The sequence below is a fragment of the Natator depressus genome, chromosome 6 (assembly GCF_965152275.1).
Source record: "Natator depressus isolate rNatDep1 chromosome 6, rNatDep2.hap1, whole genome shotgun sequence".
In the NCBI taxonomy this organism is placed as follows: Eukaryota; Metazoa; Chordata; order Testudines; family Cheloniidae; genus Natator; species Natator depressus.
This window is the reverse complement of record NC_134239.1, coordinates 99,476,906-99,720,971: the sequence shown is the minus strand read 5'-3', so window position 1 is coordinate 99,720,971 and position 244,066 is coordinate 99,476,906. Positions and strand designations below refer to the sequence as shown.

Here is a 244,066-nt window from a genome sequence, read left to right as displayed (position 1 = left end):
CAGATAGTGAGGAACTTAATATTATAGAATTTGATAAATCTTTGTTTAATCAAAAATATCATATAATCAGACACCAGGTTTATTAACATATTTTAGCAATATTTTCAATTTTCTACTATTTTTCCCCACCAAAGTTTAAAAATAATTGTTCTCATACTTTTCCCGTCATCCACTAAATTTAATACCTAGTACTGTAGATGGTCTTTTAAAAATATTACAGATGGGTTCAAATTACAAAATTCTTATCTTGCATCAAAGCTTGGTGGCTATTGGGCTCTGGAGTTTTGGGCTGAGACCCTGAAATGTGGTTTTTTGCACTTATGAGCTCCTTTAGTGAAAGGTACTATAAAGTGTTTTTGCAGGGAGTTAGTTTTATGTTCCATATTTTACACATGGGGAACCTGAGGAACAGAAAGGTAAGTGACTTGCCCAAGGTCACACAGCAAGCCAGTGGCAGAATCTGACACAGAACCCAGATCTCCTGTATTCCAGTTTTGTTGTTGTTTTGCTTCATACCATCTCTGTATGGCATGAGCTCCTTTAAAAGTATGTTAAATTGTGCTGCAGAGTGTTACTTCCTCTTTGTTATCCTTACTATTAGCCACAGACCCTGCTGCGTGGCAAGTAAAATTAGCAGTAGTGTTAATCAAGCAAAAAATGGAAAATTAGATGCTGGTTGAGACAGACAGTGCCAAGTGATTACTTGAGTAAGTCAATCCCAGGCTCAGCACACCTTTACTGGAAATATGGACAATTTCCAATAGGAAAGGACCATACTTCCCCACTAGCCTTCACTACAGATGTGAGTCCAAAGCACAGACTGTGGAACAATGTCTGAACCTCAGTGAGAAACTCCAACTTTCACTCAAACCTCCATCCCCTCAAGATCCTGCTCTTGCTTGCTACCATCTCGCTCATTAAACACAAGATCCTCAAATTGTTTGCTATCAAAATATAAAATGAGATTATTACATAGCTGCTCCATGTCCACCACACAGATAATCTAATACTGATATATAATAATTCTATGAGGGAGGGAGGTAAATCCTCTGTCAGGGAAGGAAAGTTTTAAGATCTCCTTTTCTCTGATGTGCTTTTGTTTACTTATTGAATAATAAAATAATAAATAACAATAATAATGCTTTAAGAAGGCTGTCTGGTGACAGGGTACCACTGTCACAGCTCACAGAGGGAACAGAACTGCACGTACTGACTCTAGTTTAGACCTGCTGAGGTAATCACAGTTGGTACACACAGGGGATTGCGACCCAGGACCTGGTCTGAGAGAGAATCATATAATTGTACTGTGAGAGAGGTGATGGCCCAAGACCCAAGAGGGGAGTGCACTTGAAGAGGCCAGGAAGGATCAGAGGGGCAGTTAGCCTGGTAATGGTGACATGGAACATTTAAACATGCGATTTCACCAAAAAGGCCCAAAGGGTGAGTGTTTTGAATCCATGAGTATCCAATGTCAATGTATATAGCACAATGTTCTATTTGTGACCAAGCTGCCTCTCGTCCACTCTCCACAATAGAACATTACTTCCCAAAGGTATATTCATGTGATACACAGGGTATGTAAGTGTTTCTTGTAGAGAAAATAACTTTCTTCTCAGAGTCTAGTATGATCCTAAATTACTACATGACACGGCATTCCAATCTCTTACTCTTTCACACGGCATGGATTTGATGATTTGTTTCAAAGAGCCCAAGATGATGTTAGTGTAGATAACCAGAGAACAAAAATCTAAATTTAAATTTGGATCAAGTAAACAATATGTTTAAAATTCTTCCTGGCAAGTAAATTAATTGAAAGGCTACATAAACATCTTGTGGGTCAGGCAATATGATGCAATGTCATTAACCTTCTCAGAAAGCTCATTCATGGTATCACACAGATGCAAATTAACTGAGCTTAGGACAATGAAACAGTTAAGCATCACTGTGTTTACGCATTCGGATATTTAGCACTGATCTTAGAAACGAAGATTGAGGGGGCTTTTTAGTAGAACTATAAATAGTTAAATCACCACGTTAGTGGCTGTGTGGTGTTTGATTTAAGAGAGATTTTTGTTTGTACTGTCAAGGGGCAAGCCCTTTAATTAGGGAGAGATGCAGTAATTCAATATCCTTTATATATTAACAATTATTTTTCCAACAAAAAAAAAGTTGTCAGAATAATGCCATCATTAGGGCACAGTAGATAACGTGGAGCAATCTCACTGAGGATATTCAGTCAGTGTGTCTCACTGATAGTATCATTGATGCTTTTTAATTAAGCATCACATTTGGCAGTTAAGCTGATGCATTTTTAACCAAAATGGGAAGTTTGGGTGGGTTCCATGAAGGGAATGAAGCATTGCAACACTGAGCATCACAGAGACTAACTTTTAGGCACCTAGAAAAAAATCACAAGAACAAGACTGTGATCCTAGGCTCCCCGTACAAAAAATGGGGAGAGAAAAGCACCTAAAAATGCGGTCCACAAAAGCCAGCACATTAGGTGGGGAAATGTCTAAACTAGCCAGTGGGAGTTGCTGACTACAGGAGTGTGTGCTGATGGCTCTTCTGCCTTCGATAAATACTTAAGCAGTCAGAGGGCCAGAGGGAGAGAATAGGAATGACTCTGCAGTCCAGTGGTTGGAGCACCCACCTGAGAGACCCCAGATCCAGTGCCCCTGTTCCAACCACTTTTTAATTATATATCCACAATTGAACAGGTTCAAGAGGAGAGACTGAGGGATCCCCACATCAGAATATCCCATAGCCCAGTGGCTAGCACACTCTCCTGGGAGGTAGGAAACCTCTGTTCAAATCCTTTCTCCCCCTCAGTCACTTCTGCCATATCCCGGATGAGTGCTCTAACCTGTGGACAAAAGGTTATAATGTAGGTGGTAACACCACCTCCTCCAGTCAGATTTTTCAATGATGCCTGACCCAGTAGATGGCCTCTGAGCCAGGGATGCTGGAACGGGGGTGGGGGGGGGGGGATTAGGGGACCATGGCCCCATCACTTTTTAAAGTGGAAGGACTATGCTTTCCCACTTTTTACCTACCTTAAGGGCAAGTGATGGGGGGAAGAGGTGGAGAGGGGAAAAGGCAGAGCAGGGATGGGACCCTGGTTTGGGCACCGTTGTTCCCCACTCCCGCCCCCCCCCCACACTTCTAGGGAGCTTCCAGCGCTCCTGCTTGAGCACACCTTCTGGATTGGTCCCTGCATGTGACTTAGGGAGCTGAATGCTTGTCTTTCCTGGTTTGTGAATCACTCTGGCTATGTCTAGACTGCAATAAAACCTGTGGCAGGCCCTGTTAGCTGACTCAGGCTTGTGGCGGTCAAACTGCGAGGCTATAAAACTTCAGCATCAACGTCTGGGGCCAGGCTGGAGCCCTGGCTCTGGGACCCAAAGTATAGACATATCCTCTGGGGCTTAGATAGGAGATAGGCATCCAGACACCTAGAGGGAGGCAGCAGTGCACAAGCCCAGAGAAAGAAACATAGGGTATGTCCACTGGAATTAGACACCTGTAGCAGACCTGGGCTTGTGGGGCTCAGACTAAAGGGCTGTATAACTGAAGTGTACACATTTGGGCTTGGGCTCCAGCCTGAGCTCTGAGACCCTACCACCTTACAGGGTCCTAGAGCCTGGGATCCAGCCTGAGTCCCAATGTCTACACTTCAATTAAACGGTCCCTTTTAACCCAAGCCCCACAAGCCAACGTCAGCTAGCATGGGTATCTAATTGCAGTGTAGCCATACCCATAGGTGCCAAGTGAATTTAGGCTCTTACAGGATTTGTGGGAGTTTTGTAGATCACAGGGGAGGCAAAACTAGGACATAGGTGCCTAAACCTCTGAGCTGCAACTGACTCCCAAAGTTTATGCATAATTTGCATGAGAAGCAAACAAGCTAGCATTCCATTCCCTTTGAAGCTAAGGATGATGGGCTGGATCACAGAAACCCCCTGGGAGCGGCCACCTGATGTGCCAAGACTACTTCTGCTCCTGCTTTCTTGCCCAGTCAGCTTAGGACTTCAGTGCCCTGCCTGGTTTGAGCCAGACCCGCTAGCCTGCTGCAAACCCCGAAGTTTGAACCACGTCCCCTAACAGCTGTAGGCTTAACTGAAAGCAACTTACAGAAGCGTTCCTGTCCTTGACACTCAGATGCCCAACTCCCAATGGGGTCCAAACCCAATCCGTTTTACCCTGTATAAAGCTTATACAGGGTAAACTTATAAATTGTTTGCCCTCTATAACACTGATAGAGAGATATGCACAGCTGTTTGACCCCACCCCCAAGTATTAATACATACTCTGGGTTAATTAACAAGTAAGAAGTGATTTTATTAAGTACAGAAAGTAGGATTTAAGTGGTTCCAAGTAGTAACAGACAGAACAAAGTGAATTACCAAGCAAAAATAAAATAAAACCTGCAAGTCTATGTCTAATCAAACTGACTACAGATAAAAACCTCACCAGTTCCAGTAAGCTCTCACAGATTAGCCTCCTCCTAGTCTGGGTCCAGCAAGCACTCATACTCCCTGTAAAAAGAAAAGGAGTACTTGTGGCACCTTAGAGACTAACCAATTTATTTGAGCATGAGCTTTCGTGAGCTACAGCTCACTTCATCGGATGCACACTATCTGATGAAGTGAGCTGTAGCTCACGAAAGCTCATGCTCAAATAAATTGGTTAGTCTCTAAGGTGCCACAAGTACTCCTTTTCTTTTTGCGAATACAGACTAACACGGCTGTTACTCTGATACTCCCTGTAGTTACTGTCCTTTGTTCCAGTTTCTTTCAGGTATCCTTGGGGGTGCAGAACATATAGTATACACACATTTTCACTGATGGATCTCAAAATGCTTTACAAATTAAGTTTTACAGGGGAAACTGAGGCAAAAATACAGAGAGCTGAAGTTACTTGACCAAAACCTCCTCTGACTTTGACTCCAACACATTCAAAAAGAGTTCCTCCACTTTTGGAAGGCAAATCATCAATCTACTGATTAACTCTAACCTTTTCTGATAAGTATTCAGAGCAGGTTTTTTTGCTATGTGTCCATGTAATTATATACACCATAGAAACTGATAGACATAGTGCAGTTAACACCACACATTTATTGCAGTGACGTATCTAGTGGGTGTTTAGTTATTTTTGTTCTCATTTCAAGATAGCAAGACCACACAATGTATAATGCTTTTGTTTTAATTTCCAATAGCCAATTGGCTCCAAATAGACATCCTGAATGTGCCTCCTTCCTCCAGGGCCTTTACAGTGTCCATCTTATTTTGCTGATTTCTCTGCCGTGTTCACAGCCATCCTTCAAGTTCCTTCTTCTACATTTCCTTTTGCTTCTTGAGGAGGAGTAACCCACATCTTCTATTCACACTAGGCTGGAGCAGACTTGACCCACCCCTGTGGAACTGAATGGTTTGCAAATATGGAACATGAACATGAGTATCATCCATATGAAGTGCACATGGAAAAAAGCTTAAGAAAAACAATGCATTTGGTGAGAATAAAGTCAAGTTTTTGATGCTTTTAGAATATAAATAAGGTAAAAAAAAACCTGCTTTTCATTCATTTTATTGCAAGATGGACTGCTTTCCTTGAAAAGATGTAACACAGGACAGAAAAAGATGCTGAATATCTCAGTGTACAAACAACTGTAGCTGAGAGTGTTATAATAGGAACAGTTGTTATACACCAGAGCCCATGAGGGCAGAGGAGAAAAACCACGCATCAACAGATCATGAACAAAAGGCATGAGTATAGTTTGGGGAATAAATTGTACCCAAGCTTGCTTGTGACAACTCCTTCTCCCTAGAGTTATCACACTAGAGAAATAAACTTTAATTTTTAAAAAGATCCAATGAAGTGAGCTGTAGCTCCCGAAAGCTTATGCTCAAATAAATTTATTAGTCTCTAAGGTGCCACAAGTACTCCTTTTCTTTTTGCGGATACAGACTAACATGGCTGCTACTCTGAAACCTGTCATTATGCAAGGCATTTAATTTTTAAGTGGTGTTTAGATGGGAAAGTAATACACTATTAAAAGTAGCATGTAGATCAATTAAGCTGTGTAGCAGAACCAACCAACAGGGTAACATTACTTACACATTTCTTAATAATAAATAATTCAATAGGAAGGAAAGCAGAATTAATGAATGAGCATTCCAGAACAAACAAGTATGCATAAAATAGTGAAAAGTCATAACGCTTCTACTGACAATCATAGGAACAAAGCCCAGGTTGCTTGCACACAGCAACAGGACTATTTTAAGAGAGATTCATTTGATTGCACTTCACATGGCATCATTTTGGTTCTCTTGAAACAGTCCTGTCACTGTATGCTAGCAACTTGGGCTAGTTCCTATGATTGGTATTTGAAAGAAACACTTAATTTAAGTGGGGGTGGGGAGGGATAGCTCAGTGGTTTGAGCATTGGTCTGCTAAACCCAGGGTTGTGAGCTCAATCCTTGAGGGGGCCATTTGGGATCTGGGGCAAAAATTGGGGATTGGTCCTGCTTTGAGCAGGGGGTTAGACTAGATGACCTCCTAAGGTCCCTTCCAACCCTGATATTCTATGATTCTAAGTGATAATGTCCATATAGCACCTAGTAGAATAGGCTCTCCAGGTGGCTTACAAACATTCATTAAGTTCACAACTCTGCCTCTACAGAGTGGGTTAAGTTTACAACTCTGCCTCTACAGAGTGAGGTCCGTATAGACACGCATTTTAGAAGGAGAAACTAAGGCACAGAAAAGTCAACTTGTCTAAAGTCACACAGTAAGTCTGCGGCAGAGTCAAAAATAAACCCCAGATGCTCTAGCTCTCATTTTTATGTTCTAAGCAACAGAGAATATTTTATTTCAACTGAAGAGGTTAATTTTTTACTTTTCACTGATGCAGGGTACATAGCACTGTGGAAAGCTGCACAAATTCACATGGAAAGCAGTAATTGGGGAATTAATTTACAGAGAAAGAAGAGACAGTAATTGTGAGACATTTGGAGTGAGAAAATTGTAGCATACTAAAAGGGAAAACACAAAGAGCTGGCAGAAGGTGTAAATTGAAATGTGAGGCCGTTCATTTGAACTCACAGATCTTTACAACCTCATTACTGCTTTTCTTGCTACATTCCTGTCTTTAGCCACTCAGGATGAGAGTTACAGCAGTTTAAGTGGGTCAAACCCAGAGGGCATGAAGAAGGTGGGTGCGAGTCTCAAGGCCAGATTCTGATACCCTTACTCAAGGTAGTATCCCACTCCACGCATAGTTCTGAAATCAATGGGACTATTCATTGAGTAAAGTGCTATTCCCTGAGCCAGGGAATCAGAATCTGATCCAAAATTTGTATGACATGGGCAGCTGGAAAAAGGAGTAAGATTTAAATTACACTCATTTATTCACCTTGGAATTAGGCTCTTGACATCTAAACTGAGATCACCTGCATTTTTTCTGCTGGTTTTATTTGGACTTACTTCATGTACAGTAATTTCTTCTAGTTGTTTTGTTCATATTTACTGTGTTTATCTGCAGAGGCATCAATATGTAGAAATTTCATAGAGTGAAAGTTCCAACACCACAAAATACAATGAATTAATGTCCTGTATTGTGGGACTGGAAGCACTGGCTCAGAAAGCACAGTGGCCATTTAGCGACACCAACAAACAATGAAGTTACTGTAATACGTGGCATTTTTATATGTAGGATGAAACATTTGTTATCTCTTTAGGGTCTTGCTTTTTTTCTTTTGTGCTGCTGGCTTCCATTCAAAGTGCAAATGAAAGACTCCAGTCAACTTCATGGGGCGTTGGATCAGGGCCTTCAATGGGGCTTGATATGTCCTGAACTAAGGAACAATGCATAGTTGTGCTGCCCCAGGGGTCGCCCAGGAAGAAAACCGAGTCTGGAGAATCACAGTGTCTCTCAATTTCACCCCTGCGCTGGGGAGAAGGTAAAATGTATTGGATCTATACAAGCACCACTTCCTGACCTGAGATCACTCTACAGGCACCCTGCCTCAGTTTGAAGGGGGAACTCTCAATAACTTCACAGAGGTTTTTCTGTGCCAAGACCCCTCCCCTTAGGGTTGGGTTTCTTAACATAAAAGTAAGTTCAGAACAAAATTCAAAGTCCCAAGAATAAAGTCCACAAAGTCCAACTTAATTCGCTGCTTTTACCAGGCCACTATCAGCCAGAGCTGGCTGGAGTCTTGTTCCCCTGGTATCTCAAATCTGTCCTGAAGCCCTCTTGTCTCTGCAGCCCACAGGAACCTTATTCTCCACAGCTTCCAGGTTTCTTTAACAGTTCCATGCCACCCTAGTGTCTTGAGAATCCCCCTCTTCTCTGCAGCTTCCTGCTGCTCTTTATAGGGATCAGCTGCCCTCTATCAGATCCCATTGCAAGGCTGTTAATGAGACACAGGTAGGCTGGACAAATGCCCTTTTAAAAGATCCAGTCCATCATGTGGCACAAAGTGACTATAAGGAGCAAAGAATCCTTCTGTTGCCATGGTTATCATAAATCATTTTTTATTTTGAACTAGCGTGCAAGTGGGAAGAAGGGTGAAACAACTGCAGTTTATCAAGGAAAAAAAGATATCATGCTGAGTAATAATTTCTCCACAACTGGTCAAAGAAAGAGCTTTATTTCCTTTTTTTTTACAAGGCATTTTTATAAGAGTTAGGGGAAAGATGTTGGGTTGACAGCAGTAGATAGATTATCCCCAGAGCACATACAGTATGGGAAAGCACAGTGAGTTCCCCATATAAACCCAGCAATGTGTCTTAAACCTGAGCTGGAGAGAGCTTCTGTTGCAAGGCTTAGCTGTACCTTTGCCCTCTCTCAATCTCTTTGTGCATACCCCTTCCAAATGACAGGTCTAAACCGGTGCCTCTTTGAGTGGAAACCTGCACTGCACCTCACCCTACGTTTAGACTGGACTGACCAGGCTACAGCACCCCCTTTCTACCAACCATATTTAGAACTGTCTGGAAACTGGAATTCCCATTCTGTGGGAAATTATAAAATAAAATCCAAAATGGAACAAAAAATGAAATTCCAAAATTTCCCATGGAATAGGAATTCCAAAATTTCATTTAGAAAACGTTGAAATGACATTTCGTTTAGACATTTCCAAAACATTTCCAAGTTGCCCAGGGCCCTGTTAGCCTACCAGGCAGGGAACAGGCCAGCTCAGGTAGCCTCGGAGCTGGGGCTCCCTGGGCTTCTGGGCTGTAAAAGAGCCAGGAACCTTGGAAGGCCTGAGAGTGAAGGCTGCAACCTTGACTGCTGAGGAGTTGGGCTGCTGAGTTGGTAAGAAACCAGGCAGGATCCTGCTGAAATTTAATCAAAATAGACACATTCCTATGGAATGTTTTGATTCTGATGAATCAGCATTTTTCCACAGAAAAACACACCGTTGAATATTTCAGAGTTGAATATTTCAAAAGGTAATAGCAGCTTCTATAATAAGCAAGCCTTATATGTCCTTTAGGGCTAACCCAGGCTAAACACCAGGGATCTCTTGCTTATGCCCAGAAAACCTTGCCCTCAAGAGTCCAAGCAGCACAGAGTTACAGTTCCTCCTTGTTAGGGGGTTTTCTCCCTTCCCCCATTCTGCTTCAAACTGCCAACTCAGCTGATGGGAACAATTCTCTTGCACATCTGCTCTTCATTGCGGGGAGAGGGGAGCAAACAACAACGTCTTTTGTCCTTTTTGATGTTTCTCAACAGTTTGTCTGGTTGATGGGCCTTCCTTTTGGGGAAGGCCATAACACCTTCTGTTGGAGGACAGCATTTCACACTTAAGGTCTCTCTCCTGTCTGGTTATTTATATAGTTAGGGAGGCTTCCAGTGCAAATGCTGAAATATTACTTTACAATATGGCATACAAATGTTATAAGCGGGATTAATGCATGCAGCAATTTACAAGCATTCAGTAAAGTCTAAACACTAAACATGTTTATAACTCTAATACCTATTTTAACAATACTAACACACAGGTGAAAAAGACTGATTCCAGCTATTTGTCTGTCAGTATTCAAGTTAGGCATGGGGACCTTGGCATAAGCTGGCATCTGATCTGCCAGCATTACAGGCAGGTCCTCCTTACACAGTGCTCTTCAAAGACAAAGTAGCCTTATGACCACACCTGAAGTTTTTATCTACAGTTGTGTCAGCTTTTCATTTAAACCAGACAATACTTCTCTGGTCTTCTTCCCCAAACTGCAAATTAGCAGAGATGAGGAACATCCACGTAAGTTAGATGTCAGGAGAGCACTGGCTTTTAACTTGGATAGAACCAAGTCCTTCCGACAGTTTTCTTGTCATTTTGTGTCTTCTGTAGATCACATGAAGGGCCAAGGCAGCGTCAGCACAAATGATGTCTCATTGGATAACCTTTTGCATTACAATAGCATACAGGGCAGTCAATATTCTACCTCTGCAAAGACTCTTGGCCCATTCTGCAAGGGCTCAGGCTGCATCAATTACTTTCTTCAGGGATGTTCCCATTCTGGACATCTGTAGAGTCCTCAGTAAATACATTCACTTTTCACTGTGTCGTCTCAACAATCTCTAGATTCCATGTGAACTTTGGCAAAGTCATATTTCAATCATTATTCAAGTAGGCTCTGAACCCACAGTACTGCTTGGGAGTCACCTGAGTGGAATACATGCCTGCAACAAGGCGAACAAGAAAAACAGTTACTTACCTGTTCTGTAACTGTTTTTCTTCTAGTTGTGGGTGCAGATACGTATTCCATGACCTGCCCTCTGTTCCCTCTCTATTGGGGTCTTAAACCATCTGCTCTGCTGTGAAGGAACTGAGGGGGGTTGGGGCAGCGGCAACCCTTATATTTCCTCTGAAGGGGCCAGGAGGATGTAGGGTGCGTGCGCTATCCCAACAGATACTGCTGTGGGAAAAAAGTCTGACTCTGGTGCACTCAGCATGAACACACTTAAGTGTAATACATATCTGCACACACATCTCAAAGAACAGCAGCTACAGAACAGGTAAGTAACCATTTTGGGGTTTTGTTTTGGGTGGTGGTGGTTTTTTTGTGCAAGATTTCTTGTTTATTATATCTCAATGATTTTCAGAGCAAATCTGCTCTATTTACAAGACTTTTTCCTGACCTCCATCTCTGCAAACTCAACATGGAATATGAGAGTGAAACTGGATTCTTTCTAGCACTGATTTTGTAAGAAGTAAAGATTAAACATGTGGAACTTAGACAACAATTCTGTTGATGTATGAATCAGACTAGAATCCCATTCACTCACTGAAAGTTGTGTTGGCTCTGCAGGGCTAACTGGAGTAAAACAGTAGTTTAAGTTAAATTAGAACAATCTAGTCAGCAATGTAAGCACATAGGACTTAGAATATACAAGTGGCTTTTAAAAAAATATACTGGTTTACTGGCTATAACTACACATTCAAGGTCTTATTTAAAACCAGAGACTTACCATGGAAAGACCCTGCTTTTCCGTTAACTTTTCAGAATTAAAATTGAAGCCAGACACTGATCAAAGTCCATTTTAATAACTTCTTTATTTGTAAATCAATAGTTCAACTACTTATATAAATTAGTTTGTTTCCATGTTAACCAGTCCTACCTTTTGGTATATAGTGAATGTAATTAACTCAGTGACAGTATTTAGTTAAGAACAGACGATGGAAAACAATCATATGGCAGAGTTATTACAGCAATATACACCATCTGTCACTTTGCATTTCCTTTTTGGATGTCATAAGCCATTAGTACATAATGACCCCTCTGAAGTCATATCTGTAGTTCCAAAGGCCGAATAGTGGAAGTGTCAAGTCACTGCATACAGATAAAATTAGCTTAGAGACAGATTGTGCCATTTTTTAATTCTTTCTCAATTGACTGCAAGTAGAAATAAGAAATTACAAATTGGGTAGGAATGTTTCAACTTCAAATGCTATATTTTTGTCTGTTTTAGCTATGCCTGTGTACCAGGGCATGGGAGAATTACCCTCTACCATTTATGGACTTGACGCATGGTACTTTCCCCTCAGAGCAAGGGGGTATCTGGAAGGCAGGTTGTGACTCTCTGAATCATGATCTGTCTTTTAGCTTGCTCCAGGAGCAGCACAACAAACATATTGCTCCTTGCTCGGGGGTAGTTTAGTTGCAGAACTCTCAGAATAGGATACATAGAAAATGTTTATTAGGGACATTAAATGAGTTTTAAGTGGTCAAATTCTAGTTCAAAAAGGGTCAAAATCTTGTATGCACAATGGGGCATCCCTCTGACTTCAATCTGGCCCTGGAGAATAGATCTGTGGGACAAGATCCTTGATCTTAACACCTACATTCCTCTCTCCATTGTGCACAGTGGAGAACAAAACTGTGAAAGACTCTGTGATGTCATGCAGAAGGGAGTGGCAGTGAAAGCTATGATCGCACTGCAGGAATTACGCATTGCTGACAACAGGTTGTCAGCAGTGGGCACAACTGTACCCAACCTCAAGTGCCGATCCAGGACAAACTGTGCTCAGAGCAGTTTCAGAGAATGTGCTTCAAAGCTATCGGGAGTTGAGCATATTTTATGCCTAACAGCTCTGAGTATGTGTTAACCATGCTTTCTCCCAGGCTATGCCTGCATCTGAACCAGTTCAAGTGCATCCATTGCTAGCAGCAATGATCAGCAACAGGCAATTTTTGTGGTATAGACATAGCTTATAGAAGATATTCCCACCACTGTGTAGCCACCTCTCAAGGGGTCTGGTCAGTGCAGTTCTTCCCCCTGCACCTAAATGACATTTTCATTGGCATCCAAAACAGCACAGAGAGGGCACCATAATGGCTCCAAGGAGCTTACAGACTCCACAGAACAGGACATAGAATCATAGGACTGGAAGGGATCTAGAGAGGTCATCTAGTCCAGTCCCCTGCACTCATGGCAGGATAAGTATTATCTAGACCATCTCTGACGGTGTTTGTCTAATCTGCTCTTAAAAATCTCCAATGATGGACATTCCACAACCTCCCTGGGCAATTTATTTCAGTGCTTAATCACCCTGATAGTGAGGAAGTTTTTCTTAATGTCCAACCTAAACCACCCTTGCTACAATGTAAGCTCATTTGCTTTGTGTCCTATCTTCAGAGGTTAAGGAGAAAAATTTTTCTCCCTCCTCCTCGTAACAATCTTATGTACTTGCAAACTTATGTCCCCTCTCATTCTTCTCTTTTCCAGACTAAATAAACCCAATTTTTTCAATCTTCCCTCATAGGTCATATTTTCTAGACCTTTCATCATTTTTGTTGCTCTTCTCTGGACTTCCTCCAATATGTCCACATCTTTCCTGAAATTTGGCGTCCCAAACTGGACAAAATACTCCAGTTGAGGCCTAATCAGTGTGGAGTAGAGAGTACAGAGTTACTTCTTGTGTCTTGCTTACAATACTACTGCTAATACATCACAGAATGACTTTGAGAATAATGAAGGAGAAGCAAGACAATAGAAAGGGCAAGGAGGACAGGACGCCATCAGGGGCTCGTTCACCTGCACATCTACCAATGTGATAGATGCCATCATATGCCAGCAATGCCTCTCTGCCATGTACATTGGCCAAACCGGACAGTCTCTACGCAAAAGAATAAATGGACACAAATCTGACATCAGGAATCATAACATTCAAAAATCGGTAGAACACTACAACCTCTCTGGTCACTCAGTAACAGACTTAAAGGTGGCAATTTTGCAACAGAAAAGCTTTAAAAACAGACTCCAATGAGAAACTGCTGAGCTTGAATTAATATGCAAACTAGATACCATTAACTTGGGTTTGAACAGAGACTGGGAGTGGCTGGGTCATTACACATATTGAATCTATTTCCCCATGTTAAGTATCCTCACACTTTCTTGTCAACTGTCTAAATGGGCCATCTTGATTATCACTACAAAAGTTTTTTTTCTCCTGCTGATAATAGCTCATCTTAATTAATTAGCCTCTTACAGTTGGTATGGCTACTTCCACCTTTTCCTGTTCTCTGTATGTATATATATCTTCTTACTGTATATTCCATTCTATGCATCTGATGAAGTAGGCCATAGCCCACAAAAGCTTATGCTCAAATAAATTTGTTAGTCTCTAAGGTGCCACAAGGACTCCTGTTCTTTTTGCGGATACAGACTAACATGGCTGCTACTCTGAAAACTGTACTGATGGGCTTTTAGACTGGAGTAGCAATTGCAGAGCAGCTCTGATGCATGTGACCTCATTGCCTCATGTAGCTCCCCGGCACTCAAGTCCAGCAACTTGCACTGAGTTTTTTGGACAGGATTTGGGCTTTGGAGAAGGAAGAAATGGGGAGGAAATGAATTGAACTCTGTTAAGCTCTCAAAGGAGAGGACAATAATTACCAAAGAGGTGAAAGCAAAGGGTTGGTTTCATGTTGATGAAAAATGTAACAAAATTGCCTTTTATTCACTTTCTAACTTCAAAATGTAACTACAAATCTCTTCCTGTGATCAAGAGGCGCCCCAAAACAATCCAAAAGAATACTAACAGATTTGAATATATTCTGGCTAAAAACAGTGGGAACCTCTGAACATAGCTTACACTGTCATTTTAACACCTTCCAAAATGCAATGACCACTACAATAAGAAGAGTATATAAAACGGTATTTTAAAATTACAGTGTTATATTTTTAGGAAGTCCATAAAGATCAATATGGTTACATATTCTCCAAGGATTCTCCCTTCCTCTCCTCCCCCAAACAATGTCTCAATATTATTGACATGTGACATAATAAGAAGCTAGTTATCCAGTGCACAACTCCACATCTGAAAATCAGAAATAATTAGTCTCACAGCTATGGTAGGAGGCTGTGTCAGATGCCGAAATCTCACAGTAGGTTTGAAGCTTTTATGATGGAACCCACATGTTTCCATGTGTATCGGGTGCTTTGGTATAAGGAATATTCCAGATCCATGGGCGATCTGCAAAACAAGCAAAAATAAATACATAAGTAAAAAATTAAAATATGCTTGTGACAGACATATACCTGGCCCCAGTGAAGTCAATGGCAAACCACCATTTATTGTGGTTCATCCCAACTGGAAGTTCAACTTACTGATAAAATTTACTGAGCTATTGCTTGCGGTGAGATACAAAGATACATTTTAAAAAGCCATTGTTTTTTCCCCAAGGGTTGTTCTTTTAAATGTGGATATTGCAACCTGACAATCGTCCATTAACTATGATGGAGAGTACATTTAAAACAGAGCTTACAATCATTTTGATATAGCAAAGTTTGCTTTGGTCCATCCAGTGAAAGTCAGGTATTGCACAGATATTTTGATCCTAAAGCAGCATAAAAGGAAGATTACAGAGATATCAATATTTTTCACTGGGGCAGCCATGATTATAGTGGGAAGAGAAGATGTTGTCAAGAGATTTGAGAGTGGCCCTGCATGACATGAATGCCTGAGTTCATGTCTCACCTCTGCTAACATTAAAACTTTGTATGTCCATCAGCCAGTCACAGAGAGTCTTACGATCCCTCCCTTTGCTTCCAGAAATAGAGGAACCAAACTTATCAGAAACCACCCTTGCAGGAGAAGGAAAGTGAAGTGATAGAAAGGAGAGAAGTGGGAGTGATGGCTCTTCAACATGCTCCTCTCTTTCTCTCCAATTCTCCAAAATTCCTCAATAGACTCTGAAAAGGACTGGGGTTCCATATAAGTTTAAGATGGAATGTGGGAAGAAAACGGTAAAGTCAGGAAGCTGCCACAATCCATGGCACACTCCTCACAGATTTTCTATCAGAACTGTGATTGAGAGTCAATGCTGCTTCAAGAAGCACTGAATTCTTTGACAGTTACTACTATGCAACCGGAGAGGTACCAGAATCAGCTATGCTGCCATTGGCAAGTGTACCACAAAAGGTGGGGGAAGAAGGTCCAATAGAAAAGCTGTACAGAGGCAATGGACTTCTGTGGGAATCTAAAGAGCTGTATGTGTCTCAGGATAACCGCTTACTGAGTCTATTCCTCCCAGCCCATTTCTAATGGAATGATGACGACAAAACTCCTTGAGGGTCAGTTCTCTGAGTTATGTGCATCGCAAATGGGAAACTATTATATAAAACATCCTGCCTCAGTTTCCCCATCTGTAAAACAGGATTCATAATTCTTACCTATGACACAGAGGCATTGAGAGGATTAGTTTTTTAATGTTCCTAAGGCACACTGAATGTGGAAAGTGATAATTGTATCTCTGGATAAATACTACGTGTATCAGAGAGGAAAAGCAGTAAATATTCATATATATACATTATGTATTATGAACTAGTCACAAGATTGGCATAAAGCAGTTGGACGAGTCACCTCACCACTCTGTGCCTCAATTTCCCCATCTGTAAAAATGAAGCCAATAACGTTGCCCTCCTTTGTAAAGCACTTTGAGATCTGCTGATGAAAACTACTGTAGAAAAGAGGTATCATTATTCAGTTATCAAAATAACAAGGACAAGCTTTTCTGTGCAACTGTGTATCTAAAGTAGTGCAGTAATGTTTGATTGTGTTGGATGTGGAAGATTTAAAAAGACAATCAAGATGACTTCTTGAATAACATTGAGTTGTATCAGTAGATTTTCTAGTAATTACTATGTAATGTTTAATTTTGTGGGATTCGGCTATGATTCACTTAAAAAGCAATGTTGAACAGCAAGAAATATGAGTAGGACAACAGCAGGGGAGGTAGTTATTTGTGTATTTTACAACAACTGAGACACTGTACAGGGAGATCTTGGAGGACCAGTAAAGTGCCTGGATCACTACTGTTCATTGCAAAAAGCAACCAAACTAGGAGGCCTTTAGTGGGCCTGAGCAGCAGTCTTAGCATGAAGAAAAGTCAGGAGGGGAGAGGGTTTGGGCGACCACAAGAGAGGGCAGTCTGACCCCACCCCTCCTGATAAGATCTCTGTTGAAATTGCTGAGGTATGAGGGGAGGGAAGTTTGTCTATGTTTGCCCTCCAGGCTGTTTTTGTCAGGGCCTCAAGGCTTGCAGACTGCAAACACACATCTGGCTAATTGATAATCAAAATGAAACCTCTTGCTTAACCTTTGAAATTGGTTGCTTAAGTTTTCTTTGACATGTCATTGTAATACTACCAAATAAATAAGGGAAGAAAGTTTGTGGCAGTTGGACTCTTCAGGATTCTCCCCCTGGATGCATCTGAGGGTCCCCTCGGGAAGACACAAGATTGGTCATCGGAAGGCTGCTGCACCACCACTCAAAAACCACTCCAGACCTTGGTAAATGTGGGGGATTGGAGTGTTTTACTAACCTGTTGTGGACATGTGTAGGTGCTTGAGACTAAAGAAAGCATACCTTTAATAAGAGCACTCGTGTTATCCTGCTTGTATCAACCATCTATCCAGCAGATGGTCGTGTCCTCACTGGATTTATTTCCTGCCAGCGCTTTGCAAAGAGTAAAAGTTGTCAAAAGTTTGGGTTCAGAAAACCCAGGATTACCACATGCCAAGCCAATTTTAAAAAGCAAGAAAATAACTGGATGAAGTACTATTGTAACCCCAAACTTCTAGAATAAAAGTTAATCGTTAGAGGAGGATTGTAGTTCTGTATTTATTTTGGAGTCTGTAAAAGGCAGAAAAGTAAGTGTGAACATACTGGAAAATGGAAGGGAATTAATGGGAATAAATGGAAGGGAATTAATGGTCTCCAGAAGGTTCCTGATTGGAATGGGAATTAATTGGAATTAACTAACTAACTAATTGGAATTAATGGAATGGGAATTAATGGTCTCCAGAAGGTTCCTGATTGTTCTGGAACCTTCCCTGTTATATTAGCCCCAGGCTAAGTAGGTCCCTTTTCCCTGGGTAAGGTATCTGCCTTCTATTACTCTCCTGTAGCCATCTGGCCCGACCCTGTCACATATCCCGCCCCGCTCAACACTACGGGGTTGGGCAACTTGGGACGTCAGGCAGTGTACTCGTGACAAGCCATCTGCATTGCCATGGTGGCTTCCAGCCCGGTGTTGTATGGTGAATTGGAAAGGTTGTAGGGACAGGAACCATTTGGTCACCCTTGCGTTCTTCTCTTTATTCCGCTGCATCCACTTGAGGGGTGCGTGGTCGGTCACAAGGGTAAACCGTCATCCCAGAAGGTGGTAACGTAGTGTTTCCATGGCCCATTTCACAGCTAGGCACTCTCTTTCAACCACAGCATACTTCTGCTCTCTCGGGAGGAGTTTCCTGCTGAGGTAGAAGATTGGGTGTTCTTCATCTCCGACCATCTGCGATAGGACAGCTCCCAATCCTACTTCAGATGCATCTGTTTGTAAAATGAATTCTTTGTTGAAGTCTGGGGCTATAAGCACGGGGTTACTGCAGAGGGCTGTCCATAGATCCATGAATGCTTTCTCTGCGGCATCTTTCCACTTCACCATATCTGGACCCCGGGCTTTTATCAGGTCCGTCAGGGGACTCGCTCTGGTAGCAAAATGGGGAATAAATCGTCGGTAGTATCCCACCACATCCAGGAATGCCCGGACTTGCTTTTTCCGATTCGGCCAGGGCCAATTTTGGATAGCCTCTAGTTTGTTTAGTTGGGGCTTGACCATGCCCCCTCCTACAATGTAGCCAAGGTATTTAGCCTTGGCTAGCCCTATAGCACATTTGGCTGTGAGGCCAGCCTGTCTTAACGTGTCCAGAACAGCTTCCACCTTTCTCAGTTACCTCCTTCTTCTGGTTGGATGTCAGATCAGTGGATATCCTGATCTGCTCCTGCGTATTATTTCCCTGGATCGGGGTCTCTTGGGCCACCACACACGCCTCTCGTTGGTGCCAAGGCTTTAAGAGGTTAATGTGATAAATTTGTTCTTGCTTCTGGCGTCCTGGCTGCCACACCTTGAAGGTTACTTCCCCCATGGGTTCAACCAGCATTGGGCCAAAAGCTTGCTTTCTGCCGTGGATACCAACACCATCATCCGATCCCCTGGTTGGAACTGTCGAACTTTTGCCTGGCGATTGTAATGGGTTCGCTGGGCCTCCTGCGCCTTTTCCAAATGTTCCCGTACAATAGGGGTGACCTGGGCTATCCGTTCTCACATCTGCAACACATGGTCAATTATATTTCTCCCCTCGTTGGGTTACTCTTCCCAGATTTCTTTTGCAATATCTAGTATGCCACGGGGGTGGCGTCCGTATAATAATTCAAAGGGGGAGTTGAGGCCTGAGGTACGTCCCGGATTGCAAACATAAGGTAGGGTAGTAGGTTGTCCCAATCCTTCCCGTCTCGACTTACCACTTTCCTTATCATTGCCTTGGGGGTTTGGTTAAACCTTTCTACCAGCCCATGGGTCTGCGGATGAGAGACTGAAGTTCTCAGTGTATGTATATGGAGTAGCGTACAGAGGTCCTTCATTAGCTTCCACATAAATGGGGTACCTTGGTCTGTTAATATCTCCTTTGTTAGCCCCACTCAGGCAAAGATCCCCACCAAGTCTTTAGCTATCGTTTTAGAGGCCGTGTTCCGCAGGGGAATGGCTTCTGGGTAGCGAGTAGCATAATCCAGAACGACAAGGACATATTGGTGGCCCCAGGCTGTCTTCTCCAGGGGTCACACTAGGTCCATGGCTATTCGCTTGAAGGGGACCTTTATGATGGGAAGGGGTACTAAAGGTGCCCTCAAGTGGGGACGGGGACTGTGCAGCTGACACTCCGGGCAGGATGCACAGTACCTCCGCACTTCTTCATGTACTCCGGGCCAGAAGAATTGTTGCAAGACCCGTGCCAGGGTCTTCTCTACCCCCAAATGCCCCCAAAAAGATGACTATGGGCCAGACTTAATACAGCATTCTGGTGTTTTTGAGGTACTAGGATCTGCTCTACCTTCTGCCCCTATACTGGTGCAACCCAGTATAAGAGAGAGATTCTTCTTCATTATGAAGTAGGGTCCTGGTCCCTGAGTTTTCCCTTCCACGGGGACCCCATCTATTTCGGTCACCTCCTTCCTAATGTTGTCGTACCTTGGGTCTTCAGCCTGGTCCCGTCCAAAATTTCCTCTCCCGGGGCTAATCTGCCCGAGATCTAGGAGGCCAGTCTCTGTTGCCTCTACTGGTTCAGAGGCGTTAGGGTGTGGGTCAGACTCAGGTGCTTCTCCCTCCTGAGTGGCCTCCTTTTCAGCTGCTCGGGTCCACCTACCTACGAGAACGACCCTCTGGCTTTGCACCAGTATTCGGGTTCCCAAGGCCTTAGCTGCCCTTCTTTCCCTTTTCGTCTTTCTACGCTGTCTGGGAGTGGAGAACAAATCTGGGGATATTTCAGAGAAGGTTGGGGGTTGACAGTCTACTGTGGATGCCTCACTACTTTCAGGGCTTCCCCCTTTCTCCAATTCCCCTACTGGGAGTAAGTTTCCAAACCCTGGAAAGTCCCTCCCTATGAGCACTGGGTATGGGAGTTTAGGGATTACACCTGCTGCTACCTCAATAGTGTTCCCCTGAATCTCGATTTTTACTGGGATGGTGGGGTAATAACTAACTGTCCCATGGATGCATGTTATCCCCGTATGCTTAGCCCACAGCAGCTGACTACGCTTCACGAGCTTCTCCGAGACAAGCGTGATAGCACTCCCCGAATAAACCAGTGCTGTGGTCTCTACCCCATTTAGCTTCACTGGTCTAGTGTACATATGTGGGGTTAGTGAGACCCCCACAAGGTGGATTAGGGAGCATGGGTCTGCCTAGTTCCCCAGGTTACACTGCATAGGCTCCTCAGCATTGGGACACTGTGCAGCTATGTGTCCCCACTCCCTGCAGGTGTAACATCTGTATGGAGCCCTAGGCATTCCCCGGTCTCTTGGTTTGGGTAGTCTCACATCACGATCCTCTTCCCCCTCAGTGCTCCAACTCTTTGTGGCTTCTGGTGGGCCTTCAGCCCCTCTCTTTTTCCACCTGGGTTCTCCTGGTGGCCCAGTCACCTGAGCTCTAGGGCTTCGTCCTGCTAGTTTAACCCAGGGTGCTTCTTCCTTAACTGGTCGGGTCAGCTCCCTCGCCGTCCTTTGCCTTTCTACCAGCGCAACAACCTCGTCGTAGGTGGAGGGTTCGTTCGGGCTTACCCAGGCGCGAAGGTCTGGCGGTAGTCCTCTCATGTACCGGTCGATGACCAGAACCTCTAGTAGCTCCTCCGGACTCAGTTCGTAACCACTTTCGTGCGAGATGGATGAGGTCATATAATTGGGACCGCGAGGTTTTGTTTTCCTGGTACCTCCACTCATGATATTGCTGGGCCTGCACTGCGGTCGTTACCCCAGATCTGGCTAGGATCTCTGCTTTCAGCTGGAGGTAGTTCGCCGCAGCCTCTTCAGGCAAATCGTAGTAGGCCTCCCCACACAGGAATGGAGTGAGGATGCCAGACCACTGTTCTAGCAGCCAAACCTCCTGCAGGGCTGTCCTCTCAAAGGCCAGGAGGTATGCCTCTACATCATTCTCCCGCGTCATTTTCTGCAACCAATTGCTGGCCCGCATGATCTGCATCTCATCATGGCCGCGGTTCAGCTCTGTAAGGGCCTTTACCGGGTTTACCAGTTCCCGCAACATAGCCTGGTCTTGAGCAGCCTGGTCCATCAGCAGGCTATTAGTCTCTTGCTGCAGCCGCACTGCCTCCTGTTGGGTGGCTGCCTGGACACAAGTAGCCTCCTGCTGGGCAGCCGTGGCTTGTATCAGTACCCGCACTACCTCCTCCGTTGTGGTGAAAAAAAAAAAAAAAAAAAAAAAAAAAGATCCTCCCCCACCCCTCTTCTTCCAAACACCCTCCTTCTTCCGCCGCACTGTGGACACCAGATCCCACTTCCGACACCAGTTGTGACAAAGTTCCTGCTCTATCTTGGTGGGTCTTGCGCTTATTGGCGGATTTGCTCACCTTGGAGCTTCACGGCAGCCCTCGGCTTGGCCGTTTTTCTGAATTCACAGTCCAGGTCGACTCCTCCTGTGTCTGACCAGGAGTTGGGAGGATTTGGGGGGAACCTGGGCCCACCCTCTACTCCGGGTTCCAGCCCAGGGCCCTGTGCAATGCAGCTGTTTAGAGTGCCTCCTGGAACAGCTGTGTGACAGCTACACTTCCCCATGGCCCCCTCCCAACACCTTCTTTATCCTCACCATAGGACCTTCCTCCTGGTGTCTGATAATGTTTGTACACCTCAGTCCTCCAACAGTCCACATTCTCACTCTCAGCTCCTAGTGCCTCTTGCTCCCAGCTCCTCACACGCACACAACAAACTGAAATGAGCTCCTTTTTAAAACCCAGGTGCCTTGATTAGCCTGCCTTAATTGATTCTAGCAGCTTCTTGATTGGCTGCAGGTGTTCTAATCAGCCTGTCTTCTTAATTGTCTCCAGAAGGTTCCCGATTGTTCTGGAACCAACCCTGTTACCTTACCCAGGGAAAAGGGACCTACTTAGCCTGGGGCTAATATATCTGCCTTCTATTACTCTCCTGTAGCCATCTGGCCCGACCCATCACACCAGGTAAGGAAATAGGACGTGCAAATGGGCTGGTACCACTGTCATGCACTTGGTGAACACTCTTGGAGCTAATGATAACCTGAAGGGAAGCACCGTAGACTGATACTGGTTGTTGTCTGCTATGATCTGATGTATTCCCACATGAAAGTATGTCCTGCAAGGCAAGAACAGCATACCAATTTCCAGGGAAGGACTAATGGAAGCAGGGGTGATCATACTGAGCTTGATTTTCTTGATGAATTGGTTCAGCTTTCTTAGATCTCGAATGGGATGCAGGTGATGTGTCTTTTTGGGAATCGGGAAAAACTGGGAATAAAAACCTTTCCCTCTGTGTTGGTAAGGAAATCTTCCTCTATCACTCCTAATTCCAAAAGAGATCATGCTTCCGAAGCAATATGGTCTTATGAGATAGGTCCCTGAAAAGGGACTGGGAAGGTGGGTTGGCAAAGGGGAAGGAGGCAAATTGGATGACATATCCCTCCTTTACTGTGCTGAGCACCCATTTGTTCAATGTAATCTCTTTCCAACCATTGCAAAAGAGAGATAGTGCTTTCCAAAAACTAGGGAGATGAGATATGGTTGGCATGCTGTCCTTGATCAAACAGTCAGAATGACTGCTTGGAAGCTGAAGAAGTCTGACAAGAATGGATTGCTATGGATGATACTGTCTGGTGACATCTAGGAGGTCCAGGCCTTTTATTGAAGGTGTCCTGGAAGCTCTGCTGATAAGAGGTTCTGTAGTACAACAGATTTAAACTGTTTCCTCTTTGTTACTGGGATGGAGAACCTCCAGTGAATGAAGAATCACACAGGAGTCTTTTAGAGTGCGAATGGCATCATCCATTTTCTGGGGAAATAGTCTGAACCCATTGAAGGATAAATCTTCCTTTGTAAAAAATACACCTCTCTTAGGATGCCAGAGGCCTGCAGCCAAGAGGAGTGTCTCATCGAGATGGCTGTAGCCATGGAGCATGAGGCAGTGTCAGCAGCATCAATGGCCACTTGAAGCAATGTTCAGGCAGTGAGGTGCCTTTCAGAGATTATGGCTGAGAATCTGTGGGACCATGCAAGTACCCATAGCAGTGCCACTGATTTGAAGGTATACATTGTCCCCAAATGTGAAATTGTGACTTTGTCCTCACCCATAACTATTTCACATTTGTATACCTTCCATCATGTGCCAGCAATGCCCCTCTGCCATGTACATTGGCCAAACTGGACAGTCTCTACGTAAAAGAATAAATGGACACAAATCAGACATCAAGAATTATAACATTCAAAAACCAGTCGAAGAACATTTCAATCTCTCTGGTCACTCAGTTACAGACCTAAAAGTCGCAATTCTTCAACAAAAAAACTTCAAAAACAGACTCCAACGAGAGACTGCTGAATTGGAATTAATTTGCAAACTGGACACCATTAATTTAGGCTTGAATAAAGACTGGGAGTGGATGTGTCATTACACAAAGTAAAACTATTTCCCCATGTTTATTCCCCCCCCCCCCCACTGTTCCTCACATGTTCTTGTCAACTGCTGGAAATGGCCCACCTTGATTATCACTACAAAAAGTTTTTTTCTCCCCCCCCCCCGGTAATAGCTCACCTTACCTGATCACTCTTGTTACAGTGTGTATGGTAACACCCATTGTTTCATGTGCTCTGTATATATAAAATCTGCCCACTGTATTTTCCACTGCATGCATCCAATGAAGTGAGCTGTAGCTCAAGAAAGCTTATGCTCAAATAAATTTGTTAGTCTCTAAGGTGCCACAAGTACTCCTTTTCTTTTTGCGGATACAGACTAACACGGCTGCTACTCTGAAACCTGCCATAATTCTCAGTGTATTCTAAGCTTTCAAACTATCCCTGCCCTGCAGCATCATGCATATCTCAGTTTACTGCTTTATTTGTTCTATGGGTAGAGTCACAGCCTCGTGGAGTTTGAGATTTTGACATGTTTCATACTATTATGGGGTTCATAACCCTCTCTCCTCTGCAATTTATATCCCTTTTTCAAAGGGACATTCAATTTTTTACAAATTTACTCCTGACTAAATTAAATCCTGAGCTATACATGAAAGACTGAAGAAAACATTGAAAAGAGGCTGATACAAGCATATATCTTATGGATAAGGCTATGATTTAGTCATGAGTATTTTAGTAAAAAAGTCATGGACAGGTCAGGGGCAATAAACAAAAGTTCACAACCCTGACCTGTCTATGACTGTACTATAAATACCCCTGACTAAAACTTACCTGGGGGGCTGCTACTCTGCGGGGTAGGCACTGCTCAGGGGAGTCCAGTGGGCTCAGGGCCAGAGGCAACAGCTTCCAGGGGCCACTGAGCAGCGGCTACTCTGGCTACCCCCGGGGCCATCCCCCTGCTGCTGCTCCGGTTGCCCCTGGGACCATTGCCGCCGAGCTGCGGCTGCTCCCATCTTGAGGACTGCTGCTCAGGCAGTCCCCGGGGCCAGCTGCTCAGAGCCGCCCGAACAGTGGCCAGTGCGGCTGACCTTGGGGCTGCCCGAGCAGCTGGTTTCAGAGCTGCTCCAGCAGCGGCTGGTGTGGCTGTCCCTGGGGCTGCCTGAATAGCTGTCCCTGGGGCCAGCTGCTTGGGTGGCCCTGGGTTGAGCCACACTGGCTGCTGCAGAAGTCACAGAGGTCATGGAAAGTCACAGAATCAGTGACTTCCGTGACCTCCATGACAAGACATGTAGCCCGACTTATGGATTTATTTTTTCTTTTGAATTTTAGTTCTCACCCTTTTTTCCTTATTTCACATTCTCTCTGAACTTTTTTTGTGCGTCATTTTTCACAGTCACCATGTAATTGTTCCTCTCCTCCATATCTCTGCTTTCCTTCTTCCAAAGCCTTTGATTTCCCATAACCCCTAGACTCTCTTAAGGCAGCTTTGGGAAATCATCATAACAGAGTGCCTGGGAACAAAGTCTACTTGCCCAATCCTTACTATGGGAAAGGGAATCACAAGACTATTTAACTCACCTGTCCAAACAAACAAACAAACAAACAAAAAAACCACCAAATCTGGCAAGACAAAACAGAAGCTCCTGTGAAGTTTACAGAGACCCTGAACAACATGCTAGAAGTGAATACAAGACTGACTTTATATCCTGCTCCCACAGGCTTATACCTCCCTGCTGTATTCCCCCTCATGCTCTATCTTCTCACAAGTAACAGCACAAAAAATTCCTAATCCCTGGCTTTCAAGCCACAAAGCAACCTGTTGGAGGGCTGTCCTAAGTGAAATGCCAACACAGTAATGTTAGAGTCAAGCTTTGGAATGCAGAGCACATGAGCAGGTTTGAAATTGGACAAAACAATCTGGCCTCAGTGTAGCAGTCACATTTTTTTTTTCCTCTTTCTTTCATTCAAGAGGTACGTCTTACCTTTGTTTCCATATTGCTCTGGGGGCAGATCATAAGGCACAGGAAAAGAGGTCACTGGCTCATTACTTCCTGAAAACATTTTCTTCTTCACATGGAAGTAACCTGTATCCAATCCCTGTGAAAAATACACAGAAGGAAATGATTGACTTATTAGTTTTATGAAAGTAAAACGTTCACCTTATCACAGCGTGGATTTTCCTCACCATCAAAGAGAGTAGCTAACACACAAAGTTTTCCTTCTCTTTCTGGGGTATAAACAGTGTACCAAATCCTGCTCCTATTGTGAGAGCCCAGCCTCCCTTCCCTGCTCCAGTCCTTTCTTCCTCTTGATATTCCACATGCAGGGCCAAGATGGTGGTTAAGTCCTATCTGCACCCACCCTCCTTGTCACGTAAGTTTTTACTAATCTAATTCTATACTCAAGCAGGGAAAACAAGGCTTTGGGAGTGGTCTTTACCTGGGAAACCCCATACAAACTTCCTGAGAATCTTGTAGGACCCAAATGGGCAGTGTATCCAGTCACAGTCTGAAGAGATGGTTTTGCATGTAAACCGAGTCATGATCACATGACATGGAAGTTTTAGGATTAAAAATTTAACGTGGAGAAAATACTTCTCCCTTCGTTCCTCTGCTTAATTTTATCACAAACTTATTATCTAGATGATGACAGAAGTGTGTGTTATTCAGTATGCAGTTAAAATCCAAATAAAAACACTACATTTGTAATGAGCATACAAACATCTCTTCAAAGACAAATCTCCCAGGGACTTTTGGATAACGTAGCACTGTTATGCTGTGAAGTTCACTGCAGCTTTGAAAACTCTGGTATGAAAAAAAGAAACCTCTGAAGTGTATTACAAAGTTTGGCAACAGGCATCACTATACAGAATGGAACCTTAGAGGTTAGCAATTTGAACCCCCCCCCCCCCGATATCCGTGTATGCAGTACAAGGAAGACAAGGTGGTTTTGAAGTATTTCAGACAGATTTGGCAGATGCTATTAGGTTAGCTATCAGGTCAATGGGATTCCATTATCAGACTTTTGTAACGAATTACTCAAAACCAACCCTTTTAGAAATTGAGACTCCTTTGGGTTGCGTGTGAAAATAGCATCAGTCTATTTTTTAAAATGAAACAAATCTAAAACAAAAAAAAAATTAAATATTTGAAAAACACAGAATATTCTCTTCCAAAAGTATTCTTAAGACTGGGAATAAACTTCCATCCTTTTAATATACACAGCCCTCTACAAACACCATCTTAGCTGTGCTGTTTGTTAGTCTTTGATATCTGGCGTTATCTGAGTTTTGCTAGATTCCTGGATTATTGTTTCTGTAACAATACAAGCACAGTGTCAAATAGCCCTTCAGCTAAACCTTTGTTTATGGCATAATTAACTGAAATTGTTGGTTGAAATGACAGTAGCATTTATGTACAGTAATCCTCAACTACTTCATGTTGTTCTCTACTAAATTTTTACTTGATCAAAATGTTGCTGTTTTGAAAAGTGAATGGTATGTTGAATAGCTAGTGAGGTGACACCCATGCATTGTATTGTAACAAGGAAGACTGATGTAGAAAAGTGGTCTTTGATGTTTTTTCTTGATATTCTGGAAACTCTGAAAGTATTCACGACACTTCATTTCAGTTAGTAGTAGAGGGAAGGAAAGAAAGTTACACTAGGGTGGCTCCTGCTGGCCAGTCCATGAAATAATGTAGAACTTAATTCGGAGGAAGAGATCCATTTTCTCCCATGACTGGAAGTAATGAGCATCCATGAGCTATGGAGATAGAAGGCAAGAAGATAGCAGATGGTGCCTAAGTGATAATGGACACTTATCTAATAAAGGACGACAGAACAAGGCCCTTGGGGCAGATGGGCAGCTTTGATTTAAAAGGAAAACTTTGATTTCAAACCAAAAGGTGTCAGTCTTGGAAAGCCAACTTGGAAAGTTTGTCCAATAGACATGCTTACATGAACCAATGTCTATGTCAAATGTACCCCAGAGGGCTAGGGCATTTCCCGCAAGCAATGTATATTGTTGTAACCGGGCAAGGGCCACTAAAGTTAAGGAAGTGAGTGAGTAAGCTGAGATGTGCAAGTTGGAATGCTGACTGGAAGAAGTTTCAGTTACCAAGTTATATAAATGACTAGGAGAACATAAGGGAGAGAAGACCATCTATAGACTCATCAAGGTAAGAGAGAAAATGATGAGGGATGTGAATGAGTTTGCTAACATTAGAAATGAACATGGTAAATCAATCAACACAGTTTGGAGTGACTATTTAGAAGAGCAATGAATGAGGAGAATCCAAGGGAGGAATTAAAAACGTAAGCTGAACGAGGGCATGATATATTGCATACAGGAAGAAGGCACTTAGGAAAAATGAAAATGGAGAAAGTACCTGGGCCAGATGAAGTACCAGTGGTTATGGTGAAGTAATTGGGAAGGAAAGGCATCAAGTATCTTACAAGTCTGTACAATGGTATTCTCAAGAAAGGAAAAAATGCCAGTCTTGTGGAGCCTATTTTTAAACACAAAGGAGATACTACACTGTGTGCTAATTATTGTCCAATTAAGCAGACATCACATGCTATGAAAGTACAGAAAAAGATTACTGAAAAGTGTCTGCATAGCATGGATGAAACTTGGAAGGGTTACTACAGCTTCATGCCAGGAAGGAGTATAATTGATGTCAGATTTGCTCTACAAATTCTCATGGAGAAGTTCAGAGAACACGGACAGCAACTGGGTATGGTCTTTGTGGACCTGAAGGTGTACAATAGTGTACCCTGAGAACTAGTTTGGTGGAGCTTTAGACAGATAAGTGTGCCAAAATGTCCAGTGAACGTTGGCCTGCATCAGGAATCAACATTGAGCCTCTTTTTGTTTGCTGTTAAGGATATAAGTGAGAGTACAGAATGAGAGCTGCTTTGAAACATGCTGTTTGCTGATGACTTAGTGATGTGTGGAAGACTGAGACACCCTATGAACTAAGCCAACTATGAGCAGTGGCAACCTGGTTTTGAGTGCGCTGCATTAAGAGTGAATGTTGGTAAGACAGAAGCCATGATTAGTGAGGGAGGGGGTTTCACCATAAAGGCTATCACAGGCAGAGAGCTTAGAAGAGTGAAAGAAATAAAATACCTAGGTTCAATGGTTGCTGACAATGGCACCATCCTGAGTGATGCCCAGCATCATACTAAAGCTGTTTGGTGCAAATGGTGGGACCCCAGTTCTCAGTGACAAAAAATGCCAATAAAATTAAAATGTAGAGTGCATAAAACTGTAATTTGACCCTACCTAACGTATGGAACAGAGACTTTGCCAGCCACAAGAAAGGAAATCAGGGTGCTCTCCATCACGGAAATGAAGATATTGAGATGGCCAAATCATTGCACATTCCATGATAGGAAATGAAATCAGATTGGAAGAGGACTAGTATGGATTGCTCCAACTGAAGACAAGTTGAGGGAGGCTGGGCTACATTGGTATGGGCATATTCAGGGAAGACCAGAGAGAGTTATACGGGTAGGATGATTCTTGCAATGATTGTGGGTGGAAGATGACTAAGGGGAAGACTAGCCTCAGTACATTGACTAAATATCAGCATTCCTCAGAGATCAATCTGCATGACAGCCTGGTGTATGATCATGAGTTTTGGAAAAAGGCTACAAAAGTCAATGACCCTGAACAGGGAAGTGGCAAGAAAGAAGAGGAGAAAAGAACAGGGGCCATGCTGGAGGATAATGGATATTAAAATACATTTTAAGGGCCAACTCCAGGTATCTGTAAATTCACTGGGAGTTTTACCAATAAATTCAGTGAGATCAAAGCTTTGGTCCCAAGTTTATATTACCCTAAATGCACAGGATGAAATAAACTTCAAATTTAAAACAGAACAATTTATGGACACATAGGATTATAGGAAAACTGGGGTATATGTGTGGGTGTGAAGTTGGATTACAGAGTAAAAAAAATGTCAGCTACCTATTGCATTAATTAGGCATCATGACAATAGGTCTTGACAGTTTTGACCTCCAGGGATCTTATAGCTACTAGGGTTTAAGAAAAATTAATTTATAAACACAAATAACTAAGAGATTCATATTCGGTCTGGATTGAAAAGGTAACTCATGCAATTTCCTTAGGATGTTCTAGCTCATAAAAAGTGGAAAGCATACAAATCTGACTTGATCTACTGATGGGTCCCCCCCACAAATAGATCTCTCTCTCAGTCCTACTGTCAATTCTGGAGCTGAGTTTTTTAGGTTTTTCAGCTTCCTCTTCCAGCATCGTGATAGTGAACTCAGCAGACCAGTAATCTGACTGGGTATAGCAAATACTGTGTTCTTATATCCTCATATATGCAACCTCTGAATACAATGACAACTACATGGTTTAAAATTTGGAAAAGTAATTGTCATTGTGGTTATATGCCTAGCAATCTCAATAAATTTGATTCAAGTCTTGGCTGAACGCTTTTCTTGATATCACCTCTCTTCAATCCCAGAGCCCAGAGCAATGGGATGCTTTCCAGAGAAACAAGAGAACACAAGAATGTGTACTGTAGAAATACAGCATTTATTGACAGTCTTTTTTGTTGTCCATATTTCATCCTTTTATTTCCAATTTTTTCACACCTTTTCTGTTGTCTCCCTGTCTCTCTCCTTTTGTATTTAATAAATTAACTTCCTTTTAAAGATAAGATAGAGAAGCATTTCCCTTTGGTTTTATGCTCTCTTCTTCTTTCATCTTGTCTGTGTTGTCTTTCCCTGCTCCTTCTCTTTTACCTTAACTCACTGCTAGCTCATTTTTTCCTAGATTGTTCTAGGAAAGGAAGGGAAGTCACACTCCTGGATTTTTCCTTTCCTTTTATAGTCTCTCCTTCCCCCCCCCGCCCCGCCACTTCCTGTCAGTATGGCTCAATTACATGATTTCAGAATTACTTTACTCAAAGAGCACTCAACCAATAGGCATTTTAAGCCTTGACAATATTGACTGGCAGTCTCTAACGACAGACATTTTAAACTTTTTTTCACAAAGCATGCTGGAATAAGATACAGAGGGTACATGTTGTAACCTAGACTAACAGACATCCAGATCTCTTTCTCCTGCTCCGAGAAGTAAGGTCTCTAACTTCACACAAAACACACAGCAGACAAGTTTAACTAGCAGCATGTAACTAGGGATATGTTTACACAGCAAAGAAAAACCTGCAGCTGGCCTGTTCCAGCCAACTGAGGCTCGTGGGGCTGTTTCATTGCTGTGTAGACTTCTGGGCTCAGGCTGGAGCCTGAGTTTTGGGACCCGTCCACCTCACAGGGTCCTAAAACCCAGGCTCCAGCCTGAGCATGGAAGTCTAAAACAGCAATGAAACAGCTCCACAGCCTGAGCCGGCTGGTACAGGCCAGTCGTGGGTGTCTCGTTGCTGTATAGACATATATTAGGTCAGCTCTAAATAATCTTGGGTGCTTAGAGGACCAAGTGCTGCTCCCAGCACAGAATGGAAAAACCTAGAGTGGAAAGGTCCTTCTTCCCTTCTTCTAAGTCTTTTCTCTTATTCCCTCCCCAGTCAACCCCTACCAATCCTGATCTTGCTATGCAATTTCTTGACACTGCTGCTCACAGTACTTCTCAGAAATTTGCAATCTGCCCATGTAATAGTTTCACATGGGTGCTCTCCACCCCAAAGAGGTACTTCCTGTAGAGCTTAATATGCTATAATGATTTTTGGTAGCACTAGCCTGGTTTTAACATCCTATTACTGTAGAACAGGAACACCAACAGAAAGGCGGAATGGAAGGGTAACCAGTTTCACAAGAAACAATATTTTCAAAAGCCTCATTTCTATTAGAGAATTATGGAGTACAAAAAGGATGAAGTGGTTTGAAACATACCCAGTGCATTCTCCAATTCCTACATCTTAAGAGAGGGTCACTGCACTCCCGCCTTGGTATGCCAGCCTAGCTCTGCCCTTCCCACCAATTCTATTCTCAAACTTTTCTTTCCCTGCTTCATGCAACATGGTAACAGTATTATTGATATTAGCTGAAGATAAGGCATTTACATGACGTATTTCATCCCTATTGATCTGAGAATTCTGCTGGTCAGGATCCTCTCACTTCCTTCTCCTCCTCCATGTTAGATACAAATTTGAAAGTACATTGGTTCTCTTTGCTTGAAGTGCTTTGACTGCCAAATCTTTTCCGATTTAAACTGGTTTTCCAGAACGTATGCAGTTATTCCACTTACAGCGTTTAGCCTGGCCCAGTGCACTATTGCAGACGAGCAAAAATATGCCGAATGGTTGTTCTATGCAACATAGAGGCAGCTGTCATCATTTACAAAGTTTAGTGCTTGGAGAACTAAACTTTGTAAATGATGGTGCCGACAGTAGATCACAGACTTCTCTTGTTTAAAAATTAACTTTTTGTCAATGCTTACATCCCTTTTCTGGACGTTCACATCATGACACTTCTTTTCCATCATCCTCACACACGCTGCCTATTTTCTTACTCTGAGGTAGCTTGCCTTTTCTGTTGCTGGGCACCATTTTTCAAAGGCTGAAACAGGGAGGGGCAAGCCCATTTATCTTTGGCGAGCTCTAGTAAGCCTTTGTGGATAGAAAGGCAAAATGTTCTCCCTCAAAACATAATAGTATGGAGTGTTTCTGGAAACAAGATTATAGGAATCTCTCCTTACATGCCTGAAAGGCCTTGGAGTTATCGAAATGAAAAGAAAGCAAAACAAGCAATGCAGAAACAGTACTTCACGCTCTAACAGTGAGTCTATAAAATAAACTGAGTTCAATTCCCAGGATGTTTGTGACCCGAAGAGCCCCTCAAAGCCTACTGGCAAAGGGTTCACCATCATGTAACAGTAACTATCAAGCCTGACAAATTCACTAGACCTAACACATTGCTGTCATGGTATTTATGTATAAAGAATGCCATGCAAGGCATCACATGAAAACTTGTATCATAAGTTGGTCATCAGAGTTACTGTGTGATATATGTAAGGGTAACAATTAAAAACTCGTAGGTACATACTAAGAATATGCCCACACCATGTAACCAGGCAGGGTTGGTAAGCATGTTTGTCCCAGGCAAAGGAATATGATCTGCTTAGGTCCTGAATGTAAACGGAGCAGGGAAAGTCAAAGCCAAGAAGAATTACATTTGCGACTGAAGTCAGCAGGAAAAGCAAGTTAACAAGAAGATAAGAAAAAGGACATGGCGCCAGCACTCTTGCTGTTTGTTCCCCAGAATACTTTTCAAAGGTTTATTGGACTGTAAGAAGAAGAGGAAAAAAAAACAAAAAAACACATTGCGGTTTTCCACCACTGAGGGAACACAGAGATTTTATATCCATGAGTAGTGGATTCCCAGCCTTGTGGGTTGGTAATGCTGAGAGGTAGCTTTAGGTGAGAAACTGCCTTATACAAGGATTGCAGCCTGTTAAGATTTAGTCACTAGAAAGCGTGTTATATCTGTTTTATTTGTAACCATTTTTGGTTTCTATTATCTTTGCTTAGTATCACTTAAATCTCTGTTCTTTTAACAATAAACTTACTCTTGGTTTTACTATAAATAAATCTCAGTGCAATATATTACAGTGTGAATCCTCAGATGATCTAACCCAGGGATGGCTAACCTGTGGCTCTGGAGCCACGTGCGGCTCTTCAGAAGTTAATATGCGGCTCCTTGCATAGGTGCTTACTCTGGGGCTGGAGCTACAGGTGCCAACTTTCCACTGCTCAACCCCAGGCCCTGCCGCCCCTCCACCCCTTACCCCAAGGCCCCCGCCCCTTCTTGCCCCCTCCCCTGAGCCTGCTGCATCCTTGTTCCTCCCCACCCCATCCCAGAGCCTCCTGTACACTGTGAAACAGCTGATCACAGCGGGCAGGAGGCATGAGGAGGGAAGAGGAGGTGCTGATCGGCAGGGCTGCCGGCGGGCAGGAGGTGCTAGGGGTGGTGGGGCTGCTAATGTATTACTGTGGCTCTTTGGCAATGTACATTGGTAAATTCAGGCTCAGGCTGGCCACCCCTGATCTAACCGGCTGATGTGTATACTGTCTCTTTGGAGACAGCAAACTTGGTAATTTCTGTGAGTGTCCAGTGACAGGGGCTGGGTACTGCAGGGGAACACTCTTCAAGGAGGTTTAGGTATTGGAGTGCACCTGAGATTAATCTGCAAGACAAAGTAAAAGGATGGCAGAGCTTCTGAAGAGATTGTCTGGAGGGCTATCACACTGGAGTGTCAGGGAGTTGATGCATAGTTTAGCTCTAACTCTTGGGCTCTCTTCTCGGGCTGAGGCAGCAGGTAACAATGTGAGTCATACTCTTGAATGCTCTGAGAGAGCATCACAATGGCATTAAAATCTTCTAGGAGGATCTACCAAGATCCTCTAAGTATTTGATATAGAAGAACAGGTTAATGGTTCACGAAACTCAGTTGCAATTATGAAGTTGGTCTTGCCTTTTAATAGTGAATACAGCAGTTACCATTAAACTGTAATTATTTACCAAGCATTGCCACACTGCAATATCAGATACTGTAATGATTTCATATACTTAGAAGAAGATATTACTGTGGAATCTCAAATACCACAATGCAATATTTGTTGGTAAATGCTGACTGTTTAATGATAACCAATATAGCCCCTATACAGTTGTAATCCCACGGTATAGAGCAAAGAGAAATCCAAGAGATAAAAATAACACAAGGTCTGATTGAAGAAGTGCTCAGATCCCACTTGGTCTTGGGTGTAGAGTAAACATACATTGTTCTGGAGGTTAAATTAGAATTTTCATGAGGGGACTCTGGTATCAATCTTAAACTAAACTCAAACTTCCCTCTCTCAGCTTATGAGGTAGGGTTGACAAAGCAGACAAGAATTCGCAAAGGAAAGACATCTAGAGCCAAATTTTTCAAGTGGCTGCAACCCAGCCTTTATGATTTTTTCCAGGACTTGTGCATGAACAATTTTCTGTGTAAAATCCACCTTTTAGCTGACTTAAAAAAAAAAAAAATGTACAGCTGTAGTTAGAGAAGCCAAGTTTGAATACTTGTTCCTCAGCATAAGGAGGTGTTGAAATCCTCATGAGTGCTGGGCATTTGTATTTAATGGCTTCACTCAGTTGCATCAAGTCCTCTTCTAAGTAGACAGAGCAACACAAGCATAACAAAAACTGTATGTTGAGCTTATTGTCTTTGCTCCCTAAATCAGAGACTTTTAAAAACACTTATACCAAACAGATAACTTTTTCCACTGGGACAGAGAGAGAGAGAGAGAGAGAGCGCTGCAGCGAGCCAGTACCATAGCTAGTACAATTGCTATCAATACACACACTCTCAGGAGGACCATGAGGTCTCTCTCTCGGTCCAACAATGCACAAAAAGTAGGACACACTAATATCAAGTGCTTACCCATGGTTCATACTGGTCCCACCACAAGAGTTATATTTCATGCTAGCATATCTGAGGGATGCGTGTGTGAAAATTTTTTTTACACACACTCACACACTCCAAGATTTTTGGAATTTCTCATCTGACACTGAAAAAACTATCAATGAAGAGCAGTATCTAAACCCTGTCTCCTTATTTACAACTCAATACAAACATCCCAAAGCTACTCTCTTTCTCTAGGTACCGGCCCTTATGTCTGTAGTACCTGAGCACGTCACAGTCAGGGCATGTCTACACTCAAAACGCTGAAGCGGCACAAGTAACAGGCCGTGAACCGTTGGTAGGACATGGAGCATTTGCTGGTGGTCTGTGCAGAGCTGGGTGGGCATGTCACTTGCCCTATCTTTTTACTTCCAGCTGCTTCTACAGAGTCTCTATTTATCTATTTTAGTTTCTTCTATAGCAGTGGTTTTCAACCTGGGGTCCCTGGGCTGTGTCTAAGGGGTCCGCGAAAGGTTGCTATTAACCTAGAACAGTGGTCTAGGCTATTAACCTAGAACCTGTGGTCTGCAGACCGCTGGAGATCCACAGACTATGTCTAAGTTTTCCAAAGGGGTCCACACCTCCATTTCAAATTTTTTAGGGTCCACAAATGAAAAAAGATTGAAAACTACAATTCTATTGCATTCATCACTGAAATTCTAAGTGTCAATCTTTGTTCTATAGATGAACCCGGATGCCTGTAAAAGCACCTAGAAAAAAGGAGGGAGAACCAGCATAGCTGTCCCTAAGGGTACCTAATTAAGAGGAGCAGGGATAATAAGATTTGTTCTCAGGGAGTAGAGCTACCAGTGGCATTGTTTCTCATGTAAACAATTGCTGCAGTTACCATTAAGAAGTTGAGCAACTGTGAATAGGAGGGCTGGATGTCCGTGAGATACGCTATCAATATGTGGTCCACATTATGAAAAAAAAGTCTGAGAGTCCCCAGATCTAGATTATTTATTCTAGGGCTCTGTGCAGGAAATCCAAGGACAAGAAAGGACTGGAAACAGAAAATACATATAATTCACTTGTTGGGAGTCAGTTGGCTTCTTGAGAATTTATCAAATGTATCCACTGGTTGTTTCACATTTGATAAATTCTCAAGAATTTCACAACCAGTGGCATAGATATCAAGTCCTTATGGGTACATTTAACTTAACAGATAAGTGTATAATTTGTAAACTATGCATTTTCTCTCATGTCACTTTAAGAACAAAAAGTACTTACAATTCAGAAAGCCAATGAGTCATTTATTTAAGAATAAGCACAACTTGGATCAAATAAGAGCTGTGAAAGTTCAATCTACAGATTTTTTTCTTATTGCTACAGATTTTAGCATTTAACAATTTCTAGCATTTCAGAGAAATAAAAGGAAATGAAAATAGGTAACATTAAAATCATTTAAAACCAGGAACTTTTATAGAAAGCTACTGTAAGAATCAAGAAAGTATTAGATGCATGTACTTCTTGACCTGGTCTTCTCAGAATGGACTAGAGGTCTAGCTGCGTCTACACTGACACACAAATACACAGCAAATCTCAGTAAAACCATCCGTCCTGGAGTGAGAGACTGCATACCCATATATTCACTCTCCCAAAACGCACACAGAGAAAACCAAAACAAAAGGATGGAAAAGGAAGCTCTCTGAATTTACTCATAGGAAATGTTTTTGTTTTACATCCAGTTTAAGCAGGCTTTTTAACATATAGTCAAACTAGAACGTTTTATGAAAAGTATGATGTATTCCGAGCGGATACTCTTCATATCCAATGTTGCTGTTAGCGCTAGGTGAAGTGTCTCATAATCCTAGAATGACAATCAGCCAAAAACGAATCCAATACACACTACTTTTGTCAAATAAAATAAAGCAGGCCAAACTGTCTCTGACTCAATACTTGAGAAAAACTTGGAGTCAAGATATCACCTGCCATGTTCCAGGTGGGCCTTGAGTGCTTGATTGGAGGGAAGGCTTTGAGCCGGGCCAACTGCTTCAAGCCAGCAGCCTTATAAAAAAAGCAGCCAGTTGCGAACTCAGTGAGCAGCAGACAGAGGACAGGCAAACAGAAGGAGTTTGCCTGGGAGTTCGCTTTCCGGGGGAGTTCGCACAGAGTGGTGTGTTTTTTTGTTTTTTTTTGGCGCCTTTCAGGCTTCTGCGAGCCGTAAATACAACATCCGAAGAGGCTCTTAGAAGGAAGACAACATGGATAGTGACCGATCAGCTGTTGTGACCTGCACAGGATGTGCCATGTTTGTCTTTCTCCCAGAAGACAGAAGTGACTTCATCTGAACGAAGTGCATGCTGGTCTTCATATTGGAAGAGAAGATTAAAGGACTAGAGACCCTGGTACCAACCCTATGTTGCATCTATCCAGAAAATCTTCATTTTCTCTGAAGTCAGTGTTTGGTACTGCAGGCACAGTTGCTGAAGAATCAGAGAGGGCAATGCAGAATGGGGAAGAAAATTGGCAGCATGTGACCTCTAGAAGAAGAAGAGAAGAGAACCCACTACCCCCGATGCAGATAGAGGTAAGAAACCGTTTTCAGGCTCTCTGCACAGGTACTACAGCGGAGAATGGTTTGGAAGAGTCATCTGAGGGAAGGGATCAGAAGGAGACCCCATTGACTGGAAGGTATGGGATGCACTGTCCTAGGGATGGGGGTTCCACGACCACTACTCCCAAGATGAGGAGATGGCTGGTGGTGGTCGGGGACTCCCTCCTAAGGGGGACGGAGTCGCCATCTGCCGTCCAGATGGGGAAACTCGAGAAGTGTGCTGCTTGCCTGGAGCTAGAATTCAGGATGTGACCGAGTGTCTGCCGAGACTGATCAAGTCCTTGGACTGCTACCTCTTCCTACTTCTCCATGTGGGCACCAATGATACTGCCAAGAATGACCTTGAGCGGGTCACTGCAGACTACGTGGCTCTGGGAAGAAGGATAAAGGAGTTTGAGGTGCAAGTCGTGTTCTCATCCGTCCTCCCTGTTAAGGAAAAGTCCCAGGTAGGGACCATTGAATTGTGGAGGTAAATGCATGGTTACACAGGTGGTGTCAGAGAGGGCTTTGGATTCTTTGACCATGGGATGTTGTTCCAGGAAGAAGGATTGCTAGAAAGAGATGGAATCCACCTAACAGAGAGGGAAAAGCATCTTCGCAGGCAAGCTTGCTAACCTAGTGAGGAGGGCTTTAAACTAGGTTTGCCATGAGATGGTGACCTAAGCCCAGAGGTAAGTGGGGAAGTGGGATACCGGAAGGAAACATAAGGAGGAGGGTGAAACAGGGGAGGCCTCCTGATTCATACTGAGAAAATAGGGAAATTGGCTAGTTATCTCCGGTGCCTGAACATGAATGCAAGAAGCCTGGGAAACAAGCAGGAAGAATTGGAAGGCCTGGCACAGTCAAGGAACTATGATGTGACTGGAATAACAGATGTGGTGGGGTAACTTACATGACTGGAGCACTGCCATGGATGGGTATAAACTGTTCAGGAAGGACAGGCAGGGGCGAAAAGCTGAAGGAGTTGAGCTGTATGTAAGAGAGCAGTATGATTGCTCAGAGCTCCAGTATGAAACTGGAGAAAAGTCTGTTGAGAGTCTTTGGGTTAAGTTTAGAGGCGAGAGCAACAAGAATGATATAGGGTGTCTGCTATAGACCACCAGACCAGGAGGATGAGGTAGATGAGGCTTTCTTCGGACAACTAACAGAAGTTTCCAGATCACAGGCCCTGGTTCTCATGGGGGACTTCAATCACCCTGACATCTGCTGGGAGAGCAATACCAGTAGTGCACAGACAATCCGGGACGTTTTTGGAGAGTGTTGGGGACAACTTCCTGATGCAAGTGCTGGACGAACCAACTAGGGGAAATGCTCCTCTTGACCTGCTGCCCACAAAATGGAAAGAATTGGTAGGGGAAGTATAAGTGGGTGGCAACCTGGGCAGCAGTGACCATGAGATGGTCGAGTTCAGGATCCTGACAAAAGGAAGAAAGGAGAGCAGCAGAATACGGACCCTGGACTTCAGAAAAGTAGACTTTGACTCCCTCAAGGAGCTGATGGGCAGGATCCCCTGGGAGGCTAGTATGAGGAAGAAAGGAGTCCAGGAGAGCTGGGTTTATTTTAAAGAAGCCTTATTGAGAGCGCAGGAACAAACCATCCCAAAGTGCAGAAAGAATAGCAAATATGGCAAGCAACCAGGTTGGCTTAGGAGAGAAATCTTCGGAGAGCTTAAACACAAAAAGAAAGCTTACAAGAAGTGGAAACTTGGATAGATCACTAGGGAGGAGTATAAAAATATTGCTCAAGCATGCAGGGGTATAATCAGGAAGGCCAAAGCACAACTGGAGTTCCAGCTAGCAAGAGATGTGAAGGGTAACAAGAAGGGTTTCTGCAGGTATGTTAGCAACAAGAAGGTCAGAGAAAGTGTGGGACCCTTGCTGAATGGGGGAGGCAACCTAGTGACAGATGATATGGAAAAAGCTGAAGTACTCAATGCTTTTTTTTGCCTCAGACTTCACAAACAAGGTCAACTCCCAGACTGCTGTACTGGGCAGCACAGTCTGGGGAGGAGGTGAGAAGCCCTCAGTGGTGAAAGAATGGGTTAAGGACTATTTAGAAAAGCTGGACATGCACAAGTCCATGGGGCCAGATGCAATGCGACCGAGGATGCTGAGGAAGTTGGCTGATGTGATTGCAGAGCCATTGACCATTATCTTTGAAAACTCATGACGATTGCGAGAGGTCCTGGATGATTGGAAAAAGTCAGATATAGTGCCCATCTTTAAAAAAGGGAAGAAGGAGAATCCGGGGAACTACAGACCAGTCAGCCTCACCTCACTCCCTGAAAAAATCACGGATCCTTGAGGACCTGCTCCATTCTGAAGCACTTGGAGGAGAGGAAAGTGATCAGGAACAGTCAACATGGATTCACCAAGGGCAAGTCATGCCTGACCAACTTAATTGCCTTCTGTGATGAGATAGTTGGCTCTGTGGACATGGGGAGAGCAGTGGACGTGATATATCTTGACTTTAGCAAAGCTTTTGATAGGGTTTCCCAGATTATCCTTGCCAGCAAGTTAAAAAAGTATGGATTGGATGAATGGACTATAAGGTGGATAGAAAGCTGGCTAGATCATCAGGCTCAACGGGTAGTGATCAACGGCACGATGTCTAGTTGGCAGATGGTATCAAGCGGAGTGCCCCTGGGGTCTGTGCTGGGGCTAGTTTTGTTTAACATTTTCATTAATGATCTGGATGATGGGATGGACTGCACCCTCAGCAAGTTCGCCAGTGACACTAAGCTAGGCAGAGAGATAGATACACTGAGCTCCTACCACTGCGAGCATCAGTGAAGGAAATTGCCTCATGTCCAGACAGACCTCATGTCAATAATCCCCTGTATTCTCCTCTTTCCTCCATGAGTTCTCCGTGAAAAAAACAAAACAAAAACCTTTCTACATGGTAGGATTAGCGTGCAATTTTAGGGAAAATTTCCTAGCACAAACAAAGCCGCTGAGTTTCTGCAAATTCCTTGGGGTTCCTATTCTCATGTGTCTTGGGATTTGAAGAAACAGACTCATATCTTCAACCTCATGCAATAAATTAAAGCAGCTGTTAGAAGGAGAACACACTTATTTTACAGCTCCTGTTTCAAGCCCTGTGTCTGCAGCAGATAACACCCAACACTAGTTTGCACTATATTCACATTTGCAGGGCTTTCTTTGCAACCGTATGGGCTACAGCCTTTTCAAAACAAGATATCACTTGGATTTTGCAGATTCTGATATAACTGACGGGGCTGCCTTTTCTCAAGCAACAGGAGGCGGCCCCAACTTTTGCTGAAGGGTTGGAAGGGATGCTGGCCTATCAGACTCCTCCTGTGGAAAATAGGTAATTTCTGGTTGGTTTAGTGTGGGTTTAAATCTGGTCTGTTTGTTTGAATAGGTTTCCTCTGTAATACTTTTTACTCTATAATTAAATGTATGTGCTTGGAAAAGCTGTGTGGTCACTACTAAATACCACTTTCATTATACTCTCCATCACTCATGAAGGAGGGGGTTTGCCCCACAGCACCCAGCTCTGGTTCCCGCCATCCCACTGTTTCCCAGTTCCCACAATCAATCTGACTGTGGCCGCTTTCTGGTTGCGAGCAGGTCAGGACACCCCTCTACAATAGGGGAGGCAGTAACTAGCAGAACTGGGTGGTGTAATGGCAGAGCGCCCTCCCTGCTGGCATGATGGAGGGACGACGGGCCAGGCCAAATTTGAGTAGCGCTGCAACCTGGCACAGGGGTCCTGCTGTTTCCTGTCTCTGCTTCCATTATGCTCCACCATAGACACAGGCTTCACCTCATAGGGAGCCCATGCACCAGGTTCCTCCTGGTCTTATGCTCCAGCTCCAGCCCACACCACCCAGCTCTGGTTACGTCAATATGTTTGGGACGTATGGAGGCACATGACTTTCTGAATTACACATGTGCAACCGAAAGGGTTGTCAGCTAGTTATTATTATTGAGTGGCCCTGGGGAAACAAGTTTATTTCTACTTGTTACTCAAGTCATCAGATTCTGAAATAAGCATAGTCCCTTTGGCTGAGGGGACTTTTACCTTTGCTAGTCCCCACCTGTGTTTTTTGAATTATGTTTTTTAAGACTGATAAATGCATATATGTGGGAAAGCAAGAAAACAGAGCAGGAATCCACTGCCTACACATACTGGACTTTCTTCCATCTGTAGTAGCTGAGTAGATGTGAGTTAATAATGCAAAGAGATCTGTCCTTTAAATGCCTCACCACTGTCTCAAGTAAGCTCACTTTGCTTGGCAGCAGCTGTAGACAGCAAAAGCCAGTTTGCCAGAACATTGTTCACTCCCTTGAGGTCAGCTGCTGACAAAGTCATCAAATAAATCTTGGCCCAGCCAGGCGATAGTTTCTGCCTGAGTCATTTCATGTCTATCATCAGCGGTTATTAAAATGAGCTTCTTTTTCCTATTTCTTACAGAGTTTATTGAAACCAAAATGATCACCCCTTCTAGTGAATTATGAGGTTCTTATTTCACAACCCACCATTGTCACTAAAATGGTCTGTTGTACATCAGGAGAACAGCATTTGAGGGTGTTATTACGAGTCTTAGGTAATTCATAAGGACTTCTGAGAGCAACATATTTCGCTTCCTAATGATTTTAGTGATTAAAAAAAATCAGGGAAATGTCACTACCACCATTGGAAGTCACCCAATACTTGCTTTGAATTGCTTAGTAAGTGTCAAGAGTGTGATGTGGCACTTCTCCCATAATAAAAAGCCAAAGCAGAAAACTATCAATTCTACTGTAGCAATTAGAGACTGTAATTACAAATTATTATGCAAAATATTTTCATAAAATCTCATTCTTTAAAAGTGCTCTGTTGGTTAGTTATATACTGTCAAATTAGGTGATGAAATTATGTGCTTGGTGAACATGATCTTGGAGGGATGAAGAGAAATTTTGTTCCCATGGAAGATACACCGAAGAATTTTTATCCTATAGATTGTTTTCTCCGGGAGCCAGAGAATCATCTCCCTGAATAGGGATGAATTTTGTAGGCCTTTAGGCAGGAGAGAATTTGAACGCTTTCTGAAAGACCAACTGTTGATGCTGCTATCATATTGATAGCAACAGATTCATGTAGCACTATCCAGCCTTTGAGGATTTGTTTTGTTTTCTACCTAGGAATTATTTTTAGCGTGCTCATCTACAAAAAAGTAGAACACAAAGCAGCAACAACATACTAATACTTTGCAATTATATGGCATTTTTCATCTGAAGATTTCACACAGCTTTACAAATCTATCCCGGTTTTGCATGAGGAAAGTGAGGCTCACACAGGTTAAAGCCAAAATTTTCAAACACGTTTTCTCTAAATTTGGGTACCCAACCACACATAGCTAAGTCTTGATTGACAGAGGTGATAAGTACATGCAACTTCTACTGACTTCAACTGGAGTTGTGCATGCTTAATATCTCTGAAAAATCAGACCATAAGTGTTAAGGTAACTAAAAACTGAGCTAAGCAAATGTAGTGGATGTACTTGAACATTTTTGCCTATTTGCCCTACAATGAGCCAAGTAGCAGAGTAAGAAAGGAATCCAGGCCTCCTCACTCTCAGTACTCTGTTCTACTGCTTCCCCTCATAAAATCTCTGTTCTGAGAGATAATATCTACTGAGCATATCCAGTAGCAATGCTTTAACTTTCCAATTTTGCCTTTGATAACTAGATTGGAAACTACTGATACCACAGTAAGAAAGAAATTTGAAAATCTGCTCTTACAAAGCAGTGAGTCTGGGAAAGGGCAAGATGGAACTGTACAATGGCCATCATCAGTGGATTTCAGGAAAGTGAGTGATCAGAGGGGATTAGAAATTTTATTTTCAGCTCCAAATGACAATTTACGTGTGGCAAAATATGGTTCTCCCTTTGAGCCCACAGGACATTGTACTCAACAAAATGGGTGCAGCAAAAGATCTTAAAAATAGAGATTAATTAGCTCTGAAAGTATGACACCACATTTCTGCTGAGTTACACAGAGTCTGTCCATAAGAATCATAGAACCATAGGGTTAGACGGGACCTCAAGGTTAATCTAGTCTAACCCCTTGCCAAGATGCAAGATTCATTGTGTCTAGTAATCTCAGAGAGGAGTTAGCAAAAGATTCTGAATCTTATTCATAAAGTATTGCATATTACTGTATTTACCATAAGGAGACTACGAAAACCCATTTAGGTACCAAATTCTTGCCTGATGCATGGGAAAACACGGGGGTTTTCTTTAAAGCACTAAGTTCTACAACTAACTCCCCCCCTTCCCAAAATTAAACAAAATAAATAATAAACAAGTATATAATGTGATAGAATGATGTGGTTACAGCCTCTTTTTGGAAGATATCAGCATTTGCAACCTGTCACAGTATCTTGGCTTTTGTTGCTGAATTATGAACTTACAAATGCTGAAGGCAGGAAAAGGACTCCAAGTTCATAGGAACGTATCATCAGTTGGGTGCCGTTTTTCTCCAGAGCTCCCCAAGCAGCTTTGGAAAGATTGGCACTGCAAAGAGACAGACAGCAGTTCAGTGTGGCACAATCTTCAAAGCAACAAAACACTTAAATACAACAGCTGCAACAACAATGTACTTGAATTAGAAGTAAAACCTTTCCCCATCCAGAAAGTCCTTTCACAAAGAGAATAATTAGGGCCTTGTTCCTCATTACTATTCCCTCAGTACAGTGGGGAACTGTGTAAGTGCCATATAACAGGGCAGTTGTGCAGTACATATATGGATAAGTACTATGTATTATGAAATTCAATATGAATTTAGTATAGTTGATGCTCCCAGATTCACAATGTGCAAATAACCAACTTCAGCCTTTGCATTATTACCTGGGAACCTGAATAAGGAATCGTTAATAACCAACCAAATTTGGCCTTTTCCCTTATCTATCATCCTTGGAGATGAAAGGATCATTCCCTAATTGGGACTACTTTACATTTCTTGAGACATTTATTATTGAATACGTATGGAAAATTAATAAAGCATAAAAGCATTTTTCCTCATTGACATTTTCTCCTTTGATAAACTCCATGAAGATTTATTACTTTATAAACAAATAATTTTTAAAGCAAATGTTACATTATACTTTCAGCCCATAGCGTCCCTGCTCCCTTATCAGCCAGGGAATAGCTCTCAATTTGAATCTGAATCAAAAAAATATATGCGGTTCTGTCAAGGTTCCTTCCCCACTCTGAACTCTAGGGTACAGATGTGGGGACCTGAAAGAAAAACCCCCAAGCTTATTTTTACCAGCTTAGGTTAAAACTTCCCCAAGGTACAAACTATTTTAACTTTTGTCCCTGGACTTTTTTGCTGCCACCACCAAGCATCTAACAAATATAACAGGGAAAGAGCCCATTTGGAAACGTCTTTCCCCTCAAAATCCCCCCAAGCCCTACACCCCCTTTGCTGGGGAAGGCTTGATAAAAATCCTTACCAATTTGCATAGGTGAACACAGATCCAAACCCTTGGATCTTAAGAACAATGAAAAAGCAATCAGATTCTTAAAAGGAGAATTTTAATTAAAGAAAAAGAAAAAGAATCACCTCTGTAAAATCAGAATGGTAAATACCTTACAGGGTAATCAGATTCAAAAACATAGAGAATCCCTCTAGGCAAAACCTTAAGTTACAAAAAGACACAAAAACAGGAATCTACATTCCATTCAGCACAACTTCTTTTATCAGCCATTTAAACAAAACAGAATCTAATGCATATCTAACTAGATTGCTTATTAACTCTTTACAGGAGTTCTGACCTGCATTCCTGCTCTGGTCCCGGCAAAACACAACACAGACAGAGAGAACCCTTTGTCCCCCCCCCGCCAGCTTTGAAAGTATCTTGTCTCCTCATTGGTCATTTTGGTCAGGTGCCAGCGAGGTTGTCTTAGCTTCTTAACCCTTTACAGGTGAAAGGCTTTTTCCTCTGGCAGGAGGGATTTAAAGGTGTTTACCCTTCCCTTTATATTTATGACAGGTTCCATTATCAGAATCTGTTCCAATAAAGAAATACAAGGCTTCACATTAAATTTGAACTGATAAACACATTAGTAGATGCCTTCTAGCGGGGGGGAGGGGAGGAGAGGAGGGAGATTGATTTTGCATTAGTGATCTGAATTGGCTGGATCAGTACCTAGTTTGGAACATAAGAGCTGACATATTGGGTCAAACCAATGGTCCATCTAGCCCAGTAACTTCTGTCTGACAGTGGCAGTCCCAGAGCTTCACGAGGAATGTACAGAAAAGGGCACTGAAGAATCCTCACCAAACAAGGAAGGAATTTAAAAAGCCATTATACAAAAACTGAAAACAAGTGCTTCTCTAATATTTTGACCGCTAAGGATATGGACATGAATATTATGTAGAAGATATGCTGACAAACATTAATCTATTTTCTTCTATTAATCTTTTGTCTTTGTGAAAATAAAGACTGTTTTCTTGAAGATAGGCTTGAGAAGAAATTTTATAGCTTGGGAAATGAGTAAACCTTCTTTCATCTTTGAGTATTTGTCCACATGGATCCCTCTTTTGGTGCTCACGCATGCGAGACTGGATTCTTTTGGCCAGCAGGGTCCATTGGGGCCACGACCCTACAGGTCCTCCCACCACCCAAGGGTATAAAAGGGCAGGCGCAGTCCCTACTGTCCCTCAGTTCTTTCTTACCACCCATGGCAGCAAGACTGAACCACTGCACTGTCCGTCTGCTTTCCTAGAAACCAGTAAAGAAAAACTAAACCACTGTCCTAAAAATCCAGAGATTAAATCTTGCCCCTCATATGACTTTCTATACTACTAAGTGATGGGCATTCTAGGTGCTTTTTTGTTTAGGCAAGGGGCATATTCCAGAATGTTGCTCCATCTGCCACTCATTTTCCAAAGGCCCATGAAGCCCAACTGAGATTATTCCTTCTTGAGTGCTCCAGGAAGGCCTCTCTGAACACAGAAAGGAAGGACGTAACAAAGGCACAGTCCCCTGCCCAGTCCCTCTTAATGAGCACCCTGGAGAGCCATGATTCTACCCCAAGCTCCAGCGAAACATTGGACCCCAGTCATGGGCTTCAATCTCTGTCGCAATAGCTTCGGAAAGGTGCAGGAGGGATCATCACTCCAGAGTTGAGTTGAGACACAGGTCACCCTCCCCAGGCCCCATAAAAAACAGATACAAAAATCACCACAGGTCTCACTCTTCTCAAACTCAAAGGGAAGCCAACATCCTGAGAAAGAACCCTCTGGTGCCTTGGTACCAACTATTAAACAGGTGCCTATAGTATCTCCACTGCACCTCTGGATCATCCTTCTTCTGGTAGTTACCTCCTCACTAGCCAGTTCCACAGCACCATCCCTATTGGCACCTAGGGCACACGTGTGTACTGGGTGATTTAGCTGTGGGCCCCAATACAGGAGTCACTTTGCTGGATAGGCTGAAAGGTGCTAGTCAGACTACTGGTCACTGAGATCTCGGTAACAAACAAAATAGATAATACCAACTCTATCACCTACTTGAGTATAAGTGACATCAGAGTGCCTTAATATGCCTGAAAGGGTAGCCTCACCTGTGGATATGGTGTGTTCCTTCTCATCCTCCCCATCGGTGTACAGGATGGTTCCTTTCCCACTCACCCTCCTATCCCTTCAAGGGGATCACAATGGAAATCCAGGAGGGACTCTAGGGACTGCTCTCAGCAGGAAAAGGCATGGACCTCAGAGACCAGCCCCCAAGTATCCTTCTCTGCTTCTATCAGTCCAAGATTCATGTGCCTATCAACCTTGGCCCTACTAGGCACCCTGGGGTATGCAACCCCCATACTTGCAAGCCAGTAGCTACTGCCCCCACTCCCAGGGCTAGATCCTCTTCTCCAAAGAGGCAATATAGATCTTTCCAGCCAGGCCAATTAATACAGCCTCAGATACTAAAGAGATGGGAGGAAGAGAGACACGTACACCAGGCAGATGAGGGAGAACAATTAATCCCGGCCACAATTCCCTTATCCTTCCCTAATGAGGCAGTGAACCCCTCAAGGTCTTCTCCAGTTGATGATTTTAAGGCATTCCAACATATTAAACGCATGGCAGAGGCTCTTGACATAACAGTGGAGGAGGTGCAAGAGAAACCACACAAACTGCTAGACATTCTGCACTCTCCCTTCCTTGCTTGGTAGGTTGGCCATACTGATAAATAAGGGGATTACTGGAGCTTCCAAAAGACCTCCTGCATCAATTCAAGCCATATCCAAATGTTCTGACAAAAAGTTATCAAGCCCCTTCCAAAGGATTTGAGTACTTTTATTCTCACCCTGTAACAAGGATCTCTTGTTGTAGCTACTCTCCAGGGATCCAAATCCTAAACAAGGGCTTCCCAAATCAACACTTAGGGAGAAAGACCTTAAAGCTGGACCTATTTGGATGAAGGCTGTTTCTCAGCCAGCCTCCAGATGCATAGCTAATTACCAATCGCTAAATACTAAATCGCTTCTTAGAAAATTTAATTATTTACACTAGTGTCCGTTTATGAACAGGTTTATTTTGGAACACAGGGAAAAACTAAAATCTATAATGAATGAAGGGCAGCTGTGTGAAAATGAAAAGTTAATTTAAAGAAAGCTGATTAGGCTCCTAGGTGAACTGGTTCAAATCCACACAGATTCTCTATGATTCTGACAATGAAACAAATTATTGAAACAAATAAGACACACCACACAACAAAAATACTAACCCAGGAACCTATCCTTGCAACAAAGCCCGTTGCCAACTGAGTCCATATATCTATTCAGAGGACACCATCATAGGGCCTAACCACATCAGCCACACTATCAGAGGTTCGTTCACCTGCACATCTACCAATGGGTATATGCCATCATGTGCTAGCAATGCCCCTCTGCCATGTACATTGGCCAAACCGGGCAGTCTCTAAGTAAATGGACACAAAGCAGATGTCAAGAATTATAACATTCAAAAACCAGTCGGAGAACACTTCAATCTCTCTGGTCACTCAGTTAGAAACCTAAAAGTCGCAATTCTTCAACAAAAAAAACTTCAAAAACAGACTCCAACGAGAGACTGCTGAATTGGAATTAATTTGCAAACTGGACACCATTAATTTAGGCTTGAATAAAGACTGGGAGTGGATGTGTCATTACACAAAGTAAAACTATTTCCCCATGTTTATTTCCCTCCCCCCTACTGTTCCTCACATGTTCTTGTCAACTGCTGGAAATGGCCCACTACAGAAGGTTGTTTTGTTTTTTTCCCCTCTCCTGCTGGTAATAGCTCACCTTTCCTGATCACTCTTGTTATAGTGTGTATGGTAACACCCATTGTTTCATGTTCTCTGTGTATATAAAATCTCCCCACTGTATTTTCCACTGCATGCATCCGATGAAGTGAGCTGTAGCTCACAAAAGCTTATGCTTAAATAAATTTGTTAGTTAGTCTCTAAGGTACCACAAAGTACTCTCTCTCTTTTTGCGGATACAGACTAACACAGCTGCTACTCTGACTCCTTTTTATAATTTACAGATAAGCAATCCTTATAAATCCTAAAAAAAAAAAAAAAATCAAAGAGGTTCTATCTACTTGGTTATAAACACTACTATTGGGGGAATTCTGCACCAAAAAATTAAAAAGTCTGTATATTGTATTTATCAAAATAACGCAATATAATCATGCCAGTTATAATTATTTTGGTAATTTATTTCAAAATATTTGTCAGCAAGTATGTCTGTAACAATACAGACCTCCCCGCCCAAAAAAAAGGTTTTGTTTTTTTTTTGGTTTTTTTTTTTTTTTTTTTTTACAAATAGATTCCTTACTAGGCATATTAATATAGAACTTTGTGTAATTCACTTAAATTATAACACAGAACAGTATTTCCTGCACCTGTCAGAAGCAGTGCAAAGGCTGTGGGGAGTCAGGGGTAACAGAAGAGCTGAGGGAGAGGGAAGGAGCCTAGGAGTGAGGCTGGAGGTTGTTGGGTGTGGGTGGGAGGTTTTTCTTTGGGGGGAGGGGGGGGAATTGTTAGGGTGTTGGAAACTCTCCCCAAGGCAGATCCTGGCTGACCCCAAGCCTCTCCCATTCAGTCAGGCACATCTGCCCCTGTCCCCGTGCCCCTCCTCCCCATGGGTCACTGGAGCCCCGCCTTCCCCATCCCCAACAGTCACCCCACTAGCTCCTGAGCCCATGCTCCAGTCTGTCCCCCCACTTGCCATTCTGAACCCCTGTCTGTGACCCCCCCCCCCCAGCAGCCCTGAGTGGCCCACTCTGTCCTAACCTAGCTCTGCTAGAAGCATGCTGTGATGAACTCTACTTCTGGGGGAATTCTGCAACACTGGGCATAGAATTTTGTATTTTCCCACATAAAATACATTTTGCCTCAGAAGTGCTGCAGTTCCGCCTTTTGCCCACCAGAGGCTGATGTGGTGCTAGAACAGCCAGCATGAATGTCTGTTCTGGTGGCACAGCTGCCTCTGTTGGACAAACGGCAGAACAACAGCACTTCTTAAGCAAAAGGTTTTTTATGCGGGAAAATACAAAATTATGCAAGACAGATGAATTCTGCACATCCGCAGAAGTGCAGAATTTCCCCAGGAGTAAAACACCCAGCAAGAAACTCACAGCAATACAATCAGAATTTAGCTGGTTGAGTATTTTAATATTGAAATAAATTAAATATTCCTCCTTAGATTTCAAGATTAGGTTTACAAGAAGTGGAAGTTTGGACAAATGATCAGGGAGGAGTATAAAAATATTACTCAGGCATGCAGGAAGGCCAAATCTTGGAGGCCAAACACTTGGAGTTGCAGCTAACAAGAGATATTAAGAGTAACAAGAAGGGTTTCTTCAGGTATGTTGGCAACAAGGTGGTCAGGGAAAGTGTGGGATCCTTGCGGAATGGGGGAGGCAACCTAGTGACAGAGGATGTGGAAAAAGCTAATGTACTCAATGCTTTTTTTGCCTCTGTCTTCACGAACATGGTCAGCTCCCAGACTACTGCACTGAGCAGCACAGCATGGGGAGAAGGTGAACAGCCCTCTGTGGAGAAAGAAGTGGTTCAGGATTATTTAGAAAAGCTGGACGATCACAAGTCCGTGAGGCCGGATGCACTGCATCCGAGGGTGCTAAAGGAGTTGGTGGATGTGATTGCAGAGCCATTGGCCATTATCTTTGAAAACTCATGGTGATCCGAGGAGGTCCCGGACGACTGGAAAAAGGCTAATGTAGTGCCCATCTTTAAAAAAGGGAAGAAGGAGGATCTGGGGAACTACAGGCCAGTCAGCCTCACCTCAGTCCCTGGAAAAATCATGGAGCAGGTCCTCAAGGAATCAATTTTGAAGCACTTCAAGGAGAGGAAAGTGATCAGGAACAGTCAGTCAGCATGGATTCACCAAGGGTAAGTCATGCCTGACTAACCCAATTGCCTTCTATGACAAGATAACTGGCTCTGTGGATGAGGGGAAAGCAGTGGATGTGTTATTCCTTGACTTTAGCAAAGCTTTTGATACGGTCTCCCACAGTGTTCTTGCCAGCAAGTTAAAGAAGTATGGGCTGGATGAATGGACTATAAGGTGGACAGAAAGCTGGCTAGATTGTCAGGCTCAACAGGTAGTGATCAATGGCTCCATGTCTCGTTGGCAGCCAGTATCAAGTGGAGTGGCCCAAGGGTTTGTCCTGGGGCCAGTTTTGTTCAATATCTTCATTAACGATCTGGAGGATGGCGTGGATTGCACCCTCAGCAAGTTTGCAGATGACACTAAACTGGGAGGAGTGGTAGATACGCTGGAGGGTAGGGATAGGATACAGAGGGACCTAGAAAATTAGAGGATTGGGCCAAAAGAAATCTGATGAGGTTCAACAAGGACAAGTGCAGAGTCCTGCACTTAGGACGGAAGAATCCCATGCACAGCTACAGACTAGGGATCGAGCAGCTAGGCAGCAGTTCTGCAAAAAAGGACCTAGGTGTTGCAGGGCATGAGAAGCTGGATGAGTCAACAGTGTACCCTTGTTGCCAAGAAGGCTAATGGCATTTTGGGCTGTATAAGTGGGGGCATTGCCAGAAGGTCGAGGGACGTGATTGTTCCCCTCTATTTGACATTGGTGAGGCCTCATTTGGAGTACTGTATCCAGTTTTGGGCCCCACACTGCAAGAAGGATGTGGAAAAATTGGAAAGAGTCCAGCAGAGGGCAACAAAAATGATTAGGGGGCTGGAGCACATGACTTATGGGGAGAGGCTGAGGGAACTGTGATTTAGTCTGCAGAAAAGAGAAAGAGAAGAATGAGGGGGGATTTGATAGCTGCTTTCAACTACCTGAAAGGGGGTTCCAAAGAAGATGGATCTAGACTGTTCTCAGTGGTAGCAGATGACAAAACAAGGAGTCATGGTCTCAATTTGCAGTGGGGGAGGTTTAGGTTGGATATTAGGAAAAACTTTTTCACTAGGAGGGTGATGAAGCACTGGAATGGGGAGGTGGTGGAATCTCCTTCCTTAGAGGTTTTCAAGGTCAGGCTTGACAAAGCCCTAGCTGGGATGATTTAGTTGAGGATTGGTTCTGCTTTGAGCAGGGGGTTGGACTAGATGACCTTCTGAGGTCCCTTCCAACCCTGATATTCTATGATTCTATGTTCAATATTTTCTTTTTCTATAAACAGCAAGCCTTACACCTCAGCTTCCCTGTTAGACAATGACAGCAGAGAAATTTCATAAGTGATCTCTACAAAGACTTCTCCCCCATCCCGCCCCCAATTTTGACCTAAGTTTGTAAGTTACTTCTGTTAACAGTGAGGAAAATCATAGAATGATGCCCAATTTAAACTACAGTAGGGAAAAATGAGAACTTGTCTCTAGTAAATCTTTTGAACTACCGGTTAGAGTTTATAATCCACACTCAGTTTGACTGTATTAGTTTATACTATCGAGAGTGAATAGAGTTGAATATGCTGATGTTCCATACGGATCTCTTGCTAAGGAGAGGGTCTCATCAGGAGCAAGCACAACATACAACAGTAGCAAGCAACCCCATAGCATTAGCTAATATTAGCTTGTATCATTGCTGACACATACACACGTCCTCAATATTTCACATGTAAATTCTGTTCTAGTTAAAAAAGGGTCCACTATTTTGAATTTCACTCCAGAACTAAATCACTGTCTCTCTGCAGCAGTGACTTTCAGCAGCATTCTTTGAAATACACCAAGTTTTCACTAGAATATTGGACCTTCAGTGGAGACATACATACTGGCTAACATTTCTCCGTTTCACTGACCACTACATTCTTTACGTAAACTTTTTTAAAATTTCCCTTTGAGCATACTATTTAAATCAGGCCAAGCTGAACAAATATTAATACCCTCCTCCCCAAATACAACACCCCCCACCAAAAAAACATCAGAAACACATTTGTGTGGAGACTTGGGGCCTGGAATATTAAACTCCGAGTAATGAAATCATAAATGACAATATTTGGACATGACTAGCTATTAGCAACTCAGCATGTATACAGCCCAATGCGCTGAAGACATATATGCTTCAAACGAAACAAATACAGATTTCATCTACTTGACACATTAATATTCCCAAAGATTTTAATCATGGTACAGAATAACATCACAATTTCTTATTTATGTTACCCTAATGTGCTCCTTTCAACTTACTTTTATTCATAAAACTACTTTCTACCTTATCTTAATTGATCCAGTCCCTGGGATGACTGCCCTCTGTGTAGCAAAACAGGAAATTTTCTATAAGAAGATTTAAAAAGAGGCTATAATTTCAATGGATAATACTAATATTTATTTTAAGACTTCTAAAGATTTGAATATTCACAGTTGCTTAAATCCCATAATTTCGTGCATTTTTCAATTTTTATCGAAATTTTCACTGTTGCAGGAAATTATGGTAAGAGGCCTGACAATTTTTTCATGACAGTGGATGCTGAGATTCAAAAAGTTAAAGCTTTATCACCATTAAGACAAAAATTGTCAACATCATCAAAATATTGGGGCTGTCAAGTGATTAAAAAAAATTAATTGCAATTAATCTTGCTGTTAAATAGAATAAGATTTATTTAAATATTTTTGGATGTTTTCTACATTTTCAAATATATTGATTTCAATTACAACACAGAAACAAAGTGTACAGTGCTCACTTTATATTTATTTTTTATTACAAATATTTACACTAAAAAAGTAGTAGTATTTTTTCAATTCACCTAATACAAGTACAGTAATGCAATCTCTTTATCATGAAAGTTGCACTTACAAATGTAGAATTACGTACAAAAAATAACTGCACTCGAAAACAAAACAATGTAAAACTTTAGAGCTGAGAAGTCCACTCAGTCCTACTTCTTGTTCAGCCCATCGCTAAGACAAACAAGTTTGTTTACATTTGCAGGAGATAATGCTCGTTTACAATGTCACCTGAAAGTGAGAACAGGCGTTTGCATGGTGCTGTTGTAGCTGGCGTCACAAGATATTTACATGCCAGATGCAGTAAAGACTAATATGTCCCTTCATGAGTCAACTGCCATTCCAGAGGACTTGCGTCCACCACCATTCCAGAGGACATGCGTCCATGCTGATGACAAGTTCTGCTCAATCACGATCCAAGAAAGTGTGGCCAGCTGCATGTTCATTTGCATCATGCGAGTCAGATGCCACCAGCAGAGGTTGATTTTCTTTTTTGGTGGTTCGGGTTCTGTAGTTTCCTCAGAGTATTGCTCTTTTAAGAGTTCTGAAAGCATGCTCCGCACCTCATCCCTCTCAGATTTTGGAAGGCACTTCAGATTCTTAAACCTTGGGTCGAGTACTGTAGCTATCCTTAGAAATCTCACATTGGTACCTTCTTTGCGTTTTGTCAAGTCTGCCGTGAAAGTGTTCTTAAAATGAACATGTGTTGGGTCATCATCTGAGACTGCCGAGACATAACATGAAATACATGGCAGAATGCAGGTAAAACATTGAAGGAGACATACAATTCTCCCACAAGGAGCTCTGTCATGAACTTACTTAATGCATTTTTTTTTTTAAACTAGTGTTATCAGCATGGAAACATGTCTTCTGGAATGGTGGCCGAAGCACGAAGGGGCATATGAATGTTTAGCATAGCTGGCATGTAAATACCTTGCAATGCTGGCTACAAAAATGCCATGTGAACACCTGTTCTCACTTTCAGGTGATATTGTAAACAAGAAGCGGGCAGCATTATCTCCTGCAAATCTAAACAAACTTGTTTGTCTTAGCAATTGGCTGATGAAGAAGTAGGACTGAGTGGACTTGTCAGCTCTACAGTTTTACATTGTTTTGTTTTTGACTGCAGTCTTGTAACCAAAAAAACCCCTGACATTTGTAAGTTGCACTTTCATGATAAAGAGATTGCACTACAGTACTTTCATGAGGTGAATTGAAAAATACTATTTTTTTAATCATTTTACAGGGCAAATATTTGTAACACAAACAATAATATAAAGTGAGCCCTGTACACTTTGTATTCTGTGTTGTAATTGAAATCAATATATTTGAAAATGTAGACAAACACCCAAAAATATTTAACAGATTTCAATTGGTATTCTCTTGTTTAACAGTGCAATTAAAACTCCGATTAATCGCGATCAATTTTTTAATCATGGTTAATTTTTTTGAGTTAATCACCTGAGTTAACTGTGATTGACAGCCCTACAAAATACACAAAGCAAATCAATAAATCAAACTCTAGTAAGTTCTCAAGCAGTATTTCTCTTAATTAACATGTTTTTGTAAATTTTGATCATCAATGGACTTTTTTGTGGATTTGTGCATGCACAGTGAAATTGACATTTACCAATAAAATCTAATTATTCCAAGCCTACCTATTGTTTCTCTTCCAAAGGAGGCAAAAGTTAAATGAAAGCTGCAATTAAATAAGGTATTTCCAAAATTAGTCTATTCTTTCTACTTTTTCCAGGGGCCTGTTGCATAAGAGAATGGTCAAAGCTCACACAGCATTTCTGAGGTTGCAAGTTTGCTTCCATGGACTTTTTTTTTTAATTAACAAAAATAATCTCAAAGCAATGGTTAAGGGGTTAAGTGATCCATTTTACTGTTTGCAGAAAAATTCTTATACTATGCAGCATTGCCAAAGCTAGCTAGCCAAAAATAAGTCATGGCCCAAAAAAAATCATTAGATTAGCTAAAAAATGAGATATTTTTAATAGATTTTAGGTTGTTTTTGTTTTCTGAGTCTTTAGAATAACTTGAAATCACCACCTTAGTGTTTCTCCATAACCATAAGAGATAGAAACTTCTTTTAAAAATACCTCCTACCTCTCCCGACACACATACAACCACACCCAAAGCGAACACTATCAAATCCCTAGACTCCAGCTTCTAAGGCGAGAAGGAAAATAACTTGAGACTCAATAAAATCTCAAGAGTTAGCAGCACTGACATTGTTTTCCTACCAAGATTATATTTTTAAATTACAGACACATTGGAAAGTTGACTCTCTTGAAATTGGCCAATTTAAGAAAATTCATAGACAGCATCCCATTAAACCTGCTCCCAAAATTATCCTAAACTGCTCAGCCAAGATTTATTAGTATAAACAAATAAACCAAACTGGTTTATTTGCTCAGAATCGGTTCTCATCAATGTCAATGAGATTTATCTCTGAAATCATTGGGAACAGAATTAGGGCAATGCTGGGTGCTTCTGAAAAATCTTATCGTCCACTTCCAAAGAACATGCACTCAAACCAGGATTGAATTTCGACACTATTGATTAGCCACTGTCCAAAAGATTGAACTGAACGCTGCCTCACACAAACACAGATCTGGAAACACTAATGACATCGGGGAAGCATACATACAATTATATCCTGTGCTAGGACCGGAAAATCCTTTGCCTCCTTTGATGAGGATGACCAGAAAAGCTATTCTCTTATATATACAAATGAACTTCTCTAGTTTTAGAATCAATTTCTTTAACTGGATACATTCTCTCTGGGGTTGGCTGGAGTAGAAGCTTTGCTATCTATTGCTCTGCAAGGGCAAAAGACTCTAATGATCTATTATTTTGCTTTCCAAATTTAACAATAGTCACAGAAAAAATAAAAGGAGCATCATGACCGGAAATCTGAAAGAGGCATTAAAGAGGAAGAAACTCCCATCCATGAGTTGGTATTTGAGATTGTTCCTATGCCTTCTAGTCCCTACCTTCTGTATTTGACATACCTCAAAAAAAAAGAGTACCTTGTAGTACAGGCTAATTTATAGCTCAAAAAGTCCTTTTCCTCATTACAACTTTATACCAATCAATAGTTTTTGTTTGTTTTTAATAAAAATGAGAAGTTAAAAGCCACAAGACTTTGGGTAACTATAGTGAAAGTGGAAATCACTTTGACGCCACTCCAGTAAAGAATTTTTTTTTAAAATGAGACAGTTACCAATCAGCTGCTGCTTTAGTGCTTCAGCTGAAAGCAAGTGATCCTGTAAAGCAGTAGCTTGCTGGCAGTTTTGGAACAGCAGGTGAAGATCTGGAATAAAAAGCACAGCAGCAGGGAAGAAATTCTAGGGGGTAGGGGACACGTCACACTTTATATATTTTTAAAAAAGGAAAATTGCAACCATGGAGACAACTCAACCTAAATGTCTAAGAGGCAAAGCAAGAATTGGAGATTTGCACTTTTATGTGCTTGTGTGACTAAATCTTTAATCTAATTTTAAAGCTGTGTTGGCTAGCATTTAGAGTATGGGACATGGTGTCAGGGTATTAGATCTGCCATAGGTATGGCATGACCTCAGGTAAATCTCACTCTGCTTAATTTACCCATTGGTAAAATGAGACTACCACTACAGGAATGTTATAAGGATCTTTATAATCACCAAGTATTACTAATGTAAGTTACTGCTCCTGTATCTACTGGAGCTACAACCAGTTGCATGTGTCTTAAATCCCCAAGTGGCATAAAATTATTCCAGCTCCTATATCTCATTAAATTTTTGCAGAATTTAAGATTTCATTTTCACAGCCTTCCCCCGCAGTGGTGCTTTTATTTAGTGTAGACCAGGGGTTGGTAACCTATGGCACGCGTGCCAAAGACGGCACACGAGCCAATTTTTAATGGCAAGCTGCTGTCTACAGCAGCGTGTCATTAAAAATCCTGCCCGGCCCAGCCCGCTCTTCTCTGCCCCCTGCTCTCTCCTTGCAGGGCAGGCAAGCTTCCCCCTCTCCCCACCTCTTCCCTCAGCGTGCTCGGTTCCTGCCCCTCCTCCTCTCCCTCCCTGCGGCCGATCAGCTGATGGCCCTTGCTACGGAGGGGGAGAGGAAAAGCGGAGCCGCAGCACGCTCTCTGCTCTGGGGACCTTGGGGAAGGGGGTGGAATCGGCGTATCCCCTCCAGCCCCCTGCCGTGAGCCGCTAAGGGGGCCCTGACTCCTCCTCTCACACATCCAGCCCTCTGCCCTGACCCCTGTACCCCACACACACCCCAGCCCCGTGCCCTGTCCCCTGCACCCCCCCCCCACAACCCCAGCCTGGACTCCAGTACCCCCCACACATACCCAGCCCACTGCCCTGACTCCTGCACCCCCCACATCCCCACCCCGAGCACCAAACAGGAGCTCTTGCACACACACACACCAACATTCCCACCTGCACCCCTCCCACCAAATGGGAGCTGCCCAGGTAAGCGCTCCACACCCAAACCTCCTGCCCCAACCCTGAGCCCCCTCCCTCATTCTAGCTCCTGGCCGCACCCTGCACCCCAACCCCCAGCCTGCTCCTTCACCCCCAGCCCTGTGCTCAGAGCACTCCCACCCTCAGCTCAGTGCAGAGAGAGAGGAAGAAAATGGCTAGAACCAGGGAGAAGGTAGGTACCTACTCTATGTGGACAGGGCTGGGACCACAGACTGGCAGTAGGCTGAGCGGGGCCGGCAGCCAGGACCCTGGCTGGCAGGAGCTGGCAGATGGAACCCCAGACCGGCAGCGGGCTGAGCCGCTCAGCCCACTGCCGGCCCGGGGTCCTGGCTGCCGGCCCCACTCAGCCCGCTGCTGGCCTAGGTGAACGGAACCCAGGGTCGGCAATGGGCTGAGCGGGCCGGCGGTGTAAGATCAGCATTTTAATTTAATTTTAAATGAAGTTTCTTAAACATTTTGAAAACCTTGTTTACATACCACAATAGTTTAGTTATATAATATATACACTTATAGAGAGAGACCGTCTAAAAAATGTTAAAATGTATTATTGGCACGCAAAACCTTAAAGTAAAGTGAATAAATGAAGACTTGGCACACCACTTCTAAAAGGCTGCCGACCCCTGGTGTAGACAGTTCAAATCTACAGCTATATTAACTCATACAGCAGCAACGACAGATATGAACATCCTCCATTCATCTTTATAGGCTATTAAACGCTAGCACTGAGCAAACCATTTTTCAGGATCAATGCACTCACAAAGAGACCATAAGGAAAGGATTATGTCAAATGTTTTAAAACAGACAGAGGCAAATGGACAAAAATCTAGAGCAATGAAACAGATAAATGTCCTGGCTCTGTCATCCACACAAATGTATGTTCTATTCACAATATAATGTCAAAATAATAATCTAACATTTGAATGAACACAAACAAAAAAAATCACATTTACTATTACTGTAGCGCCTTTGTCTGAAAGTTTATTACTACAGAGTGTATTCAAATAGAAACTGCTAAAACACTGTTAAATTGTTAAAAGCAAGAAGTAAAACTTTGGAAATGACCTTAACTATCTCCTGGTGGAATGAGGAAAAAAATTACTATGTAATTAATTTATCATAATATATAAAAACAAGGGGGCAAAATTAAAGTTGCATGAGCAACTATAAATCTGGCATTTCCCTAACTTTTGACTGCTGGACTTTGTAACCACGACATTTGCTACAGTAGTTTGTTGGTATGTAATTTCCTAAGTGCTTTTGTTTGTTTTATACAGAAACAGGTAAAAAAATAAAATTTAAAGTTGTCATATTAGTCTGGGGGTAGTGCAGCCCAACCCTCCCCATCCCCCAACCTCCAGGAATTAGGGAAGCTTCTACCCTCACTGTTTCATAGACTCAGATATTAAACACCAGAAGGGACCATTAGATCATCTAGTCTGCCCTTCTGTACATCACAGGCCATGGAATTACACACCTCTACTCCTACGTTTAGCCCAATAATTTGTATTTGACTAAAGCATATCTTCCAGAAAGGTACCCCTCTGAAGACCTCAAGAATTGGAGAGCCCTTCACTTCATTACATAATTTCTTGCAATGATTAATGACCTTCATTACCTAAAACTGTATCTCATTTCCAATTTGAATTTATCAGCCTTTAACTTCTAGTCATTTGCCTTTCTTTGCCAAATTAAGCAGCCCTATAGTACTCAGCACTATTAACACCCATATTTGATGATTCCCCATTGACAACTACTTGAGATCTGTCAGTTAAAAGTTGCTTAATCCATTTAACGTGTGCTTCATTGATACTGTACAACCGTTTTTAATCAGCATGTCATACGAACTACTAAGAAAAACAAGATCAGTGAGGTAATATATTTTATTGGACCAACTTCTGTTGGTGAGAGAGTAGCTTTCAAGCTACACAAAGCTCTTCTTCAGATCTGGGAAAAGGTACGAAGAGTGGTACAGCTAAACACAAGACCCACCTTGTCTCTCTAATATCCTGGGACCAACATGGCTACAACAACACTGCATGCAGTACTAAGTCAAACATCTAAGTATATTACATCTATGCAATTAAGTTTATCAAAAAAAACTTGTAATCTCTTCAGAGAATGAAAGCAGTTTTGTTTGAGGAGACCTATTTTCCATAAAACCAAATTGACTGGCATATTCTTATCCTTTCATTCTTTACTGACTCAATTCTGTATCAAGTTTACCATTCTTCTGCCTGGGACTGATGCCAGGTTAACCTTGTTCATCCTGCTTGCCCTTTTTGAATACTGTCACAACACTAGTGCACTTCCAGTCTTCTGGATTTTCCCCGGTACCCCCCAATTTATTAAAAATAAACAGTGAGACAGATATCTCCTCAGACACCTTCTAAGATTCTTGGATGCCAATTATGAGGTCCTGCTGAGTTAGAACTGTTCCTTAGTAGATGATGTTTAACATCTTCCTGTTACTCATGTACTGGAAATTAAATCAACCAACCTCATGTGATAGGAATAAACCACATACTTATTTCCATATACAAATCAGAAATTTTATTCAACATTTCTACCTTTTCTGCCTCATTAACAATTTATCCATCTCCATCTAGTAATTAGCCTATACCACTGTTAGTATTTCTTTTGTTCCAGACATACTTAAACTCCTTATTGACCGTAGTCCTGCCAGACATGAATTCTTCCCGAATGTCTTTAGCTTCTTTTTTTTCTATTCTAGTTTATATTGATTGCTCTCTATGCCCCTTTCTCCCCGCCCCTCATTTGTTATAGATTTTTAAAATTATTTCTAATTGTGGCCTTCCTCTCATAACCAGGATAGGCTTTTGCCAAAAGTATTTCTCTTTGTTGAATGTGGAAGCGTGGCTTTTTGACCATCTGAGGACTTCTTTAAGAACACGCAATTTACATTTATTTTTTTCTGTTTAATTATTTTTCCTTCTAATCAATTTCACTCTGTTTTCCTCAGTTTTGGAAAATTAGCCCTTTTGAAACATGACATATCTATATCTGGTTAGTACTGCCTCTGTTCACCTGTACTGAATGTAAGTCAGGTCATAACAACTGGTGCCTAGGTAAACACCAACTTCCCATTCAGTGATCAATTCTTCCCCCCCACCCCCTTACAATGAGGTTAAAATTAAAGCAAAATGTATTGTCTTCCCAGAGATCGGATGGTGGTATCCTGGGGTCATGAGCTGAATTTTGGAATGGGGGGAGGGGGAAATGGTTTGGGAGAGAGATGCCCAGCTCTTTGCAATGTTAGTGTTATTTTGGCATGTTGCCAACACTTCCCTGAAGATCGCATGTGAAAAAACAGAAACCACTATTTTAAACTGTTTACAATTCAACAAAAGCTGAATGGAATCTTATGGGACAAGCCAAAGGCGCATCTCTCACCCCAGGACTTTTTCCCTGCTGAATCTCAAAGGTCTGCTGAAAAACAGTGGAAACGTTAGAGCTTCTTTCAAAAAAGAAACGGTACGAATCTTTTATGATGGAAAGCATGAGGAAGCATTTATAAATATAGGGTTCATGACCAGCCTTGCCTATAACAGAAGTAACACACACATTTATTGGAACTTAAAGTTAGCAACAAATCATCTCTTTTTTCAGTTTATGTGCACTTCACAGCTCTCTGTATATAGTCAGTTTCTTTGTCTCCCCAAGTTGTAGATTTCTATTTTGTTGAAAAAATCCTTTAAGTATCAGTAAGAGAGCAGAAAAGCACTTATAAATAACAAAACAGCCCAAACATACTATTTAAGGGTGACACCATAAACTGGGACTTGTGGAAATTAAAAACAAAACAAAAAAGCCCCAAGTTGACATTGTCCCTTTAAACTTCACAATAAACTCTACACGGCAATCTTGGAAATTTCAGGTGGCAGGACTGACTTAACTGGCTAGCAGTACTGTCACTAACTTAGCTGAATGACTTGCAATTTCATCCTCTGAGGTTAATATGCCAACCAGGAATGGGAAAGGCAGAAAAAAAACCGTTCTGGCACTCAGTACCAGCAATTATATAGAACTTTTAATCCATATTTTCACATTAGTTCACAGGTCTAATGCACAGTTGTTTGTAATGTATAATGAGGTAACTTGGCATTTCTACAGATTATGCCATAACCATAATCTTTGAACTAACTGTCAGATACTGTAGTTAGATTTATATAAACTTGCTAGTACTGTCTCTCATGGCTATTTAATTACGCATTTGCAATGGGTCCAACTCCTTTCTCTCACTCCTACATTCCCATAAAAACACCATGTTTTATCTTGGTAAAAATATTTGCAAGCAGCTGTACTGAAAGACTTTATTGTTTCACTTAATTCTATAGCATTCTTCCTCAACACCCACTTCTGCTGTGATGCATACAAGAAATCAGCCTGTCAAAGATGGCTAGGCAGCATGGCTGAAGGGGGAACACTACTTATGTTTATTTATCCTTAAACTATCAAATTGTGTTATCAAGTTTGACCTTTTTGTTACTCTCATTCGCCCTGGGACTCTTCCCTAATATTTGTCATATGCACTTGTTGCATCTTTTATCAATCTAGATTTAAGTTCTTCAGGGCAGGGACTGTATGTTCTCATGCATTTGTACTGCACTCAACACAATGGGGCCTTGACTGAGTGTAGTCTTTCCATGCCAATCCTCAATGTCCTTAAATAAATTTCTTCCTAATCCAAGGCAGTTAGGTTGCTATATGCCCCAAAAGGCAGAGGGTTTGTGTTTATACTTTTTTACAGGTTTTTAGGAATTGAATTGAATCCTTTTGATTCACTATGTCAAACCCCAGTGCAAATTTTCCAGTGATTCATTTATCTTCAAACAAGATGCATCAGAAATAAATGGTAGCAGCACTGCCCTACTTATTTGCAGGAGACTAAGGAAAACAAGATGGATTACACCATTAGGGATCAGAGATTTTTGCTTTCTGCTCAGCAATTTCTTTTCCTGAAGAGTACTCTGTCAATGAAAAGAACAGAATTTCAAAAAGAGGAAAGTTCCGGTTTTACACAAAGCGTAAAGTGTTATTTTAAACACAATCATTTACAACAAAATAATCTGTTTTGGGAAGCATTTGCAATGCCTTATGGGGGCAAATAAGTAAAGCAGAGGTGACTGGGAACATGGTTTCAATGTCACATGATGCCGTTTTCTTCATCCTATACTTTTTTCTGCATCCAATAATGTTGGACTTCTTTTCAAAAGCCCCACAAAACCGTGTCCACCATCTGTCTGAGAAGCATGAATCCTGCACAACTCCGCATTATTGTGATGAGCGTTGTGAGCATAGCACGCTGATCCTGCAGTATTTGCAGAGCCACCAGAGGAGCCGCGGGGAAGATGAGGATTCCTTGGAGGCTAGCTTGCTGTGGGACATAGAAACAATTCAAGGCTGTTGTTGGCATTCACAGAGCAGCTGCAGATGGTGGAGAGCTGGTTCTGGGCCTGAGAAACAAGCAGTGATTGGTGGGATTGTATTGTTGTGCAGGTATGGGACGATAAGCAGTGGCTGCAGAAGCTTAGCTGTGCAAGGCCACATTCCTGGATGCGTGAGCAGACCTTGCCCTTGCCCTAGCCCTCCTGCACAGTGACACCAAAATGAGAGCTACACTGACAGTGGAAGAGTGAGTGATGATCGCTGTAACACCTTGCAACACCAGATTGCTACTGATCAGTTGGGAATCAATTTGGAGCTGGGAAATCCGCTGTGATGCAAGTGTGCAGAGCCATTAATTGCATCCTGCTTCAAAGAACTGGGACTCTGGGCAACGTGCAGGTCATAGTGGATGGTTTTGCAGCAATGGGGTTCCCGAAATGCGGTGGGGGTATAGATGCCACACATATCCCTATTTTAGCATCAGACCACCTTGCCACAGAATAGATCAACAGAAAAGGCTACTTTTCTATGGTATTGCAAGTGCTGGTGGATCACTTGTGATGTTTAATAGTCCAAACATGGGATGGTCAGGGAAGGTGCATGATGCATGCAACTTTAAGAACACAGGTCTGTTCAGAAAGCTGCAAGCAGTGACTTTCTTTACAGACCAGAGGTATACCACTGGGGATGTTGAAATGCCAATAGTGATCCTGGGAGACCCAGCCTCTCTCTTACTCCCATGGCTTATGAAGTTGTACACAGGCCACCTCAACAGGAGCAAGGAGTGCTTCAACTACAGGCTCAGCGGGTGCAGAATGACAGTTGAATGTGCCTTTGGCCATTTGGAAGGTCGCTGGCACTATCTACTCACAAGATTAGACCTCAGTGAAAAAAAATCCCAATTATAGCTGCCTGCTGTGTGCTTCATAATATCTGTGAAGTAAAGGGGGAAAAGTTTCTGCTGGGGTGGAGGTGGAAAGGCTATCTGCTGTTTTTGAGCAGCCAGATACCAGAACTATAAGAAGAGCTCAACAGGGAGCCATGCGGCTCCGGGAGGCTTTGAAAGACCATTTTAAGAGTGAGCCACAGCAATGCTGGCTTTGGTTTTTTGCACTCCAGTATGAACCTTGTAATGAGTGCTGTGTGTAGTACTAGAACATTGCCAATGCACCTCTTGCTATTATCTAAGAACGATGTCAGCGACAGCCAGCATATGTTGTGAATAAAAATGAAGACATATTTATAACTGAATGAAAGTTTATAGATACAGGGAAAAGAACCTACCAAGGGGAAAGAACAGTCATTTTCATTTCAAAAATACATATACTGGCCTGTGAGAGACATGGTTGGTGTATGTGCAACTGTGATTGTCTGTACTGTCCCCCATGGTGGAGTGGTAGGGGAAGTGCAGTGGCCCTGGATGCCACCTGGAATTGAGGCAGGAAAGTAGGGAGGCCATAGAATGCAGTTCTCTATGGGCTGCAGAGTGAGGAGCAAACAGGAAATGGAATTTCACTGGGGCTTTACAAAGGGAAGAGGTCTGTACCTGGCCGCCAGGCAGTGGAGTTCAAAATGGTGACCAGAGCGGTCACGGTGAGGCATTGTGAGATACCTCCTGGAGGCCACTAAAGTTGACGTAAGTAACACAGTGTCTGACACTGCGTTGACCTAAGTATGTCGACCTAAATGCTATGCCTCTCAGAGAGGTGGAGTTAAGCGAGTTACATCGGCAGAAGCGACATTTTAGTATAGATGCTTACAGAATTAGATTGACCTAAGCTGTCTTATGTTGACCTGACTCTGTAGTGTAGACCAGGCATATGAGTCAATGAGAAAAAGGCTTTTCTATGGTATGGTAAAGGCTGTACTGGTATTTCTCTAACCCAATACATCACTCAAGCTCTTAAGAGTTGTTGCAGCCTCCCTTACAGTCTAATTTTCCATAGACATTAACAAAGGAATAAGTTACTAATTAAGATTCATTATTCCATTGTTAAGAGGATTTCTGCTGAATGCTTGGACATGCTTCCAGCAGCTCATTTTAGGCTACTTTTACAGGGAAATCCAAATACAACACATTAGTTGAGGATTTGGTCCAACATCAGCAAGTTTCTAATGTAAAAATTTGTACCAATTTCCACCTATTTCTTTTTAAAAAGGAGTTTAAGCAAATTTAGTGCTCAGGAAAACCTCACTGACAGCACTGGAAAGCTCTCTTTTCTCACCCCGCTCCGGCCCTGAAAGGGTTAAAAGCCAGCCCTTGGAGAGGGCTGAGAGCCAAGAAGAATAGGCTGATTGGGAAGGCAGCCACCATTGGGGCCACACCCAATTAGGAGACAGCTGGCCCTATAAAAGGGCTGTGAACCATCAGCTGAGTCAGTCTCTCTCTAGCTCTTGAGAGAGAAGGGTACTTGGGACAGAGCAGTGCTGAGGAGCTCCAGCCTGGCAAATCCCCAGGCTGTGGGCCTTGTCAAAGGCCAAAAAGGGTACTGGGGTTGCAAAGGTGCAGCCTGGATTAGGCAGAGGCAGCAGGTCCCACCCCCATCTTTGCCAATGATGAGTGGTTTACAGACTGCAGTCTGCCCCAGTGAGCAGGGGCTGGATGATGACTGGCAGTAGCCACTGAGGCAAGGTGGGTTTAGAGGGTGGGGGTTCCCCTGGGAGGGGAGACCCAGAGCAGGGGGTACTGCAGAGGCAGAACCCCGAGGTAAAGGGCACCGGGGTCCAGGTAGGACACGTGCCCTGAGGCACGTGAGCCACCGGCCTGCAGAGGGCACTCTGGGCTGAAATTGAGCTAATTCCCAGGATAACCCGCAGGAGGCACCGCACTGGTGAGTCTCGCCTCATTACAATATGGAAAAGAATCTAGAGAGCCAGGTAAAAAGTAAGCAAACAGCAGGAGAGGCAGTGGTGTGTGGTCCTATGAGGAAGCCAAGAGACAGACAGATCATCTTTTGGACAAGTTCTCACTGAAACAGCAGACATGGATTTGACTTTTTCCTGTTTGTTTCTACTGTGTTCAGGACTGTCTGTGTGTACATTCTTTTTAAACAAACAGGATTGCACCAAAGAATGTACCCGAGTCTTATCGATTTTTGCTCCTAACCCAAGCAACCTGTCAAGACACCAAATACTGGCTAACTGCTTGGGCTATGGGGCAACATTATAGTTTATTATTTGTATTGTAGTAGTGCCTAGGAGTCCTAATCTTGGACCAGAGTGACATCACTGTAATGATTTATGCTCGACTCACATTCTCAAGATTTTCTTTACAACCATAACAGTTAGCAACATTTATTTTAAATTGAAGCTTATATTCTGAGACAACTCTGTGGTATGGGGTGAATTCCGTAGCGCACACTGCAGCATGGAATCACAGAAAGCACAAGGTCCCGATTTGGGGTCTGCAAAGACTAGCTACGACGAATTCTACAGCTATTTGAAGGGATAATACTCCCAAGAGGGAGACAATTATTTAGCATTGTAATCAGGTGTATTACTAGAAATCTTTGGAAGAAACTGCAAATAGGACATTTTAGGCTAAATATCAGGAAAAGCTTCCCAACAATGAGATACTGGACTATTATAGTTTAGTACTCAACATTGCATTTTTTCTGTCTTGTTAAGAGATTTAAATTCCTCTTTATTTGCCAAGTGCTGCTTTAAGAAAGGATAAAATAGTATTTCAACAGGGGATCTTATTACCTAAAGGGCATATCTCAAGCCTGAGAAACACATACTGAACAGTGAAAACTAAATTATATCCAGCAATTTTTATTTAGAAAAAAATATAATCTATAGATTTAGACTTGTAAGACCCTCAGATCTGGCTAATTTAAGTAGCACTATTGAACTCCATTACAGTAATTAATAATGTTCAGATATTGTTCTGCTATACAGTCTATATAGTACCCAGGGGCACAGCTGATGCCCACACACAGCTTGCTGAATTTGTCCACAACTGCTTAATTAGGGATTAACAACAAAAATTTTAGTTATAAGCTAGGGACGCATCAATTAGAAATAATGAGGAGGAAAAGGACCTCGGAGTATTGGTTGATCATAGGATGACTATGAGCCGCCAATGTGATATGGCCGTGAAAAAAGCTAATGCGGTCTTGGGATGCATCAGGAGAGGTATTTCCAGTAGGGATAAGAAGGTTTTAGTACAGTTATACAAGGCACTGGTGAGACCTCACCTGGAATACTGTGTGCAGTTCTGGTCTCCCATGTTTAAGAAGGATGAATTCAAACTGGAACAGGTACAGAGAAGGGCTACTAGGATGATCCAAGGAATGGAAAACCTGTCTTATGAAAGGAGCTTGACTTGTTTAGCCTAACTAAAAGAAGGTTGAGGGGAGATATGATTGCTCTCTATAAATATATCAGAGGGATAAATACCAGAGAGGGAGAGGAATTATTTAAGCTCAGTACCAATGTGGACACAAGAACAAATGGATATAAACTGGGCACCAGGAAATTTAGACTAGAAATTAGACGAAGGTTTCTAACCATCAGAGGAGTGAAGTTTTGGAATAGCCTTCCAAGGGAAGCAGTGGGGGCAAAAGATCGATCTGGCTTTAAGATTAAACTCGATAAGTTTATGGAGAAGATGGTATGATGGGATAACATGGTTTTGGTAATTAAATATTCATGGTAAATAGGCCCAATGGCCTGTGATGGGCTATTAGATGGGGTGGGATCCGAGTTACCCAGGAAAGAATTTTCTGCAGTATCTGGCTGATGAATCTTGCCCATATGCTCAGGGTTTAGCTGATCGCCATATTTGGGGTCGGGAAGGAATTTTCCTCCAGGGCAGATTGGAAGAGGCCCTGGAGGTTTTTCGCTTTCCTTTGTAGCATGGGGCACGGGTCACTTGCTGGAGGATTCTCTGCTCCTTGAAGTCTTTAAACTACGATTTGAGGACTTCAATAGCACAGATATAGGTGTGAGGTTTTTTGGAGGAGTGGTGGGTGAAATTCTGTGACCTGCGTTGTGCAGGAGGTCAGACTAGATGATCATAATGGTCCCTTCTAACCTAAATATCTATGAATCTATGAATTAAAATTAGATAACACAACAGTGCTGCCATAACTCATTTAATTCCTTCCACCCTTTACAAAGGCACTTCAACAGGAGTCTGAACACCTCGGTAGATAATGCATCTTTCTCACCCATCTGAAAACTATACTAATGTTTTTGCTCAGTCACATTTCTTTGGCTCCACAATATATATCCTGCTGATTGCTAGGCAACCACAGTTCTACCACATGCATGCAGTCAGTTGTAAATGACAGTGTTTTGTTAGTTACAAACACACACAGACAGATTTCTCATAACTTACCTTGTTTACCAATTACCAGAGTTAGCAATGTTCAGACAAACACTCTTACATCCCAGCTTCTATTCCTACTTGATCCTGAAATGAAATCTTAGCACTGTACTTTTAAAAAAAATATTTTGCACTAATGTTGTGTTTCCTATCTGAGGATCTCAAAGCACTTGATATGTATTGATTAAGCCTCACAACACCGTTCTGTGGAAGTATACCTAGTATTCAGATGGAGAAACTGCACAGATGTTAAGTGTACAGAGGTTAAGTGAATTGCCCGAAGTCACAGAGCAAGTCAGTGAAAGAGCCAGGATTACATCTCAGGTGTCCTTATAGGCGACAAACTCGATTTCATTTGCCACATGATAGCGTGGGTTATAGATCCATTAATGAAGCAAACTCAAATAGGAAGAAGCCCTTATTGAACAACAGCATCATCATCTAGCTCTTATACAATGCTTTTCATCTATAGAACTCAAACTGCTTTACAGAAGAGGTCAGTACTGTATCATTCTCTCCATTTTACAGATGGAGAACCTGAAGCACAGAGAAATGTAGACACTCAAATCCATGATAAAGCCCTCCTAGGGCTACGATCATTCAAAGCTATGTTTAATTGGTTTTAAATGGTAACTAAATTATGGACCAGACAGCCAGCAGAGTAAGTTCTATTTATTGATTTCTCCTATTGCTCTTATGGACCCCAAAAGTCACTTCATCCAAATATTCATTTTTAAACATGTCTGGTCCTGGATGGAGGACTGGTCATGCAATAGCAGACCAACTCTGTCAGATAAAAACATCCAAAGATACAGTAACTGAGTTACTGTGCTGGCTGGGTCTGTGTTTGGGGCACATCAACCAACATCAACAGACAGCCCCTAGAGGATGTGGCTTCCTGCCTGGGGAAAGAAAGTGTTTTGGAGTTCGCAGCATGAGAGGAATTGCTTCTGTACCCTCTTCCAGTAATAAATACATGTTCTGTTTACTGAGCTCCTGGGTCTCGACCTCTTTGTGCTGATCCACCAAAAAGGCGATGATGAGGTCATGCAACACTACAATGCTAGGTTGATAGCCATAGCCTTGAGTCAGAAAGGGATAAATAGTGCCACTACTGTAGTAAGATGAGGCCCTGAAACATAAATCCTTGTATCAGAGGCCTGGTACTAAGGCCTGAACCAAAGTAATGGTCAAGGCTTTGTTAACATAAAGCAAAAAGTTAAGCTGTGAGCAAGAGTCTGGCAAGGAAAGGGCTGATGTCCTGTCCAGAGTCTGGCAAGGAAAGGGCTGATGTTGCAAACACACACATACCTAAAAGGTACTGGACACTAAAGATAAATATGTGCCAGGATGGTACCAAGAACACTCTGATACTAGTACATTCCACACAGATAACAAGGAACATGCTGACCCATCCCAAAGACAGGGTCAAAAGGATATGTTGGATAGAGGTGTTTTGTTCAAACCAATATGTACCAGCTGAGAGGCGGCATCCTAACACATAGAGGGGTTGTACCTCGATACATCGGTAGTGATGTGTAACTTGTTTGTACCTGCGTATAAGAACGCACCCCTGAGGAATTGGCTTTGTCTGGCCTAGGGGGCAGTGGTAAATCCCGCCACTGACTGAGCCGGTCCATTGATAGGGAGCATATATGTACTAGCAGAACTGTAGACATCTGATCCGCGGAGCTAGAGACTGTGTTTCGTTTGGCAATAAACCTGGCTGGGTGCCTTGGTACCTTATTGGAGTCTGTGGTCATTGAGCTGTTTGCTCAAGATCTGCTGTGCCAGCTATCTGCGCAGAGCTGGGACAGCACACAGGGAGAACACATGTAGCCGACTGTTAACAACATTGGATAGAGCAGAGCACCATACACAGGTGACACCTGACGACAACTGCCATACTCTTGGTTATCTTTTGAGATACCCTGAGGAGCAATAGAAATGGTGGGAGGACATATAGCAGGTACCTTGCCTATATTTGCAAGACGCCATTCACTATTTTACATGTGAGGTCCTGCCACATGGGCCACAGGGCACTTTATACTCCTGAGGGAATTCTGTGCCATGCAGGAATCAATGTGTGTACAGAATTTCCCTTTTCCCTCCCACAGAAATGGGCTCCAGAGACGTTGGCCACCACTAGGGGCTGCTGGACCTGGCAGAGCCCAGCTTGCAAATAGAAGACAAGGCGGGGGGGAGGGGGAGGAGGAAACTGGAAGGTTCCCAGCAGCTGGAGTTCCCAGCACTCCCTAAAGCAAAGAGGTGGTAATGAGCAGAAAACTCCATGCAAGCCTGGGACCCAGCACTGGGCTGTTTCTCCCTGGCCTCTGGGAGGCAAGGGGTGCGGGTGTCTGGGCCGGGGAGGGGAGGGAGCAGGGAGAGAGAGTCTAACTGCACATATGGCTGGTTGGGAGACCTGCAGATAGCTCTGAAGCAACAGAAGCCTGATACTGGCCCCGCAAGTGTTTTAGTTATCACTTGCAACAAGGTGTTTTCTTCTGTTGTATTTCACAGACTGCTTCAATTTTCCACATGACCTCTATTCCTTTCTATAAAAAAAGAAAAGGAGTACTAGTGGCACCTTAGAGACTAACCAATTTATTTATTAGTCTCTAAGGTGCCACAAGTGCTCCTTTTCTTTTTGCAAATACAGACTAACATGGCTGCTACTCTGAATCCTTTCTATAGCGTCTGACAGGAGTCAGGATGCAAGACAACTTTTTTGATGACTGAACAGTCTCAGCTTTCCATTAATCACTAAAATAGCTGGGAATTGATTTGTATGAGCATCTGATCTCAGGGACCAATCTGAATCCCCTTCCCTTTAACCCCTTCCTTTCCAGGGACAAGACCTCAGGCCTTGTGATTTTTAGGTTGAGAGGAACCACATATGTAGTACAGGTCACTCATGTTAGCAATGCTTGTGAAATCATGTGCAGGCACGTCGAGTGTCAGATGACAGTTCACAAATTATTTTTGTTGCCCTGATACCTCCTGAGTTTTTAGGTCCAAAGGAGGGGGCCGAAATGATGCCTGCTGGGACTTGGATGCCTGTGAGGAGGCCACTCTTTCAGATAAAAAGTTTCCCCTGGTTAGAAATGGTGATTCCTTGACCACAAGGGAAAATATCTCTATTAAAGATAAATGTGGCTATCAGATTAAATTCTGACTGGTGCACACTGAGGAACCATCTGGCCTTATAAAACAGAGGCCAAGGTCTTTTCTGCATTCCTCTCCCATGCTGTACTCTATGAAGGTGAGCAAGGGAACCAGGCACTAATTTTCTTATTCATTTATTTCCCCTTTTGGAGTTTGTCCCCACAACCCCGCTTCAGAGGGAGGAGTAAAATTGGACTCAGAGACTGCTGCAAATATACTTCAAGTGGCAATCTTCAAAGTGTCTGGGCTTATTTGTCTTCTCTTCCCCAGGTGGGTCCCTTTTGGGTCTCCAGGATGAGCTCTATCCCCTTTTTATTGTATAAGATCTAGTGTGCCACCATAGGGACCCCAGTAGGGATGAGGATGAGGAAGAGGGAGGCTGCTGTGAAATGGACCATAGGCCTCTGTCTAGCCCTGGCAACGTTCATGCTGTGTCCGGTACCTTCCATCCATAACCCGAAGGGAAGGGAAGGGAAGGGAAGGAGATGGCTAAGTTCTGTGATCAGAGATGTGGCTGCTGGGGCAGGCTATAGGGACTCAGGCATGATCTTCCATTTGGCACACTGCCCTTCTGGCGTCACTCCCCTCATGGTATAGAGTGAAAGTGAGCTGTCTTCCCTGGAGCCAGTTCTTTTCCAATCCTGTCTGCTTCCTTCCTGCTCTCAAGGCAAGCTTGTCCTGACTGGACTGCAAGGAAAACTCTGTTCTGCCCACAGAGCCAACCAAGCTCCCCAACAAAACATTTGGTGGGGAAGAAGTTGAGCCTACACTGCAGATGGGAGGTGTAATTTCCAGCTTGGGCAGAAAACACATGCCAGTGCTACACTATCCCATGCACTAAAAACAACAGTGTGGCTGTGGAGGCTTGGCTTAGCTACTTGAGTACAGTCACACCCAATCTGCTGGGTACCTGCCTGCACCACCAGGACCACATTGCTCTGCTTGAGCTAGAAAGCTCAAAGTAGCAATCATGTGTACATCTACCTGAGCTGGGAAAGACGCCTCCCAGCTGCAGTGTAGATGTACCCAAGAACCCTTCCTTTTGCCTCTGACTTTTCTCAGCCTCGTTTGCTCCTTGAAAATTGCAGGGATAACAACTGCTGCAAATGCCTCCAAAAAGGAAGTGGAGCTGAAGAGACAATCTCTCCAGAAACCAACTGCAGTTCTGGGGCATGGCTGGGAATTAGCCCTGGTCTACACCAGGGTGGGGTGGTGGTGGTGTCGTCGATGTAAGGTATGCAACTTCAGCTACGAGAATAGCGTAGCTGAAGTCGACGTACCTAGATCGACTTACCGCGGCACCTTCACTGCGGTGAGTCGACTGCTGCCGCTCCCCCGTCGACTCCGCTTGCGCCTCTCATGGCACTGGAGTCCCAGAGTCAGCGGGAGAGCGCTTGGGGATCGATTTATCGCGTCTAGATGAGACGCGATAAGTCTACCCCTCAATATATCCATCGCTACCCGCCGATCTGGAGGGTAGTATAGACCTACCCTTAGACATTGAGCTAAAATTGTTAATCTAAAACATTGAAATAAATCCTCATTCTAGCTGTACACATCACAGAGATAAACAACTGAACAAGATTAGCTGTCTCCAGAGATGTCCAGGATTAGAACAGGAGGTGGGGTGTATGTCAGGACTGAATTGCAATGGCAGAGCTGTGTGGGAATTTTACACAGCCATGAATTGCACTACGAGAGGTTCAAACTAATGCCATTATTCAGAAGTACCCACAAATTTAGAAAAAAATAGAGCGATCAACAGGCAAACCAGAGTCTAGATCTAGCTACAGATTTGACAGGACTGAAAGAGAATGCAAAGTCGCTCCTAGGTTCTATACCACATTAATAAGTATTTACACAGCAATAATCCATTTGAGATTCACAAAACTAAGGGACTTTCTATATTGCTGTACAATATGTAACATTCCATTGTCAGCTGGAGAGAAACAAAAAACCAATACAATTAAAGTACTCAATTAAAATGAGACTCATTCAAAGGGCAGGGTTTCTCTATGGAATTTTTCACTGCCCAGTGATGCAGTAGCTATGGCAACTATGCAACACAAAGCCTCCGAAAACATACTGCAGTGGGAGTCAGAGACTAGATAAGTTTTTTGCATAAACTATTGCATATGGAGTGCTGAATTCATGCAATTCCTTTAATGAAAGATGAATGAATAAATAAATAAAGAACTCAGAATATTTTCTTGTCATAGAGCTGAACTACCACTACTTCTCAACACAAATCACTGAAATTTTTAAAAAAGGCAGTTAGAGACTCCAAGAGTTTAATAGCCTCCCTTTATCTGTGAATGAGATGGCTGACTTTTCATGGTCATCAGGCAGAAAATAAAACTCTCAGAGTAGAAGTTACATGAGCTCATGGCTTAACAGCCATTTGTCATTTTAAGATTAAGAGTTCTTCAGCTAGTGTTCTTGCATAAATCAGATGCAAGTTGTTGGTGCAGAAATTAGAAGAAACCTGTTAGGGCTATCTAGTCCATCTCTCTGCTAGTGCAGGATTGTTCCCAACAGTGCATTTTGTAGTTCTTTGGCCAGTTTGCTTTTGAAGTCCAAAATGTTGCAGCTTTCATCATTTCTATTGGGAGAGCTTAACAGACATCTCACCATCCAAGGAAGAAAAAAGAAAAATAAACCCCCAAAGCCCACTCTGGATCAACATTAAGAAGGGTTTCTAGCAACTCTGAATATAGATCATGAAAGAATTAAATACAATGAACTAGAAAATTTGAGCTCTGCTACTAATTCATGTGACTTTGGACAAGTCATTTAGCATCTGTTTTCCCATCTGTAAACTGGAGATAATACTCACCTTCAGGGGTGTTGTGAAGTTTAATGTTTGTAAATTGTCTCAATATATGCAGCTAGGAGATGCTACAGAAGAACAAAGTATTATTATTAGGTCTGGGATTTTTGATAACTTCAGCATATGCTCATATACCACCAATTGCTTTCCTAGATAAGTCAAAAATTTGTTCTGAGCAGCAGGGCAGCCTATTTTTATGCTAACAGAAATTATTTACTTGTGATAAGGGTCATCTGTTCAAGAAGATAGAAGTAATTGAAACAAACTGGAAAGACAAAAGCTTGGGTGGGAGACTTCCATGCAATTCATCAGGTGAACTATGTACACAAGGGAAAAAATAGACTCTCAGCTCTAGCCACCACAAAAAAAGCAAGTGCTGACTTCAGAATGTCCCTGGGTGATGATACCTAGTGCACAGACCGTTGCATTTAACATTTGCAAAACCTTGTACAAACATTACAACAGGATGTTTCTGTTCAGGCAAGAAATTCAGTACAAAATTCTGCCTCTCCTCCCACCGAGTTAAATAAGTTAAATAAGTTACTGTATTTCTTTTCACATTTTCCACTGACAATACTTTGGATATTGGTCATTCTATGGATCAAAGCCTTGGTGAAACGAAGGCCCATAACATGCATGGTTCATACCCCAGATATCAAGCTAACTCACAGCTGCTTCTCATTCTGATCATTAAAATAATAATACATAGCTCTTAATAGTCTTCTTGTTACATTGTTCACCTCACCCCTCCTTCACTGTTTATTGCCTCCACCTGTTACCTCATCTTAGATTCCAAGTTCTTTAGGGCAGGGATAATCTTCTTGTTATATGTTTATACAGTGCCTAGCACAATGGGTCTCCAATCTGGATTGGGACCTCTATATGCTACCACAATACAAATGATATTTAACATCAGAGGAGCCCTGCATCATTATTTAGGATGTTAGAGTCTATCAAACCAGGACACCTGTCTCATGGAGAGGGGAAGCTGGGCTTTTACAGAAGAGGGTGAAAAAAGACACTAGCTCCTCTGTGCATCCTAGTCACCTAGCCATTTTTACCAGTCTGGATAGAGGCAGAAAAATACATCTGCAGCAGAATTGTTTCTATACAGATTAAAATTTACCTATGAGAGGCATCAGTGGCTCTTTAAGGCAAGTGATTTTTCATTTAATTAAATGGTAACACAACAAAAATGAGTTGTTGACATTTAAATTTCCAAAAATGTGTGGTAGGCATCGTACAATCACAATGGAGTATCACTCTTGGTTGGCCCTTTGGCACTATTGTAATAAGCATGAATAATAATAAATATGTTTATAGGAAAGTATCATGGATGTACACCATAGCAATGAATTTATTCTATTAACTTGTATATAGGCCTACAAATTGTTCAAGGGATTGTTTCAAACTTTTCTAGCATCCCTTCTAGACATCTTTTTTTACATGGTACTTTGAAATATTTAAGACTTACTATGCAAACACATTTTGTCACAAAAAATATATTAAATCAAAGCATCTCTTATGCACTTAAGTTGTCACAAGGTGCAATTTACTGATTTTTAGTACTTAAACACTTAATTTCTTACAAAGTACTTTTTTTTTTTAGTGAGTGGTGATTCATTCATTCATTCCTGCTCTTTGGGCCTGATCCTGTTTCTACCCAATAGCAACAGCAAAACTCTTACTGAACTCAGTGAGAACAGATTTATGAGAGATTACAAAAAGTCTTCCATAAATGCACAGAAGAAACCTTAAATGGATCAAAACAAGGTGGACTCTATCTACAACTTTTCATATTACTGCTTTTCTAAATACCAAAAAGATTATAAAGATAGTTGACCTGGCCCTAAGAAAAATGAAATCTCCATACATTAAAGATTAGCTTTAATTATAGATATATGGATTCCAAGGCCAGAAGGGACATTATAATCATCCAGTCTGACTTCCTATATAATACAGGCCATAGAACTTCCCACACCAAATGCCTAGAACCTATCTTGATTTAAAAATTGCCAGTGCTGGAGAATCCGCCATGACTCTTGGTAAATTGGTCCAATGGTTAATTACTCTTGCTGTTTAAAATGTACATCTTATTTCTAGTCTGAATTTGTGTAGCTTTGACTTCCAGACACTGGATCATGTTATACCTTTCTCTGCTAGATAGAAGAGCCCATTATTAAATATTTGTTCCCCATGTAGGCACTTATAGTAATCAAGTCACCCCTTAATCTTCTCTTTGTTAAGCTAAATAGACTGAGTTCTTTGAGTCCACCACTGTGAGGCATGTTTTCTAATCCTTTAATCATTCTTGATGGTTTTCTCTGAACCCTCTCCAATTTATCAACATCATTCTTGAACTGTGGACACCAGAATGGGACACAGTATTCCTGAAGCCTGCCAAATACAGAGGTAAAATAACTTCCCTACTCCTACTGGAGATTCCTCTGTATATGAGCCCAAGGACTGCATAAGCCTTTTTGGCCACAGGGTCACACTGGGAGCTCACATTCAACTGATTATCTACCACAACCCCCAAATCTTTTTCCAGAGTTATTGCTTCCCAAGACAGAGTCCTCCATCATGTAAATATGGTCTGCAGTCTTTGTTCGCAGGAATTAGGAATGTATAGTTCATTTACCTTGTAACTAAAAACCACGCAATCTTCTGGAAGTCAGGAGATGGCCTCATGTAAGTCTTAATGTGAGGCATAGCATGGCTGCGGCCTGAGGTTTCTGCTGACCATTTGCTGCAAAACAAAAACAAAAAAAAGGAATTTACTTCAAATAAGCAGCTTTAGTTTTGTCGCTCCCAAAGTCACTGTACCATATAACAAGTAAGTAATTCCGTACGTACGTTGGGCATGTGGCTGCAGCAGTCCAAGTTTGATATATTTTCTTACTTAACTTGCTATACTTAACATTCATGTTACTGAAAACAAATATGAAATCTCTTTCAATTACGCATCTAGATATTGCTTAAAGCCCATCGCACCCCACAGTTGGAAGTCAGGCCATATTACATATTACAAAGGATATATATTTATATAAACAAATTTCTTGTGTGCCCCAGGATGCCTTGAGGAAACATTCCATTCTTCCATCCTAGTTATCCACCACCAAACACTTTAAGAACAGATTCCAAACTTCCAGCCAAGTAGAAGAGGATAGTGTGCTCTTTGGAACTAGTAAATGACTTATTCAATCAGGAGTTCATTAACAGTACTGTTCATTTCTTTGGCATGTTCCAAGATCATCACAAAGCACATTACAAAACATTAGTGAATTATGTCTCCACAATCCTGTTAAGTAGGGCAAACATTATCTCCATTTTAATCAGTGGTGAAATGAAGGCAGAATGAGATTAAGTAATTCTCCCAAAGTCTCCCAAGGTGTTTATGGTAGAGTCAGGAATGAAACCCAGATCTCCTGACTTCTGTTCCTCTGCCATAATCTAAAAGACCATCCTTCCTGTTGTCCACTGAGCTAATATTTAACCTTTTGAGTGATCACCTATGTCCACTTTCCTTCTGCCTTTCAACATACAAACTAATTACTGTATTTTAACAAGAGGAACATCAATTATCTTCCATTTAAGCACCAGAATCATCTAACTACAGTAAATCTATTTAACAGTCCAAGAGACCTAGATACATAGTGGCGTTTCTCCAAACATAAATAACTAGAGCTATCAAAATTGGAAATGTATTGTTATGACTAAGAATTTCCTTTGATAGGGCCACACAGATTTGGGGAGGGGGGGAAGAGGGGGTAGACAGGAAGGAAGAGGAAGGAGAAAAGTCAAATTCCCCACTCAGTTTTGTTTTTTTTTTAATACTTATTTTTCAAGTCACATTAAAAAAAAAAAGTCACTGGAGAGTATAGTAACATGGAAAGGGAGATTGGAAAGAGGAGTTTAAAAAAGGATGCTGTCAACCTAAATATATTACATAACATATGTGACAGGGTCGGGCCGGATGGCTATAGGAGAGTAACAGAAGGCAGATATATCAGCCCCATGATAAGTAGGTCCCTTTTCCCTGGGTAAGGTAACGGAACGTTCCAGAACAATCAGGAACCTTCTGGAGACAATTAAGACAGACAGGCTGATTAGAACACCTGCAGCCAATCAAGAAGCTGCTAGAATCAATTAAGGCAGGCTAATCAGGGCACCTGGGTTTAAAAAGGAGCTCACTTCAGTTTGTGGTGTGCATGTGTGAGGAGCTGGGAGCAAGAATGCATACTGTTGGAGGACTGAGGAGTACAAGCATTATCAGACACAAGGAGGAAGGTTCTATGGTGAGGATAAAGGTGTTGGGAAGAGGCCATAGGGAAGTAGCCTAGGGAGTTGTAGCTGTCGCACAGCTGTTCCAGGAGGCACTCTAGACAGCTGTATTCCACAGGTCCCTGGGCTGGAACCCAGAGTAGAGGGCGGGCCTGGGTTCCCCCCAAACCTCCGAAATCCTGGTCAGACACAGGAGGAGTTGACCTGGACTGTGGGTTCACGAAAACGGCAAAACTAAGGGCTGCCGTGAAGCTCCAAGGCAAGCAAATCCGCCAATAAGCGCAAGACCCACCAAGGTAGAGGAGGAACTTTGTCACACAAGGGAGAAAAACATTTTTAAAAATTGGATAACAGAACTGTAAAACCAAAGAAATTGGCAAGAGACTCTGGGCAGATGCAGTATCTGTGTAACTCATGTTTGAAACGGACTAGATTTCAAGTTGACAGTGTGGTTTTTTGGCGTATTTTTAAATGTAAGCCCCAGTGTTGGTTTAATTCTAAACCTGACTACAAATGATGGGGGGGAAATCATTCTTCGGCAACAAGGTTAAAAAGGAAGAAAAGACAGAGTACATTTCAATATAACAACAACTTGAGGGTTACTTTGTTAAATATCTTAGGTGATATAAACACATCTGCATCAGAATTTAGTTAGCCCTGAATATGGTTAAAGGCTGATCTTGTGCCACCGTAACCACCTCAGACCTGTTTGATGTGCTAAGGGTTAAATAAGGAAAGTTGAAAGGGACTAGCTTTGAGAGATTATTATAATATAAAACCACAGCTTGAAGTAATTATTTTGTTGAAAGTTAAAAAAAAATTGTGTTAAGGTGTGAACTGAAGGCTGAGGCATGCATGGCATGGGGAGGAAGGAATTTTGTGTGAACTGGTAATTTAAGTGAGTAGCAGTTTAATTTCAAACTGGAAACCCATTCCTCCTGTCACTTTTGCCAATACTTTATCGCAGTTTCCTTTTATCTTGAGATCTTACAACAACATTTAACAGCCCATTGCTCATTTATTATATTATGACCCCACCTCTGTAGGGGAACACTTGTTTCATTTGGCAGTCTGCTATTCACACGGTCTTTAAAGGACATGTGTCTCAATTATATACAGCATCAACAAAGTATAACTAAAACAGCTATTTTAGCAGACTGCCAAAATCATCACTGCTGCATTAAAATGGGGTAGACTTCCTCACCACCACAACCCCAGGCATTCTTTAAAATTTCAATCAATACACAGCTCCTTCAAAACAACCCTAGAACAGAAGACATACTTACTTCCTACACTATCCAGCTATTCCATCTTAGTACCATTCAAGAATGATTTCTTACAATATATTCTGGAGTATCCAGTCCAGTCTTACATGACTGGAGAATTGGGGCTTCCACCACATCTCTTGGGAGACTATTACTCAAACAGACTTTAGCCTTTTCCCCCCCCTTTGCTCAGTTTCATTTCACTGCTTTTAGACACACTCCTGCACTGTTCTAAATAATTCTTCCTCCTACTTAATGCTTACGATCTTTTTTCAGAAGAACTGTAGACTGTTAGAAGTCTTTTTTGAGATTCACCCGCTTTTTTCCATGCCTGCAGATTTTAATAGCATCTCCATTTGCTCCATACTCACTAGGGGTGAGATTTTAAATGACTAAGGAATACAAGTTGAAAGTCAACTGGACTTGTGCTCCTAATTCACTTAGGCACCTTTGAAGAATTGCATCCTTTATTTTTTCCCTTCCCCAAAATTGCTTACCTGAAATCTATATCCTCATTGTATGCATTTCGTGATCTCATTCTCTATTATTCTAAAAAGTCAAGTAGCTCCTGGTTTCCAGATTCCATATTTATCCAGATTCCCAAACAGTAAGCAGATAATGGTTCTTTTTCTCCAGTTGGAGTCACTACTTTCTGATTTATGAAGCTGCCTTCTACACAAAACTTAGGAACCAATCTGATGATGCGTCTGTGGTTATTTCCCCACCCACCACCTACCCAGCTATCCTCCATAAGTACTGCATACTGCAATACAAGGTGACTAAAAAGAGTAGGCCTTATTTTTTTATTTTGGCTTTTCTCCTATCCTGGTGGACTACAAGGTGCCACAGTCCACTTTTGTTTTTCATTCCTTGTACCCTTCCATAAAGTATTTCTCCACCACCTCCACTGCTGTATAGGTGCTATAAATCCTTGCGATATGTAGGATGACAGCATCACCCTTTTACCTTTTCTTCCCATCTCTACTGACATTGGGAAGTATTGTATGAGTATCATCCCATCATTTTACTGTTTTGCCCACTAGATTCTAATCTCCATAGCATCTAGATTCTAGTAGATGTTTATTTTTCATGTTAATTCCATTATATACAGATTTTGTAGTACATCAGCATATGTCTTATGTCAGCTTTTATTTGAGAATTCCATCTTCAGCCTTGATTTGTATGTTAGAAATAAATGCTAGCTCACTTTCCTACTCAAATTGAAGAAATTAAAGATGGAGAAGACTAAATAGCCCACATACCAAAGCATCATGAACTCTTTGAACACATACTTTACCAAGAATTAACATTGTTATGTGCTACAATATACTTCTAATACTTCACAGAAATCTTAATAGTGTCATGCATTTTGGAGTACAAGACGATCTTTCTGTTAGGGTCTAATGCAATAAGTCATCTCCTAGCTACCACTTTTAATTTCATGGCTGCTACTCTGAAACCACTCTTAAGAAGGCAATTTTAATTCTACCCCATTCAGAAAACTTAACTGGGTTTGCCACACACATCTTATGTGTTTTACATTTCCACAATAACTATAGCTTACCTGACTAATGCATATCCTCAAATGAAATCTGAACAACAGACTGATACAAGTTTGTGCTCTTCTAGGTGTACCAAAAACAAAGACCAATGAGATAATTCCTCCATCAGCTAAACACAAGGAAATGAACAAAGTCTTTAAGATGATATGCCAATCAGGCAAGATCATATTATAATAGGTAGCATTATTTCAAAATGCACATCTTTGCTACAAAAAAGAGAAGAAAACGTTAAGGACTCCTTTGAATTACATGGTGATAACTCATTTGCAATTCTCATAACCACCTGCAGGGTTTCAAACATTGATGCTCTTTTATATATTTGTTGGATAAAACTTTTTTTTTGTTCCACTCAGAATTCTCATTTTGTTTTCGAAATCATGAAGAAAGGGCAACCACCCAAACAAGGAATTGAAAGGACTTTATATGAAAAAACACACCAGTATATTTCATCTCTGCAAGTTAAATAGCCACTCCAGCCTCTCGGGTGTTTGGTACTAATGGGATGAAAGAAACAGGAGGCTGCTTCTTTGCATGTGATTCTATTCAGGGAGAGGGGAAGTTCGGCTAGCATAACACCATGGAAGCTCCTCCATGCAAACTCTGCCCGCCCATGCATATGATTAGAGATTCATTTTCTTTAATATCAGCCCCCAGCAAATCCACAGAAATTAAGAATGAATGATTAGTTACACAGATTTCTGCTTCAAGTTATTAACCAGCCATACATGGGTTGTGATCAGGCCCAAGCATGACCAGAGGAGCCTGACAGCAACACTGATGTGAGAACAAGTAGTGCCTGGGAAATAACAGACATACTGCTCCTCTGAGGATGCCTCGAGGTATGAGAGACTTTGGTTATTGTAGGGTTAAAAGATCATACTGCAGTTTACTATACAGGGAAGCATACCTACATCATAGAGGGCTTTATCCTGGACAATGACTGAGAAAGATTTAGGGTAATAGTGGACGAGCAACTCAACAGGAGCTCCCAGTTCAATGTTGTGGCAAAAAGGGCTAATGCAATCCTTGGAAATATAAACAGGGAAGTAGTCAATAGGAACAAGGTGGTCATCTTACTGCAATATAGTTCTGGTATTCATATTTTTAAAAGGATGTTAAAAATTGGAGAGGATGCAGAACAGAGGCACAAAAATGATTTGAGGGCTGGAGAAAATGTCTTACAGGGAGAGATTTAAAAAACTTGGTGTGTTTAGTTTATCAAAAAGAAGATTGAGAGGTGATTTGATTATAAACCATAAGTACCTTTATGGGGAGAAAATGCCATGTATTAAAGGGCTCTTTAATCTAGCAGAGAAAAACATAACAAGAACCAGTGACTAGATGCTGAACCATGACAAATTCCATTTAGAAATAAGGCATACGTTTTTAACGGTGAAGATGATTAACCACTGGAACAAACTACCACAGGAAATGGTGGATTCTCCATCTCTTGATCTCTTCAAATCAAAACTGGATGCCTTTCTGTAAAATTTGCTTTAGCCAAACCCAAGTTATTGGGCTCTATACAGAAGTAATTGGGTGAAATTTAATGGCCTGTGATATACAGGAGGTCAGACTAGAATGATCTAATAGTTCCTTCTGGCCTTAAACTCTATGAATGTATCAAGTATAAAGCACAGAATTCCAGGATTTGATCTTCAAGTATTGGATGTAACAGAACATCTTGTGTTATCGTAAGGACAGACAATGGCATGAAGGGTACTCTAGTGAAGACCTTAAAGGTCTATCAATCTGGACAAAAATATAGCCCAGTGATAAGAGAACATAGCAAGAAGAAGAAAAGAAAAAAAAAAGAACACCACATTCTGTATCAAAGACTACCAGCCTTGGAACAAACTGTACTACTTTTACAATAGCACTGAAGCGCCTGACACATGATTTGCCATGGTCAGAAAAGTGCAGCTATGATAAGTTGTGTACATCTCATTCTTCTTATAAGCATGTACTTCAAAGCTCATCTATTTAAATTCAGAACTGCATTACAGAGCTATGGATTCATTTTTGCTGTCAGAAGTTTGGAGGTATCTACCACAATCTGCCACACGCTTTCAAAATATTGGGAGGTATTTCTAGCTCTCTTTTTGTGGGAGTACAAATAACCATTACGCCGGTAAAGTATCTCAGAGTGCTTCCTTCTCTCTATTCCTTTTCCCTTCCTTTAGAATAGTACCCATTTATTTCTACCAATTCCTCCGTGTTGTGTCTCCGAGTCTTAGTCCCACTTATTATAGTCAGTAAGGGAGACCCTTCCAATATGCTAATTTCATCTCTTACTTTCCCTCCCACCCCAAAGCCCCACCTCACAGCAACCCTCCAGCAGCAGATTCCTCCATAACTCATCAGTATTGTTTTTCAGAATAAAGGGACAAAGGTTACATGTTAGAGGACTACTAGACACTCTGAGACCAAGGATAAACAAACAACTGATTGCTTCTGCACTGCATAAGTTGCCATGCAACACTCCTCCAATTCTCAACAGGAGTCGCAGCATAGACAGATTTCAGTGCAAAACCTGGGAAGGAGTCCTGGGGGCCGGGGAGTGTGTGAATGTCATTGTTCTAAAGACATTCTGATTAATGAAAAAGGAATATTCTTTAGTGGTCACAAGTAGCTTTGTATACTGCAAAGGCATAATCACTAATACATATAAGATCACGGGTATTTTTTAATGAGTATGTACAAACAAGGAGTTAATAGTATGTATTTAATCTTAACTTCAATTTCCCAGTTTTGAGTATTTAAATTCCTACACTAAATATTACTTTTAAAAAAATGTTAACTCATTTAAAGTAATTTCGGAATGAGCTTTTATTTGCAGTTGTCTTATCAAAATTCTATTAGAAGGTCTTAAAATGGAGCTGCACTGAAACATTTTCTGATGTATAAATAATAGCTGGTACAATCTGTCTGATCTAGACCTACTTATACATATTTTGGTCTCAGTCAGCTGAGAATACTTTTCCATTTTTGTTTGTTTCAGAATTCTAAAGAAAAACAAGTTAAGTGCTTCTGGCTGTAGACAGAACGAAGTACATAAGCATCTGGAAAAGTGAACAACATCTGTGTCGCTATGTACAAAGAAGCGGGTACATTGCAGATGATATGCTCTACAATTTGTAAAGGAAGGGCCAACTGACACGGTACTTAAAATGCTGGTAGCTGGTCTACACTAAGACGCTCTAGGTTGCTCCTTCTAGTGTTAAGTCTGAGAAATGTTACAAAATTTCCCTAATGCAGATAAGGCTTGATTTTTAAATTGGTGTCCCTTTAAATTCTTGGAGATAGCACAGCATTCACATTAAAAAAATTGGACAAATGAAGTAGTCATTGAAAGCAGGAGGCTTTTAAATCACTCAGTTACAACAAATTGCAACAAACTTTAAATCTGGTGTAAGAGTTAAATCAATAATGAATCCAATATGACACAATTTTGCAATCAAAGGAATTGCATAGTTAGATCACTAAGAGGTGCTACGCAAAAATGGTAGTTTTCTTACTCCATAGATTTGTGCCTTGTGTGTAGCCTGAGTAACATCTGCCCACTATATACTGGCAAAAGTGATCACTACTTCCTCCTTACTCACTCCACTACTAACTATATTTGCTGTGCAGTAATATGGGAGCATCAGCTAGATTCTGCTCTGTTTCATGCATCAGACTTAAATCCATTCCAATTTCAGAATTAAAATACTGCTGAGGAGCCAAAAAGTTCCAGCTGAATTTCAAAACCCAGTTTGCCAAACATCAATTATTTTCATTTGTAAGTTAACAAATTTGTAACTGATTACATGGAATATCACAATGCCATTTTCAGACAAACATTTTAAGAAGTTTAATCAGCCTTGAAAGTTGCATTAATGCATTTTTCCCCATTTAAAACCATAAAGAATGTTATATCATAGTCTCTTACAATGCACATGGAATGTAGAAAAGAAATTAGACAAGTTACCAGGTAGAAAACCAAGCTCCACTGGGCTGCAGAAAGACTCTAGGCCCCATTCCTTTTCACTTTTTACTTTTAAATGGAGTATTTGTACTGACAATAAATCTTTCCTAAAAGACTTCACCTGAAGTCCTGGCCCCAGTGAGATCAATAGTAAAACTCACACTGAGTGCAACAGGACCAGAATTTCACCCTTAGTATTTTAGAACAAGTGAGGTCATAAACATTATATAAATAAATAAGGGTCTGGCTTGCACCATAGCTGCTGCACTGCAGTAACAAGATCTTCTTAACCCTGTTCGGACCAGCTTCAGTTGGAGCCAATAGCAGAAAACTCCTGCCCAGATCCTGAGGATATGGGGCTCAGGGCAAAATTGCAGTACAATCATATCATCGCTCCAGGTTGGAGAAGGAAGATTTAGACAACGTCTTAAATTTCAGTTTTAAAAGTAAAAATTTCTGGCGATTAGCTGATCTGTTATGAAGTGTCCAGGATTCCATAGTATCTGCGAGTTCTTGTGATCAAGCATATACTGAATCTGTGTGGTAAGCAAAACACAGCTAGATTTGGAAGCAAAGAAATTGTTTAATGGAGTCTAAAATCCCACCAGGCATCTGACCAGTTTGCCTAAATTTGCATTCCACACCACAACGTATTATAACAATGTAAGTTTAACCATAATGTCTGGAAATCAATGCTGTAAAGGATCAAGAGACAGTTTCACTTACTGGAAATAAGAGTGCAGCCAAAGTTGTTTCTGTGCAGTTTGTATACTGTACGGAAGAGAGCCACCAGCTCAAAAGAAAAGAAACAATGTTATCAACACTGGTATTTGATTTTTGAAAGACATTTTGAAAACAGTACAAAAATACATTCTCAGTAAATAATGAGGGGGTAGAGGAATACATTAGCTCCATTTGCATCTCAATATGTTCTTTTGAAAAACAAATCAGAAGCCTCCTGTGATACTAAATGGTTTGTCTTGTCAGAAAGAAAAAAATTTAAACACAGATCCCCAAACATGAAGTAACCAATTTACACCAGAAAATGAATTCAAAAATATCAGATTAATGATTCACAGTTCAGTCCCTTTTTAAGATACCTGTGTGGATATTTTTCCTTATTATGCCCAATGGAGCGCATAGCCCATAATCAAGTCCATAGATAGATTAGCATTATTCACTTACACAAGAAACAGTGAACAAGAAAGCTTCAGACAGATCAGTGACCATTTTATGAGGCAGCACTTTAGAACATGGGTATCACATGTTAGACATTGAGATATGACATTTCTGAAAATGTGGTCTGTGCCCAACTTTGAAACATGCACACTGACTTCAGGAATATGGACCTGGGAAGAATGAACTTAACAACTGTAGAGCTTGGAATGTTAAAATATCACCTGAGCAACCATTACCACTCCCTGGCTAAGTATTCCATTACGTTCCATGTCTAAGCCCTAGCTGAACATGAATCACGCCTTCTACTATTCTTGCTTGCAAAACTCAGTGTAAAGAAGACTTTTGTATAAACACAAGTACATCCAAATCATTTAGTTGGTTGCCAGATCCCACATACCCCTAAGTCATAGTTGTGATCTGGAATAGTATTCTGTGTCTGACGTGCAAACTGGACTAATAGATTTGTAATTTACATGCCAATACATAGAAAGCTTTGCAGTGCTGGTGTCTGAGCTCCAAAAACAAATCAGAAGATGGCTGGCCGGCCAATAACCCAACAGTCTTCCCAACACAGCCAGCAGCTTGAGGCTCATTCAGAAGAAACACTGATCAATGAAACATTTACACATTATCTTACAATGCATTATCACAAAAACTTTAGAAATAATTTTTCTATTCATTTATTTACCAGGATATCCTTCCAAACTTTGCCTCACATTGTCCACAGTAGGGTAAATCTTTAAAAAAGAAAAAAGTAATAATCAAACCAAGCTAATTGAAATAATGCAGTTCTACTAAAATATTACTAACTTTGAAATAAAGATATTAGGATCCTATTTTTTTTAAACATTGAATATTCTTGCAAGTCACATTCCTAGCAAATAATGTGGAATAAAAGGACACACTCCTCCAGGAAAGCAAGAAAAGACTGAACACAATACAGGAGTCTGAGAATTTAAAAAAAAAAAAAAAAAAAAAAAAAGCTACAAACTAAATTTCATTGGAACTAAACTAACCAAAAGTGGAAAATTAGTCATGAACCAGTAACAAACGTTCAACACTTACGCCATCAGTTATCTTATACTGCTGCTGGGTGAATATCCATGACATTCAGGGTTAAAAGGAGCAGAGACTCCAACAAACATATTCCAAGTAATGCCCCTGAGGTCATAGTGGGCTCTTCCCTGACTGATCAGTCTATTCTTAACTTCTAGTTTACAAGACTCTGTCCTTGCTCTTTTTCTCTCTTGTACCTAAGATAATAGAGGAGTGCAAGTGACATGGATACTGCCACTTGAGGAGATACACAAAGAGGGGATTATAGGATGTGGAATGAAAACAGAACACCTTTCACATTTTGGGAACTACATTTTAGAAAACTTTGGTGATGTGAACTTAAAACAAAATTGATGTTTCTGGGATCTCATCAGTTTCCAAAATAGAAAACATAATGCAGCTGTGGGAAGAAAATACCATCTTCTAGATTTTAAATTTTCCACTGGGATAGAGAAAATGTAGCACAGTATACAGATGTGGTTATATACTACTCAAGAGGTAACTCCAGGGGGCTAGTTTTGCTCAAGTTACCTTGACAAAAAAAAGGATAGAATTGTGAAATAATTATGAAAGGGAGAAAAATACAAAAAGCTAAACCAAAAATCTAGTTCTACCGAAAGTTATCATCTCTACCGGTTGCAGACAGAAAATAACTGCATATTTTCTGCCAATTCACTTTACTATTGAGTGAAATCAGAGAGAATAATCTTAATTCTCACCTGCCGATATTCCACCAGTGTCTCATGCCTGATTTAAGAAACACTGGAGAATTGTCCTGTAAGTTGAAAGCTGGAAACAAACTGATTCTAAGGCTTATTATACTTTAAGTATAGCTCTAGGATTTTGTACATCACATGGGTACAGTAACTATTTTATTCTTTTATCATTAAATAACTAGAAAAAAATTCTTCCACTTTGGCAATTTTAAGTAAAAAATCCTGGATAATTTTTTTCAGAAGTTATGGCAAACTGATATTGACAACGAGACTTGTCTGTGTTATCCTATTCTGAACACTGGAAAAAAATAAGTCGGTAAACATTAAATAAAAAATACCAACCACCACCACCTAGAAAACATACCAAATGAATAGGAATGTCAGGTTTTGCTAGAGTCTTCACAGTACCACCGAGCGTAACCAGGCTCTCTTGAAATTCTGAACACAACCATTTGGACTGGTCCACTCCCATTGATCCAATACTTGAAAACTGTCCTATCACCGGCCAAGATTCTTGTGCTGGTATTGGTGATGTATGCTCTTTCAAAAGCTATTTGGGAAAATAAAAACGTTTTGTTAGACTTCAATGTGTCAAACTACGTAACAAAAAATGTATAGCCAGGTTTCAGTATTTAAGCTCGTTTGATGCTCTCTATAATTAAGCACTTCATTTGCCACTAATAAAAAAGTTGGATTATCTATTCAAGAGTCCAATATAAAACACTACTCAACTTTAAAAAAAAAAAAAAAAATTCAAAACCATGATGCTCTTTTCCATGGGGAAAAGAGATTACAAAATAGTTTTGTTCAAATGAACTGAAACTGCCAGAATCCATAGATTCTTCTGATAATCCCAGCCTCCATGTTTCAGGAAGTTAGTCACATAAGTCTTTTGAAATGTGATGGATATCGGGCACCTAACTCCCTTAGCCTCCTTTGAAAATTCCCAGCCTCAGATGCCCAGGAGAGAGTGAAAGTGATACCGAGAAAAAGTGTATTGGGGGGGTGAGGGCTGGATTGGGGGGAGGGGGCGGACGGGCACAGAAAATTTCCTCTTCAAAATTCTAAGATATTCTTACTGAAAGGATAATTAGGAAAATACACAAAACCAAAGTTGACAAGGCCGTAAATGCCAATTAAATTATCTGAGAAAAGGATAGACACCACCTTCATGATGAGAGCTGCATCATACTCTAAAAGGTGAGTTTTTCATCCCAACCATAAAATATACATATTCAAACATTTACTTTACAAGGGGGATCTAACCTTTATAATTTCTTTGTCCAGTGAAAGGTTGAAAGCTATCTGCAGTCTCTGACTTTCCATTATGTCATAATGAGGGAGCATGTAGCTCAGATTTCAACGGGCGGTCAAAGAGTGGATACTTCTTTGAGTGGAAAATGAATGAGACAAAATGACACATTTAACAGGTCACTGACATTTGTGAAAGATGGTGTTAGAATTTCTTGACCATGACAGGTAAAAAGTTTGGCATGTGGTAATTTCATGCTCTGCCAAAGAGGTGTTAGGTCAGGGATCAGCAACCTTTGGCATGTGGCCCGTCAGGGAAATCCGCTGGTGGGATGGGACTATTTGTTTACCTGCAGCATCCACAGGTTCGGCTGATTGCAGGTCCCATTGGCTGCGGTTCACCATTCCAGGCCAATGGGGGCTGCGGGAAGCGGCGTGGGCCAAGGGATGTGCTGGCCGCCACTTCCTGCAGCCCCCATTGGCCTGGATCGGTGAACCACGGCCAGTAGGAGCTGCCATCAGCCAAACCTGCGGACGCTGCAGACAAACCAACCATCCCGTCAGCAGATTTCCCTGACGGGCCACGTGCCAAAGGTTGCCGATCCCTGTGTTAGGTATAGTGTGCCTTCTCAACTTTGGAAACGTGCATATAACAGACAACATGAGGTATCTTCTTACAATTCTGAATAAATCTCTACAAAACCATAAAAAATAGAGTATTTTTACAGTAATCCCTAGTGGAAAGATATTCTATAGTAAAATATGTAATATTGTATGAAACGTTCTGAATGTGGCTTAATAACTGATTTACTAAGTGATGTAGAAAATTCAGTTATTCCCTAACCTTAACCAGTTATAGCAAGCCAAAAATTGAAGACAACTTGAATATGCTTATTTTGTTCCATCATATTTGCTGGCCAACCTCCTGCATTTTCAATTCCTTATCAATGTAGTCACACTTGAAAAATATACAGTACTTTTTTTCCAGGTCATTTAGAGCCAAGGTAAACAAAAGCCAATCTAATAGTGACTATGGCAGCAATTTAAATATTAACATTGAATGATCCTATCCGTAGGTCAGTTTGTACTGAATTTGACTTTTCCTTCTGTCATGCCTACTGACAACTTCTGCTATGCGCCTACTCAGGTAAGTATTCCTCTTCCACTAAAATGGCTTCTGATCTGCTATTTACTGACATATGTAACAAGTCTGGCATCATGATACATGGAGTCTATAATCTATGGTTTTGCCACTGCCTTTAGAAAATGTCATTCTGACAGCCATATATGTTGGAAAAAAGGAGTTAAGTAGCTTACAGTTAACATTAGAAAACTGTAATGAAGAGATGGAAAGATTAAAAAATAACCAAAAGAAGTCAGCACAAAAGTTATTTATGAAAAGAGAGAAGGGAAATAAAAAAGAAGAGAAAAAAGTGAACAACAATTCCAATACCTTTCTAAGTCTAAAGTGACCCCATTTTTCTTTTTGGTTGCCTTGGTATCGTCCTGGGGTTGATCCAAGCAGATATACTCTTAAAAATTAAATATATGTTAGTTCATTTAGGATTTGGAGTATTATGAACAAAAAAAAAAAAAAAAAAAAAAAAAAAAAAAAAAAAAAAAGAAAAACAAGTCAGGGGACATAAGGCATTCAAGCAAACTAGCATCCAGAATTGCCAGGTGAGGAACAGAAAGTGGAAGACAGAGTACTTTATTTTATAGACAAAGCCATCTTCCATTTAGCATGTAAATCTCAATCTGAATCTAAAAAACTGCACATTAGAGAGAAATTTACATGGACAATTTCCATTTACAAGATTCAACACAGATTTCAATTTAAGTAACTTTATCAGCGTGGCCTGATACATTAGCACTGTCAAAATACAGTGTACATAAATACAACAGAACTAATAATACGAACAGAGTAGCTGGATTGTATTCAGTGTATTTTGTTACACAATAGTCCATTTCTGATTGCTAGCCTGATAGCAAATGCCAGCCTCTCCATACTGTCTCTTTCCTTTCTCCCAAAGTTATATACAGATTTATTCTTTGCTTTTTAGCAGAGTGTTTTTTACTATTGCTAATAGAAAATCCTTTTCTAAATTTTTTTGTACAGAAAAGGTCTCTCTCTCCACTAAAGTTGGGTTCTCAGCATTTCCAGCATAGTTTACAGAGGGTCTTCCAGCTTCCTCTTCCCTGCCCCCAGCCCAGTTGGTGGTTACAAACTCTACATTTAAATAAACTATTTTTTATTTAGTTCTGGGGTCCAGTGACTTATCCTAAATTTACTATAAAAAGCCAAGGAACTTTGCACCCCTTAACATACATTAACTGACAATATTAAATTGCAATTCTTAAAATCAATATATCAGAAATCTCTTAAATAAAACACTCCCAACTCTGTATAACCTACATTGTGCTCTTAAGAGGCTAGGCACTCAAAGATATCCACATTAAAAGGTAGCCTGAGATGATACATACCTTGTCTCTGAAAGGTCATGCTCTTGGATGATGTCAGCCCATTCCTTGAGAGTAGGGGAATTATAAGTCATCAGATAGAGTATTAGGTCAGACTTAAAATTGGTTACAGATTCACCAGCAGAACCAGTGGTTCCATGCGGCAGCCGTGGATATAGGGGGCTTAGCCATATTCTAAAAAAGTAGGAAAGAAACACTAAGGCACTATGTTTATTCACTTATCATATATTGCATTATATATATATATATTCTAAGAAAAGTAGATCAAGCAGTCCAGTCAGAATGCCAGATAGAAACAGTTTAATTATGTGATGATTCTAGTCACTTTATTAATTACTAATAAAATGACTGGCTTAATCAATTTGTCAAGCATGCACAGTAATCTCAGCTCACTCTTCAGATATAAATGGAAGGTTAATTAAGAACACAATTTATTATTCTGTCAAAACAGAATGGCAAATGTATTATCTATTATAAATTTCTTGGAACACTAGACTGCAGTTACGCTCACTGGGTCACAAACTGTGCACCACTTTGACTATTTATCCCCATCCCATAAATCTAGTGCTATATACAAATGTTAAATAAATAATAGTCTGAATCTCAGTGTTTGGACTGACTAGTAATACTTGTATCCAGAACTGTCACTATAAATTGAAAATTACACTTCTGCAAAATAGATTTATCCACTAATTCATGAAATGACAAACAGTTAAATGAACAAAAGCTAGAGGGCCTGAAAGGTCTTTATGCTTTGAAGAAGGAAGGGGACAATCATTTGTCACTCCAAAACTTCTTTCAGCACAGAAGTGGGGACACAAGAAAAAGGAGCGAGTCAGTCACCTCCCCAAATTCTTTCTACTATGGAGAAGGGTGTGGATCTGCCACCATCCTCCTTCAAAGTCAGTGGTGTCCTCTTCAGAAGATTAGGGTTCTAGATGGCAGAAACAATGATCTCCTATGAGCCTCCTCACAACCCTAGATCTCCTGTTCAGGGTTCTCCAAAGCCTTATTAAGGAGGATGGGAGAGTTTTTTTCCTGAGAGTACTAGAAGATCAGGCAACTTTTGGAAACTAATTATGCAGAAAGAAGCTATATGGAGAGGATTTCTAGGGTATACTGTTTAGCAAAGTTCCCAAAACTAACATTTTATTGCCAAATGCAGTGTGGTAGCCATGTTGGTCCCAGGATATTAGAGAGACAAGGTGGGTGAGGTAATATCTTTTACTGGACCAACTTCTGCTGGTGTGACACTAAGGGTACGTCTTCACTACCTGCCGGCTCAGCGGGTAGTGATCGATCTATCGGGGAGTGATTTATCATGTCTCATCTAGACATGATAAATCGATCCCGAATTGACGCCTGTACTCCACCTCAGGAGGAGTAAGCGGAGTGGATGGGGGAGCTGCTGTGGTCAACTCGCCACCGTGAGGATGGCCAGGTAACTCGAACTAAGATACTTCGACTTCAGCTACGCGAATAGCTGCCTTAAAACCTCATTTAGATATCTAACAAGCGAAGTGACTATCACATGCACTAAACTTGTGCATCCCCATTGACTTCCATGAAAGATGCAGTTGCTCTGTTCATTCTGAAAACAGGGAAGTGTATTTAGATATCTAGATATGGATTTAGGCGTATAAATATAGGCAGCCAAGTTTAAAAAAGAAAAAAAATTCTTGGCATACTGTATGTTCTTTCTTGTAAGTTGACCAAATTAGATCTTGAAACAACTGAGATACAATTAAACATTCCATGATACCATTTTTAGAGCGTCTCTTTTCAGAATAAAACTGTACTTTATTGTGGTTGCTTCCAGATGACTGATTAATAATAGCTGTATTTCCTTAGGACTTAGATGAGGCTTTAGGTTACTAACTTTAAATTTTAAAATTTTAAAAAATTTTAAAATTTTTACCATAGTTTTTCAAATCCCTCGATGTATGAAAGTCAGCCTGTGTTTTTCTATTCTCATGAATTATCACCAATAAAAAAAGAGAGCGAGAGTCCAAATCTTATCCCCAGTCATGTGTCCATTGTGATTGCACAAGTAAATCCAGTTTCTCCTGACATGGCATTGCAGAGCCACAGTAGTTAGTAAAAGACAGACAACATCCCACCACCACCAAACTACACATGAACACCTATCAGGCCTTATTTATTAAACGTGGAGAGGGGAAAAAAAGTCCATTCCTCATCTTCATTTTTCAGGTCATCTTCAACACACAATACAGCATGAGACATGTAGCCTCCCTACTTAACAACTGGTAGGTAGCAAAGCCTCTACTATAACAAAAAAAACAGTTGCTTACCCCTGAGTTTTCTGGTCCCAATCAGCATCAATAAGATTGGATGTGTGTATCACAACTCGAAGACCTTCTTCATATAACAACAACATCATTTTCCTTAGAAATAAATGCACAAAATTCATGAAGTATCATAGTAAGAAAATATAGAGCACAATAAAAATTCAAAAGATTACTCTATTAAACCCCATTCCTCCCAAATCATTTGGATAATTAACTGCACTATGAAGGACTGGAGCCTTTGTAAGGTCTAGGCAGCCTGATTCCTGAGCCTCTGAGGAGCTCAGGTCATATAATGACCTGGAACCAAAATATATAAAGACCTGGATCTTGCAAAGTGAGAGTGAGCGCACGAGCGAGCGCACACACACACCCCTGCAGTGCAAACCGAGTTTACAATGGACTTCCATCTCTTCCTTAGCATAGTATCATGTAGTCTCTTAACCATTACAGAATATAACTCTAAACTCACGTGGCTGATACCATCTTCAGAAATTTTGCTTTAATCTTTGAACATTAGTGTTCAGCAAACTGGGATTGAAATACCCACTATTGAAAATAGATATTGTAGTTTCACTTGAGCTCATGACATAGTTAAGGCAAAGTAGTTAGGGATCTCAACATAATGTAGTTTTTGGAAACTCATACATCAAATTCTTTACCCAGTGTGGCTAGACTATAAAATAAGTATTTTTACATTACAGTTTGTGTCAAAGTCAGCCTAACTTCAGTACCCGAAAAGATAATGGAGCAAATAATTAAGCATTCAATTTGCAAACACCTAGAAGAGAATAAGATAAATAACAGTCAGTATGAATTTGTCAAGAACAAATTGTGTCAAACCAACCTAATAGTTTTCTTTGACAAGGTAACAAGCCTTGTGGATAGGGGGAAGTGGTAGATGTGGTATATCTTGTGTTTAGTATAGCTTGTGCTATTATCTTGAATGACCTTCTCATAAACAAACTAAGGAAATACAACCTAGATAGAGCTACACTTACAACATTTGCAGACGATACCAAGCTGAGAGGGTTGCAAGTGCTATGGAGAACAGGATTAAAATTCAAAATCATCTGGACAAACAGGATAAATGGTCTGAAGGACAAATGTAAAGTACTCCACTTAGGAAGGAACAATCAGTTGCACACATACAAAATGGGAAATGACTGCCTAGGAAGAAGCACTGCAGAAAGGGATTTGGGGTCACAGTGGATCACAAGCAAAATATGAGTCCGCAGCGTAACACTATTACAAAAAAAGCAATCATCATTCTGGGATATATTAGCAGGAGTGTTGTAAGCAAGACACGAGAAGTAATTCTTCCACTCTACTCTGCGCTGATTAGGCCTCAACTGAATTTGTGTGTCCAGTTCTGGACACCACATTCCAGGCAAGAAGCGGACAAACTGGAGAAAGTCCAGAGAAGAGCAACAAAAATGATTAAAGATCTAGAAAACATGACCTATGAGGGAAGATTGAAAAAAAACTGGGTTTGTTTAGTCTGGAGAGGAGAAGACTGGGAGGGGACATGATAACAGTTTTCAAGTACATAAAAGGTTGCTACAAAGAGGAGAGAGAAAAATTGTTCTCCTTAATCTCTGAGGATAAGACAAAAAGCAATGTGCTTAAATTACAGCAAGGGCAGTTTAGGTTGGACATTAGGAAAAACTTCCTGTCAGGGTGGTTAAGCTCTGAAATAAATTGCCCAGAGAGGTTGTGGAATCTCCATCACTGGAGATTTTTAAGAGCAGGTTAGACAAACTCCTGTCAGGGATGGTCTAAATAATAATCATGCCACAAGTGCAGGGGGATGGACTAGATGACCTCTCAAGGTCCCGTCCAGTCCTACAATTCCATGAAAGGATAATCTTTATAAGAATGATCAAGTTAAAGTTAACAGCGGCTGTCAAAAATACTCTTCCAGCAGCCTCTAAAACACAGTGGTTGACTCTGTGCAGCCTGAAGCCACAAAAGCAAACCAACGGAAACATACAAAGGAAAGGTACACCCGAGTTACAGTCTTCTCTGTGTGTCTTGGAATGAGAAGGGTTTTATGATGTTCCAAGGTCTGCGATTAAAATATTTTCAGTTGCTGGGCCCACAGGAGACCGCAAAGCTTCATCTCCAATGGCCTGGGTCTTTTGGGTAATGCACTTCTGAAAGGCAGTCAGAGGATGCACCTTTTCAAAACATTAGGGTCGAATAGAACTATAACATTTAATATGATCATTTAAAACAACTCAAAATACATTGTGGGGAACAAAATAAAATGCAGCATACAGAGAATACTTTAATGAAGCTGGGATGTTCATGCTATGCTATACAATGTTATTCATGCCATTTAATTCATTATAGACAAAAACATTTGAAGGCTTTTTTTTTTTTTTTTTAAAGGATGATAGTGGAGTGCCAGCTGTGCTTAACCTTAACAATAGAACTGCTTTCTGTTGAAATAAACAATTAACATAATGTTAAGAATAACCACTCATTCCTGCAGCCTAACTTCTTTGACTCAGGAACAGACAACAGCCTGTCTCTTCCAGAGAGAGAAACTGACTGGAACAGTATGACTCTTCTTGTTTGTTACAAGTACTGATTTCTTTTCCCCCCTCTCTTGCGTTCCCCTCCCTGGATAAACAAGATGAAGGTCAGCTGCAGGCATATTCATGAGAAAGTTCATTTAAGATGCTCATCCTTTCAAACCCACTTTCTAGCTTCATTTCATCTTTTTATAAGTTTCCATAAAAGTCAGTAACCAATTTCAACAGAGCTAGGTGTTGTAATGTCTGAAATCCAAGTACCACCTTTTTTCTATCTCAAACCCAGAAAGTGTCCAGTGACTAAAGAAGTTTTCTACCTTTGGCTTGCAGGTTGCAAACTCGATACTCTGCTACACCGAGTTGTAAAGAGTCCATTTGTGAGTTTTCCCATTTTCCAAAAAACTCCTATCTGGAGCAGTTACTTAAAAATCCAACCCTTTTGCTCCCAGTTTTGTTTTCTTTTTCTAAAGCAAACCTGTTTTATTCTCCTAGAATTTTTTTTCTAAACCAAAGAATAGATAGGAAAAAAAAGACATCAGAGATGTCCTGAAATTTCACTCTGCAACAGCATTTTCTGACATGTCTGAAATCTAAATTGTACAGGAATAAAACATGCCACTGGAAAACAGCAATGATATCAATATGGGGGAAAAGAGGGGTCCCAAAACATATAGCAGTGGCCTTTCTCCTCTGTTAAACTATATATGATCATGGGACGATGTAAACTGACATAGCATCAAGGATTAAAATTAATCCCAGTTCAGATAACCTGTAAACCAGCATAGGCACCATTAAACACCAGGTTATTATTGCTTAAGTAGTGCTTAGGGTATTATGGGTACCATCTGCATTCAGATGAATTGCACCATAACTGTTCTGTTTCAATAACAGAGAAAAGTTCTTAGCTTGTTTATCAGTAACAATGCAGAAAGGACACTTGTGGTTTATTATCCAATGTTCAGGTTCCAATCTTGACAGTGTCACAAGTGTCATTTTTCAGCAATACATCCTGTCAACCACAGGCATACTATAAAATGCAAGTTTCATCTTAAATATATACATACACATACACACACACACACCCCATTTAAAACTTTCCAAAGAAACATCAGCTTTCTTTTAAAACTTGCTTTTGTAGTGAATGGCCATTAGTCCAGATTTGTAAAGATACATGTTTGTATTGCGCCATAAGCAAGAACTGCAAAAGTGAGTGCAGCGTATTTGAGTGCCCTACTGAAATCTGTCCAAGATTGGTTACAGAACAGAAGCCTTAATTCCTGGACTATGTGCAAATTTGATTTTCTGCTACCTTCAGTTTGCTGGCTAAGCAATTATCCTTGTAACCTGCAAGCCCCCTCTTTCCCACTTTTTTTTTTTTAATTAAAAAACAGCCAGCATGTTTTAATATCCTGGAATAATTTTTTTTTTAAATCAAAGACTAGAAATCCATGACTTATTAAGTGAGAAAAAGAGTAACAGGCTAAAAACATTAAGTCTCCTTGAGTTAGTTATGGCTGAGAAATGAAACAAAGCACTGTGACCCTTATAAATAGGGCCCTACCAAATTCATGGCTGTGAAAAACACATCATGGACCATGAAATCTGATCTCCCCCACACTATATGGCTATCGTAGGGATGGGGCAGGGCTGGGGGCACCCCAGCTGGGAGCTCCTACCATGTGCCAGGCTCCAGGGGACCACCCCCACATATCCTGTGACCCTCACTTCTGGCTGCTGCTGGCAGTAACGCTGGCTTTAGAGCTGGGCACTGCCCAGCCAGAACGCAGTGCTGCCGCCAGCAGCAGAGCAGAAGAAGAGTGGCAATCCCCCAACCCCCCACAACTTCCTTTTGGGTCAGGACCTCCATGGTTACACCACCACAACACTGTGAAATTTCAGCTGTAAACACCTGAAACTGTGAAACTGACTATTTTTAAAATCCTATGGCCATGAAATTGACCAAAATGGACTGTGAATTTGGTAGGGCCCCACTTATAAACATTTGTAAATACCATGGGGAACACTATGTAGTTCTTTGAAACCTCAGTCTCTACCAATGTACAGACTAGCCTTTAAATTCAAAAGCATCTTTATAACCCAGCTTTCCCACCCTATGAATTGTTCTTTAAAGCATTAGAGATAATGCATACATTTTATACAGCAGCCCCAGCATTATCTTTAAAACTGGACTTTCCTGCTTCACAGCAATTACTTACGTGTGGTGGGTTCCAAAGGCAATATCCAGCTTAGCCTAGAACAATGAAAATTAGGTAATTATTTCATTAAAAAAACCAACATCCTAATACAATCAAAAAGAGAGAAGGTTGCAGCTTGCATTTTGCTTCAGTTTACTGCTCTCTAGTGGAGAAATCACCAAATTACAATACAGCCACTTTTACCCCAAGCACCTGTAGATGCAATCTCTCATTGCTAAAAGTGAATAATCTTTACATATTACACCATCCACCATTATTGTGACTGAGACATTAGGCCCAAGTTCTTTTGGTATCGTAAGAGCAGTGTTTCCAAAGACACTCAAAGCTTTCTGGGGTGTAACAGCTCTGTTGCAGGCAGTTAAAATTAAGGTTTATTTGATGTGGGAGAGAGGAGCAAGACATACAAGAAACTACAGATGAAAGGCAATTCTATATTTCTACACTGTTTATTTACACTGCCCAGGGAGAGAGAAGCAACCCCTCAGACCACTCCAGACCGCTATTTTGGGAGTACAATATTTTAATTTGTTAGCCACCGGCATCTAGTAGTTGCAACACCAAAAGCCACACCTAATTTACATATTCAAATACATAACCAGGTCTTTAGGAGGAGGTTTTGTTTTGTTTTTTTAAAGAAATGGCTCTCTTATTTCAGTAATAGGTTGAATATAAAGCATGCTTATTGTGGAGCGCACAAAACTTGTAGGATTTATGTTCAGGTACTGAATGACATTATATACAAACAAATCCTCTACCATACATAATACACTACTAGGAAAACAGTCAGTGTGAAGACAAATGGAATTCTTATAAACACCATTTGCCCTACAATATTATGATCTATGCTAGCATGGTCCTTTGTACTATGGTATTCCAGCAGAGGTCACGATATTGTCTTGTCAAAAGAAGGATGAGTTAAGAGTGAATTACCTGGCAAAGACGAACATTTTCATATGGGTGTGCCTGTGCATGCAGTTCAGCCTTGGATTCTCGCTTTTCACCGTGTACTATTAATAATGGTTTTTTCCTTAAAACAAAATTTAAAAGTGATGATTTTAATAAAAACGTTATCAGGTGGGTTAGCAGGTTACCCAAAGGCAGCAATCTACTGTAGCTGCTCTTTCATGTAGCTACAATTTCTGGTTCCCATCTCCCACACTCTAGCAAAGAAAGGGAGGTATAATTTGCACTGCCAATCAATAACACCAAGGAATTAAAGAAGCGATTAGGATATAAGCTTCTGAGAAAGAGGTGCTACAAACTCAGTTGGAAGAGAAGCGGGAGCGATTTAGAGACCATAAGGGAAACTGTCTCAGAAGGAAGGCTTCCAGCATTGTTGTAGCTGTGCTGGTCCCAGGATATGAGAGACACAAGGTGGGTGAAGTAATATCTTCTACTGGACCAACAACTGTTGGTGAAAGTGACAAGCTTTTGAACTACACAGAGCTCTGTGTGACCTGAAGAAGCACTTGATGAAAGAGACAAGTTACATGGACCTCTTCTTCAGGTCACCCAGAACTCTCTATCTCAAAAGCTTGTCTCTTTCACTAACAGAACTTGGTCCAATAAAATATATTGTCCACTTTTGTCTCTAAGAAGAAAGCAGCAGATAAAATCCCCTTGGAAGATCTTAGATTCAGAAGCATTGAGAAAGGCTCCCTTAGGCAGTGATCTGCATAGCAGTCCTGCTCAAAGTTCACCACAGCATTTTGACAGTCATATTCACTCCCTAATGCTCCACTCCATTGCATTTCTCGTGTGATGGAAACAGCAAAGTGACATTTAGGAGAATGACGTACACATTTTGTTTAGAAGCCTACAGCACACAAAGATAAGGATGGAGTGGAGTGACAGGGAGATATTAACAATAATTGGTATTGTGATAGCACCCAGAGGTCTATCATTCAAGGTGCTATGCAAACATACTCGCTGCCCCTAAATGACGACCAGTCTGAAAAGACAAGAAACGAAGGAAGGGGGAGTGAAAAAACAACATACCAACAAAATAGTCCATAGAGCAAAGGTATTTTTGTTAATTCCTCCCTTTAACACACACACAGGGTCTAAGAAGGAAGAAAACAATAAGCCTGGTTCAAGTCCCCCCTCTGCCTAAGGATCAGCTACTTCTCAGGTGAGTGGTCTAACCACTGAACTAGGATATATTCTGATACTGGGCTTCCTCAATCTGTCCTGTTGAAGCTTCATTGTTAAAGAGTCATTGGAACAGGAGGACTAGCTCCTGGGTCTTCCACATCCTGAGTGAGTGCTCTAACCACCACTCCTGCTTGCTCTCTCTCTTGCCCAAATGACTAATTATTCATCCAAAGTGGAACAGCTTCAAACAGGAGAGAGCAAAGGAGCCCCACATCAGAATAAAACAGCAGTTAGGGCACTCTCCTGAGAGGTGGCAAATTCCTGTTCAAATCCCTTCTCCCCTTCAGGCCAAGGGAAAACTTGAACTCTGGGTCTCCCACAACCCAGGTGAGTACCCTCACCACTGGTCTAAAAGTTATAAGGGAAGGAAGGAGTTTCTCCCCCTCCCGGCTTCTTCCAAAAACAGCACAGGAGCCTAACTCCAGGAAAGAGTCTCAGTTGAGAATGGCAGAGATACTTGCCTCCCTGCAGCCCGGACTTAGGTGCCTATACCTCCATGAGATAGGTGGGGCTTAGCACACACCCTCTTGTTGGCATCTCCCATTGGCTAGCTTAGCAGCTCCTTGCCTAGCATAGCCTTGCCTAGCTGGGTTTTGTCAACTGCAGTCTAAGGTGCCTCTCTCCCCATTTATTCTGTAGAGAGCCCAGATGCAAAGCTCAGGGTTTGTGAATCAGTGATTTTATAGGTGCCCAAATGTTGGATGCTAAGACACTCAGCACCCAACACTTAACTCCTTTTGTACATCCAGGCCATACAGTTTTAGGGCTGAAAGCTATTCATTTAGTTGAGCCTGCCTGTTAGTACGCTTCTCCCTGTTAGTTTGTATTTTTTAATCTTTTTACCAGCCACAGAAGTACATTGTTATTTTCTTCCTACTTAGACCCTTTGTGTGTTCATTAAAGGGAGGAATTAAAAAATATGCCTATTGCCACACAGACTATTTTGCTTGTATGTTGTTTTTCACTTCCCCTTCCTTTGTTTCTGGTCTTTTCAGACTGCTCATCATTTGGGGCAGCAACTATGTTTGCACAGCACCCACAGAATGATTGGACTCTGACCCCTGGGTACTATCACAATCCCAAATATTATTATCTCCCTGCCACGCCACTCCACTCTATCCACAAGTGTGCTGTAAGCGTGACCAGAGTCCTCCTACCAGATCAGGCCCTGCATGTGACTTTGGTGTTCGAATGCCTATCTTACCCTGGTTTGTGAATTGCTGTAGGGCTTGCAACACTGTATGGAATATGTGTGACCATTTATAATATTACTAATACCAATATTATAAAATTGCCATGAATCTTATATAAGATATGCCATGTAAGGGATCAGTAGAAAAGTTAGGATTTGCCAAGTGTGATAATCTTGTTTATATATTTGTATCATCTTTCTATTGTGTGTTATAAATGTGCAATATATCTGTATCTCAAACCTGTGCCATTTTTCTCGGTCACATCCCCAGACAGTTTGACATCAGCACCATCTAGCCAGTTGGATGGACCATGAAGGGCAATCAGCTATACAATGTACCCATTAAGAGAAGACAGGGGTTTCTTATGAGTCAGCAGGACATGTAGAGACATGCTGGTGACCAGGGGACTCCCACATTCTGTAAATTTGTGTTTGGGACAAAGGAAGTATAAGCGACATAGCAAAGGATATAAAAAGGAAGTTGCATCTTCTCCATTTCGTCTTCAATCCTGCTTCTTACCTTGGTAATTTCTCTACAAACTGAAGCATTGAACAAAGGAAAGGACTGACAGACCCATCCAAGCTTTGCATGCATTCCAGAGGGATTCTACAAGCCAGCAAACTCACGAATGCTGCTAAGAACCTAATACATAAGACTTCAGAGTCCATATATGTATCTGACCACTCTGATGATTTAACAACTCTCTTCTTTTATTTTATAATAAACCTTTCATTTTACATACTAAAGGATTGGCTGGCAATGTGGTATTTTGGGTAAGATCCAAACTAATATTGATCTGATAATGTGGCTGGCCCTTTGGGGATCAGAAGAACATTTTATACAGTGAGCAGAGTTTTTAAATAACGCCTCACTTTACTGGACCTATGTGCTGATTGGGAGCCAGAGAACTGGAATAAAGGGGGCTGCGTGATTTCTTTTTTTCAGATTCTGGATAACCAGTGTGGGCGATCAGAAGCACAGTTCGTGACTAGTTGGTGAGTCCAACTTCAGTGTTAACCTCCAGTTTTGGGAGAATCTGCTCTCTTTTTTGCAGCCTGCCCTGACCTTGGCATTTTTAGTGCTGGCTAACCTAGGCACCAGCGGTCAGCAGACTTACACAGAAGATAGGCTCCCAGACACCTAGAGTGAGGCAGCAATGTGCATGCTCAGAGGCAGAAACACAGGCACCTAGAAAACTTTTACAGCAAAAACTTAGGTGCCACATGAGTTCAGCAGAGTTTTGTGCACTGCAGTGAAGCTGAAACTGGTACTTAAGCACCTAAACCAGGGACCTAGCCACTTAACTCTTTTTGTGCATCCAGGCCTAAGTAATTTTCATGCACACACACAAAAAATCATTATGATTTTAACACAGAATTCTAAAATATCCTGAAAAAGTCATACCTGAATTCCTGTGGATACTGTCTTATGAGCCATTCCACATCTATACAATAGTTAAACTTACAATGGAGAGAAAAGGAAAGGCCAGTTAAAAAAAGGGAAAAGAAAAAGACTTCACCAAAGCAGCAACTACAGGGAGAAATATTTTGCACTGAAAATTACTGGTGTGTATAGCAGTACTTATTATGTTTTAGAGTACATTTCAAGTAGGGCTGGCAAACTATTAAAAATAGCAACTAATCATGAGATTAGTCACACTTAATAATAGAATACCAATTTACATTTATTATAAATATTTTGGATGTTTTTCTACATTTTCAAATATATTGATTTCAGTTACACCACAGAATACAAAGTGTACAGTACTCACTTTATATTATTTTTCATTACACGGCTGTGGGGAAAGACTCCAGCAGCAGAGAGGCAGCTGGATACTACACTGCTAAAAACAGGCTCATGGGAGTCACTGCTTGGGAGCGTAGAGCGCAGTGTAGGGTACATACACAAAAGATCCGGCGTGTCCGTACTCTACTCACCAAGGCTGTACTTCCCCAATCTACACTGCTATTGATATGCATGCTAGCTGGGCATGCAGTGTCTGTACTCTAAACGCCACTGAAAGTGAAAACATAGCCTAAGAGGAAGTTTTTTAGGATTAGCCTGAATTTTGAACAGAAGAGAGAATATTTCACTCAGACATAAATATGTCTCCTTCAGAAAGCGTCTGGCTTTTTAAGTATTTTCCCACTGTTCCAGTTATATTTAAATGGGAAGGGCTAGATTCTGATATAAGTTACACTGGATGAGTCTAGAGTAGCAGTCTTGAGGTCAATGGAATTATATCAACATAAACCATTGAAAGCGAGTTCAAAATTTGAAAGGGAAAAACAAAACAAAACAGCAAGACATAAAACTCACCTGAGCAGAAGATACAAGAGTCCCAAAGAGAGGAGACAAAATATCTATTAAAAAACAACACACTATTAACCACATCTTTATTAGTAAAATACTCATATACACTTTAGATCTTGTAACAATTTGTTAATTACTATTGCACATGGTCCTAGTAAAATGATAGGGAGACTTCCTCATCTAGATTGCTGGCTTAAATGCAGTCCAGACAAGCAGCATCAGCAACTGTTTGTGAAATAATCTGGAGTGACAGTCCAGTTCCCATTGATTGTCTGTCTACCAAAAAAATAGCAAACTTGTTAGCAGAGAATGGAAGAATATAATGAGCAATGGAGAATGAGCTACCCTGTCACCTCTGAAGGTAGGCCCTCCAAAACAGATTTGAAGAACATCGGCAAGGTAACGTGAAGATATTTGTACTGATACTGTCCATACTATGCTTGTGCTGGACATGAAGGACTTGAGTCTCCTGACAACAATTCAGCATTTTCCCACTTTTCTTTTTTTTTTTGGGGGGGGGGGGAGTGGGGGGAGGAGGAGGAGCAAATGCAGCTAGAGCACAGAGACAGCCTCTGATCCTGCAACTGGATTCATAGAGGTCAACTCCTACTGAAGTCAATGAGGCCACACAAGAGTCTTATTGCAGGCCCAAGACAGAAGCTTCATATTCTTTGTGTACTAGAATTTATAATAGATTGCTCACAGATAATGCAATGTGTGAAGCACTAAAAGATTTAGTTCAAAATATAATCACATGCATGCTTTCCCAAAATATTATCAGATGAAATATTTTAAGACTCTTCCCACAAAACCTGGTTTTGCAGATTAAATGCACAAAAACTATCACCTAGTTCAGGGCTCAATCAAGCAAGATGCAGAGCACTTCTGAGAAAAGATGAAAGCCCTCAAGTCCCACTGAAGTCAAAGAGACGTGAGAATCCTCAGCATCTTGATTTACTCCTTTAAAATCTTGAGGTATGGATCCGTCAGACAACACATCAGCACTTTGGGCATACAACACTGGTGAGAATATTGGCTAAAGAATCAACCACACCCTGAGGCATGACTCTCATCACTTAATTTCATTGTACACAAGTACAGGGCTACAAATATGTACACTCATATTGGTACAAGCACTTCCATTTTGCTAAAGGTCAGCCCACAACTCTCATACTGAAATAAATGCACACTATGACTATTTAATTAAATGTACACAGACTGTTAGTGTAACATTGCTGCTGAAGTTCAAGATGTACAACATATGTATTAAGAAATATGAAGTTATTTTTTGCACATCAGCCGTAACTGGCCTATTTATCTGGTATGGCATCTTTGAAGTGTCAATACTCCACACAGAAGGAGTTATTCAACTTTGGGTTACACCCAGATTTCCAGTCATTTCTAGGACTGCAGATCCAAGAGCTTTAAAAGTTCAGCAATAAGAGCATTCACAGTGGTATAAGGCAACTGCAAATTTTGAGGGGTATGTAATTCAGCACCTAGGAAATGCACTTTATTCCAGGGAGCCTCCAATGGTGGGAGCTCCTAGAGGATCCCAATAATGAATTCAAATCCTTCTCCCTCAGCAGAACCCCAGAAGGCAGCAATGCAAGCACCATGCAACTTCTCTCAGGTAGATGCATTCCAAGGGTGCACTCTAACCCAGAGGCTGTATTGGGAACTGGTACCCAAAGGGTTATGGCCACAAAACACAGCTTATACCATCCATATATTACATATTTCCAAAAGAGGGACTATAACTGAATTTCATGACTTGTGTGTTAAGAAAGTCAAGCTACATTACAGTAATGCTTACACATACTTACAACACACATATACAAGAACGCTTTCTTTAATGCTCCTAGTCTACTTGAAACACTGTTTCTGTAGGAATTAAACACTCACCTTTTATGTGAAGGGCTCCAGAGTTGTACTTAGACTTAATACCTTTGACTTTAGTGACAAAGAATCTGAAAGGGTTCCCTCCATTCAACAAATCCCAAGTGTCCTGGCCTTCACTTGCTACCTTATAATGTTTTTCTGGCTTTTGGCTCACTGGGAGCTCATTATCTTCACATCTATGTGAAGGCTGCTTTTTAGGTGCACTGCATTTCTCCTCTTTGACTGCTTCCTTTTGTGCATGCTTCGGCTGACCTTCAGATTCAGGTTCCTCATCACTACTTGAAAGGCACCAGCCTAAACCTTCTTGGGAAGTTCTCTGGATTTTTGCTGGTGAAATCTCTGTAGAAAAACTTTTATCACTAAATTTCACAGGGGAGGCTTTTCTCTTTTGACCAACTTTTCTGGCCTCTGAACACGGGTACTGTGATCCACTAGTTTTGCCATGTCCACTGAGAGACAAAGATGATGTAGATGGCTTCTCAGCATCATCATCATTTTCTTCTGTACTTTCATCACTGCTGGATACCGTCCATCTCCCATGCTCACTTTCTTGAGACATGTTTCTGAAAAAACAAAACAACAACAAAAAACACCCACAAAAGCTGTGCTTTATGCCTACTCTACTTCTCACAAGGGCATTTTCCTTGCCAGAGCTTATTTACTCATTAACCATCCTGAACTTTCACCCTGCCTTTGAGATTTTCTTATTTAAGGGGTCATCCAGAGAGCTTCTCACTTAGAAACCCTCCAAATATGCAAGACTTAGATTCCGTCTACATGTAAACTGCTACAGTGGAGTCACTCACTATAGCGACAGGAGGGGTTCTCCAATCACTGTAGTTAATCCACCTCCCCAAGAGGCAATAGCTAGGTCTACAGAAAACAGAATATATAGAATTCTTCAGTTGACCTAGTGCTGTCTGCACTGGGGATTAGATTGGTTTAACTACATAGCTCAGGGGGTGTGGATTTTTCACACCCCTGAACAATGTAGATGGTTTGACCTAACTTTTTAGGATAGCTCTGGCCTTAAATCAAGATTTTAAGCCCGGGAGACAGACTACAACACCTACTGCAGGGGTTCTCAAAATGGGGGGTGGGACCCTTAAGGGGGTCATGAGGTTATTACATGGGGGGGCCACAAGCTGTCAGCCTCCACCCCAAACCCCACTTTGCCTCCAGCATTTATAATGGTGTTAAATATATTAAAAAGTGTTTTTAATGTATAAGGGGGGGGGTCACATTCAGAGGCTTGCTATGTGAAAGGGGTCACCAGTACAAAAGTTTGAGAACTACTGACCTACTGACTTTTGCAATGGGAGGGCACATCGAAATGACAGGCTACGAACCAATTGGGAAACCACTATTAAAAAAACAAGCTTGGGAAAAGAAAACCTTATTAAAAAGGCTGAAGCAGGAAAAAGGATTGAGGTTCAGGTTAATTACTTTCATAACGATTTCAGCAACTATCCTTAGTATACTGCACATGTAACAACAGCCAGCAGGGAGCGAAAGGCAACTAGTTTATTAATCCAGGGGTCAAACAGACAAATGAAAGACCTGTATCAAAAGAAAAACTGTAAGGCCAATAGCCTCTAATCTAGAGCCATGATGCCTATAGGAAATCAGCCATAAACTAATGGCTGGATTGAGATAGCTGGCACTTATTTGTAAAGAGAGAGAAAAAGGTACAGTACATATATGTTGTATCTATTAGACCAGTGGTTCTTAACCTGGGGTGCACACACCCCCTGGGGGTGTGAGATGCCCTTTCTGGGGGTGCGAGACATGCCAGATTTTTTAAGAAGGTAAATCATCAAAAACACAAATTAAGCACAGGCACGTATGTACAATTACTTTGTTTCATCAAACCTATGTATTTATTAACATTATACATTTTTTAACAATATACAAACAAAAAATATTTCTAGGTTTAAAGAACTGACCTACTTCAATGATTTTTGATAAGGGGTGCGAGAACATATTTTGAGAACCAAAGGGTGCAGGCTGCAGTAAAAGTGAAGAACCACTGTATTAGACTAAAAGAAAAGGAGTACTTGTGGCACCTTAGAGACTAACAAATTTATTTGAGCATAAGCTTTCATGAGCGATGAAGTGAGCTGTAGCTCATGAAAGCTTACGCTCAAATAAATCTGTTAGTCCCTAAGGTGCCACAAGTACTCCTTTTCTTTTTGCAGATACAGACTAATACAGCTGCTACTCTAAAACCTGTATTAGACTAGTAACAGGAGTAGCCGTGTTAGTCTGGATCTGTAAAAGCTGCAAAGAGTCCAGTGGCACCTAACAGACGTATTGGAGCATAAGCTTTCGTGTGTGAATACCCACTTCGTCGGTATCCGTCCCTTTCTGAATTGGCTCTCATTTTGCAAAGACTTGTACACATATTTAACTCAGTAGAACTATTAGTATGTAAAGTTAAACACGTATATGGGTTAGGGTCTTAGGGTTTGTCTACACATGGAGTTATTCCAGAACAAGCATCCTGTGTGGACACATTTATTCTGAAATAACAATGCCTTGATCCTGTTTAGTGTAATCCACTTTGAAAATCTCATGTATATATAGATGGTGTCTTTCCAGACCAGCTCCACCTAACACCTTTTACGCTCTGAAGTCAAATTGTACATTTACCCAATTAGCTGTCACGTGCAGACAAACAAACCCCTAGATTGAAAGCGCTTCGTGGGGAGAACCCTGCCTTTGTCCAGCACCCAGCTCAACACGGCCCTGGTCCCAAGGGGAGATACAGCCAACCCACTCGGGACCACACCCCCCACTCCCAGCGCGACACGGGGAGCCCGCAGGACCATCCGCTGCAGAGGGGCACAGTCCCGTGCCCTCCCCCCGCCCTCGCACGCCGCGGCGCTGAGCCAGACGGCCGGTACCGCCCAGGGCTCCCGCCACCCGCCGGGGCAATGGGTGCTCCAGGGCCGCTGCATCGGGTGGTCCCGAGCTCCTGCCCCTGCAGCAAGAGGGGCACGCAGCCGCATCCCCTGCGCCGCCCCCGCTTCCCCAAGCTCAGAGGACGCTGCTCACCTGAGCTCCAGCGCTGCCAGCGCCTGAATCGTCCCGCGCAGAGCCAGGTCACTTCCCGTTCCGGAGCGGGCTCCCTCCGGGTCCTATCAGCCGTCTGGTAACCGTGGGTCCCTGAGGGAGGGGAGGGGGCGGGGCCTGGGAAAGCCGGGGGCGGGACCATCCCAACGGCCTCAGCTAATGGCGGCTTCCCCGCGCTTCGCACCAATAGCAGGCGGCGTTGTGGTTGCCCCGCGGAAGTCAAACGAGGCGGGCGGGTTGCGAGAACAGAGAAGACGGGGGAGTGCAGCGGTCTCATGTGCGCAGCCCCCAGTCGAGCGGGGAGCGGCGGGTCGGGCACGGATCGCTACGTGCGGGTAGGTAACGGTCTGGCGCGCCCCGCAGGGGTGCGGGATCCCCCATACTCAGGGGGCCGGGTGCGGGCCCGATTGCTTTGTAGGACCCGCGGCTGCGGGGGAGGCGGTCGCGGGGATAGCTGGACCCGCTCAGCTGGACCCAGAAGCGGCCTGACCGTGACCGGGCTCAGGCGGGGAGCGGCCGATTGTTCCCGGGCAGCTCCGTGGGGCTCCAGCGGAGGGATCGCAGCGTGGGCTGCGGCCGGCCCTCAGTTCCAGAGGCGCGTTGTGACGGGGCTCGCCCTTGACCCCCCCCCCCCCTCTGAAACCCCTCCGAGCTAGGCGTGCTGGAAGGCGGCGGAGAGCGGGAGAGGAGCTGGTGCCACCGCCGGGGGGTGGAGAGAAAATGCTGCTTCGCACCCAACCGCTGGCCGGGGCACCGTCCCCAGTTCAGCAGCCAGTCAGCCGCAGATTTCCTACGCGTCTAAGGCTTTGACGAACCGCCCTGTGTCTCCCAGGGAGTTGGAGCAGCGCAATACGCACACCACAGTGTCCTGAATAAATGAATGCACTGAATGCATCCGATGAAGTGAGCTGTAGCTCACGAAAGCTTATGCTCAAATAAATTGGTTAGTCTCTAAGGTGCCACAAGTACTCCTTTTCTTTTTGCGAATACAGACTAACACAGCTGCTACTCTGAAACCTGGATAAATCTAGTAACTCTTCATTGGCCTTGATGCTGGTTCAGGGCAGGAGTAGTGTTTGCATAATCATTCCTTCAGTGCATTATTAATTACTACTTGAAGTGCTCTGCTAATGAGGATAGCTGCATGACGGTTTGACAGAGTGGGAGAAAAAGGGGTGTAAAATTAATCAAATTAAGAACACAGCCTACATCAAAACTGGCTCAGCCTAACAACCTAATTACATAGGTTTATTTTTCCTTCTGTATTCTAATGTATTGCAAACCCATGACTACAGCTAATAAAGAATGTAATTGCAAGCCCCTGATATCAGAATGCTGATGAAAAAGGCAAGTTACACCAAGTAACCTGATAATGAAAGGCATGAACAAATAGGAATTTCATTAGCACTTTTTTTCTTAAAGTAACAGGAGCCCTGTGTCTTTTTTTTCTTTGTCCTTTCACATTCCCACCTGGAATTGCTCATAAATATACAACTCCCCCCCAATATTACCAAAATAAAAGTGAAGACCATGTTGTGGTTTGTTATCAGCACTTATGGGAGAAAATCCCTCATTAGAATTGTTATGATTCAAAATTTGTTATTTATGTTAACCTTCCTCTTAATAGTACATGTGTGGAAAATGCGCTGGTTTTTTTCTGAAATGCTAGTTTATCTGAAAAGATTTGCTGCTTCCTGGTCATGAACCGTGACAGTTCCCCAGCAATTTGTTCAGCCTATGGCCTGAACCTGCGCTGTGACTTAAGTGCGAGTTAAAGATGCTCAGTACTTTAAAGAGAAACTCAAGGTTTCGTAGGAGCAGGACTTTCGTGTAGGTTGATTTCCAGGAATCTGTTCAAAATGTTAGGCCTGGTCTACATTACAGTTAGGTTGACATAAGCTGTCTTCTATCAACGTAGGTGTGGAAGTGTCTTCACTTAAATTTGGCTCCTGATGATGTAAGTGCCTCTCTATGCTGATTTAGTAACACCACCTCCCTAGTGGCATAGAATCACACTTGATGTAATTAGGTTGGTGTAGTGTCAGTGCAGACACTATGTTGCCTATGTTGACTGTTAGTGGCCTTCAGGAGCCATCCCACAATGCCCAACATTGACAATACAATAGGTACAAGTACTCCTGGCTGGTGAGGATATGCACAACTAGCCAAGTGTGTGCACACAAGCAATTTAATAATTGTTGTGGCTGTGTGGCAACATAAGTTAGGTCGACATAATTCTGTAGTGTAGACCTGGCCTTAGACTCCCACAAGGCCCTAAATTTTGCCAGATATTTATGCACAGTTAAAATGAAAAGAATATAAACCACATTAATAAGCAGGGCTTTGGAGCTGTGCTCCAGCTCCGCTCCAGCTCCAGGCAAAAACCTGCAGCTTCGCTGCTCCGCGCTCCAGCTCCGGGCTCTGCTCCAAAGCCCTGCTAATAAGAAAACATTTTTGATGTTGTGAATTAATAACAATTTACTAGCTGGAAAAAAAAGGTTTCTATATTTAAAGACATCAGACTGAAATTTAGGGTTGTGGGTGGTGTGTGTTTTTTGTTTTTTGTTTTTTTTTAAATGAGCTAAAAGCAGTAGGACTCCACTGGCCGTGAGTCATGTTGTGAAATAAAAGAAAAGGAGTACTTGTGGCACCTTAGAGACTAACCAATTTATTTGAGCATAACCTTTCGTGAGCTACAGCTCACTTCATCGGATGCATTCAGTGGAAAATACAGCGAGGAGATTTATATACACACAGAACATAAAAAATGGGTATCATACACACTGTAAGGAGAGTGATCACTTAAGATGAGCTATTACCAGCAGGAAAGCGGGGGGAGGGAGAGAAAGAAAACCTTTTGTAGTGATAATCAAGGTGGGCCATTTCCAACAGTTATTAAGAACGTCTGAGGAACAGTGGGGGGGGGGAATAAACATGGGGAAATAGTTTTACTTTGTGTAATGACTCATCCACTCCCAGTCTCTATTCAAGCCTGAGTTAATTGTATCCAGTTTGCAAATTAATTCCAATTCAGCAGTCTCTTGTTGGAGTCTGTTTCTGAAGTCTCTTTGTGTAATATTGCGACTTTTAGGTCAGAGATCGAGTGACCAGAGAGATTGAAGTGTTCTCCGACTGGTTTATGAACGTTATAATTCTTGACATTTGATTTGTGTCCATTTATTCTTTTACGTAGAGACTGTCCAGTTTGACCAATGTACATGGCAGAGGGCCATTAAACCTGTTGTGAGATAAGGCATGCGAAATATTTTCAGACAGCAATATGATTTTTAAGCTGCAAGTTTTAAATACAATATCTTTTTCCAAATAAGTATTTGTTTTATTTCTCACACACAGTTTTAATAAGTAATAACAGTAACTTCAGGTCAGGTGTACTGTTGTTTCTTAATGGAAATCTATTTACCTTCTTTAGGTTTTTGAAGCATGTGATGAAGATAAGAAAGGATATTTAAGCAGAGAGGACTTTAAGGTCGCTGTGGTGATGCTATTTGGTTACAAACCATCAAAGGTATAGCTTATTTTTTTTCTCCATCATGTCTTAAAGACTAAATTTATAAGGATATCTCACTATTGAGAACACCGTATGCAAAATAGTCTAGTCTAATAGATCCAGTTCATGAAATTAACAGAAGTGTAGTCTGATTCTTAGAAGTCAGGTGTCAGCTGTATGTGTGTATTTAAAAACAAAAGGCCAAAGCTATTAATCATGTTGGGAACATTATCACTATCAACATTAATTTTGCGAAATCCTACTCTGAGGATGCACGGGTGTACAAGGTGGGTGGGAAAAGAGGGTGTAATGAGCCCTGCTTAGTTTAAAGTGTGATGTGAGATCCAAATGATTGTGCATTAATATACACACAGTCTATTTGCTTATGAGGTTCTTTGAGAAGAAATTACTGTATGTTACAATAAGTAAACACATGTTTTCACAAACTCAGTCACTTACGGCTCCAAGAAGTGCAAAATGTACTTCTTCAACCTTGCCTTTTCTGACATATAAACACAGCAGCAGACAGGGTTTTTTTTATTTGTTTTTGTTTTTTTAAGCCACCAAAACACTACACAACATACAGTTTTTTACCTCAGGAGAGGATGAGAGAGAGAATAAAATACATGTGCAAAATGTTAGTCTTGTCACTTCTTACGGTATTGGAATGCGGTCATATACTTTGGGGATGGGAATGGAACCTGAGCAGAATAGATAGAGCATGTATAAAAGATTATACAATCATGGTCTTGTATGTAATCACTGAAATAAATGTATCTGTATCCATCACCATGTTACTATCCAGACACATGTTTACACATGTAGCTGGTTAATCTTACGTAGTGTCCACTTAGTGCACAGTACATTATTTCCTTATTATGTTAATTTCTCAACCAGCTTCTCCCCTTCCCTTCTCCCAGTTTATCAAAGCAATCACTCTTCATGGAGGCCTGAATATGCTGCAAGCTAACTTCAAACCACTTGTCATTCATTTAAGTGCTAAAAAAAATCCTAAAAAGTTTAGTGTTGTTTTTTCCCCTTATGATCCAATTATTCTGGGGCTTTGCTGAGAAGTGCTTAATTTTTGCACACAATTGAAGACCAAACCTTTTCCAGAGATGTACTCAAAATACATATTAACTAACAATCTCAGTTTTTTAACTTCTGATAATATCTCTAGTTGCAGTTTTTTAAATATTAATATCCGTTTTTAAACCACAAGGTGTCACCAGTAAACTCTTTAGTGGATGATGTACAAAGTAAGGATTGAATTATATAGTATTGTTGCATTATCCTGCCAGGAGATCATTCTTCACAACTCCTTGCTTTTCTTCAAAATGATTTTATCTAGTCTGACAACTTATAGTTTATCAGTGGACATTTGGTATTGTATATTTTTATAAAATAATTTTTAAAGATTCTAAACTTATTGCTGTTAATATATGCAGTGTAGTTGTAGTCCTATTGATCCCAGGATATTAGAGAGGTAAGGTGTGTGAGGTAATATCTTTTATTGGGCCAACAATTGTTGGTGAGAGACACTAGCTTTCGAGCCTTAGCTTAGACACTTAGCTCTGTGTGGCCCAAAAACTTCTTTCTCTGAGCAACCGAGGTTGGTCCAATAACAGATATTACCTCACCCACCTTGTCTCTCTACTATTAAAATGACATTTCTAGCAAGATGACCCACCTGAGATAAGTGTCTAGTGATGAATTAAAATGGAGAGAAGTAACACCATTTTTTGTACTGATATTTCTGTTACCTGTATTTTGTCAGTGCTTGTATACCAACACAATAAGTGCCTTGGATTTACTATCTAGGTAGAATAACTCGCAATTAAAAATGTTTTTGAATGCAAAGCATTTTCCCATATGTTTTACCAATTTCAGTAATTGGTTTATATTGTCTAATGAATACTAAAGTATCAGGAATGTGATCGTTCAAATTTCTGAAGGACGTTATTTGTTACTGGGGAGAAAAGAACTTTCTTTCTGGAAATCTGATGAATTGTTACCCTCCAACCATTTGAGCTGAAATAAAATGCTGTGGAAGGATGAGTCTGGTTTTTATTTTTGTTTTTTTATAATCACGCTACTCCAGCTAAGCTGTCATTTTAGTGGCAGCTCGGTGTGCTAAAATGCACATTTGGGCCTAATGCTCCTCAGAGCAGTGAGGTCACTGCAAAAGCACCAGGATCAATCCATAAGGGAAAGAGAACATCTCAGATAGTTCTGGACTAAATTCTCCTGGCTGCTGCAAATAGCATCATAAATGGGTCTCAGAGGGAGCCTCATCCAACACATTCGTTGGTAGAAGGGATGCTGCAATACAGGGCTTTGGAGGATGGAGGTGGGAGAAACTGGGGTATCCCAGTAAGTTATCTCTCCCTACTTTGCATACCACTCACCCTACATTTTTTATTTAAATCATTCATTCTGCAGTTTCAACACTTTTATTTTGAGAAAATTTCTTTGAAATACTCTGTAAGATAGACTGTTGTTGAAACAGGAACTTCCTTTTTTTTTTTTTTTTTTTTTTTAGGGAAATAGTCCCCATCCCAAAAACATGTGACTGCTTAATTTTAAATAGGCCCCATCCCAAAAACATATGACTGCTTAATTTTCCACACACGAATAAGTCCATTTGAGTTCAGTTAAGCATATATTTATTTTTGAAACATTGGGGACTTAGTTAGAATTGGTATACTCTTTGGCCTTGTCTACACTACACAGTTATGTCGATAAAAGTCAGCTTTCATTGACAAAATAGTGGAGGTTTACACGCAACAATGCTCCTCCTGCCGATTTAACTCTCCTGCTACGCTGACAAAATAAAACCACCTCAACGAGAGGTGTAGAGCTTTTTTCAGCAAAGTCAGATCAACGCAGCATCAGTGTAGACACGGTGTTTGCTTATGTCACCATAAATGGCCTCTAAGAGGTGTCCAACAATGCCCATCCTGACCCCTCTGGTCAGGATACTGTTGGAACTCTGCTGACCTGCAGCCCGGTATACAGGCATCTACCCTTCCCCCTTGAAAGGATTGGACTTTTTGAAATTCCACTTCCTGTTTGCTCGGTGTGCAGACCTCACATTGCATCTTCCCAGCTGACCATGGCGGCTCCACACAGCAAACGCTATCCTTCTTGGAGTACAGTGGAGTTGTTGGATCTGCTGCATCTGTGCGGAGAAGAGGCTGTACAGTCCCGGCTCCACTCCACCCAGAGAACTTCGATACCTACAGGAAGATTTCTTGTGGCATGTTGGAGAGGGCCACGAATGGGACACGTATCAGTGCAAGTTAAGATCAAGGAGCTGAGGCAGACATACCAGAAAACAAGGGAGGCAGACGCTCTGGTATTGCACCAAAGATCTGATGCTTCTACAAGGAACTGGACGCCATCCTTAGCAGTGACCCCACTTCCACCACCAAGAGCCCCATGGATGCTTTGTGGACGGGGTGGGGGAGGATAGAGACAGTGGCCAGTGGACTGGAAGTAGCGTTGGAGAATGAGGTGGACAGGTGACAGTCATCCAGTAGTGTGGCTCGCCAGGATCTCTTCTCTACTCCAGATGGTTCAAGCCAGTCTCAGCACTTCGGCTTTGGCGTGCGTGATGCAGGAGAGGGGAGCTCTGGTAAGTGGTCATTTTGATTTGATACTGCTCAGTTACATGAGGAGCTGTTCTTGGTTTTGTTATTTGCTAGAAGTGGGTTAAGGGATAGAAATGTACAAGACTAGCAGTATTTGCATCTGCTTCTCATTCACATCTGTAGCTACACAGTGGGGGCCCTGCTGAAAAAGTTGTTAATGCACACCAAGATTTCATGGGAATCCTTCGGAGAGATCTCTAGGAAACTTTTCTAGAGGTACTTGCCAATCTTCTGCCGAAGGTTCCTTAGAAGAGCTGCCTTTCTCCCCCAATCGGTAATCACTTCTGTAGGGACCAAAGCAGCATAGGGACCTGGTCTGAAGCCACATGCATGCAGGAGATTCATCCTTGCATCCTTGTTTATCCTCTGGAGTGAGATATCAGCTTGAATTACCCCCACCTGTGGAAGAAGGTGGCAGAATTTACAATAGTCACTTGCACTGATCCCCTTAAAAAAAACACCTAGACCCTTGGCTCCATCTTGGACCTTCCTCTCTTCCCCCAGGCTGAACTTGCCATGTTTAGTACGGTCGCTGAGCTTTGTGCTTGCCAAGGGAGAGTGAGAGAGAGGTGTATTTAACTACTATGATTCAATGTTGTGAGTGCACTAACAATACTGCCTCTGTTTGTTGTTTCTTGTGCTTCTACAAATGTGCTCTGGAGGGGAACTTCCTACACGCCAATGGAGCACCTCCATCAGACAAGGAGGTGACCCAGGATGCAAAAGGAGGACATGATTAAGGGAGGTGCTCCAATCGTCTGACACCACAGATCATGATCACAGAGCGTGGAGAGAGACAATTAATGAAAAATTGAAAATAGATGGCCTGGAGAGGAAACAGCACCAAGAGCGTATTTCAGAGGGGCAGGATTGGATGATAAAACTGATGCAGGACCAAACAGATGCTGAAGTCCCTGATTGTGCTGTAGTCAGAATACGTATGCTCGCCTTCCCCTGCAGCCTAAACAGAACAGCGTGCCACGCCCTCCCCGACTCCTCGCACATATTCTTTGCATCTTCCCGGCCTGTCTCAGTACCACCTTCACTCACCCTTTTGGACAGGTAATGATAGCTGGACTTATACACAGCTATGAGCACCTCCTTTAAGAGAGTGCTTGTCAGAGTCCTCTCCCTTGCAAGAAATCAAATTCTGTGTATTGGTTATTGCTGTTTAATAAAAGTGTACTCGTAGAAAGAAAATTAAGTTTTATTTTTCTCCTACACACAATGGTTGTTGCTGGCATTCATACACAGTGGCAATTGGCACATTTACAAACTACAAATCATACTCAGGAAGCAATCATCACAAGGGTTATTCCAGGTGGCAAGTAAACAAGCCTGGCTGACTGCATTATATAAAGACACATTACTGGGGCTCATTGTCAAAATGCTGCTACAAAGCCTCCCTGATTCAAATAGCCCCCTTTTTGAGCCCCTCTAATAGCCCTGTATCTGGCTGCTCCAAATCAGCTGCCATCCGATCTGCCTCGATGCTCCACCCCTGGACTTTCCCCCCTTAACTTCACAAATATTATGCAGAGTACAGCAGGCTGGGCTATGACCATGGGAATATTTTCCTCATTGAGATCTAACCTGCAATAAAGGTAGCACCAGTGAGCTTTTAATCTGTCAAACGCACATTCATCGGTCATTCTGCACCTGCTCAACCTGTTGTTGAAGCACTCCTTGCTGCTGCCAAGGTTTCTGGTATAAGGCTTCATGAGCCATGGGAGTAAGGGGTAGACTAGGTCTCCCACGATCACTGTGGGCATTTCAGTGTCCTCCATTGGAATCTTCTGGTCTGGAAAGAAAGTCTCTGCTTGTAGCTTTCTATACAAGCCAATGTTCCTGAAGGTGTGTGCGTCATGAATCTTTCCTGACCACCCCACACTGTTGTTAGCAAAACAACCCTGGTGATCCACAAGCGCCTGCAGTACCATAGAGAAGCAACCCTTTCTATTGATGTACTCCATCGCAAGATGGTCCAGGGCCAAAATTGGGATATGCATGCCATCTGTCACCCTACTGCAGTTAGGGAATCCCATTGCCACAGAACCATCCCCCATTTCACACACATTTCATAGCAACACCGCCCTTCATAGCAGGATGTGATTAATGGCCCTGCACGTTTGGGTAAACGCAACCCCTGTGGTGGACTTCCCAACTCCAAACTGATTCATGACTGATAGTAACAGTCTGGAGTTGCCAGCTTCCACACAGCAATCGCCACATGCTTTGCCACTGAGAGGGCAGCTCTCATTTTGGTGCCCTTGTGGAAGGGCAGGGGCGAGCTCCGCACACAGTTCCAGGAACATGGCTTTGCGCATCCAAAGGTTTTGCAGCTGCTGCTCATCATCCCAAACCTGCATAACAATGTGATTCCACCACTCAGTGATTGTTTTCTGAGACTAATAGCGACAGTCCACCGTGTGCAGCTGCTCCATGAATGCCAAAAGTAATCTGGAATTGTTTCTTTCTGTGGCACCCAGCACGGCGGGCATCTCAGATTCCTGTTTGGATTCACAGCTCAGAAAGTACTGTATGATCAGTTGCATTGTGTTCATAACTGTTATCACAAGACTGGTGAGCAGTGCAGGATCCATGTTTTTCGGCAGAGATGGTGGGCGCACAGTTTACAGGGGCTGTTGAAAAACGGTGCAAAGGGTAGTCAGAAGCCCATAGAATGATGGGACAGAAAAAACTGCATTATGGGACAGTGAGCCCACACCCATGATGCACTGTAATCCATTCCCACAATTCCTAGTGGCAGAATGTGACAAGTTGTACAGTGGGATAGCTACCCACAGTGCACTGCTCTTTTGATGCTAGAGCACCAACTGTGGATGCACTCTGCCGACACAAGGAGCATTGTGTGAACATGCACAAGCGATGTAATTATAGTGGTTTATGATTGTCGGAGTAACTTGTGTCGACTTAACTCTGTAATGTAGACATAGCCTTTAGCTTCTTTTCTGGCCATAGACACACAAATGTTTAATGGGGGGAAGTATTTATATTAAAGCTATAGTACTGAACTAATGCTGCAGACGATTTTACAAGATATGCTGTTTAATAGTTATGTGATCAGAATTGAATTCTGTTAATTACAGTTGATACAAATTGAAATAACTATAATGGATCAAATTCACCACATGGTGAAAGCAGGCTCAACAATATTGCCTGGTATATTTTCTCTGTTCCAGGTGGAGGTGGATTCAGTAATGGCCTCAGTGCAACAAAAAAATTCAGGTAATATGCAAACAACAGGCTTTCCTTTCTCTCTAGTCTTTTCTCATTCATAAATTCTGTAATCTTAAAGACTTTTAAAAGAATTTTCTACAGATTAATTATAAAGAGATTTACAGAGGTTGTTGATGAGTCTGAATTATTTAATTACTAAATTCTCATATGATGAAAATTAGCTTTTGGGCTTGTCTTTGGTGCAAGGTTGGCAGTTTTCCAGGAAAAACTAATTTTGGACAGGCACTGGTAAATACCAGTTTAAACTGGGGAAAAGAAAATAATTATTAGAATATACTAATGAAAATTACTGAAAAAATGTTTAACGGTTTGATAATTTTTGGCATATATAATATTGAAAACCGAAATATGAGTTGTGGTATATACATTCCTTGAGAAAATACCAAACCAAAATGTATAGAGACATTCCGTTGTTCAGTATTATGTTACATATATTAGTATTACCCTTACTGCAGTTGTACTTTTTATTTGTACAACCCTAAATTAATTTCTGAATCTACTGCCTTGTGTAACCACAATTTGAATATGTAACTAAAGCTAAGTGTAATACGTGTGCATTAATGAAACAGTTTTTAAAATAGAAAATACCTAGAACTGGGACTAATTACTAATAATGGTAAAAACCCATTATTTTACCTGGTAAAAACCACCTTAGGTAAATACCATCCCGGCTTTGATGCAGATGTATTGCCTCAAAATTGATTTTTTTAATAGCAAGGCTTTACAGGCTAATTGAAATGGTCTCTTAAATTGTAAGTGGAAAGAGGTGGTTTTTAACAAATAAATGTGCTTCTGCAGTACATGCATCCCAGATACAGCAGCACAGTGCTGCTGTATGAGAATCTGAAAATGAAATTGACAGAAGCTGACTATAAAGAAAAGTAAATCTGGCTAGTCTGTTTTCATAATCTAAACTGAGAGAAACGCAGGAAGTAAGCAAAGCATGTATTGGTAAGTGATGAAAATTGTCTGACAATGTCCCTCTATCACCGTTCCATTGTCTGTTGGATTGATAAAGAACAGTGAGTCTTATCTGCACAACTAAGTCCAGACACAAGTACAAAGTTAACTGTTTACTTGGATTTTTAGATTATGGATTTTTAAGTGTCAAGTTGACAGGTGAGACGATACTTTATTTTTACTTAGAAATATGGCTTTTTATGTATGGAGGTAGCTTTGTACTCTGTAGTTATATTAGATAAAAAGCCAGTGCTAAGAGATCAATGAATGGGCAGCATGGTATTGTAGAGGTCGTTTTTTAAAAGGAAAATTGTATACTATAATTTTCCAGTCTTATGTGCCACTTTGAAAGAGAAAATAAATAAATAAATGGATTTCAGCCTATGTTGCTTTTCTAAGGTTTTACTTCCGTAGTTATCCAATTGAAAGGGATGTTGCTCAGGCAGGCAAGTTCAGTGTGTTTAGGCATCCCTTGTTGTTAAAGAAATTGTGCATATACAGAACCTAGTAGTTGAAACCAGGATGTGTCTATAATTCTAGAAACTGAGAATGTAATCATTTTTAATGTGATGTTTTCAAGAAGCAGCAATGAAAAAAATGTTGGGAACCTGAGAGCTTGTAGTTTAAGGTTTGAATTGAGACAGTAGGTGGAGCTGAAGGAGCTATTCTTCTGAACCATATTAGAAATAAATGGATATGGAAAAACTGTAAGAAAAATAAACCACAGAGGTCTTGTTATATTTGTTTAAAAAAAGCTAGCTAATACAGTGACGGAAAAATCCCATGCACCGCTACAGACTAGGGACCGAATGGCTCGGCAGCAGTTCTGCAGAAAAGGACCTAAGGGTTACAGTGGACAAGAAACTGGATATGAGTCAACAGTGTGCCCTTGTTGCCAAGAAGGCCAATGGCATTTTGGGATATATAAGTAGGGGTATTGCCAGCAGATCGAGAGATGTGATCGTTCCCCTCTATTCGACATTGGTGAGGCCTCATCTGGAGTACTGTGTCCAGTTTTGGGCCCCACACTACAAGAAGGATGTGGAAAAATTGGACAGAGTCCAGCGGAGGGCAACAAAAATGATTAGGGGACTGGAACACATGACTTACGAGAAGAGGCTGAGGGAACTGGGATTGTTTAGTCTGCAAAAGAGAAGAATGAGGGGGGATTTGATAGCTGCTTTCAGCTACCTGAAAGGGGGTTCCAAAGATGATGGATCTAGACTGTTCTCAGTGGTAGCAGATGACAGAACAAGGAGTCATGGTCTCAAGTTGCAGTGGGGGAGGTTTAGGTTGGATATTAGGAAACACTTTTTCACTCGGAGGGAGGTGAAACACTGGACTGCGTTACCTAGGGAGGCGGTGGAATCTCCTTCCTTAGAAGATTTTAAGGTCAGGCTTGACGAAGCCCTGGCTGGGGTGATTTAGTTGGGGATTGGTCCTGCTTTGAGCAGGGGGTTGGACTAGATGACCTCCTGAGGTCCCTTCCAACCCTGATATTCTCTGATTCTATGATTGTCCTTTATAAATCATTTCAATTGTATAAAATAGGTCTAGATCTGTATATTTCACAGGTATAAGGCAAAAGATTAGACTACATGAGAATTCTGAGTTGAAATTACGTTTATTTATGTCTTGACTTGTTCTATTTTTAAAAACTAGGGCATACATTTTTTCCTAATATTTCCTTTTTTGTACAAGTACTTTGCTTCCAGAAATACCAGACAGTTAATTAGGGTTGGATTTAACAAACTATATTTGCATTCCAACCTCTTTTATTTAACTCTCCCTAAAAATCAGATAAATGTACTTAGAAACAAATTTACACAATCTGTAAGTGTAATAACCAATCCAGTGTTGTTATGCAGTTTTATTAGGAGACTCCAAGGAAACCAAACCTGAGGCTACAGAGCATTTCATAGGGCATAGATAGTGCTGGGAATGGTGCCAGCTATATTGTTTGTGCAATACACTCTATGCCTTTATTTGTGGAATGCAAGTGCTATTGACTTTGGAGAGACCACTTCTTTGTCCTGTTCTCCCAGACTAAGGAAAGATGTCACTGTAGCCAGCAAGCAAGAAAGGGAAGAAATATATTAAGGAATAGAGAAAGAAGAGCCTGGTAAATGGAAATTTAATTTGAGAAGAAGTTGAATTTTGCAGATGTCTAGTAGAATACTTTCACATAACCTAACAATATAAAAGATAATTGTTTCAATTCTTGTTCTTATAATTAATAATAAAGCAGTTATAATTATATTGCATGAGTCATTCATAGTTGCAGTGGGCAAATAAAGAAGAGTGGGGTTTTTTTGAGGAGGTATATTCACATTTTCCATTTTTCTAGGTGTATTACTTGAAGAATTTTTAAAACTTATGAGTACAAAGAAGGCTGCACAACTACACCATAGTGAAATAAGGCAGATATTCACAGCTTTTGACATGCAATGTAAGTCTTTCTTCCCTGCAGAGTTTTTAAAGAGAGACTTCCATACTGAAGCAAATATGCAAAATAGAGCATTAATACAAAGCAAAATGTATTTGGGCAGTATCCTAGATGGGAGCTTCCCAGCCCTATCTTTGTATGATTCTATGTTTCCAAGTAAAGTAACTAATGTAATGGCATTGCAGGTAGATGATTAACAGAAGCAGGGACAGCAGGCAGTTGAGGCCAGCAGTAGGGTCCCAGGTTGTCTGTTCTACCGCATGTTTCTCCAGTTTTTGAAGAAAACCATCTCTAGCTATTCACTTACCCCACTTACTGTTATCACTATCATATCTCCATCCTGATTATTGGAACTCCCTCAGGACCCCCTTCTAATATTTCCCTGCTCACTCATGCACACCACTTACGCTGCAGATTCCTCTCCCAGAGATGGGAAGGAATCTTCCCTTCCCTGCTTTACAGATGAAGGGGAAGAGAAAAAGCAGCAAGGATCTTCTTCTATGGCTTATTTTGGGACCCAGGTTTGGTGTTTCTTTTCCTTTTCTGGTAGGCTATGGGGATGGAATGTGATTCTTATCTTCCTTTCCCCCTCCCCTAACCAAAGAGGAGAGAAACTTGAGAATAGGCTAGTGAACCAAAGACATAGCATTTATACTATCCTTTCCACGTGTTTTTTGGTTTTTTTGTTTTTGTTTTTTTTTCCTCTCTCTGGCCTGAAACAGGGGCTTGGCCCATGGGGAATAGAGGGACGGTCAGGTGCTGAAATGAGTCACAAGAAAATGAGAACAGACACAGAGATAGATTTGAAATGGCAGGCTGCAACTTTATTAAAATTTAACATTGGATAGGCGCACTATCTGTCCCATCTTCCCATACCAGGTATTTTAGATAGGTCCAGTGTAGGGTTTACAGAACATCTATCATATGGCTCGTAACTCAGGATAGACTCTCCAGTGCCTACCCCAAAGGATTCAGCTTGCTCTGCTGAGTCTTCTCACCTTTCCACCAGCAAAGGGGACAGAAGGGACAGACAGAGGGACTGCAGGCTGCAAGGACTTCAGGTCACCCCTTTTCCATAGACCCGGGGTCCACTAGCAAAATCCCATGTTTCTTATTTTCTGATCACTAGCCCTTTTGTCGTTTATCAATCCTGGACACTGGCTGCAAGTTGCACCAAATTAACATAAAGCAACTTAAAAATACAATTCCTATACTAAAAAACTACAAGGAGGGAGCGTGGGTTAAACTAAACATGGGACAAGAGGCCTGATAAACCTTGGGCCAGGATTTAAATAAATGATGTTGGGAACCAAGGACCAATTAGTTCACATCTCTCTAGCTAGCCAATGAGCAGTGGAAAGAGGGGCCTACCCCTTTATATTCTCCCCCTTTTATCCAAAGCTGTCAGGCATCTTGTGTATCCAATCCAGTTTCCCATCTGTTAAATTGATGGGTGGCTACTAGCGATTCAGGACAAGAATGCTGCTTCAAAAAGCTTTTCAAAGAGGCTTACACACCTCAGCAGTTACCCCATTCTCCTTTGTTTTGTCCATTATTCTCTCTCTATCTCCTCCCCATAGGTACCCAGCGACAACCCTGTTTGAATTATTGCTTTCTCTTTCAGTTGGATCCTGCAATGAAGTCATAGGCGTGGTCTGCACCTAAAAGTTAGGTTGACATAGCTATGGAAGTAAGGAGTGTGAAAAAACACACCTTTGAGCACCATAACTATGGTGAGCTAGTCCCCAATGTAGATGCAGGTATGTTTGCAGAAGAATGCTTCTGCCATCTTAGGCACTGTCATTCAGAGAAGTGGTGTTCCTATGTCTTCCGGCGGTATAGACTCTGTTTACGCTACAGGGTTGTGCCGGCATGGCTACAGCAGCCTAGCTCGGTAGTATAGACCTTTCCATAATCGTAGGTGAGTGGTCTCTTTCGTGGATTTTGTTTTGATGTTGTATATTCAGTATCATGACTTCATTGCAGAATTAATCGAGAAGAGAAAATGTACTGTGAGGGAAACCTTATTTAAATACAACTCCACATGTGGAATTTTGATAATTAGCAAATATGGGAAGAAAAATTGTGAAACACATGTAAAAAGTAATTTAGTATATTTTAAAGTATGCATTTGAAAGTTTTCCCAATATAAAAGTTTATTTTCAAAATGACAGTTTTTAAAATGAATTCTTAAATACGAAACAGTACAGTACAGATGCTGCAGGGATATTTCCTTTGAATGGAGTTTTTGGTAGCATACACCAAAATGACAGTACAAAATCACTCTTGAATCACTCATCTTTTGACACCTCCACTGCCCTATCCTATGTGGATCCTAGCCATTTCCTAAAATACTTCGGTTGAAATTATAATAACTTCAAAGAGTGTACTTAGTTTCTGAAAATCTACGGGACAGGCTTATGAATATTAATGTATTAAAAATGTGATGTTGGTTCTTGAACAAGCATAACTGTTCATCGTTGGGTTTTTTTATCTTATTTTCCCACTTCTTTAAACAAGATAAAGGATTTTTGACTTTGGAAGATTTCAAACGAGCCTTCAATTCCGTTGCTCCAAAGTTACCTGAAAGGATCATAGTTGAAGCTTTCAGGTAAGACAAACATAAAAGTCTTGTTTAATTCTTGTTCTTAGATAGCAGTCTAATTTTCTCTTAATTCAAATATATAAAACATTTGGAAACCGTAGGTTATGTTCCAGAGCGAAAGATACAAGCTTCAGCACATTATTATTTCAACATCCTTGTATATTACTCCTGTGGGGATTCTGCACCGATGCGGGGGCTCAGAATTCTTATGGCCCGCATTTCTCTGTGTCCCCTGCATAGAAAAAGACAAAAAAAATCTGCCGGGGGACACACGCCTCTTGCCCAGCAGCCCAGGCAGCACATCTTTTCCAGGGTGCCTGGAGCAGCCTCAGAGACGGGGAAGGGGGGCTGGATGTGTGTGCCGGCCTGCCTGCATGATCACTGTCAGGGGCAGGCGGGGCTGAGCGTGTGTGTGTGTGTGTGTGAGAGAGAGTCTCTCCCTCCCCTTGGCTACTGCAGCTCACTGGTGTGTAAGGGTCGGGCTTTTTATGCATGAGGCAGGTTAGAGGTACAAATGTAGCAGCCCTGCCTGAGTTAATTGATTCATTCTCTGAGGTACTAGCAGCCTGACTAGGTAGTTAGTAACATTGTTAAACTTAAAAAGAAAAAAGAAAAGGAGTACTTGTGGCACCTTAGAGACTAACCAGTTTATTTGAGCATGAGCTTTCGTGAGCTACAGCTCACTTCATCGGAGGCATAGCATATCGTGGAAACTGCAGAAGACATTATATACACACAGAGACCATGAAACAAAACTTCCTCCCACCCCACTGTCCTGCTGCTAACAGCTTATCTAAAGTGATCATCAAGTGATCATCAAGGAAGGCCATTTCCAGCACAAATCAAGGTTTTCTCACTCTTCCCCCCCCCCCCCACACACACACACAGACACACATACAAACTCACTCTCCTGCTGGTAATAGCCCATCCCTCTTTGAAACCTCTCTTTATAATGCGCATGATAATCAAGGTGGGTCATTTCCAGCACTAATCCAGGTTTTCTCACCACCCCCCCCACACACCCACACCCCCCCTCCAAAAACCCCACACACAAACTCACTCTCCTGCTGGCAATAGCTCATCTTACAATGTGCACAGCAATAATCCAAGTTTAACCAGAACGTCTTGGGGGGGGGGGGGGGTTTGTAGGAAGAAAACAAGGGGAGATAGGCTACCTTGCATAATGACTTAGCCACTCCCAGTCTCTATTCAAGCCCAAATTAATAGTATCCAATTTGCAAATGAATTCCAATTCAGCAGTTTCTCGCTGGAGTCTGGATTTGAAGTTTTTTTGCTTTAAGATAGCGACCCTCATGTCTGTGATTGCGTGACCAGAGAGATTGAAGTGTTCTCCGACTGGTTTATGAATGTTATAATTCTTAACATCCGATTTGTGTCCATTTATTCTTTTACGTAGAGACTGTCCAGTTTGACCAATGTACATGGCAGAGGGGCATTGCTGGCACATGATGGCATATATCACATTGGTGGATGTGCAGGTGAACGAGCCTCTGATAGTGTGGCTGATGTTGTTAGGCCCTGTGATGGTGTTCCCTGAATAGATATGTGGGCACAGTTGGCAACGGGCTTTGTTGCAAGGATAGGTTCCTGGGTTAGTGGTTCTGTTGTGTGGTATGTGGTTGTTGGTGAGTATTCGCTTCAGGTTGGGGGGCTGTCTGTGGGCAAGGACTGGCCTTTCTCCCAAGATTTGTGAGAGTGTTGGGTCATCCTTCAGGATAGGTTGTAGATCCTTAATAATGCGTTGGAGGGGTTTTAGTTGGGGGCTGAAGGTGACGGCTAGTGGCGTTCTGTTATTTTCTTTGTTAGGCCTGTCCTGTAGTAGGTGACTTCTGGGAACTCTTCTGGCTCTATCAATCTGTTTCTTCACTTCCGCAGGTGGGTATTGTAGTTGTAAGAATGCTTGATAGAGATCTTGTAGGTATTTGTCTCTGTCTGAGGGGTTGGAGCAAATGCGGTTGTATCGCAGAGCTTGGCTGTAGACGATGGATCGTGTGGTGTGGTCAGGGTGAAAGCTGGAGGCATGTAGGTAGGAATAGCGGTCAGTAGGTTTCCGGTATAGGGTGGTGTTGATGTGACCATCGTTTATTAGCACTGTAGTGTCCAGGAAGTGGATCTCATGTGTGGACTGGACCAGGCTGAGGTTGATGGTGGGATGGAAATTGTTGAAATCATGGTGGAATTCCTCAAGGGCTTCTTTTCCATGGGTCCAGATGATGAAGATGTCATCAATATAGCGCAAGTAAAGTAGGGGCGTTAGGGGACGAGAGCTGAGGAAGCGTTGTTCTAAATCAGCCATAAAAATGTTGGCATACTGTGGGGCCATGCGGGTACCCATAGCAGTGCCGCTGATCTGAAGGTATACATTGTCCCCAAATGTAAAATAGTTATGGGTAAGGACAAAGTCACAAAGTTCAGCCACCAGGTTAGCCGTGACACAATGCCCCTCTGCCATGTACATTGGTCAAACTGGACAGTCTCTACGTAAAAGAATAAATGGACACAAATCGGATGTTAAGAATTATAACATTCATAAACCAGTCGGAGAACACTTCAATCTCTCTGGTCACGCAATCACAGACATGAGGGTCGCTATCTTAAAGCAAGAAAACTTCAAATCCAGACTCCAGCGAGAAACTGCTGAATTGGAATTCATTTGCAAATTGGATACTATTAATTTGGGCTTGAATAGAGACTGGGAGTGGCTAAGTCATTATGCAAGGTAGCCTATCTCCCCTTGTTTTTTTCCTACAAACCCCCCCCCCCCCAAGACGTTCTGGTTAAACTTGGATTATTGCTGTGCACATTGTAAGATGAGCTATTGCCAGCAGGAGAGTGAGTTTGTGTGTGTGGTTTTTGGAGGGGGTGTGTGTGTGGGGGGGGGGGTGGTGAGAAAACCTGGATTAGTGCTGGAAATGACCCACCTTGATTATCATGCACATTATAAAGAGAGGTTTCAAAGAGGGATGGGCTATTACCAGCAGGAGAGTGAGTTTGTATGTGTGTCTGTGTGGGGGGGGGGGAGGGAAAGAGTGAGAAAACCTTGATTTGTGCTGGAAATGGCCTTCCTTGATGATCACTTGATGATCACTTTAGATAAGCTGTTAGCAGCAGGACAGTGGGGTGGGAGGAAGTTTTGTTTCATGGTCTCTGTGTGTATATAATGTCTTCTGCAGTTTCCACGATATGCTATGCATCCGATGAAGTGAGCTGTAGCTCACGAAAGCTCATGCTCAAATAAACTGGTTAGTCTCTAAGGTGCCACAAGTACTCCTTTTCTTTTTTCTTTTTACGAATACAGACTAACACGGCTGTTACTCTGAAACCCATTGTTAAACTTGCTGTTGATGGTTAATTGATCTCATTCTCTGAGGCAGAAATGTAGCACCTGACTTTTAATGTTAACGTTTCTATTGTTAGTCAACTGTTCCCATTCTCAGTCAATTCTCCTAGGAGCATAAAACCTGTGAAAGTTTTAAGGCCCCCAAGTTGCCAGACTGATGTAAAGGAGACGTCTTATAAATGACAGTAAGGGAATCCTCAGCTAGGAAGATCTATGTGCTTTCTCACTTTTTTCCTGTACCAAAGTGTCACAATGTGGTTAGATTACAGGTAAGGACTTATTTTACTTACTCATTTTTTTTTAAAAAAAAAAAAGACGACGACGACTTTGAGGGCAAAATAAAACATTTATCAAGCAGTCAATAAAATGTCAGGACAATCAGAACCAAGCACTTCCCAAAGTACCTAGCCAGGTCCAGATGAAGTTACCAAAGGGATATTCGTTCTTTTGCATGATGTGAATGGCCATCACATCACGCATCGAAAACAGCTACACCAGCTTTTCATGCTCGAGAATTCCCTACAAAACTGCATGCGGATGGGGACAAATTATTTTGCACATTGTGCAATGTTGTTCTCAATCATGACCGACGGTCTGTAATTGTGGGTCATTTTGCATCAAAAAAACACAAACTGAAGGAAGATGCGGCTCAAGAGGAAGGCAGAAAATAAACGTCAGAAGACCATTACAGATTCACTGAAAAACAAAACACCAGCAGAAAAAGAATGTGTGGAGGTGAGTGGAAATATAAGAAAATGTTATAATACAGGAAAATAAGATAAGTAGCATAGAACAGTCATAGCGATGGGGTCTCTTCACTTGCTCTGAGATCTTGAATAGACAGCTCTGTTTTTAAACTACTTTTTTTTGTAAGTGGTGACTACATGATTATTTACTATATATAAATCTAAACTGAAGTCTAGAAATTCAGAAATAAATATATGAATAAGTGTATTAATCTAAGATGTTACATGGATGGTAAATATTTGTGCTCATTGAAGATTTATCTAACTACTTCTACTTTCAGATTTGTACAGCATGGGTGAAGACGCTAGCAGGTGCCAACATCCCCTTGTCAAAGACTGACCACCCACTTGTGAGGGAATTTCTTGACAGGAGGGTCCGGAATGGTGGTGTGATTTCTGGTAGGACACAACTGACTGACACACACTTACCTGAAGTGTACCTCAAAGAAAAGGAAAACTTAAAACTGAAGCGTAAAGACAAGAAAATTGCTGTTATCTTTGTTGAATGTTGTGATGAGGCAAGATCAGTTCTGAATGTACCCTTTGCACCATTACAACCTGATTTCAGTAGGCAAGTTAACTCTTTTTTGGTGGATACAGTGTTTTTAGATGCTGTTAATCACTCAACTGTTTCACAGGCTGTAGTCAAAGCAGTAAATGAGTACCAGATTGATTATGAAAATGTTGTAGTAATTGATACTGACAATGCTAGTTACATGAAAAAGGCATTTGATTCTGTGTTTTCTGCACAGTTTCCAAATTCTGTGCATATAACCTGTTCGGCACATATTGTTAATTTAATTGATGAATCATTTAGAAAGCCTTTTCAGATGGTTAATACATTTGTAAGGGGCTTCAAAAACATGTTCTATAACTCTGGTGGTAGGAAAGTGAGGTACCTCCATTTCATGAACCAGAAACTACAAGAGGAGTCTCCAGATGTCAAAGCATCCATGCCTCCTAGCAGGGCCGTCCCCAGGCATACGCAGCATACACGGTTGCGTAGGGCACCAGAAAATTTGGGGCATCATTCCCTTCGCTGGTCGTGGCTAGAATCCTCTCTTCTCCGGCCACTCCCCGGTGCTGGGCTGGCGGGCTTCTCCCTGATCCTGCCCCCTCCCTTCTCAGCTGGCCAGCTAAGAGCTCCAGCCCCGGGGAGACCAGAGCAGCATGGTCCACCGCTGTCCAGAGTGGAGTCCCTCCCTAGACCCTGTTTGCCTGCGCCGCTCGGTTTCTGGCAGGGTCCGGGCCCGGGCCAGGACAGGAGGAGCGAAACTTCCACATGAGGTTTGGGTGTGGGGGAGAGGAGGAGTGAAGGGTGGGTCTTAAAGTGACAGTGCGCTCACTGTCTCTCACATTTTTCACACACACACACACACACACACAGTCTCTATCACACAGTCTGGCTGTCACACCCACATACACTCTGCCTCTCATGAGTCAGTCCCCCAATACTGATTGTGTCTCTCTCACTCACACACACACACACACACACACACACAGTCTCACACTCCCCAACACACACTCTGTCATACAGTCCCCCAACACACAGTCTCACACACACACACACACTGTCTCTCTGTCTCTCTCACACGCACTAGCTCTCTCTCACACACACATAGACACACACGCTCTGTCACACGCGCGCACACAATATTATTGTTATTCTTACTGCTTGGTACTTCCTGTCCAAATGCTTGTGGTGAGGGGCTGCAGCAGGTCCGTGGGCTCTGGCAAGATGCAGCCCCCATGTGACAGCGCGAAGCCTGCCTTGAGCCACTGCCACAGCATCTGCTGCATACGAAGCACGGTGTGTGTCAGCAATCGGGGGGGGACTCCGGGGGTCCACATGCGGGGGGTGGTGGCTGTGCCACCTCGACACACTGGGGTCAGCGGTGCCAGCTGGGGACCGCCTTCAGTGGAGCATAGTTTAATAATACTACGTAGGGCCCCATAAATCCTAAGGACGGCCCTGCCTCCTAGCCCAGGCGGAAAACACTGGAACAGCTGGTTCCCTGCTGTCCAGTATCACTCTAAGAACTTTCAGTTCTACAAAGAATTCTTTAATGAAGTGCAACAGCAGCTCCCCAGTTTCTGTGTAAACTATTCAGAAAATGAAGAATGACCCAACTAATTATGCATTGTTGAACATACAGATCACTTTTTTAGCACAGAAATGTGAACAAATTTTCAGTTTAAATCTGGCATTTGAGAGCAGGAAGCCTTGCACAATTAAAGCATTTGACCTTCTGGAAGAACTGCAGATATATTTCAGTTCACATCTAGAGCTCCCTTCAGAAAACACCTTAGAGTTCTTCAAATTTAGGGAGGCAGAAAACTTATCTCCTGTTAAAAGATTTGCCTGTCTAGATCTCTTTAAAGAGGCATTCCATGAAGCATCTAAAAAGCTTGACAAATATTTGTCATTTGGACAACCAGGTCTAAATTTTCTCAAAGCTTGCAGGTTATTCAATCCTCATCGTGTTTATATCCTGCCAGAACACTGTGAATGCTTTCAAGCAATACCTAGTTTTTCTGAGGTACCTGAACAGGAACTAAAATTGTACATGGAAATATAGTGCTTGAAGCTATTCAAAGTCAACCTATTTTTGTAGACCTCCAAGTGTTTTGGCTTTCAATGACGGAGAGAATTCCAAATATCGCCAAGCTGGCCTTGAATTGCATAAATACTGTTTCAAATTCTGCAGATGCAGAGAGAAGTTTTTCACTGTACAATTTGATCTTTTCTAGCAGAAGGAAATCACTAAGTGAGGAAAAACTTGAAGGCTCTTTGTTCTCTGTACTATAATTTAAATGAAAATACTGGATTGCACTGAAATGCAGGACAATGATTAGCAAAACTATAGGACTTTCATATGTGAAAATCTGAGCAATTTAAAATGACATCCTGCTTTTTGTTGTTGTTGCTGTTTGGTGTTCTGTAATGTAATTTAAATGAAAATCCAGAATTATAACTGAAATGCAGGCTATTGGTTACCAAGTGTTTGTAACTTAACTTTCACGTGTTTAGGGAATGCTGAATAGTTATTGTGACTTTTTTTTCTGTATTGTAGTTTAAATAAATTACCAAAACAATTGAAACTGGTGTGATTATATTGCATTATTTTGACAAAATATGCAGAATGTTGAAATTTTTGGCACAGAATTTTGAAATTTTTGATGCAGAATTCCCCCAGGAGTCGTATGTGTATATGTGTGTGTATGTGTGTGTGTATGTATGTATGTGTGTGTGTGTGTGTGTGTGTGTGTGTGTGTATGTATATATATATATATATATATATATATATATATATATATATAAAAACATACCATTTAAGAAAAAGGGATTTGTCTGGTATTTTAAAATAGACACTATAGGCACTGATTAAATATTACCAAACATGAAAAACTAATACATTGCATCCTACAATGTCTCTTCAGAAGTCTAAAAATACTCATTTTCACAATTTCATGACTTGTTTGAGAAACTGGAACTTGAGAGCTGTCTCTTGAAGACTGTGGAACTAACATGCTAGTACATTCTACAAGAGACTACAGGTAAAATTTCCTAAAGTGCTATAATAACTTAGTAGCCTGTGGGTAAAATGTTCAAAAGGCAATTAAAAGCCTGTTTCTAGGTCACTTTGGAAACTTAACCCCTAATCTATAGTGTTGTATTAATTTAGATGGACTATATGAGCCAAAGGTGTTAACATAACCCAGTCACTGTCCAACATTAAACAGTGTTAAAACGAGGTCTGGGGTTTGGCATACAGAGACCTCAGCCTGTTTAGTACCATGGCAAACACACTATTTTAAAATTCTTTTAACTTTTTATTAAAGATACACAAAAGAAGGGAAAAATGGTTAAAGCATTTGAAATATAAATTATTAAGTAAGGCTTTTATTTTAACTTTTTTTCTCCTTTCCCTTTAGCTGTGGAGAGACTTAGAAGGAACCCCCTCCTTTCCTCTCCTTGTTTGATAGTCTTTTGGATGGTGTCAAAGGTGGTAATAATTGTCCTTTGGGGCAAAAGAGAAGTTAGTAGAAATGGATTGGAGCTGCTGCTGTTAAAGTCTGATACCGTTTTATCCAAAGCGGTGTTTGGGATTCAGCTGATAGATCTGTTGATATCATCTGGGTACCTTTCTCTGGCCTGGTCTGGTAAAGACATATCCCAGGATTAGGATGATGAAGGCCTGGAGTCCAAGGAGATGGGGGGAGGACGGGTGGGAACCATGGTGATGAAGCTTGCTTCAGTAATCTCTGTTTTTCGGCTCCATCTGTTCATTCAGTCTTTTCCTCCCAAAGTCTCTTTCTTTAAAGACCCCCAAAGGGAATGGTGTGTGGAATAGCCCATCCCCTTATTTATTTTGTGCACTAATTAGGCCTAATACACAACACACCAATTTTGGTTCATGAACTTCTGGCCATCATCTGTTTTTAGCAAGCATAATTTCAACAGTCCTTTGATTATATCAATGTGGCCTTTTTAGTTTAGGCTAATCCAGTTTCTCGGTCTGGTTTTCTGGCGCCTATTCCCATCAACACTTGTCGTTACAGGTTATTGTGACATTTCATGATCTCCCACTCACTCTTTACAGTTAACTTTACAATTAGAGTAGATTTGAAGGCTTTATTATCACAACAGCACTCACAAAGAGAAAGTTATTTGATCCACAGTTCAAAAGTTTTGTGGGAATTCTTATATTACAGGAATGTTTCTCCCTCTATCCATTTCAGATGGATGAAGTTTGAGTGATTTATAAAAATGTTTGGGTGGCTTTTTTTTTATTTTTGGCTATCAGTTGCATAATTAGAGTCCCAAAGCTGCATTCCAGTATGCAGGAAGTATGAGTTTTGTCTGAACTAATGTGACATCATATATATGTTTTGTTCCTATAAAAGTTGTAATAGATTCTTATAAAACTCACAATATTCATTGTATTGAGTCTTAAAATGAAATTGTACTGTATTTGTTCCAAAGACTCCATGTGGATATTTGGTCCAAATTAACAGTTTTGGTTTTAAAGTTATTTAAACGTGTTCTTGTAATGGTTGTGAGGTTAGTTTTTGCATTTTGTTGTTGCTGGTTTGTTTGTTTTTTTTGTTTGGGGTTTGTTTTTTTTTCTGGAGTCACAGTATGGTGCATAGTGAGCCACCCAGCAGAGCAGCAGTCAAAGCATCTTCAGGGTCACTAAAAAGGGGGAGAAAGAACATTAAGTATGGAATAACTTGTATGTTGAGTGACCTTCTTACCTTTGTGCATTAAAGATTTAACACATCACTGTAGGGCTAATCATTTAAAAAAGCTCTTTTCAGGGCATTTTTAAGGATATAGCACATTGCAGGGGAGTGTATCATATTTGTGGCTGATCAAATTGAAGGTAGGCCAAGAAACATCCATTTATAGTAAGTCTTGTATTATACAAGAAGAAGAAAATGCAACAACCCACATTAATAAAAAGAGGACATAAAAATATTGCTTTTCATGCCTACTAAAGCAGCAGTTATCAACAGGGGGTCAGCAAACCCTTTCAGAGGGCCTGCGGGGCCCGGTGGCTAAAACTTGATATAGCTATAGCTATATCTTGACTTTAGCAAAGCTTTTGATACAGTCTCCCACAGTATTCTTGCCAGCACGTTAAAGTATGGATTGGATGAATGGACTATAAGATTGTCTGGTTCAACGGGTAGTGATCAATGGCTCGATGTCTAGTTGGCAGCTGGTATCAAGTGGAGTGCCCCAGGGGTCGGTCTTGGGGCCGGTTTTGTTCAACATCTCTATCAATGATCTGGATGATGGGATTAATTACACCCTGAGCAAGTTCGCAGATGGACACTAAGCTGGGGGGAGAGGTAGATATGCTGGAGGGTAGGGATAGAGTCCAGAGTGACCTAGACAAATTGGAGGATTGGGCCAAAAGAAATCTGATGAGGTTCAACAAGGACAAGTGCAGTGTCCTGCACTTAGGAAGGAAGAATTCCATGCACTGCTACAGGCTGGAGACAGAGTGGCTAAGCAGCAGTTCTGCAGAAAAGGACCTGGGGATTACAGTGGATGAGAAGCTGGATATGAATCAGTAGTGTCCCCTCGTTGCCAAGAAGGCCAACAGCATATTAGGCTGTATTAGTAGGAGTAGGAGCGTTGCCAGCAGGTTGAGGGAAGTGATTATTCCCCTCTATTCGGCACTGGTGAGGCCACAGTTGGAGTATTGCGTCCAGTTTTGGTCCCCCCACTACAGAAGGAATGTGGACAAATTGGAGAGTCCAGCTGAGGGCAACAAAAATGATTAGGCGGCTGAAGCACATGACTTACGAGGAGAGGCTGAGGGAACTGGGGTTATTTAGTCTGCAGAAGAGAAGAGTGAAGGGGGATTTGATAGCAGCCTTCAACTACCTGAAGGGGGGTTCCAAAGAGGATGGAGCTAGGCTGTTCTCAGTGGTGGCAGATGACAGAACAAGAAGCAATGGTCTCAAGTTGCAGTGGGGGATGTCTAGGTTGGATATTAGGAAACACTATTTCACTAGGAGGGTGGTGAAGCACTGGAATGGGTTACCTAGGGAGGTGGTGGAATCTCCATCCTTAGCGGTTTTTAAGGCCTGGCTTGACAAAGCCTTGGCTGGGACTATTTAGTTGGTGTTGGTCCTGCTTTGAGCAAGGGATCGGACTAGATGACCTCCTGAGGTCTCTTCCAGCCCTAATATTCCATGATTCTAAAACCCAGAGCCCGAGTCCCACCATCTCCCGCGGAGCTGAAGCAGGGTCGGAACCGCAGGGTTGAAGCCCTGATTCCCAGCACCCCCCACGGGGCAGAAGCCCTAAGCCCATGGGCAGAGTTGAGGGGGCACAGGGGTGTTCTCCTCCCCCACCCCCCCAAAGCTACAGTGCAAGAACAGGACAGTCCCAGGGCAGCTTGACACACACACCCGTTGGCCAGGTTGGAGGCGGGAAGCCAGACCCAGGCAGTGAGGGACAGCTGTTGCTCTCTGGCTGGTACAATGGAGCAGGCAGCCACAGCGTTCCCTCGTCTCCTGCTGCTACTGATGCAGAGGGTTGAATCTGTTCCTCAGCTCCCAGCCCCCTTTGCTCATGCAGCTAGTAAGCGCCGCCTGGGTGGGGGGACCTGGTCCAAGGCTCACAGAGCCCTTGGGGAACAGGGACCCCCAGGAAGCCCTCCCCACACACAGCCCCATCCAGCTCCCTCCCTGCAGCCTGAGCTACCCCTGCCTGCACACAGTGCCTAGCTACTCCTCTCCATGCACCCTGAGCAACCCCTCTGTCTGCACACAGCCCCTAGCTACGCTCTGGCCTGCACCCTGAGTTACGCCCCTGCCCGCACACCACCCTTAGCTATCCCTCTCCCTGCACCCTGAGCTGTTTTCAAACTTTTTGAGCTGAGCCCCCCTCCTTTGAGTTATAATTTTTGGTTTTTCCCCCCACATACACACATACAACCCAGATAGGCGTGTGGCCTGCTGAGGTGAGGTGTGGGGTGGAGATGGATTGGCACTCCCTCCTTGGATCCCACCGTGTGGAGCTGGCTTGAGCCCCACTAGACTCTGACCACCCAAAACAGAAGTCAAACTACATCTGTGCCCAAGCCCCCTCCCACACTGGGCCCTGGAGTTTTTATAGCATGTTGTGGGGGGCCTCAGAAGGAAAAAGGTTGAGAACCCCTGTAGTAAAGGTTTGAAAAATGTTCTGCTGTTACTTTATATTCTCCATTGCAGTCACTTTGGGAACAAAGTGACCCTCATGGATGTGTCATTTAAGGATTCTTTTGTTGTATGAGAAGCGGCTAATGTTTGATTTGTCTGTGCTGTAATTGGTTAAAATCCTTCTCTTGTCATATAACAAATACAGTGACTTACGGTACGGTCTGTACTGGTCTGCTGACCAAAGCAAAGTAATGTTAGTCACGATTAAATAAAGTACACTTATTCATATAATTGGTATTCATATTGTTTTACTCTCTACTACTTGAAATATATTTAAACATGGCTTTGTTTTGTAAAATCATTTCTAAAAATGTTGGGCCCAATCCTGCTCCCAATTTTGCCATTGATTTATTGGGAATCAGGATTTGATCTCGTATGACAGAACATAACAGAAACGAAAAGGGGACAATACAATTTTGTGATATAACATTTCTCTAGTGAAGGAAAAGGTATGCTGCACTGGTGTTTCCGCTGTGGTCTAGCATCCAGGTTTTAACAGGTAACAGCTGAAAAAACAGCTTGTAATATATCTTTCACATCACAAAAAATATGTCATACCTGTCATACGTGCAAAACATATTGATCAGTAGATACCATAATGCAGTATTGCCAAGTTGTGTGCCTTGTGATTCCATATTTACAAATGTGGTATGAGAGCTGGAGAGGAATATGATACAGACTATGCTACTTGTACTGCGGTTTCAAAGATTATTTCTCACATAATAGTGATCGCTTAGGACAATGCATCCTTTGATGACCAAGAGGAGGAGCAAGCTTGAAGATAGGCTTGTTGGGACTAGAAAGAAAAGAGCTTAATGAGTACATTTTGGAACTATATAAAGTTGTCATCTAAATGACTTATAATTTTAAATCAACTTTCTTGCTTAATATTGTAAGCCCTGCAGGTTGGTAAAGATTCTGTCTCTATAGCATTTCATGTACTGCTACATCACTTTAATTTTAAGAAGCTAAGCATTGAAAGTTTGAGATTTTTCTTATAAAAATGAAGTAAAAAAAATGTGAAAGCAGCTGAGTGCCAGAAGAGACTAGAAAAAAGAAAATAATTTTTTTAAAGAAAGAAAATTCAAGGTCATAGCTTTTAATGCCTATTTAGCTTCTGCTGCTGCGGTATAGGGCATACTTTTGCTGCTGAAGGTCAAATCTTCCAATGTATTATTTTTAGTAAAATTTAAAAGAAACATATCAATCACTGGTTTCAGAGTAACAGCCGTGTTAGTCTGTATTCGCAAAAAGAAAAGGAGGACTTGTGGCACCTTAGAGACTAACCAATTTATTTGAGCATGAGCTTTCGTGAGCTACAGCTCACTTCATCGGATGCATACTGTGGAAATTGCAGAAGACATTATATACACAGACACCATGAAACAATACCTCCTCCCACCCCACTCTCCTGCTGGTAATAGCTTATCTAAAGTGATCATCAAGTTGGGCCATTTCCAGCACAAATCCAGGTTTTCTCACCCTCCGCCCCCCCACAGACAAACTCACTCTCTTGCTGGTAATAGCCCATCAAAAGTGACCACTGTCTTCACAATGTGTATGATAATCAAGGTGGGCCATTTCCTGCAGAAATCCAGGTTCTCTCACCCCCTCACCCCCCTCCAGAGTCCAGCGAGAAACTGCTGAATTGGAATTCATTTGCAAATTGGATACTATTAATTTAGGCTTAAATAGAGACTGGGAGTGGCTAAGTCATTATGCAAGGTAGCCTATTTCCCCTTGTTTCCCCCCCCCCCCCCGACGTTCTGGTTAAACTTGGATTTATGCTGGAAGTGGCCCACCTTGATTGTCATGCACATTGTAGGGGGAGTGGTCACTTCGGATGAGCTATTACCAGCAGGAGAGTGAGTTTGTGTGTGTATGGGGGTGGGGGAGTGAGAAAACCTGGATTTGTGCTGGAAATGGCCCACTTTGATTTTCATGCAGGTTGTAAGGAGAGTGGTCACTTTGGATAGGCTGTTGCCAGCAGGAGAGTGAGTTTGTGTGTGTGGTTTTTGGAGGGGGGTGAGAGAACCTGGATTTCTGCAGGAAATGGCCCACCTTGATTATCATACACATTGTGAAGACAGTGGTCACTTTTGATGGGCTATTACCAGCAAGAGAGTGCGTTTGTCTGTGGGGGGGCGGAGGGTGAGAAAACCTGGATTTGTGCTGGAAATGGCCCAACTTGATGATCACTTTAGATAAGCTATTACCAGCAGGAGAGTGGGGTGGGAGGAGGTATTGTTTCATGGTGTCTGTGTATATAATGTCTTCTGCAATTTCCACAGTATGCATCCGATGAAGTGAGCTGTAGCTCACGAAAGCTCATGCTCAAATAAATTGGTTAGTCTCTAAGGTGCCACAAGTCCTCCTTTTCTTTTTATATCAATCACTGAAGCCAAGGCCAGGCAAGTCTTAAGGAGAGAAGTACAAAGACAGTTGTTACACAACAGGGGAGAAATCCTGACCCCACTGAAATACATGGTAGTTTTGTCATTGTCGTCAATAGATGTAGGATATCCTCTAGATACTCCGATGAAGTGAGCTGTAGCTCACGAAAGTTTATGCTCTAATAAATTTGTTAGTCTCTACGGTGCCACAAGTACTCCTTTTCTTTTTAATGTATACATGCATTCATGCACACACACACAGACGTTTGTGACTTGAGATCCTAAAATAGTGAATTACATGCTAACCTCAAAAATGTTTTTGAATGAATCACATTTCAAAACGTTTTTTCTCTCTGATCACATGCATTATTTGTCTGTCATTACTATATTGTAATTTACATTAAAACAAACTACCATAATTTCAATATTCAGAGCCAAATGTACAAATCCTTGTGCAACATATGAGCTACTCAAAAAGCGCAAATAAGCATATTAGTAAAACTCAACATTTGCATGCTGAGATCAGAAGAGTACAGTACAAGAGTACACACGCAATTGCCTGACTCTGTGTGTGTGCAAAAATGCTAATATAAAGATGAACATACATTTTGTTTTGCTCTCTCCCGGCAAAATGAGCTTTAAAATGAGTTGCCTAGATTTTCCATTTATGCATTTTTATTACTATTAAAATACAATTTACATTTTTAGTATGATATAGCAAGATAAGATGGATTACAATGCATAGTGTACTTCTCTAACCCACCAAAAATGAACAGTTAATACCTGTGCTTCACTTTGATATTGGATATGAAGTGTATTTATAAACATAAAATAAACATAAGATATACTGAATGAATTTAAACTGGCAATAGATCTTCTCAACCATTTGGTGGTGCTAAATGCTCTGTTTAAGGTAAGAACAGAATAGATACAGTTGATTCAAAAGCGTTCCTGGGTATAGTAAGTGTGCAGTTTTTTTATTTTATTTCAAGGAAATAAGACCAATACGAGAATATTTGCATGTCATACAGATTAATATAAAATTTCATTTAGAAATTGTCTGCTAAATATATTGTGGGTTTTTCCCCAAAATGTTAATATTCTGTGTAATTTGCTGCTAAGGTTCATGGAAGCTTCAGGTGAATCGTCAATTTATATTTGATCACATTTATTGACCATAGTACATACACAAATATTGTGGTAAAAATGAACTGTAGAGTTCAACTGTTTCTGTGAGCTTACCAGGTGTATTAGACAAAATGCACATCTGGTGCTTAATCATGGTACATCTGATTGAAATGTCAGTGTTGTAGTAATACCTAGTGGTGAGTGGTTTAATGGTAGGACACTTATTTATTTTGATAGTCGGTTGATTCATGAATTAAAACTTTTTTCATAATGATGTTATTCATTCTCTCTTTGAGAGTACATGTATGAATTGTCAGAAAAGTATAAATAGGATAATGTGAAATTATTAAGGTGAACACCTTATAATGAAAAGTGAACATGGTTTCCTCATTGTATGATGGCATACCAGTTGTTGCCGGAAAGCACTGCAAGAAATGTTTGCATTTTCTGTTGTGAAACTTTGATTTATGTTTGGTTAACCTAGTTAGAAATATACAGCATTATTAATTACTGCTGTCAAGAAAATATCTGTCTTAGCTGTACCATTTGTGTATAAGAGGAAGATATTTAATTGTTGAATCCTCAAACTGTAATAATAATGTAATAGCAGAACAAAGCTGAAAAATGGTAATTCTTATGAAGATGAAAATGTGAAAGAGCCAATAAATGACATATGTCTGTTAAAAAAAAAAAAAAAGAATGAATAATGGACATACAGTTTCTGAAGCTAGCAAGCACACATCAGAGCTCATAGATCAGAAGCACTGTATCCCATTCATGATCTGAATTTTATGCTGCTTTGCACTTAAATTAATAGGGTCACATGCCAGAGGTGTATTAATATTTTTGTGTGTTAGTTCTTTCCCCACTAAAAATGACCTAATTGTTTCATATTTCTTTCTTATAATTATTCAGTAACAAGAAAATAACCCAGTTTTGAGAACCACCCCACAGCAGAAATCTTATGCTCTTTATGCAAGTTTGATTTATAGACATGTACTGCAAAGCAGAGTGAATATGAAACATTCATCTTCCTATGGCTAGTTGCCATGGAAATGTAGTACACAGTACAATATCATTCCAGCTCTGGTGATGCCTGCAGTAGTTTATTCCTTTGTTGTTCTCATTTCTTAAGCAACTGTCTTGCAGCCTTTCATATTATCACAATTAATCACATACACAAGTTTGTATTGTTTTCTCTTCAAAATGATCTCTAATGGATAAAATACATTTTTATGTGTACATGTGAATATATTCATTGTGAATGTATATTTTTGTTCAATTCATTGGTTAAAAGCTGGTCACGTGCTCAAAAATAACATATTATTGCTCATGAGCTGATACATCTGTACAATATACCATGTTGGATATCATTGGCTCACATACAGAGATCCAGAGAAAGCTACTTTCATCCAAGAAAATATTTTCTTGCTCTGACCCTCAAGTTTCCTTTGAAGTTTCCTATCAGGGACTGGAGTCACATCTCTACTACTTCTCCATAGACAAATTTCCTGCTCTGGGAGGGCAGGAATTAAATACAGCCCAATAGCTCCTCCTGCCTTCCCCCAGACTGCTTTTGCTAGATGAGGAAGAATCTAGAGACTGTCAGAACACCCAGTCTGTCCCTGCCCTTATCTGGTGAGAAGTAAGGGAAATTGAAAAAAACCCATCATTAATACAAAAAATACCAACTACGTGCAAGGGTGATAAATTAACAAAAATATTGCCCTGAGGTAAAAGCGCTCTAGAGATTATGATATTTGTTTAGGAACCAAAGGCTCCTTCTGATATATTCCCTTGAAATTAATCAGTGGGCCTGATCCTGCAGTCTTTACAGGAGTAAGGAATACAAACTAAGGATCATTAATTTTAATAATAACAGTGGCATATGGTTATGCATAACTAGGCCAGTTCATAAATAATTAATAATAAAGGGAAGGAGAATGCTCCTTTTGGGAGAGTTATTTCATAAGGAATAGATCCCTTAATGGATTTTCGTGAAGAATTTTTCTTGGGTTTTTTTGTTTGGTCTGTATTTGTTATTTTTTTATGGTCAGGGCCATGAGCTTGAATGGATAACATCAGAGTGGCAATTAGTGTTGAAAATCAAATCAAAGCTTTGAAAGTGCCTTTGCAGGAGAAGGATGATGCTTCATTTGATGAAGGTCATGGATAGTCAAGTGCAACTACTTTCCTCAGTTATTTCTTTGGAAAAATTAAAAATGCACTTCAGTGGACAGAAAAACTGTCATAAGTAAATAATTAAACCTACTCCAATTTAAGATGCAGTCTTGAAAATATAGGTTTTAAACAGATATTGTCTAGTACCTAAATCTTTTCCCTTTCTGTGTTCCAATCCTGCAAACACTTGCTCACAGTCTTAAGTTAAAGCGGGTGGGTTAGATCCATTGAAGTGAGAAGGGGTACTTGCATGCTTAAAATTAAGTGTATGCAGGATTAGGATCCAGGAATGCAATTCTTGTGTAAATGTGTGTATATAGTCTTGCATATATGCATCAACTGCATCTGAATAATTAGGTTTATTCTTCCTATGTAGGAATAGGCCATTACAAAAAATGGACCTTTAAACTTTTGAAAACTACACACCTGCACCAAAAACATTACTTAAATGAAATGCTTAGCTATTTTCTACTTCTGTGTCCTTCTCTTATTTTAAAGACAGTTTACTTCACATAGGGTAAGCCTATAGAATAGCCTTTACAATGTATAAATATAGCATTCATAAAATATGCCAAATTGACAGCTTTGGAGATTGAATTATTATTTATAAACAACTAGTGTGGGTTTCTTCTCTTTCCCCTGACAGTGTCTCAATTCTAAAAGGGATCATCTCTAAGAGTGAAAGGGTTGTTTGAGACTTATGACAATTCAGTCCATGGTCTCTTTTTCTGGGACTACCAACGAGGATGTTCATTATTTTCTGTTGCATTAGCTGTTGATATGGTACAGCTTCTGTCCACTGGGAATTAGACTCCGGACCACCAAACTCATCTTACGTAGACTACTAAATGGTTATTGGACAGCAACAACTGTTGGTCACGATCATCCAGTACTAGGTTGAACCACTGACCTGGAGGGGAAAGCTTCAAATACCCCATTAGCTCCCTCAGAATATTCCCCTTTTTATTTAAATTAGAGTTAGTTCCAGTTTTAGGGTAAAAGATCACCAGTATCCTCTAAAATGTACCTTTTATTGAAAGTGTAATCTGTCCTAGATATTTTACTAGCCCAGGAGAGTCTAGTATAGACTTAAGAAAGGCAAATATGGAGGGAATTTTTCACTTACTCCTAATGATTAATCTAAAGAGTTGCTGTTTATTTGTATTATAGTAGCACCTAGAAGCCTGAATCAAGATCCAGGCCCCCATTGTGCTAGATGCTGTACAAACAGATAGTCCTTGCCTTGGAGAGTTTATGATCTAAGCAGACAAGACAGGCAAAGGGTGGAGAGACAGCATTATAATCCACTTTTAAAGGTGGGGGCCAGAGGCACAGAGAAATTAAATTACTTGCTGATTGTCACAAAAGTAATCTGTGGCAGAGTCCAGAATTAAACCACCTCTCCTGAATCCCAAAACAACAGCCTTTCTTGCTTTAACCAAAACAACAATCTTTCTTGTTCTGTTTGGAATTAGAAATCAACTTTCTACAAGTGTATTATTTTCTAATCTGTTTACATTGTGTTCTGACGCTTGCTGTCTCTTACAAGTGAATCTCTGTTGCATATCGCCTTCCTCTGTAGCATGGGGCATGGGTCATTTGCTGGAGGATTCTCTGCTCCTTGAAGTCTTTAAACCACGATTTGAGGACTTCAATAGCTCAGACATAGGTGAGGGGTTTTTTGCAGGAGTGGTGGGTGAAATTCTGTGGCCTGCGTTGTGCAGGTCAGACTAGATGATCATAATGGTCCCTTCTGACCTAAATATCTATGAATCTATATTAAGAAAGCTAATATCTGTCTTAGAGAGTACAATATGATTGGTAAGAGGTTACCATAATGCTTCATGCTAACAAAACTTAATTGAATTAATGCCTAGTTTAAAAAAATTGGTGAAAGGGCTTGTACTTTGTTTTTGACATGACATATTAAGTCATTACACGGTGTAATAAACATGCTTAAACTAATTGTCAGTATGTACGAGCACAGTACATACTAGATCATTACAGTTCACACAATCATGCCTTCATTTGGTCCTAGGTATTTTATTTTAATTAAGAGTAAAATATTGGTAAAAGTACACAAACTGTACATGTGTTTGGTAATCTTTATATTCAGAAAATTGTCAAGGTTTTTAAAAATATGCATGTTGCTGTCTTACTGGTATTTTTGTGATTTGTTTTTATTACATTTTTCAGAGTTTTAATCAGAATATTTCCCTCAGGAAACAAAAAAAGGCAACGCCACCCACCTCTCAGCCCCAGAGTCTAGAAAATGTGGCTTCTGAAGCCGTAAGAGGAAGCCAATTAAAATGTTCTTCCTAGAGCCTTTGATAAGTTGTACTGACTACCTTCAAAAGGTTTGACAAACGGAGGATTTTGCCCTTGATTCAGCCCTGAGATGACCAGATTGATTTAAAATAAACAAACAAAAAACCTTCAGACCCTTAAATTTTTTTTCGTATCTGGGAGACAGAAAACTGAATTCCATTCTGAAGTAATAGCATGAGATGACTTAGGGAGGTTTCAGTACAACCCAAAATTCTTTCTGTTAATCCCAAAAGTTTAAAATCTAAGACTTGACCAAATAATAAAGCATATGATAGATTCTAAAATCTCTCTTCCTTCTGACAAAGGAGAGAGACTAGCAGACTTGCTTGGATGGTAGAAGCACTTGGGAAGCTGACCAGCTAAAGGGTCTTAGTTGAAAGAGAGAATGTGGCACATCCTTCAACTAGAGGGGAAGGATCGGATGTGAGCTCTGCATCTATATCTCTTTTGCAACTGGTACCAGGACTCACAGTCATGATTCATTCAGACAATGCCCAGGTCTTTGGATACTCAAACTGGAAGAGCAGAAGTCTGTGTGCCAAAGCAAAGATTCTTGTGTATTGACCAGAATTTAATTACTGTTGTCTCTGCCCATTGGAGATTTACAGTCTAAGATATTTCTCTCCCATATAAGTAGTTTTTCTGGTGATGGTCCTTAGAAATCAAGTTGATTAGCTGACAAGGATATGGCAGGATTCACTCAAGTGAGTGAGAACTATGAGTTAATGTGCTGCAAGTGAAGACCTGTAAACCTTGAATTTTTTATTTGAGTCAACTAAAAAGTCCACAGGTTTCTGGTAACTGTCTCTTGCTATAGATTTCTTTCTGAACCCACTGCATTTAAAAATGTGGGAGATATATGGTTCTCATGCATAACTTCAATGTGGCTTCAGTGGACTTGCTACAAAGACCTTCTGCTAACCCTATAGCTGAGGATTCTACTTTCTCTTGATCGAAGGCCCAGCAAAGTGCAGTCATTTAGAAAACCTTTTTTTCTGGCAATATACAGGCACTCCATGTGAGACATGGGTCTTTCATTAGCACCTTCCTTGAGAGCGGACACAGTCCCCTCCCAAAGCATATTTTTGGAGGGGGCTCCCTTTTTGTGTTTGTGTCTTACGAAAACTACCTCTCCACAAGAAGGCCTTGATTGTCTCCATTCTAGATTTCTTTCCGTCAGGCCTACATTAGGATCTAGCATCTCCTATCTTTCAAGTCCAGATCTGTGTACTAGTGGCAGTAAGGTGGAAGGTGAATTGATTCATAGTGGGTTCTTATTTACGTTGTAAAAAAAATTTGTCAAGGCAGTCTGTCACCCAGCCAGTGATTCCTTTTTGGAATCTTGAAATTTTCTGTTTTACTCTCCTTCATCCCATCCTTTGAATTTATGACTGTCATTTTTTTCCTTTCTCCTCTATCTTCCTCAGTCTGTGATAAGGAAGAAACTTCCTTGAATGGATAAATTGTTCTGTAGCTTGTCCCTTATATGGTTTCTTGCTCCTTTCTTTGAAGCATCCGATACTTAGGGTTGCCGACTTTCTAATCGCACAAAACCGAACACCCTGCCCCACCCCTTCTCTGAGGCCGCACCCCCATTTGCTCCATTCCTCTTCCCTGCATCACTCACTCTCTCCAACCTTCACTCACTTTCACCAGGCTGAGGGAAGGGTTTGGAGTGCAGGATAGGGGAAAAGACTCCAGCTGGAAGTGCGGGCTCTGGGGTGGGGTCAGGGATGAGAGGTTTGGGATGCACCAGGGGGCTCTGGGCAGGGACTGAGGGGTTCAGAGTGCAGGAGAGGATGCAGGCTCTGGCTGGGGGTGTGGACTCTGGGGTAGAGCGGGGATGAGGGATTTGAGGTGCAGGAGGGGGCTGAGACAGGGGTTTAGAGTGTTGGGGGGGGTAAGGGCTTCAGGAGGGAGTTTGGGTGCGGGAGGGGACTCTGAGCTGGGGCAGGGGGTTGGGGTGTGGGAGGGGGTTCAGAGTACAGGGTGCTGGCGGTACTTACCATGGCTCCCAAGAAGTGACCGCCAGGTCCTTGCAGCCCCTAAACACATGGGTAGCCAAGGATTCTCCGTGCGCTGCCCTCGCACCCACAGGCACCACCCCCGCAGCTCCCATTGGTTGCGGTTCCTGGCCAATGGGAGCTGCGGAGTCAGCCCTCAGGGCAGGGGCAGTGCGCGGAGCCTCCCTGGTGGTCGCCCATCGTCTAGGAGCTGCAGGGACCTGGCGGCCGCTTCCAGAAGCCACGTGGAGCCAGGGTAGGTAGGGAGCCTGCCTTAGTCCCTGACCCCCGCTGCGCCGCTGACCAGACTTTTAACGGCCCGGTCAGCAGTGCCAACCGGAACTGCCAGGGTCCCTTTTCAGTTGGGTGTTCCGGTCGAAAACCGGATGCCTGGTAACCCTACTGATAGAGGGCACTGTGAGAGACAGGGTACCAGACAACATGGATTATTGGTGTGATCTGGTGTGGCGCAGCCCATATTCCTCAACAGTAACAGCCTGTCTAGTTTACTCAGTTCTCTGTTAGGGCTTTATATTTGTGAAAAATTCCTTATTACAGTTCCTGGATTTATTCTCAAATGAGGTTTATCGTTTCTTCTTAAATAGGAAATGTCCCTGTCCAGTTTCTGTTCTAAACCTAAGAATTGTATAATCTCGCTTCAGTCCAATCTTTACCTTCTCTGTGCATCAAACGGAGACTCTTTTAGATAAATTCAGTTTTTTTCCTCTTCTTTTATTTATCAGTCTGACAGGATTCCCAAAAGATGTAGATGTATAGGTTTGTCATTGCCTGACACTTCGTGTATCAAACTGACTTAGGCAGATGGACATCCAGCTTGTTTTACTTTGAAAGTCCATTCTGCCAGCTCTCTGGCTACTTATTAGGCAGAATTAGGAGGGGTGGAGCTTCTGCTTGAAATTATGTAAGCCCTCTCCATTTGTTCTTTATGTGCATTTGCAAGGTTCTATAGAGATGATGTCATTGTCAACATATGCTTCCTTTGACAAAGGGGTGATGGCTGTTGTTTCACTGTGGAGTTTTTTGCTTGTCTGTTAATATTAAGGGCCAGTGGGCACTGGTGCTTAGAGCACATTTCTCCAGATGTCCAGGTTGCTGAATGGCTCAGAAGCCTATCTGTGACATTTCTGAGAACAAACATTCTGGAATCCACAAAGACCTGTTAGTGATGTAGTATTGTGTAGGAAACTGCTTCCTAAACCAACAAAACGGGGAGCCCTGTTGGGTTGGCAGACGTCAAAATCAGTGTCTTATGTGTCTGCCTGTTGAAAGGATGTTGTCAGGACTCTGGAGATGGGTGGCATCTCAAAGTGCACTGGCCCAACTAAAAGGTGAAGGTGCATATTTGGGGTCCATTCAGATGCAGATAAAGATTGCATTTCATCTCACCTAAATCGGAATAGGCAAAGCCAACCCTGGAGGTCACCAGCTCCTTCAGGGAATTTCACTGGTCCACATTGTTGAATAGATAACTTGTAGGAACTTTATTTACAGGTAGGGAAAAAATCTGTCAAGTCCTTGCTTGGCTTTCTTAGAAGTCTTATTTTCCAAGATGTACAATCTCCTTTCAAAAAGAAAAGGAGTACTTGTGGCACCTTAGAGACTAATCAATTTATTTGAGCATAAGCTTTCGTGAGCTACAGCTCACTTCATCGGAAACTTATGCTCAAATAAATTGGTTAGTCTCTAAGGTGCCACAAGTACTCCTTTTCTTTTTGCGAATACAGACTAACACGGCTGTTACTGTGAAATTTCCTTTCAGTCACTTTGCTGTAGATGTGTGACCAAACTGAATACCATACTCCAGTTGCAGTCTCACCAATGCTAAATTGTGGGAAATAACTAACTCTCCTAAATTTACTGTTTACAAAGGCAAATATATTAATCCCTTTATTAAAGTCTTGTATTATAGACTCATTTTCAGTTTTTAATGTGGTGTATTCCTAGTACGTATGCAGTAAACCTCCTGTCATGCTAATGTCTCCCATTTTGTGTTTGTTTCTTCATTATGAACTTCTGGTATTTGTAACCAATTTTTGGAATCATGGAATTTCAGACTCACTTTCTCTAGAAAATGGAATATGACTCAACAACTCTTGTCATGACTGATGGCTTTTGGTTCCTCCTGCTTTTTGTAATCAACATTATCTGTTGATTCAGCTAATAAATATTGAGCTGTTTTTATTACACTTCTAAATTGCAAACTCGTAGCAAATTCTTTCCTTCCTTGTCATGGTATTTACATGCCAGCTATTCTTACAAGTAGAATATACTCACTTACAAGGTGAATATACTGTATGTTACACCAAAGTGCAATGTTATTTCTCTACATAAATTAGCAAATACAAATATATATGCAGCATTCATTCTGCTTATATGTAAATACATATTAGGCTGTGACTGGCATTTTTCACCATGAATGTTATTTAATAAAAGCAGCTAACAAATGCATGCTGAAAAGTCATAACTTTGTAATTTTTAACAATTTAAATGTAATCTAAATTGGTTTTGATGTCATGTGTTAAAGAATATCAGCTGTCTGCACTTTTTATTGCTAGATTCTAAATGTTGGAAGGTTAATAAATCCTTCAAACTACCTTTTTAATACTGACAAACTGAACCTCATAATAAACACTTAAAATGGACTCTATCTGAAGTCAGTCTAGTGAAGAAGGTCAATGAAGGGTCACTGATGCATTTAATTAACAAGCATATAAATTAGCTAATTTGTTCTCCAGCTCTCACCTATTTTCTGTTGTTGTTTCCAAGTTGAGTTCAGTGAATGTGCATTAGATTTATTGCTTGTATGTGAATGTATAGCACAACAATTCTGTTTTGCAGCCTGTTCCCTTCATTTCATACTCTCATAACTTTCTAAAACATTGGCCTCTGTGGCTGGAAATTTTCCAGTTTTCTCTTCTTGTGGTGAAAATTCTTGTGCAAGTGCTGACAGACACACATCCTTCTGTAGTGCAGCAAGACAACAACCATCTTACTTATGTGCAAACATAAAAGCCATTTTAAGACCTGTTAAGGAGTGCTGGAGATTGTAACTATTAAGTGCAGGTAGGTAGTGCTTCTGAGACTCAAAGATCAGAAATTAGTCTTTCTGGTCATTGATTCAGCACCAGACTTAAAAAAGTTTATTTGTCATGAAAAAAATTGTACTAGTCTATCAAATGAGTCTCTGTACTGAGAAGTTATGTAAGTTTGGAGTTTTTAAGGTTGGGTGTAATGTAATTTCTCTCTTCCATTTTTTTTTTTTAATACTAGTAGTCTAAATCCTGAATAGGTTTCAGAGTAGCAGCCGTGTTAGTCTGTATCCGCAGAAAGAACAGGAGTACTTGTGGCACCTTAGAGACTAACAAGTTTATTAGAGCATAAGCTTTTGTGGGCTACAGCCCACTTCATCGGATGCAGATGTAAGCAGAGTCAGGATGAGCTCTACCCTGACATCTGGTAGCGAGTCATGGTGGGTTGTGGAAAAGAACTTCAGGGGCTGATCTCATTTGCATAGGCACACCCCCCCCCCCGCCTAGATGGTCACTTTGGCTGCTGTAGGAGCCCCAGTTTCCCTGTTATTGGGGCAGGAATAAACTGTTATTATCCTGATTATGTGACTCAAGGACAGTGGAACTGTACTTGGCCTTTTGTTTTGATGGAGGGACTCACCATCAACTAAGCAGCACTCTCTAGGCAAGGGTCAGGGGTTCCAAAACCCAGTGAATGGAGAGAGGCTGGGGACAGGTATTAATACTTGGTGGCATGGGCCCCCTGGTGAGGGCCTTACATGCTAATTGCACTTCCTCCTCTCTCCACTGTGGAATATCAGAGCTAATTTTGATTCCATTAGGAGTCTACTTACAGGCTGCTGAGCTGAATTCACTTTGGGCTAATGGTGCACCAGCACTGAGGCTCCCCTACTACAAGCTGAAATCACAAAAGAGCTAAACTTACTAAGAGTTGAAATCACTGAGTGTTGTGTTAAGTTGTGGGGGAGCCTGAAGATATATGGCGGAGCAGTTTGTCCGATGCCTGGAGCAGCTCATGGGGGCGGCTGGCAGAGCGGAGCCCCATGGAGAGCTGGGGCAATCAGCTTTGGACCACATAAGGTGCCCCTTAACCCTCCCCATCTCCACCCAGGTTGGGATGTAAAGCTCTGCGGATAAACTTTCGAATTCTGGGGCTGCCCAGGGACAGAGACTTTTGGGTTGTTGGACTTTTGGGACTTTGGGTGATTTTGGGTTGCTGGACTCAAGAACCAAAGGGAAAGGACATGCCCCAAATTTGCTTGGGGTGGGTTTTTTGCTCATGGGTTGTGTTGGTGGTGTTTCCCCAACATAATGCCACATTGTTTCTCTCTGTTATTAAAGGGCTTTTTGCTACATTCAGACTCTGTGTTTGCGAGAGGGGAAGTATTGCCTCTTGGAGGCGCCCAGTGGGGGTGGTATATATTTGTCCCAGGTCACTGAGTATGGGCTCGAGCCGGTTTTGCATTGTGTTATTGGAATGGAACCCCTAGATACTGAACCCGGCCCTTGTTGCTGCCAACTCTGACAGGCAGAAGGGTTACACATAGAATGGAACATATATATATACAGATAAGTCGGAAGTTACCATACAAACTGTGAGAGGCTAATTAGTTAAGATGAGCTATTATCAGCAGGAGAAAAAAAACTTTTGTAGTGATAATCAAGATGGCCCATTTAGACAGTTGACAAGAAGGTGTGAGGATACTTAACTTAAGGAAATAGATTCAATACGTGTAATGACCCAGCCACTCCCAATCTCTATTCAAACCCAAGTTAATGGTATCTAGTTTGCATATTAATTCAAGCTCAGCAGTTTCTCATTGGAGTCTTTCTCATTTTGAAGCTTTTCTGTTGCAAAATTGCCACCCTTAAATCTTTTCCTGAGTGGCCAGAGAGGTTGAAATGTTCTCCTACCGGTTTTTGAATGTTATGATTCCTGATGTCAGATTTGTGTCGATTTATTCTTTTGTGTAGAGACTGTCCGGTTTGGCCAATGTACATGGCAGAGGGCCATTGCTGGCACATGATGGCATATATCACATTGGTAGATGTGCAGGTGAACGAGCCCCTGATGGCGTGGCTAATGTGATTAGGTTCTATGATGGTGTCACTTGAATAAATATGTGGACAGAGTTGGCATCGGGCTTTGTTGCAAGGATAGGTTCCTGGGTTAGTGTTTTTGGTGTGTGGTTGCTGGAGAGTATTTGCTTCAGTTTGCGGGGCTGTCTGTAAGTGAGGTCTGGTCTGTCTCCCAAGATCTGTGAGAGTGAAGGATCATTTTTCAGGATAGGTTGTAAATCTGTGATGATGCGCTAGAGAGGTTTTAGTTGGGGGCTGAAGGTGACAGCTAGTGGCATTCTGTTATTTTCTTTGTTGGGCCTGTCCTGTAGTAGGTGACTTCTGGGTACTCTTCTGGCTCTTTCAATCTTTTTTTTCACTTCAGCAGGTGGGTATTGTAGTTTTAAGAATGCTTGATGGAGATCTTGTCGATGTTTGTCTCTGTCTGAGGGACTGGAGCAAATACGGTTGTATCTTAGAGCTTGACTATACACAATGGATCGTGTGGTGTGTCCTGGATGGAAGCTGGAGGCATGTAGATAAGTATAGAGGTCAGTAGGTTTCCAGGATAGCGTGGTGTTTATGTGACCATCACTTATTAGCACAGTAGTGTCCAGGAAATGGACCGCTTGTGTGGATTGGTCTAGGCTGAGGTTGATGGTGAGATGGAAATTGTTGAAATCATGGTGGAATTCCTCAAGGGCTTCTTTTCCATGGGTCCAGAGGATGACAATGTCATCAATGTAGCGCAAGTAGAGTAGGAGTGTTAGGGGACGAGAACTAAGAAAGTGTTGTTCTAAGTCAGCCATAAAAATGTTAGCATACTGTGGGGCCATGCCGGTACCCATAGCAGTGCCACTAACTTCAAGTTATATATTGTCCCCAAATGTGAAATAGTTGTGGGTGAGGACAGTCACAAAGTTCAGCCACCAGGTTTGCCGTGACATTATCGGGGATACTGTTCCTGATAGCTTGTAGTCCATCTTTATGTGGAATGTTGGTGTAGAGGGCTTCTACATCCATAGTGTCCAGAAGGGTGTTTTCTGGAAGATCACCGATGGATTGTAGTTTCCTCAGGAAGTCAGTGGTGTCTTGAAGATAGCTGGGAGTGCTGGTAGCGTAGGGCCTGAGGAGAGACAATCCTGAGGAGAGACATAGCCAGACAATCCTGCTGTCAGGGTGCCAATGCCTGAGATGATGGGGTGTCCAGGATTCCCTGGTTTATGGATCTTGGGAAGCAGATAGAATACCCCTGGTTGGGGTTCTAGGCATGTGTCTGCACAGATCTGTTCCTGTGCTTTTTCAGGGAGTTTCTTGAGCAGATGATGTAGTTTCTTTTGGTAATCCTCAGTGGGATCAGAGGATAATGGCCTGTAGAATGTGGAGTTAGAGAGCTGCCTAGCAGCCTCCTGTTCATATTCCAACTTATTCATGATGACAACAGCACCTCCTTTGTCAGCCTTTTTTGATTATGATGTCAGAGTTGTTCCTGAGGCTGTTGATGGCGTTGTGTTCAGCACGGCTGAGGTTATGGGGCAGGTGATGCTGCTTTTCCACAATTTCAGCCTGTGCACATAGTTTCACAAAGCTTTGAGAAAAGTTTAGCTCTGTCCCTCAGCTATGATATTCCCTGACAACACACAGGGACCTGTCCACGATCCAAAAACAATATTGCGAACCTGATGACTACACAGTTTCAATCAGTACTGTGGGTGTGGAAGGTGTCCAAGATCCTTTCAACAGTGTAAATTGAAACCATGTAATAACCAGGTCTTCTGACTTAGATTAATTTGTAGCATAGTCATGCCTTTGGTTATACATTATGCACGTACTTCTTATTTAGTACCTACATAATTTCCTTTGATTATTTTAGAATCTGCCTAGCCCTGCAATTTAATTCTATACCATTTACATCTTCACTTCTTGACCTGAACTGTTGTGTACTACTTCATTGCTCTTTTAAATATCTACTGTGTTCCTCCCAAGATGGGGATGCATCTCATATATGTCCTTTACTTACTTCACAGGTATAGTTACATCAGCTTTTCTGCTCTGCATTAAGGGTTGCAACTATTACAACTAGTTTTATTTGTTTACTGACAAATGCACAGGACATTCTGTCAAGGACATCAAGTACCAGATGTCAATAGAAATTCTTACTTTGTTGGTGCATCCGCTTGATCAGTCTACTACATTTTTTTTTAAATTGCTATTATAAAGAGATGTTAGAAGAGAGAAAAATCCATTAAGAAAAAGACATGTCAGAAAAGATCTGTGTAGTACTACAGGGAAATAACAGATGATGTTAAGATGTCCACTTGCTTGAAAGAGTGACTGTGGGTATTCCATTTGATTGGATACCTACCATTTCTGATGTCCAGAATCATACTCCATATGCATCACTTGTTGTGTGGGCCATTGAACATACTCATAGAATCATAGAAGGTTAGGGTTGGAAGAGACTTCAGGAGGTTATCTAGTCCAACCCCCTGCTCAAAGCAGGACCAACCCCAAATAAATCATCCCAGCTAGTGATTTGTCAAGCTGGGCCTTAAAAACTTCTAAGGATGGAGATTCCACTACCTCCCTAGGTAACCCATTCCAGTGCTTCACCACCCTCCTAGTGAAATAGTTTTTCCTAATATCCAACCTAGACCTCCCCCACTGCAACTTGAGACCATTGCTTCTTGTTCTGTCATCTACCATCATTGAGAACAGCCTAGCTCCATCCTCTTTGGAACCCCCCTTCATGTAGTTGAAGGCTGCTATCAAATCCCCCCTCACTCTTCTCTTCTGCAGACTAAATAACCCCAGTTCCCTCAGCCTCTCCTCGTAAGTCATGTGCCCCAGCCCCCTAATCATTTTTGTTGCGCTCCGCTAGACCCTTGTCCAATTTGTCCACATCGTTTCTGTAGAGGGGGGCCCAAAGTGGACACAGTACTCCACATGTGGCCTCACCAGTGCCAAGTAGAGGGGAATGATCACTTCCCTCGATCTGCTGGCAATGCTCCTACTAATACAGCCCAATATGCCACTAGCCTTGGAAAGAAGGGCACACTGTTGACTCATATCCAGTTTCTCATCCATTCTAATCCCCAGGTCCTTTTCTGCAGAACTGCCACTTAGTCAGTCGGTCCCCTGCCTGTAGCGGTGCATGGCATTCTTCCTTCCAGGACTCTGTACTTGTCCTTGTTGAACCTCCATCAGATTTCTTTTGGCTCAATCCTCCATTTTGTCTAGGTCACTCTGTACCCTATCCCTACCCACCAGCATATCTATCTCTTCCCCCAGTTTAGTGTCATCTGCGAACTTGCTGAGGGTGCAGTCCATCCCATCATCCAGATCATCAATGAAGATGCTGAACAAAACTGGCCCCAAGATCTGTATTGCTCTCCCAGCTGATGTCATGGTGGTTGAAGTCCCCCATGAGAACCAGGGCCTGTGATTTGGAAAATTCTGTTAGTTGTCCGAAGAAAGCCTCATCTACCTCATCCTCCTGGTCTGGTGGTCTATAGCAGCCGCCCACCATGACATCAGCGTTGTTGCTCTCGCCTCTAAACTTATCCCAAAGACTCTCAACAGGCTTTTCTCCAGTTTCATAGTGGAGCTCTGAGCAATCATACTGCTCTCTTATATACAGTGCAACACCTTCAGCTTTTCTCTTCCGCCTGTCCTTCCTGAACAGTTTATACTCATCCATGACAGTGCTCCAGTCATGTGAGTTACCCCTCCATCCCCAAGTCTCTGTTATTCCAATCACATCATAGTTCCTTGACTGTGCCAGGCCTTCCAATTCTTCCTGTTTGTTTCCCAGGCTCCTTGCGTTCGAGTACAGGCACCTATGATAACTAGCCGATTGCCGTACTTTCTCATTATGAATCAGGAGGCCTCCCCTGTTGCACCCTCCTCCTTGTGTTTCCTCCCGATATCCCACTTCTCCACTTACCTCAGGGCTTAGGTCACCATCTCCTGGCGAACCTAGTTTAAAGCCTTCCTCACTAGGTTAGCAAGTGTGCCTACGAAGGTGCTCTTCCCTCTCTTCATTAGGTGAATCCCATCTCTTCCCAGTAATCCTTCTTCCTGGAACAATGGTCAAAGAATCCAAAGCCCTCTCTCTGACACCATGTGCATAACCACGCATTTACCTCCACAATTCAATGGTCCCTACCTGGGGCTTTTCCTTCAACAGGGAGGATGGACGAGAACACGACTTGCACCTCAAAATGCTTTATTCTTCTTCCCAAAGCCCCATAGTCTGCAGTGACCCGCTCAGGGTCATTCTTGGCAGTGTCATTGGTGCCCACGTGGAGAAGTAGGAAGGGGTAGTGGTCCAAGGGCTTAATCAGTCTCAGCAGACACTCCGTCACATCCTGAATTCCAGCTCCAGGCAAGCAGCACACCTCTCGAGTTTCCCAGTCTGGACAGCAGATGGATCACTCTGTTCCCCTTAGGAGGGAGTCCCCGACCACCACGACCCATCTCCTCCTCTTGGAACCCCCATCCCTAGGACAATGCTTCCCATGCCTTCCAGTCGATGCAGTCTCCTTCTGATCCCTTCCCTCAGATGACTCTTCCAAACCATTCTCCACTGTAGTACCTGTGCAGAGAGCCTGAAAACGGTTTCTTACCTATATCTGCATTGGGGGTACATGGGTTCTCCTCTTTCTTCTAGGGGTCACATGCTGCCAATTTTCTTCCCCATTCTGCACTGCCCTCTCTGAGTCTTCAGCATGCTGTGCCTGCAGTACCAAACGCCGACTTCTATCCAGAAAGTCTTCATTTTCTCTGATGCAGTGCAGGGTTGATACTTGGGTCTCTAGTCCTTTAACCTTCTCTTTCAATGTGGAGACCAGCTTGCACTTCATACAGATGTAGTCACTTCTATCATGTGGGAGAAAGACAAACATGGCACATCCTGTGCAGGTCACAACAGCTGATCACTCACTATCCATATTGTCTTCCTTCTAAGAGCCTCTTCAGATGTTGTATTTATTGCTCACAGAAGCCTGCAAGGCAAAAACTCTGTGAGAAGGCAAACTCCCTCAGTTTGCTTCTCCTCGGTTCACAGCTGGCTGCCTTTTTTATAAGGCTGCTGGCTTGAAGCAGTTGCCCCAGCTCAAAGCCTTCCCTCCAGTCAACCACTTAAGGCCCACCTGGAACAAACAGCCACACAGTGAAACAGTCACACGTTTCAAACAAACACAGTCAAACAGTCCCTGCAACATATTCATACCATAGGATACAGACCACTTCCCTCATTTTCCAGAATATATATTGTTGGTTCAAAATGTCAGTACTGTGTATTTCACTACAAGGTAACTCAAAATGTTTTGGAAGAGATCATCTGTGTACTAATCTGCTGAAACTTATTAAGGACAAGGTTCACTGAAGCAGACTTGAGTATGGCCCCTTACACTGTCGTGTGGATGCACCTGCTAAAGAACAGTTGGGGATATCACTGCCTACTCTTCTTGTGGTTTCCTTTGGGCTGAGGGAGCAGCTTCAATTTTCATTGTGCGGGATCCTTAGAAGTCTTGTCAACAGAGGCTGCTGTGACCATGCTTTGAATCAGCACATTCCTCAGTGACCATAGTCATAAAGTCTTCCAGGTCAGCACCCTCCACACCTTTCTGTCACCATAACTGTCCTCTGTCAAAGCCTTACAGCAGAGGAAGCAGACCGAATCCAGTCCTAATATAGATAACCAAAAAGAGGATATAATGTGGAAAGAAGATCATTAAGGCTACTTGAAATGACTGTAGGAAGAGACAGAAAGCTGAATATTTTTATAACTACTCTGTGCTCATATGGCATTCATGATTTAGAGATATCAAAGCACTTTTCAAAGGTGGATAAGTATTAATTCCCATTTCATAGACAAAAACAGTGTAAGCTGTTAAGGATAGGGACTGTCTATTATATGTTTGAACAGTGCCTAGCACAGCAAAGCCCTAATCTTGATTATGCTACCATAATATATTTATAATTATAAAAGTAAAAATTAGAAGTAACTTGCCCAAGTCACACAGCAAATTAGGAACAGAATCCAAGTCTCCTATCTCCCAGTTCCTTGCTCTTTCTTCTGGACAATGCAGCCTCTGTTTTTTCCTCAGGAGCTAAGGGGAAAGGGATTCTACTCCCACTGTTTCCTAATCCCCAAGGCAAAGGAGGGTCTCCGACCCATTCTAGACCTGCGAGGACTCAACAAATTCATGGTGAAGTTGAAGTTCCGTATGGTCTCCCTGAGCACAATTATCCCTTCCCTGGATCCGGGAGACTGGTACACCGCCCTCGCCATGAAAGACGCCTACTTTCACATAGCCATTTGGCCTGCGCACAGGCAATTGCTAAGGTTTTGTGGTCGACCACAAAACCTATCAGTTCACGGTCCTCCCATTCAGTCTGTCCACAGCCCCCTGAGTTTTCACCAAGTTCATGTCAGTCTTAGCAGCCTTCCTTCGCAAGAGACGGGTGCAGTTTTAGCCCTACCTCGACAACTGGCTGCTCAGGGGCCGTACCAGGGAGCAGGTGGAATCTCAGGTCTGGTTTGTCAGATCCACTTTCGAGAGACTGGGCCTCCTCCTCAATGTGAACAATTCAACCTTATATCCGACGCAGAGAACAGAGTTCATCGGAGCAGTGTTGGACTTGGTGCAGGCAAGAGCATTTCTGCCAGAGACATGATTCCAAGCCATGTCAAACATCATTCAAGGCTTCAGGCGATTCCCAACCACTATTGTAAGGGATTGCTTATGTCTCCTCAGCCACACGGCAGCCTGCACTTATGTGGTCTGGCCTGTCAGGCTGAGGCTCAGACCCCTGCAAACGTGGCTTGCATCCGCCTATTGCCCAGGACATCACAACCAGGACTTAGTAGTGACGGTACCAGAGCACATACTCGAGTCCCTCCAGTGATGGCTCAACCCTCGGATGGTGTGCGAAGGAGTCCCCTTCAACAGCCCCCAGCCCTCCTTGTCCCTGGTAATGGATGCGTCAGCTCTGGGTTGGGGTGCACATTTGGGAGATCTACAGATGCAGGGCCTATGGTCTCGGGACGAGCTCTCCTTTCATATCAACATCAAGGAGCTCAGGGTGGTATGCCTAGCATGCCAAATTTTTCAGGCCTGGCTGCAAGGCCAGTGCATGGCAGTGAGGACGGACAACACCACTGCCATGTTTTACATCAACAACCAGGGTGGAGCTCATTCCTCCCTCCTGTATTCTGTATAGCCCACTCCATTCACCTGGAAGTGTCCTATCTCCCAGGGGCTAAGAACGACCTGGCAGACCACCTCAGCAGATCGTTCTGCAATCATGAGTCGTCTGTGCGTCCAGACATCATACAATCCATCTTCCAAAAGTGAGGGTTTCCCCAGATTGACCTGTTTTGCCACCCGCAGCAACAGGAAGTGCCCGATGTTTTGCTCCTTCCAGAATCACAGTCTGGGCTTGGTCATGGACTTGTTTCTGCTACCCTGGGGAGGCCACCTGTTGTACGCTTTTCCCCCATTCCCTCTGGTGCACAAGGTTTTTCTTTAGGTCCACAGGGACAGAGCGGAGGTAATCCTGGTGGCCCCGGCGTGGCCTTGACAACACTGGTACACCATGCTCTTGGAACTGTCAGTGGACACCCCGATTGCATTGCCACTCCACCCCGACCTGATCACTCAGGACCATGGTTGCCTGGTCCACCCAGACCTCAAGTCTCTCCATTTCACAGCATGGAAGCTTCATGGTTAACTTCTGTGCTCAGAACCTGTAAGGGAGGTCCTACTTGGCAGCAGGATCCACCAGGACCACTTACCTAGCTAAGTGGAAAAGGTTCACTTGCTGGTGTGCCCAGCATCACACACCTCCAATCCAGGGGCCTATACCACTCATCCTAGAGTACCTCCTACACCTAACACAACAGGGACTGGCAGCAGCATCCATCAAGGTACACTTCGCTGCTATCTTGGCTTTCAACCCAGGAGTTTCTGGACACTCCGTATTTGCCAACCCCATGGTAGGACATTTTCTCAAGAGCCTGGACCACCTCCATCCCCACATTACGCAGCCAGTTCTTGTATGGGACGTTAACTTGGTCCTCTCCAAACTAATGGGGCCCCCGTTTGAACCGCTAGCGATTTGCTCCCTCCTCTATCTATCGTACAAGGTAGCTTTTCTGGTCGCCATTACCTCAGCAAGAAGGGTGTCTGAGTTGAAGGCCCTCACCTCTGACCCATCTTACACGGTCTTCCACAAGGATAAAGTGCAACTTAGGCCTCGCCCCACCTTTCTTCCTAAGGTTATCTACATTTTCACACAAGTCAAGACATATACCTACCCATTTTCTTTCCTAAGCCTCATGCCAATAATGGCGAGCAGAGGCTGCACTCTCTGGATGTTCGGCAGGCTCTGGCCTTCTACATCGAATGCACTAAGCCATTCAGAAAATTGAACCAGCTATTTGTAGCAGTGGCTGACTGGATGAGAGGACTCCCGGTATCTTTGCAAAGAATATCTTCCTGGATCACGTCCTGCATCTGCACGTGCTACGAGTTAGCCAAAATCCCAGCTCCGACACTTACAGCACACTCCACAAGGGAACAAGCCTCATCAATGGCATTCCTGGCCCAAATCCCGATCCAAGAAATCTGCAGGGCAGCAACTGGGTCCTTGGTGCATACGTTCACCTCTCATTACGCTGTCGTCCAGCATGCTAGAGATGATGCAGCTTTCAGCGGAGCAGTGCTCCAATCAGCAATTCCATAACTCCAACCCCACCACCTAGTTAAGGCTTGGGTGTCATCTAAATGGAATGGATATGAGCAATCACTCGAAGAAAGAAAGAATGATTACTCACCTTCTTGTAACTGTTGTTCTTCGAGATGTGTTGCTTGTATTCATTCCAAACCCAGCCACCTTCCTCTCTGTTGGAGTAGCTGGCAAGAAGGAACTGAGGAGGCGCCGGGTCGGCAGGGTCATATATAGAGCACCATGCAGACGCCACTCCAGGGAGCTCCACAGCTGACCCAACGGGTGCTGCTAGGGGGAAAAGCTTTCTGATGACTGTGCATGCGGCGCATGCACACCTAATTGGAATGGACATGAGCAGCACATCTCAAAGAGCAACAGTTACGAGAAGGTGAGTAACCGTTCTTTCAATTGCCAGTGTAGACATGGCCTCAGATACCATCTCATGTCATCCTTTGCACCAGGAGTGCCAGCCTTAATAGCCCCATTCTCTTCTTCTGCCCTTAACTCCACCCCAGCCTATGCATGAAATAGCCTTTTGCTACCTGTTCTTATTCAAATGCCTCCTAAACTTTCCCTACGTGTACTTTTCCCACAAGAAATTAGTGTTGTTGTTTTTTAAATTTTCCTGCTCTCCAAGTTTTGCAAGTGCATCCTGACATCTCTGTCCACTAGAGAGTATTTTTTTCAGGGCATGGATTGTCTTTGTCTATTTTTCTGCATCAAGCAAACTGCATTAAATAATAAAATTAAGTGTCAGAGGCAAATATTAAAGACTATTTAGAAATTATCAAAGAAAACAAATGGGGAGGAGTATAGTTTCTTTAGGCAAAGGAAGGTTTGAAATAATGTAGAAATCATGGGTGAAATCAAATAGGATAAAGTAGTGGAGGGGAATGGTACAAATGGGAAATAGCAAGTGTTCAAAGATAAATGAATGTATGTTCTAATGTTATGCATGTTGCTTAGCAACAAGCAGTAAAAATGTGGATGAACAAGTAAGAACAAAAAGTAATTAAAGGAAAGAAAGGCATATGCATGGTACAGTATAATAATCAGGTAGAGATAAAAATTAGAGAAAAGCAAAGAAGGAGAATGAAAAATAGATTTCAAAGAATGTTAAGATAAACATGAGACCATTTTTTAATCTGTGTAGTCTGATTCAATTTTTGCATAATATTAGGACAAACAGTATCAATTTGTAGTAACATATAATACCTAAACATGCATTGAAAATAAAAGAAAAATGAATAGAAGAAAAAAAGCAATAAGAGAAATACCATAACAAGAGTTTATTCTGCAACATAGAATTCACACAGCTTTTAAAAAAATCCCAGTCACATGAAAAATGAGCAGTTGAAATAATACCACTATCTTTAGGCAGAAATCCAACTTGCCCATAGCCTTTCTCTGTGAATCACTTCTGCGGAGAGCATGTTCTTGTGGCTGCTTTCAAAGCTGCATTTCCAGTTTTTCACATAGGCACAATTCCCTAGAGTGTGGAGCTGCACTAGACTGTATTCAAGTATGATTATGAATTTATTGAGAGATTTGTGGTCAAAATGTATTAAAATAAATTCTTCTTGATTCTTTTTCATCTCACAGCCTTCTTGGGGAAAAATACAGTATAGTACTGATATTCACTAAATCTTGCGTGCATGATAACTCCCTTAAAAAGAAGAATTGTCTTGTCACAGAAGTGGGAATCAGGAGACACGGTTTCTATTCCTGGCACTGCCACAGGCCTCTTGTGTGTTCTTCAGCAAGTCACTTAACATCTAGGTGCCTCAGTTTCCTCACTGCTGAAATGGAGATAATTTTTACCAACCTCATAAGGGTGCTGTTATGTCATAATTATTAATGCTTGTACACTGAGATTCTCTGTTGGAATATGCTGTAGAAGTATTTTTATGCCAGCTATTACTTGTTTTTACAATGTTCATAATCTGTAAGTATGATAAAAAAAATAAATAGAAGTAGGGCTGTCAAGTGATTAAAAAAATTAAGATTAATAGTGTGATTAAAAAAATTAATCATGATTAATTGCATGATTAATCGAACTGTTAAACAATAATAAATACCATGAATTTAAATATTTTTGGATGTTTTCAAATATAATGATTTCAATTACAACACAGAACACAACGTGTACAGTACTCACTTTATATTTATTTTTTATTACAAATATTTGTGCTGTAAAAAAAAATGAAATTGTATTTTTCAGTTCACTTCATACAGGTACTATAATACAATCTCTTTATCGTGAAAGTTGAATTTACAAATGTAGAATTATGTACAAAAAAAACTGCATTCAAAAATAAAACAATGTAAAACTTTAGAGCCTACAAATCCGTTCAGTCCCACTTCTTGTTCAGCCATTCATGCAGACAAACAAGTTTAACCAGTTTATTTGAGCATGAGCTTTCGTGAGCTACAGCTCACTTCATCGGATGTATAGCATATCGTGGAAACTGCAGAAGGTCTTCTGCAGTTTCCACGATATGCTATGCATCCGATGAAGTGAGCTGTAGCTCACGAAAGCTCATGCTCAAATAAACTGGTTAGTCTCTAAGGTGCCACAAGTACTCCTTTTCTTTTTTCTTTTTACGAATACAGACTAACACGGCTGTTACTCTGAAACAAACAAGTTTGTTTACATTTACAGGAAATAATGCTGCCCACTTCTTGTTTACAAAATTCCCTGAAAGTGAGAACAGGCATTCACATGTCACTGTTGTAGCTGGCATTGCAAGATATTTATGTGCCAGATGCATTAAAGATTCACGTGTCCCTTCATGCTTCAAACACCATTCCAAAGGACATGCATCCATGCTAATGAGGGGTTCTGCTCGATAACGATCCAAAGCAGTGCAGACCGGCGCATGTTCACTTTCATCATCTGAGTCAGATGCTACCACCAGAAGGTTGATTTTCTTTTTTGGTGGTTCGGCTTATGTAGTTTTCATATCAGGGTGTTGCTCTTTTAAGACTTCAGAAACCATGCTCCACACCTTGTCCCGCTCAGATTTTGGAAGGCACTTCAGATTCTTAAACCTTGAGTTGAGTGCTGTAGCTATCTCTAGAAATCTCACATCGGTACCTTCTTTGTGTTTTGTCAAATCTGTAGTGAAAGCGTTCTTAAAACGAACAATATGTGCTGAGTCATCTTCCGAGACTGCTATAACATGAAATATATGGCAGAATGTGGGTAAAACAGAGCAGGAGACATACTATTCTCCCCCAAGGAGTTCAGTCATAAATTTAATTAATGCATTATTTTTTTAACGAGCATCATCAGCATGGAAACATGTCCTCTGGAATGGTGGCCAAAGCATGAAGGGGCATACAAATGTTTAGCATATCTGGCACGTAAATATCTTGCAATGCCAGCTACAAAAGTGCCTTGCGAATGCCTGTTCTCACTTACAGTGACATTGTAAATAAGAAGCCAGCAGCGTTATCTCCCGTAAATGTAAACAAACTTGTTTGTCTGAGTGACTGACTGAACAAAAAGTAGGACTGAGTGGACTTGTAGGCTCTAAAGTTTTACATTGTTTTATTTTTGAATGCAGGTACGTAACAAAAAAAAAATCTACATTTGTAAGTTGCACTTTCACAATAAAGAGAGCATTACTGTATTGTGTGAGGTGAATACTGTTTTTCAATTTATTTTGTTTATCATTTTTACAGTGCAAATATTTGTAATAAAAATAATATAAAGTGAGCATTGTACACTATGTATTCTGCGTTGTAAATAAAATCAATATATTTGAAAATGTAGAAAAAATCCAAAAATATTTAATAAATTTCAATTGATATTCTCATCTTTAACAGTGTGATTAAAACTGCAATAAATAGCAATTAATTTTTTTGAGTTAATAGTGTGAGTTCATTCCTACTTATACCAATGCCCTATTTTATACATTTGTCAGCATGGTTTGCTAAATGATATTTCTCATGTTGGGCTGCTCAGCCTCCCGTCAGAAATTAAAGCAGCCTCAGGGTTACTCTAAATTGTGCCTGGTTGCCCAGGTCCCAAAGGGCTGCTCTGCCAGCCAGAGACCACCATGGATGATCTGCTTTATGTAATGTTTTTAATTTATTAATGTAGTGAACCTACATAGTTAATCTGCTTACCAGTGTAATAATAATTTAGATTCCATTCTGGTTTAGAGAGACAAACAGATATTATAGATGGGGCTGGTAGCAACACCTATTATAAAGGTTGCCTGACACTTCCCATTACAAGACAGTTTTCAGTTGATTGTAACTTTGCCAATCTTTGGTCCTTTGGGCTGAAATGTTCTCTGCTGGGTATCTGCCTCTGGCTGAAAATTTTTATTTTTTATTTTTTTTTATTTCAGTCAAAGCGGTTCAGCTGTTTTCTAGAGTGAAGATGGAGAAAAATAAATTTTTTTGCCCATATTAAAAAATTCTGGCAACCTTTTCTTTGAAAAGCTTTAGTGGCCCTATACTTTGAAATTTGGCAGACAGGTGGCCTTGTGTCAGGGATGTAACTTTTGCCATCCCCATGAAAAATTGCAGATTGCACATGCTCAGTAGAAACTTCTTAGATTTTTAGCAGCTAAATTCTTAAAGATTCCATCTGCACTGGGCATACTGCAGCCTGGAGCTGAACAGGACTTTCCCTACAGTTCCAGCTCTGGGCCTCTGCAAACTGTGCTGGGTCCAGGTCTGGGCACCTGAATTTAGAGCAGGGATCCTATCTCTTCTGTGCTGTGAATAACCCCTCTGCTGGGTCCAGGCAGGTTGTAGGAGGAAGCTGTCTGCTTCATATACAGCAGGGGTACAAGACAGACCAGCAGGGAGCCAGGGGTAGGACATTGGGACAAGGAGTCTGCGAGAGGGGTTGGGACTGGAGGCTGACAAGGGTTGGAATGGGAAACTGGGACAGTAAATTGGAGCCGGGGTAGCTGGGTAGAGACTGGGACAGGGATCAGGGGAGGGAATAAGGAGGGGAGATTTGGTGGAGAGCTGTGGGGAGGGTGGGCAGACTGGGACTGGCTGAAAACGTATCTGTGACTGAGAACCAGTGAAACAGTGGGAAGGAGGTGAGGGTGGAGGGAGATGGATCTGATGAGGAGCTGTGATGCAGAGGGAGAATTGGGACTGGGACAAGGAGTCAGAGGAAGTAGTGAGACTGAACAAGGAGCCTGGAGAGGGAGATTGAGACTGGGAGCCACTCGGGATCAGGAGCATGGGTGTGGGAGACAACTGGAGGCTATCACTGTGGGGAGAGACAGATTGTATGAGGATCCAGGAGGGCGGAAGGAACTGAACTGTGGCTAGGCAAGGGTACTGGGAATGTGGGGAAAGACGGGGCAGTGAGTCCAGAGGGTAAATCAAGGACTTGCTGAACAAAGATGTGGGGATTAGGATCAGAAATCTGGGAAAGGAGACTAGGACTTGTTAGGTGAGGAGAATGGGACTGGGTCAAGGAGCCAAGGGGTAAAGAGGAGATAAAACTGAGACAAGTTTGGAGGGGAATGGGTAGAAAGGTCTGTGCCCTTTAAATAACGTTCCCCGCCAGAGTCTCGAGTGGAACCCAAGATTCCTGAGTCTCACCATTCTCTGCTGTCAGCAAACATCTGTGATAACAGTGGCAGACTGTGCCATACCCCTCTAGTGCTGCTCCACATAAAGTGTGACAACCTATTACTGCTATCAGTTAGTCTCTTGGCTTACGTGGAAGAGATCTGTGTGCCAAATACAAAGGTTCCAACCCTGGTGATGCCCCATGTAAGTATCAATATGATGCCACAGCATGGAATTTGGTTTTTAGTCTGTTTTTTTTTTAAACTACTAAATCACACATAAAAACTATGTTAAAATAATATTATCAATGTTGCAGCTGCACATGCAGTGGGACAGGTTAGCTGCCCCCAGTACAATCCCATCTGAGACACTAGGTATGTATTTGGGGCAGTTGGTTCACCCTGCCACTTGCACAGCTGTGCTACAGTGGTATTTTTGGTGTCCTTGGTCGCCTGAGATGGAAATTTCATCTCCAGCCCCAGTGTAGACATACAACCTTACATAGTGGGAGTAAGGGTATCTTCACTGCAGAATTGATTCAGGTCATTGGCACTCAAGAGTGAGCAGTCAAACTGCAAAGCCATGTTTGAGTTACTGTGTCCAAACTGGTGCAGCACTCACCTGTGTGTGTCACTGGGACTTCTGGGGTCATATTTCATGGTTCTTTTTGCTGCAGCCACTCTATGATTCTTTCCCAGTGAATTATGGAAAAACTTGTCTGGGCACCTGGGGGGAATTGTGGGAAGGTACTGAAGGACTAGTAGCACTTGAGTGATTTAGGCTGCGTCCTCACTACCACGGGGGCGGGTTACCAGTCAAGTGAAAATTCACTTGTGCTTTAAACTACAGTTTCAGGGAAGACAGCTAGCCCCAGTTGAAAGCGCCACTAAAGCTGAGTGAAAGGGTTTTGTGTATGGATGGAAGGAGGATTAGGACAACACAACATCAGAGTAAGAGCCCAAGCTAACTCTGCAATGAAGACACCACAAGATTTGTAGAGCTGCTATATGGAATTCAAAACACTGCTGTCCAGACATTGTTGCAAAACAGAATCAAAGCTTACCTTATATGTATTGTAAATGTTATTTAAGTTAAAAGCACAAGTGTCCTTTCCTTCCCTTTCGTACTTCATGTTTGCTGTTGGCTCTCTACATGTTGTGGCTATGAAAATAGATAAATCTTTTATTGTGTGTTTGTTTTATGTTAAGGAATGTTTTATCTGAGATAGCAAGTGAGTGTGTGTGACATATTTGTATATCTCGTGCAATTTTCAGTATGCATTCATGGTTGAACAATCCATTCCTTTTCCAGCAAACAAAACCATCCTCCATATCCCTTTCATCTTTAAACTCTTCTCTGTATAAATGTACGGTGATCAGTAAAATGTATTAAATAAAAGATACATGGTCATCTTATGATAGATATATTATGCAAATAGAAGTTATTGGGTATGTGAGACTGTAAATGAGTGTCTGGGTGGATGTTGTATGTAGAACTATAGTTGAAGCAAGTTTGGAAGGTGCCGTGACTAAATACCTAGAGGAATGTAGAAAGACTAATAAGTTGGGAGGAGAGTGACTAGCAGTGAGGTATCAAGTAAAATGCTAATAGGAAGAGACAGTGAGTAGGCACACCAGGATGTGGGTCTTGTGTGTAACCCTTCTGCCAGGTGGAGTTGGCAGCGACAATGGCTGGGTTCAATATCTAGGGGTTCTTCTTAATAGAACACAGAACCGGCTCGAGCCCCCACCCAGTAATCTGGGAAAATTAAACACCACTCCTGTGTGCCTCTAAGAGGCAGTACTTCCCCTCACGAGCACTGAGTCAGTGTATATAACAAAAAAAACTTTTAATGGAAAAAATGGGAAAGGAACCCAACATTAATTTGGGAAAACAACATAGCCATGATTTGAAAGCCTATAACCATGAGAAAAACATCCACCTCACAGTAGGTTGGATAGTATCCTTTGCCTCAGTTTCTTACATTGTGGTGTGAAAATCTGACAAACAGATGTTCCTTTAATGCACCACTCCCCTCTCCCTCCACTGCACCCCACTCACAGTTGCTGTCCTTGGTCAGCGAAGACCTGGAGTTCAGAGATGCGTTCACGTGAGTTCCCCTCCACGGGCAGATGGGAAGGCATAGAGCAATGCCTCAGCTGCTGCTGCTACATCGTTCACTCTGCGTGACTGCCCACTGTGCCATCATTCACTCTGTTGCTGTGTCTGCTTTACTCCACTGCTGTTGGCTGCTGTGCCGTCGCTTTCTCTCCTGCCACCTTTCTCTCTCCTGCAATATCTTGAGGTCCCACCACTTAACACAGCTCTCAGTGATTTCAGTAGTTATTTGTGGGGGGAGAGAACCTTTCTGCTAGTGCAGGCTGAGCAGTCTCTTTCACGGAAAACACTGTGCCCTGCAGATCCCAGGCTTAGCAAGGTCCCAAGCTTAGACTCTTAATTAAGTCTAATCAGCTGTGTCTTTACACAGTGGAGAGTCAAATGGTATCTAGGACTCTTTGGGCAGAGCCCACACCACCAGGTACAAATATCCAGAGGCGACATATAACTCTTGATAGCGGGAGGGCATAATTTAAAGGTTTGGGGAGCACGTGACTGCCCCAGGCATTGCCTCTGGGCCCTTTCCCACTCTCCCCACACCTGCTCCAAGCTGGCACCACCTTACTCACATTCACCTCACAGCTCCTTCCCCACTTCTCCCATTGCTTCCCAGCTGCAGGTGTGACACAGGCCAGAGCAGCCTCCAGACACCTACTGCTAAGCATTGGTAACTGCTGCTGTGGGCGAGGAAGGGACGGGACTCAGCGAGCTTCCCTGCGTTCCAGCTGGTGGAGCTGTGCTGCCAGCCTAGGGTCTCTTCCCTGCTCTGGGCACCTCCTACTGGGGCTCAGTGGCAGAGCTAGGTACCAGTGCCTTTCCCAGGCACGTCCCCTCAGCCACACTCAGCCTGACTCCCATCCTGGCACCCTCATGGTGTAAGAGGTAATATCTTTTATTGGACCAACTTCTGTTGGTGAAGAGACAAGCTTTCGAGCCACACAGAGCTATTCTTCAGGTCTGGGAAAGGTAGTCTGAGTGTGAAAGCTGAATACAAGGTGGAACAGATCGTTTAGCATAAGTAGTTAGCACATATTCTAAGGGACCATTCAAGGTAGAGTGGCCTGTTAACTCTTCTGCAGTCACAGGACAACAAGCAGGGGGTCAGTGGGTTACAGATTATTGTGATAAGCAATAAATCCAGTGTCTTTGTTCAGTCCATGATTTTTAGGTCTGATCTACAATACAGACCTATATTGGTATAACTACATAACGAAGGGGTGTGAAAAATACACACCCCTGAGCAACGTAGTTATACCGACCTAACCCCCCATAGACAGCGCTATGTCAGTGGGAGAGCTTCTCCCGCTGACATAGCTATCACCTCTCAGGAAGGTGAATTAACTATGCCAATGGGAGAGCTCTCTCCTGTCAGCTTAGAGCATCTTGATTAAAGCACTACAGCGGCGTAGCTGCACCGCTGATGCAGCATTTTAAGTGAAGATGTGCACCTACGTGTCTAGTGAAGTTATACATTTAAGCTAACTTTGCTAGCATGGGGTAGCAATTTGTGGTGCACAAGAATATAATTTACTTAACACTCTCCCTGTGCAGTTCAGCAACTCTTTGCTGCTGTTCCACTGGTTTCTTTTCCCCCCATGTTTGTTCTTGCATGGCTGGGTGGCTTTTCCCTTAGGTAGGTCATGTTGTGTACCCAGCATGCACTATTTTCCAGGAATTATGTGCATTAGAAGGCAATCTAATTTTGACTGGTCAGACCTTAGGATGAAAGTTTTTCATTCGGCATAGCTTGAAGTGTGAGAATGCTGTTTATTTAAATGCAAAGTGTTTTATTTTACTTTTTTCCCCATTTTCTTGGTTTTGGAACTTCCTCCAGTATGTCACATTAAGGCTGAAGCAAAAATCTACTTTTGCTAAAGCTATTCTTTAAGAACACTGAAGACAGAAAAAGGTATTTGGACAACAGGGGAATTTTTCCTTGGATACTCATAAAAATACATACTAAGTATGAAACATTATGTAAGACTGAGCAGAGTTCTACTCCTTACGTGCTGAATGTTGAAAGGGACATCCTTGTTAAAAATAATTTCCCTATGTTACTAATAATATTTATTTAAAACTGAAAAAAATCACTTATTATTAATGCTAATTGCTTTCTTTCCTCTACATCTCCAGTCTTGTTTCCTTTTGCAGTCCATAATCTGCACTGTTCCAACAGTTCAGGCCCTCTTCTATTTCCTATTCATTCACTTCTCCACAAACATCTCTGCTTTGTTCTGTGCTATCCCCTACACCTGTAGCACCCTCTCTGACCTGGTCTGCATGGTCCATTCTTTTTTGTCTTTCAAGTCATTCCTTAACACCCTCTTCTGCCATTGTATCTACATATAATTAACAAAATAAAACATTCTTAGTCATAGAAATGTGTCCATGTTGATGGTATTAGATCTGCCTCCAGTAGAAATGATCATGAAGGCGATGGTTACTCCCCTGAAGGCCCCAGTTGGATAGCTCTTGCTAGGCATACTTAAAAGCTGGTGCTGGGTGATTGCTCCTCTTCCCTGAAGGTGCTTTTATATGAGGTTCTGCACAGGGTTTTTATTACCGTTCTTCCTCTTCTATCTTATTGTTTGTTAATTTCACTTGTTTGTCGTAAAGTACACTGAAAACTCTCTAAAGTCTGGGATCACATCTTTCTATGTGTTTGTACAGTTCCTAGTACAATGACACACCAACTGGAGTCTCTGAATGCTACTTCAATAGAAATAATACAGTAAATAATAACAAAGACAGCAGGAATCTTCACATATATTAAGAGAGCATTCTGGGGAGACAAGTCTAGTGGTCAAAGGGTGCCTGAGGTAGCAGTGAAAAACCAAGCATCTCTCTAGCAGCCCGGGGACAAAAATCAAGGAATCAGAGTTGTGACAGTAGCTGGGCAGAAGAGTGCTATGCACAGGGGACTGTTAGGTTTTGTTTTTGTGGGGGTGGAGAAAAAGGGAGGAAAGAATGGAGAGAGCCAAATTATGGAAGATCCAAGCCCTATCTAGTCTCAGTTCATATCTAGTTGTATAGAGGGAAAGGAAACTGAGAATGAAGACTTGCCACCAAAAATAGAATTTTAAATGTACTGAAGTCCTAAATGCACTTTAATACTATAATATGACAAAACAGGAACATGAATATGTATATCATATTCTGCAAGGAGACAAAAATAAGTAATGAATTGTTTTGTAGTGTTACTGTCTCTGCTGCTCTGTTTTCAAGGAGCACAGTATCTGTGAATGAGTGTCATTTTCCCTCATGATTTATAATTGGTCCCTATGAGGAAAGTCAATTATTTCATGTGGAATAGGCTTGAAATGGCAGAAATGTAATGTATTTTTATTCTTATGAGATGTAGATTTGCCTTTATTCAGCAGCAGCGAAATAAACAAAATGAATACTTTAATTAATCTGACTTGCAGAGCACTTGAAACAATGATCTGGGTTTATGAAGATAGCAACAATAAACCTCCCACCGGAGAAACCTCAGGCTCGCTGAGTCACTGAATTAGAAGTCTTAGGGCTGTAGAGATCTGAAAAATTCCTGTTTCATATGCGCTGAAACATTTTGTGAGAAAATTGTTGAATCTTTCACAGAGAGAATGTTTAGACTAATTTGAGGGGTTTTTTTTTAGAGTGTTTTTCTATTTTAATTTTTTGTGTTTGCTATTTTTATATTAGGAAATCAATTTTTAATACAAAAATTATCCTTTAGGGAGTTACTGTTCTAAATGTGTTGGTGATGCTAGTGAAATTAAAAATATACGCTTGCCAAGTCCTTTTACTGAGAAAAGATTACATCTTCAAAACATTCTATACACATCAACTAAGTAAGCTTTCAAAAAGACATTAACAATAAGTTCTTGTGAAGAATTTTAAAATTAAGTTGCCATACGGTGAAAGGGAATTCTGTTATGGATTAGAGAATGGCTAAGAGACAGTAAGCAGTCAGTATGTAATTTTGTTGTAGCAACGTGGTCCCAGGATATTAGAGAGACAAGGTGGGTGAGGTAATATCTGCGCCAATATAAGATATTACCTCACCCACCTCTTTGCTCTAGTAACCAGTCAGGTCTGTTTTTATCCTGGCAAAAGATTGATTGGTGTAGTCCAAGGATTCATGCTAGGGCCAGAGTTGTTTAATATATATATGTACTATTGATCTGGACTAGAAGGTGGCAGTACTTACCGATGATAACATTATTTTTGGTTAGTCAAGAGTAGAGACGACACTGAGGAACTTCAGAAGAACCTAATAAAGCTAGGTGACTAGACAGCATAATAGTTGATGAAAAGAAGTGTTGATAGTGCAAGATAACAGATTGGAGTGAATTATTGCGGGGTTCCAAATTTATTGTATCATCTCAAGAAAAGGACCCCTGGGCATGATTGTGAGCAGCTCAATGAAAATCTCTGCTCAATGTCGAGAAAGTGAACAAAGTATTAAAAGATGTACAAAGAGTGGAATAGAGAATAATACTAAAAATAATGTAATGGCATTGTATAAATCAATGGTATTTCCTCACCTGGAATGCTCAGTTTACTCTCTCTCTCTCTAATATAAATAAATAAAGGGGTTCAGAAAAGGGAACACAAGTAGTTGAAATTCCATATGAGAAGATATTGTGGAGTTTGAGTCTTTTTAGTTTAGGGAGCAGATGATTAAATGGGAACATAAACGAGACATACAAAATACTGATTGTTATAGAGAAGGTAAATTAGGCACTTCTGTTTACCCTTTCTCATTACGGAAGAACAAAGGGACATTTAGCAAAATTGAACGGCAAGAAATTTTAAAATGATAAAAGGAAATGCTTTTTTTCCCCCCCCACATTATTAACCTGTGGCACTCATTCCACAATATATAATCAAAGGTAACTATCACTTAAATCAGCCTCTGGTAAGCATCAGTACCAGATGACTGGAGGGTAGCTAATTTAATGCCTATATTTTAAAAAGGCTCCAGTGGTGATCCTGGCAATTACAGGCCAGTAAGCCTTACTTCAGTACCAGGCAAATTAGTTGACAATATAGTAAAAAAAAGTTATCAGACACATAGATAAACACAATATGTTGGGAAGGAGTCAAGACAGCTTTTGTAAAGGGAAATTGTGCCTCACCAGTTTATTAGAATTCTTTGAGGGGGTCAACAAGCATGTGGACAAGAGTGGTCCTTGGAATATAATATATTTGAACTTTAAGAAAGTCTTTGACAAGATCCCACACCAAAGGCTCTTGAGCAAACTAAGAAAGATAGAAGGGAAGGTCCTCTGATGGATCAGTAACTGGTTAAAAGACAGGAGACAAAGGGTAGGAATAAATGGTCAGTTTTCACATTGGAGAGAGGTAAATAGTGATGTCTCCCAGGGATCTGTAGTGTGACTAGCACTGTTCAACATATTCATAAATCATCTGGAAAAAGGGCTAAACAGTGAGGTGGCAAAATTTGCAGATGATATAAAATTACTCAATACAGTTAGGGAGAATTAAAAAGGGATCTTACAAACTGGGTGACTGGCCAACATAATGGTAGATAAATGCAAAGTAATGCACACTGGAAAACATACTCCCTACTATACATACAAAATAGTGGGGTCCAAATTAGCTGTTACCACCAAAGAAAGAGATCTTTGGCATCATTGTGGCTAGTTCTCTGAAAACAGCTGCTCAATGTGCAGCCAGTCAAAAAAGCTAACAGAATGTTAGGAACCATTAGGAAAAGGATAGATAATAAAGCAGAAAATATAATGCCACTATATAAACCCATGGTATGCCCACACCTGGAATAGTGCATGCAGTTTTGGTCGCCCCATCTCAAAAAAGTTATATTAGAAATGGGCACGGTACAGAGACAGACAAAAAAATGGTTAGGGATATGGAGCAGCTTCCATATGAGAAGAAATTTTAAAAACCAGGATTATTCAGTTTGGACAAAAAATGATCAAGGCAGGGATATGATAGGGGTCTATAAAATTATGAATAGTGTGGAGAAAGTGAATAAGGAAATGTTATTTATCTCTTCACATAACACAAGAACCAGGGGTCACACAATGAAATTAATAGGCAGCAGGTTTAAAACAAATAAAAGAAAGTACTTCTTTACAGAACATAGTCAACCTATGGAACTCTTTGCCAAGGGATGTTGTGAAGGCCAAAACTATAACTCAATTAAAAAAAGAATTAGATAAGTTCCTGGAGGATAGGTCCATCAGTGGCTTTTAGGCAAGATGATCAGGGATGCAACTCTGACTGCCAGAAGCTGGGACTAGATGATGGGATGGATCATCTTCTCACTGTTCCTTTTCATTTCCATTTAAAGAGCTTCCTCATTTTTTGTAGTTCCTCTTTCTGAAGTTAAATGCTATGATGGTGGGCTTCTTTGGTATCGCCCCCAGCCCCACAAGGATGTTAAATTTAATTATATGATGCTAGCTATTATCGAGTGGTTCAGCTATATTCACCTCTGAGACCAGCTCCTGTGCTCCACTTAGTACTGAATCAAGAATTGCCTCTCCCTTGTGGGTTCCCGGACTAGGTGCTCCAAGAAGCAGTCAGTAATGCTGTCTCGAAATTTTATTTCTGCATCCTGCTCTGAGGTGACATATACCCAGTCAATATGGGGATGGTTGAAATCTCCAATTATTATTGAAAGAAGAAAAGGAATACTTGTGGCACCTTAGAGACTAACCAATTTATTTGAGCATAAGCTTTCGTGAGCTACAGCTCACTTCATCGGATGCAGCTGTAGCTCATGAAAGCTTATGCTCAAATAAATTGGTTAGTCTCTAAGGTGCCACAAGTACTCCTTTTCTTTTTGCAAATACAGACTAACACGGCTGTTACTCTGAAACCTGTCATTATTAATTGAGTTTTCTATTTTTATGGCCTCTCTAATCTCCCTGAGCATTTCACAGTGACCATCAGTATCCTGGTCAGGTGGTTGGTAATATATTCTTACTGCTATAATCTTGTTATGCAAGCATGGAATTTCTATCCATAGAGATTCTGTGGTACAGTTTGATTCATTTAAGATTTTTACTATATTTGAGTCTATGCTTTCTTTCACATATAGTGCCACTCCCCCACCAGTGTGACTTATTCTGTCATTCCTATATATTTTGTACCCTATTACTGTGTCCCATTGACTGTCATCATTCCAAGTTTCTGTGATGACTATTATATCCATGGGCACAGCAGGTGGAACCCCACACTGGGGAGGCTAGCCCCCAGCTCCACCCCTTCTGCCCATGCCCTCCCTAAGGCCAGAGCCATGAGACCCCCTATGCTCCCCCCCCCACCTGCGGCCAGAGCCATAAGCCCCTCCTCCACGCCTGGAGAGCCCTCCCCACCCAGAGGAGCCCCAGGCTGGCCAAAGCCCTAAACCCCCTCCCCCCCTTCCACCTGCCCAGAGGAGCCCTGAGCCAGTTGCAGCCCAGAGCGCCCCCCAGCCCCATGCCCGGAGGGCTGGCCAAAGCCCTGAGCAGAGGAGCCCTGGCAGAAGCCCCGAACCTCCCCTGCCTTCATGTGATGTAATTGAATAGGACTCTTTTACATTTGACTGTTTCACTTCAGTTCCCACCTGTACTTTATCAACTTCTATCCTCTCCTCTTTACTAGGATATAGAGAATCCCAATTAACAGAACCTCCCCTCAAGGATGTCTCTGTCTGAACTATGTGTTCCTCCATACCTGTTGGCTTTCCCCCAGCCCTTAGTTTAAAAACTTCTCTACAGCCTTTTTATTTTACATGCCAGCAATCTGGTTCCATTGTGATTTAGGTGGAGCCTATCCTTCCTGTATAGGCTCTTCCTTTCCCAAGAGGTTCCCCAGTTCCTAATCAACCTAAATCTCTTCTTCCTGCACCATCATCTCATCTATGCATTGAGACCTTGCATTTCTGCCTCTCTCACTGGCCCTGTGTGTGGAACTGGAAGTATTTTAGAGAATGCTACCATGGAGGTCCTGTACTTCAGTTTCTTACCTAGCAGTCTAAATTTGGCCATCTGGACCCGTCTCCTATCTTTCCCTATGTCATTGGTACCTACATGTACCATGACCTCCGGCTTTGCCCCAACAATGCATATAAGTCTGTACAGATGTCTTGAGAGATCCGCAATCTTTGCATCCAGCAGAGGGTTCCCTATGCAGTTCTCCTGGTCATCACAAACCCAGCTATCTATATTTCTAATGATTAAATCCCCCATTACTATTACCTGTCTCATCCTAATAATTGGGATTCCCTCCCGCAGAGAGGTATCCTCAGTGTGAGAGGATATCAGGACATTATCTGGAAGGAGAGTCCCCATTATGGGATCGTTTCCCTCCACTTCAGTTTGATGTTCTCCTTCTCTGAGACTTGCATCCTTCTCAACAGCACAGAGCCTTTCAGAATGGGGATGGAACCACTCTACCATGTCCCAGCAAGTCTCATCTATGTACCTCTCTGTCTCCCTGAGCTCCCCCAGTTCAACCACTCTGGTGTCAAGAGCCTGTACTTGGTCTCTGAGGACCATGAACTCCTTGCACCGAATGTACCCATATGCCATCTGCCCACAAGGCATGTAATCATACATGCTGCATTCAGTTCAATATATACTGTCAATATATACCATCAATTTAAAAATCATGTTTTGTTCTGAAAACATTGTGACTTCTCTTGCTATAAGTGACCCCTAAAATTACTGTGATTAAAAGATTAGATTTTTTTTTCAGTTTACTTTTGCACAATTCATAGCACTTTTTTTATAGACAATTTCATTGTTTTGTTGATGGTCAGTTGCACTTCCAGTTTCATGACTATGAAGTCACGTGCATTCTCTTCCCCAGATTTTGCAAGAGGGTGTTTACCAATAAAACTAGTAGCTAAATTGAAACTTAAGAGGCAGCACAAAGGGGTGTGTGCACAAAGAATGTCAGGAGCAGAAGGGGTGAGTGAGTTTGGCATAGTTGCACTTGGGTCTGCCTAGAAGACCTTTCTTCAACATCAGTTGGAGACAAGAAAACTCTTATTTGGTCAGTATATTTATAAAGTAAGTTAAATTATGTGTAGTTCTTCTGGAGAGTGAGGGTAGTGAAACACCAGTCACATAAGGTAAGTATGGTCAGGTTTAAAAGATAAATGTCAGACTTAGATTCCTGATATGTTCATCAGCACCATTTTCTCTTTCAGAAGTTCATGATAAGGTTTTTTACCATTCTTTATTGCTCCCTCTCACTGAAGAAATATCCCCTTCTCTAGGATGGACACTTATAACGCCTGAAATGTTTAGAACTATTACATCTGTCTTCTGGATGTTAAGGTTGTTTGTATGTTAGATTCAAAAGAAAGAGAATGTAGAAAATTAGTATATCCTCAGTTTGCAAGATAATTTTGTATATTATTATAAGTCTCCACTAAGGAATGTTTTGTTATTTCGTTATCACTAAGGGGTTTTGAATTAGGGGCTAGCGTTCCATCTTTCCTGCTCCTGTCTATATTATGTCCTCCATCTCTAAGTCGTCCATGAATGTATTTCATTGGCATTAATGGGACTTAAGAACATGCACAAAGTTAACCACTGGCTTAATAAGAGCTGCACTGAATCAACACCTAAAGGAAGTATATGGGACTCCCCATTTACAGATACACAATAAGAAAATAACTGAAACTTTGATTTAGACTTAACATACAACTCCTGTGAAATCTTAATGTTATATAAAAGTACAGTAGAACCCCTATTTTTACAAACATCAGTCTTATGAACAACTGGTTATATGAACCATTTATCTATCTCCAAAGTCATCTTTCTGCCACCAAATGTGATTTCAGTCCTTCAGCCATCATGCAAGTGGCTGTACGGGTTTGAAAAGACTGAGAAATTTGTTAGCAAAGAGGAGATGCAGTTCTCTCAAACAAATTAAAATGAGGTACACTGTATATGTTATTACCATTCATTATGTGTGCTATCACTGAACTATTAATAAATTAACTTATGACCGCACTTACTGTAATTTTGCGATGTTCCATTTTGTGAACTTTTCAATTTAATGAACCCCTCAATCCCTAATTAATAAAATAGGGGTTCTACTGTACATAAAAAGCATGTAGCCTCCGCGTACTGTCCAGATCCTCAGACCTTTATGTATATTCACTTGTTACATCCTTTTAGGTGTCATTGGTAATTCTTCTTTCCCATATAAGATTTACCATTAGGTTCCTTAATGTAAAAACTGAGGATTTTATTATTATTGTTAAACATTCATATTGTGCTTAAAGGTCTCAGCCAAGTAGTACCTTATTGTATTATGCACTGTACAAACATACATGACAGACACTACTGGAAAGATTTTGCAAACTTAACAGTGCTCCTTTACTATCCCCAAAGGGGTTGGATGCCTCAGACTCATGTCTTCTAGCAGACATCCTTCCTTACTGTACTATCAGATACCATGTGTTTTCTCAAAATCAGAGCAACACTACATTATTATTTTGTTGGTACTCACAATATCCTTTGTATCATTCTTTGGCTTGGTACTAGTATTTGCCTTTCTTTCAATAATGAATTTCTCCTTAGCATTGAAATGGTCTATATCTAGTACCTATTCTCCTGGTTCCATTAGATATAAAATGAATTCTAGTCAGGAATCCAACAAAGGAAGTTGCATTTTTCTCCATCCTCAACATAGTAGTCACCTTTCCTTCCAATTGCTAAAATTCCATTGTGTCTACACCAGTGGTTCTCAAAAAAAAAAAAAAATTCGTGGACCACTTGAAAATTGCTGAGGGTCTCAGCAGACCGCTTAATGATCTTTCCAAATGTTGTTTGTACCGTTAGCTAACTATTGTAAAGCACTTCGTATAGAAGCACTATATAAAAAACAAAAACTTAAAAATGGTTTTTTTTGTTCTACAAATAAAAGCACACAACTCATATTTTAATATCAGTAGTCTTACCTTTCTAATGCAATGGATGTGCCCTTCCTCCCCTGCCGCGGCAGCCCCTGAACTGGGGCTGGGATGGAGGGCCGTCTCTCCCTGGCAACCGCAGCCTTGGAGCTGGGGAAAGTCACCTCTTTCTCTGGCTGCCACAGCCCTGCACGTCCCAAATTCCCCCCACCCCACTTCTCACCCCACTGCCCCCTGTTTTCCCCAAGGCCAGCACCTCAGCTTACATGTGTGTCTTCTCCAGGGTCCAGGCACCTAATTAGTGGAGCAATGCCTGCACAGCTCCACTAATTAGGTGGGTGCCCCTTCATTCTCTCGTGTGCAGCCGCCCAGGTGTGCACCTTAGAGGAAACTATCCGAGGACCACTTGAACAGAGCTCGCGGACTACTGGTGGTGCACGGACCACAGTTTGAAACCCCCTGGTCTACAGTATTCAGCTCTGGATGAGAATCAGTCTGAAATGTGCTGCCAAAGGATGTGTATTCTCATATTTTTGAGCACTCCCAGCATTCCAGGAAACTTTATTATAAATTTCATAGAAACATCAGTCAGTTGCCGTCGAATAAAAGATAGCTTACCTAAAAATCTAAAATCTTTGATCCTTTTCTTCACCAGTTATTGACTCTTGCCCTCTGCGGGATAATGCTTTGTTTCTTAATGATAGCCCACATGTATTGAATATGATTTGAAGTTCTACAGGAGTCCCAGATCCAGGATACAGTTTTTTTAAGCAAAGGTATTATTATGCTGAAATTCGTACTCTCTTGTTTGACCGAAATCTCTGTGCATGTTTTCTACCAACCAGTCTTTTATTCTAACATATGTTTTCTTCTGTTATACTTGCTAACGTCACTAAACCTCTAAAGAGGGGGAAAAGGGAAAGCAGCTTCCTATCTTGCTTTTAGTGTCCGTGTCATCAGTTATTCAAAAAAGAAACAAAGAACTGTAAAGAGGGTTTGATTTGCATTAATTATCTGCTCAGAAGTGAACAGGTGAGCTTTCGGAGCATCTTCTAATCTTAGTTTGGACAAGGAAGGGCTGGGATTTACTGGCAACCTGGATAATTCAATGGATTAATTAAGCTCTGAAGTAGACTCACGGACTTTAAGGCTAGAAGTGACCATCATGATCATCTAATCTGACCTCTTACACATTGCAGACCACAGAACCTCACCCACCCACTCCTGTAATAGACCCATAACCTCTGGCTCAGTTATTGAAGTCCTTAAATCATGATTTAACGATTTCAAGTTACAGAGAATCCACCATTTACACTAGTTTAAAGCTGTAAGTGACCCATGCTCGATACTGCAGTGGAAGGCCAAAAACCCCAGGGTCTCTGCCAGTCTGACCCGGGGAAAATTCCTTCCTGACCCCAAATATGGCAATCAGTTAGACACTGTGCATGTGAGCATGATCCACCAGCCAGATACCAGGGAAAGAATTTTCTGTAATAACTCAGAGCCCTTCCCATATAGTGTCCCATCACCAGCCTACTATGTAGCTGCAACTGTTGTTGTTGGCGTAGAAACTTGACTTCTTGGTGTCTTTCAACCAGGGGACTTTGTGTTCCTTCATACATTAAAGCAAAGTATGTTGGGTTTCAGCCTACGTTTCTTGCTACTGCTATTAAGATATAGTCTGAACTATCATTCAGCCTAGAATCATAGAAGTGTAGGGTTGGAAGAGACCTCAGGAGGTCATCTAGTCCAACCCTCTGCTCAAAGCAGGACGAACCCCAACTAAATCATCCCAGCCAGGGCTTTGTGAAGCTTGGCCTTAAAAACCTCTAAGGATGGAGATTCCACCACCTCCCTAGGTAACCTATTCCAGTGCTTCACCACCCTCCTAGTGAAATAGTGTTTCCTAATATCCAACGTAGACCTCCCCCACTGCAACTTGAGACCATTGCTCCTTGTTCTGTCATCTGCCACCACTGAGAACAGCCTAGCTCCATCCTCTTTGGAACTCCCCTTCAGGTAATTGAAGGCTGCTATCAAATCTCCCTTCACTCTTCTCTTCTGCAGACTAAATAAGCACAGTTCCCTCAGCCTCTCCTTATAAGTCATGTGCCCAACTTCTCCCTTCTTTCTGAAGTGGTTCTTATACAGACAGTTGAAACAATAGTAACACAACATAGCTAAGGTTTCAGAGTAGCAGCCGTGTTAGACTGTATCCGCAAAAATAAAAGGAGTACTTTGTGGCACCTTAGAGACTAACAAATTTATTTGAACATAAGCTTTTGTGAGTTATGCCATTTCCTGGGGTTCCCTCCAGGACCTCTGTATGCCAGCCCTTAATTGCCTCCATCCAGAAAGCCATTTTAATATCTAAAGTGGAGTTAAAGCACCACATCTGCCACAGTGAGGGCACAGGAATCAGTCAGTATTTCCATTTGGGGTCCAATACTTGATAGCATGATGTGAAAGCAGAAAACCCTGCCACCTTATTACATATAGGTTAACACTGAACGAACATCAAAACATGAGAGGCCACCACAAGAAGACAATCATTTGTTGGTTATGTTAACACTGGGACAGAATAAGAGTGAGAGGTAGTCCTTTCTCCTCATCTCTTCTCTACCCAACACGATTTAGAAATAAATCAAACTTTCCTCCAGGGAGTTCTGAGACTTGAAATTGTGGGATAGGACTGTGTTAAAGGTGATAAAATAATTATTTCAAGATCAATCAATTATGGACACCGAGGCTTTAGGCAATGCATTAGATTAATTCATATTCCAATATTTGCACAGTTTTGACTGAAACAATTGCACGCTTAATGTCCATGATGTGAATAGATTCCAAAGATTTCTCACATAAAATGAAACTGCAGTAATTTGATCTTTGAGTTACAGAGGTCTGAGCTATAACCTCTACATAGAGCTCATTAAAATGGACATGGTAGATAAATGCAACTATATGAGAAGGTGGGGAGAGTCCTTCTTTGAACCACAGGAGTCTTTCTTTGAACCACAGGTCTTATCTTGCTACCTCCTCCACATATGTAACTATAAAAAATAATCATTATGAAATACTGTTGAGATCAGCTCACTTCATCAGCTCACTGCATCTGATGAAGTGAGCTGTAGTTCACGAAAGCTTATGCTCAAATAAATTTGTTAGTCTCTAAGGTGCCACAAGTCCTCCTTTTCTTTTTGCGGATACAGACTAACACGGCTGCTACTCTGAAACCAGTTGAGATCAGTGGTTCTCAACCTATTTACGATTGTGGGCTGCATATGTGGCCCATAATGTGTTATGTGGGCCTCATCCAATACTACCTCTATGGCCCTGAGGATGTCACCTGGGTTGCAGCTGTGTGCTGATTGGTCCTCAAGTGGCCCACAGGCCATAGGTTGAGAACCACTGGTTTAGATAGTTTCTTACTCCACTCTTGTCTTTACAAAAATGTATATAAATAGTTCTAACACTTGCTAGTAAGGGAGACGAGGCAATTTGTTTTACATTTGATAGAACTATCCTGGGTGAGGATCTTAAACTGAATATATGAAATTTCTGGTACCAGATTACCCCGTTATCATGTTGTGTGGTAGTGTTAGGTACTCCGATAAATAAAACAAGTATTGGAAAAGCAAAGATTTTCAGACAACATTGTTTGGGTTAGAAATATGTAGGATATTTTTTATTATAGGAGAGCTTACAAATAACTTTAAAACAGGATCCAGTGATGATTTTATAATCTTTCTCCAGTTTTGGAATATGGAATCATAGAATTAGAGGACTGGAAGGGACCTTGAGAGCTCATCTAGTCCAGTCCCTTACACTCATGGCATGATTAAGGATTATCTAGACTACCCCTGACAGGCGTTTGTCCTACCTGCTCTTAAAAATCTCCAATGATGGAGATTCCACAACCTCCCCTAGGCAATATACTCCAGTACTTAACTACTCTGACATGAAGTTTTTCCTGATGTCCAACCTAAACTGCCCTTGCTGCAATTTAAGCCCACTGCTTCTTATCCTATCCTCAGAAGTTAAGGAGAACAATTTTTCTCCCTTCTCCTTGTAGCAACCTTTTATGTACTTGAAAACTCTTATTATGTCCCCTCTCAGTCTTCTCTTCTCCAGACTAAAGAAACCAAATGTTTTCAATCTTCTCTCATAGGTCATGTTTTCTAGACCTTTAATCATTTTTGGTGCTCTTTTCTGGACTTTCTCCAATTTGTCCAGATCTTTCCTGAAATGTGGCACCCAGAACTGGACACAAAACTCCAGCTGAGGCCTACTCAGCGCGGAGTAGAGCGAAAGAATTACTTCTTGTGTCTTGCTTACAATGCTCCTGCTAATACATCCCAGAATGATGTTTGCTTTTTTTGCTACCGCGTTAAACTGTTGGCTCATATTTAGCTTATGATCCACTCTGACCCCCAGATCCCTTTCTGCAGTACTCGTTCCTAGGCAATCATTTCCCATTTTGAATGTGTGCAACTGATAGTTCCTTCCTAAGTGGAGTACTTTGCATTTGTCCGTATTGAATTTCATCCTGTTTACTTCAGACCATTTCTCCAGTTTGTCCAGATCATTTTGAATTTTAATCCTATCCTCCAAAGCACTTGCAACCCCTCCTAGCTTGGTATTGTCAACAAACTCTCTATGCCATTATCTAAATCACTGATGAAGATATTGAACAGAACCGGACCCAGAACTGATCCCTGAAGGATACCTCTTGATATGTCCTTCCAGCTAGACTGTGAACCACTGATAAATTACTCTCTGGGAACATTTTTCCAACCAGTTATGCACCCACCTTATGCACCCACCCAGCTCCATTTAGGTTGTATTTCCCTAGTTTGTTTATGAGAAGATCATGCAAGACAGTATCAAAAGCTTTACTAAAGTCAAGATATACCACATCTATCACTTTCCCCATCCACAAGGCTTGTTACCCTGTCAAAGAAAGCTATTCTTGACAAATCCATGCTGTTACTTATCAACTTATTATCTTCTAGGTGTTTGTAAATTGATTGCTTAAATATTTGTTCCATTATCTTTCTGGGTGCTGAAGTTAAGATGGCTGGTTTATAATTCCCCAGGTTGTCCTTATTTCCCTCTTTATAGATTGGCACGATATTTTCCCTTTTTCAGTTCTCTGGAATCTCTTCCATCTTCTATGACTTTTCGAAGATAATCGCTTATGGCTCAGATAACTCCTCAGTCAGCTCCTTGAGTATTCTAGGATGGATTTCATCAGGACCTGGTGACTTGAATCTAACTTGTCTAATTTCAGAGTAACAGCCGTGTTAATCTGTATTCGCAAAAAGAAAAGGAGTACTTGTGGCACCTTAGAGACTAACCAATTCATTTGAGCATAAGCTTTCGTGAGCTACAGCTCACTTCATCGGATGCATACTGTGGAAACTGCAGAAGACATTATATACACAGAGACCATGAAACAATACCTTCTCTCACCCCACTCTCCTGCTGGTAATAGCTTATCTAAAGTGATCACTCTCCTTACAATGTGTATGATAATCAAGTTGAGCCATTTCCAGCACAAATCCAGGTTTTCTCACCCCCCCACCCCCATACACACACAAACTCACTCTCCTGCTGGTAATAGCTCATCCAAAGTGACCACTCTCTTTACAGTGTGTATGAAAATCAAGGTGGGCCATTTCCAGCACAAATCCAGGTTTTCTCACCCCCCCCCCACCCCCATACACACACAAACTCACTCTCCTGCTGGTAATAGCTCATCCAAAGTGACCACTCTCTCTACAATGTGCATGATAATCAAGGTGGGCCATTTCCAGCACAAATCCAGGTTTTCTCCCCCCACACACACACAAACTCACTCTCCTGCTGGATTTGTGCTGGAAATGGCCCACGTTGATTATCATGCACATTGTAGGGAGAGTGGTCACTTTGGATGAGCTATTACCAGCAGGAGAGTGAGTTTGTGTGTGGGGGGGGGAGAAAACCTGGATTTGTGCTGGAAATGGCCCACCTTGATTATCATGCACATTGTAGGGAGAGTGGTCACTTTGGATGAGCTATTACCAGCAGGAGAGTGAGTTTGTGTGTGTATGGGGGTGGGGGGGTGAGAAAACCTGGATTTGTGCTGGAAATGGCCCACCTTGATTTTCATACACATTGTAAGGAGAGTGGTCACTTTGGATAAGCTATTACCAGCAGGAGAGTGAGTTTGTGTGTGTGGTTTTTGGAGGGCGGGGGGAGGGTGAGAAAACCTGGATTTGTGCTGGAAATGGCCCAGCTTGATTATCATACACATTGTAAAGAGAGTAGTCACTTTGGATGGGCTATTACCAGCAGGAGAGTGAGTTTGGGGGGGGGGGGCGGAGGGTGAGAAAACCTGGATTTGTGCTGGAAATGGCCCAACTTGATTATCATACACATTGTAAGGAGAGTGGTCACTTTGGATAAGCTATTACCAGCAGGAGAGTGAGTTTGTGTGTGTGGTTTTTGGAGGGCGGGGGGAGGGTGAGAAAACCTGGATTTGTGCTGGAAATGGCCCAGCTTGATTATCATACACATTGTAAAGAGAGTAGTCACTTTGGATGGGCTATTACCAGCAGGAGAGTGAGTTTGGGGGGGGGGGGGGCGGAGGGTGAGAAAACCTGGATTTGTGCTGGAAATGGCCCAACTTGATTATCATACACATTGTAAGGAGAGTGATCACTTTAGATAAGCTATTACCAGCAGGAGAGTGGGGTGAGAGGAGGTATTGTTTCATGGTCTCTGTGTATATAATGTCTTCTGCAGTTTCCACAGTATGCATCCGATGAAGTGAGCTGTAGCTCACAAAAGCTTATGCTCAAATGAATTGGTTAGTCTCTAAGGTGCCACAAGTACTCCTTTTCTTTTAACTTGTCTAAGTAATTTGTAACTTGTTCTTTCCCTATTTAAGCCTCTGAACCTATCTCATTTTCACTGGAATTTACTGCGTTAGACATCCAATTGCTACTAACCTGTTTGGTGAAAACTGAAACAAAAAAGTCAATTAGCACTTCTGTCATTTCCACATTTTTTGTTATTAGTTTTCCCCTCTCATTGAGTAATGGGCCTACCCTGTCCTTGATCTTCCTCTTGCTTCTAATGTATTTGTAGAATGTTTTCTTCTTACCTTTTGTCTCTAGCTAGTTTAATCTCATTTTGTGCCTTGGTCTTTCTAATTTTCTCCCTACATAGTTGTGTTATTTGTTTATATTCATCCTTTGTAAATTGACCTACACTTTTTGTAGGATTCTTTTCTGAGTTGCAGATCACTGAAGATGTCCTGGATAAGCCAGGACGGTCTCTTGCCATACTTCCTATCTTTCCTATATAGTGGGATAGTTTGCTCTTGTGTCCTTAGTAATGTACCTTTCAGAAACTGCCAACTCTCTTGAACTGTTTTTCCCCTTAGACCACGTCTACACTACCCGCCGGATCGGCAGGTAGTGATTGGTCTGCCGTCGACTCCGGAACTCCACCACGGTGAGAGGTGGAAGCAGAGTCGACGGGGGAGCGGCAGCCGTCGATCCCGCGCCGCGAGGACGCGAAGTAAGTGATTCTAAGTCGATCTAAGATACGTCAACTTCAGCTACGCTATTCTCGTAGCTGAAGTTGTGTATCTTAGATCGATCCCCCCTCACCTAGTGTAGACCAAGCCTTAGACTTGCTTCCCATAGGATCTTACCTACCAACTCCCTGAGTTTGCTAAAGTCTGCCTTCTTGAAATCCATTGTCTTTAATGTGCTGTTTTCCTCTTACAATTCTTTAGAACCATGAACAATCTGACAACAGTACACTCACTAAGGGTCAGATAAATGGGGTTTTTTTATTATAAATCCAGTGCATTCTTCCCCAGTCATTATAGATACCTAATTGTAGTATTTGATACATTTATTTTTGCTTTTTCCTATTTGATAGGAATTATCCTACACTGCCTCGCCCTCTGCCACACCTCTTCCCCCACTCTATGTTAGGAAATAATTTAAATTAAGAAATGTTAAAAACATGTTAAGACTATATGGTACAAACTGGGCAATAATTAGTCCTGATTATGTATTCCAGTGGATGTCTTGCTTGTGGCCTGTGGTGACTGCAAAAGCACGATCAAAACAATGTCTAAAGATACAATCCCCAGAGTCAAGTTAAAAACAAATCAACAAAAAAACAGTCCTTCTGGAATCTGGAGTCATTCTCTGGGTCCTTGCCAGAGTTGAGGACATTGGTGCACCTCGGTCCCTTCTATTCTCTGCCTGTGGCACTCAATAGTTTAGCCTCCAGAGGACTGTAATGTTTGGGTATAATCCAGATTATTGGGCTCAATGCAAGGGTATTTGGGTGGGGTTTATTGGCCTGGGATATGTGCAGGAGGTTAGGCTATATCATCTGGCGATCCCTTTTTGCCTTAAACTCTGATTCTGTGAGAGGAAGAGAGTATCCTATGAAGCGATCTGTGATTAATTATCATTCACATTTATTATGGTACTACATAAGGGCCAACAAAGAATGGGTCTGCATTGTGCTAGGCACTGTACAAACACGGAGTAGTAGGCAGTCCCTGCCCTGAAGAGCTTACAATCTAAATAGACGAGGCAGACACAGGGGGAGGGAAGAAAAATGTGTTGGCAGCAAATGGCATGTGAGTTTCATGACTTTTTTTTTTTGGTGGGTTTAGTTAGGAGGAGATAAGCTAAATGGAAAGAAAAATGAAGGTAAGGGAGATGAAGGGGACAGTGCATGGGAGAGGAGGGTTAGGGGTAGGTGTGTAGTGAACCTGAGGTGAAGGGACTGTGAGGGCTGGGGGAGGAAGAAGGTGTAGCAAACAGCCAATCAGCATATGGAAGAGAAAGTCCAGTGAAGACTGTAGAAAGTTCTCTAAAATGTCGAAAGGTCCCTGCTTTGACTGCTTCTCCTCCTACCAGCTGTAAAGCTTCTATCTGGGTTTTTCATTTACCAGGCATTAAAAGATGTTTTGGCATCCATAGATGCTTCCTTCTGATGCAGGATCCTGATGGCCATCCTTTCTATGTACAGCCTGTATGAATAAAAATAATTCAATATGTTTTTCATTATGTAGTTCCCAGTCATTTGGCCTCATTTCTTGTTTTCTTTCCTCCCTATCAATTGTTCTACTGCTTGCTACTTTCCCACTGCTCTCTCCTGATTTATAGAGGACCATTCCTTGAGAATAAAACAATTTTGTCTTTGTTAATGGGTCTTCTCAAGGAGTGGCCCACTGCCAGTCCAGAACATTCTTCTTTCAGTTTGTCCTCCACCCACACCCTGTTGCCTTTCCAAGATTTTTCCAGCTTTGGAAGCATCTTCTGGGATCTTGAATGTTGAACTGTCTGTTAAGGGCTATGAGAGGCTGGTGCTCAGAGAGAGATATGTACATATTCTCTCCTGCAGAGGCAAATGGGCAGAGCTACCAGCAGTCTCTCCATATTGGCAGAGAAATACTCCATTAGAGGAGCCATTCAGAAATAAGAGACAATTCATCTATTTCATCCTTTGCGTGCCATTGCTTTTTTCAGTGAATTTGTAAGAAGCCAAGTAATGTCTGTACATCCTTTAATCATTTTAATAGTAAGGATGATCTATTTAAAAACCTTTTTACCTATGTGATGGCTGAAACCAGGTCCGAATTTAGTCATTGAAAGCTCTCAGAACACACATATAACTTTACAACATTTCTGACGTCCTTGTCAAATAAAGTTGTTCCTCACTTTCATTTTTGGTGGAACATAGTTCTCTAAATTTTATAAAGATGAACTATTATGTAGTTTATGCACCCATACTGTGATCTGATTCTGTTTCCAGTGAAATCAGTAAAAGTATGCTGAGTGCAGGAATGAGCACTTCCTTGTGAAATTGATGTTCCAGTTTGTCCATCATCTGCTTAGGCAATATTTTTCTTTCTAATTACAAATTGTATAAAGGTTGTCTTGCCCTTATCTAGAGCAGATAACTGCATTTAAAAATATTTTTAGTTTTTTCTGAAACTTTCCCATTATCTCAGGTTGTATATAAGAGAAATAGATTTTTTAAATATTTATTTTTGTACTTTTAATTGTTTGAGAATCATTGTGAGATCCACCATTTTGAGATGATTGATGCAGTCATTTGAAAGTACTTATGTAGATTAATTTTGTATAAATATTTTAAATATTAGAACTTTGTTGCTGGTACTGTTTTAATTTTTAATGCCAACTGCCTCCTCTTGTTCTCTAGGCTGGGTCTTGATCTTCTATGTTTTACTGTAAATAATGGATATTTTTCTGTTGTATATTGCTGAAGCATGCTTGTTTATTACCTTACTGTCTTTTACATCATAAGTTACCTATCACTTGATTATCCCAGTCATTTCTTCTTTTTAGTTAGCTGACTATACAGCCAACTAGTGTTTCAGTTGGAAAGCAGGTTTAGTGAAACTACAGTTTGGTTTGCTGTATGGTTTTAGACACAGATGGCTGATTGTTATATGTATCTCTTGATTAGTAGCTTTCCACTATCTTATTCCAGAAATCTGTTCTTTATATGTGTTGGCCCTGTAGGCTTCTAGTTTCTTTCTTAGGTAATCTTGATCTTTCTTAGCTTTTTGAATAAATACATTTCAGACTTTTCAATTCCCTGTATGTATGTATGAGTCAGTTTTCTTTGCTAATCGGTCAAAGTAATACAAATTTCCATTTCAGTCTGTCATATGACAAACATGACTTGATAGACTCCACCCTCTACCAATGAAATCAATGGCAAAACTCTCATTGACTTCAATGAGAGCAAATAAGACCTGATATGAATTTTCCATAACTTTTCCCTAATAGTAAAATTTCATTTATGAGCATATAAGAGTTCATATGTGTATGAGACTGAAAGGGTTTAGCTGCATGTGAAGGGGAGGAAAGGATTTCTGGCATGATTCATGTGGACTGCATTCAAGTGCAATAATCTTGTGAATTACTGAAAGCTGAATTGTATTGTCGGCATAGAATGTGAAGACTGCATATGAGAGGAAAATATTCCTTTTATGAATGGATCCATCTGTGAGTTGTAGACTCCCAGAATACAAGAGGCCAAGATGTGTGAGTGGTGGAAAGCCTTAAGCACATGTTGAAGTCAGTTATATAATATGGTCCGAGGCAGCTCACATTGAAATCAAAGGGACATTTCAATTATCTTAGCAGAAATTAGATCAGGCCTGATAGGCATAAAAGTTGACATATGTCTAAATGATCCAGTCAGGATGGCTGAACAGAATTGTTTGAGGTTGACTATTAAGCTAAGTATTCTAAGAATGCGTGTCTGTAAGTTTATCTTATCTTTTATCTTTGCCACAAAGCTTTCCAATGATATGGTAAAAGCTAATAGATAGTGCTTTAAGAATTTGGTTTTTTAAAGACTGTATTTTTATGTCATGATTTTATGCTGTGCTGATATTTTGGCCTTGTAAATGATGTTAACTGATATAATTTTCTTTGACTGTATTGAATTCAAGCATATAAGGACAGTCTCCAAGAAAGAACCAGTATTTTATGGTCAAAACTGTTGCCTTTCATCTAATCTAATTGATTAGAAAAAATGTGTGTGTGTGTCTGTGTGGTGTGTGTGAGAGAGAGAAAGAGAGAGAGAGAGAATAAATATAACTATCTTTCCTACAAAGTCCAACTCTTACCTTTTTCGACGATTGCTGAAACAAGGCAGTTTCACCTAAATAACTAGCTAATTAGTGACAGGTTTCAGAGTAGCAGCCGTATTAGTCTGTATCCGCAAAAAGAAAAGGAAGACTTGTGACACCTTAGAGACTAACAAATTTATTTGAGCATAAGCTTTCGTGAGCTACAGCTCACTTCATCGGCTGCATTCAGTGGAAAATACAGTGGGGAGATTTATATACGCAGAGAACATGAAACAATGGGTGTTACCATACACACTGTAATGAGAGATAGCTCAGTGGTTTGAGCATTGGCCTGCTAAACCCAGCATTGTGAGTTCAATCCTTGAAGGAGCCATTTAGGAATCTGGGGCAAAAATTGGGGATTGGTCCTGCTTTGAGCAGGGGGTTGGACTAGATGATCTCCTGAGGTCCCTTCCAACCCTGATATTCTATTCTATGAGAGTGATCAGGTAAGGTGAACTATTACCAGCAGGAGAGCGGAGGGGGAAAAAACCTTTTATAGTGATACTCAAGGTGGGCCATTTCCAAAAGTTGACAAGAACGTCTGAGGAACAGCGCGGGGGGTGAGGTGGGATAGTTTTACTTTGTGTAATGACCCATCCACTCCCAGTCTTTATTCAAGCCTAAGTTAATTGTATCCAGTTTGCAAATTAATTCCAATTCAGCAGTCTCTCGTTGGAGTCTGTTTTTGAAGTTTTTTTGTTGAAGAATTGTCACTTTTAGGTCTGTAATCGAGTGACCAAAGAGATTGAAGTGTTCTCCGACTGGTTTTTGAATGTTATAATTCTTGATGTCTGATTTGTGTCTATTTATTCTTTTACGTAGAGACTGTCCAGGTTGGCCAATGTACAAGGCAGAGGGGCATTGCTGGCACATGATGGCATATATCACATTGGTAGATGTGCAGGTGAACGAGCCTCTGATAGTGTGGCTGATGTGATTAGGCCCTATGATAGTGTCCCCTGAATAGATATGTGGACACAGTTGGCAACAGGCTTTGTTGCAAGGATAGGTTACTGGGTTAGTGGTTCTGTTGTGTGGTGTGTGGTTGCTGGTGAGTATTTGCTTCAGGTTGGGGGGCCGTCTGTAAGCAAGGACTGGCCTGTCTTCCAAGATCTGTGAGAGTGATGGATCATCCTTCAGGATAGGTTGTAGATTCTTGATGATGCGTTGGAGAGGTTTTAGTTGGGGGCTGAAGGTGATGGCTAGTGGCGTGCTGTTATTTTCTTTGTTGGGCCTGTCCTGTAGTAGGTAACTTCTGGGTACTCTTCTGGCTCTGTCCATCTGTTTCCTCACTTCCCCAGGTGGGTATTGTAGTTGTAAGAATGCTTGATAGAGATCTTGTAGGTGTTTGTCTCTGTCTGAAGGGTTGGAGCAAATGCGGTTGTATCGTAGAGCTTGGCTGTAGACAATGGATCATGTGGTGTGGTCTGGATGAAAGCTGGAGGCATGTAGGTAGGCATAGCGGTCAGTAGGTTTCTGGTATAGGGTGGTGTTTATGTGACCATCGCTTATTAGCACCGTAGTGTCCAGGAAGTGGATCTCTTGTGTGGACTGGTCCAGGCTGAGGTTGATGGTGGGATGGAAATTGTTGAAATCATGGTGGAATTCCTCAAGGGCTGCTTTTCCATGGGTCCAGATGGTGAAGATGTCATCAATGTAGCACAAGTAGAGTAGGGGCGTTAGGGGACAAGAGCTGAGGAAGAGCTAAGTCAGCCATAAAAATGTTGGCATACTGTGAGGCCATGCGGGTACCCATAGCAGTGCCACTGATTTGAAGGTATACATTGTCCCCAAATGTGAAATAGTTATGGGTGAGGACAAAGTCACAAAGTTCAGCCACCAGGTTTGCCGTGACATTATCGGGGATACTGTTCCTGACGGCTTGTAGTCCATCTTTGTGTGGAATGTTGGTGTAGAGGACTTCTACATCCATAGTAGCTAGGATGGTGTTTTCAGGAAGATCACCAATGGATTGTAGTTTCCTCAGGAAGTCAGTGGTGTCTTGAAGATAGCTGGGAGTGCTGGTAGCATAGGGCAAGAGGAGGGAGTCTACATAGCCAGACAATCCTGCTGTCAGGGTGCCAATGCCTGAGATGATGGGGCGTCCAGGATTTCCAGGTTTATGGATCTTGGGTAGCAGATAGAATACCTTGGTCGGGGTTCTAGGGGTGTGTCTGTGCGGATTTGTTCTTGTGCTTTTTCAGGGAGTTTCTTGAGCAAATGCTGTAGTTTCTTTTGGTAATCCTCAGTGGGATCAGAGGGTAATGGCTTGTAGAAAGAGGTGTTGGAGAGCTGCCGAGCAGCCTCTTGTTCATATTCCGACCTATTCATGATGATGACAGCACCTCCTTTGTCAGCCTTTTTGATTATGATGTCAGAGTTGTTTCTGAGGCTGAGGGTCGCATTGTGTTCTGCATGGCTGAGGTTATGGGGCAAGTGATGCTGCTTTTCCACAATTTAAGCCCATGCACATCGGCGGAAGCACTTTATGTAGAAGTCCAGTCTGTTGTTTCGACCTTCAGGAAGAGTCCACCCAGAATCCTTCTTTTTGTAGTCTTGGTAGGAAGGTCTCTGTGGGTTAGTATGTTGTTCAGAGGTGTGTTGGAAATATTCCTTGAGTCGGAGACGTTGAAAATAGGATTCTAGGTCACCACAGAACTGTATCATGTTTGTGGCGGTTGAGGGGCAGAAGGAGAGGCCCCCGAGATAGGACAGATTCTTCTGCTGGGCTAAGAGTATAGTTGGATAGATTAACAATATTGCTGGGTGGGTTAAGGGAACCACTGTTGTGGCCCCTTGTGGCATGTAGTAGTTTAGATAGTTTAGTGTCCTTTTTCTTTTGTAGAGAAGCAAAGTGTGTGTTGTAAATGGCTTGTCTAGTTTTTGTAAAGTCCAGCCACGAGGAAGTTTGTGTGGAAGGTTGTTTTTTTATGAGAGTATCCAGTTTTGAGAGTTCATTCTTAATCTTTCCCTGTTTGCTCAGCTTGAATAAAGACTGGGAGTGGATGGGTCATTACACAAAGTAAAACTATTTCCCCATGTTTATTCCCCCTCCCCCCCCCGCCCACTGTTCCTCAGACATTCTTGTCAACTGCTAGAAATGGCCCACCTTGATTATCACTACAAAAGGTTTTTCCCCCCTGCTCTCCTGCTGGTAATAGCTTACCTTACCTGATCACTCTTGTTACAGTGTGTATGGTAACACACATTGTTTCATGTTCTCTGTGTATATAAATTTCCCCACTGTATTTTCCACTGAAGGCATCTGATGAAGTGAGCTGTAGCTCACGAAAGCTTATGCTCAAATAAATTTGTTAGTCTCTAAGGTGCCACAAGTCCTCCTTTTCTTTTAGCTAATTAGTGTTCACCTACAATATGGAAGATAATTCCCTTCACTGCAGGAATTATTAAATGAAATTCTGTGGCCTGTTATGCAGGAGGAAGATTTGATCATAGTGGTCCCTTCTGGCCTTAGGATCTATGACCTGTTCATCTGCAATCGGTTCATTGTTGTTGGCAATGCTGTAGCTATGTTGGTTCCAGGATACTAGAAAGACAAGGTGGGTGAGGTAATAACCCTTGAAGCCCCATCATCTCAGGCATCGGCACTCTTACAGCGGGATTATCTGGTTATTTGGACTCTCTCCTCGTCCCTACGCTACCAGCAGTCCTAGCTATCTTCGAGATACTACCGACTTCCTGAGGAAACTACAATGCATTGGTGATCTTCCTGAAAACTCCATCCTGGACACCAGGGATGTAGAACTGGGGGTCGGGACAAAGTTATTACATGGGGGGGTCACAAGCTGTCAGCCTCCACCCCAAACCCTCCTTTGCCTCCAGCATTTATAATGGTGTTAAATATATAAAGATGTGTTTTTAATTTATAAGGGGGGGAGTCGCACTCAGAGGCTTGCTATGTGAAGGAGGTCACCAGTACAAAAGTTTGAGAACTACTTACACCAATATTCCACATGAGGATGGACTACAAGCTGTCAAGAACAGTATCCCTGATGAGGACACAGCACACCTGGTGGCTGAGCTTTGTGACTTTGTCCTCACCCACAACCATTTCAAATTTGGGGACAACTTATACCTTCAATCAGTGGCATTGCTATGGGTACCCACAAGGCCCCACAGTATGCCAACATTTTTATGGCTGACTTAGAACAACACTTCCTCAGCTCTTGTCCCCTAATGCCCCTACTCTACTTGCGCTACATTGATGACATCTTCACCATCTGGACCCATGGAAAAGAAGCCCTTGAGGAATTCCACCATGATTTCAACAATTTCCATCCCACCATCAACCTCAGCCTGGACCAGTCCACACAAGAGATCCACTTCCTGGACACTACAGTGCAAATAAGTTATGGTCACAAAAACACCATCCTATACCGGAAACCTACTGACTGCTATAATTACCTACATGCTTCCAGCTTCCATCCAGGACACACCACACAATCCATTGTCTACAGCCAAGCCCTAAGATACAACCGAATTTGCTCCAATCCCTCAGACAGAGACAAACACCTACAAGATCTTTATCAAGCATTCTTAAATCTACAATACCCACCTGGGGAAGTGAGGAAACAGATTGACAGAGCGAGATGGGTACCCAGAAGTCACCTACTACAGGACATGCCCAACAAGGAAAATAACAGAACACCACTGGCCATCACATACACTCCCCAGCTAAAACCTCTCCACCACATCATCAACAGGGCCAGCTCTAGGTTTTTTGCCACCCAAGCAAAAAAAAAAAAAAAAAAAAGGATGGCCTGAATGCCGCCCCTGGAATTCTGCCGCCTTAGCACATGCTTGCTTTGCTGGTGCCTAGAGCTGGTCCTGATCATCAATGATCTACAGCCTATCCTGGAAAATGATCCCTCACTCTCACAGACCTTAGGAGACAGGCCAGTCCTCTTTTACCGACAGCCCCACAACCTGAAGCAAATACTCACCAGCAGCTACACACCACACCACAGAAACACTAACCCAGGAACCAATCCCTGTTACAAACCTCGTTGCCTACTCTTTCCCCATATCTACTCTAGCAACACCATCAGAGGACCCAACCATATCAGCCACACCATCAGGGACTCATTCACCTGCACATCTACTAATGTTATATATGCCATCATGTGCCAGCAATGCCCGTCTGCCATGTACATTGGCGAAACCGGACAGTCTCTACGTAAAAGAATAAATGGACACAAATCGGACATCAGGAATGGTAACATACAAAAGCCAGTAGGAGAACGCTTCAGTCTTCCTGGACGTTCTCTAACAGATTTAAAAGTAGCCATACTTGAACAAAAAAACTTCAGAAACAGACTTCAAAGAGAAACTGCAGAACTAAAATTCATTTGCAGATTTAACACCATTAATTTGGGCTTGAATGGGGACAGTTTGTGTGTTACACCAAAGAGAAAAGATGATCTTTTTAGTGTAGACCTTCTATTGTATTATCAGCATTTCAAAGGTAACTTAATAGGTAGGTAGGGCAACATTTCATGGATGAAGAAACTGAGTCAGAGAGGATAAGTGACTTGCCCAAAGCCACAAAAGGGTTCAATGTCAAAGCAAAGTTAAAACTCAGACCACTAGATTGTATCTTTTTGCACTAGATTTTACCTCTCTAACCAGTAAGAGCAGGTACAAAGACTGCAGAGCATGCGCCCCATGCTGAGACAATACAGAACTTCAGTGCTCACAAGGCATGATCTATAATACTAAGTAGTGTTCTGTATTAATGAGAATGATAATTATGAATTTTATTAGTAAATGCTAATTTTATTCCAGATTAAAACCTTAGACCAAAATATCCTCCCACCAATATGTTCTAACACTGAAAGGTCCAGTCTCCATTGCTTCTATGATAATACACCTGGAACAGAATTTCAGCTCACCCCTAAGTGAACTGCTTTGGCAGTTTTTCACCTGTGTTGAAGTCACAGTGCAAGGAAATTGTAGACCCATGTTCAAAATATTCTTCTCTTGCCTCAGTTCTATAATAATACTAGACCATTTGGCTGTAATTGTGATTTTTTAAACAGTAGGTCATTAACTTCAATGACATCAGTGCTTTGCCAATAGGTATTTCAATTGGAGTAATGAAGATAATTGTATCAGTCATGTAGATGCATACCCCTGCACTATTGGCTACATATAAAACAATAAAGCTCATGTATTGTCAGGAATTTAGAAAGAAGATAATGTGTCAGAAAGAGAATAACAGAGGGGGTGGGTCATAGAAACACACAGTTAATTTCTTCAGTAGTATGGAAGATCATAGTAATAGGAAGAGAATTATGGTAGTCTAAATAAAGGTGTAATATGAGTAGTTCATTCAGTGTTTCTGCTTGAAAGGGAAGAGAACAATCATATACTTTTCAAGGAAAATTGGGAGTAATATTGGGGGACCGTGCTAAAAATGCAACAGACGCAACTATGAACAGTGTTCATGGAAGAGAAATGGAGTAAATAGTTCAGAGTATGTTGGAACATTAAATTGAGTTCTGGGTTCCCATCACTTTGCTAATTAGTTTACTTCCCATTCCTCCACCAGAGAGAATACTTTCCCTTAGGACACTTTTAAACACACTTAAAAAAAAATCCTGAAAGTATTTTCCCAAAATAGAATTTGATCTACATTGCAGAAAAGAGGAGTTTAGGTTTAGTATGCAAATAATTTGATTGCAGATCTGCTGACCTTATAGACACCTGTGAACACTATTACTAATGGACTGACCGAGCAGAAGGAAGGTCATACACAAGATTAGCAGTATTTTGTGTCCATCAAAACATTATTTTCTTTGAAGAGATTAAAATGTGTTTGAATTGGTTTTATTGTTCACTTTCATATTAATCAGGTTAAAAATGCACTTTGATGTAACTATCATTAAAATTTCACTAGGTAGGAAAAATTTATTCATTATGAACAAATTTATTGCTTGATTGGGTTGCACTTTTAAAAGGTGAAGAACTACAAATTAAAATTGTTGGTTTCCAGTATGAAAGAAAAATGGATGGATAGAAGGTAAATACCATTTACTAGAAATGCATGATGTTTGTCTTGCATAATTACCAATTAGGATTCATTGACTGTTTTACACTTTTCATCACTTACTTTGTTATTTTGTTCTGTGGGACCAGTGATGATTGAAAGTGTAATTTCTAAAATACTTAATATACTGTGTTCTGCATCGATGGACATGGTTAGTCAGAAGCAATGAAGAAAATTCATTCCCAAATTCCCATCACTAGGGTCAAATGTCCGCAAGACAAGAATTAAAATGCAATTTCTTCATTGAAATTATGAATTAGTCTCTTTACTGGTTTTAGTAAAAGGTGAATAAATCAAATGCTCTTGCACTCTTAATATTTAGAGCACTCCTTCTCTTTGCTTTTCATCATAGCCAAGAACTTTTTATGTTTTAACTACATTCATATTATGTACAGAGGAACTTTATAACAAAACATAAAGGAGTTAGCACCCAGAATGTGGTATTTTAAAAAACTTTGTCTTTATTAAAATTGGCTTTCTCTTACTTTCAATCTAAATTGCAATAACCTAAAATATGTGTAAAGTTGGTTTCCATACAAAACTACCACTTATTTTAACTTAGTCAGCAGTCTCAGCTCAAGAAATGGCAGGCCTAGACAAGCTGGATGTTTTAGGTGAGGATTGAGGTGCTATGGAAGATCTAATTGTATCCTTTGGATTTGCATGTGAATCTCCCCCTCTTCACATGTGAAAGGGAATATAGACAACTCCATAGTATCATTCTTCTTTTCCCAAACCCCCACAGAAGATTATCTGCAGATCTGGGGATTCTTGGGCAGGCTAGGGTCTGGGAGGACTTGTATCATTGTCTCCCCTTTTGGCACCTAGAACAAACGGAACATGAATGCAGTCAGAAGTAGTGTTGATTCTTTCTATAAAATGGCGATTGTCCTTCCAGGGTGCTCACAGAGATTAGCGATGGGCAACTGCTCGTCTGCCTCGAGAGGGCTGATCTCAGGAGTTCCAGAAGGCTGAGTTTTCTCCCCCATCCTTTCAATATCTACATGAAGGCTTTGTGAAAGATTGAGACACCATGTTTAAAATAGCGGATACATGCAGATTTCACATAGCTCTGTCCTTTACCTCTGACAAAAATAGTACCATCTTCCAACTCTTCCTCTGCCTGGTTGAGACAAGAACCTGGATGAATGGTGGCTGTCAGAAACTGACCCCAGGCAAGATGATGAAAAGAGAGAAATACTTTGAGACCTAGCAAACATTATCGCTTTCTTGTCCATTCTAAACGGTCTGCCTTCACCTCATCAATTCAATTTGCAGCATAGGGCTGCTCCTGCACTCCCCACTGCTGCTGGGTGACACAGACACACAGCAACAGCTGTGAAAACAAGAACAAACTTTTTTTGTACATATACCAATAGACATATACTATCTTATTACACATGGAGCATGCCACAGTAAAGTCTGCCTTTGGGATCCAACAGAAAGAATGTTAACTTACTATATGTAGATAGAGCTTTCCAACATTTTTAAAAAGCTTCTTAGTCCATGATGTAGCAGCCTATCTCCTCAGCAACACTGGCTAGTAAAAGCTCATCACTGTGATGCTCCACTCCCAGCACAGACTTAGAATCACAGACTGTAAGGTCAGAAGGGACCATTATGATCATCTAGTCTGACCTCTTGCACAATGCAGGCCACAGAATCTCACCCACCCACTACTGTAACAAACCCCTAACCTATGTCTGAGCTATTGAAGTCCTCAAATCGTGGTTTAAAGACTTCATGGTGCAGAGAATCTTCCAGCAAGTGACCCGTGCCCAACGCTGCAGAGGAAGACGAAAAACCCCCAGGGCCTCTGCCAATCTGACCTGGAGGAAAATTCTTTCCCGACCCCAAATCAGCTAAACCCTGAGCATGTGGGCAAGACTCACCAGCAAGACACCCAGGAAAGAATTCTCTGTAGTAACTCAGATCCCACCCCATCTAACATCCCATCACAGACCATTGGGCATATTTACCGCTAATAGTCAAAGATCAATTAATTGCCAAAATTAGGCTATCCCATCATACCATCTCCTCCATAAACTTATCAAGCTTAGTCTTGAAGCCAGATATGTCTTTTGCCCCAGCTGCTCCCCTCCTGAGATACATCAGGTCAAGATCACTGTATCCGTGTTAATCTTAATGTCCTTCTATGGAATGGGCTTAAGGTATTGAAGAGAACAGTACTCTCATTGCTCTGATGATCTTCAACAGCTACATCCCTCAAGAACTATGAACCTGAAAGAGGAAGGGCTTCCTCATCAATGGGGAAAGGCTTTGGAACTCATTACCAGAGGAGATAAGAATGACCTTAATCTTGATGTCTTCAGAACAAAGTGTGAAATTCCCATCTTCAGCTTAACCTTTCCACAGCTGAAACTAAAAACAGAAGGGGGGTGCCATAAAAAGAGCATAGGCAGGTCACCATGGTGATGAATGTGATATCAATGTCGATATAGGTACTTTTATGGCCCTCATCCCATAAGTGTCTGAGTGCCTCCCAATCATTAATGGAGTTTATCCTCACAACACCTTTTTGAGGTACTATTTGCATTTTACAGAGGAACTGAAATACAGGGTAGATTAAGTGACTTGCCTAGTTTACATGGATATCTGCTAAGTCATGGTGTCATACTGCGGAAAGGGACCTGGGAGTCATAGTGGATCACAAGCTAAATATGAGTCAACAGCGTAACACTGTTGCAAAAAAAGCAAACATCACTCTTGACAGAACAAAGAGTAATGGTCTCAAGTTGCAGTGGGGGAGGTTTAGGTTGGATATTAGGAAAAACTTTTTCACTAGGAGGGTGGTGAAGCACTGGAATAGGTTATTTAGGGAGGTGGTGGAATCTCCTTCCTTAGAGGTTTTTAAGGTCAGGTTTGACAAAGCCCTAGCTGGGATGATTTAGTTGGGGATTGGTCCTGCTTTGAGCAGGGGGTTGGACTAGATGACCTCCTGAAGTCCCTTTCAACCCTGATATTCTATGATTCTATGATTCTGGGATGTATTAGCAGGAGTATTGTAAGCAAGACATGAGAAGTAATTCTTCCGCTCTACTCTGTGCTGATTAGGCCTCAACTGGAGTATTGTGTTCAGTTCTGGGTGCCACATTTGAGGAGAAATGTGGACAAATTGGAGAAAGTCCAGAGAAGAGCAACAAAAATGATTAAAGGTCTCAAAAACATGACCTATGAGGGAAGATTGAAAAAATTGGGTTTGTTTAGTCTGGGGAAGAGAAGACTGAGAGGGGACATGATAACAGTTTTCAAGTACTTAAAAGGTTGTTACAAGGAGGAGGGAGAAAAATTGTTCTTCTTAACCTCTGAGGATAGGACAAGAAGCAATGGGCTTAAATTGCAGCAAGGGCAGCTTAGGTTGGACACTCAGAAAAACTTCCTAACTGTCAGAGTGGTTAAGCACTGGAATAAATTGCCTAGGGAGGTTGTGGAATCTCCATCACTGGGGATTTTTAAGAGCAGGTTGGACAAATACCTGTCAGGGATGGTCTAGATAATACTTAGTCCTGCCTTGAGTGCAGGGGACTGGACTAGATGACCTCTCGAGGTCCCTTCCAGTCTATGATTCTCTGGGCATCCACTATTTCTCTGGGATATTATTCTTCAGGATTACCGGAAGTTTCTAAAAGACAGAAAAGAAAAAGTACAAATAAAGGGTGAACATCAAACATAAGAAAAAGTTAACAGGTTCTGTATTAGGATAAATATCTTCAATACATGTATTATCTGGAAAACAGGGTGAATAGTGAATTAGCAAAAACTACAAGTGACAAAACTATATAGATTGGTCAAGACTAGATAAGGCTGTGAGGTATTCCAAAGAAGCCTAACAAAGCTGGGTGAATGAGCAGCACAATTGCAGATGAAATCCATTATCAACAAGTGCAAGGGCATGAACATTTGAAAGACTAATTTGAACTATTTACATTTCTAGGTTCTAAATTAGCTAACCAATAGGGAAATAACCTGGATGCCATTTTGAGCATATCAATGAAACTTTCTGCTCAGTATCCAGCAGTGGTCAAAAAAGTATGTGTGAGGAGGGAATGTTAGGAAGTAAAAAGGGGAACGTGAACAATTCCGAAATATTTATAATCATAGAATCATAGAATCATAGAATATCAGGGTTGGAAGGGACCCCAGAAGGTCATCTAGTCCAACCCCCTGCTCGAAGCAGGACCAATTCCCAGTTAAATCATCCCAGCCAGGGCTTTGTCAAGCCTGACCTTAAAAACCTCTAAGAAAGGAGATTCTACCACCTCCCTAGGTAACGCATTCCAGTGTTTCACCACCCTCTTAGTGAAAAAGTTTTTCCTAATATCCAATCTAAACCTCCCCCATTGCAACTTGAGACCATTACTCCTCGTTCTGTCATCTGCTACCATTGAGAACAGTCTAGAGCCATCCTCTTTGGAACCCCCTTTCAGGTAGTTGAAAGCAGCTATCAAATCCCCCCTCATTCTTCTCTTCTGCAGACTAAACAATCCCAGCTCCCTCAGCCTCTCCTCATAAGTCATGTGCTCTAGACCCCTAATCATTTTTGTTGCCCTTCGCTGGACTCTCTCCAATTTATCCACATCCTTCTTGTAGTGTGGGGCCCAAACCTGGACACAGTACTCCAGATGAGGCCTCACCAGTGTCGAATAGAGGGGAACGATCACGTCCCTCGATCTGCTCGCTATGCCCCTACTTATACATCCCAAAATGCCATTGGCCTTCTTGGCAACAAGGGCACACTGTTGACTCATATCCAGCTTCTCGTCCACTGTCACCCCTAGGTCCTTTTCTGCAGAACTGCTGCCTAGCCATTCGGTCCCTAGTCTGTAGCGGTGCATTGGATTCTTCCATCCTAAGTGCAGGACCCTGCACTTATCCTTATTGAACCTCATCAGATTTCTTTTGGCCCAATCCTCCAATTTGTCTAGGTCCTTCTGTATCCTATCCCTCCCCTCCAGCGTATCTACCACTCCTCCCAGTTTAGTATCATCCGCAAATTTGCTGAGAGTGCAATCCACACCATCCTCCAGATCATTTATGAAGATAAATGCCCTTATATAAACTGATATATAATGATATATAATGCCCTTATATAAACTGATACGACGTCTCCTTGAATACTGTATAGTCACTCTTTCTCAAAAACAGCTAGAAGAGAAACGGAAGAATTCCAGAGATGAGCAACAAAAATGATTAGACAAAGGCAGACTTCCATGTGAGGGGAAATGGCAAAGATTGGGACTATTTAATTTGGAGGGGAGATGAAAAAGGGACATGATAGAGGTAAACAAAATAAGGAACAGTACAGAGAATATAAATTAAATGCTACTATTTACCTCTTTTTCACAATACATGAACAAAGAGGACATTGAATGTAATTGAAAAGCAGCACTAGGATTGTTTTACACAAAACATAACTTGTGAAACTCATTGCCAAGATCTATCAGTAAACCAGAAAGTTTAGTAGGATTCAATAAGGAATTAGACATCTATATGGATAACGACAATACCCAAATTTACATTAAATAGAATTTTTAAAAATAAGGAAATATAAATTCTCACACGTCAGGGTATAAGGCAACCACTAACCAATGGGACAAAGCTTCCCCCATATAATAATAGGTAGATTATTTCATTACTGTCCACTCTGGTGTTTCCTGATCCTTTCTCTGAAGCATCTGCTATTGGCCACTGTCAGAGGCATGATACTAAAGGTGATAGACCATTTGTTTTATCTGGTATGGCAATTCCTGTGTTCCTGTGATTTGCTTTCCCTAGATTATTTGTAGTTTATAAGGATAAAGTTAAAGGGAAAACTGTTCCAGCTCAGAGGCTATCGAAAAGGATTAGGCTCTGCATCCAATCCTCTTATGATTGTGTAGGGTATAGTTGTACCACAGCATCTAGCTGCACCATTTAAAGCAGCTTCCATGGCTTGCTGAAGGAGCATGTCGATTTTGGAAATTTGTAAAGTGGCTATAAGAAGCTATGCTCTCTCTGGGTATGTCTGCACTCCAGCTAAACACCCAAAGCTGGACCATGTCCGCTGACTTGGTCTGCAGGGATGTTAAATTGCTGTGTAGAGATTCGGGGTTGGGCTGGAGCCTGAGTTCTGGGACCCCTTGAGGGGGCAGGGTATAAGAGCCTAGGCTCCAGCCCGAGCCTTAATGTCTGCACTGCAATTTTACAGTCCTGCAGCCCAAATCCCCACAAGACCAAGTCAGCTGACACAGGCCAGCCACAGGCATTTAATTGCTGTGTTAACATACTGTCTATGTGTCAAGTCAGATGCTTGTTTAGGGAGAGTAAATAGTAATGCCTATTTTTATATAGTGGTTTTCATCAGTAGATATCAAAGTTCTTCACAATCTTTAATATATTTATCCTCATAACATCCCTGTGAGGTAGGGAAGCATTATCATCTTTGTTTTAGAGATGGTGAACTGAAGCACATAAAAACTATGTAACTTGCCCAGGGTCACACACGAAGTCCATGGCCAGAGGCGGATTACGGTGTTGTGGGGCCCTGAGCCAGAGCAAGTGGGGGCCCTTCCTCACCTCTTGTGTCTGCAGTCCCCCCTACTCCCCCTTCCCGCACTCCTGCCGGGAGCAGGGTCGGGGCACAGGTGCGCCCATTTTTCTAGGGGCCCCCAGTTGGCCAGGGCCCTTTGGCCCAGTGGCTAATCTGCCATTGTCCATAGCAGAGCAGGGAATTTAACCTTGGTCTCCCACATCCTAAGCTAGTGCTCTAACCACTGGACAATCCTTCTCCACTAGTAGTTTTACAGCCTTTAAGATTTCTTCTCACCATTTCCTATGGTTGTTATTACTTGTTACTGTAATGTCTCTGTAGTGGGAATCTGCAGAGCCATTTCTTAAAGGAGAAAGGAAGGTTACTTACCAATGATTTGAGTTGTTCAAATGTGTTGCCTTTACAGATATACAATCTCCTATCCTCCATCCCCCTCTTCTTCAGATTTTCTTTTTATGAATTTAGCAGTTAAAGTGACCCGGGAGAGTTAGGGCCACAGCTTTTTGTGCACCTTCATAAGTAGTTCAGTATTTGTGAGGTAGCATGCACAAGGCTTAATGACCACTGCTTTCACCACTGAGAGCACGCTCTTCTCAATAGTGTGGATCTGCAAAGGCAACACACTCAAGCTCCAGATAATGGTAACTATCCTTCTTTTCCTATAATAACATTTAATATAAATGCTTCTGTTTCTCTTGTATGAGGCACAGCACATACCTGTATTGTGCATCTTAGAAGAGTTGTCACTTTATATTGGCAAAAGAAAATTATCCACTTTCAGTGCTTTCACACAAAGATTTTTATCGTGAGTAAAAATAGTTATCTGAAAACAGGAATTGGCCAATTTAGAATAATGCATTGCGTAAAATATACTGCATTTATTTATTGTGTTTAATAGACAATCAGAATTTCCATTAAATCCATTGGGGGTTTTTTGTAAATCAAAACATAAAAAAGTATTTGACCACCTATATTGATTTTTTTTCCCTTGCTGCCTATAATGTGTGTCTATTTTTAAGTTTTGATGAATATCTCTATTATTGAATAGCGTACTGCCAAAAAGGAACATAGCTAATGACCTATACAGGTTTAATGATAGTTTAGGCATACAGTATGTCTAAAGACTGTATTCATGTTCCATTATTTTATCAACTTTATAGTCTAGCTAACTGGCACAATTTTCTTTTAATAAATATTAAAGGCTCCTGTTACTTTCTTAAAAAGCATATCTTGAGCAATTGCATATTTTAAAGATAATGTTTATATGGTTCCATCTGTTGTTACAAAGGCGGCTTTGGTGGTAGTCTGTGTTGTTCAGCTCTATGCTACCCTTATGTGTTGTTTTATACTTAAACAGATGGTGAATCCAGTTGCCAAAGAGGGAAAAATGACAAGAATCAATAGGAAGCCATAGATTTCTAAAAACCTCTAATGAAAATCAGTTGTGTAAAGGTTTAGCACTCTTCTACCTCTCATACATGGAAGTATTATCATTAATCCATAGTAAATAGAAACAGCGTAACTGTAAATAGTGCCTTTTTCTTTTCTTTTTTTTAAAAAAGGCCATTTCCTAAAAGAGTAAGTGTCCTCTTGTCCACTGCTATTTAGAAACATAAATATGATATGATCCCAAATTAGGAACAAAATATGTGTGTAGGATAAAAAAATTAAAATACTTTAAAATCACTTCCTTTATTTACTTGCTAAATTCTAGATTTCCCTTGCAGACATCTAAAATGCTGGAGAGTGTGCAGGAAAAACCTTTTTACTATACTTCTCATATTTGCAGCAGTATCAGTGGGAAGAGGACAGTGTTCAGCAGAATGTAATGGTCCAAACTGGATTTTGGCTGTATACTCTCAGCACTGCTGTTTTAGCTGAGGAATTATTTTTCACATAATGCTAATCACAGATATTGTATTGGTTTATGTAGTTTTCAGTACATAAAGCGTTAAGAACTCTGTTCTGAATTAATAAATGGTGGCAACAGATCCTTACAAAGGGAGACTATGTGACTTGCCCAGGGTCACACAGGAAGTCTGTGGCAGAGCGGGGAATTTAATTTTGGTCTCCCACATCCTAAGCCAGTGCTTTAACCATTGGACAATCGTTCCCCACTAGTAGTTTTACAGCCTTTAAGATTTCTCGTCACCATTTCCTATGGTTGTTATTACTTGTTACAGTAATATTTCAGTAGTGGGAATCAGCAGAGCCAATGAAATATATTGTGTTAAACCAGCAGTTCCCAATTTTTTTGCCTGCATAACCCCATTTTCAGACTCAATTCTTCCCACGCCCCAGACAGCATGGAGGATACCATTTTGTAGAGAAAAATGTTATCCTTCACACATGGGCTTGCAACCCCATCTGCCGATGGAGCAACCCCACTTGGGGGCACAACCCATAGTTTGGGAACTGCTGGGTTAAACACTGACCATTTTTGGCAGAAGTGCATTTTGGGAAATCATATGAACAGTCAAATACATACAAGTGGATTTCTGGAAATCAAACAGTGGATAAAAATCTGATTTTTTGAAAAACAAAAATATGCTGCATGCATAAGCCTCTGTCAAAAACTTTGAGTTAAAGGCTTATGCTTTTCTATGTAAAGAAACAATCAGAGGAAAAACAGCTAACTTTTGAGATCAAGCTTTATAAATATGGCACAAAAGGTCATGCAGTGTATGAAGGGCTTCATCCTGTGGGGGATACGGAGGTTGTGCTTTTGGGTGCAAGACACTGGCAAAGTCATCATAGGCATTGGGACCCAGCCTCTGACTTCAGGAGACACCATCATGTGATCTCCTCAGGATCATCCTGAGCCCACCTGGGTCCATACTCCTATTTTATAGTTTCTCCCTATCAGAGTTCGGATTGGCTCACTTCTCAAATTATAGGTTTCAGAGTAGCAGCCGTGTTAGTCTGTATTCGCAAAAAGAAAAGGAGTACTTGTGGGCTGTAGCTCACGAAAGCGTATGCTCAAATAAATTTGTTAGTCTCTAAGGTGCCACAAGTACTCATTTTCTTTTTTCTCAAATTATGACTGTTTATGAATCCACCCACCATGGAAACGTACCTTCCAGCTCACTGTTCTGCCCAGTAACTACCAACCCTTGCTCCTGGATGGTCCTGAGCACTTCAAGTAAATGGCCTCGCTCTATTTCCTTGCATGTTTACACAGAGATACAAACAGAAATCCATTGATTTCACAACTGTCTCCCTCTCTGTCTCTAAACAAATAAAATACTGTAGTGCAAAAGGCAAGTGGGTTACATGAGCAAAAGTCTTGGATTCGTGTTAGTTCTTTGTTTTCTGGTGGCTAGGAGGTGTGGGGCAAAGGAGTTATGTAACAAGGGAAAAAGAGCAGTGTGTGGAACCAGAAAGGTACAACACTGGTGTCAAAGCAGTACACTGTGAGAAGAAGGTACAGCATTCTTCAGAGTTCAGCCTCTAATGTTGATTTCAACACTTAGGAACTGGAGAAAAAATACTGCCATGGCTTCAGGTCATAAAAAAGACCCTATTTGGGAATATTTTCAAGAAATTCCTGTTCCTCTGGGTAAAAAAGGAACACATGCCAGATGTAAACAGTGCAAAAAAGAGATAGTAGGCTTGGCTGTCAAAATGAAACAACATTATGAAAAGTGCTCCTCAGAAGGCAGTGACATTGAAGATGATGTGGAATGTTCAAAGGCTCTAGATCAGCTATTCTATTGAGTAAACTTATTTTTGCACCATACTTGTCGACTGACTACCATGCCTTACTATGGTAGTAAATGATAATTTATATTGTTGTCATAAATTTGGGTGGATTACTTATGAATTTCAAAATGTTTGTGTTCAAAATATAATTTATATGGTAGTTTATTGTGGGAATATTTATAAGTTACATTGTTACTGATACTCCTGGACTTCTGAAATTATTTTTTATTGCTCAGTATAATCAAACATCCTAGGTGAAGATATCCTGTTTAAAAGTAAAGTTTTATTAGGTATTTACGAATTTGAATGCTAAAACTTTGTTTTGCAAGCTGTTTGGTATGTTGCTAGAGATAAAGATTTAAATAGATTTAGATAATGCTTTTGATTTATTAATTATTTTCCCTATAAAACTGGGTTTAGAATAAATTATATCATTTATATCAAATTATGTCATGGTACAGATAACTGCAATAATAGGAATCTTTCATTTACAATCTCATTTTTTTAAAGCAGTGCACTGAGTAATACTTAGTGACTGACTTTTTTACCATTTTGTGTCAAGGTCCAGCTTAGACATAGGGTGTATGACAGAATGCATACATTTGAGTGATCAGAGTGCAGGGAGAGAACAGGTGAGCCTTGAGAGAGCTGACAGAGGTAATTAGAGAATCAGGCTTGCCAGCGGGATGGGACAAGGAGCCAATTAGCCCATCAGCCCGAGGCTGATAAAGAGGCAGGAAGGAAGTGCCAAGAGAGGGGAGAGAAAGAGAGGATTAAGGCTAGTTGAGCCCAGTTACTCACAGTCCTCAAGGGAGAGAGAGAGACGTCTGTTCCCCTCAGATCCCGGGAAGAGGGCCAAAAAGAGCTGTTGGGGCTGAAAATAGACTGTTGCACAGGGATTGATGTGGAAATCATGGAGGGAACTTAAAATAAAAGGATATGGTGAAGGCACAACCACTGGAGTCCATGCTGTTTCTATAGGGAGAAGGCAGGAGAGGAGTCATGCCCTGTGACAGGGTATGAATATCCATCCTCTGCAATGTCTAGAACTTCAGAGTCATCTGCTGGTACCACCAACAGTGCTGCCACTAAACATATGTCAGACAGTAAATGACTTACTTTAAAAAAATCTTTTTTCATCATCCAGTAAAATCAAGGATGAGTTCGTAATCAGGACCAGCAAATTCCAGCAGGACTCCATAAATGAAAAGATTGCTCAGTTAATTTATGCAACATATTCTCCCTTCATCTTGTTCAGAACAAAACACTTCATTGACCTGGTTCAATTCTTACAATCAGGCCACATACACCCTGGTAGAGCAGATGTGCAATAAAATTGATGGGAAATTCGTTAATCTGAGTCTTGATGGGTGGAGCAATGTACACAATGATCCACTAATATGTGCTTGTGTGACAACAGATTGTCTGTCTAAAAGAAACAATTTCAGGAGATCACTGAAGTACAAATAGAAATAACTGAAGTACAAATGGAAAAGTTGATTAAAATCAATTTAAATCGTGGCTTTCCATTTGTGATTTAAATCCACCCTGAAATCAAAGGACAGAATCTGTTATGAATGTCTATTTTATAAAACATGGAAATCTGCTGAAATTTTTTGCTTAATTAAAAAATGAGCATTTTTTGGTAAGAAGGTATGGAAAAGGGCTTTATCTACAAGTTTTCTTCAAAAACGAACTGCTTGAATTAATACATATTAGGAGCTGGGTGAAACTTTGGCATGGATTGAGTTTAAAATCTCGTTGAGATTAATAGGGGTGATTGCACCCTTCAGTTAACATAACTGTAAGGATAAGCCCCCACCTAAGACAAAAATAGTATGTGAACCCTTTCAGGAGCTTTTGCTGAGTATTGTTTTAGGTAGTGGGTGGTGTGTATGTGGGAGAAGGCAGAAAAGACAAAAACCGGGAGAGAGTGAGAAACAGACAGATAGGAGGAGCAGATAACAGCACAGTGTCTGACCCTGGAAAAAACCAAGGGAGAGGCTTTTGGATCAGGGGTGCAGGCTGAAAAGAGTGTTCTTGGTGTTATGATCAAAAGAAGCTGTTTTCTGCTATTTGATTCCTTCTGAATTCAGAGACACAGGACTTTGTACGTTCTTTGTAAATAAAAGTGCATGAAACGATGCCTGACTATCATCCATTTCTACTCCCAACTGGAACATCTCGAGGGCCCCAGACTTTGACTAGCTGCTCAGGTCGAAAAGGGACACCAATATCTAACCAATATCTAACTAATAAAACATATTTTTAATATTGTATATGGATGGGGCTAGGTAGTACAGTATTTTAATACACTTTGTTTCTGAGATCTGGGTTCAAATTTGATTTGGGTCACACATACACTTAGTTTTGTCTCTACCCAGTCACCAATGGCCATCTGGTTACACCAGAATGTTGTCTCATTTTCCAGTGCATTTAACAGCAATTTACAGTCTCTCAAGCGTATTTCAAGTATTGAAATAGATGGGATGGTACAAGCAATTTCAGTAAAAGTGAACTGTGGGAGAAAACTTGTACAATTGGTCATATTCTCTCTTTCTTCTATAACACCCCATGGAAAGGGAGCACTAGCCAGCAACTGAGTTGCATTTGAGGTGGCATTTTGGCACCCCGTGAGGAGAATAAATACACTGCCACCAGATCATACATAGGCTAGAAATCCAAAGGAACAACAAGACCAGTTCCTGCAGACCTTAGGACAACTAAGCTCCACTTTTCACAGCGTGCACCAGAAGCATAGTATTCTGGTTTTCTCCGATTGGCTGGCTCCCCGCTAGACATGCACTCATACTTCCTCTGTGGTACAGTAAAGTTCCAAAGGGAGAATTACTGCTGCTCATGGCAACAAGAACTTACACTGCATGATTTAGTTGGGATTGGTCCTGCTCTGGGCAGGGGGTTGGACTAGATGGCCTCCAGAGGTCCCTTCCAACTCTGTTATTCTATGATTCTATGATTATAAGTTGCATTGTCCTGAGTAGTTAGCACCCTTAAACTCTTACTGAGCATAAGTGTAAGACAGCAAAGCTGTGGGGTGGGGCTGTAGCTGCAGCTCAGGGATGCAATAAACAGGAACATCAGAAGATGAGGGAGAGGAAATCACAGCCCCTAGAGCTGCCGGGAGCGGTTATGTTGTGTTGTGAACCAGAAATTTAGCCAGGACTGATATTACCCAAACATATTTGCAAAACATGGGACATCCTATCCAATTTTTTGGCAGCTATGTGCTTTGTGGTGTTGGCCTCAGAAAAGCTAAAGGCAGCTGTATGGTGGAGAACATTCTACCTCTTTACTAGCTTTCATCTTCTCATGGTACCTCCTCCAACTCTTCTCTGCAGCATTAGTAACCTACTGCTTCTCTCCACATTGCATGAGAGAATGGAAACGTATGGCCCAATGCCTGATTCTAGTTAGTGCTGTCTCGTGGTTCCATGACCACTAAAATACATTCACCAGGATAAAATTTATTTTACATGCATAATGTCCTTTTCCAACCATGGAGTATTTACCTAATCTGTTTCTCTCTTTATTATTAATAAAGAGATTTGAGAATTTAGATTTCACACACAAACCTTTAGTTATCCTACACAGTGTTACCTAATGCATTTCTAGTAAACCTTCTTAAAATTGCACCAGCCCAACACGCGATTTGTCATAGTTCTCATTTGGGTTTTGTTTTATTGAGACTTGATCATACTTCACATGGTTAATGGTTAATATTAAACATTGCTATTTATTTTACTACATTAGGTCTCACAATTTAAGTGATGGGGCTTTTGTATCATTTCCTTTTGGAATTCTTTGTTTTATAAACACAATGGAAAGTATTGATGCTGGCAAATAAGAAAAGATATTTTAACTTACTGGGATCCCCCCTGTTCAGCTTCCATCTGCACAGGCGAAATGCCACAGCTTTTCAGTTGCCTGCAACTGTACCTTATGTTCATTCTGGAGTTTTTATCTTTTCATAAAAAATGCACTTTTCCTCCTAAATGAGTATCTAGTATGCCAATATTGTTCATTTAAAAAAAATGAAATAGAATATATTTAACATTTCTATTCTGGTTTTATTTATTATTTCCTAATTTTGTATGAGTGAATTATTGCTTGTTAAAACAAGGAGACTAACAGCACTGTTTTGTTAAATTTGGAAATTAGACTCTTTAATGAAAGAATATTCCAGCTGCAGACCAGCACTAAACTCTTCTTTATTAATTTTTGATATTCCATAATTTTTCAGGTATACATCTGTATAAAGTGTTGCTAAATCCACTGCTAAAATATTGTCCATTTCTGCTATCCACACCATAAAAATTATGTTGAAAAAATTTAAAGGATTCAGAGTCACCAGAATACTTTTACAATGAGAGACTAAAGGAATGCAACATGTTTAGCTTATAAAAGAGGTTAAAGGGCAGCTTGATCACCATCTGTAATTATCTATACATGGATAAGATAGCTGAAGCTAAAGAGCTAATCTAGCAGACAGTCATAACAGGATCCAAGACTGGAAGCTGAAATCAGCAAAACAAGAAACAACTTTTTAACATTGAGGGTAGTTAGCCATTGGAACAGATGGCTTACCAGGAGTGTGCTAAATTCTCCATCACTCAGTCTTCAAATCAAATTGGATATCTTTCTAAAAGATAGGATTCAACCATGTTACTGGGCTAAGACCCCTCTGATTTTAAAAATTACAACTCTATTAAATATACCGTTAATGTGAGCTATGCACTGTACAGAAACTCTCATAGAATTTCTATATATAACACATTCCTCCCCTCCTCACCCACAGGAATGGTTCATAATATGACTTTTATAAACTGGAAAAAGAGAATAGACTTCTTCAAATTCTGATGCAGCCTGGAAAGCATTATGATCCAAAACATAAACATTTCAATAATTATACATTCAAATGATGGGATAGTTTTCTGGCTTGCACTGCATGTTTGGATTGCTGCGCACTGGAAATTTGTTAATTTAGAGAGTATTTGTAACTGGAACTCTCCTAATGTCACAGTGTATTTTGAACCAAAAATCTGAGCACAATCAGATGAGAGATTGAAAAAGCAGAAAAGAATTCAAAGGAGAATGAGTATGGTGAAGAGACTCTTAGGTTTGATAAGGAAGTATTTGTTACTTTTGTGATGGGGGGAGTTAGAAATAAAGAGGAGAAAAATGGGATGATAGATAGGCACTGTACTCTATTCAGTCCATTCAAAATCTTGTCCATACCTTATGTGCCACTTGGCAGCAAAGCCTTTATGTCACATTTAATCTTAATTATTTGGCATACAAGTTGCACAGCGAGGGAAGATGGCTGCTATACAAAGCTTCTAAACCCCCGTAAGTGGCACTATAGGAGTCCTAGGTGACTGCTGGCTTCTCGTCAAAGTATCTGCCAAGATAGTGTTTCAGTTCTTTCTGCCTCTCTACCTATGAAAAAAGGTCAGTTCATGCTAGTCTTTGCAGCTATCCTTTCTGTTCTGAATTGTGAAAGATCTCCCTCTTTATTCTACTAAATGGCATCAGATTTCCTGAAATATTTGTTATATTAACAAATAACTTATTAACCCCCATACTTATGGTCCGTCTCCCCCAACCCTTTGTAAACCAATGCACAGAGCCCATGTGTCTAGGAATCTGTATAATCTTTGCTACTTTACTCCTGAGAGTTCAAATCCTTACTAAATCTTCAGTCAAGGGATATGAACTTATTACCTTCAAATAGTCTGCATCTGTGCACTCATCCACAACACCATCTGTTAAAGTGGTCAGGATTCATTTTATTGCCTCTTTTGTGGAAGGCCCTGCTACTATGAAAAGCCAGTGTTATTGGAAACATAATTTTCCTAATCATTATGCTTCCTTTCTTGCTGGATCATAACATACTACAAGACATTTGAGCACAGAGTAAAAAGCTCTTCAGAATAGCCGTTCTTAGGGGATAAAATGATTACTATCACTGTCCCATTTCTTTTATCTCATAATCAAGTTCAAGATGGTACTAGATATCTCTGCTGAAGTGATTATATATTTGAAATAGAAATTACTTGATCTCCATTTAGGTACCATAATGTTTAAGACAGACTCATTTTTTTCCATTAATGTTAATATACTTATGAGTCTTTACAACTGTCCCTTTACTTAAAGACTTGAACTATACTTTAAGCACAAATCTATCAAATAGGTGAGATTTTAGGTTCCTTTATTTACATTGATACCAATAGTATCATTTAGAACAATTTCATTTCACTGACAGTGTATCTGTGGTTAAACAGGCATGAAATGTGGGAGCTAGATGACTTGCAAGATGGCAGTCCCTATTGACAATGGGCATATTAGGTGTCTTTTTTTGATTGGGGGAATCCCATATCTCTGTACATGTTCAGTATGGAAGTCATTTTCTAAATAGCCAGAGGCATGAATTAAAATGTTTTTTCTAGACCACTCTGGGTGGCCCATTTCTTATGAGTATAGTTGACCTCCCTGGACAACCACCAATTTTGTCAAGAAGTGCCCCATCTGTCAGCTCCTGGGCTCCATCTTCCAAATCTCCAGAATCAAAACACTTTGGTAGGTCTTTTTCTGTTAAACTTATAGAAGTAAAGGAGTGTCTTCTAAGTCCAGAAACTGATCTCCTCAGAGAATTTCTGCTATAAAGAGGTCTAAATTGCCTCTTCACTCCCATTCCAATGAGATTCCACAGCCTGAATCAAGAACTGTGGGAGTTTGAAAGGAGCACAGTACCGACTCTTCAGTACTGTATTGAGGTAACAAACTGTCTACCTCTGGTACTAAGGCAATGTCCTCAGGAGATAGTGTGGCACTGAGTTCTTCAGTACTGGTTGTAGCACCCTCCTGGGTACTGATAGCTTCAACAGTTTTAGACACAACAAATCCTGCATCTTGGCAGGGGGTTAGACTAGATGACTCTTGCAGTCCCTTCTAACCCTGTGATTCTAAGTAAGTTGGCATCGGTACCCTGATGAGCTACTCTCCAGTGTAGAAGTTTCTGGTACCATCTGTCTTGATACCGGGGACGTATACAGCATCAAAGGACTGCCAGGTTTTGGAGGAGCTAGAGTCTCCCTTAACTTTCAGTTGGGCTAAACATTCTTCTGGTATTCACGCTCACTGTTTCAACAATACAGACCTCCTCTCTGATACCACCTCCTAGACCTATATTACACCCTAGCACTTCTGTCTCAAGAGCCCCCCCTTTAAAGTTAGAATGTTCATATACATCATTGGATTCAGAACACAGTGGGGAGGGGTCCCCTACTTATTCCTTTATGGCCCCTTTTTCTGCATTTTATGGTCAGAAAAGTAATCTGGGATCTCATACAAGCCTAGACTTCACAGAGTTTATGAAAGTTGTATCTTTCCATTTGGGTTCCTACTACTGTAATGTACCTACATGGCCATATTGGGGTCCTGACTGTAGGCATCGTTCCCATGCACCACCCCCTAGAAAGAGAACCTTCCTGTCTGTTCAGAGGCAAAAACCTGTGCAGCCACAGATGTCCCCTCATGATTCTCAACCAGCAGAAGAAATTTCTGAGGAGGAGCATCTTCCCAGTGAGGATCTACATGCACCCATTGGCCATCTCATCCTTGTGTTTAGATGAGGTGATAATTTCTTCCATATCGTCTTATCCAGATGACTAGAAGAACTTCCAGGATTTATTGAAAAGACTAGCCAAAAATGTCAAGATCCCAGTAGAGGAGGTGCATGATACCTGACATAAATTGTTGGACGTTCTCTACACTACTATGCCAGGAAGTGTGGCTCTTCCTATTGATGGACCTTGCCAAGAATGTTAGATGGACACTGGCCATAGTAAAACAACTTCAAATAAATCAGACAAATGATACTATGTTGGAGAAGAATACCTTTTATTCACAGCCAGTATCTGGCTTTTTGGTAATTGTGGTAGCTAACAAAAAGAATACACAATGCCAGCCAAAAATGACTCTAGCCCAAAAGGAGCAAAAATGATGATCTGTTTGGTCATAAATGTTATTCCTCTGTAAGCTTATATTTAGAATGTTAAATGATCAGACTTTGCTTTCATGTTATGGTTTTCTAAAGTATAATATATTTATGGATTTCTTTGATAAATTGCCACAAGAACATAAGGAGGAATTTAAATGCCTGATTTCACTGGGACAGTTAGTGATATAATGAACATCTTTGTAAGCAGCTCTAGATGCTGCTGATACTGCTTCACAATTTGTGGCTACTTCTGTAATCATGAAGCACACATCTTGTCTCCATAGTTCAGGAATCCCCAGGAAAGTTCAATGAACCGTGGAGAATCTTCTGTTCAAGGGCTTAAAGCTATTCAGTACAAAAACTGATGATGCCTTTCACACTTGGAATGATTCTTGTGCCACACTTCACTCCCACGGGTGTATACACCTGTACACAAAAAGAAAACGGGAGACCTCACACATACGGTAGACAGAGGACTGCACCATGCATTTTATCAGCGATCAGTGACCTAGAAAAAGACAGTGCTATCGGAAGAAGAGACATGGTGCGACAATTATAGCTATATCCTACCTCACAGACACAATCAAACAATCATTTTGATGGGTTGGTTGAGAGTCACAATTTAACCACAATGACAGATCTAGTCCTTTCTTCCCCTCCCTTTGGAAAAGCCTCTACTACTTCATGGAACTCCATAGCAATGGACCGCTAGATGAGGAACGTTATTTTAGCAGGTTATTTTATACAGATCCATACTGCCCGATCCCTTACACATACACCACACAACTGGTCCCTATTCAGGGACCCCTTTCTCAAGAGACTGCTACAACAGAAATTGGAATCACTTTCCTCTTTTAAAGCCATAGAAGAGGTTCCACTGTAACACAGAAGGAAAGCTTTCTATTCACATTATTTCTTCATATCTAGAAAGAAGGGAGAATGGTGGCTAGTTCTGGATTTGAGAGTACTCAATAACTTTATTGACCAAGTCAAATTAAGAATGTTCACATTTGCTTTCATAATGCCATATCTAGATCCAGACTACGGGTTTGCAGCTCTCTGCCTGTTTATTTCCATATTGCCATACACCTGACACAAAATAAATATTTAAGGATTCTAGTGGAACAATACCATTATCAGTACAAAGTTCTGCTCTGCAGTCTCTCTACTGTACTGAGGGTGATCACCAAGGTCTTAGCAGTATTAGCTGTATATCCAGGAAGACAAGGTATAGCAAGTTATCTATACCTGGATGACTGGTTGGTCAGAGGAAGGTTCTCAGCACCATGCATGAAGCTCCATCAAATCCTTCAACTTTTCATATGCCTCAGCCTAAAATCACAAAGAAAAGTCTATAGGATACAGAGGGACCTAGACAAATTGGAGGATTGGGCCAAAAGAAATCTGATGAGGTTCAATAAGGATAAGTGCAGGGTCCTGCACTTAGGACGGAAGAACCCAATGCACAGCTACAGACTAGGGACCGAATGGCTAGGCAGCAGTTCTGCGGAAAAGGACCTAGGGGTGACAGTGGACGAGAAGCTGGATATGAGTCAACAGTGTGCCCTTGTTGCCAAGAAGGCCAGTGGCATTTTGGGATGTATAAGTAGGGGCATAGCGAGCAGATCGAGGGACGTGATCATTCCCCTCTATTCGACATTGGTGAGGCCTCATCTGGAGTACTGTGTCCAGTTTTGGGCCCCACACTACAAGAAGGATGTGGATAAATTGGAGAGAGTCCAGCGAAGGGCAACAAAAATGATTAGGGGTCTGGAACACATGACTTATGAGGAGAGGCTGAGGGAACTGGGATTGTTTAGTCTGCAGAAGAGAAGAATGAGGGGGGATTTGATAGCTGCTTTCAACTACCTGAGAGGTGGTTCCAGAGAGGATGGTTCTAGACTATTCTCAGTGGTAGAAGAGGACAGGACAAGAAGTAATGGTCTCAAGTTGCAGTGGAGGAGGTTTAGGTTGGATATTAGGAAAAACTTTTTCACTAGGAGGGTGGTGAAACACTGGAATGCGTTACCTAGGGAGGTGGTAGAATCTCCTTCCTTAGAAGTTTTTAAGGTCAGGCTTGACAAAGCCCTGGCTGGGATGATTTAATTGGGGATTGGTCCTGCTTTGAGCAGGGGGTTGGACTAGATGACCTCCTGAGGTCCCTTCCAACCCTGATATTCTATGATTCTATGATTCTATTTTAACTCTAATTCATCAGTTAGAATTAGTAGTGGTAGTATGCTCCAAGACAGCCAAAGTATATCTAACTTGGGACAGATACGAAGCCATGTCCATGCTTGTCATGCAGCTTCATTTAAATCCACAGATATGGTATAGACTTGCTTAAATCTACTTGGACACATGGCCTCCTGCAGTTTTGTCACGTAGCATTATAGACTACACCTACACTAAATGTGGGGTTGACGAAAAATCACTGTATGTACCATGCAGACCCAATTTAGATATGCCTCTGCAGATTCCATAAGCTATTCTCTCCTCGCTGGACTGGTGGAAAGACCCCAACAAGGTGTGCAATGGTGTACCTTTTTCACCATCCCTCCCAATCAGAACTTTATTAACCATTCCATCACAACTGGCTTGAGGAACACATGTAGACCACCATCGAGCACAGAGCAAATGGACTGGTGAGGAGACTCACTTACATATAAATGTGTTGGAGCTCAGAGCCGTGGACAAGGCTTGTGTCGAATTCTTACTTGTGCTTCATGGACTAGCTGTCAGTTCTTGATGGACAACACAATTGCCACGTTCTATATAAATAGGCAGTAAAGGGCACGATCATCCCTGCTGTGTCAAGAGGGAGTTTGGTTATAGAACTGATGCATTCAGCATCAGTTGTCTCCACAATTCTGCAGAACATTTTAGAAGACAGTTTAAGCAGACACTTTGCAACGGATCATGAGTGGACAATCAAGAACTCGGTAATTTGGACACTCTTCAAGGATTGGGGTCATTTGTCAGTTGATCTGTTTGTGACAGATGGGAACAAGAAGTGTCAGACTTTTTGTTACAGGTCAGAGTCCAGAGTTCCTTTCAGACATATTTCTCATTTGATGGTCTCCTGCATTGATGTATCCCTAACCCCTAATTCCATTGTTTCCCAGGATACTCAGGAAGATCAGACAAGATGCTTCCAAAATCATCCTGATAGTTCGTGCCTGGCCAAGGCAGTTTTGATACCTGGAACTGATGCTATTGCAAATATGTCCTCTAAGAACATTACCTATAATTTCAGTCTTGCTATCCCAAAATAATAGGATAATTTGTCTTTCAACCCATCCTCCCTACATCTTATGGCTTGGCTTCTGGGTAGATGTCAAAAGTAGAGCGATCATGTTCCCCATTCTGGAGGTATGGCCTGCATTCCTTGATCCTATATTTATAATTTTGAATGTGGCTATAGTAAAATGTATTTTGTTTGAATAGAGGCTGCTTACCAAACACACTTATTTGTTCTGTTTGACTGCTCAGTCCTCATCATTATTTACCAATCTACTAATCTTTGTGTCATCAGCAAATTTTATCAGCAACGATTTTTACATTTACTTCAGTATCACTGATAAAAGTATTGAATGGTTTTAGGCCTCAACTGATCCCTGCGGAACAGTGGTGCCAGTCAGAGCAATGTGACGAATAGGGGGCTGTGTATATGATCGCCCAACCACTTCTAAGCAGTGGTCCTGTACTAAATCAGTCTGGCTGCTGCTGGAACAATCTGGAATGTCACTCTGACTGTGTGGTCACAACACCACTGAAATTTGATCCACCTGGCCCTTCAGACAGATGGAGGGGTGGCTGGGCCAACTTTCAGTGAGTGGTGTTGCAACCTGGTGCACAGCACTGCACTGCAACTCAAATTTGGCCTGACTTCCTCTTCGTCCAGACAGAGGGGCAGCCAGGCCAAATGGTCTTGCAGCCTGGCACACAGGGAATCTGTTCTTGTACAGCAGAGCACAGGGGAACATGCTAAAGACTCAACTTCTGGTGGCACTAGTTCATGCACTGGTTGGATAAGAGAGAGGAGAGACTCCCTGCCCAAGGGAGACCCGGGTTCCCTGTAGGGGGTGGGGGATGAGCAGGGACTGGAATTCTCCCCCTCCCCCGCCCAGCAAGTATCTGAACTGGCACCAATGCTGCAGAATTGCATACAGGATTGTATGTAACTTGCCTAGGAGACATGACTAATGTCAACCTTGGGAAGCGTTACGAGCTTCAAAGGACTCTTTTAGACAATGCCCTAAGAGAAGAATGAACTGTTAGTTGAGTAGGTTTCCTAGGAAATCCTTCCCTCCTAGAAAGACCCTCATTTGATGATGATTCCCCAGTGGCAACTGCTCTTTGAAATCTGCCAGTTAGCCAGTTCTTAATCCATTTAATGGACCAACTTTGGAGAAAGGAAGAGAACTATAGTTATGGAATCCCTGTGCCTACAGTAGGAGGAAATAAAGAGTCTGTCAGTTTTAAGATATCTTTGAATTATTTTCTTCTTCTTAAAAACAAAACAGAATAAATGAAAATATCCTTATTGTCCATCTTATTACAGTCTGTGATATTGAAAGTGAGCAGAACAGTTCTTATTAAATAAGCATCATCATGAACTACAGACCCTCTCTCCAAACTGAATTCAAACAGTTTAAGATTCAGGATCAGTTTGTATAAACTTAAGAACCTTCCTACAATTAACTGTAAACAAAAGGTTTGTTCCTGCTCCTGCTCCCACTGAAGTCCTGAAGAATTTTGCTATTATTCCAAATGGGAAGAGGACAGGGCTTTTTTTCTGTCTTTCTTTGTCCCCTTGCTCAGAGGTGACTGCCAGTCTCTTGGACTACAGGTACCATACCATTCAGTTCTTGTTCACTCTGTCAGCTAATGTAATCTTTACACATTCATTAATAGTAGCAATAAATATGCTGCGGACTTCAAATAAAATATTTTCACATTTTAATGTTTGAAAGAAAACTAAGAAAAATAAGTTCATTGTAAAATGTTACATTGGCAGGATGAATTAAACACGTGATAAAAGAGGAAAGTTCCAGATTAAGTTTAAAATTCTTATTTTATTAAGCATAACATAAATCACTTGTGTGATCCTCTTTTAAGATAGTATATAATTTGATCCTTACTTTAAAAATATCATTTAACAAACTGGAGAGCACTCCAGGCTATCTCAAGGATAAGTACCTGTATACCTTGATGATAAGGTGATGATATGACAATTTAAATACCTTCTTGAGACCTCCCTCTCTCAAAATAGAACTTTTAACTGTTAGTAAGCCAAGAATATACATCCTGTTTTAGCCAACAAAACTACAATAATCTTTTTTTTTCTGTGTTTACTAAGTATCAGAGTGGCTTTTCCTAACACTTTTGTCTCTAAAGAAATTAAATGAAAATCCACATTACTAACTAAACTGCTGTGGGAGCCCTGCAGGAATCCCATCAACAAAGAAGCAAGCACTTAGAACTAGAAAGAGCCGGCTGGTTAATCAGAAGAGAAGTCAGCTTGTTGGAGAAGCTGTCATCCTTGAATCTTCAATTGATGGGTCATTTCATCCCCAGCAGGGGCTCCTTACATGAAGTGTAATTTTTACTCTCACTGTTCAATCAGTATGACAGCTTTGGCTCTAATGTGATGGAAGTTTTGACTCTAGTTTGAATTATTCCTCTGACAGTTCATAAAAAAAAATTCAGAACCAAACAATCAACAATAAAACAAAATTAAAACATTCTTTTTAATTTAAAACTCTGCCTGGCTGTTAGAATTTTACTGTTAATGTAGCCAGTGAAGTTATATACATAAGGATCAAATTCCACAGTTCCTTGTAGTTGCTACAATTTTTCTGAATAATAAGTGTCAATTAGTGAGTTTGTTATTCAAAGCTATCCAGACTGTTATAGTACAAAGCATCTACTATCAACTTGAACTGTAAATTCTCAAGTCTACATGCCCTCACTATAATTTACTGTATGCTCAAATGATAAATTATAGTTACATTCTGTAATTATATGGTCTAATTAAAAGAAATACTTTACAAATTATGTGTTCGACAAGGAGGCATTTTTTACAATTTCAAGAAAATGTTCTGTCCTTTCATTGTTTCCATAAACACTTTTCCATGTGAAAATGTCACTTTGGCAATTTTTTTCCAGTTGAAATTCCTGTTTTTTTTTCTAGCACATAAGAAATTCCCATTGGACCAGACATATCAGGAAATAGTAGTAACCATGAACATTTAGCAGCCATGAATGAACATAAGAATGGCCATAGTGGGTCAGACCAAAGGTCTATCTTCTGATAGTGGCCAATGCCAGGTGCCCCAGAGGGAATGAACAGAACAGGTAATCATCAAGTGATCCATCCCTGTCGCCCGTTCCAAGCTTTTGGCAAACAGAGGCTAGGGACACACTGTCTTGTATTATGTTTAGTACTTTTTATTTGTACTACAGTAATTCCTGCAGAGAGAGTTCAGGATTGGGGTCCTCATTGTAATGGTTATTGAATATATACAGAATAAAAAAATAATCCCTAGTCCAAAGTACTTACAATTTAAATAGAGACAAAATGTGACAGGTCGATGTAGAACACAATGAAAGGGAAAGACAAGGGTGACCATAATATATTTGCTAAGGGTAATTTACGCATACTAGATAAGTGTGGTTTGGAAAATGTCAACTAGAGCTCTTAGGCATTACGATTACAAAAATAAATAATAATAATAATTAATAGAATATATGTGGTAGAGAGCTAAATATTAATGGGAATATAACTCCCTTGGATATTTGTGGTTGATGCAAGGAAAGGGAAGTGCCAGGGATGTTCAGAGCACAGCAGCTTTTTGGGAGAAGACTGTGGACAACAATGCAAGTCACATTTCATACATACAGATAGTGCTGCTGAGTGGCTTGCTGTGTCTCATTACAATTAAGGTGCCACCATGGTAATTCAGGAAACCACAGAACTCTTCATCTGCAGGGCAACAGTGTTCCAAAGTTATTTAAAGAGAACACTCAGCCTATCTTTAAGTACAACTCACATGTAGATGAGGAGAAATGTGGAATAACCCAAGGTTTGAAGATTCATGAAGGAAAGCAGACAAGGAAAAGCCACTAGTACTCTTAGCATGTCTTAAACCAGTTGTATGTAAGTGGTGGAGAAACCTAGGTATGGAAATGTGAGCTAACTCAGCCCACAGATGTCTCGTAGGAGCTCTTATATGGCAATTTCCTGCAATATCCTGGACAATCCTTATTGAATTAAGTTAAACCTTAAATTTAAGGAGCTCGTTGTGTTAAAAATTCAAATGCTTGTTTGTTATTGTGGGATTGTATGTAACTTGTTTAGGAGACATGGCTAATGTCAACCTCGGGAAGCGTTACGAGCTTCAAAGGACTCTTTTAGACAATGGCCTAAGAGAAGAATGAACTGTTAGTTGAGTAGGTTTCCTAGGAAATCCTTGGGAAGAAGGGAATGCAAATTACCCACCTACAGATCCATCCTTTTGAAGCTGCACCTTGAAGAGAAATCAGTTGTCTAGCTGATTACCAATTCACAGTCTCTTCAAAGACCCAGACTGGATAAATGAGTGACACTCAAGTTCACGAGGATGCTTATTTTGAGTTAACAGTTGTTATGAATTTGTGACCACAGAAAAAAATCCTAGGTTTGAAGGACTGCTTACCAGCTGGAGCCCTTGTTAGAGTCAGGGGGTGATCTCTGGTAAATTTATTAGCATGAGTGTAGGTTCTTTTATTGTTTTTAATGTTTCCTCTGTAATGCTATCAATTTAAGAATAAATGTGCTTGCTTAGAAAGAGCTATTTGGTAAGTTGCCTATTGGTATGTCTACACTACGAAATTAGGTCTATTTTATAGAAGTCGATTTTTAGAATTCTATTGTACAGAGTCCATTGCGTATGTCCACACTAAGCGCATTAAGTCGGTGGAGTGCGTCCTCACTACCGTGGCTAGCATCGACTTACAGAGCGGTGCACTGTGGGTAACTATCCCACAGTTCCCAAAGTCTCCGCCGCCCATTGGAATTCTGGGTTAAGCTCCCAATGCCTGATGGGGCAAAAACATTGTTGCGGGTGGTTTTGGGTACATGTCATCAGTCGCCCCTCCCTCCGTGAAAGCAACGGCAGACAATCGTTTTGTGCCTTTTTTCCTGGGTTACCCATGCAGATGCCATACCACAGCAAGCATGAAGCCCGCTCAGCTCACCGTCACCACTGCTGTTGTGGGCAAGTCTACTGTGGGGGCTGCTGTGATCCAAGTAGCCAATGCAATCATTGACATTCTGTTATCAAGGGTAGTGACTCTGGGAAATGTGCAGGCCTTTTTAGATTTTAGGTGCATCATATTCCTGTCCTTTGTCACTGGTGAAGAAGTCTTGCAGCCGTACATTCCAGCCCGGTTGGCGCTCTAACACCCCATAGCACTTCTGTGATTGACACATGTAACAGCTCCAGGGCTCTTGCTCTTTTGCCTTGGCCGAGGTACCTTGCCCTACCAGGACCTCCAAACATTCGACACAGAAGCACCTGCAGCAGCTGGCATTGCTACACAGCAGCAGCTCCTGGGTGCCTTCGCAGCAGACGGTGCAGTAGGACTGCTAGCCGGCCTCGTCCACGGTGTACGGCTCCACCGCTTCCGCTGCAACTCCGCTCTCCTGCAAGCTGGAGGCTTCTGCCTCAGGCTGCTCTCTCAGCTGGCAGCACCGCGTGGTCTCACTTACTCCAGCCTACCCATTGTTCCCATGGCCCATGAAGCCTGGACAGTAGTATGGAGCAGTTCAACTATAGCCTTAGCAAGTGCAGAATAGTGGTAGAATGTGCCTTTGGACGTTGAAAAGCTCACTGGTGCTGTTGGTCAGACCTCAGTGCAACCAACATTCCCATTGTTATTGCTGCTTGCTGTGTGCTCCATAATATCTGTGAGAGTAAGGGGGAGAAGTTTATGGCAGGGTGGGAGGTTGAGGCAAATCGCCTGGCATCCAATTTTGAGCAGCCAGACACCAGGGCAATTAGAAGAGCATAGGTAGGCGCGCTGCGCATCACTGAGGCTTTGAAAACCAGTTTCATGACTGGCCAGGCTACAGTTTGACAGTTGTGTGTGTTTCTCCTTGATGCAAGCCCGCCCCCTTTGTTGATTTTAATTCTGTGTAAGCCAACCACCCTCCCCTCTTCGAAATAAACTAACTATTGTTTTGAAACCATGCATTCTTTATTAATTAAAAAAAAAAAGAGATAACGGACAAGGTAGCCCAGGTGGGGTGGAAGAGGAGGGAAGCACAAGGCCACATTGCTTATTGTGGCCACACTAAAAATCAAACTGTTTGAATGACAGCCTTCTGTTGCTTGGACCTCCTCTGGAGTGGAGTGGCTGGGTGCCCGGAACCTTCCCCCCCGCCGCGTTCTTGGGCGTCTGGGTGAGGAGGGTATGGAACATGGGGAGGAGGGCAGGCGGTTATACAGTGGATGCTGCAGGGGTCTGTGCTCTTGTTGACTTTCCTGCAGCTCCAACAGACGCTTCATCATGTCCGTTTGCTCCCCCATTAGCCTCAGCATCATGTCCTGCCTCCGCTCTTCGCGCTCACTTAATTCTTTCCTGGCCTCTGCCATGGAATGCCTCCATGCATTAAGCTGTGCCCTATCAGTGCAGGAGGACTGCATGAGCTCGGAAAACATGTCACCTGTGGAAGTATAACATTGTATAAGGGGACATGCTGGATACATTGTATATGAGAGGGCATGCCAAAACATGTTACAAAGTATCTGAGGGAGCACACGTAGGGACAGTTAGCTTTTGAATGGAGAAGCAATTAAGATAGAGCCAGCACGTCTAAGAAGCAGGCATCAGAATGGAAGGTGTGAAGGGCAATTAGTTAAGTTAACTGGAAGCTGTTAAAGGAGATTGTTAAGGGTGGCAGGTAATTGAAGCTACGTGACTGGTCTCAGGGATCTCGAAGGGTGGTGACTAAAATCTTTTCTTCTTTTGTCTGTAACTTCTTTGTAACTTGTTCTCCAGCAAGCTGTATAAATTAAGAGACACAAGCCCCACTCGGGGGGCTCACTTCTAAATGTATTAGCAGAGCAGCTTTGCTAATAAAACAGAGTGGTCTGATGAATTGTGAGTCTGAGTCAAACTTTGACAATTTGGAGGTTCCATCGAGATGGCAAGCGGCTTCACTGAGGCTGTGTGATCCCTGACTGCCTTGCAGGACGATCGTGGCAGCCGGCGCCTGGACGCTTAGTCCAAGCGATCCTCCACAAGACAGAAAGTTACACAGCAGCAGCGCAGTCTACGCCATTGAACTTGTTGGTTCCCACTCTGTTCGGGTAGGGGTCTTTGGATCCAGCTTCTGGAATCAGACGTCTCAGGTAATTATTATTTTTGTGCTTTAACCGGTTTGAGGACTGTCTTGTCTTTGTGTCTATCCGTCTTCCCCGTGGTGTGTGTGTGAATCTGGGAGCCATCTCTGTCCAGAGACTGGCTGACCCAGGGGTCCCCATCCCCACAGTCTGAATAAGTGGAATCTGCACAGCTGCAGCCGCACCACGCCTTGGGTATAACCCCTGGTGTGAAAGCAAGGGCAGTTGAGGCAGTAGCCTGTGGGCTCCTTTCTGTGTGTTGCACCGGGTACCGCTCTGCTGAGCCCGAATTTCCTTCTTGTGTGAGTGCTGTGTGAAGTCCTCCTGGATGGGTAATCAGAAGTCTAAGGTAGAACAGTTCCCTAAGGGAACTCCAGCTTATTTTATGTATTTTAGGAGGGGTCCAGACTCTTGTAGGTTTCTTGAAAAATGGTCCAAATTAGCTCTAGAGAACCCCAAATTACAGTGGCCACTGTTAGGTTCTTGGGACAAGGATCGAGTGGACGCTTTAAAAAGCAAACTCGTCCTCCCAAAAACCAAATTGGAGAGAGGAGAAGTAGACTGCTTCATGCAGTGGTGGGAAGAGGCAAATCGTAGATGGACTGAGTCAAAACTCACCTCTCTTAAAAATTCTATCAAAAAACTAACAATTCAATTGGATGCAGTCTCTCCCACCACTAGTCCGAGCGCTCCCCTTTGCCCAGTCCTGAGCAATGATCCGGATCAAACCCGACCCCCCACCATACTCCTGCGCAAATAAGAAATCAGAAAAGGAAAAATCTTCAGTGACTACAGATAATGAAAGTGAAGAAGATACCCTCATTGGCCTCGCAGCTCTGCAAAATATTATGAAGAAGAAATTGAAAGCAGACTGCAAAGATTCTCTTGACATCTCTTCTTGGAAAAGAGAACCTGATGGGAGGTTAATGGGAGACTCTGATCAAACTGTTGTGGCACCATTACGAGTCCTTAAGATGGGAGAAAGTGAGTCCATATGGGATTATAAGCCCTGGACTCGTATGGAACTTTTATCTGTAGTTAAAAGTTTTCCCAAACCACAGGAAAACTCTGTCAAATTTGCTGAGGAGTTTCTGTTAATCTGTGAAACCTATGAACCCTCTGAGACAGATCTCCTCCAACTGTGTAAATTGTTAGCTCCTGCCAGTTATTATGAAAAATGGTTGGCTGCCGCAGACTGGCCAGCTGAGGCACGCCACTCAACCATAAAAAGTACTGGCCCAGATTCGGCATACAGAGATCGGTGTATGGCTCTTTGGAAGCGCCTGCATCAAGCCATTCCCAAAGTGTGGTCTCCTAAAACAAACTGGACAGCAATACGTTGCTGTAAGCAAGGGCAAGGAGAAAGCCCAGGCGACTATAGGTCCCGGCTAACTGATATTTTCCTACAACATTCAGGAATACAAGAGCCCGATGTAAATGGGCAGGGGGCCTTGGCACATGCATTTGTTGATGGTCTTCTCCCTGCCACAGGCAGCATGTTAAAACAAATAAGTGTGGGATGGGAGACTGAAACCATGGACAAATTGCTGGCAGTAGCAGAGCATTGCCACCGCACTTTAAAAGGAAAGGAGGAACAGTCCTCCCAAAAGTTAATGGCTCTGCAGATACAGCATTATTCAGGACAAAGCAGACCACACTGGGGACAGGGACGGGGTTGCAGAAGGGGGCGGGGGGGGGGGCTGGATTAACTGGGGTTTGTAACTACTGTAAACAGCCTGGTCACTGGAAAAAAAGAGTGTCCAAGATGACCTAATAATTGTATGGGAAATCAAGTGAACCCCCCGCTGGTTCCTCCAGCTGATCCCCAACCCTATTTTTCACCCCAACAATGACGGGATGCTGGGGAACCTCACAAAGTTTTAGCTCCCTTATTACCTCTGTCCCCTACTGGAGAATGTGTCCTGACTGTAAATGATCTCTCTCTCCCTTTCCTTGTTGATACTGGAGCTTCTCTTTCTACAATCCGCACCACTGACTTGCCTGAGGTTCCCCGATCTGGAAAATCTGTGTCTGCTGTTGGCATTACAGGGATCCCTACCTCTTTTCCCCTCTCAAAACCTTTGTCTGTTCAGGTCGGTCCCCTCTCTGAGGAGCGTGCATTCCTCCTCTCTGATTCCACCCCTGCAAACCTTCTGGGACGGGACTTGCTATGCAAACTTGGCTGTTCTATTTACTGCTCCCCAGATGGTGTCTATCTGCAAATCCCTCAGTCTTCCTTATGTGATTCTGTAGCCTCCCTGCTGTCTGAAACTTCCCTCTCCACTCCGGTCTTTGGGTTGCTCTTTGCATTCTGATTCCCTTTGGCGATCGCCCACCGGTACCTTTGTAGCCCCACTCTCACTCTACCCGTCTCTAGCTGCCCTGCTGCATGGTGTTTCGCATGTCGGCAAGGAGGGGATGGTCTCTGCTATGAGTAAGGCAGGGTGGTGGGCTCCCCATTTCAGCTCCTTTGCAACCCGCCACTGTGCCGCTTGTGTTACTTGTCAAAGCCACAATATAGGCAAATCTGTAAAAGTAACACAAGGGTTCCGGGGTTTGCCTCAAGCACCTTTCCTACACTTCCTTGTACAACTTGATTTTGTACAAATGCCAAAGTGTCAGAAATATGAATTCATTTTAGTTATAATATGTCTGTTTTCGGGTTGGATTGAAGCCTTTCCCTGTCGCAAAGCTGATTCATTGTCCATTGCAAAATGTCTGTTAAACCACATTATCCCTACCAAGGGAATTCCTGCCACTTTGTCTAGTGACCGGGGAACACATTTTACTGGAAAAATTGTTCAACATCTAAACCAGGTATTACATGTCACCCACCTGTTGCACTGCCCTTACCATCCACAGAGTGCAGGGGCAGTTGAAAGGCGAAATGGTGTGCTTAAAATAAGCTGGCAAAAATCTGTAGTTCCACAGGGTTAAACTGGCCAGCTGCTTTACCACTGGCCCTTATGGAGATTCGGTCATCCCCACCCTAGAGACACAAATTGAGTCCATTTGAAATCATCATGGGACGCCCTATGCGAACAATGGCTACTATTACCCCAGCCCCAGACATAAACCTAACTCACAGCACGCTCCTCCAGTACTGCAAAGGGTTAATGCAAGCTGTGAGCTCCTTCCATTCGCAGGTGCGAGCAGCTTGGCCGACGGAACCCACCTCTGCTGCCTGTCACACTCTTGAGCCTGGTGATTGGGTCTACCTGCGGCACCACCTTCGGAAGCACGCCTTGGAACCCCGGTGGAAGGGTCCATACCGCATACTGCTCACCACCCAGACAGCAGTGAAATTATCCGGCATCGCTGCATGGATCCACGCCTCACAGTGTAAGCCAGCGCCACCTCAAGGGGACCAAGCACCTTTGCAAGACCACGCAGAACCAGCTTCAACCCCAGAAGACAAAGAGGAACAGCCTGCAATACCTTACAATCTGCGCTCTCGTAAGGGTTGCCAGAAGCAGAGGGTAAGCAGACAGCAGGACCCAACAAACAAGAAGCAGTAGTGAGCCTAGCGCCTGCTGCCTGGTGGACGTAAAACCGTGACTGCGGTTCCCTCGAAAGGGGTTGTCGGAACCAGAAAGGGTCCTGCTTCCAACATGTGTCCTTTGAGAAGCTTAATCCTCAGCTACTGTGTCCTGAGGGTCTGGGGAATCCAGAGTGACAGTGACAATTCTTTCATCCAACAACAGGTGCAGATAGCCCAGATCCTGAATATTTCTAATTGCTGGGTCTGCAGCCACATCCCAGCTCACTCACAAGCTAGTATCCCCACCATGGCAATCCCTTTGAATTCCTCAGAGCTTGCTGGAGAACCCTATCCACTTAAAAGAACATGGAAGGAAAATGACACTTGGGGGCTGGGAAAAACATATGTTACCCCTAACCAGAGTGCTAATCTAATGTTGTTAAATGTCACCAGTGAAAGTAATGAAAAAGAACGATTGATGTATGGAATCCAGTAAGTCATTGGTCATGGGCGTAGCCTTGACCAAAAGGGGGGATTGTGGAAGTATAACATTGTATAAGGGGACATGCTGGATACATTGTATATGAGAGGGCATGCCAAAACATGTTACAAAGTATCTGAGGGAGCACACATAGGGACAGTTAGCTTTTGAATGGAGAAGCAATTAAGATAGAGCCAGCACATCTAAGAAGCAGGCATCAGAATGGAAGGTGTGAAGGGCAATTAGTTAAGTTAACTGGAAGCTGTTAAAGGACATTGTTAAGGGTGGCAGGTAATTGAAGATACATGACTGGTCTCAGGGATCTCGAAGGGTGGCGACTAAAATCTTTTCTTCTTTTGTCTGTAACTTCTCTGTAACTTGTTCTCCAGCAAGCTGTATAAATTAAGAGACACAAGCCCCACTCGGGGGCTCACTTCTAAATGTATTAGCAGAGCAGCTTTGCTAATAAAACAGAGTGGTCTGATAAATTGTGAGTCTGAGTCAAACTTTGACACACCATGATTGCGGTTTTTTTGCCTTCTCATCTGTGATAACCTCAGGGATGGAGATGATAGGGGGAGCGTAGAAACATTCTACACTCTACGATTCTGGGGGGACTGCATCGTCACCTATGCTGCTGAGTTTACCACACTGACCAAACAGGAAATGAAATTCAAAAGTCCCTGGGGCTTTTCCTGTGTACCAGGCTAGTGCATCGGAGTTCAAAGTGCTGTCCAGAGCTGTCACAATGGAGCACTCTGGGATAGCTCCCAGAGGCCAATACCATCGATTTGTGTCCGCAGTACCCCAAATTTGACCCAGCAAGGTCGATTTTAGCGCTACTCCCCTCATCGGGGAGGAGTACAGAAGTCGATTTTAAGAGCCCTTTAGGTCGACGGAAGGAGGTTGGTTATGTGGACACAGTCATTTTTAAATCGACCTAACACGGCTAAATTTGACCTAACCCCGTAGTGTAGACCAAGCCTATGTCAGTTGCAGTGTACATTGTCTCTCAGGAGAAAGGTAAAGCAGGCCAGCTTAGTCAATCGGACTTTGCTGGGAATTCACAGTGTCGGCAGGGATCAGTGCAGCCTTGAAATACTGCGGTCAAGAGGTAGAGAGATACATGTCTCTGCCCAAGAAAGGTGGCATCTGGGGAGCCAGAAGTCTGAGTGGGTGCCTTTGCTGGACCATAGAGGGGGAGTAGAGGTGCAGTTGTCCTGAACTATGACAGGAGCACCTCATATGGCTCACACCATCCCCTCCAGCTAACTCTGGAAGTATAGTTGGCATGTTGCAGGGCCTTTGAGAGTATGATCCTCAGATCCCAAGAAGGGCTTGGAGAACTCCTCCCAACAGACATGAGTGATTACCGTACCTGTGTGTAATATCTTGTATTTGATCATAGCTTATATGTTTCTGCTTGGAAAACATTTTTCTCACCAAAGTAATAAATCAAACTTTCATTGTTTTAAGCTCATTAAGTACTGTACGTAGTGTTGAATTCTCTAGGTACTATATTTGAGAATGGTATATCACAAGATTTAAAAACAAGTCATCTTAGTACAATGAAAATTTTGAAATCCAAGAAAACATTTTTGTTTGCAGTGTTGTTGTAGCAGTGTTGGTCCCAGGATATTAAAGAGACAAGGTGGGTGAGGTAATGTCTTTTAATGGACCCACTTTTGTTGGTGAGAGAGACACACTTCGAGGTACACAAAGCTCTTCTCCAGGTCAGCTCTGTGCCGCTCGAAACTTGTCTCTTTCACCAACAGAAGATGGACCAATAAAAGACGTTAACTCACCCACCTTGTCTCAGTGAACATTTTTGTCACTTTTAGGGAAATACTCAATTTTCTAGTGCAGCAATAACCACAGTAAACTACCATCACTGGGGAATTCAACGAGAAGTAACTTTGAAGTTTTAATTTGTTGCCTGATCTATAGATTATGTATTAATTATATTGATTATTTAAGAATCAAGGTAGCCCTTTGGGCTACAAATTTACACCAGGTGCCTCCCTAATGTTTTATTTGCTTTCTAAATTTTATTTATGTGATACATTTGCATTTTTCTCATGAGTGTTCTTTCTCTGCAATTAAAACTTCATCCTTCAAATTAATACAGCATATGCCTTCAGTGGTACAACTAACTAATCTTTGTTTTTAATATTATAGATCTGAATGATCACTCAGCTTTCCAACTCACCATGTAACTCAGCCATTGAATCTGCTGGTGGGGGGAAACACGAGCTTGGGAGCATATATAAAAATTATGACCTTTTCCTTTGCGCTTTTTAGATATACATGGTGAATAAACATGGTTGATCTATAAATCAGGATCACTGTATTCTCAGATTTAGTGCCCATTTTCTAGGTAATGGTTACATGAAGCTTATTTGTAATATAAAAAGAAGAAATATTGTAATGCTGTGGGCCAAATTCTGCACTCACTAACTTCAATGGGTATTATGCCTGAGTAAGAAGTGCCAGATTTAGCCTTATATAAACTGTATTTTAAAGGTGACAAAGGAAAGGAAAATATAGTGGCTGATCAATACATAATATTGTTATTTATCAAATGAAAGGGTGAAAATATATTTTCAGTGTATGGATAACTTTTTTTAAGTAAGTACCCAATTTCAGTGATTAATAAATAGGAAATTTTAAGAGGCAACATATATTAAACATTACTCTTGTTGATTATTCACTTACACTTCTTATTGAGATTTACAGTTAAAATATTCCTGTTGAGAGAAAAGTACCATTTATCTAATCCAGTTCCTCAAGAAAAAATACTTAGGTGGTTTCAGGAGTCTTCACCTAGCTAATTTAATAAGAGGGTAATTTATATTCCACAGTCAGTAACTTGTGATACTGTTATTACTAAAATTCAAGTAAAAGATCACAGAGTCTGCCTTATCTACTGCATACCATGAAATATCTACATATATTTTATTAAATAAAGTTAAATGAATAGTGACCTCTGAGATGTGCAGTTATTTTAGATCAATATACTATAACACATTATTTTCTTAATCACAAAGGTGAGTATTCCATCTGTCTCCAATGGATAAAGATGAAGATTTAACTCTCTGAGACAATTTTGGTTTTCACATTACTTTCGCAGAGCTTTCAGAAATCCACATTTTAAATTAAGTATAGTATTTCTTAAATTTACTAATTTTAACCAGCCCATAGCTCATTTACCATTCATCAGTCAACATGTGCTGCTAATCTCTGCTAAAAGATTGTTCATATAATGAACTTCGATTGAAAAGAGCCTTTTAGTGGCTTTTGAGATATTGAGCATGTGCCACAGAGAGTTTTAGGACCAAATTTTCAAAAACTGCGTTCAATCAGGGGCACAAATGATAGAGGGTAAACATCTAATTGCACCCTCTACTTAGATAGTCAGACATTTGGGATGAAATCCTGGCCCCATTGAAATCAATGGCAAACTCCCATTGATTTCAATGAAGGATTTCGACCCTAAATTCTAAAATGTGTACCTGTCATTGATTCTGGCAGAAAATGTAGAGGCTTGATTGAACTAGATGGTTCATGTCTCATAATAATATCAGAGACTGTTCGTTTGTTAGACATCAGCTCACAAATATCAGTCTGGATGTATTGTTTGTCTGGATATCTTAGTTAGCTAATTATGACTGGAATTCAAACTAGCAAATATGATCACCAAAGCAGATTTTTAAAAAATTCTTCAGTAGATGATCTTTTTAAAATAAGCTACACCCCCTGAGAGGATGTAGCAGTGGACATTCTCCTCTTGCCCACTAGGGAAGTGAGGAGCATTTAGACTGTAAGATCATTCGGGTAAAATACCAGTCACTCTTATTTGTCTGAACAGCATCAGGCATATCTATGCTGAAGTGTAAATAAAAATAATAAAAGGCAAGCACTGATCAGCCAGTATAGTCTTCTGTATCTTGTTTACAAGGGTCAGACAGATGGGAAGAACTGGTGGTACTGGGCAATCCAGCTCTCCTTACATTCCCAAACCCTGCCTACCCTCAGTGTTGTTCAGAAGTGAAATCGTTAACAGTGCATCAGCCCCATCACTTCTGTGTGAACTACAGCATATATTATAGCAAGGGATCCAGTTTTGATTTCAAGACTTCAAGTGATGTAGAATCCACCATGTCCTTAGGTAGATTATTCCAATAGTTAATTATTCTTATTGTTAACTAATTATGACTTATTGCTAGTCTATCAGAAATCTCTTCCCCATGTAGGTACTTGTAGACCATGATCAAGTCAGCTTTTAACCTTCTTATGAACTGTGTTTTTTAAGTCTCTTGCTATAAGGCATGTTTTCCAGATCTCGTCATTCTTGTAGCTTTTTTCTGAATGCTTTCCAATTTTTCAACATCTTTTTTGAAGTGTGTACACCAGAATTGGACATGGTGTTCTGGTGATGATCTCATTAATGATAGAGATAATACTACCTCCCTAATTCTCCTTAATATTCCCCTGCTTACATACCCCAAGGATCACATTCACCCTCTTAGGTACAGCATTGCACTGGGAACTCATGGGAATTACTACACTGCTGCACAGTTCAGATTAAGGAGGTGTGAATAGCAGTGCAGACCAAAGTCAAGCACTGTAACTCTCCTGTGTGGATGCTGTGGGCATGACCTTAAAGGTTTGCGCTAAAAGACTACAGTAGTCCAATCTTGGGACCTTTAAGTTTGTGCCTGCAGCATCCACACAAGGGAGTTACAGTACAGAACTTTGGTGAGCACTGCTATTCAGACCGCCTTAGTCTGAACTGCAGGGCAGTGTAGACTACTCCAAGTCATTTGGTTATCTACCATGATCGTTAAGTCCTTTTCCGCATCACTGCTTCCCAGGATACGGTCCCCTATTTTATAAATGTGACATACATTCGTTGTTCCTAGTGGTTAACTTTGCATTTAGCTGTATTAAGAGGCATTTTGTTTGAATGGGCTCAGTTTACCAAGTGATCCAGATTAGTGTGTATAATTAATCTGTCTGCATCATTATTTATCACTCTACCAATTTTTGTGTCATCTTCAAGTTTTACAAGCAATGATTTTATATTTACTTCCAGACCTTTGATAAAGAAATTGAATAGCAATTAATCCATTTAATATGGACAATATGGACTTTGTGTGGTGCTAATTTTTTTAATCAGAGTGTCATGCAGAACTATGCCAAATGACTTACAGATGTCTTGGTATATTACATTAACACATTAACTTTTATCAATTAAACTTGCAATTGCATCAAAATATATAAAGTTTGTTTGACAAGACCTATTTTCCTTAAAGCTATGCTGTTTGACATTAATTATGCTACCACTCTTTAATACTTTACTTGTTAACACCTTTGAGATAAATAAGAGCAGTTTGTACCCTTCAGAACCGTTGCTTCAAGCACAAACGAAAACACAGTTGTCTAAATTTATATCTAGAGGGTTTTCCTTGTAACTATAAAGACTAGAAACTTTATAAATGTACATTTTTCAAATTGAAGATTAAATAATGCAAAACTGCTGGGGCCACAATATGATTACCATTAGAGTTTATCAATAAGTACCAGTTCGGCATAGCTTAACATTAGCTGAGAGAGTGGCAAAAAAGACCTTTTGTTGAAACCTCTTCTTTGGTCTCACATTAGTCCTGCATTAGGGTATTTCATAGGATCAAGTGTGGGCCTTTTGTTAGCATTATCTTTGTCCAGTAAAGAGCTAGGTATCAGGCTAAAGATGTCACAGTGATCATTACAAAAGGTAAATTGCATACGAGTTTGCAGTGCAGTAAAGGCTATGTGGGTTTGGCCAGCATGTCCTGTCACAGAGCTTTGAGGTAATAGCTCCTCTGAAGCAGTGTGATCCAGTGGATAGAACATTGGACTGGAAGTGAGGGGCTTGGGTTCTATTTCCAGATCTTTCACTAACTTTGAGCAAATTACTCTCTTTATGACTCTATTTTCCCTTCTGTTGATGTGGATAATGGTACTAAGTTCTGGTCTACACTACAAAATTACTTTGGAGTATCTGCATCCCTTAGGGGTTTGAATAATCCACAACCGTGAGCAATATAGTTATACCAGCCTAAGTGCTGGTGTATACAGATCTATGTTGGCGAGAGAGCTTCTCCCGCTGACATAGCTACCACCTCTCACGGACATGGAGTTATTAAGCCAACAGGAGACCTCTCTCCTATCGGCTTAAGAGTCTTCACCAAATGTGCTACAGCGGCCCAGCTGCATTGGTCAGCTGCGCCAATGTAAATTTCTAGTGTAGACCTGCCTTGCTCTCTTTTTTTAAAAGAACTTTGAGAAAGGTAAGGTTTTTTGTTTTGGTTTGGTTTTATGCAGTTCTAGTGACACCACAGTAGGAATACTCCAGAAGGATATTGGTGAATTATAATACAGACTATAAGATATCTATAATATCTTTTCTTTTATAGGGAAGTCGATCAGGATTCTGATGGTCATGTCAGCTTCAAAGAGTTTGAATCTGCAATGAACTACGGACAAAATGAAGTATCACAACTGCACTTTGCCTAAAGCGTATTCTCTGGTGAAAAGATAAGATATTTAAAAATCAATGAAACTTCAATTGTTTCAGCTAGCACTCTTACTATAAATGCGGCCCTGAAGAACTGCCTTTGAAGCTCTACAGTTGTCAGTTAGGGTGTATTCGTGTGTGTGTGTGTGTGTGTGTGTGTGTGTGTGTGTGTGTGTGTAATACTGAAAATATTTGAAATCTAAATTGATCCACAATTTATCATTTGTGAGAACTTCAGTTATATACTTTTTCTGTTTGGCTCAATAGATGAAAAGAGAGGGACTGGTTTCCAGATACTTAGTATTTTATTTGTTGACTTTTTCAACAGTATTTCACTAACGAGCCAAAATGTCTCATACACCTTTAAAGAGAGGCTACCTGGGACTAAATGGATTTAACCTTTTATGGTGGATAAAACCTATCTTTTTTTTAAACCATCAGTATGTTTATTTTCCATGTAAACACCTTGTCCTTTTTCTTATAATATCACACATTGTTTTAATTGCAAGGTCATTTATTGGTTGGACAACTCTGTGATTTAATTCTAAAGCATTGCACTGTTAAAAAAAATTAAGAATTGGATAATATGAAGTGTTTAATAATTAAAAAAATAAGAAACTTTCACACTTTTAAGGCTTTTCTCTGTTAAATTAATTCTTTTAGAGGTAGTTTAAAAGAACTCTCATAAATAAAGAAAAATCACTGAAGTTTAGGTCACACACCTCAACTTGGCCTGCCAAAAGGATATGTACCCAAATCTTGAATGAACTTCACTGAATATTTTCGGTAGTGTATCTTTTGGCCAGGGTATTTCCCAAGAGCTGTGAGGAAATTAAGATGAAATCTGTCATTGCCTGCACAGACACACTCACCCATTCATTGGCTGATTATGAAGATTTTGTACTCTTATAGGAAATTGCCTGTTCTCTTAGCTTCAGACATGCCCCTCTGAGCCACACTATGGCTATTTTCAGAACATGTTGTAAGTCCTCCTTGTTTGATTTATTTTATCTGTGACCATTTACCTTCCACTGTTTTCATATAGCCTTCCTAACCGACAGTAGAAAGTTTGATGCTGGGTCATTGGGTCTGTCCTTTGAGTGCTAATTTTTTACTTACCATGTATATTTGCATGAAAAATGCAAAAATTATTCCAAAATTTCAAGGCAACTTTTAAATCGCTGGTTTTTCTATGGCAGTGGTTTTCAACCTTTTTCATTTGCAGACCCCTAAAATATTTCAAATGGAGGTGCAGACCCCTTTGGAAATCTTGGACAGTCTGCAGTCTCCCAGAGATCTATGGACCACAGGTTGAAAACCACAGATATATGGCCTGGTCTACACTTAAAAGTTAAGTTGACATAGCTATGGCACTCAGGGGTGCAAAAAATTGAGTGCCATAGCTATGCCAATTTAACCCAGGTGTAGATGCAGTTTGATCAATCGCAGAATGTGTCTGTTGACGTAGCTACCACCGCTCAGGGAGGTGGAGTTCTTACGGCAACAGAAAAACCCCTTCTGTCACTGTAGACAGTGTCTATGCTACGGTGGCATAGCTACAACACCATAAAGGAGGGGTTCAGCGACCAGACGACTAGCAAAGTTACCAGAGACAGTAAAGGGGAAGGGATGCAGATCAGGATAAGTAAAGAACGCATCAGATCTGCTGACCAATTTGAATGAATTCAAATCAGTGGGGTCGGATGCTATTCACCTGAGGGTGCTGAGAGAATTAGCTGTAGAAATCTTGGAGCCCCTGGCAATAATAGTTACAAACTAATGGATGACAGGAGAGGTACTGGAAGACGGGAGAAGGGCTAATGTAGTGCCCAACTTTAAAAGAGGGAAAAGGAGGAGCCAGGAAGCCATAGATCAGTCAGCCTGACTTCGATAGCTGGAAAGCCAGTAGAGCAATGTATAAAACATTCAATTTGTGAATACCTGGAGGATGAAGGGGTAATCACTAGCAGCCAGCATGGATTTACCAAGAACAAATCAAGCCAAACCAGCTTCATTCTACAAGATAACTGGTTTGGTGGATAGGGGGAATGCAGTGGACATATTATACCTGGACTTCAGCAAGGCTTTTAACATAGTCCTAATGACATTCTGATAAGTAAACTGGAGAAATGTAGGCTCAGCAGAACTACCATTAAGTGGATACATAAGTGGTTAATCAACCGCAAACAAAGTGGAATGATGTTGTATTGGTGGGAGGTCTCAAGTGGGGTTCCACAGGGATTTGTTCTGGCTCCGGTGATGTTTAATATCTTTATTAATGTCCTTGATCTAGGAATAGAGAGCATCCTGATCAAGTTTGCAGATGACACAAAGCTAGGGGCGGGGGGAGTTTGCCAATACTTTGGAGAATAGAGATAAAATTCAGAGGGATCTTGATAAATTGGAGAATTGGGCTATAGACAACAAAATGAAATTCAACAAAGACAAATGGAAGGAGCTACACTTGGGGAAGAAAAACCAAATCCACAAACACAGAATGGTGGGAACTGGCTTGGCAGCAGCTTTGCTGAGAAGGCTCTGGAAGTTGTGGTAGATCACAACCTCAACATGAGTCAGCAATGCAATGTTGTGGGGAAAAAAAAAGCAAATGCAATTTTAGGTTGCATTAACAGAGGCATAGCATGCAAGTCACAGGAGGAGATAGTACCACTTTCCTAAGTGCTGATTAGGGATTAGCTGGAGGACAGTGTCCAGTTTTGGGCACCAACGTATAAAAAGGATGTAGAGAAACCAGAAAGGATCCAGAGGTGAGCGATAAAGATAATCAGTGGGATGGAATGCAAGTCATATGAGCAAAGGCTGAAGGAACTGGGTACATTGAGTTTGGAAAAGAGGAGATTAAGGGAGGAGATGACTGCAGTCTTGAGGTACTTGAAAGGCTGCCATAAAGATGGAGAAAAGTTTTTCTCTTTTGTCCCAGAGGGCAGGACAAGAGGCAATGGGTTCAAACTTCAGCACAACACATTTAGATTAAATCTCAGGAAAAAACTTCCTAACTGTAAGAACAGTAGGACAATGGAACAAACTACCTCGGGAGATTGTGGAAGCTTCTTCACTGGCAGTTTTCAAAAGGAGGCTAGATAGCCATCTGTCTTGGATGGTTTAGACCAATGGTTTTCAAACTTTTGTATTGGTGATCCCTTTCACACAGCAAGCCTATGAGTGGGGTCCCCCCTTATATATTCAAAACACTTTTAAAAATATTTAACACTATTATAAATGCTCAAGGCAAAGCGGGGTTTGGGGGTGGAGGCCAACAGCTCGCAACCCCTCATGTAATAACCTTGCAACCCCTTGATGGGTCACGACTCCCAGTTTGAGAACCCCTGGTTTAGCCACAGCCAATCCTGCATCTTGGAAAGGGTTAGACTAGGTGATCCTGGCAGTCCCTTCTAACCCTAAGATTCTATTATTCTAACCCTATGTCAAGGTTCCTTCCCCACTCTGAACTCTAGGGTACAGATGTGGGGACCTGCATGAAAACCTCCTAAGCTTACTTTTACCAGCTTAGGTTAAAACTTCCCCAAGGTACAAATTATTTTACCCTTTGCCCTTGGATTTCCACTGCCACCACCAAACTTTATCTGGGTTCCTGAAAAAACGGAGTTTGGACATGTCTTTCCCCCCAAAATCCTCCCACCCCTTGCACTCCACTTTCTGGGGAAGGTTTGGTAAAAATCCTCACCAATTTGCATAGGTGACCACAGACCCAAACCCTTGGATCTTAGAACAATGAAAAAGCATTCAGTTTCCTTACAAGAAGACTTTTAATAGAAGTAAAAAAAAGAATCATCTCTGTAAAATCAGGATGGTGAATACCTTACAGGGTAATTAGATTCAAAACATAGAGAATCCCTCTAGGCAAAACCTTAAGTTACAAAAAAGACACACAGACAGGAATATTCATTCTATTCAGCACAGCTATTTTCTCAGCCATTTAAAGAAATCATAATCTAACACATACCTAGCTAGATTACTTACTAAGTTCTAAGCCCTGGTCTACACTAGGACTTTAGGTCGAATTTAGCAGTGTTAAATCGATGTAAACCTGCACCCATCCACACGATGAAGCCCTTTATTTTGACTTAAAGGGCTCTTAAAATCGATTTCCTTACTCCACCCCTGACTAGTGGATTAGCGCTTGAATCGGCCTTGCCGGGTCGAATTTGGGGTACTGTGGACACAATTCGACGGTATTGGCCTCCGGGAGCTATCCCAGAGTGCTCCATTGTGACCGCTCTGGACAGCACTCTCAACTCAGATGCACTGGCCAGGTAGACAGGAAAAGAACCGCGAACTTTTGAATCTCATTTCCTGTTTGGCCAGTGTGGCAAGCTGCAGGTGACCATGCAGAGCTCATCAGCAGAGGTGACTATGATGGAGTCCCAGAATCGCAAAAGAGCTCCAGCATGGACTGAACGGGAGGTATGGGATCTGATCGCTGTATGGGGAGAGGAATCCGTGCTATCAGAACTCCGTTCCAGTTTTCAAAATGCCAAAACCTTTGTCAAAATCTCCCAGGGCATGAAGGACAGAGGCCATAACAGGGACCCGAAGCAGTGT

The 244,066-nt window shown here is 41.6% G+C and overlaps 2 protein-coding genes across 6 annotated transcripts; one reads left to right on the top strand and one right to left on the bottom strand.

The window, feature by feature from the left end:
- Positions 1 to 11,524: 11,524 nt before the first annotated feature.
- On the bottom strand, positions 11,525 to 110,900 carry TDP1 (tyrosyl-DNA phosphodiesterase 1). Its single transcript, XM_074956103.1, has 16 exons — positions 110,819 to 110,900; positions 107,765 to 108,324; positions 105,866 to 105,909; positions 104,951 to 105,006; positions 101,130 to 101,226; positions 100,200 to 100,234; positions 95,450 to 95,542; positions 93,141 to 93,311; positions 92,110 to 92,188; positions 89,770 to 89,955; positions 88,322 to 88,370; positions 87,181 to 87,247; positions 78,018 to 78,125; positions 44,370 to 44,472; positions 25,937 to 26,051; positions 11,525 to 14,984 (listed from the first exon to the last, which is right to left on the bottom strand). The coding sequence occupies exons 2-16, from the start codon at positions 108,318 to 108,320 to the stop codon at positions 14,911 to 14,913; spliced, it is 1,833 nt and encodes a 610-aa protein (XP_074812204.1). The 5' UTR covers positions 108,321 to 108,324; positions 110,819 to 110,900; the 3' UTR covers positions 11,525 to 14,910.
- A 66-nt stretch (positions 110,901 to 110,966) lies between these two features.
- EFCAB11 (EF-hand calcium binding domain 11) lies at positions 110,967 to 239,563 on the top strand. 5 transcript variants are annotated; one of them, XM_074957138.1, is made up of 7 exons: positions 110,967 to 111,171; positions 114,267 to 114,362; positions 121,201 to 121,246; positions 124,566 to 124,667; positions 127,185 to 127,275; positions 188,967 to 189,103; positions 239,382 to 239,563. In XM_074957138.1, exons 1-7 carry the CDS (start codon positions 111,112 to 111,114, stop codon positions 239,438 to 239,440), a joined length of 591 nt encoding a protein of 196 aa, XP_074813239.1. In that variant the 5' UTR covers positions 110,967 to 111,111; the 3' UTR covers positions 239,441 to 239,563. The 5 variants fall into 5 exon arrangements, with proteins under 5 accessions (XP_074813239.1, XP_074813240.1, XP_074813241.1 ...); XM_074957142.1 differs by lacking the exon at positions 188,967 to 189,103 and having other exon boundaries at positions 110,996 to 111,072; positions 111,105 to 111,171; XM_074957139.1 differs by lacking the exon at positions 188,967 to 189,103.
- The last annotated feature ends 4,503 nt before the right edge of the window (positions 239,564 to 244,066 follow it).

Excerpts from the sequence above, each read along its gene's own strand:
- TDP1 (XM_074956103.1), bottom strand. The coding sequence starts at position 108,320 with ATGTCTCAAGAAAGTGAGCATGGGAGATGGACGGTATCCAGCAGTGAT. Across the intron at positions 105,007-105,865 it reads CTCTTGTATCTTCTGCTCAG|TTTAACTATTGTATAGATGT; the intron begins GTGAGTTTTATG and ends CTCCATTGTAAG. Across the intron at positions 93,312-95,449 it reads TGGGACCAGAAAACTCAGGG|AATATGGCTAAGCCCCCTAT; the intron begins GTAAGCAACTGT and ends CTACTTTTTTAG.
- EFCAB11 (XM_074957137.1), top strand. The coding sequence starts at position 131,273 with ATGCGGCTCAAGAGGAAGGCAGAAAATAAACGTCAGAAGACCATTACA. Across the intron at positions 131,366-131,657 it reads CAGAAAAAGAATGTGTGGAG|ATTTGTACAGCATGGGTGAA; the intron begins GTGAGTGGAAAT and ends TTCTACTTTCAG.